Consider the following 288358-nt stretch of genomic DNA (forward strand, 5'->3'; position numbering starts at 1 on the left):
CTCAGTGCGCTCAGTTTATCAGCAAAGTGCGTATTTGGGAACACCGTAGTGACGACTTGGTTTAACATTACTTGGCAACAGGGAAAGTTGCACTGGTGCATTTGTGTCTCCCATAAAAGCAACTTCACTTGAAATCACTTTGTGATTGTGCACGGTAAAACGTCCGCTGAAGTGTCAGATTCTTATTTAATTCTTCTGCTTTCTGTATCTTCTGCATTGCATTCAGGTCTTTCAGCCTCACTGATGAGCACCTGCAATCCATCCTGAGAATCTCCACAACACAGAACTCCCTGATGTTTTGTCTCATAGTGCCGTCTTAGATTAAATTCTGTAATTACAGCCACATTAGCTCCACAAATGAGACACACGGGTTCAGTAAACATATACTCAGCCTCCCATCGGTTTTTAAAGGCTCTATTTTCAGAATCAACTTTTCTCTTCAGCATCGCGTGAGCTAGCTTCGCAATAACTTGCAGCATCATAAGCTAGACTTGATTAACGCGGTAAGTGTTCGGCAAGGCAGCTGAAGCGCTGCATTATGGGATCTGTAGTTTATTGTGTTACCAGCGCTTCATATACCGGGCCATTAATAACAATAATACAGTATATAAAATGATCTCGCGGGCGGATGTGGCCCGTGGCCCTTGAGTTTGACACATATGGACTAAATAGAACTTGAAAAGATATATTTTTTGAAATGTGATCGCGCAATTCAGATAGAGTTGACGCGCACTACAGCCTGCATCCTCCCCTCGCTCTTACTTTTTTACCGTTCATCTAATGAATACACTGAGTATGGCTTTACCAAAACAATCATTGATGGCGAATAAAGTATCCATTATTCGAGTATGTAGATCGGAATATATATATACATATATATATACCCGCGTATCGCAGCGGAGAAGTAGTGTGTTAAAAAAGCTAGAAAAGAAAAGGGAACATTTTAAAAATAACGTAACATGACTGTCAATATACAGTATTTGTTTTGTGAGTGTTACTGAGTGTTGCTGTCATCAAGGATTTGATTATCATTATTTCTTTCAATCAGGTTCGTATTTGTAGGATGTGTTGTGTTCAAGTTACATTCCGTGTTTGTCAATCGTTGTAAAGATGACAGGTTTCTTTCATCGATTCGTTTCTTACTGCATCAATAAACAGCTCGTCTTCTTCTTTATCTGAGACCTGACACACTGCATGCACGGGTTTTTTTTTTTTCACTGTCTTCCTTTAGCGGGACATTGACTTTTTCCACCGTGTGCTTTGTTTCCACAGTAGCTGGATTTATGAATATGCTTATCAGGCGCTTCATATTTTTGCTGCCTTTTCAATTGTGTAATTCGGTTTTGTTCAGCCTCTTTGGAACTGTTGCTTTTATCTGTGCACTGCGTCAGTTCACGTGAGCCGCTCGGTGTACATGCATCGAAGGTTCCCAGCTGTGCTGGTGCCATCTCGTGCTATGTCCATGGCTGTATTTAATGTTACCTTAGTCCTGGCACTTAAAACTTTCTCTCGCAGTTTAAGCTGAGTTTGTGTCAAACACCACCCTGACCATCTCATCTTCCTCTCCATAAGCACAGTCCTTCACCCGTGAATATTTAGTGGGAGTTTGCTATTGGATTGCCGCTGACGGACGGCCTTATATGGGCAGGCACTAAATTACAAACGCCAGCGCAGCCTGTCTATGAACTTAATTTAAAGTGTAGGTTTACATCGTGCTTTGTTTCAGTAGCAGAACTCATGAATATGGTTGTATATGTCACTTTCGCTTCGCTTCTTATTGTTTCGCTGCCTTCTCAATTATATAATGCATGTTTTCTTCAGCGCTTTTTGGAGGTCTTCCTGGTTTTCTATGTACTGCGTGATTACGTGGGAGGCGTGATGATGTCACACGAAACTCCGCCCCCACGGCGTTGAAGCTCATCTCCATTACAGTAAATGGAGAAAACAGCTTCCAGTTATGACCATTCAAGCGTAGAATTTCGATATAAAACCTGCCCAACTTTTGTAAGGAAGCTGTAAGGAATGAACCTGCCAAATTTCAGCCTTCCACCCACACGGGAAGTTGGAGAATTAGTGATGAGTCAGTGAGTGAGTGAGTCAGTGAGTGAGTGAGTGAGTGAGGGCTTTGCCTTTTATTAGTATATATATATATATAGACATGAGAAAAACACTCATATCAATGACAAAACAATTACATTAACAATCATGTTATATTATTTTTTAAATTTTTCCTTTTCTTTTTCATACCTACTTCTCCGCTGCAAAGCGCGGGTATTCTGCTGGTATATATATACTGTATATTGTCAGAGGTGGCTGGGGTGGCGACACCCGGAGTGCTTCCGGGGATACAGCCGGCACTTCCGCCACATGGTGGCGTGTTGGTAGGAGATTGCCGGGAAGCACCTGGAGCACATCCGGGTGTGAATAAAAGGGGCCGCCTCCCTTCATTCGGGGCGAGAGTCAGGAGCAGAGTGGACTCAGCTTGCTGGAGGAGGCAAGGAGGCGACCTGAAGAAGGAAGTAAGGCATTGTGTGGCCAGGACTTTGGGGACTTTGGGAGTTTTGTGGTGCACATGAACGTGTCTGCCTGTCTGTGTCCAGGCCAGCCTCCACAATATATATACAGTATATAAATTGTATGAATTCAACAATACTGCTTTAGTTATTTTTTTAATCAATCAATCAATCAACATTTATTTATATAGCACATATTCATACAAAAAAATGTAGCTCAAAGTGCTTTACAAAATGAATAGAAAAATAGAAGACACAATAAAAAATAAACATAAGTCAACATTAATTAACATAGAATAAGTAAGGTCCGATGGCCAGGGTGGACAGAAAAAACAAAAAAAACTCCAAAAGCTGGAGGAAAAAAAAATAAAATCTGTAGGGGTTCCAGACCATGAGACCGCCCAGTCCACTCTGGGCAATCTACCTAACATAAGTCAAACAGTCCTCTTTGTATTTAGGGTTTTCATGGAAGGACCTGATGATGAGGTCACATAGACTTCTGGCTTTCAGTCCATCAATGTTGGTGCATCATGATGCTTTGAGTAGGTGGTGGGGGTGCAGGCCGCCACCACAAAGAAACCGGAAAAAGAAACAGAAGAGAGAGTTGGGGTCAGTATGGATTTTAGGGCCACTATGAATAGTTATTGTGATGAATTGAACATACAGAGTATCAGTATTAAGTTAAAGTGAAGTTATGAGAAGGCCATGTTAAAGTAATGTGTTTTCAGCAGTGTTTTAAAATTTTCTACTGTATTTGCCTGGCGAATTCCTATTGGCAGCCTATTCCAGATTTTAGGTGCATAACAGCAGAAGGCCGTCTCACCACTTCTTTTAAGTTTAGCTTTTGGAATTATAAGGAGACACTCATTTGAAGATCTAAGGTTACGATTTGGAATATAATGTGTCAGGCATTCCGATATATAAGATGGAACGCGATTATTTAAGGCTTTATAAACAATAAGCAGTATTTTAAAGTCAATCCTGAATGACACAGGCAACAAGTGTAGTGACATCAAAACTGGAGAAATGTGTTCGGATTTTCTTTTCCCAGTTAGGATTCTAGCAGCTGCATTCTGCACTCGTTGCAAGTGATTTATGTCTTTTTTGGGTAGTCCTGAGAGGAGTGCGTTACAGTAATCTAGTCTACTGAAAACAAAAGCGTGAATTAATTTCTCAGCATCTTTCAATGATATAAGAGGTCTAACTTTTGCTATGTTTCTTAAGTGAAAAAATGCTGTCCTAGTGGTCTGATGAATATGCGATTTAAAATTCAGATTACAGTCAATGGTTACCCCTAAGTTTTTTACTTCCGTCTTAACTTTTAATCCTAGTGCATCAAGTTTATTTCTGATAACCGCATTGAATCCATTATTGCCAATTACTAAGATTCCAGTTTTCTCTTTATTTAGTTTGAGAAAATTACTATTCATCCATTCAGAAATACCAGTAAGACATTGTGTTAGTGTATCGAAAGAGTCGGAGTCATCAGGTGCTATTGATAAGTACAGCTGTGTGTCATCAGCATAGCTGTGGTGACTCACGTTGTAACCTGAGATAATCTGACCTAACGGAAGCATGTAGATTGAGAAAAGCAGCGGACCCAGGATAGAGCCTTGTGGAACACCATATCGGATATCATGTGTCTTTGATATGTGATTACCACAACTCACAAAGAATTTTCTACCTGCCAGGTAGGATTCAAACCAATTTAAGACACTGCCAGAGAGGCCCACCCATTGACTAAGGCGATTTCTAAGAATATTGTGATCAATGGTGTCAAATGCAGCACTCAGATCTAAGAGGATGAGAACAGATAAATGGCCTCTGTCTGCATTTACCCGCAAGTCATTTACTACTTTAACGAGTGCAGTTTCTGTGCTGTGATTTGTTCTGAAACTTGACTGAAATTTATCAAGAATAGCATGTTTATTGAGGTGGTCATTTAATTGCAATATGACTGCCTTCTCTAGAATTTTACTTAAGAAGGGTAGGTTGGATATGGGTCTAAAATTTTCAAAGGCAGAGAGGTCAAGATTATTTTTCTTGAGCAGGGGTTTAACTACAGCAGTCTTAAGACAGTCTGGAAAGACCCCCGTATCTAATGACGAATTAACTATGTCCAGAATATTGTCAATTAGCACGTCTGATATTTCTTTGAAAAACCTGGTTGGTATTGGGTCAAGGACGCAGGTGGAGGGTTTCAGTTGAAACTGAAAGAACAGGTTTGAAACAGCAATGGCAAGATCTAGGTGACTAAGGGATTCAACCCTAGCAGTGTGGTACCCTGTATAAGCACTTTTGTATATTGTTAATGGTATTCTGGATGTGTGATATTGTAGGTGACACGGCAAAGATGAGTGGAACAAAAGAGTGCCAAGAAATGATCACTGAAAAAAGGTTGCAATAACAAATATGTAGAGGAAAAATGTGTGAAGCTAGTAAAAGTTCACTATCATGTGTAATTAATATGCTAAAGTTGCTAAAGAAAACATTCTATGCAAGATGAAATAACACACAAATGCAGAGACAACAAAAAATACATAGATTATGCAGCACCCATCAATAGGTCATTATTAGTTATTGTAAATGAAAATTAAGTTGAACATAACTTGATCTTTATGCCTCTGGTTCTAGGTGAAGTGTATTATAACAATCAGCAAGACGTGACAGAGATAGACATGCTTTGCCCACATACAAACAGGCATATTGTTTTGTACAGCTGAAAATAAAAAAGAAAACTTATTACTGTAGAAACAGTTTAAAATCATTAATATATACCAATTTGGAAGACCTTGGTTTTAGCAGTTTTATATTGCACGAACATGTACAAATATACATGCATTATAATACATTTTTGAATGTTGCATATTCATGTCATGTAAATATTTGTATTGTACAATTGAAAATAATCAAAAGTCCTGTAAGTGTGTCAATGTAGAAACAGTTTTCAATCGTAGAACTAGTGAATCCCAACTAGGAATTAATATTTTTATGTAGTTCCATATTGGTAGAACCAGTACACAACTTAATGTGTAATAAATAGTGTAATTAAGCCATGTGAAAAATGTTTTTTTATGATTCATCTAAAAGGACCAGTAAATGTATCATTGTAGAGACAATTTATAATGGCAGATAATAGTGCTTTCAACCAAGGAAATGAGTGTTTTCAGTAGTTCAGCATTCCTGGAATAGTTACACAGTTAAACTTACTGTAAAGTATTACAGGACAGGTACATTCCCCAACTCAGCATATCTACTGAAACTTCTCCACTGTTAAAGGACCATGTATGTGATACATTCAGAAATGCTTTTACGTTAGGTTTGGTTATTGACATAGGTCTCTTTTGGGGTGTATGATATCCTCAGAAGAAAGTGGAAGTATTGATGGCAGCATGCTTTTAGTTTTACAAATAAAAGGGTAAGGAACCTACTCCTTGGTGTATCTTCTGCCAATACCTTGAGAAGACAACAATTTTCTCAACGATGATGGCTGAAAATGCTCCACTTGTTTCTCTCTCTCACTGCTTGAGCCTTTTGTATCTCAGCTGGTGGACCAAACATCTGCATGAGACAGATGAAAATCTTTCTTTGAAACATATCTGATTGCTTTGGGGTTAAATGTTCTTGCCAATAACCAAAAAGAGGGTTATTCTTCAGCATTGCCTGGCTTAGCAACATTCTACTTCTTTCAGTCCCTCAGCAAAGCTGACACATATAAATCCACTACTGAGCTCCTTGATGTACATTTTACCAAAAAGCAGAACGTCCTTCTGAAGTGGCTACAGTTTGGTCAGTTGGTACAACAAGCTGGTAAGTCTGCCACAATACATGGCTGATTTCAAGGGTTTAACCCAGTTTTCAAAGATCAGCTTCTCAATGTATACATAAAATTGTTGGAACACTGATGACATCTTTGGATAACTCAAGTGTTATTCAGACTGTGAATGAAGAACACAAAAAATGTAACTGTACCTCTGACAATGTCTTACATACATCAATACAGCAGATGAAGCCCCATACAGCTCAGTCACACCAGCATCGTGGCAATTACATCTCTACCAAACTCGTGTCTGATGCTTTGGACTGTTCTGCAATGAGTTCATAGATTTTAAAAGACACTGAAGACTAATAAAACCCCTGGACCTGATGAGATTTTATCAATTGTATTGAAAGAAATGAAATATGTCATCTATAAACCTTTATTAGGCATATTTCACCAGTCACTTCAGAAAGTACCTGAGGACTGGCGAGTTGCAAATGTGACTACACTCTTTAAGAAGGGGGACAAAATGGATCCCAGTAATTACAGACCAATTAGTCTAACTTCTGTGCCATGCAAAACTATGGAAACTATAATAAGAAATATATTAGAAAATTACCTAAATGAAAATAGTATTGAAAATAACAGCCAGCATACCTATGAGAGGAAAGTCCTGCCAAACAAATCTTTTAGATTTTTTTGAAGAAGCAACCGGAATAGTTGACAAAAACAATGCATAAACATAACCTGTTTTGACTTTCAAACAATATTTGGTACATTATCACACCAAAGATTAATTCTGAAACTAGATGCTCTAGGTATCAGGGGTAACCTACAAAACTGGATCTCTAGTTGGTTAACTGGTAGGAGGCAGAGTGAAGTTCAGAGTAGAATGCTCCAAGGTCATCAGTAGAGTCCCTCAAGGGTCTCTCCTTGGACCATTACTTTTTCTGATTTTTATTAATGACATTGATTCTGGTTTAGTTAGTAAACTTGTCAATTCACAGATAACCCTAAAATTGGATGGATGGCAGACACTGGGGAGGCAGCAAAAAGAATTCAAAATGACTTTGACAACCTTCAGAACTGGGTAAATACCTGGAAAATGTAGTTTAAAGTAGAAAAGTGCAAAGTGCTACACATGGTCAAAAGGGACATCGGTAATAAATACAAGATGGGAGGCACTATCATGCAGGAAGAAACCTCTGAAAAGGATTTAGGAATATATGTTGACACAACATTTTTATCAACTAAGCAATGCAGAGAAGCAAGTAAAGAATCATTTAAATTGTTAGGTTATATCATAAAAACAGTTAAATGTAAGCCAAGGAGCATTATGCTTAAGCTATATAATGCATTGTAAGACCATATCTGGAGTATTGTTTGCAGTTCTGGCCACAATGGTACAAGAAAGTCATATCAGCACTTAAAGCTGTGCAGAGAAGAGCAATCAAGTGTACCCTGGGACTTAAGGACAACTTACTATATGAGGAGAGAGGGGCACATGTTTCTTGGGGCCAGTGAAAACTGGAATATCTACCTGTTTGGCTGCCCATTTACCTTACAAATTGACCACCAAGCCCTTTTTAGATGTCCTCTGCATCACTTTCATGAATAGCTCCCTCTGTTGTCACACTCTGTACAGATTAATCACGAGGAGGATCTGATTCACCTGCGGCACTCTCTGCTGGAAGATGTACTGTCTCTTAAAAAGCTTGCTGAAGAATCTTCTATGTACACAGTTTTTACAAACCTACAACAGTATCTTGATAATGGCTGACCATTCTAGAGTCCCTCTTTGGTTTTCTAGACAAACTTTTTGCTCACTCTAGGTTACCACAGTTTATTACAACAGGTAATGGTCCACAGTTTACCTCAGCTGTGTTCACTGACGTTGACCAAAATTGAAGTATACGCCACAATTAAATTCAGGACCCACCTGACATTTTGTTTTTCTTTCATTAAGTCACAGTCACAAACCCTGATGCATTACAGAGTTGTTGAATATATAGTTTCCTCAACAAACTTATGCTTTGCCATGAGCTGAAGCTACCATTGTATAAGCTTTGTTCCTCTATAGCTTGCTGACTCACCAAGCCAGTTGAAGCAACTGTGCAAAAATGACAAGCAAAGGATCAGCAGGAAGATAATAAGAGGAAAACAGTGATTTCTAATGTCAAGCTGATACACTGTTTTAGGGTTCAAAAACATGTCCTACTGACAGTCTCCAATTCTCCCCATCAGCACTCTGTCAAATTAAGCACCTTCTGTGTCCTGCAATCTTTTAACAAGCTGATAGATGTTGATTCCGTGCCAGAAGGCTATGCTACCGGAGAATCCCAACAGGAGATGACTTCCTCATCAAAGAAAACTCTAGCCCACATGATACAGCTTGAATGCACCATGCCCTTTTACTTCTTTCCTATCCTCAACCCTCAACAAGCAGTGGGACCCCAGTATCTCATGCAGCAAGATTGTATTCATGACCAGCCCAGTTCCAGGACTTCCTGTCCTCTTGTCACAGTTAATTTCAATAAGTTGTGGAAGGAGAATAATGTTTTATGGAATATGTTCAGTGACCCTTTTGCCAATTTATTTCAGCTATAGTTTTTGATTATAATGAATTTTTGGGGAGTTTGAATTCCCCAGGAGAGATTGGCAGTATCAGTGACAGCACATCATTAGTTTTTACAAAGTTAATGAATAAAAGCATAATTAACATACTTCTGAGTTTGTCTTAGCCTTGTCCTTAAGAACACATCAGCCACCAAAACACAAAATACACACATGAGAACTGGGACAAGTTATGTCTCACCTGGCCATTTCTCCTCTCCACGCACAGCAGGGATGATTTTAAATTATACTCTATTACACACCTGCCAACCAGGGGCATAGCTAGCTTGCTGAAGGCCCCTGTGCAGCGTCCCGAGGTGGGCCCCTCCTGTCTAGCATAACTGTTAGTAATTTATTCTCAACTAGATTCTAGGGGCCTGCTGGGCAGTGGCGTCTGCATCCGCATCACTATCAGATCACACACTGGTGACAAACCATTTCTCTAAATGGAATTTGTAATAACATTTTAATTGCTTTATTACAGCTGCTGTAAGTTAGCAAAAAATAAAATAAACTGTGGGAATTGAATGTGGGAGGTGTGGGCGGTAGTAGTAGTACATAAAAATATGTAAAATGTGGACCTACTAACTTTTCCAAGACAACTTTGTGAAGGAAGATGATTAAAATGTAACACATGCTAGAACACAGAAAGAAGTTCTGTGCTATAAAATGAAGCAATTTCAATTTGTAGCAAATTAAAACGACAACGGTTGACAGGATACCACTACACAATTGACCTGTTTTTCACAAGTTCTGAGAAAATGGACATCATAAAGTGGTCACACTCATAATTCCTCTCAGTAGTGACACTGCACAGTAAACCATACTAGGGTACTCAATGAAACAGATTACAGATATGTTAAACTGTTAAGGCTTACAAAAATAGAACTGACTGACGATTCACAAATCATATTACTTATAATATCACTAGTACCATAAACGCTCATTTTCAATTGAGAGTACAACTAAGCCACTAAGTCTGTCTTGTGACCTGGTGCTTCTGAGGGAATTTATGATGAGTTTTTTGATGATCCCTGCTTGGTTGACTTCAGTGAAATATGAGTCAGAGAAGCACCGGCCTTTTTGACTTGGATGGTGTGGAAATGGTCCAGATGGCTGACATGAACCTCCTGAAATCATGAATTGCTTATCGTCAGGTGTCAATGGTTCCAAGAAATTTGTGTTGTCGGTAGGAAATTGCTTTGTTATATATATCGCTTGTTGGTCTTCAGTAGTTTCTCTGGTTTGAATGGTTTCAGCACCTGTTCTGAAGTTTTGTATCACTACTTTAAAGCTTTGTAGTTGCAACCATTTCACCATTTTCACTACACTGTCTGCATAACCTTCTTACGGCTTTCGCCAGCATCAGCATTCTCAGTTCCTACTGCTGGCCCTTGCTCTGTTTTCAGAAAGGTAAAAATTTTAGTAAGCTTAGCGTTTTTCAATTCCTATTGCAGATGTACCTTACATTTAGCAGCACCACTCTTATAATGTTTGCCAGATCTGCTCCTACTGGCTGACATGGCATTGTATGGTGAAGATATAAAAAATGTTAAATTGTTCAAATATTCAGTGCTTGCTGAGTAACAAAAACCATAACTTAACAACAGAATCACTGTGATTTACCATTTATGAGTTCAAACTTTGAAAACTGTTGACATGAAATCAAAGTCAAAAGCAACAATTATTTACGATAATAATGTATATTGACATTATTCAAAACCTCTTCCGTTCACATCTGCTATGGCGTGCCTAAGGTCATGAAATTTAGGAATGTGCACTTCTCTGTAAGGTGGACTAGGCCATGTTGTACCTCTGATTAGGATCCAAGCCTACGAACTACCGAAGTCTAAATTCGCGTAAATTGTAGGCCTGCCGAAAACATAATATCATCATGGATTGGATTAGATTGTACTTGCCTGGTGATGGTGCAAACAGGCCACTAAAACTGTGAATTATTAATTCAATGAACTGTGCAAGTGATTTAAGTTTTTAAAAAAAAAATTTAAATCTATACGGCCCTAATTGGGCCCCCCAAGCTCGTAGGCCCTTGTGCTTTGCACAATCTGTGCAATCCTTTGCTACACCATAGCTGTAAACTTTTAGCCATCTTGCCGCAATCCTGTGTGTAAACCAGTGCTACATAACTGCTCAAGAGCTAATTGGTATCAAAACAGTTTTTTAGGCTTTTACAGTTTTTAGGGTTTAGGTGCAGGTCTATTTTTGATATTTCTGATATATGGTTGATCATAACTTGAAGATCCTCTACATTGTCTGCAAGAATAGCTACATAATCTGTGAATGACAGGTCTGTTAGGAGCCTACTACTAGGAAATAGAGTGATACCACCTGTTGCTGGGTAAGCATCCAGCACAGTTCATATTATGTAATCGATAGCAAGGTTGAAGAGTATAGATGATAAAATGGGGCTGTGATGTACAGTGTAACCTCGGTTCACGACCATAATTCGTTCCAAAACCGATTTCGTCATGAACCGAAGTAATTTCTCCCATAGGATTGTATGTAAATACAATTAACCCGTTCCAGACCATATGAACTGTATGTAAATATATATTTTTTAAGATTTTTAAGCACAAATATAGTTAATTATACCACAAAATGCACAGTGTAATAGTAAACTAAATGTAAAAACACTGAATAACACTGAGAAAACCTTGCACAACAGAGAAAACTAACACTGCAAGAATTCGTGCTGTAGTGCTACGAACCGCTCGCTAAAAACACTTTTTTTAATGAGTTTTAAGCACAGGGAAAAAAATTAACATTTGAAAAATCCGTAATTTAATAAACCACCAAGACAAGTAACATTGCCACAATACACGCTATGAACAGAAGTAAACGCTGTAAACAGAAGTGAAGTGGAGGTTAAAATCCAATAGAAAAAAAGTCTTCATTAAATACATGGTTAAAACAATGCTTGGATCCGTCTCTTCAAAAAACAAGCCTTATGCATCCAGCCATCTCTCTCGCGCATCTGTGTGTGTGTGTATCTCTTGCGCACGTGTGTGTGTGTGTCTGTCTCGTGCGCGCGTCTGTGTGTGTGTGTGTGTGTGTGTGTGTGTGTGTGTCCGTCCCCCTCTCTCTCGCGCGCGTGTGTATGTGTGTGTCTCTCTCTCTCTCGCTGCACAGGGAATGCACAGGGAGAGATTGAACACGTACGGAAATCATCGGCGCGCACAAACCGAAAGGGAAACGGACTTGTTTGTATACCGAGTCTGTGGTCGTGAACAGATGCAAAAGTTTGGCGAACTTTTTTGGTCGTAAACCAATTTGTACGTGTTCCCAGACGTTCATGAACCGAGGTTCCACTGTACCCCTAATGGGACTTCAGAAGGAGTACTTAATTCACCATATGCTTTAATGTAGCACAAAGTCCTTTTATACATTGCTGAAACCACATTAATCATTTCTGGTGGAATGCCACCTTAATTAAGTAGACTCCATAAGGTAGGCATGTGCACACTTTCAAATGCACTTGCAAAACCCAGGAATGCATCAAACGTTGGCTGCCTATATTCATTTTGGTACTCTATAATTAGTCACAAGGAGAATATCTGTTCAAGACACCTTCTGCCTTATAGAAGCCTGGTTTTCTCTTTTATTTGAATCACATTGTTGCTGTATGTGATTGAGGATTACTGATTCTAAAATTTTGAAAGCAAGTGACAAAAACATCCCTTGATAGTTGGAGCATTCTAACTTGCAGCCATTTTTGTGAAGTGGTAGCAGCAAAGAGGTTTCCCAGTCTGGTGGGATTGCTTCAGTTTCCCAGACCATTTTAAGTAGTAGATGAAATGATCTTATAAATACTGGTCCACCAGCTTTAAACAATTCTGTTGGCATAGCATCATGACAAGGTGCCTTGTTGTTTCATAGCTTCTGGATGGCACATTCAAGTTTAGATACAGTGGGTGCATCAAATGATATTTTATAGTTTGTAGAACTGAAAGGGCACAGAATCAATGGATCAGTAGGTTCAGGATGATTTAACATATTATTAAAATATTCTTTCAATCTTGAGATTCGATTTTGTGGGACTGTTATTGTTTCTCCATGTGCATCTTTAAAGGACTGTTATCGTTTCCCTATGTGCATCTTTAACTGTTTTACCCTATTTTGGAGAAATTGCCACTGAACATTTTCATTAATTTCAACAATTTTCTAGTTTGGCCAGAAGCACTAGCAATTTCAAGTTGTTCAGCTAATTTATTCCAATATAACTCAATCATGACATACTGTATTGTACTTCGCATTTCTTTATGAAAAGTTCTGCTTTCTTGTATATTTCCACAATTGAGAGCATGTTTCCATATCTCAACCAGATGGATTAATTTTTCAGAGACCCATTCATGGTTTTCTTACATTGGAAATCAAGGGTTGTTTCAGCAGCTGTGATGATTGCCGACTTTAATATTGTCCAGTGGAAGTTGTCACACACGTTCACATTGGAGGCAGCTAAAGGGTTCAAATGAGTATAATTCTATGCCAGACCAGGGGATGGAGGAGTTTACTAACCCTTTCTCTCTTTCCTCTGCAGGCCAGTTACGGGAAATCCTGTCTGGTCTCAATGACATCACTTCCGGTTTCGTGCCCAGTGACATCACTTCTGGTTCCAGGCCCAAGAACATCTCTTCTGGACTCGAATCTGTAAACAACTTACATTTAATTGCCTGCTTTGAAGCCTGATTTCAAATATTTGTCTGTTTATTTGACTACTGGCATAGTCAGCAATATGAATAGCTCCAAGATGTACCAGGAGGAGGACGTGAAACACATCCTGGAAGATCCAATATCTACTTATATCCAGGTGGGAAAGTACCATACCTGAGTTTCTGAGTGGGAGGGGCATCCCACAATTCTGAAAGACCAGAGACAAGCTCTGTCCCCAGTGTACATAACTGAGCAAAATAGATACCATGGTTGGGGTTTGTGCGGCCAACAGGATTTGGTTGGTCCGGATGGGGGAGGCTCAAGGTGCTTATTATGCTCTCTCAAAGGACAGAGCCAGCCTGCCCACAAAGGTAGAGACCTTCGCTAAATGTGGGGGTGGCCCAGACCATCAGGTGAAGTTATGGCAATGGAGATTTGACCCAGAGAGGGCAACCCACTTACAAGCTTTTTCCATGTGGGCTAAGGTTGGGTGCTGGCTAAGGCCAGATGAGAACAAAACCCACCATATAGTAAAGCAAATCACCTGCTATTTTTTGTTAAAGGGCCTACCATAGTGTATCACCCAGCAGCTCTGGGGACAACCATTTAAAAATATTATCAACCTAATCACGATCATTTTAGAGCTTAGGGTGGCTTCACAATCTGGGAAGGCAAAACCTTCCCTTAGTCAAACCTGGATAGAACACATCCTGAACTACAGGCCCGACTGTCAAAGAGGCATGCAGACAGATGAGGGAGGAAGGGTATTGTGCACATACGAATCCACTGACCATTCCATGAGTGGTAATTATTAATGGACAGAAAAGTAGGCCTTGTTTGATTCTGGCAGCAACATATCCATTGTGTTGCTGTAACAGTGGCTAAAATTTAAGTCCAGCTTAACTTGCATCCACGACAAAACCCACTGCTACAGATCCACCTCATGTTTCATCAATTATGAAGGATCACTAAAAAGTTTAACTGTAGTGGTACTTCCAAACCCACCATTCTTGATGATTCTGGGGAGGGACTGTTATAAAACCAAAAGCGGTTCAACACCTTCCACTTCTAAACATATTTTGGGCCTAGTTATGGATGGAGAAAGTATGTCCCCAGCTTCCCCCATGCTGTATGCAGTAGTTCTGGTCAACAGCCAATGCACACATCATCCCATGCCTCAGGGCCATCACTTTGTCTTAGAAAATTACCTTTTATATCAGTTTGCGAAGCATGATGGGGAGGTGCGTAAACTGTTGTTAGTCCTGTGGACTTTCCAGCGGCAGGTCTGCAAATTAGCACACACCCACCTCCTAGGATGCCATTTGGGCACCGAAAAGACTCTTGAGTGTATCAAGCTCAGATTTTATTGGCAGGGAGTTAATGAGGAGGTTCATTGCTTTTACACATCCTGTCCGGTGTGGCAATTGCATCAAATTCCTAGGAGGAACCTAGGTTCCCTTTCCCCTCATTGATGTCCAATTTGAAAGAATTGGCGTTGACATAGTAGGACCCCTGGAACACTCAGCTAGAGGACGCAAACGTATCTTAGTCCTAGTAGATTATGGGAGGCAACACCATATTAACCTACTTGGCATTACTCCTGAGTGTGACTCAGACTCAGAATCCTATTCACTTACTGTATGGTTTAGCCCAAGTTAGACTTGGGGTGATGTCTAATGATCCTCTTAAGAGTGTAACGCAAGAATAATTCTCAGAACAATATTCTGTTGCCATCTAGTAGATAAAATTACATTATTCTACAAAAAATCATGAATACTTCAATGCCTTTTGACACTCTAAGGTAACTCAATAATATTCATAAGTGGGGCCAACCAAAATGCAACAATGTGTAAACAAGAAACTGTAAAGCCAGTGTTAGAACAAACTGAAACTTAACAATTAGTTGAATCAGGTGATGATGATGACAATGTGAATTAATCATTATTAGATGCTCACAGATAGAGAAACTGATGCAGATGGCACAAACCACCATAATATGCCTGGTGAATCTGGTTTCCTAAAAGAGAAACTGATGCAGATGGCACAAACCACCATAATATGCCTGGTGAATCTGGTTTCCTGATCATTCGGTGTGGTTCTAGTACTTACATGATAAAAAGGTAAATTGATTGTGATCAAGTAGAAAGTCAACAAAGACATTAGTCCCTTAAACACTGTTTACAATGCAGCAACTGTTGTTTGTGTCAGGGAAAGGTGGAGTCACTAAGCCATGCGTTGTGGTATCCTATTATAACACATTGAGCAATGCTGATCATGTGGATCAGGTCCTGACATTCTACTTTCTCACACTCAAGCAACAGAAAAAATATCATTGAAAAGTGTGCAAAGAAAAATGCTCTGCTGTCCTGACTGTAATATTGGGCTGTGCAGTGGTGACAGTTTCAAAACATGTCACATGTCGGACATGTACTAAATCTGCATCAATACAGTAATGGACACTAGCAATACGTTTCCTACTGTATTTTTGTTAATTTTTTGACATTTACATATTTACATTTTTTTCTTTTGGAGAAAAAGTCAGTGTTTTTAAATTGATTTTCTGTTTGTAAACAGGTGTCTTAGTGATAAACATAATGCTAAGGCCCTTAGTGTAGGATTGTCAGGTGTCCACAGACTTTTGACCATATAGTGTATGTGAGGTCAGATTGGGATTTTAAATAATACTGTATTTAGCTTACTGTCATCTGACAAAAGTATCTGGTAGAGTCTACAAAACTATGAAAACCATGATTGAATATTTTACTGTAATATCAATACTGTAAAAGAGCTTGATGACTTTCTGACCTCTGATGTAATGACAATGAGAATTTCTCCAGCTTAGCTGAATTTATATAGATTATCATCACATAAATTGATGTTTCCCTTGAAATTTATGAATTTTCAGACATGTATACTGGAAATCTTTTGGAAAATTTAAGCATATTTGATGAGGCAATAATTTCTTACATTTCATATAAAAATAAGGCAACTTATTTCTTCAGACACATTGATGAATATGCAAAAATAATCATTAATTAGTTCTTCAAAAAAAGATTGATTTTGCAAATAAATTTCAATTTATTGACCACAAAAAAACTGATCATACATTATTAAAATCATCGCTTTCTTATTATATTTATAATTGATGAAAGATCATTATAAAGTAGTCCATTAAATACATTAGAAAGAAGTTACTGTAAAAATGTGGTTCTAGAAATTTAACAATGTAGTGGGATCTAAAATTACTTAACATAATAAATAAGAAACAAATAGTACAGGATGATTTACTGATCAGAATATAATGAAATCAATGCTTTAGCTAAAGATTTTCTTAACGAAACACAAGTACCACAGCACCAGACCTCATACACAAACAAGGCAGATAGAGTGTAAATCTAAAATAGTAGTTAAAGTTATTATTAGATATGTTTAAGGAAGCAAGTGACAAAAAGATTTTACATAAAACATAATGATGCTTCCCACAGATGATTTTTTAACTACAATACTATGTTTCTGGTCAAAATTTTTGTTACCAGAATAAAATATGTGCATGATAAACAGTAATTCACAAGATCACAGTGGATTTGTTAAAGGCAGAGAATCACTACCAATACTCAAAAGTTCTCTGCGCAATGATCCAAGATCTGCTGTTTGTCTTTGAGGATTGTCACACAATCTGCAATCCGGACTGGAGCCACATTATGTTAAGAAGGACCATAAAGTCCTTTGATGGTGTTGTGGAAGTCATAGGTTTTGTTTTCATCTGCGTAGCATTGGATTTCAGTGGCTTATTTAACCCACCACTTGTTCTGGATTTCATGGAGTTCTGCATGAGGGAAACTGATAATGAATTTGCAATATGAGCTTGGAATGCTGTGTTCTTGGCCTTCAGTAGGGGGTGAATCATGTCCATGGCCTCTTTGAACCAGTATTGGACTCATCCTCTTGGAAAACCCAAGAACTTTCATGGAGGAGGACTGCAGGGCTGTGAGCAGCAAGGTCCACAGTTCATCAACATCAGGATTGGTAGTCTAAGTACAGCGCAGAGGATGGAATGCACAAGTCTAGGGTCTGTTCAGCATTCTACTGTACTCCTTGCGTTGCTCATATGATTAAGACATCCTGGAGTTCATACCGACAGACAATCATACAGTCCAAAAGGTGCCAGCTCTTTGATTAAGGATGCATCCACCTCATCTTGTGGTTGTTAGGGAACTGAAACATTGTGTTGGTAATGGAAAGTTAGTGTTCCATACAGAAGGATAAGAGACAGAGACAGACAGTGTTCATGCTTCCAGTTTCATGTTTCTTGATCCCATTATTCCAAACGTCACTGCTCCTTCCAACTCAGGCATTGAAGTTTCCAAGTAAGGTGATCTTGTTTGAAGCAAGAATATTCCAAAGGGAAATATAGAAGATGCCCTTTTCTTTTTCTGTTGAATTCAGCGTAGGAGCAAATGCGCTAATGACTGTCATACAGGAACCTTTCACTAGTGGAATGCGCAGGGTCATTAAGTGCGAACTGATGCCAATGGGGGACTCTGAGATTTTCGGGAGTATGGGAGTAACTCATTCTTGACAGCGAGGCTGTGGATCTACATCTTTAGCATGGATCAGCTTTTCCAGAACAATGTATATCTGGCTGTGATTTTAGTGATGGACCCTTCATCAGCAAAAAGAGTCTCACTGAGGGCACAGATGTCCACCTTCTAACATTGGAGCTTTGAGGCTATGAGGGCTGTTCTCCAAGGTAGTCAGTCAGTAGTGGTCAAATTCACGAATGTGCAAACATTCCAAAAACCTAGGATACAAGATTTTTTTCAGGACAATGGACTTGGACTTGGCTGGCTTGAAGTTCAGCCTTGCCCAGGAGGTGAGCTTCTCAAGGCCCTTAAAAATCCATCTACTACCTTGTACTGAAGTGGTTGTGACATCCATGCCAAGACTTATCCAGGAACATCTGCATTCTATGTCTATTGTTTTCAATATCATTTTCATGACAAGGCTGTAGAGTATCGCTTAGATTATGCAACCAGGGATGATGTCTACCTTCAGCTGTAGCCAGTCTGAAGTAATAGATCCAGAAGTGAATCCCAACCAGAAATTACTACAGTATAAATGGATGAGGTTTTTGATCTTCCTGAAAAGTTGCTGCCAGTTTCATGAAGCCTCAACCCAGGTGTGTTGGCAAGGTTCAACAATAACATGACCAGGTCTCCCATATCTTCCTGTGCCTTTCTATTGTGCTTTGTAATCATGCCTGTGTGTTCCAAGCAACCTTGCATGCCTGAGGACTGCCTTTCTGTAAAAAGGCACAGAATTGAAAAATACATCTATCTTGCCTTCAACACTCAGGATTAAGATGGATCTTAATTGCCTGATGCATTCCATATTCCCTCGGTCAATGTCCACTGCTTGACAATGCTTTCTTTGCCAAATGGTAATTTAATAAACCACCAAGAAAAGTAACATTGCAACAATGCACGCTACAAACCAACATACAATTGTCTGTGACTGAAAACCGGAGGAGCGCCGTCGCGCTTTCTCCTTCCAAAGCGAAGAACGGGATTGAATGGACCTAGTTCAGTACACACTGACCGCTTATGGGCCCGCCCCCAACTCCCTACCTGAGTCGCTTTTGTCTTTGTACAGTCCACACGCACCTGTGAGTCACGTTGACTGTTGTTGGTTTCCATGTTGATTTTTCATTGTTCTTTGCGGTTCCGGCTGCTTTTTTTTATATATAATCCACCAAGTCACCCGACCATGGGGGGCTTTACAAAGGGCAGGGATGTAATCAGTGCGAGCGCATGACCCGCATGTACTGGGAATTTCTCGTTCGTGGGGAACAATTGGAAGCCACGGTCTCCATCACGAATGGGGTTCACCGGCTTACCCACGCCGGGTAGACACACGTTGATCCATTCAGTGTAGCGCGTGCAGTACCGGACATACAAGTGCATCACAGACCTGTTAATGCTCAATCTCACGTGGCTGAAAGCCACTTGTCCCTCTAAGAATTTGGACGCCGACCACTGTTGGGTCGTGTAACTATTTAGCAGGCGGGAGTCTCGTTCGTTTTCGGAAATAACCAGCCAAATCGCTCCACCAACTAAGAAATGCCATGCACCACCACCCACAGAATTGAGAAAGAGCTATCAATCTGTCAATCCTGTCCGTGTCCGGGCCGGATGAGGTTTCCTGTGTTGAGTCAAATGAAGCGAAAGGCTCCACACCTGGTGGTGCCCTTCCGTCAATTCCTTTAAGTTTCAGCTTTGTAACCATACTCCCCCCTGAACCCAAAGACTTTGGTTACCCGGTTGGCTGCCCGACGGGTCATGGGAATGACGCGCCGGATCGCCTGTTGCGGGGCCTGCATTGGTGAAGCAGGTGAGACGGTAATGAAACAGAGGCACAGGGCTTATTGGTTTTTAAAGACTGCTTCCTTCATTTGGTTTTAACCAATGCACGGAACGAACCAACACACAATTGTCCGTGCGGCGCTCAGGGTGGAACGGGAAGAGAGGAGAAGGACATCCACTCCGCTCCCTCCGTCATGCTAGTCTGCTGGTTTCTCGTTCAGTATACACTGCCTGCTCATGTGCCCACCTCCAAGTCGTCACTCGAGTCTTTGTACAGTCCAGATGCACCTGTGACTCACGTAGAGTTTTCATTGCTCTGTGCGGTTTTGGCTGCCTTTGTATATATAATCCACCAAGACACCCGACCACGGTGGGTGGGGGGTGTGTACAAAGTGCAGGAGTATCTAAGAAGACGCATGTTTGTCGCAGATGCGAATTGCTGTATGTAGCGTGTAAAACAGTTTGCTATAGTGCACGCGGTCGTGTGTCGTAACCGAAAACTCGTTTTTTAAAGACTGCTCACTTCATTGTGTTTTAACCTCAGTTGTAAAGGAACGTTTTAAGGATCCCATGGGATACCCCTCGCAAACAGTTTTACACGCCGCATATGGCGATTCACCTCCGTGAGAAACATGCCTCTATTAACAGTCAACGTGGGTCGGAGCTGCATGTGACCTCTACGACAGACGAATATAAATGACGCCGGTTTTTCTGTGTCGTCGCGTCCGAGTTGGTGTGACCTGTCTGTTTTAAAATTGATCAACTCAGTTTGTTTTAACTTCTACATTAAGCATTCCACTTGTTTCTTTCTTTATGATTTCTCTATTTGTGTCTCTAAGGTTTCTTAAATTCTCTATTATCATCTTTTACTGAAGTAGTATTGATAAAATTGCTTCCTGTTTGTTTGACTTCAATAGCAATTTTTATTTTACTTTCTTTTTTCATGTTTTGAATGCTTTTTTTGATCTCTTGATTTAGTTTCCAGTATTCCTCTCTGCCAGAATTATTTGGCTTTTTGTCTGTCTTTTTTCTTTCAGCTTTACTTTTTTTATTTATCCATTTCAAATGATTTTTTAGTGTTTTTGTTTTATTGCTTTTTGGAATAAACTTATTTTGAGCCTACATCAAAAGATCTGTTAAATGACACCAACTATATAAAAGCTAAGTTTTTTGCTTTCCCATATAGTGTTTTGTAGATACTTCCCTATCCCCATAAAAGTCTGCTTTGCTCAAGTTATACGTCTTCACTTTGGTGTGCATTTGTGTCTTTTTAAAGATAATCTCAAATTTGACCATTTTGTTATCACTGTTGCTTTAATGTCTACTCTTGTTACTCTGTCTTTACTATTTGAAAAGGTGTGATCTAGACAGGCATCATCTCATGTTGGGCTTAAGATAAACTGGGTGAGAAAACAGTCAATTATCATCTACACCATTTCAGTTTCTGCTTTTGTATTCCTGATATGGGCTTATCAATCAAAGTTTGTAAAGTTAAAATCACCCATGATCACACTGTTCTCTTTGTTGCACATATGTCTTAATTAAATGATATATATATCAGAATTTGGCAGCCTGCTGTAGACATCTATAAACAGATCTCTGTCTTTCTTCCTTACTATCTTAACACACAGTGGTTCTGATGTGTTTCCTTCTTCTATCTTGAAGATGAGGGCCTGAATATTATTTTTCACTTAGAGTGCAACATCTCCTCCTTTCCTTCCTTGTCTAACTTTCCTGAAGCATGTGTAGTCACTAATATTATATTCCTCTCTGTCATTCTCATTTAGCCATGACTCTGTAATTTCTACAAAACCATAGTTCCAAATCAATACTGTTGCCTCCAGTTCAAGCAATGTATTACTAATGCTTGTTGCATTAAGGAGTGACTTCTTGATGTAAAAGGTCAAAAATGTATGTGCATAACATAAGACACCTCAATATTTTTTTATTTTTTTGCTTATATTTTCTAGTGTTTTGAATGTCAAATTTATAGTGCTTGGTGCGCTGCTGAACACTGTGTCAAGTAAAATACCCAAACAGTTCACTAGATGGCACTATCGCTAGGGAGGAACCCTAAAACACCACAGAGGCAAGCGCGGCAGATTAAATCCTGCAGCCAAGTGGAACGCAAGCTAAAGTTTGTGCCTCTTTGTTTGTAACTACAGGGTTTGGGAATACACTTCTCCCTGACACCCACCAGGCCAGGGAGGGTAACAATTTTGGGGGCTCGTCCGGGATCAGCTCCATTTCCTAAGGGGAGCTAATCACGAATAACTGAAACCTGACTTCAAGTTCCTGGGCTACCGTGTTACACCACAGATTCCAGTGGTGAGGAGATGTCTGCTGTATTAGGATTACGACGTGGGATCCAGAGGCAGCTCCATCAGCTGATCAACTCCGCCAAAACAGATGTGCTCCACAAACTTGCAGCATCGATCAAAAATGAGGTACAGGAAGACTTGCCAGGGGATGATGCAACAGAGGTGTAACTCTACGACTTCATTGTGGACTTTTTGAAAAGTGACAAGCTGGAAAGTGAAGAGGACCAAGGCATGAGCCGCCTGTTAGCTTCAATGACCTCATCACAGAACTGCAACAACCTGCAGAGGCTGTAGATGTGGAATGTACGTTAATGGCAGAGGCTGAATCATCAGCAACTCCTTCAATAGTGAATGCCATGGCCGACAGATCATCTGTTGTAGCTACCAGGTAACTGATGTGATTAAGTTGTCAGATGTTGCTGCCTTATTGCCTTGTAGAGAATTTAAAATACACAGTGGGCAGATTTCTGACTCTGATGTTAACTATAGCACCCCGTGCAGGCAGATGGATGAAGGGCTAGCTGAGGGGTTTACAGAAGCAGAGGTCTTACGAACTGTTTTAAAAATAATGAAACCTGGTACCTTTAAAGACATGTTGATGATCAAACATGGGTTAACTGTAGCTGAGCTCAAGCATTTTCTCAGAGCACACTTAAGAGACAAGAGTAGTGCCGAACTATTTCAGGAGCTCAGTAATGCAAAACAACAGGACAAGGAAAGCCCACAACAGTTCATGTACCATTTAATGGGATTGAAACAGCGTGTATTGTTTGCTTCCCAACAGAGCAGTTCAGGGTTTCAATATGATGAAAAGCTGGTTCAAAGAATATTCCTTAATTCATTATATCAGGGAATCAGTGAGAAATATGCTTACGTAAGGCGAGACTTGAAATCTGTCATTTCAAACATGAGTGTGACTGATAATTTCATCTTAGAGATAATAACTGGGGCAGTTCCTGAAGAAGTTGAGAGGCAGGCACGCCTAGGTCAGACACATAAGACAAAAACAGCCACCGTCAGTTCCGCACAGCAATGGGAGACACCACATGCAGGCCAGCCTTCCACTGAAGTGCAGGCCAGCATTCTTCAAACACAGGCTGAAGTACAAGCACAACGCACAGCCCTGCAGGAACTGACAGTGCATGTCTCAGCCTTAGCTAAAACCATCGAGAAGGCTCTCACCCCTGTTGCAAGTAGTCCAGAGTCCACACAGGCCAACTCCTTAAGTACTGTGCAACCACCCAAGTCAGGCACAAAGGGGAAATGCAAGCTATGTGTAAGTCAAGGGACTGCTAACTGCACCCATTGCTTCAGATGTGGCCAGGAAGGTCACAGAGCTGTCGGCTGTCTGTCAAAAAATAAGCCAGCAGGAAACATGAGAGGGTCGCTGGGGAGGGACTACCAGTGATCACGCCAGAGTCAGAGTCCCCTGGCACTGTACCCAGCAATGAAAAAAAGGCTCCAGCCAAAAGCCAGCCACCACTAAGACACAGAGTGAGAAGAGGAAAGCGTCTAGCCAAGCTGATAGGCAGAAGGTGCATGCTTACCTGCTATTTTAATGGTGTCAAAACAGATATGTTATTGGACAGTGGCGCTCAGGTAACTATATTGGCAAAATCCTACCAGATGCCACAATTAAGTCACTTGAAGATCTCTTGCCTGATGATCCACTCAGAATCACAGCTGCTAATGGGACTGATGTACCTTTTGAGGGGTGGATTGAAATACTGGTGGAAATCAAAAGTGCAAAACATGGTCAAGTAGCCATACAGGTACCCATGCTAGTGAGTCAGAGCTGTGTAAGTGGTCTATTGCTAGGGTTCAATGTAATTGAGGAAATCATCTTAGAGAGCCTTGAAAATCCTGGGAGTGTCAGTTTAAGTGACCTATTGGCAGAAGCATTAAAACTTCATTGAGACACTGCAGAAACCATAGTCTCTGTAATCAGTGAGAGTCCGGCCAAAGGAAATCCTCTAAACAATAACATCAGAGTAGGAAAGAGGGGTCTTACTGTTTCAAGTGGTCAAATATGTGAGGTTAGGTGTTTTACCAGATCCTTGCCAGAGGGACAATGTTATTTGAACCAACCTTAAAAGGTGACTTATCAGAAGGGTTAGAACTGTTCCCTGCCCTAGTGGATATACCAATAGGCGCCTCAAAAACTGTAAAAATCCCAGTCCACAACTCTACCAAACATGACATTTTTCTGCCTCCAAGAACATTATTGGGCTGCATAGAGACAATTATCGACAGCAGGCCAGTAAATTGGAGTTCACCTTCTCATCAACTAGTTAAGTCAAACAGTAATACCTACCTGTGCACCACGCATGCCAGCCAAGCCAGCACAACCGGTGAGAGTGTAAATAGCTGCACAGAGACACATACAAAAGAAAGATGGCATCCTTCTGTATCCACCATCCACCATCCATCTTTTTCCTTCCTGGCCACATCTGAAGCAATGGGTGCAGTTAGCAGTCCCTTGACTTACACATAGCTTGCATTTCCCCTTTGTGCCTGACTTGGGTGGTTGCACAGTACTTAAGGAGTTGGCCTGTGTGGACTCTGGACTACTTGCAACAGGGGTGAGAGCCTTCTCGATGGTTTTAGCTAAGGCTGAGACATGCACTGTCAGTTCCTGCAGGGCTGTGCGTTGTGCTTGTACTTCAGCCTGTGTTTGAAGAATGCTGGCCTGCACTTCAGTGGAAGGCTGGCCTGCATGTGGTGTCTCCCATTGCTGTGCGGAACTGACGGTGGCTGTTTTTGTCTTATGTGTCTGACCTAGGCGTGCCTGCCTCTCAACTTCTTCAGGAACTGCCCCAGTTATTATCTCTAAGATGAAATTATCAGTCACACTCATGTTTGAAATGACAGATTTCAAGTCTCGCCTTACGTAAGCATATTTCTCACTGATTCCCTGATATAATGAATTAAGGAATATTCTTTGAACCAGCTTTTCATCATATTGAAACCCTGAACTGCTCTGTTGGGAAGCAAACAATACACGCTGTTTCAATCCCATTAAATGGTACATGAACTGTTGTGGGCTTTCCTTGTCCTGTTGTTTTGCATTACTGAGCTCCTGAAATAGTTCGGCACTACTCTTGTCTCTTAAGTGTGCTCTGAGAAAATGCTTGAGCTCAGCTACAGTTAACCCATGTTTGATCATCAACATGTCTTTAAAGGTACCAGGTTTCATTATTTTTAAAACAACAAGTGTGCCTGACTTGGGTGGTTGCACAGTACTTAAGGAGTACTTAGTACTTAGAACATCTTGACCAGCAGCAGAAGGATATCGTGTGCCAGATGCTTTTTGAGGAGTCAGATGTGTTTTCACAAGGGGAGGGGGACATAGGTTGTATCCCCAACTTACAACTTATGATCAATGTAGTGGATAATAACCCTGTCCAAAAGTGCTATAACTCTGTCCCCAGGCCTCTGTATAGTGAGGTCAAAGAGTATGTACAGAACCTCCTGGACATAGGCTGGATCTGCCAGTCTGTGTCTCCATATTCCTCACCAGTTGTGTGTGTCTGCAAAAAGGACCAGACTCTACGACTGTGCGTGGATTTCCGAGGGCTGAATAGAAAGACCATCCCAGATCGTCATCCCCTACCATGAATCCAAGACCTTCTTGACAGTTTGGGGGGCAGTACATGGTTCTCCATACTGGACCAAGGAAGTGCGTACCATCAAGGATTTGTGAGCAAGGAATCCAGACACCTCACAGCCTTCAGCACACCATGGGGACTATATGAATGGATACGGATTCCTTTTGGTTTGACAAATGCACCCGCAGCATTTCAGAGGTGCATGGAGAGCGTGCTGGAAGGTATTAGAGACGAGTGCTGCGCTCCATATCTTGATGACGTACTGTGTTACTCAATATCCTTTGAGGATCATGTAAACCATCTCAGACTAGTCCTCGGTCGCATGAGGAAACACGGCATTAAACTAAGACCCATCAAGTGCGAGTTGTTTAAAAGAGAGGTTCGCTACCTCGGCCGACTGGTGTCTGGAGAGGGAGTGAAGATCGACCCCCAGGACCTGGAAGTGGTGTTGGCTCTGAAAGCCAAAGAGCCTCGTACAATTGGAGATGTCAAGTCCTTGCTGGGGTTTCTTGGATATTATCGCTCCTTCATCCAAGACTTCTCTCGGATGGCGCGGCCACTGTTTAAACTGCTGCAAACACCTGCTGACACGGGAAAAGGTAACACTCACCTCCAGCCATGCAAAAGAAAAGGCAGAATTAGGAAGGGAGATAAAGGCCAGTTGCCATCAAAGACATCCATTACATGGACAGCTGAGCACAGGGGTGTAGTAGCCCAGCTAGTGGACATGCTGATTAATCCCCCTATTCTAGCCTATCCAAACTTTGACCTTCCATTTGTACTGCACACAGATGCATCCAACGATGGTTTAGGAGCAGTGTTATACCAACATCAGGACAACAAATTACGTGTCATTGGGTATGGCTCAAGAACTTTGACACCTGCTGAGAAAAATTACCACCTTCATTCTGGTAAACTCAAGTTCTTGGCGCTCAAATGGGCTATCTGTGATAAGTTTCGGGACTATTTGTACTACGCTCCAACATTTACAGTATACACAGATAACAACCCATTGACTTATGTCCTGAGTACTGCACACCTAAATGCTGTTGGACACAGGTGGGTTGGCGAACTGGCCGACTTTCACTTTGATATCAAATACCGGCCAGGGAAGATGAACGCAGACGCTGATACACTGTCAAGGTGCCCTGTGAAACTTCAGGACAGAATCAAAGAACACACAGAAAGTGTACCACCAGAGGTTGTGTCCGCAGTATGGCAAGGGAGCAAAGCAGCTCAAGAGAATGATGTGCCTTGGGTGGCAGCTTTGCAGCTGGATGGTGAGAATGCAGTTGCTGCACCACTTGATAGCATTTCCAGTGTCACACCAGAAAACATCAGAGCCGCACAACAAGATGATCAAGCCATCAAAGAAGTTGTCCAATTGAAACTTCAAAACTGGATTTCTAATGAAAAAGAAAAGAGAAACATGAGGAAAGAGACAAAGCGACTGCTATATGAATGGAAAAAACTAGAGGTGGATGATGGGATCCTCTATCGACAGCCTGAACAACACAGGCAGCTTGTCCTTCCTGAGAAACTGAAACCCATGGTGCTCAAAACCCTGCACAATGACATGGGCCATGTTGGCTCAGAGAAAGTAGTTCATCTTGCACGAGAGAGGTTCTATTGGCCCTACCTGCAGCAGGTGATAGAGGACTATGTTAATAAAAGATGTGCCTGTATTAAACAGAAACGTCCCAATCTTCCACAGAGAGCTCCTTTGGGGCACATCTCCACCAGCAGTCAATTTGAGCTGATATGCATTGACTACCTCCACCTTGAGCAAAGTCAAGGTTATGAGTACATCCTTGTTCTTATCGACCACTTCACATGCTTTGCTCAAGCGTACCCAACAAGGAACAAATCAGGGAAGACAACTGCAGATAAGATCTTCCAGGATTTCATCCCTCGTTTTGGATATCCTCAGAAACTCCACCATGACCAGGGCAAGGAGTTTAAGAACAGTTTGTTCAGCAGGTTGGAGCAGCTGGCTGGTATTGGTCATACACGCACCAAGTCATACCATCCACAAGGTAACCCCATGGAGAGATTGAATCGCACACTCCTTCAGATGCTGCACACCCAGGAAAAGGGAAAAAAGAGCCAGTGGAAAGATTATCTACCTCATGTTGTGCATGCCTACAACTGCACACGGCATGAAGCCACCGGGTTTTCTCCATTTTTCCTCTTATACGGTCGACCTCCACGCTTACCTGCTGATCTACTGTTCCCATCCAAAAGACATTCTGAGACAACTGACCAACAGACTTATGCACAGAAATGGGCAAAGAGGATGTGTACTGCATATGAAATTGCAACAAACAACAGCAAGAAATCCTCAGCTAAAGGGAAAAGCCAATATGATCGAGCTGTCAGGGGTGCCGTTCTTCAGCCAGGTGACCGAGTGCTGGTGAAAAACATGACAGAGAGAGGTGGACTTGGCAAACTGCGGGCTTACTGGGAGCAAATAGTGTACCGTGTTATTGAGAGAGTTGATGACGGACCAGTTTACAAAGTACAGCCTGAGAAAGGTTCCAAAACACTGCTTGCTTCACAGGAATCTACTGCTGCCAGTTAATGATGTGCCACTGGAAGAAGCACACTCAGCACAGTGTCAGAAAAGGAAACACGACTTAAAAAGAGAGAAACAGTCTATTACCAACATGCAGGAACCAAACACAGACAGTTCTGATGAAGAGTACACTTACCACCACAACTTTTGTAGCCAGATTCCATGCTATAGGTTGGTGAGACCTCAACAGACAGAACATCACCAATCTGTGCAACCTCCTCTGACTGAGTCGAAACTAAAAGCCACAGCCCGTGAGTTTCACTCCTTGTTCAGTGATAAAACTGCACAACAAGCACAGGACCAGTTGGGAGAGGATTCTGTTGTGGAGGATGAACAACAAATGGATGAAGAAGAGAAAGAGAGAGCACAAGAGGGCCCAGAGGCAAAAGAGGACGAAAACCAAGTTGAGACAGAAACAGTCAGAAAATCTCAATGGACAGCAAGGCCGAGAGAGATGTTCACTTATAATACACTAGGACAGCCATCTTATCAGAAGTGGAATGCTGGGGTGAACTCTCTTCTATTAAACCACCGTCTCCCAAGTTTTCTTATAGGTGTTCCACTACCATACATCACACAAATATACCCCTATGACTATAACTGCTTAATCCAGGTATATTAACATGACTCTTTCACATTCCTTAGTGTACAGACAAATGTCTGGAGACATTCAAAAATTTAAAAAATAGGGTAGAGTGTAAAAGGTTAAAAATGTATGTGCATAAAATAAGACACCCCAATATTTTTTTATTTTTTTGCTTATATTTTCTAGTGTTTTGAATGTCAAATTCATAGTGCTTGGCGCGCTGCTGAACACTGTGTCAAGTAAAATACCCAAACAGTTCACTAGATGGCACTATCGCTAGGGAGGAACCCTAAAACACCATAGAGGCAAGCGCCGCAGATTATATCCTGCAGCCAAGCGGAACGCAAGCTAAAGTTTGTGCCTCTTTGTTTGTAGCTACAGGGTTGGGGAATACACTTCTCCCTGACACCCACCAGGCCAGGGAGGGTAACATTGACTTTTCAGTTTTTGAGTTTTCCTTAGGGCTCAGTCCCACCATAGAATGAAGTTGTAATATTTGCACACTTCCCTGAAGATTCTAGCTCCTAGAATATTTGTCCCTTTCTCCTGTAGGTGTAATCCATCTTGTTGGTAAAAAGAAAAGTTACAATGAAAGGTATTCTAGTGGCTGAGAAAAACAAAACCTTCCTGTTCACGCCACGCTTTCATTCCAGCATTATGGTTGAATATTGAGTTCTGCCCGTGTAGCCTTTGCTGGTGGTGGAAGGATTTTGGAGAAAATTACTGATCTTGATATGGCCTTTAGCTTGTCTCCAAGTTCACTAAATTTGTTCTGCAGAGAGTATGCACGTGTCTTTCTGATCATTTGTTCCAATATGAACTTTAACTAATGGGATCTACACGTATAATATTTTTAAGAGAGTGATAGGTCCAGCAATGATATATGTAGCTTAAGTAGCACAGGAGAATAAGTTAAATGTGGCAGAAATGAGAATGTTGAGATGGATGTATGTAGTTACAAAAAAGGACTGAATACGAAATGAGGCAATCAGAGTTACCCCATAAGATATTTAAGAAAGCACAGGAAAGTAGGCTGAAGTGTTACAGACATTGTAAGCTGGAGGGGTGAACGCACCTCAAGAGGACACAGACGCCCCTGGGAAAACCCCTGAAATGCAGTCTACCTTTACATTGCTCCTTACCCTTGTCACTTGTGCTATAACGCGTAATAAAGCCCTCGGGTGGTACTTCGCTTACTTAAAAGCCTTGTGCAGCGCCTGTCAGTTTTGGAATTGATTGTTTTGCTTTTATCTCTCTCTCTCTGACATTCTCTGCTCCAGGCGGAACTGTCATCTCTGACTTGTCATGGAGTACGTTTAAGCTCTTGAAAAAGAAACAAATGTTTGTTTGCAGTGTTTGAATAAAATTCCTGTTTTCTACAACCTCCTTTGTCTCTGTGCAAAATCTGTGACCCAAGCATGACAACATGTCATGAGGAGACAATGAATATTAGGGTAAAAGAGAGATGGGAATGGAAGTACAGAGGAAGACAAATACAAGGAGGGCCAAAGCAATGTTGGATGGATAAAGTAACAGAAGGTCTGAAAGAAAAGGGCTTGACTGAGGAGCAGGTGCAGAACCGAGCTTTATTGAGAAGGAGCCAAGCACATCGACCCCCACATACGTATAAGTGGGAAAAATGAAGAGGAAGAAAGAGGAAGAAGTGTCATAATAAAATAACTCTAGAATTAGTCTCTTATTGCTGTTAGATCATTTCACTTAATAGCTTTTAATAAAAAGTTTTATAATCAAACCTTTTCTTTGAGCATATATTTTTAAAGTTAATTTTTGTCATTAGCATAAATGGTAGATTACCTAGGTTCATAGGCACACCTAGACTTTATGTGGCCCACTGTGAGACTTATTGACAATTCAGCCCACCACGAAAAAGTTTGCCCAACCCTACTGTAGAGTTTATCCTGTTAATATAAAATATATCTCTTTAATCATGTGACCACCAAATAATTATAGTGTCTAATAACAATATAAAGAAGCAGGATCAAGGTTAGAGAATGCATTTAGAGCATTGTTTGAAGCAGGCAGCATCTGTAATGAGAGGAAAAAGACAAGAACTGATTCTTGCCAGTCCATCACAGGGCACTGTTGTTTTCACGATTACAGAAAAAGTAAATAATTTCTAGTTAACCTAATCTTCACATATTTTGGATGTGAAAAGAAATAACAGTATTCACAGAAAATACATTTAGATATAGAGAAAAGTTACAGACTTCATATGGACTCAAACAAAATTCCCTAAAATCATTAGGTAGGAAGGTTAACCACTACAACACCATTCTACACCAAGTCTCATGATATGGATTAAAGAAGACACAAAAACTATAACAAATTAACAGTTTTTTTTAATAATTGCAGTATTGCTGAAACAAAATGAAGCTTATATGCTGAGATAAATTAAAGGGGGCTATAAGCTACGAAACAAATCAGTATGTGGGTTTGAAGGAGCTGATAGCATCAGGTTTCTACTTTTATTAGCTCTAGTGGTGCATCCATATTTACTGAGACAATACCCTCCAACAGGAAAAAGACTATATCAGCAATCACTGGCACAGTTCTATTTGTTATATAACATATTATTCACAGTCTTATTCAAAGTTTCAGTTTTACATTGTGTATGCTACCCAATAGATAATGTTTACAGCTGCAAAGGCTGCTGGGAATACCGCCCTGGCATAGATGTCAACAGTGTCGGCATCAATTGGTTTGAAGACAGACTTTAAGCAGCCCTTTTTCTCAATCTTGCTTTCATGTTTCTTAGCCTTAGTATTGCCATTTTCCACTCCAGGGGGCTTTTGGGATTGTTGCTGGCGGCTGTAGATAAGTCCCTGATGCATACTGGCCACTGTTAGAGAAAACAGCACCATTGCCCGTTGTCCATTTTTCACAATAGACTGCAAACAAACAGACCAAAAATGTCCTTATTAATTTGTAGGGTTGACCAGTAGTTGAATAGTTCTTCTTATTTAATGTATATGACTGGTTTATAACTGTAATGAAAATATTGCTTCTCATAATTGTGAACCCCAAAATCTTTAATGTGTTATTCAGCAGGTTCCAAACTGCTCCTAAGAAAATAAAATGATTAAATATGTACCCAAAAAATGATTTAGGATTTGTCAAGAAATGTATCACAATTCTTAAACCTTAGATTTTTATGATCCCTTTGTTTTCTAGAACAAATGTACCAACCTAAAACAGAGCCCGCACTTCACAACACAGAATATGAAATTGAATCCTAGCAGATGCCTTGCTCTTCCTCTAGAGAAAAAGTAAATAAGTCTGTTAGTGAAGTGAGTTAAAGAAGATCACCTGCACTCCAGCTTTTTGGACTTTAACTGTGAGGACTATTTACTGTATATATACACTTTCTAACACTTTCTTCTGTGTAGTCAGTGAATAACAAAATTATTTTTGATAACATTCTACATTAGTCAAGGACCCTTCCTGGAAGGCATGTTTGTCAGCAGCTGCCACACTGGCACTTAAGGTGCCAATTCAAAATTAACAATTCAAGAAACACCAAACCCTTTAGGATTCAGGAAGAAACCATAGATTCTACAGAAAGTATAAATAAACAATTGGGGAATATTCAACTGTTACAGACAGCACAGAAAGTCCAGAATCAAAGCCACATCTCTGGAGCAGTGAGGAAAACTAATGGAATCACCATACTGCCCTGTTGTAAAATTTTGTCAACTATTTTCCTGAGGATGGCTGTGGTGGCATTTTGGCTGTTCTTAGACTATTTTTGCAGTTCTACCTGAGGAATACCCAGATGTACCCAGGCCAGTCAAGCATTATCATTCTTCTAGCATGATAGGGATCTATCTATTTTACACAAAGGGAATTTAACTGCATGTCCAGACGACCTCAACCGACTCTTTTCAATGTGAAGAAGCAGCAGGTTTCCTCTAAGATTCTTCTGTATTGCTGACTGAGCACTGGATACTTGTACTTACAATCTTATTCTTTTGAAAAAAGAGCTTAAGGGTCCATTGGTGAAGAATGTGATGCACAAAATGTATTGTCTAAGAACATAACTCCAGCATCACCACCAAAATCCTATACAATTCCCACAACTTGCTGCCTTCACAGTCATTCATTAGTCTGTCTCATGCTCTCTTCTGTCCTTTCTGTGAACAGGAGTCCCAGGAAACTGAACTGCATTATGTTGGACTCCTGCTCACCCCATACTCACAGGAAATAATTAAATCTTTCATGAAAGATGACCATGGGTTCAGATTTAGAATTGTTAATTCTCATTACTACCAGGTCACTCTTAGCAGGAAAGTCAATATTATCCATAAAAAGCACAGCTTCCCAAACTGGCTACTCTCCAAATCTCAGATTTGCTTTCATATAATCTGCATGAAAAGTATTAATAAGAGAGGAAACAAGATGCACCCTTCACAGAGTCTCTCAACCACCATAAATGACCATTAGTGTTTTCACTTTACATGCTTCCATTGGGAACTTTAATTTAAAAACATAATGTTAATTTTTATTTGTACACAGGTGACACCCAGTTATATGTTTCTTTTAGACCAAATGATGCTTCTCCAGTGTTGACCTTAATTAAATGTGTTTGTCAATTAAAGGAATGAATGGATGAGAACTATTTGTCTTTGAACACAGGAGAAATGTATTGGAGCGACTGATACTAATCTCAGCAATATTTTGTCATTTTTTAAAATCCATTGGAATCATCATTAGTTTTACTGAATCAGCCACAATCTATGCATTATCTTTAATACTAGCATGTTGTTTAAAGCACACATTACTAATCTATCCAAAACATGCTTTTTCCATTTTAATGCTGAAAAATTAAGGAGTTTTCTAAATATGCAGGATACTGAGAAATTAATTTATACATTTATTTCTAGTAGGACTGACTTCTGCAATGTTGTGTTTACTGGCTGCTCAAATTCTTCTTTATAAAGCTTTCAGTTAATTCAAAATGCTGCTACAGAAATTATTACAAAAAACAAAAAATATGAACACATAACTCCAGATTTTTAGTCCTTACACTGGCTCCCATTTAGGTTTAAGAATTCAAAATCCTTTTTTAAACATATAAAGCTTTAAATGGCCAAGGCTTTATTTACTTACTTGAACTTATTATTATTTACAAATGAGAACACACATTAAGATCTCAAGATACCAGCCTGCTTATGATTCTAAGCATTAACAAAGTAAAAGTGGGTGGTCAAGCCATTAATTTCAGGTCTCTGAAGCTGTGGAATAGTCTACCTACTACTGTATAAGAGGTGGCCTTTTATCCTCAGCTTTTAAATGCAGGCTGAAGACTTACTACTTCAGTTTAGCATAACCAGACTAGAGCTACTGATTAGCTGTATGTATTGCATCTCTGTTGCTAGTCGTTAGTGTTAAAATATAAGTAATATGATATTTATAAACTTTTATTAACCCTTGCCTGTTCTGTATTTCCTTTCTGTATCCTCATGTGGTACTTGGTGCCACTGCTCTTCTGCCAAGTTGTTGCCTGACAATGGAAAAGTCACCTCAGATAATAAAGGAGCACTCAAATCATCAGGAGAATTGCCCCTTAATCAGACTGTCTGCTCCAGCACTGACTTAGCTGTAGAATGGACATTTTTTGACCCCAATGCATACCCAACATGCCTGAAATTGGGTGTTTCTCTTTCTGAATTGCCCTTCCCAAGTGTCTTTCCACAAATTATGCAGTCGAGTTTCCCGCAATTGGGAAAATCGCAGGAGTCAGCACACCTGGAGTGCAATGGATGAGACTCGCTCTGGGAGAACCACCTTAGTGATCACGGTATCTCCCCTGCCAGGTATTTTTTTCCCCCCTCCTCGAACCACCACCTTATCATGGTGGAGGGGTTTGCGTGTCCCAATGATCTTAAGAGCTCTATAGGCCGGGGCTTTATGCCCCTGGTAGGGCCACCCAAGGCAAACTGGTCCCAAGTGAGGAATGAGACAAAGCGGTTCAACAGACCTTCTATGACAAATAAAAAATTTCCCGCACATTTTCCGTTTTCCCTCGCCCGGATATGGGTTACCGGGGCTCCCCTCTGGAGCCAGTCCTGGAGGTGGGGCTCGATGGCGAGCGCCTGGTGGCCGGGCCTGAACCCATGGGGCTCAGCCAGGCACAGACTGAAGAGGCAACGTGGGTCCCCCTTCTCATGGGCTCACCACCTATGGGAGGGGCGAAGGAGGTCGGATGCAGTGTGAGTTGGGTGATGGCTGAAGGCCGTTCCTCGGCTACAGAAGCTGGCTCTTGGGATGTGGAATGTCACCTCTCTGAAGGGGAAGGAGCCTGAGCTAGTGCGTGAGGTCGAGAGGTTCCGGCTAGATATAGTCAGGCTCACCTCAATGCACAGCTTCGACTCTGGAACCAATCTCCTTGAGAGGGGCTGGACTCTCTACCACTCTGGAGTTGCCACCAGTGAGAGGCGCCGAGCGGGTGTGGGCATACTTATTGCGCCCCAATTTGGAGCCTGTACTTTGTGGTTTACCCCGGTGGATGAGAGGGTAGCCTCCCTCCGCCTTCGGGTGTGGGGGGACGGGTCCTGACTGTTGTTTGTACGTATGCGCCGAACGTCAGTTTGGAGTACCCAAAGATGCTAAAGGGCATAACTTCTGGGAACTCTCTTGTACTGCTGAGAGACTTCAATGCTCATGTGGGCAATGACAGTGAGACCTGGAAGGGCGTGATTGGGAGGAATGGTCCCCCCGATCTGAACCCGAGCGGTGTTTTGTTATTGGACTTCTGTGCTCGTCACAGATTGTCCATAATGAACACCATGTTCAAGCATAGGGGTATTCATATGTGCACTTGGCACCAGGACACCCTAGGCCTCAGTTCGATGATCGACTTTGTGGTCATGTCGTCAGACTTGCGGCCACATGTCTTGGACACTCGGGTGAAGAGAGGGGCGGAGCTGTCAGCTGATCACCACCTGGTGGTGAGTTGGCTTCGATGGTGGGGAAGGATGCCGGTTAGTCCTAGTTGGCCCAAACGTGTTGTGAGGGTCTGCCGGGAACGTCTGCCAGAGTCCCCTGTCAGAGTAGCTTCAACTCCCACCTCTGGCAGAACTTCGATCTCCGGGGGAGGTGGAGGACATTGAGTCCGAATGGGCCATGTTCTGTGCCTCTATTGTTGAGGCGGCTGACCGGAGCTGTGGCCGTAAGGTGGTCGGTGCCTATCATGGCGGCAATCCCTGAACCCATTGGTGGACACCGATGGTGAGGGATGCCGTCAAGCTGAAGAAGGAGTCCTACCGGACCATTTTGTTCCTGTGGGACTCTGGAAGCAGCAAATAGGTACTGACAGGCCAAGCGGAATGCGGCTTCTGTGGTTGCTGAGGCAAAAACTTGGGCATGGGAGGAGTTTAGGGAGACCATGGAAAACGACTTTCAGACGGCTTTGAGGAGATTCTGGTCCACTGTCCGGCGTCTCAGAAGGGGGAAGCAGTGCACTGTCAACACCATATATGGTGGGGATGGTGCGCTGCTGACTTTGACTTGGGACGTTGTGGGTCGGTGGGGGGAGTACTTCGAAGACCTCCTCAATCCCACTAACATGCCTTCCAATGACGAAGCAGAGCCTGGGGACTTGGAGGTGGGCTCCCTCATCTCCGGGGCTGAGGTCAGCGAGGTGGTCAAAAAACTCCTTGGTGTCAGGGCCCAGGGTTGGATGAGATACGCCCGGAGTTCCTCAAGGCACTGAATGTTGTAGGACTGTCTTGGTTGACACATCTCTGCAACATCGCCTGGACATCGGGGACAGTGCCTCTGGATTGGCAGACTGGGGTGTTGGTCCCCCTCTTTAAAAAGAGGACCTGGAGGGTGTGTTCCAACTACAGAGGAAGCACACTCCTCAGCCTCCCGGAAAAAGTCTATTCAGGGGTTCTGGAGAGGAATGTCTGTTGGATAGTTGAACCTCGGATTCAGGAGGAACAGTGTGGTTTTCGCCCTGGCCGTGGAACTGTGGGCCAGCCCTACACCCTTAGCAGGCTCCTGGAGGGTGCATGGGAGTTTGCCCAACCAGTCTGCATGTGTTTTGTGGACTTGGAAAAGGCGTTCGACCATATCCCTCGGGGAATCCTGTGGGGAGTATGGGGTACCGGATAAGAGCTGTTCAGTCCCTGTACAACTGGTGTCAGAGCTTGGTCCGCATTGCCGGCAGTAAGTTGAGCCTGTTTCCAGTGAGAGTTGGACTCCGCCAGGTCTGCCCTTTGTCACCGATTCTGTTCATAACTTTTATGGACAGAATTTCTAGGCGCAGCCACGGTGTTGAGGGGGTCCGGTGTGGTGGACTCAGGATTGGGTCACTGCTTTTTGCAGATGACGTTGTCCTATTTGCTTCATCAGGCCGTGATCTTCAATTCTCTCTGAATCAGTTCGCAGCTGAGTGAGACGCGGCTGGGATGAGAATCAGCACCTCCAAATCCGAGACCATGGACCTCAGCCGGAAAAGGGTGGAGTGCCCTCTCTGGGTTGGGGGAGAGATCCAGCCCCAAATGGAGGAGTTCAAGTATCTTGGGTCTTGTTCTCGAGTTAGGGAAGAATGGAGCATGAGATCGACAGGCGGATCGGTGCGCCGTCCGCAGCTCTGCATCTGTCTGTCGTGGTGAAAAAGGAGCTGAGCCGTAAGGCAAAGCTCTCAATTTACCGGTCGATCTACGTTTCTACCCTCACCTATGGTCATGAGCTATGGGTAGTGACCGAAAGAACGAGATTGCGAATACAAGCGGCTGAAATGAGTTTCCTCCGCAGGGTGTCTGGGCTTTCCCTTAAAGATAGGGTGAGAAGCTCAGTCATCTGGGAGGGGCTCAGAGTAAAGCCACTGCTCCTACGCATCGAGAGGAGTCAGATGAGGTGGCTCGGGCATCTGATCAGGATGCCTCCTGGACGCCTCCCTGGTGAGGTGTTCCGGGTACATCCAACTGGGAAGAGGCCCCGGGGAAGACCCAGGACACGTTGGAGGGACTGTGTCTCCCGGCTGGCCTGGGAACGCCTTAAGATTCTCCCGGAAGAGCTAGAAGAAGTGGCCAGGGAGAGGGAAGTCTGGGCCTCTATGCTCAAGCTGATGCCCCTGCGACCTGACCTGGGATAAGCAGAAGAGGATGGATGGATGGAAGTTTTTTTCCTTTCTTTTTTGGGATTTTTTTTTCTTTTCATCTTATGGAGTCGAGGTTCAGGGCTGTCAAAAAACAGGACCTGTTTAAGCCAATTGAAGTATTCCTAGTGTGGCATGCAACAGTTGCTGTTGATATATCTGTGCTACATTTAAGAACTGCGCCAGACACAGGACTACATCCTCTTTATTATTCGTTGGACTAAAGTTCAACTGTTGGACAAAGTTTTCATTGCAGCACTTCAGCATATACCTTTACATATCTGAGATTTTGAGCAATGTAATTCATGTGTCATGGGAACACACCCTCTTCTACAGTTGGTTATTCGCCTCTGGCCCAGTATACTCTGGTAACAGGCATACCTATTAGCAATCCTGTGTTTGAACAACATTATCTATAACAGTTGATTGAGGAATGAATTCTTATTAGAATTTTGATTTACCTTCAGATCAGTCATGCCTTTCTTCAAAATTCTGCCAATCCAGCTGTCTCTGCCATTCAGCAGAACAAATCCTTTTCACTTTATTTCCCTAAATAACATCAGGTCTAGTTCTTTAGGTTCATAAAATCTGTACTGTCTGCCTCACTACTACAAAATCTATTTCATGTGTTTATGGTTCTCTGTGTGAAGAAAAACATTTTTGCAAAATTTACCCTTAACAGGTTTCCAGCTGTTTCACCCTGAATTCTTGTTGAACTCATTTTAAATATCTTTTATAATTTAAAACAATTTAATCTAGTCCCCTACATTTACTTATATTAACTGTCATCTGCCAAAAATCTGCCGAAGTCTGTATGCTACCCTCTGTGATTTGGATGATGCTAGATTACCTGCCATTCCACCTAGTCTGGTATCTTATGCAGACTTAACCAGCCAGTTATTTATATTCCTATCCCATTAAAATAACAGTAGCCCCAGCACTGACCCCTTTGAGACACCATTTGTAACATCACCTAATGCTAATAAGGTTCATTTCATCATAAACTCTTGTTTCCTAAGTTTTAGCTAATTTTGCACTTGTCAACACAACTACAACCTGAATTCCCACTTATTTTAGTATGATGGCCAGTTTAATCATGTTATATTTTGTGAACCTCTCTTATAATATATGCTTTTTGCTTCCCCATAGAATTCCAGTTTTTTATTTCTTTTGATGCTCAATATTTTATTTAATAATTTCTTCCATTAATTTACCTGTGATGCAAGGTATACTTACTGGCCTACAATTACTTGGATGTTTGCTATCTTCCAGGCCTTAGAAATTCCCTGTGTAGAGTCACTATTAAAAATATGCATCAATGGTTTATCTGCTCAGTTACTAACCACCTTAAGCAACTGAGGAAAAATGTGATGGTTCAGGTTATTATTTACGTTTCAGTATTTTTTTTTCCAAACAGTACTTCTCCCCCTGTAATTGGCAAATCTATAACTGCTTTTTAACTTCCATAATATCTTTTTTAATGGTTGCTCTCATATGTCATCTGTTTAGTTCTGGAAATGTTTTATCTTATACACCTTGTGTAGCTGTTTGTACCTTCTGTTTTATCTACATTTTTAACCACTATAGGGTTTTTTTTAATTTCCTACTGCTTCCAAGTTTCAAGATAAAATCATCCTGCATTATATGTTAATGTTTTTAAAAACTAAGATAAAACTTAACAGTCAGTCTTAGCTTTCACATAAGTACTCTGCTAAAACACTGCAGAATTTATTATATTAAGGTCACTGGACCCCAGTGGTTAAATCACATCTGCACACTGACTTCTGTAAGGTTAGCTCAGTTAATATTTAGGCAATTAAAGCCCCCATGACTATAATATCACCCTCTACACTTGCTTTTTTAATGTTATCAAAAAGATGCATTTTGAAACTATTATCTGTTCTCACTGGGTCATATAACACACTCCTAAAATAACTGCTCTATCTATCCCAGTCCTTTCTGGTTGAAGCCCAACCTCTTCACTGACATTTGGCTCATCATTCAACTAAAGATGTCATGCTTTTAAATTCTGCTTAACAAAGAGAGCAATCTTCTCCTTTTCTATTTTGTATGTCCTTCCTAAAATATGTGCAACCATCTATATTATGCTCATCCCTTTCTCTGTTAATTAGCCAGGTCTCTGCTATTGCTATAATACCACAATTATGTCCAGCTACATAACATTCCAATGCACTTGTTTTATTTTTGATACTAACATTATGGTAAGCAATTTTTCATGTACTGTATTTTACTTTGGAATGTTGATGGTCTAGAAACTGAGTTACTTTTGTCATGAAAATTTCAAAAATAACATAAATCTCCTCCAAAATGTTTCACTTGCCAGGCCAGGCCACACCTCCTTTGCCTGCCTAGAAAAAACCTCTCCCCAGAAGGCTTTATTTCAACTCACTTGCTTGCCTCAGGCCCTGCAGACTTTAAAGGAATCTAGCCTGAAAATTAATTTAAAATATCCCAAAAATATATTAAAAGCCCCACAAGAGGATGATGAACAAAAACATTGGCGTTTGCACAGTAGGACAGCAAAGAAAATTTATAAATGAAAACATTTATTTTTAAATATGTAAAAATACAAAAGAAAAGCTCAAAAGAGCAGAAAAGAAGCACAAAAGAGTTGTCACAACACTCACAAACACTCCAAATGACTTCAACAAAATGCTGCTGAGGCCTCTGCTTTGGCAAAATATACAGTAACCTTGGGGAGGTCTCAGCAGTTGTCATGTCAGAGTAGCCCTGTGTCTTGGGAACCATTTACAATGTACAAGAAACATTACTACATTTTCTACACAGATTTATGTACACAGCACATAATTAACCAACAAACAGAAGTGACAGTAATAATGTAAAAATATAACAATAATTCAAAAATGACAAAACAACCATATAACACAAAAACCACACATAAATGCATAACAACTATATGTATTTGTTAGTACAGTAATGTACCTCTCTTAATGTAAAGTTATAAACGCAGCTTGTTCCAAGATCCCTGCCACACCATTCCTTAGTTTAAGCAATCTTTGACTAAACTACTCACAAACCTCACCATTCTGTTCCTGAAGGAGTCCCAAGCCCCATAAACCTATGCCCATCTATCCTACAACAAGATTATAACTTCTAATCTCCTCTGTCCTTCCTGGAAAGGTGCGTGGCACAAACAGAACTTTGATGAAGGCTACCTTATCAGAACCACCTAACTTAGCACCTTACTATTTAAAATTGGCATTGCAGAACTAACAGCCTACCCATACCGATAACTTATGCACAAACAACAGTCAAAGATATAAAAGTCAACTGACTCATTCACTTACTCATCTAGAAAAACACTGTTTCCCATTTAGTTAAAAAGTTGAAATTTGGGTGGATGGTACCACTATTCAGTAGGTTTCCAATAAGAAACGACATTTCAATATAGCAAGATTTAGAGGTAACCCCTTAAAAGAAAACAAAATACACCAATATTTCTTAATATTATGTTAACTTACATAAACTATGCAGGGTTGACAGGGGTGGCATGCAAATGAAGGATGCAGCAGAAGCGATTGACAGCAGCAATAGTCAATAGAGTGGTAGATGGATGACTAAGGAACAGGCAGTTTACTGCACTCTAATGCAATAAGGTTTGCTGTGTACAGTGAGTTGTGAAATAGAAAAATGGAAAGTTATATAACCATCCATCCATCCATTATCGAACCCGCTATATCCTAACACAGGGTCACGGGTGTCTGTTGGAGCCAATCCCAGCCAACACAGGGCGCAAGGCAGGAACAAATCCTGGGCAGGGTGCCAGCCCACCGCAGGGCAAACACACACACACACACCCACACACCAAGCACACACTAGGGATTTAGGATTGCCAATGCACCTAACTGCATGTCTTTGAAAAGTTATGCAAGACTTAATGATTAACAAGTGTTATAAAGCTTGAGTGCTGGAGACAAATGCTCCTCCAGAAGTCACTGCAGGAATACTCTGGGAAACTCTGAAAACATTCTTAAGAGGACAGATTATTTCATATTGTTCTGACAAAAACAAGAAACAAGAAGGCACTGAGTTAATCAGTGAAATTACTGGAATAGATCTAGAATAGGCAGATCTCCAGATGAGGCACTTTATAGGAAAAGACAGGTTTGCAATAAGAATTTAATCTCTTGACTACTAAAGAAACATAACAGCTCATGTTTAAATCACAACATTATTATTTTGAACACAGAGAGAATACCAATAAGATTTTAGCTCAACAAATCCATAAGAAGTCAGCAATGCAGTAACAGCAATTACCAACACAGATGAAAATAAAATCATAGACTATAAAAATATAACCCACACATTTAGAGTGTACTATAACTTCTTATGTTCTGCTCAATCCGAGCAAGATAAGACACAATCAAATGAATTCTTTGACAGATACTACAGCTAGATACTCTTAGAGCCATGGAACTGGATAAACCTCTGACACTCTCAGAGTTACTAGATGCTATAAATTCATTTCAAAGTTGGAAAGCAGCCAGTCCTGATGGCTACCCAGTGGAATTGTATAACAATTTTCAAATAAATCAGCTTCACTATTATTAGCAACATTTACAAAAGCTAAAGACAACAAAATTCTACCTCAAACTTTGCACCAAGCATTCATTTTTGTCTTTCCTAAGTAAAACAAGGACTTACTACAATGTGCATCACATACACCAATCTCACTCCTGAATAATGACATTAAGATACTCTTCAAAGTTCTAGCTAGAAGGATTGAGAAAGTGCTTCCTTCTATAGTATCAAAAGACCAAACCAGATTTAACAAAGGCAGACACTTAGCTTCTAGTCTTCCATGTTTCTTTAATATAATATATTCACCCATTAAATTTAACACCCCAGAGATCTTACTATCTTTGGATACAGAAAAAGCAATTGACATGATTGAATGGGAATACCTATTCACCACATTGCACAAATTTGGGTTTGACCAAAGCATATGTGCATGGATCAAACTTCTGTATACCAGTCCAGAAGCTTCAGTTTGTCTTAACAACATTATTTCAGACTACTTCAAACTAAAACCCGGTACTCGACAAGGATGTCCCTATCACATTGCTCTTTGCAATTGCTATTGAGCCATTAGCAGTTCACTTTCACGATGTATCAGAGATAACTTCACATCTGCCCACTACTTTCAAGCCAGAAACCAAGGTTATTACAGTTAACGAAAACTAAAATAAATAACAAAACATTTTTGTAAAAAAAATGAAAAACTAAAACTCAACGAAACTATTAAAGCAGTTGTAATGACTAACTGAAATAAAATAATAATTAATTAAAAATATTTTTAGTTTTCATTTTTGAATAAATATTCTTGCCATTAATCTTTAACCCTTGTAAATTTTAACTCTAAAACAGAAGGTCATCCCTCACAAGCTGCCTGCATATATTTGTCCAGTGATTGGTGGCTGGTGATGGAGGGCAGGTGTTCACACATTATTTGTGGTGACAGAGCAAACTGAATATTGGCATGTATAGCATGTGGAATAGAAAGCGAGTGCAACAAAATTGACAGTTCTTCATGAGCTGCTTGTGGCAGCAAGATAGAGTCTGGGTCAAGTGTTAGTGAAGCACACCAAGGTGATGATTTTGTTTTGAATGTACTCAGTAGCTTTCAAACCTGCAGTTTACTGATTCTCTGGGGCTCAAGAGGGAATTATTAGATACATATAATCTCTTACAGAATTTCAGTCTGTTCATAAATGATGGCATATTAACTGTAGTTCTGACTGAGCCCAAGATACGGTATGTACACAGCAAATATTATTAATATGGCAGGATCTAATCAATAACATTTTAGAACAATCTTCTATATTGGAGAAAAGGATACTCTTCATCCCTTGCTGCTTCAACGATTTGCTTTGTTGGCTGGCTTTCCTCTCTTCCTTTCTTTTGGGTCAGGATGAATTTTGGTTTTGTTAAGTTTGATTTGATTGTATGGATTGTTATTTGCTTTTAATTAAAATTAATAAAAATAAAAAAAATACTGCAAATGCATTTGCCAATCTGTATGGTATGGCCTGGTATTTGTAATGACTAGTAGAAGTATTGAATGTTTTCCATTTATCCCATTTACAAATACATATCAAATTATAAGCACCACGGAGATCTAATTTCATAAAGTCAGATGAGCCAGTAACCTGATTAAGTAAGGATGAAATGAGAGGAAGTGGGTAATTTATTTTCTTTGTTATTTTGTTCAACTCAATGGAAGGATGCAATCCCCTGTCTTTCTTTTCAATGAGGAAGAAGCCCACTCCTATTGGAATTAGTTCAACACACCCATCTTTAAGGTTTTCAGTGATATATTCTTCCATTGATCTTTGTTCAGGGAGAGACAATGCATAAATTTTACCCTTAGTTAAGGGAGCACTAGGTAACAATTCTATTGCACAATTATATTATCAGTGATGGGGTAGTAGTGATGCTTTTTATTTTGAAAAGATACTGAGAATATTCATGTGGAAAGAGAGAGTATCATGACTGATGACTTCTGTAAAATGTGTAAGCAATTTGTATAGCTATTGTGATACATGGATTATGTTTTTGGACTCATGGTATAGGGGATTAAATAATTAAAATATTAATTTGTTTGAAGAGAAAAAGACCAACACAAAGCAAATTAGAAGGGGTGGTAAAATCCAATAAACCTGAGTCAATAGGTTTAGCATCCACTGCAAATATGTGAGGCTTGCATGTAAGAGGTGCATATTGAATATTTCATTGTTCCACTAATGAGGAACTAACCAAATTATCTGCTGCTTCATTGATCTTCCATTAACATTACAGTGGACTTGTAGTAAATTTTGAATTGGGTTTGACTATAAATTTCCACCCTACCATCCCGCATGTACAGAGGGACACCATGAGTAATCTGTGTTTTAAATGTCGTTGCCCTCCAATCATAGTTTTGCCAATTTTCAAAGTCCCTGGCTGTGGACTTTCAGATGCTTCTGTCTGATGTGGAGGATCCCCTTTTATAACTTCTTTCAAACAGTCTCTCTTTTAAATGTGTGCCCATTTTTTGGGCTACATCGATCAAATTATTTAAAGTGCCCGAGACTTGGTGACCTGGGATCTTGTCCTTTATTTCAGCATCCAAACTTTTACAAAGTGTGAGTATGAGTGCCTTCTAATCCCACCCTGACTTTGCTGCTAACATTCAAAATTCCATAATATATTCTTAATATTTTTTGTCTCATGACACTGCATAAATAACTGATTAGCTACAGTCTCAGATCTTCCTAAATTCTTTAACAAATAGATCTAATGAGAAGCAACATGGATTGTTATACATTGTGGATGCCTCTGTTTTTTGCTTTTTTCTTGTTTTCAAGGGGACAATGCACCCATTACTGCAGCAATAATATTCACTGTACCCTGTGACTGCTGCATGGATTTTTCTATACAATAAAACTGCTTTTTTCTACTTATAACCTTATCCTGTACTACCCTCACATTGTGGATGAGACTTCTAATCTTGTAATAGCTCATTATGATCCAATTAACAATTATGCCCACAGAGGAAAACTACAAGAAAAGACACAGAGAAAAAATGAAGCAAGGGTTAGTTCCAGGAGATCACAAAATAACCAGTTATCTAAGCTGAACACCGTAAGACGAGATCAAAGTCAAAAAGGATTGCCAAGTTCAAAATCAGTAAGTAAATCAAACACAAATTCAAGAAATAAAGAGTAAGGAAGTATTTTGGAATCCGAGTAGTCAGATAAGGAAGTGAACCTAGAATTAAACTTTTATACTGTTGTGTCATGACTGACAGGCTCATGACTCAGAAGCCACACCCTCTGCTGGGAAAATTCTGAGAAAATACTGCAGCTGAAGTAAAAGACAAAATGGCCATGGAAAATAGCCCAATTTGAAAATGAATTTTAAACCAAAGCATTGAATTGAAAAACAAACAATTCCATCAAATTCCTGAGTGTCAAAAACCCCTATACCAATATGTAGCTCAATACTATAGGCAAAAAATAACATGCAAATAATTTACAAAAGTCCAAAGATCCTGAGGTCATTGCAAGACTAGGCTGGTTTAATATAAAAAGTTAAATCAAACTGACCTTTATGCTCCTTTCAGGGATCCATGTATGTTTAGGCCAGCTTGCTATTGCTAAACCTAATAAACGCACATACTGTATCTTCATATAAAATAGCTCTAAAGATAAATGAGGAATACAAGCACCACCACCACAAGGTTAAGGTTGCTGTCATGGATTTGAGAGTCCCAAAACATGAAAGTCTCAAAGATTCTCAGACTGCCTGCTAGAAGGGGAATACCCAGCTAGGGGTGGGCAGAGGGGGTGGTCTGCTCTGGGCAGCACATTTTTGGGGGGTGGCATTATTGGCCAAAAGGCTCAGTACAATTTATGTGTAAGCAGCAGGGTTTGGAAAAATATCACTCATGAATGAAAAAAGTAAAATTCTCTGATTTTTATCCAAATATGCTTCAAAAATAATTCTCAGACAGTCCTTCTGTGATGGCATCAGACACAGCTGTTGAAATTTATGAGGCCATAACAAAAATAAACATAAACATTACACCAATAATAATTTCTAGGAAGATAAACAACTAACAATTGGTTCTGGTTTTTGCAGCGTAATTATATTAAACTAATAATTACAACATGGCTTATCAGTGTGTCTGTACTATATTATTGTCTAGTTGATGCTTATAAATAATTAGATGTGAAAAAGTATTGCCGTTTCTCTATATATTGTGAGCAAAAACCTCTCTTAAAAACGCTGATAGACTACTTTCACAATGCTCCCTTACTTGCTTGGCTTACTTGTGGCTGCTCTGTTATGTGATATGTTTCTCGCACGGCGCCTAGCATACTTAAAAGCCTGAAGAGCACCTTTCCTTTTTAGCTGATTTCTTTGTTTCATTCTCCTCCACTAGGCATCCTCTGCTCCTGTTGGGGGGTCCCGCTCCTGTTGTGCACCCCTATGATGTTTGTCTATTCTTTTAATTGAGAACTAACTGCATACTGAGCTTGTTTTACTTCTGAAAGAGACATGTTTGTTCAAAGTGTATGAATCAAGTTTCTGTCTCTACAATCTCCTGTGTTTCTGTGCAATTCTGTGACCCAGGCGTGACAATATGAATACATCTATGAAAAATGTACCTTAATTTTTCTCAATGCGCCATTTTAATCTTCTATTTAAATAGGCTGACATATTCAGATATGTTGGAGGGTGGCAAATTGAAGCACCGCCCCACCCCAAGCTACGCCACTGGAAATACCAAAAGCTCTGTTGAACAGTTAAGTTCTGAAGAGCATAAAAGGCACAAATAGAATGCTGGAAAAGGCAATGGCAAGACCAAAGGCAAACAAATCACAATTACAAATCTAAAATACAAAATCAAAAACAAAGCATTAGGTCAAGAACTTAGTAAAACACAATGCACAAGAAAAATCAGAAATCAAGGAAACTTACTACACCGCAAGTGCTTGCAATGAAGCACAAGGGACAGTGGGTTGTCTCCCGCTTTATAGGGCTAAGGGCAGTCAATTGATGTTGATAGGCAAGTTACAAAACACATGGCACAAAACAAAAGAGGCTTAGATATAAAGAAACTAAACAATCAACAATGTTAACATAAAACATGTACAAGGTTTACACAAAAGAGACTGCCTGAAATATTACAGTCACAGGAGATGATTAAATTGAATTAAATATTTTTTATTAATCTTTATAAATTTTATGTTAGCTGATCTATATCAGTTTTTATAATTTTAAGGCAGAGATACAATCTAGATGTTGCACTGTGCCCATTCTAATCTGTTAAGTGCAAAAAAAAAAACATAATTAAGTAATGATAAGAAATAACTTAATTAAATAGAGTAATATTCAAATTTTCAATTTCAATTCTGTCAAGTAATAATTAGATCTAATGTGTGGTTAGAACTATGATTTGGGCCATTAACAATCTGGCAAATCTCAGTTTAACCGATAAATAAAATATTAGCTAAAAGCATTAGTCTTAACATTATTGTGTGTATTAAAATCTTAAAAATACATGATCATACTTTATAGCTAAATCAGATTCAGTCACAGGCCAAATTCAGTCACAGATAACACAGATGGCTGGAATCTGTTATAACATATAAAATGAGTGCCTTAAAGGATGTAAATATGCCTAATGTGATTCATTGCACAGAATTATTCCAAGGCTATCTACTTGAGCAGTATGTTCTGATTATGTCCTGATTAATGAAGGAGCACATAATCATTTGGTGCTACTTCAGCTGAAGGAACAGTGTCATATTTACTAAGCCAGGTTTCTGTAAGAAGATACAAATCAAATTTTGTCTTCTTCTTCATTTTCCTCTTAATTTTTTTCCACTTCTATTCATGTTCTTGATCAACATTTTCCAAACTGCTTGACCCTACACGTCCTCCCCAGTCAAGCTCTTTTTCTTCATTTACTTTGTCCATCCACCTCTGCTTTGGCCTTCCTCCCTTTCTCTTCCACTGTATTTACATTCCTATCAGTCTTTTGCCCACATATTAATAACACATCTAACTTTTGTGCCTGTGTTGCCTTTACTAACTATGTCTTAATTCCATACAACTTTGTTGGTATTACCACTGTCTTAAAAACCTTACCTTTAACCTTTGCCTTCACACAATACTCCTGATATCTTCTTCCAATTGTTCCATCCACACCATACTCTATGGGTTATCTCTACATTTAGTTTTCCTTCTCGGGCTATCACTAGATATTTAAATTTATCATATCTTTTCTACAGTTCTCCCTGAAGGCTAACTTCTGAATACAGATCATAATTAAATCTGCATTCTTCCCACTTCCTCTCCACTTCCTCTTTCTGGTCCTACACAACACAATGTCATCAGCAAAAAGAATTCATCAGAAAGACTGGGCATTTATCCTATGAGTCAACACATCCATAATCAGATCAGAGAGATAAGTACATGAAGAAGATACCTGGTGCAGAACTGCTCTAACTGGGATCTTGTCTGTTACCCCAACACTGCTTTTAACCTTCACTCCCTCACTCTCTCATACACATCCTGGACAATCTTCACATACTTCTCTGGTACTTCTTTCTGTCTCAGCTCTTCAGGCCTCTTGACGTGGCACTCTATCATAAGCCTGATCAAATCAATAAACACCTTGTGCAAATCTTTCCCTTTTACTCAGTGCTACTTTATGAGTTGTCTCAATGGAAAGACTGAATCAGTAGTTCCTCTCCTTGTCAAAAAACTAGACTGCTCCTCCCCTATGGTGGTCTCTTCTCTCTACAACCCTTTTCCAGATATTCATTGTGTGTGACATTAGCTTTGCCAGTCCTATCCACTTATTTCTTCCAAGAAAACATCAAGTCGAGTTTTGAAAGTCCCTAACATCTTACTGTCTACCACACTACTTGGTAGCTTATTCCAAGTGCCTTCTTTGCCTCCTTGTTTGTCTGATCTCCTAGTTCTTCAAAACCACTTTATGCTGCCACACTTTCCCCATCCATGACCTTACAATTCTTTATCAGTTTCAAATGAAACTGTTTAAAGATTAGAAAGTATATTTGACACAAGCTGATTTACTTTATTTTCAAAAAATGTGTTTAATGTTTATATCGAGCACATCTGTCTCGCTTAAAATTGTTCAAAATGTTTCCAGGGCAAGATCCAACCTGCGAACGCTACAATCAAGTTCCAGTTTCACTGGGTCACATGTTTTGGGCCTGCACCAAATTAACATCATTCTGGACCAAAATTTTTAAATGACAGCCTTAGTGTCACAATCCCTCCTAACCCATTAACAGCCGTGTTTGGTGTTCTTCCAGAGGGGCTTAAAGTGGAGAAGGACAAACAAACTGTAATTGTCTTTACTACACTATTGGCATGCAGACTTATCTTGCTCAACAGGAAGAATCCTAATTCCCCCCTTTTAAGTCAGTGGGTAACAGATGTTAAATATTATTTGAAATTGGAAAAAATCTAATTCTCACTTAGAGGATCTGTGCAGACATTTTTCAAAACCTGGCAGGATCTAATCAATAACATTTTGGAATAAGCTTTTAAAGCATTGAGGAAGCAGACTCTCTCCCTATTCTTTTTTCGTTTTCTTCTCCATTCATCTATATTCACTTACTAGCAAAATACCCGCGTTTCGCAGCGGCAAAGTACTGCCTTAAATTTTTTATTAAGAAGAAAGTTAAACCTTTTTAAACTGAGGGAAAATATACCAATAATTATTTGTTAAGGATCTCTTTGTATACCACATTGTGAGTTCGGCGCTCCGGTTGTAATATGACCAAGCTCTGCGCTGAGCTTACTCTTGAGCATGCAACGTACAGTTGGCCATGTGAACAGTAATCTTGTTTCAAATCTCACAGCTTGGATTGCTGCTGTCATAATCTGTTTGAGTTTCATGGTTTGTTTCAATTATGACAGTATTTGTAGGACTTGTGTTGAAAAGACATTTGGCATCTGTCAAGCGTTGTAAGTATACAATCGGTTTCATCGATAACTTCACATCTAGCTTTTGAGAGTTTAAACATTCATAAACATCAAAGTGTCCACTACTGAAATCGCCACCTGTCAATCTAAGATGTTTAAGAGGCATTGGCGGTTGTCGAAAGGTGTAAAATATTTGGCCATTTCGGTACACTTGAAAGCAACAACCGAACAATTCAGCGGCAGCCATCAACTCACATGCAGATGCATAGGTGAAGGGCTTAAGCATTTCACTGTTATAGTGCTCCTGTGTAGTATAATTATCTCCTGTACCGTCATCAGTCCACACCTTGAACCTGTCCCAGTCATCCAGTCATTCAATACATAAGACACAATGTTCCTTCGGATATCAAGAGTGAGCTTGATATGGCCGTGCAATATGTAACAAAGAGAATGGAAAAGGCAGGTGCCATCTCTGGGCATGGAAACCACTCGGTAAGTGACAGTTCTTTGATCGATGGTGATCACCTCGATAGACATGTTAATGGGGGTACGGTTGGAATGATAAAGGAAATGGGTACCTAAACAATGTAAAGTAAGTCTAAAATACCTAAACAATAACTATAATCGTAATAAATGAACAATAAAACAGCGGAGAAGCCGTGGATTAAATAAAAAGGCTGTAGTTATCAGCATGGAGACGTGAATCCCGTGGCGAACCAAGGAAGGGAATGTAGAGACTGGAGCGACGGACGGCCTTATATAGGCAGGCAGCCAACAACGTGGGAGGCGTTGGGATGGGGGACCCAATGCCGCCTCACACGGTGACCGAGCTGCAAGCTATGTACGTAAGTAGGATTCAGTTAGCGTTGGGAACCCGCGTACCAAATTTCTTGAAGATGGGCCCATAAGTAACAAAGACCGTTGAAAAGTTCAATATGGTGGCCAACAGTGGCTTCATACCACCGAAATAAGTACCAAATTTCAGCCTTCTACCTACACGGGAAGTTGGAAAATTAGTGACGTTGGAAAATTCAATATAGCGGCTGACAGTGGCGTCATACCACCGAAATAAGTACATACATTGGTTTCGGTTAGCGCAGGGAAGCCGCCTACCAAATTTCGTGAAGATGGGGCCATGAATAAGAAAGTTTAACATGGCGGACGTTGTTGATTATTATGACCATTACACGTAGAATTTCGAAATGAAACCTGCTTAACTTTTGTAAGTAAGCTGTAAGGAATGAGCCTGCCAAATTTCAGCCTTCTACCTACACGGGAAGTTGGAGAATTAATGACATTGGAAACTTCAATATGGCGGGTAACAGTGGCATCATACCACTGAAATAAGCACGTACATCGGTTTTGGTTAGTGCAGGGAAGCCACCTACCAAATTTCATGAAGATGGGGCCATGAATAAGAAAGTTCAACATGGCGGACATTGTTGACCGTTATGACCGTTACGCATTAAAATTTCGAAATGAAACCTGCTTAACTTTTGTAAGTAAGCTGTAAGGATTAAGCCTGCCAAATTTTAGCCTTCTACCTACACGGGAAGTTGGAGAATTAGTAACGTTGGAAAGTTCAATATGGGAATAAGCTGGGGTCAGCCTTCTACCTACACGGGAAGTTGGAAAATTAGTGACATTGGAAAGTTCAATATGACAGTGGCATCATACCATCGAAATAAGTACGTACATCGGTTTCGGTTAGCGCAGGGAAGCTGCCTACCAAATTTCGTGAAGATGGGGCCATAAATAAGAAAGTTTAACATGGCGGACGTTGTCGACCGTTATCAACCGTTACGACCGTTAAGTATAAAATTTCAAAATGAAACCTGCTTAACTTTTGTAAGCAAGCTGTAAGGAATAAGCCTGCCAAATTTCAGCCTTCTACCTACACGGGAAGTTGGAGAATTAGTGATGAGTGAGTGAGTCAGTGAGTGAGTCAGTGAGGGCTTTGCCTTTTATTAGTATAGATTAATTTATCTATTTATTTATTTTTACTAGGTTTAAGTTTTATTCTGCTGCCCATGCTCTCTTTCTCAGGGGTGGGGGTTAAATTGTTTTCAATCTTATTCTTGTAAAATTTATCTATTTGTATCAAATGTTATGTGATTTCAATAAAATCAATAAAATGTAAAAAAAAAAAAAAGAAAAAGAAAATGTGTTTACTATTACCAAATCAGATGCCATGGTAAACTGTATTATCCTCTCCCCTTTCCCATTTTTCTCCCCTACTTCCCAGCCTCCATGAGCTGTCTATATCATCTCTTTACTCTTTCCAATTAATCTTGCCCATTTAGGTCATTACCAATGATCACCTTTTCTCCCTCTTGTACTGCTCTAAGCCCTTCATCCATTTGTTCCCAGAAAACGTCCTTCTCCTCTTCCTCACAGCCCACTTGAGGAGCATATGCACAAAGGACATTAACTACAGTCTCACCAAGGCCCAGCTTGACACTCAGCACTTTATCACTCCTCCTTTTTACACTGATAAGATTACAGTATCTTTTAGTTGTTTGGATACTGCTATACCAACACCATTTCTCCCTTGCTCGTTTAATCCAATGTACAAAAACTTAAAGTCTCCACCCAATTCTCTTGCCTTATTCCCCTTCCGTCTAGTTTCCTGCCCACAAAACACTCCCTCTTTCTTCCTTTCCATAAAATCTTCCATTTTTTTTTCACTTCTTGGTCATTGTCCCAACTTTCAATGACTCCCCTCTTATCCTTAACCTACCCTTTTCTTTCTCCTCCCTTGTCTTAAACTTCTTCTGGATTAACTTGTTTAGACGATCCCGCCATTGGCCCAATAGCCCTCACTCACAGAGATCAAATTCTGTACTTAATATAATACTGTTTACTAAATCAGCTTTATTTCCCATGGAGCAACTGTTTAGGAAACTGTACAGTATTTTAAACTGCACAGATGTGTTTGGATTGACATTATACCTTTTGTTTTTTTTTTAATTAGGATTTTTACTCTTGTTCTAAACATACACTTTCTCCAATGGTTATTGTTTGATTTATATTTTGCTACAGGACAACTTGGGCTTCATGAGGTATTAGTACATGCTGCAATTTGTTTGATGGAACAAGGGCAAATACAATACCTTCCTCATCTTTCTTTTTCTACTTTACAGATTAAATCTGTTCTCATGATGTGTGGAGTAAATTTTTCTGCCCCTGTTCCCAACCATCCAATTTTTGACTAAACACATTTCCACTTTGTGATTCCATTATTATACCTGTCCCACTCACTCAAAAATGGATTACTGATCTATTCCTCTCAATTCCATTGTGTTGGAACACAATTTTTCAAAGCATAAAAAAATCCTCTAGAAATTCTAATCATCAATGCATCCAATATAAAGTTATCCATAGTGTTTGTTATTAGCCAAAAAGCTTTTCCTAATGGGTTAATCTCCTGATCCACTCTGTCATCATTGTTCTCTTAATGTAACCAGCACTTTTCTCCACATGTTCTTGGTGGGATGGGGTGATGTGGGTGCTGGTGGTGAGGTTTCAAATTTATATACGAGAATTTTTTTTATCTTGTTATCCTCCTCCTAGGTTTCTTTAAATTAAATTAAAAATTGATAAAAAAAGATTTTTTTTGGATAAATTTAAATGATGCACCGTAAAAGGGATACTTGGCAGCAATACAGAATAGTAACAGGCGAGATAAACAACAGCTTGCACTTTATGATTACAAGCCTACAGCTTAGGTGGTGTTCTGATCTTTTAGACAGACAATTTTGCTGCCATAATTTGGGATACATAGAAGATACTCTCCAGTTAGGGTGAAAGAATATCTCTCTTGAACAACCTAGGCCTTTTCTAAAAATCATCCCAATTATTAACAAAGGCTATGCTTTCATTTACACACCAGGTTTCAAAAGGGCCAGGTGCAATTTTCTAGAATTTTTAATAGCTTAGGTACATAAGGATTAGTGTGGATTGGTGAAGTTTGCCAAAGCAGTTTTTGCAGCAAATTTGGTAGGTTCACCGGTGACTTTGGCCACCAAAATTTTCCCTGGAAACTTTCCATTCTCCAGCTCAGTTGAATCATTTTTTCCGCAGCATGTTGTTTTGTGAGCCCACCATAACATCATAGAGCTGTAGCAGGCAATGTTAGACAGCCCCCAGAGTTTATAACACTGATCCCTTACTCATTAATTGGTATACCTGCCCTTACTTATAAGACAAGATGCTGTCATCCTCAAAGCATGCCAAGCTGCTGCAAACAGACTCAGGTAAAATTATTGCTAAGTAAGTAAAAGTTTACTTAAGCAAAAGGTGTTTTACATGGAAAATGCTAAAGTAAAAGTAAAAAAGTAAATTTGGAGAAATTACTCAAGTAAAAGTACAATTTATTTAGATTGCAAATAATCAAATTGTAATCAGGCCTATAGATGTAATACTCCGATCTTCACCATGTCAAACAAGCGAACCAGTATAACTCTTGAAGATGGTGACATAAAATCTAGCTTAGCATCCTGTGTACAAATGGACTCAACCTATGAGATACAGCCATATAAAGGCATTTTTCGAATCAGGGATTGCTATAAGAAGTTTTGTCCAAGTTTCTGGTATTTATTGAAAAAAACGTGGGTGATAATTAGAAAGATGGTATGGTCATTAATTGTTGTTCCTCCTCACTCTCATTAGACCACATTTCATTGTTGACATTCTTATCTGTGAAAATTATGTTTCCAACCATTTTTTGATTTTTTTAAATGTATGTATTTATTTATTGTGTTAACACACAATTATGCATTTTTATTTTAACATATTTTCCAGTTGGTGCTTTATCTGGTCCCTACAGGGTCGGTAAAGCTGCAGATAGCAAATTGGCTGAGCATTCGATTCCAAAATGGTACAAAAACATCGAAGGACAAACCTCAATTGCTACTTGTCTGGCATCAAAGTTCTTTCTAAGTCATTTGTATGTGCTTTTGTTTAAAACACATAGTTAGATAGCTAAACCACAGAATCTAGTAATATTTGTATATCTTTAAATGTATGATTTATATAATCAGCATTAATTACTAATCTCAATTATGTTCACATTACTTTTTAAAATGGTTTAATTACTGACTCATTGTGACTTGCACAGCACTGTCATTTAATCATCTTGTCAATCAATTCACAGAAATTGCTGCAATAATTTATTTTCACTAAGAAGTATATGGACAACAGACACAACATGATTGAGTTTAGCAAACTGCTCCACTACTTCAACCAAATTAGACCTGAAAATAAAATTATAGTATTTCTTATTTATATTTTTGTTTGTTCATTTATTTTTTGTGTTAAGTCATACAGTTAATACAGAATCAAGTACTTGGTTTCTATGACACTATGCATTGCTAGGAGGCAGGTTGTAGTTGGGTGCACGCGCATGAAACAGCTAAATAATGGTCATGCCTTTTTATTCAAGACTAAGCTCGCAGGGCACTACTTCAGCAAGGCTTGAGGATGGTAGGACTTAATGATGGCATAACATAACAAACAAAAAAAAAATAACAAATGCTATAGTTTTCTGTAAATTCCAGACAGGGTTTCCTTCTAAGGTACAGACTAGTGGGGTACTTCTAAAGTTGACATAGCAATGCTGGAGCAAACATATCCTTAGTAGAAACCAAAGATCACTCTGCTGGACCACATTCACAGCAGCACACCAAGCACTTAGTGTGAGAACCAATCTGCAATGAGTTCATTTTGATTTTGTATTCCATACTCTAAATTATTAAAAGAAAAGGAGTAGGAGCAGTAGGTGTTGTGAAACAGGAGGTAGAACACAGATGAGACAAATGAAATGGCTTGACTCTACTTTGGCAGAGTTTCTTTTAAAATACTGGATAAATATTTTTAATTATTTCATGAGGACCTACAGAATGTATCTCAGAGCTAGCTTCTGAGACATGGGTTCAGTTGGAAATCTCAAAGGGTAAACTAAAATAGATAACTAGGAACAGTGCCAACTCTCTGCAAAAGTCTTAATTTAAATTTTCGTGTTCTTTAGCCATTCTAATATTTAGGTGATCAGAAACACTTGTAGTGGAATTATATTGAGATGAAAGTGACAAAGTTCAAACAAATTTAAAAAGGAGAAAAACAGTGGCACTAGATCTACTAAAGGATGCTTTTTTCTTTCAGTTTTGTCTGGATATTGCTTACATTACACCTACAATAGTGTTCTAATGTGGTTAACTCTCTCTGTTCATTGTCTACCCTCAGATTGTCAGCCTGAAATCAAATCATTTCCAAACATGAACAGAAATTGCACCAAAAATTGGATTTAAATTTTGATCTGCAATCTGAGGTAGGAAAACCTTTGATGTAATCTCTGAAGTCTTGATTAATTGTTGTCTAATAATAAATCCTTTGTTTTTTCAACAGCCAGGATGCTGTGAGAAGGATGAATCATGATTCTGAAAGAGATCTTTACGAACATTATTAGAAGTAAAATAATCCATCCCTCAAGTACTGAAGCAGTTTTCTGAAACTTGTACTAAATCTATTATTCTGAAAATGTACAGTACTACTGCCAAATATTGATCCATAAAAATGATAGGTTCAGTTGTCAATCCTTTTATGAAACCTCTAACTTTAAAATTAATTTCCCAGGTTGATATAAAATGATTACATTTAAATGATAAGATCCATCAAGCCTAACATTTAGTTTTTTGATTTGTCAAAATTAAGAAAAGAAGTTCAGTTCCATCTGGCCAATGTCTCTACCATTATAAGAGTATCTTATTAATACAGAGCAGCTCTAGGTCCTTACATCAGAATTTTGCTCAGCTAAATAAAATGTGAGAGAAAATGCTCAGGGATATACACTCACCTAAAGGATTATTAGGAACACCTGTTCAATTTCTCATTAATGCAATTATCTAATCAACCAATCACATGGCAGTTGCTTTAATGCATTTAGGGGTGTGGTCCTGGTCAAGACAATCTCCTGAACTCCAAACTGAATGTCAGAATGGGAAAGAAAGGTGATTTAAGCAATTTTGAGCGTGGCATGGTTGTTGGTGCCAGACGGGCCGGTCTGAGTATTTCACAATCTGCTCAGTTACTGGGATTTTCACGCACAACCTTTTCTAGGGTTTACAAAGAATGGTGTGAAAAGGGAAAAACATCCAGTATGCGGCAGTCCTGTGGGCGAAAATGCCTTGTTGATACTAGAGGTCAGAGGAGAATGGGCCGACTGATTCAAGCTGATAGAAGAGCAACTTTGACTGAAATAACCACTCATTACAACCAAGGTATGCAGCAAAACATTTGTGAAGCCACAACATGCACAACCTTGAGGCGGATGGGCTTCAACAGCAGAAGACCCCACCGGGTACCACTCATCTCCACTACAAATAGGAAAAAGAGGCTACAATTTGCACAAGCTCACCAAAATTGGACAGTTAAAGACTGGAAAAATGTTGCCTGGTCTGATGAGTCTCGATTTCTGTTGAGACATTCAAATGGTAGAGTCAGAATTTGGCGTAAACAGAATGAGAACATGGATCCATCATGCCTTGTTACCACTGTGCAGGCTGGTGGTGGTGGTGTAATGGTGTGGGGATGTTTTCTTGGCACACTTTAGGCCCCTTAGTACCAATTGGGCATCGTTTAAATGCCACGGGCTACCTGAGCATTGTTTCTGACCATGTCCATCCCTTCATGACCACCATGTACCCATCCTCTGATGGCTACTTCCAGCAGGATAATGCACCATGTCACAAAGCTCAAATCATTTCAAATTGGTTTCTTGAACATGACAATGAGTTCACTGTACTAAAATGGCCCCCACAGTCACCAGATCTCAAACCAATAGAGCATCTTTGGGATGTGGTGGAACGGGAGCTTCGTGCCCTGGATGTGCATCCCACAAATCTCCATCAACTGCACGATGCTATCCTATCAATATGGGCCAACATTTCTAAAGAATGCTTTCAGCACCTTGTTGAATCAATGCCACATAGAATTAAGGCAGTTCTGAAGGCGAAAGGGAGTCAAACACCGTATTAGTATGGTGTACCTAATAATCCTTTAGGTGAGTGTATTTTCCTATATCAGGCAAAATCTCTCATAATATACTTGTTGCTTTAACATTTAATTCACTTAACTAAACTTTACACTTTAAAATGTTTGGATGGTGTAAGACTGGTGTCATGGTGAATAAATTGAATGTGTCAAAGGCTACTTCAGATACCTGTGTCCAAACAAACATTTTCACTACCTTCTTAATTAAACTAGTAACAGGCAAGATTACTGCACCAACCTTTTTAATATATAACTTATAATAGTTGTCCTGCCCAATGAATTTTTGAACCTATTTAACACTAGAATTACCAAAGCCTATGAAAAAACTCATAAATCCGGCCAATCTTAAATCTCTTCGCACCTGTCCATCAGTATCTTTTGTCTTGTAAATGTGTCGATAAGCACAAGCAGCAAGCAGCCTGCTATACCATCCCTCCACCAATGCAGAAAGGGCAAGAAGTTTTCCCAGTTCAAGCCTTGATTATCTTGGGGCGAAGTGCTGAAGCTTTAGAGGGGAAATAATAGATCGTTATTTGGAACACATGCATTTCATGTGTGTTCCGTGTCTATAACAATCTTTGTAAACACATCGATAAAACAGAAATGTTTTTCGTGTTTTAGTAATAGATGACAAAATGTTGACATGAACTCTATGATGTGTGAAGGCTGAAGTCCAAATATCAAATAGAAAAAATATCATTTTTTGCGCGGTGCTCCATTGACATCATGGACCCGAAGGCGTGATCTTATTCAATACGAGCAGGAGCATGTGGGTTGCTGGTTGCTGTGTGCTACAACATGTTTGACCTGGCGGCATTCAACGCACATGTATTATGCAAGGCATGCACGGGGGGCACTGAGAAAAGAAGAATGGTCTTTGCTCACCCTGCAGAGGAACTTCATTGTCACTTCTTACAAGAAAAGGCGATGAAAAAAGAAAAAAGAGGATGAAACATCGACAAGCTCCTGTTCCAAGACCACCACTTCCCACAGGAAAGCAAACTCAATCAGTGTCAGGTGCCCTTTCAATGTAAGGAACCACAACATAGAGAGAACTGTTTACATTGCTACAGGTATACATGTCGTAAATGTAGGAAGGATGGTCCTTGGGTGTGTGGGAATTGTTAACATTTGAATTTGATGATTGACTGGGGACTCGGAGGTGGACTCCCCCATCGCTGGGGCTGAGGTCACCGAGGTTGTCAAAAAACTCCTTGGTGGCAGGGCGCTGGGAGTGGATGAGATACGCCTGGAGTTCCTCAAGGCTCTGGATGTTGTAGGACTGTCTTGGTTGACACGTCTCTGCAACATCGCATGGACTTCGGAGACAGTGCCTCTTTATTGGCAGAGCGGGGTGGTGGTTCCCCTCCTTAAAAAGGGGGACAGAAGGGTGTGTTCCAACTACAGAGGGATCACACTTCTCAGCCTCCCTGGAAAAGTCTATTCGGGGGTTCTGGAGAGAAGGGTCCATTGGATAGTTGAACCTTGGATTCAGGAGGAACAGTGTGGTTTTTGTCCTGGCCATGGAACAGTGGACCAGATCTACACCCTTAGCAGAATCCTGGAGGGTGCATGGGAGTTTTCCCAGTCAGTCTACATGTGTTTTGTGGACTTGGAAAAGGTGTTTGACCGTGTCCCTCGGGGAATCTTGTGGGGGGTGCTCCGGGAGTATGGGGTACTGGACCCCCTGATAAGAGCTGTTCGGTCCCTGTACAACCGGTGTCAGAGCTTGCCAGCAGTAAGTCGAGCCCATTTCCAGTGAGAGTTGGACTCCGACAGGGATGTCCTTTGTCACTGATTCTGTTCATAACTTTTATGGACAGAATTTCTAGGCGCAGCCAGGATGTAGAGGGGGTCAGGTGTGGTGAACTCAGGATTGGGTCACTGCTTTTTGCAGATGATGTTGTCCTGTTTGCTTCATCAGGCCGTGATCTTCAGCTCTCTCTGAATCAGTTCGCAGCTGAGTGTGAAGCGGCTGGGATGGGAATCAGCACCTCCAAATCCGAGACCATGGTCCTCAGCCGGAAAAGGGTGGAGTGCCCTCTCAGGGTTAGGGGAGAGATCCTGCCCCAAGTGGAGGAGTTCAAGTATCTCGGGGTCTTGTTCACGAGTGAGAGAAGAATGGAGCGTGAGATCGACAGGCGGATCGGTGCACTGTCTGCAGTGATGTGGGCTCTGCATCGGTCTGTCGTGGTGAAAAAGGAGCTGAGTCGTAAGACAAAGCTCTCAATTTACCAGTCGATCTATGTTCCTACCCTCACCTATGGTCATGAGCTATGGGTAGTGACCGAAAGAAGGAGATTGTGAATACAAGCAGCTGAAATGAGCTTCCTCCGCAGGGTGTCTGGGCTTTCCCTTAAAGATAGGGTGAGAAGCTCAGTCATCCAGGAGGGGCTCAGATTAGAGCCACTGCTCCTCTGCATCAAGAGGTGTCAGATGAAGTGGCTCGGGCATCTGATCAGGATGCCTCCTGGACGCCTCCCTGGTGAGGTGTTCTGTTCACATCCAACCGGGAGGAGGCCCTGGGGAAGATCCAGGACACTCTGGAGGGACTATGTCTCCCGGCTGGCCTGGGAACACCTTGGGATTCTTCTGGAAGAGCTAGAAGAAGTGGCCGGGGAGAGGAAAGTCTGGTGCATACTAATTCAGTGTGAGTAGGAAAACTCAATAAAACTGAATAAAAAAATTCAATTGACAATGAGATACAAAGAAGGCATGATACACCAGTGTTTGTGTGTCAGCTTTTATCCCTCCAGATCAGGAATTTGCAGATCAATTGTCTAAAAACATCAATACAGTCTACAGTACCACTACACTACCATCTACAGTTATTCCCAGTTTCAAATAAAAACTAACAGCGTCAGATCTCGGGTGGGGGGAGAGAGACTGAGAGAACAAAAGTGAAAAAACATGCTAATTTTTACAAGTACTATAAATTTACACCAGCTGTTACAGACGCAAATCAAATATATGTTTTTATTGTATTATATTAACAATAAGAGCAGCTCAATACTCAAAATGGAAAATTTGCGAGACACCCAGGATCAAACCCACAGTCTTTTGATTACAAGGCAGCAGTTCTTACCACTGCAGCATGGAAGCTGTCATATTGCACTTGAACCTTTTGTGAAAGTGTTTATTTGATACTGTATTTGGACTTCAGTTTTCACACATTATACAGTTGTCTACATTTTGTCATTTATTACCAAAATATGAAAAACGTTTCTGTTTTAACGATGTGTTTACATAGATTGTTGTAATTATAATAATTCATTATATTTATATAGTGCTTTTCTCAGTACTCAAAGCGCTATCCACACAGGGAGGAACCGGGAAGCAAACCAACAATCTTCCACTGTCTCCTTACTGCAAAGCAGCAGCACTACCACCACGCCACCTGTGAGTTGACACAGAGCACAAATGCAATGCATGTGTTCCAAATAATGATCTATTATTTTCCATCTAAAACACCAGCACTTCATTCCAAAATAATCAAGTCTTGAGCTAGGAGAACATCCTGCCCTTTCTGCGGCGGTGGGGGGGATGGTATAGCAGGCTGATTGCTGCGTGTGTTGGTTGGCACATTTACAAGACAAAAGACGCTGACGGAAAGGTGGGAAGGGATTTAAGGTGGGCTGGATTTAGGAAGTTTTTTTTGTAGGCTTTGGTAATTCTAGTGTTAACAAATTTAGGAGCTGGCCAATAAGAAAGATTTTATACCCTAAAAGTAAAACTGAAGTTTGATTAAAGTCACCCTTCTTTAATTTCACAAACAACTTATTCTCTCTCTCACTCTTTCTCTATCTGTCGATCTTTCTCTCTCTTTAATGATTCAGAATTGCACAAACCCGGGTAACAAAAGTATTAAATTCTAAAGAAAAAAATAAGCATACCTTCTGTTGTAGATGTTTTCATAAAGTAACATATCATATGAAATTTAACAAATGATAGAAGACTATTCAGTCCATCAACATCATTTGTTTCGCTAAAAGCTAATCTGTCCCAATATCTCATTCAGATACTTCTAAAAGGTTCTCAACATTTCTGCTTCAACTACATGTCTTGATAGTTTTGAGATTACCACAACTCTTTGCAAAAAATAAGTGCTTCCTGGCTTCAGTCTTAAATGCACTTCTCCTTAATGTACAGTGGTAAAGATGAAGGACTTTTGTTGGATCAACTTATCAATGTCTTTGAGGATTTTGAAAGCCTAAATTAGGCTCCCACACAGTTGCCTCAGCTCTTGACTAAACAGGTTTAATTAATCAGGTCTGTTAGAATATAGCACGTCTTTAAGACCTGGGATGCACCTGGTTGTCCTCTTCTGCACAGCTTCAAATGCTGGTATGTTTTTTTTAAAGTGTGATCAGAACTGCACACAATAAAGATGCACTCTCATTAGTTTAAGCATAATGTCCCTCGATTAATATTAAAACAATTTTTTTACAATATAACCTACCACTATATTTGCCTTTTCACTTGCTTCTGCACATTGCTTTAGAAAATGAAAATGTGCTGTCAGCACAAAACTATGACCTAAGCAGGCAATATTTACTGTTTTATTATTATATTTTGGTGTGTGCTTCATTAACCATTTTAAATATTTACATTTACAGTTTCCTTATCTCAAAGGTTCAATAGTGTGAAGGGGTGTCAATGTATCATAGAAGGTTAAACTGGGTTAGGGTCATGAACAACAGGACAGCAGGGAATTCAGGCTTGCAATATGCAGGACTTGAATAGCTGGATGGGACTGATTGAACTCTGCCTATCATTTAAAAATAGCCTATAGTTTAACTTAATAAAGTGGGAAATACAACTGCACTTTGAAGGAAAAAAAGAGTCCTTCATTTCCACTTTTATGCTACTATGGAATTAGTTGAGAATCAAAGATAAACTTTTTGCGCATCGTTTGAGGGTGCAATGATATGACCAATCAAGTTACAGCTCAGAGAGTGCAAAATTATTCAGTTTTTAACAAAGTGGTATACACAGACATAATAAATAAATAAAAGCTTTACATTTATCTTCAACTATAGGTCTCCATCCAATTAACTTGTATATCTGGTCACAGGGAGTAGGGACCTATCCCCGCTGCACAGACACAAGACAGGCCTCCACCTTGGACAGGGTGCCAATCTCACACATTTGTCCACATATTATTCCAAAATAATATTGATTACACTAATACTTCAAAATATTCACATTTGCCAGACAGTCGTGTGGTTCAGCTTGTAATGTTTTGTAAGACAGAAAATCTTTGCAATCAAAACATGGAACATGTTAATGAAAGTGCAAAATCTCAGAGAAATGCAATTTGTAGGGCTACTAAAACTGCATACTTAATTGTTGAAAACAAATCAGAAAGTACTAAATTTACATTATTCATTGTTTTTTTAAGCCAAAGTACTTTATTAGTTTATTAGTATAACAATTAAAATCTGACATATAACATACTGTAAATGTTTAACTGTATGTTCTATTACTCTACCTAATTGCCTGGGGTTAAAGTCATAAAAGGAAATGGTAGTGCCGAGGTGCAGTAAATGACAGTGTGGTAACAGTATGGGATTTGAGGCATTTTGTTATTGTCTACGTAATAAAGAGTGCAAAAGGGCACAATAGGGTCCTATTAGAACCCTAACTTGATGAAACAATCATGTACTTATTAAAATATTTGCTAGTCTTAACTTAGCTGTTGCTGTAGCGGATTTGCTTCTTCCGATGGTGTCCAATGTCACTCCTTTCAAGAAGCGTATTATGAGACTCAGATTATGGCACTCCCTGGGTGCCTTGTCTGTTGTCTCAGTGTATGCTCCGACCGCAATGAGTGATGTCTCGGCGTGGGAGACATTTAATTCGCAGCTTCGCTCTGTGGTTGATGGGTGCCCACGAGGTGACACTCCTCTGGTCATGGATGACTTCAATGCAACCAGTGGCACTGACAGGGCTGGCTATGAGGATTGTCTTAGTCCTCATGGGTCTGGTGACCATGGTGAAAGTGGCTCCATGTTCCTTGACTTTGCAAAGGTCAGGGGCTGCAAATCACTGGATCCTGGTTCCAGCGCCCTGAACCGCATCGTTGGACTTGGTACTCTAATACTGGTGGTGCGGTGAAGGAGATTGATCACATTCTTGTGGGCAGATGCTAGAGGCTCTTGCAAAACTGCAGGGTCTACAGAAGTGCCCAGTTTGTGAATTCTGACCACAGACTTGTTGTTGCTACTCTTAGGATCCAGCCTAGGTCTAGTAGGTTACCACCTACTAAGAAAATGAGCCTGGACTTGGTCAGACTCCTTGACCAGTCTGTTTCTAATTAGTTTGCATACAGTTTGTGTGAGGAACTTTCAGATTTGGGTACAACTGCCGATCCTAATGTGATGTGGGTGATCTTCCGTGACAAGACCCTAAAGGTTGCTGAGGGTTGTGCTGGTGTTACTGGTGTTCCCAGAAGGAGGTGTTTCATCTCGCAGGCACCCTGGGTATCATTGAGAGGAGTCGCAGCACATGGCTCAATGGCAAATCTGGTCTGTACCGGGAACTGAGAAGGACGGCTGCAAGGGCTCTGAGGGCAGATAAAGAGGCGTTTGTTAGAGGAATCTGTGAGCAAGTGACACACCATCTGTGGTCTAGCAACCCACGTCCTGCTTACAGAGGAATCAAAGCTTTACACACATCTGAATCTGTTCCACGGAGAGTTGCAGTCAGGGCATCTGATGGAACGGGTCCTTACAGATGATACTGCAGTTGTGAGCCGCTGGGCTTACTACTTTGAGCAGTTGTTCAAAGCTGATCCTCCAGCTAGGACGTTGGATATCTCTGGGTCCACAGTTCTTGAGGCTGATCCTTCAATTAGCTATGAACCACCCAGTCTCACTGAGATTGCACAGGTGGTGAACCAGCTAAGGCTGCGGGGATCTGTGGTATCCAATGTGAACTTCTCCAGGCTGGTGGTAAGGTTGTCCTCCTGGCATTGCAAGCAATATTTGCTTCCATTTGAGAGACTGGCATCATCCCAACTGACTGGAAAACAGGACTTATCGTCCCTATCTGGAAAAGGAAGGGTGATTGCCTGGATTGCAGCAACTACAGGGGGATAAGACTGCTCTCGGTGCCGGGTAAAGTCCTTGCTAGGGTCGTCCTTAGGATCCGTGATCACTTGCTCACCTACCAGCGACCAGAACAGTCTGGTTTTACACCTAAGAATTCTACCATCGACCGCATCCTGGCACTAAGGGTTCTCATGGAGCGCAAACACGAATATCGGCAGAGTTTCTTTGCAGCCTTTGTCGATTTTCGCAAAGCGTTTGACTCAGTTGATCGAGCTGCCCTGTGGGACATCCTGAGGGTTCACGGGATCCCCTCGAGGTTGCTGGATATCATGGTTGGCCTGTACAAAGGTACTGTGAGTGCTGTGCAGAGTGGAGTCAGGACCACTGCGTTTTTCCCAGTTGATTCTGGGGTTCGTCAGGGGTGTGTTCTTGCTCCTACTCTGTTCAATGTTTGTATGAACTGGGTGTTGGGCAAGGTCGTAGGGTCCATCAGCTGTGGGGTATCTGTTGGTGATGAAAGGTTCACAGATCTTGACTTTGCTGACGATGCTGTGGTCTTTGCGGAGTCAATGGAGGCTCTGATCAGGGCGTTCGAGAGACTGAGTGAGGAGTCTGAGTGTCTGGGCTTGCGAGTGTCCTAGATAAAAACCAAGATCCAGGCCTTTAATGACCTCTTGGGCACAGCCATCAGCAGTGTGTCTGTTTGCGGAGAGAGTGTCAACCTTGTCGAGAGGTTTACTTACCTTGGCAGTGACATTCATGTCTCTGGTGACTATTCCTATGAAGTTAGTAGATGGATTGGGAGAGCATGGGGGGTCATGAGGTTGCTGGAAAGAGGTGTGTGGCGCTCCCAATATCTATGCAAAAGGATGAAGGTCCAAGTCTTTAGAGTCCTGGTGCTTCCTGTCTTGGTATATGGTTGTGAGACATGGCCGCTATCCAGTGACCTGAGATGAAGACTAGACTCCTTTGGTACTGTGTCTCTCCGGAAAATCCTTGGGTATCGCTGGTTTGACTTTGTGTTAAATGAGTGGTTGCTCATGGAGTCCCAAATGAGACACATTATCTACATTGTGAGGGAGCGTCAGTTACGGAGGCTGATCCGGCTCATAAGATCCACATTGTTGGGGACCCGAGTAGCTGGACCAGGCCAAGGGGTCGCCCACGTAACAACTGGCTGCACCAGATAGATGGTAATTTCCAGATGATGGGACTGGACCGCGTGTCTGCCTGGGGGGTTGCAAACCGAGTTGTTTTGCCGCGTAGTCAACTTGACTTGACTTAACTTAATTCTTTGGATTGGCATTTGATTTTTAATATTGGCCTTTAGGGATAACATTGCTTTATTTGTATTAATACTGATAGTTTTTTGTTAATAAAATAACATTTTTATAGTGATTTTCAAAGAAAATGAAACATAACAAATATAATAAAAATGTTAAGCTAAAGCTAGGAGAAACAAAATCTGTTACAAAATATATACATTGCTCAGAAAAATTAAGGGAAAACTTAATCATCACAGTCTGACACCAAGTCAGTTCAGCTTCAGAAATATCAATCTGTCCAGTTAGGAAGTATAAGTAATTGTGAATCAACTTCACCTGCTTTGGTGCAAATGAAAGTGACAACAGTTGCACTGGTGAGGCAACAGAAAGAGAACCTCCAAAAAATGGGAAGGGTTTTGCATGTGTTGGCCACAGACAATTGCTCTCTCCTTATCCTTCCTGAATGATTGTTCTCTTGTTTTGTGTTTTGCTGAGTCACTTTATGAGTTGCCATGATGAAATTCACGCAAGATGGATCAACCTGTGATTTCAATTTTTAACTTTGATTTTGGTGTGATATCGAATCCAGACCTCAATGGGTTTGTGACTTTGGTTCCTGTTGACCATTGTTACATTATTTTGCTCTCAACAAATTACATAGTACTACTCAGTAAAGATTTTCCACTTGAGTATTTTGTTCATCGAGGTCCAATGTGTGATTGAAGTGTTCCCTTAATTTTTTTGAGCAGTGTATATTACTTACGTATAAGCTTTGTATTAATTCATCCAGATAGACTGTAAAATCTATATACTTTAAAACTAAACAAAAACAGAAAAATTTAACAAAAAAATCTCAAACAAACCTCAGTACTTGATTTGTTCGACTTGGTTTTGGCTCGTTGTTTTCGCATATAGTCAGCACTGAAGTGGGCAAAAGCATACTCAACTAAAGCAGCAAACACAAACACGTAACAGATCCAGAAATAGACATCTAGAGCCTTAATAGAAGAGGCTCGGGGAAGAGAAGATCTGGCACTGACCATCAGGGTTGTCATTGTCAGTACTGTAGTGATTCCTGAGAAGGGTAAAACAATGACAGAATTAAAGCAAAAGAGAACTAAGTTAAATTGGGCATAAACAATGTTCACAAATTTATATTAAGCTCTCATAGATTTACCCACTTTTTAACTGCTTGTGATGCCACCAAACAATATACTGTAAACACAAAAATCTCTAGTGAGTTATTCCTGTATTTGAAGGCTATCGGAAGAAATAACACAGAAATATTGCTTCTTTCACTTATAATATGTGTCTCTCATTGTAAATCTGTAGTAACATTCCACACATCTGCATGGGAAGCCTTAGTTTGGTCAATGTGATTTTCATGGACACATAACATGTTAAAAACTCACATAAATATTCTCTGCTGTCAACCATGTTTGGCAGCCATAAAGTTATACATTTTTTAATGGGCAAAAAAATTGTATAAGGCAAAATCAAGAACAAAAAAATGCATGCCCATATATTGCACAGTATTACAAAATCTTTATTTTTACAGGTAGATACACTAACTTAAACTGGTCTAAACTCAGATTCCCAGCTTATTTCGTTAAAGAAAAAACATTCACACAGAAATTAAACTTCTTTGCAGAGATGTAGAAGTAAGTTTGCTGTCAGCAAGCCGTCTTACCTTCAGCATTGTGTCTTTAGTCATGCATAGGAGATCTCCCATACTGTTCTAAATGGAATACTGCTGAGAATAGCTCTGTATTATGCAACTGAAGAAAACCTACTACTTTAAAGTGCAACAGTGTGTTAAACTGAATAAGGAAACCTGTGCTGTGCTCACACAGGGAAACTATAAGGCATCGGAAAGCATTAGTGTTTCAGTACAAAAAGTTATGCTGTTGAGGTAGCAGGACAGATTACCAGCAGCATATATAATTAATGTTATAACTGATGCCTAATATGATGCAGTGTTTCTAGGGAAACATAGTTCTAGGGAAAAATAGTTGGCTACACACATAAAAAATAAACTGACACTGGAAATAATTACATGTTGGTACTTTTCAGAAAGTACTTTGTCAAGTTGAATTGCGACCTCTTGTAATAAAATTAATAAAAAAAAAAAATAAAAAAAAAATGAATTGCGACCTCTAATGGCAGAATATTAGAAACACTTGTAGAACTTTTCTTACATATTTCCGGGTGAAAGATCAGGCTTCGCACGTCATTCGTTCCTTTGTTTACTTGCTACGCATTGTGAGAATAGTTTGTCCCTTTCTCCTATTACTTGAGCCATTAATGCTGTGCGTCCTTGCGGGAAAGTAAGTCTATTATTTGATATAAAGAGGTTCAAATGTTTGTTAAACTTACAAGTGCAGAGTATTTAAAATGTGTACTTACAGTGGTGTGAAAAACTATTTGCCCCTTCCTGATTTCTTATTCTTTTGCATGTTTGTCACACAAAATGTTTCTGATCATCAAACACATTTAACCATTAGTCAAATATAACACAAGTAAACACAAAATGCAGTTTTTAAATGATGGTTTTATTATTTAGGAGAAAAAAATCCAAACCTACATGGCCCTGTGTGAAAAGTAATTGCCCCTTGTTAAAAAATAACCTAACTGTGGTGTATCACACCTGAGTTCAATTTCCGTAGCCACCCCCAGGCCTGATTACTGCCACACCTGTTTCAATCAAGAAATCACTTAAATAGGAGCTGCCTGACACAGAGAAGTAGACCAAAAGCACCTCAAAAGCTAGACATCATGCCAAGATCCAAAGAAATTCAGGAACAAATGAGAACAGAAGTAATTGAGATCTATCAGTCTGGTATAGGTTATAAAGCCATTTCTAAAGCTTTGGGACTACAGCGAACCACAGTGAGAGCCATTATTCACAAATGGCAAAAACATGGAACAGTGGTGAACCTTCCCAGGAGTGGCCGGCCGACCAAAATTACCCCAAGAACGCAGAGACAACTCATCCGAGAGGTCACAAAAGACCCCAGGACAACGTCTAAAGAACTGCAGGCCTCACTTGCCTCAATTAAGGTCAGTGTTCATGACTCCACCATAAGAAAGAGACTGGGCAAAAACGGCCTGCATGGCAGATTTCTAAGACGCAAACCACTGTTAAGCAAAAGAACATTAGGGCTCGTCTCAATTTTGCTAAGAAACATCTCAATGATTGCCAAGACTTTTGGGAAAATACCTTGTGGACTGATGAGACAAAAGTTGAACTTTTTGGAAGGCAAATGTCCCGTTACATCTGGCGTAAAAGGAACACAGCATTTCAGAAAAAGAACATCATACCAACAGTAAAATATGGTGGTGGTAGTGTGATGGTCTGGGGTTGTTTTGCTGCTTCAGGACCTGGAAGGCTTGCTGTGATAGATGGAACCATGAATTCTACTGTCTACCAAAAAATCCTGAAGGAGAATGTCCGGCCATCTGTTTGTCAACTCAAGCTAAAGCGATCTTGGGTGCTGCAACAGGACAACGACCCAAAACACACCAGCAAAACCACCTCTGAATGGCTAAAGAAAAACAAAATGAAGACTTTGGAGTGGCCTAGTCAAAGTCCTGACCTGAATCCAATTGAGATGCTATGGCATGACCTTAAAAAGGCGGTTCATGCTAGAAAACCCTCAAATAAAGCTGAATTACAACAATTCTGCAAAGATGAGTGGGCCAAAATTCCTCCAGAGCGCTGTAAAAGACTCATTGCAAGTTATCGCAAACGCTTAATTGCAGTTATTGCTGCTAAAGGTGGCCCAACCAGTTATTAGGTTCAGGGGGCAATTACTTTTTCACACAGGGCCATGTAGGTTTGGATTTTTTTCTCCCTAAATAATAAAACCATCATTTAAAAACTGCATTTTGTGTTTACTTGTGTTATATTTAACTAATGGTTAAATGTGTTTGATGATCAGAAAAATTTTGTGTGGCAAACATGCAAAAGAATAAGAAATCAGGAAGGGGGCAAATTGTTTTTCACACCACTGTATATGTAACATTGTGACTTACTGTATGTATTTAATTTAATTTACAGACCTCTATCTCTATCTGTTCTCTATACAATTTTACAGGCTACAAAATTTGCAAAATAAAGTTTGTGTATGCAATGAAATGGCAGATAAGGCCACCAATAATGAAACCTTAATGTTTTTAATAATGTACTTCACATTTCCAAGGCAATTAAATGTACTGTGATTAAATCTTCATTAATGTAATCTTTACAACAAAATGTGTTATAAATGACCTTGCATTTTCAATATATGGGTTGTTTTCAATTTTCATTTAAACTGTATACTTTCATAGCCCAAAAAAACTTTTAAGAAAAGTTCTTTTTTGGGAACCTCTACATTATGATATAACATAAAAGTTATCAGCAGTCAGATGGATAGCAAGTAAGGTAAGGGAGGATAATGGAAAAAGCTGCACTGTATTATGCATCCCATATGTCAAGACAAACATTTCATGGCTGAGACATCCAAAAAAATGAAGGATGTCCCTGGACGTTTAGTAAAGTTGGGTTAGTATCTCAGCCTGCTAGGGGGCAACAGCTATATTCTGTGGCTACAGTCCATGCTTCTGCAGAGGAGCCTGAGAGAAGTACATTAAGTAATGGTCTTGTACAGAAGTAGTCATTTATGGTCCTGGAGTTACACAGTGACTGCAGGCTTTTGCTTTAACCAGTTTCTTAATAATACTACTACTACTACTAATAATAATAATAATAATAATAATGCATTCTATTTGTATAGTGCTTTTTCCATGCTCAAGATTTCTTAATTAGAACCAATTTATTTACTAATAAAGCAATATTTTAGTTAACTTGGATGCTACAATTAAGAGCCCTTAATTGCCTATTCTAGTCTTAAGCAGCTGTGTTAAGGTTTTAGTTGTTGCCTTTTTTCTTAACCAGATATCACTTAACAATGCGGTGCAAATGATAAGGGAACCACCAGCTTTCCAGCTAGCATTTTTCTGTTTAAACCAGCATACATGCATCATAAATTATCTGTGTTAATAAAATCTTTTGAAATAAATAAGAGGGAAGGAACATAAAAAATATTAATAAAGTTCTCAGAAAACAAAATAACATAATTTTTTTTTCTTGGATAAAAGAAAGAACTAACAAGCCATATAATTAAATACCAAGTTGCTTCAACAGTTAGGCCTAATTACGAAACTAGCTGAAACAAAAACCTTCACTAAGGACCATAACTGAGTACTCATTCTATTATTATATGGGGAGAAGAAGAATCTGTAGGTACAACATTTTTGTCATTTGAACCTGAAATATTAATTATTAAAGTTATCATTTATTTGAAGTTCCAAAATTCAAGAAACAGTATTACCTATATTCCCTAATTTTGTTGTCTGTTTTCTTTCTTTGATTTTCTTATTGATTTCATTTCATTATTGACCTCACATATCCATGGTATTCAGTATTAATGTCATATTAGGTTTACTTCTTATATCAATTAAGATGGCTAATGAAAATCTCATTATTAATGCATTAATGCAATATTTAATTAAGTGTCTCTTACCTAATGATACTCTAGCAGGCACTGCTGACTGGCTGATCCAGAATGACACCCAGGACATTGCAACAAGTAATATAGATGGGACGTACGACTGAATGATGTAAACGCCTCGGTTTCTCCGCAATTGAAAATGAAGTCTGAGCCTTGGAAATCTTCCAGCTGTGCAATAATGAACAAAAAAATGTGAATATAAATAACAATCTGGTTAAGTTTGCAGGTGATACCAAGGTAGGATTACCAGATAATCTAGAATCCATTATATCATTACAGAAGAACTTGGACAGCATATAGGTTGGGGCCTGCAGTGGGCTGGCGCCCTGCCTGGGGTTTGTTTCCTGTCTTGCGCCCTTTGTTAGCAGGGATTGGCACCAGCAGACCCCCATGATCCTGTAGTTAGGATATATCGGGTTGGATAATGGATGGATGGATAGGTTGGGGCAGATTTGTGGCAGATGAAATGCAATTTAATTACACCTAGGAAGTAAAAATGTGACCACCAGCAGACCCCCGTGATCCTGTAGTTAGGATATATCGGGTTGGATAATGGATGGATGGATAGGTTGGGGCAGATTTGTGGCAGATGAAATGCAATTTAATTACACCTAGGAAGTAAAAATGTGAGTTATGAACATACAGTGAAACGTTTGAAAATTTAACGTACACCTTATGAAAAGGATTTAGGAGTTGTAATGGTCTTGTCACTATCGACTTCCAGACAATGTTCAGAAGCCATTATGAAGGCTAACAGAATGTTAGATTATATAGCACAATATGTGGAGTACAAGTCCAAGGATGTTATGCTCAAGCTTTTCAATGGACAGATCAGGCCTCATCTGGAGTACTGTGTGCAGTTTTAGTCTCTAGGCTACAAAAGCGATATACGTAGCAGTACCTGAAAAAGTCCAGAGAAGAGTGACTACACTGTTTCCAGGGAATAAGTTAAGAGGATTAAAATGATTAAAATAACTGTGCTTAAGCAAAAGGAGATTAAAAGGTGACATGACTGAAGCATTTAAAATCATGAAATGAATGAGCACAGTGGATCGAGACTGTTACCTTAAAATGTGTTCAACAAGGACACCGGGACACAGTTGGAAACTTGTTAATGTTAAATTTCACACCAACATTAGGAAGGTTTTCTTATACTGAGAACCATAGGCTGTGGGACTTTATGGAACTTAAAACATGACCTGATGTTGTTTTGGAGGATCCAGTTCAAAACTCTTATCTTGACCTATAGTTCTTTGATTGGCTCCAATCCAAGGTCTCTCCATATGTCCTTTTAAGAAGTCTCCATTCTACCTCTGCCTGTGAACTAACCATTCCCTCTCTTGCCAGATGTGCCAGAATTGGACAATATTCCTCCATTCTTGCTTCAGTACTGTGGAATTATCTCCTTTCATCTATTCATACTGTCCCAAAAGCATTTTTTGGAAATGTACCTTTTCCTTAAATATTTTGGATCTCTTAGCTTCTCTCCTACAGGTTAGCTACTGTTGTACTTACAAAGAGTTTAGCATACAGATTTTTGTTCTAGTTTAGTTGATGGTATAATTATATAGTAGTTTTACTCCCTCGTGCATGCCTTATTATATTTATACTCTGTTGCTTTGATGCTTGCACCTTCATTCTTATATGTATTATAACTTGCTTTGTATGTAAAACATCCACTAAATAAATATATATATATAATCTGTTTTCCATTCTTTATTACTACTGTGTATACATTTGATAGGATAATAAGAATTATTAATAATAGATATTAGGTCATATGAAATATTGTTGATTGGTTATAGCTTAAAGTATTAAGTATTAAAGTATTAGTATTAATTTGCATATTCAATTTATCTTATGGCTATAACAAGGTAACACCAGGACTGTCCTGTTGAGTTTGTATTTTGATATCCTGCTCTCCTTGTTAACAAGATTATTTATCATAAGCAAACTCACTTGCCAAATAGAGTGCAACTCATTTCCTTGACAGAGCCAAAAATTCTCTGCTTTCAAATTCTGTTCCCATTTCTACACCTCCATTAATATCAAAGTAAATGTTACATTACCTTTTTTAAAGTTCATCATCTCTGTGTTAAATCTGTAGTCAGTTATGGTGAACTGAGAAAGCTCAAGCTTATCAAGACCATGAATGTGTTCCTGACTCTCTGACCAGTGGTACACAATATCTTCTGAGGAATAGCCATCTGGGAGTAAAGATATGATCAGAAAACTGTATTGGGATCAAGAAAAGGCAAACAGTTATAGAAACATGATTCTTTCAGAAAATGTTATACAATTAGTTTTATTACTGTTAGATACTCTATAATACTACAAATATAATAAACTTACAGCTTTCAAGCTCTAGCATGCACTCTTGTTCATCCATTGGATATTTTGTAAGATCCATATCACATGCTACAGTGGATGTAATTCTGAAATGAAATCAATAGATTTAACATTCAATAAATCATTGTTATCTACTATGTCAATCTTGCGTACTATGTAGAAAATAAAACTAACAGATGTATTAATCATAAAGTCAGTAAAATAAATTTCTCACTCAATCTGTAGAACTGGTATGTTCTCAGAAGCACTATGGAGAATTGTATTAGTTCTGTTATGAACATAAATTTGACCTAATGTTTTACAACAAAAACATTTGGAGTATGTCAAGGCTACAGCCTACTCACACTGTTTAAAAGACTGCCAAATATCAGATGCTTATGGGTGAGAATTGATACAAACCATTTTATTTTGTGACATTGAAAGCTTAAATAAAAATCTTTACCTAATGCTGTAAAGAATAACACCATCTGGCTGTAGACGGATCAGCTTGTTTTCCACAGTGACATCATGGAACCAGGCAGATTTTGCATTCACGATAAATGTATCAGGAAGCCAGAGTTTATCCACAAAGCGACTGTCCAGACCCAGGGTTTTGTTTGTATGGTTATAGGTGAGACGCTCATCCCGCCAACTCTGACGAAGAAATACTGTCATTGTATACTCCTGGCAAAGAATATTAAAGTAAAACAGTGCCTTGTTTGGTAATGTACCACTTGAAATAATATATTTTGCTGAACATGTTATGGTATCTGTAAATTTTCTCTTTGTGAGTTTGAGTACTGTGTGAACCATCAAACTGGCAAACCATCAAAGGCTGATTTCTGCCTTGTAGCTGATGTTGTCATAATACCCTTCAGGACTCAACAACATTCTACTGGAACACTTTCACCTTTTATTTGTAAACATGGGTGAGACAAAGTAATATTTTTCACGTTGTTGCCTTTTAGATCTCTAGTTCTGAAACCTATGCTACAGGCTTGGTTTGTGTGGCTTTTCTTCAGAGCATGTTCTTGCTCTGTTTGCAAGGGTTTTCCTACAAGTAAAATTGTTCTCATTAAAAAAAGGCCTAATGCAACCATGGCAGGTATGCTCCCAGTATGTTACAAAATTTAGAATATCTTTCAGTCAGTAAATGGTGGCAGCAAGCCACCACTGAATTGAGTGTATTCACTCCTCTGCTCGCAGAAAAATATGGGGCAAATCAACTGTGCATAAGCCTGTCAATTAAATTTCTAGTTGAAGGTTCTGCAGAAAACCTTAGTTATGGATTTGCTGCTCAATCTGAACAGAAAGCAATTAAATGTTAGATGTTCATTATTAATGTTATTATTATTAGTGAAAATAAAAGTAACTCAGCATATTAAGTATTCTCTGCATTGTGTCAAATTCATTACAACCACAAAAAGATCACAAGCTTAAACATTGTGGTCCACTAGGGTGGCACCGCCAGCCGAACCCGACACAGACACACGTGGGACACAAGTTCAATGCACACTAGGTTTATTTTTTCTTTTTCCCTTGTGGGAAATGCCTTTCCCATTCCCCACAAGTATGGAACAGTCCAAGCACAAACACAGCACAAACAACGAATCCCTTCCTTTACTCGTTTTCTTCTCCTCCTTCACTCCTCAGGTCAAGCTTCATCGCTCCTTCTCCCAGCTCTGGCTCCCCAAGTAGTGGCTGCTGGCTCCTTTTATAATGCACCCAGAAGTGCTTCAGATGCTTGACTACTCATTTCCAGCAGCACTTCCGGGTGTGGTGGAAGAACTGCCCATAAGGGCTCAGCAGCTCCTGCTGCAGCACCCCCTGGCGGCGCCTGCGGATCCCAACAAGGCTGCACCACACTCCAACTCCTGCGGAAGTCTGAGGCAATGCTGCAACCCAGGGGGGTTGCCATCTATCATTCCGGGGGAGGTAACACTCTTACCACACTTGCTTCCCCAGTCCTCCCAGCATGGAGGCATCCCAGCCAGACAACAGCCCCGGCCGCACGCTACAACATACAGCAAGCAGTGACACAAATAACCCAGAGATACCTGTTGCCTCTTCTATGATATTCTCTGCAGCATGTGTATCAGATCACTGAATAGGCTACATAAATTTAAAAACTACTGGAAGCCTTTGGTATAGTTTAGAATTTAAATCAGGATGAGATCAATTGGCCATCAAAGGGCACACACATACACTTTAGGCATTTATGCTATTGTACATAAGAGACTGGAGTGTACTTAAGAATTTTTGTGCAGCAGTCTTTTGGAAACATGAATATGAATAAAAAATAAACATACACATGCAAATTGACTTGAATTGAATTGACAAGAATCAAACAAAGTGCTGTGTATACAGAGTGTATGTGGTGGTGTGTTCCTAAATAGGATTACATGGTACTAAGGTCAGAGAGAGGCACTGCTGAGGAACTGTGTCAGCCTAAAAATTCAACCACTATAACAAACATTTCATATCATTTTGTACAGGATAACTCCTGGTTGGTAATTCTGCAGAAAAGTGTAATTGTGGATTTGCTGTTCAGTCTGTACAATGTCAGGTGTATGGCTATTATTATTATTATTAGTAATTATTATTATTAGTAGTAGTAGTAGAAGTAGTAGTAGTACTGCCAGTGAAAACAAAATGCAACATGTTAACTGTTTACTGCACTGCTCCAAATTTAATATGGCTAAATAAAGAACACAGAACCTTAAAACATTAGAACAATCTAGACAAGAACAGGTCTTTCAGCCCACCAAAGCTTGCCAATCCTATCTACTTATTTGTTTTAAAATAACATAATGTCTAGTTTTAAAAGTTTCTATATTCCCACTGCCTAACACACTACCTGGTAGCTTATTCCATGTGTCTATGGTTCTCTGTGTGAAGAAAAACTCCCTAACGTTTGTGCAATATTTACCCTAAACAAGTTTCCAGCTGCTTCCCAGTGTTTGTGATTAACTCATTTTAAAATAACAGTGGCTCAGGCTAAGTGGGTGGGTTGGGTTACTTTGTATGCCATGTGAGTTTATTGATTTATCCTGTCAATTTGTCTTTACATAATAAAAAGTTGATCACAAAAAAAAAATTACAGTCTTGATCCACTGTACTAATTCCCTTCATAATTTTAGACACTTTAGTCATGTGTCCTCATAATCTTTTTTTGCTTAAACTGAAAAGGCTCAGCTCTTTTATTTTTTCTTCATAATTCATCCCCTCTAGCCCTGGGTTCAGCCTAGTTGCTCTTCTCTCAACTTTTTCTAGCACTGCTATATCCTTTTTGTAACCTGTAGACTGGACACTTTAGGCTTTAAAACTGTAAGCAGTATTATAAAGCCTCAGCATAACTTCCTTGGATTTGTACTCCATACATTGTGTTGTATAACCTAATATTCTGTAACCCTTCTTAATGGCTTCTGAATACTGTCTGGCTGTTGATAGTGTTGAGTCCACTATGACTGCTAAATCCTTCTTATAAGGTTTACTCTTGATTTCAGACCTCCTTTGTGTATTCAAACTTAATATTTTTACTTTCTACACATAATACTTTTACTTACATTAAAATTCATCTTCCACAAATCTACTCAAGCCTGTATGCTGTCCAAGTCCCTCTGTAATGTTTCAACAGATTCTAGATTACCTGAGGCCTCATGCATAACACCGTGTGTAGAATTCGCACTATAACATGACGTAAGCACAAAACACCAAATGTGCTTATGCACAGAAAAATCCAGATGCAGGAATCTGTGCGTTCTCCAACTTCTACCTTCTTCCTCTACATAAATCCTGGTCAGCGTGAAAAGTAACGCGTGCACGCGCGTGCTATCCCGCCCTAAATCCTCCCAGAATTATGCCTCTTTGAATATGCAAATCAATATTAATAACCTTTAAGTGAAAACACAATGGCAAAAGCATCTGAGAAAATATAAGAATGTTGGCGAATACCAAGTGGAGCAAAGGAAAAACATACAAACAGTAGTATAATCAACAAAAGTAAATTAATCGAGTGACATAGCATGTCAGAGATATTCAAAAGCTAAAGTACAGACAAGAAAAAATAGGCACACAGTGGAAAAAAATAAATAAATTTCAACTTTAATCTTGAAATTTCCACTTTAATCACGTATATTTTGTTATTAAAGTAGATCATCATAAACTTCATCTTAAACTCATTTAATTTACTAGTTTCTCAAAACCCATCGTAACTAAAGTAGCAAGTTAAATGCTTTGTTTTGTATTTGAACTTCAATGTGCTCTATGTCTGTGAATCACTATGTGCTTCTGTTCTTTCTCTTTTTCCGACAGGACACAGAATCCATTACATTCATGATATTACAGCTCTCTGAATAATTAAAATACTGTGATGTATACGTGATATCATTTTCATGATGACTGGAATGAAAGCATGTTATTAAACATGAGAACACGATGGCACAATGATTGTTCATGTCTCACACAAGATGCTGCTGTTCCATGTGCGACCTTCGATGAAATAATTTATTGTAGCAATACTGTCTCTTTCAAACATACTAACCTCCAATTCCTGTCCTTACTTTTCTTTCCCCAAGTACCCATTCGCCACACAATCAATCAGCTCTGTAATAGACGGTAAGCCATCTGTAAGCTTACAATGATAATTCTTCAGAACTTTTAAGGAACATTGAAATATCTTCATAATACGTGTTTAATTATTCTATGCGTCTATCCTCCCAGTGTTGCGCCAGCCTCAGTAAATATACAGCGCAAGGCAGGGACAATACGTGAACTTGCTAGCGCTGCAGCACCGTGTCCTCACATGTTTAATTATTAACATTACAGATTATTTAAATTAAGTTAAAGTTTTATCTGTATAATATAATCAACATATTTTGCTGCATTTCATCTTAAAAATGATATCGTCATCATATGTAAATACGCGCTTTATAGAGTGGTGCAGGTTGTGCAATGTCATAACTGTAGTGCAAGTTTACAGTGAGGTGATTGTATTTATAAGCACAAACAGTTCTACAAGAAGCAATTGATTGAGTGCATTTATAGTTCTTGGGATGAAACTGTTTCTGAACCGCAAGGTCCATAAAGGAAAGGCTTTAAAACGTTTTGCCGAGGCCGAGGCAGCGTGTGCTTGATACCGTATACTGATAATTCTCATCCAATCAGCTGCTGCTGTGATTCCCCACTCAGATACAGTGATATAAATACACCGAGTGGTGCAGTGAGAGGAATATGGAAAAAGATGATCCGCTGTGGCAACTCCTAATGGAAGCAGCTGAAAGAATAAAAAGAAGAAGAAGAAGATAGTGCAGTGAGAGTAACAACGCTAAAGCAGTTATCGTATTTGGAATACTATGGCTATTCCTTGGAACATTATATTGTTACAGGTAATTTACAATCAGATGCATTATACTAATAAACAACATGCGATTAATTTCACTGTATTTATAAAGCCATGTCAGGAAAATAAAGGATAATCACACAGTAACAGTAGCACTGCTTTGACGCTGGGTGCCACCAGTCTGCAAAACAGAGCGGAGAACTTGCGTACGACAGGGTATGAGGTACCGTGGAAAAATGCGTGACTTAACGTCAAGTGTAGGTTTTATACATTGCGATTTGAACGTGGAAACGTTCTTATGTAACATTTCTGTGTGTAGCCACTGTTTGTACATGAGACCCCTGCTGTGTTGACTTGGTAAAGCTCTGTATTGGAACAGCTTGGCCACTAGTGCCACTCCACTCTAATGTTCTACTGGTAACCCAGTCTCCTGCATGGATTTTACTCTGCCAATTGCCTTTACTATTTATTACCAGCACCAACCCAAAGTCCGTAAAAACCCCAAATAGAAGTAATATTGCAAAAGATCAGAAAATGGAAATGGTTAGAAATAACTATTTTCCCTTTCCTGTCTTCCTACACTATCATTGTTTTGTCAATGCTTCTGTGTCCTTTTTATTGTATGGTAACTGCTGCTTGAAAATGTGGACTAAAACCTGTCCAAATTCCATTGTTATCTACTATGTTAATATTGCATACTACGTAGAAAATAAAACTAACAGATGTATTAGTCATAAAGTCAGTAAAATAAATTTCTCACTCAATCTGTAGAACCGGGATGTTCTCAGAAGCACTATGGAGAATTTTTTTAGTTTTGTTATGAACATACATTTGACCTAATGTGCCAAATCCAGCATCTCTCCTAAAACTGACCTTTGTTTTTTACTCACAACCAGCTCACTTTTCTCCATTTTATTGCAGGGAGTTTCATAGGCTGTCTTTTTAATGAACTGGTCAGTCAGGTTTCAAATTACTGAACCTAAGTGTGTGTGCTTTTTAATTAGTGACAGGCCTAGCAGTGCTGTTAGGACACTCACATATGGCAAGCCGAATTAACATTTAGAGATATCTCAAAATGGATTTTAAGATATCTGGAAATGCATTTTAGATATCTCAAATTGACTTACAGATATCTAAAAATGCATCTATTTTAAGATATCTAAAAAGCATTTTATGATATCTTAAATAGATTTCAAGATATCTTGAAATGATATGCTGTACATTTTGAAATATCTGAAATGCATTTTAAGATATCTTTAATGCAATTCGAGATATCTTGAAATACGTTCCTGTGCATTTTGAGATATCGCAAATACATTTCGAGATATCTTAAAATAACTTCCTGTGCATTTCAAGATATCTCAAATACATTTTAAGATATCTCAAAATCACTTCCTGTAACATTTCCTATTCTTTCAATGGGACTTCCTGTCTATTTCGAGATATCTCAAAATGAATTTGAGATATCTTGAAATACACAGGAAGTTATTTTAAGATATCTTGAAATGTATTTGAGATATCTTGAAATGTGCAGGAAGTCATTTTAAGATATCTGAAAATGCATTTCAGATATCTCAAAATGAATTTGGGATATCTTAAAATGAGAAGGAAGTTATTTTGAGATATCTCGAAATATAATTTAGATATCTTAAAAGCATTCAAGATATCTTGAAATTCATTTTTTCAGATATCTGAAATACATTTTTAGATATCTAAAATTAATTTCATGATATCTTAAAATGGGTCTCTGCTCCATTTCAGATATCTAACAATGTATTTCAAGATATCTCAAATTGTATTTCAAGATATCTAAAATGCATTTTAAGATATCTTTTAAAGGACACTCAATTATTTCAAGATATCTCAATAGCATTTTCAGATATCTACAATACAATTTAAGATATCTCAAATACATTTCCAGATATCTTAAAACAGCTTCCTGTCCATTTTCAGATATCTCAAATACATTTCAAGATATCTTAAAATGACTTCCTGCACATTTCAAGATATCTCAAATACATTTTAAGATATCTTATAATAAACAAGTAGTCCCATTGAAATAATAGGCAATTTTACAGGAAATGATTTTGAGATATCTTGAAATGCATTTAAGATATCTTAAAATGCATGAAAGGTCAATTTAAGATATCTGAAAATTCATTTGAGATATCTTGAAATGCAGACACAATTATTTTGAGATATCTGAAACTGTATTTGAGATATTTTGAAATACATTTGAGATATCTCAAAATGTATTGCAGATATCTTAAAATGTAAAGGAAATTATTTTAAGATATCTCAAAGCGAGTTTCAGATATCTTAAAAAGTAAATTACATTTTAAGATATCCAAAATTCATTTTGAGATATCTCTAAATGTTAATTTGGCTTGCCATACTCACACCCATATGCATTCCTGACTTGCTGCCTAAGCTTATAACATTTTCTGCTGCACCATACCCCATTCTTTGTTCTTTCGCTTGTCTTGTTTCATTTAAACCAACTCCTAAACTGGTACACTTTCTGTCCAACTCAGTCATTCTTGCACTAGCATTTTCAAACCTTTCACATACTAGCACTTGAATTTCTTTCATTTCTACTGTTCCTTGTTTTAATTCCACACTTACTTCACTCAGTATCCATATTCCATTATCAAATTCATGCCCTACAGTCAACAATTGCCATTCAAACTCACCAGGTTCTCTGCCATGTATCTAATTTCTTTATCCTAAATCAAATTTCAATGCAGCACTGGTTACCTTACCTAGCATGTTCTTTAAATACTAGACAGACCTCAGAATTATGTGGACATTGTGCTGCAGTGTTGAATAATGGAAGGAAACACTCTTGCTGTTTTTCCTTCCTTTTATCACTCTCATTTTGCTCACACTCATCTGTCTCAGGTACGTCACCCATGATGTTTTATGGTTCCAGTCAGATCGTGTTAATACTGCCCTAACTGTTACCACAGGAGGAGGTTTACTCTCCTTTTATACCCTGCTTTCACTTCTTTCCACTTTAGCAGTGGGTGTTCTACATGCTAGCATTTTGCATTTTTCACACCAACTGTTACATCTCTGAAAACCTAAACATTCACACAACATTCCACTTTCACTTTCAACCATTTTGCTATGCTCTTTCTCATACTGATCTTCCTTATTACTAATAATAGAAGATAATACACCTCTTATAACAGCAGCTGTCTTTTTTATACCTGATCTCAGATTTCCTGCTTTAAATCCTTCCAGCCCCCTTCCAGTTTATGGCATGCTCAGCTCAGCTTCTGCTTTCTCTACCTTCATTACAGGTTTCCATTTGCTAGCTTTAGCCTGCTTGCCTCTGCCACTCCATTGGAAGATGGCTGGCTTTAATATGAATTTAGTCTACAATGCTACTGTAATATAATTTGCCAAATTCGTTATGGGCTGGCCTACTTTTGCCCCTGTAAGCTAACACTAACACACACACACACACAGTTCCTATCCACACAAGCACTTACTATGAATGATGCCTACTCTGCCTGTCATTCATTAGTACTTCGTATAAGACTCATTAAGATATCATACATTTAGGTACCTGTGGATGATGCTTGCACCACCAATGTACTCCAATTAGGGACTCACTACCACCAGCACTAACAAACATGCAGGTGTCCTCAAGACACACTTGAAATCACAAAACCTTTTTTGGATATATTCCATCCAGCAACCAAAAATGTTTAACTCCCCCCACATTTGTACATTGGGTGTCCTAAAATTCACATTCATACACATACACATACATCAAAGCAGTATTTGCAAACAGGGTGTAAAACATGGTTACCCCAAAATCCTGCCGACTACGCCAATTGTTTTCTCTTGGTAGAGTTCTATATTACTCTGCTTTCCCCTTTTGTATTATTACTGTATAGCCTTAGTCAGAATGCCTCAAATCACTCAGACTTACCACTGTTTATAAGGAAGAAGTATATAACTTCTCCCCACCTTCCTTTCTACATTTATAATCTCAGGCGATTAGGTGTAGTAAAAGACAAGCAGGAGTTAAGTTTCAACTTGATGTATTACTGGTAATATTCATAAATAATAACAATAAGCAAAGTACAAGTGAATATTTGCAACCCTACAACATGATAAATGCTGATGTGTAGTGTCAGGCTGCTCACAGACTTGTTATTTAAAATGTCTCTAGTTAAGGCATCACTTTTGGTCAGCTTTCTTCAGAACAGGGTGCATGCCTCAATATGGCTGCTGAGCTGTGCTCTTCATTGTGTTGTCCTTTTCAGTTCATGGTGTGGGAGATGCTCTTTCATCAGATGGTATGAAAGAGGCAGGAGTAAAATAAGCAAATTTATAGATTATCTGTCCATACCCTACAGCCAATAAGGCCTCATGGCACTTAAATGCTTCTGATTTAAAACAAAACAGGCAACTTTAGACCAATAGAATTCTGGTCCAACACAATGGTTTCACACCTGCCCCTAAAACCATTTGGTAAAGTGAAGCTTGCCAGTTAGATAGTTGACCTCAATGTGGGGGTTGGTTGAGAGAGTCCTGCAGAGAATGACTTGCAAAACTGCTTTTAGGCACTTCCCCCAACCCTGTCGTAAAATTCACTGTCCCGACTTAACCCCAAGGGGGTTTTAAACATGAATGCTTCTCACTAATGAATCACTTATATTACATAGCTTTGTCTAAGTTACAAATAAAGACATACAAAATATTTACCAATTTGTATACAAAATTTCACACCACAACACCTGCCAATCCACCTAGCTTGGTATCATCCGCAAACATAACCAGCTTGTTACTTGTATTCGTATCCAAATCATTTACATACATTAAAAATAGCAGAGGCCCTAGCAATGACCCAGGTGGAACGCCATTCTTAAAGTCAGTCAGCTCCAAAAGGGTTCCTAACAAAATAATCCTGTGCTTCCTGTGTTTGAGACAATTTTACACCCATCTACAAAAAACACCCTGAACTCCAACTTCTTTTAGTTTGATGTCCATCCTCTTATGTGGTAGCTTAAAAAATGGTTTCTAAAAGTCAAGATAATGGCATGCATGTGCATTAGAGGACTCCACTAACACAGTCCTCTTTTTTTTTCTCTTATGGCACCAAGAACCCTCCCAGTGAGGGCAAGTAACTCCACCCCTTCTGGTCCATAAATCTGGGCCTCCCAGAAGGAAACGTTACTTTTGGTCAAAGCAAGCTGCAGGATGGAGCTCTTTAAAAATCAGACCACCTTGAAACACTTTTTTCAAACCCCATGAAGGAATGCACGGCAATTGTTTTGTTTATTACATTGTTTCACTTATTTTTTCTCGTCCTTTAATGAATAAAGATGACAACGTTGTTGGTGTCCCAAAAATTCTCTGTTTTCGAGTCTGTCATTACTGCACTTGACCACATTAAATAACATATGCTCCTGTTTGATAATATCTTTTTGTTGAATTCTCATTGAATTCCAGGATGTTGGTAAAATATAACCACCCTCTTCAGAATCCATATTCACTCCTCAGTTAAACTCTGTTCTTGCCATGTGTTGCTTACTGTTATCCTTAATCGTTCCTTCATTTAATTTATCCGTGATTCACATTAAGCTTACCAGTCTTATACACCTTATACAGCTGTTTTTTTTTAAACTTCTTTTTCAACTCTTTATTAATTTTTTTTAATTTCTTAATTCCAAAATTTATGGATGTACCTACCCTGCATTATATGTAAAACTGTTCCACTGCTCCTCGACCGTCTCCACAGTTAAAAGCTTATCTCCAGTCTATCCTCCTTAGACCTTACTGCATCTGCTCAAAATTTGCTCCACCAAAGTTAAACTTCACAGTTTTAGCCTTTGTATCCACATTCTTCCAAAACACTGAGAACTGTATTATAATTATGGTCACTTGACCTTAATGTTTCAGTCACCTCTACACCCTCCATTCTATCCTGATTATTACAAAATACTAAATCAGAAAGGCTCCCCCTCAGTGCTTTAACATACTGTGTTGTTGTGTTCTGCTATTTGCAAGGTTATCCCAGCTAATATCTGGGTAGGCTTAAATCTACTGCATAGTGACACAAAGGATGCCTGTTGCCTCTTTTATAATGTACACCATACTGCAGCTAAAATTGGCCAAGCTCTGTTTTTTGGTTCATATCTGATTTTTAATTGTTTTGTGTTTGAATTAATTTTGTCATTGAACCAAATCCGATATGACTTTGTACATACAGTATACAGTTAGGTCCATAAATATTTGGACAGAGACAACTTTTTTCTAGTTTTGGTTCTGTACATTACCACAATTAATTTTAAATGAAACAACTCAGATGCAGTTGAAGTGCAGACTTTCAGCTTTAATTCAGTGGGTTGAACAAAAAGATTGCATAAAAATGTGAGGCAACTAAAACATTTTTTAACACAATCCCTTTATTTCAGGGGCTCAAAAGTAATTGGACAAATTAAATAACTGGAAATAAAATGTTCATTCCTAATACTTGGTTAAAAACCCTTTGCTGGCAAGGACAGCCTGAAGTCTTGAACTCATGGACATCACCAGATGCTGGGTTTCCTCCATTTTAATGCTCTGCCAGGCTTTTACTGCAGCAGCTTTCAGTTGCTGTTTGTGGGCCTTTCTGTACGAAGTTTAGTCTTCAACAAGTGAAATGCATGCTCAATTGGGTTAAGATTAGGTGACTGACTTGGCCATTCAAGAATTTTCCACTTCTTTACTTTAATAAACTCCTGGGTTTCTCTGGCTGTATGTTTTGGGTCATTGTCCATCTGTATCATGAAACGCCGCCCAATCAATTTGATGGCATTTAGCTGGATTTGAGCAGACAGTATGTCTCTGAACACCTCAGAATTCATTTGGCTGCTTCTGTCCTGTGTCACATCATCAATAAACACTAGTGTCCCAGTGCCACTGGCAGCCATGCACGCCCAAGCCATCATACTGCCTCCATCATGTTTTACAGATGATGCGGTATGCTTTGGATAATGAGCTGTTCCACGCCTTCTCCGTACATTTTTCTTGCCATCATTCTGGTAGAGGTTGATATTGGTTTCATCTGTCCAAAGAATGTTTTTCTATAACTGTGCTGCCTTTTTTAGATGTTCTTTAGCAAAGTCCAATCTAGCCTTTCTATTCTTGAGGCTTATGAGTGGCTTGCACCATGTGGTGCACCATCTGTATTTACTTTCATGCAGTCTTCTCTTTATAGTAGATTTGGATATCGATATGCCTACCCCCTAGAGAGTGTTGTTCACTTGGTTGGCTGTTGTGAAGGGGCTTCTCTTCACCATGGAAATTATTCTGCGATTATCCACCACTGTTGTCTTCCGTGGATGTCCAGGTCTTTTTGCATTGCTGAGTTCACCAGTGCTTGCTTTCTTTCTCAGGATGTACCAAACTGTAGATTTTGCCACTCGTAATATTGTAGTAATTTCTCAGATGGGTTTTTTCTGTTTTCACAGCTTAAGGATGGCTTCTTTCACCTGCATTGAGAGCTCCTTTGACCGCATGTTGTCTGTTCACAGCAAAATCTTCCACATGCAAGAACCACACCTCAAATCATCTCCAGGGGCCTCATATATAAACGGTGCGTACGCACAGAAATGTTGCGTAAGAACTTTTCCACATTCAAATCGCGATGTATAAAACCTACACTTGTCGTAAAGCCACGCAGTTTTCCACGGTACCTCATGCCTTGTCGTACGCAAGTTCTCCGCTCGGTTTTGCAAACTGGCGGCACCCGCGTCAAAGCAATGGTACTGTTCTTGTGTGATTACTCATTATTTTCATGACGCGGCTTTATAAATACACAGAAACTAACCGCATATTGTTTATTAGTGTAATGCATCTGATTGTAATTAACTCGTAACAATATAATGGTCCAGGGAAAAGCCATAGTATTCCAAATACCATAACTGCTCTCACTTCTCCTTCTTCTTCTTCTTCTTCTTCTTTTTCTTTCAGCTCCTCCCGTTAGGAGTTGCCACAGCGGATCATCTTTTTCCATATTACTCTCACTGCACGACTCGGAGTATTTATATCACTGTATCTGAGTGTTAATCACAGCAGCAGCTGATCGGAAAGAGAATTATCGGTATACAGCTTCAAGGACACGCTGTCTCAGCCACTGCAAAATGTTTTAAAGCCTTTCCTGTACAGACCTCGCGGTTCAGAAACAGTTTAATCCCAAGAACTTTAAATGCACTCAATCAATTGCTCCTTGTAGAACTGTTAGGACTTATAAGTACAATCACCCCACTGTAAACTTGCACTACAGTTATAATATCTCACAACCTGGGCCACTTTATAAAGCGCGTATTTACATATGATGACGATATCATTTTTAAGGTGAAATGCAGCAAAATATGTTTGTTAAATTATACAGATAAAACTTTAACTTCATTTAAATAATCTATATTCTTCACTGGGAGTGTCGTGAAGGATAGAATAATTAAACATGTACTACGAAGATATTTCAATGTTCTTTAAACGTTTTGAAGAATCGGCGCTAAGCTTACAGATGGCTTAACGTCTATTACAGAGCTGATTGTATGGCGATCGGTTACTTGGGGAAAGAAAAGCACTGACTGCAGTGACGGCTACGCCAATATATATTGAATATAAAACAGAAAGAGAAAATAACAACACAGCTAAAAACGCAGCGACAAATTTCGACAAAAGATAAATGCTTTTCATGAGCACGAGGCTCATGAAACACATGCTTAATAATGTGCTTTAGCTCCTATCATCATGAAAATGACATCACGTATACATCTCAGTATTTTAGTTATTCAGAGAGCTGTAATATCACAAATGTAATGGACTCTGTGTCCAGTTGGAGGAAGAGAGCCAGTTTAAGAAGCAAGTAGTGATTCACACATATAGATCACATAAGAGTAGAAGATCAAATACAAAACAAAGCATTTAACGTGCGACTTTAATTACGATGTGATTTTAGAGACTGGTTAATTAAACGATTTTAAGATGAAGTTTATAATGTTCTACTAAATGACAAAATAAACTACGTGATTAAAGTGGAAATGTCGAGATTGAAGTTGACATTTCGTGCTTTTTCCCCACCGTGTGCCTTTTTTCTCTGTACCCTAATAAACTTTCATATGACACTCAGACGGTGGACTTACAACTCTTCTTTTCACGGCAACTTTGATATGTGACTTCTTTTTTATTTCCGGCACTGTGCGATTTTGTGAATGTGAGCTTTCAAGTTTCTCCAACACGCTATGTCACTTGATCAACTTCATTTTGTTGATTATACCACGGTTTATTTGAATAAATAGTATGTTTTTCTTTTGCCTCCACTTGGTATTCGCTGAAATTCTTATATTTTACCCGTGCTTTTCCCATTGTCTTTTCACAGAAGGCTGCGCTTAAGGGCGATTTATATTGATTTGCATATTCAAATAGGCGTAATTCTGGAAGGATTTGGGGTGTTACATAATGCGCTTGCACGAGCGTTAGTTTTCACACTGATCGGAATTTATGTAGTGGAAGAACGTGGAAGTTGGAGTACGCACAGATTCCTGCATCTGGATTTTTCTGTGCGTAAACACATTTCAGCTTTTGTGCTTACGCCATGTTATAGTGCGAGTTCTACGCACGGCGTTATACATGAGGCCCCAGGCCTTTTATCTGCTTAATTGATAATGACATAACGATGGACTTGCCCATACCTGCCCATGAAATAGACTTTGAGTCAATTGTCCACTTACTTTTGAGCCCCTAAAATAAAGGGATTGTGTTAAAAAATGCTTTAGTTGCCTCAAATTTGACTTTGATTTGTACTCTATACAAATATGCAATTTTACCTAACAATGAGTTAGCTTTATTAATGGCTTCTGAACACTGCCTGGTGGTTGATAGTGACAAATCATCTATGATTCTTATACTCTTCTCACAAGAAGTACTTTCAAGATTCAGACCTCCCATTGTGTATTCAGATGTAACATTTTTACTTCCTATGTGTAATACTTTACGTTTACTAACATTAAATTTCATTTGCTGCAAATCTATCCAAGCCTGTATGCTGTTCAAGTCCTTCTGTACTGATTCAACATGCTCTAGATCAGTGTTTCCCAACCTCGGTCCTGGGGGCACACTATGGCTACAGGTTTTTGTTCCAACCAGCTTCTGCTTTTAATTGGACTCCTGTGTGGTATTGCACAAAAGTAGAATTAAGAAAGCCAGGATAACAGAACAGTCGCGGCTTGACCTAGTTTAATCAGTGCATCCTGGCTTAATCCGTTGCACGTTTGCTGAGCCAGGATGAGAACGCGCGGATATGTTAAGCCAGGTGTATATAGTTTGGATAAATGCGCATTCATGGTATTCTTAAAAAGATCACGAAATCGATCACAGAATCACCGATGCAAAAATGGACAAAACCCGTGCGGCATACTTTTCGCCTAATGAGCAACAGCTTCTTATGGAAACGTATGAAGAAGTGAAACATATAATATGTAAAAAAGGCAATACAGCTGCTGTAATAAAGCAAAGAGAGAATGCCTGGCAAACAATAGCGGACTGATTGAATGCGTAAGTAGTCCAAATAACCAGTGCTCCACTGAAACCCTCATAATTACAATTCAAGGAGTTACTTGTCATTTTCAAAAATAATTGTATACTTTGCCTTAAATGTGTCCAGTGGACATGCATTTAACATGAAGAATAATTGCAAACACTTACCCACTATATGCATCTATTTGATATATTTAGTTTATTTTATGTCTCTAATGTGTTTAATCCTTTTACTCTTATCTATTTGTATGTAGGTTTTGTTTCTAATTAATTTGATGTAATCTATAATCAGATAATTTGCTCTATTTTTATCCATCTAATCTATTTTATCATTTGTATCTTTCTATTCCTCTTAAAGAACAAACATGTCTGGCCAAAAAAGGACTTGGCAGCAAGTCAAGATTAAATACAAGAATATTTTGCAGGCTGGTAAGTGACTTGTTTGCTGAGAACATAGGTGACATGTTTGCTGACATTTTATTATCTGTGCTGATTTTAGCCATAAAAAAGAAAAGTCATATTACTGGTACGGGGTGGCCCTCCAACCCAAGACTTCACCCCAGCAGAGGAGCTGGCCCTGGACTCAAATAAAGGGAAGCCAGTGATTGAAGGGATCCAGGGAGGGACAGCCACTGACTCTGGCCCAGCAAGGGATACTGGCCTCTTCATACAATGTACATTATTGCCATACTACTGCGCATGGAAAATATTAAAATCCATTTATATTTTGTTATGTGGACTGTGTGACTTTGCTTTACCTTGCAGTGGCTGGTAACACTCTTACACTTTTGGATCCCCCAGACTATGATTTGCCGGTGAGTATTCTTTATTAAATCATTGGCTTTGCGTGTTCTGTCAAAAATATCAATACCAGTAATGAATATGGCAGAGGGAAGCCACATCTACAGCAGTGGAGTGCACTTCTGCCGATGATGAGACCGTGTCGTTGGACTCTAGAAGGCTCGAGGTATCATGTCAATTTTGTGGAAATGGACACATTTTTAAGTTTATAATAGATAAGAAGTCAGGAAGTGGTACTAATAGAAAATATCATTTGTTAAAGGATCCTGACATTGGGCAGTCTGATAAGCAGCCTGGTAACATAGTGAGTATTGCCTAAAGTAAATTTACATTATGCAAAAATTGTGCTATGCTAACAAAAAGGTGTTCACAGAATTCACAAACTGTCAGACATCTCTACACAACACATCTTAAGAGACAGATCGAGCTTTCAGAAGTCAAGATTGATGTGAACAAAAGAAAGCTGCAGGACATGGACCTTGACATGCAAATTAAACGCAAGACACTGAGGAAACTAGAACTGGAAATCCAGAAACTACAAACAGAAGTAAGTGACTTCAGTTCATACTGTAACCATGACTGTAACCCAATGTATTAATCATCATAATTTGTTCTGTCCACAGCTCCAAGCTGACAAGTGATAACAGCAAAATAATAAAAGAAAAATATTCCAAAACCATTGTGGTCTTCTACAATTTTTTTATGACTGTCAGGTACACTTTATAGTGATCGATCCAGTGAAGTGGAACTAGAATTTGGGAAGATAACCACAGTGTGTGCTACTGATGCCAAATAAAATGCATGTACACATGAAAAGTTATATAGCCTACATTATCCTTTATTAAGGGATGGGCTAAATCAAAACTAAATTAACTGAAATAATTTGCAATGTATTGTTCTCTAACAAGTCTACCATTTCTGTTATCTGGGAATATGGCAGCATTGTCCCAATCAACATCCAAAGCAACTCTGGGAGCCCTTTCTTTCTTAGGCTGGCAATATTGTGCAGCACTGTGCAGGCAACAGTCACGCCGCATGCTCTGTCTGGGAAGACCCTCAGGTGGTGCAGGCACTGAAATCGGGATTTCAGGAGGCCGAAGGTCATTTCAATTCGAGCCCTGGTTTTGGCATGGGCATGGTTGTAAGCTTGCTGTGCTGGGGTTTGGGGGTCTGTAAGGGAGTCATCAGAAATGTCTCACAGGCATAACCTTTGTCCCCAGCAGCACACCAGAGAACTCACCTGTGAATACAAAACATAATTCTTACAAGTACTGTACTCTTGCTGTTCAAGGTGCTTAAAAAAAATGGGGTGGTTTACCTAGAGAGAGTCTCTGGTAAATTCTACTGGCCCGAAAGATTCTGGAGTCGTGGACTGAGCCAGGCCACTTTGCCTCTAAATTTGTGATAAGGCAGTCAGCATCACAGATCATCTGTAACAATATATAGCCTATTAAGGTAATTTAATGCACAGAATAATTATGTAGCTGACAGTAACCATTACTTATTCTTACCTGAACATTGACACTGTGGAAGGATTTCCTGTTCACATAATCTCCCTCATGTGCCCCTGAGGGGCGTTGGATACTGAATATGGGTGCAATCCACTGTACCAATTACATTAGGAAAAGCTATAACACAAAACAATGACTGTCATACTGTGACTGTGCTAATGTAACATTTTGTAGTAATCTGTTATTATTCATGTTACCTGCAATCTTGTAGAACTCCTCCTTGATGTGGATGAATCTTCTGTGGCCAGGAAGGTGATAAATATGTGCACAAGAGATTTCAATGCCAGACTTACTTTTCTTATTGTGCGGCAAATAGTGGCTTTATTGAGGTTTTCTGCATCACCGACAGAATACAGAAACATGCCACTTGCAAAGAATCGCAGTGCTATGCAGACCATCTGTGGGACAGTGAGAGCATGGCTCCGTGCGGTCCTGTGCTGTATGTTTGGACCCAGCAGCCTACACAAATATCTGATGCCATCACTTGAGAATCTGTACCTCTCAGTCAGATATTCGTCTGAAAAGGCCAATGGGTCTGCCCTATCTCGAAGACTCTTTCATGCCTGAATGCTCGTCTGAGTATTAAAACTTCCTCATCAACTACATCATTCAACAAAGGGCAAGCCATTGTGGATAGGAAACACACAAATCTTTAGTCTATATATACTACGTATTGACCTCGTACGGACTTAATTGAAACCACATTTGCAAATTGAGGAGCCATTTCTTATTATCTCATCAACTGCAATAAAATATAATATATTGATATTTTTTATCTTTCAACAATACATTTCTACTGTATACTTGCATATATAGATATACATAGTCTATATTCTATTTCTCATATTGTATAGTATAGTTCTTTTGCACTGTGTTGGCATTCATTGTGGACAGCAAAGTAATAATTGCTCAGGAAAATGTGCTTTCCTCACTGGGTGTTTTAAATCTCTTTAAATCTCGAATAATATATATATTCATCAAACCTCTGACAGTGAAATGAACAGCAGTTTTCAATAATAACTAAAATAACAGTACGCATAAATAGATGAATGACAGTATATCTAGTTTTTTAATGCAGGACCATGAAATGACTAAAACACATTAATATCTAGTAGGATTTAGGGAGGAACTAGCCGATAAATCACTAAGATTAATCTTAGCCTGGTTGTTAGCCTGCTCTGGAGCAGGCTAGCTGCAAAGTGTAAATCTCCATAGTAACTTAATGTAGATTAATTTAGCCTCCCTTCATGCAACCGAGTCAGCCCGGATAACCAGAAAATCCCAGCTTAATTCCTTATCTTGGTTTTGTGCAATACCCCCCCGGGCTAATTAAGTGATGTGTTATTTCCCAAATTCTGTGTTTTGGGAACCATATAGAAATTAGAAAACTATGTTTGGTAATATATATATATGTTAAAATGTACCAAGCAGCTATATGGGAATAATGGATTTTTTTCTTTTTAACAATATTGTTATCTTGATTTTCATTCTACATTTCCACGTGTTCTAATTGTTTCATTAATTGCAGCCTTTGATTATTCAGTGTTGCTTGCCAACGTGTCTGCTCTGCTCATTTTCAATTGACAACGAAGGGGAAAAACTTCACAGAGAAAGGGAAAAATATAATGAAATCAACAAAAGAGAGTCTATAGCAAAAGCAGAATTTTTTCTTAATGTCTTATATATGTAAAAATCATGCTGCTGTGCTTTTCTGAATGTAGAATTAAAGGTAAATAATACCAACTAATTAAATGAGATCAGTGTTATCAGGTGTTGTCACTGATTAGGAATCTGGTTGGAACAAAAACCTGCAGCCACAGTGTGCCCCAGGACCGAGGTGCAGAAACACTGCTCTAGATTATCTGCAAATTCACCTAGCTTGGTATCATCTGCAAACATAACCAGCTTGTTATTTATAATATTCATCTTATATACTTTTTTTTACATCCATTGCATGTCCATCCTACCCTGAAGGGGATCTCACTTTTAATTTAGTTTCCCAAGATTTCTTCAATTATTTTTTAACCCTACAAGAGTTTTTTTTTTTGGAATTAAGGTAGGGATGCTGTCAAAATCAGGACCTGTTAATGCCCATTGAGGCATTCATTGTGTGATTTTGAGTTAAACATGAAATAAACTGTTGTTGTTATAATGTATGTATCTATACTAATTAAAGGCAAAGCCCTCACTGACTGACTGACTCACTCACTCACTCACTCACTGACTCATCACTAATTCTCCAACTTCCCGTGTAGGTAGAAGGCTGAAATTTGGCAGGCTCATTCTTTACAGCTTCCTTACAAAAGTTTGGGCAGGTTTCATTTCGAAATTCTACGCGTAATAGTCATAACTGGAAGGTATATTTCTCCATATACTGTAATGGAGTTGAGCTCAAAAGCTGTGGGGGCGGAGTTTCGTGTGACATCATCACGCCTCCCACGTAATCACGTGAACTGACTGTCAACGCAGTATGTAGAAAACCAGGAAGCACTCCAAAAAGTGCTGAAGAAAACATGCATTATATAATTGAGAAGGCAGCGAAACAATAATAAGCGAGCGAGTTACATATACTGTACAACCATATTCATGAGTGCTGCTACTTCGGAAACAAAGCACGGTGTAAACCTAAACTTAAATTAAGTTCATAGACACGCTGTTGCTGGCATTTGTCATGCCCACGGGTAATGCGGAATACAAGTTTAATGAGAGGACGCAGGATATAAACGAGAGTTTTGATCACTTTGTAACTAAGTTAAAATTGCAGGTAAAGGGCTGTGCTTATGCAAATTCCGAGAGACTGTGTTTGTGGGGGATTGATAGTTAAGGCGGGTGGGGGAGTCACGTCATCATCTCCCCTCCCATTACCCTCAGTTCTCTCTGAGCTGAGCTCCACAGCTGATGCAGTCTTACAGAAGTGACTTTGTGACGCTGCTACCAAATACTCACAGAAAAATCCACAAGTTAATAAACACGCTGTCTGTAGACTTTCTCCACACTGAATCTTTCAGGCACTACTTACAAAAGGTTACATTGACAATCGTGTTACGTTATTTTTAAAATGTTTCCTTTTCTTAGCACAAGCACAGCTGAGAAGCTTCGATGCATGTGCTCCATACCACGTTAAAAAATAATGCATTTAATCACACTTTCAATTCCAAGCAAAGGGGAACTTCTCTAAATGAAGTGAAATGAAATGATTTCCTGGTACACCGATTACATTGATCATCGTTTCCCGATTCAATTTACCCTCGCATTCAATTGGTTTGAGAAGAAGTATGAAAAAATATGAGGTTAACAAAGAAAAACAGATCACCAATTGAATCTTTATGAATAATCGATTCGCCATCAATAACTGTTTTGGTAAAGCCATACTCAGTGTAATCCTCCTTCCATTTTATAAATTTTCCGCCACTAGCCATGATTAAATGAACGTAAAAAAGTAAGAGCGAAGCGAGGGTGACTTATTCAGGCAGGCAGGTGACGGCTCAATAGCTCGAATTTGGATATAAGTAGGTTCTATTTAGTCCCCAGAAATATCTTTGGTAGGAATGGAAGTTGAATTTAGTCTTTAAATTTCTATGGTAAAGAAATAGTTATGCAATGATGACTAAATCTAACTAGACTTTATATATTCAGGTTTTGACTTTATATATTCCAGCGATGACTTTATATATTCAACTTTTGACTTTATATATTCAGAAACAAGTTTAACTTTATATATGAATTTAATATATATGTGATTTTCCCCTTGGGATTAATAAAGTATCTATCTATCTATCTATCTATCTATCTATCTATCTATCTATCTATCTATACCGACGCTGACTATATATATTCAGGTTATGACTTCATATTTTCAGAAAATCAATGTATTTGTCTGTTTGACACCCCATAGTATATGTGTCTGTGTATATATGTACACATGTATGTATATGCCAGCAACACTCATGACAATAACAAAACAATTACATTGTCAATCATGTTACGTTATTATTAAAATGTTTCCTTTTCTTTTTACTTCTCCGCTGCCAAGCGCGGGTATTTTGATATATATATATACAGAATATATATATATATACAGTATACATATATATATATATATATATAGATATAGATATAGATATATATATATACATATATATATATATAGATATAGATATAGATAGATATGACAACAACACTCTTATCAATGACAAAACAATTAAATTAACACTCATGTTACGTTATTTTAAAAATTTTTCCTTTTGTTTTTCATAACTTCTTTTACACACTACTTCTCCTCTGCGAAGCACGGGTATTCTGCTATATATATATATATATATATATATATATATATATATATATATATATATATATATATGCCAGCAACACTCATGACAATAACAAAACAATTACATTGTCAATCATGTTACGTTATTATTAAAATGTTTCCTTTTCTTTTACTTCTCGCTGCCAAGCGGTATTTTGCTATATATATATATATATATATATATATATATATAGAGAGAGAGAGATATAGATGTATATATATATATATATATATATATATATATTGTGGTCCCCGGGCTTGTGCCTCCTCCACACCACGAGGGGGCGTCCGTCCTGGTTTTGTTGGGAGCCACGGGTCGAGGGCATGGAAGCCCTACCCTGTAGGGCCGTGGATCCCGCCAGGCGGCGCCCCGATGCCGGTTTATCCCATGCAGTCGCCGGCGGAGCTGGAGCCCGGCGGGGCGCTTGGAGGACGTGAGGAGGGCTTGTGCCTCCTCCACACCGCGGGCGCCGTCCTGGTTCTGTTGGGGACCACGGGTCAAGGGCATGGAAGCCCAGCCCTGTAGGGGCCCGTGGTCACCGCCAGGCGGCGCTCCGATGCCGGTTTATCCCGTACGGTCCGCGGCTGGGGCTGGAGCCCGGCGGGGCGCTTTGGAGGACAAGAAGAGGGCGAGTGCCTCCTCCAGACAGAGTGGGGGCGTCCGTCCTGGTTAGGCAGGGGCCTCGGGTACAGGGCATGGAAGCCCAGCCCTGTAGGGACCCGTGGCCACCGGCAGGCGGCGCCCAGGGCCTAATTATCCCGGGAGCCCGGCACTTCCGCCACACCAGGAAGTGCCGGGGGGAGGACTTTGTGTGGCGCCTGGAGAGCTGCCAGGAAGGCAGCCGACACTTCCGCCACGCTGGGGCGTGGCCAAGGAACGGATGCCGGAAACACCTGGGGCTCATCCGGGGTGTTATTTAAGGGGCCGCCTCCCTCCAGTCATTTGGTGGAAGTCGGGAGGAAGCGGACTGAGCAAGAGGAAGGACTGGAGGCGGCCAGGAAGGCACAAAAGACTGTGGGCCTGGACTTTGGGGAATTCGGTGCAGAAGGCACTGGGGTTGTGTGAGTGCATGTGACATTTATATATTGTGTAAATAGTGTAAATAAACAGGGTGTGGAGCAAAATATGTTGTCCGTCTGTCTGTGCCGGGGCCAGCGTTCACAATATAAATAAATAGATATGTATATATATAGATAGGACAACAACACTCATATCAATGACAAAACAATTACATTAACGATCATGTTACATTATTTTTTTAATTTTTCCTTTCCTTTTTCATAACTTCTTTAACACACTACTTCTCAGCCAGAGTACTGACTCTTGAGGGACACCACTCTTAACAGCAGCCATTTCTAAAAAGGCTGCTCACACAATCACCCTGTGCTTCCTGCATTTAACCCAATTTTAGACGCATCTCTACACTACACACTGAACTCACACTTCCTTTAGTTTGATACCTAACAAGTCAAGTCAAGTCAAGTTGGGGAGCATGCACTTGTACAGTATGTTGCTGCACCCATTACACAATGAAACAACTCAGGATCCCAGTTTGCAACCCCCCAGGCAGACACGCAGTCCAGTCCCACCCTCCAGAAATGACCATCTGCCACAGCCAGGTGTTATGTGGGCGACCCCTTGGCCTGGTCCAGCCACTCAGGTCCCCACCAATGAGGAGCTTACAAGCTGGATCATCATTGGGGAAACGCGCCACATGGCCGTATTGCTATAACTGACGCTCCCCCACAATGCAGGTAATGTGCCTCATTCGGGACTCTATGAGCAACTGCTCATTCGCCACAAAGTCAAACCAATGGTACCCAAGGATTTTCCAGAGAGACATAGTACTAAAGGAGTCCTGTCTTCATCTAAGGTTACTGGTTAGCGTCCATGTCTCGCAACCATATACCAAGATAGGGAGCACCAGGACTCTAAAGACTTGAACCTTTGTCCTTTTGCATAGATATCGGGGTCGTCACACACCCCTTTCCAGCGACCTCATGATCCCCCATGCTCTCCCAATCTGTCTAATGACTTCATAGAAAGAGTCACGAGAGACATGAATGTCACTGCCAAGGTAAGTAAACCTCTCAACAAGGTCAACACTCTCTCTGCAAACAACCACACTGCTGATGGCTGTGCCCAAGAGGTCATTAAAGGCCTGGATCTTGGTTTTTATCCAGGACACTCGCAAATCCTGACACTCAGACTCCTCGCTCAGTCTCTCAAATGCCCTGATCAGAGAACTCCATTGACTCCGCGAAGATCAGAGCATCGTCAGCAAAGTCAAGATCTGTGAACCTTTCTTCATCAACAGATGCCCCACAGTTGATGGACCCCACGACCTTGCCCAACACCCAGTTCATACAAGCATTGAACAGAGTAGGAGCAAGAACACACCCCTGACGAACCCCAGAATCAACTGGGAAAAACGCAGAGGTCCTGCCTCCACTCTGCACAGCACTCACAGTACCAGCATACAGGTCAGATATAATATGCAGCAACCTCGAGGGGATCAAGCGAATCCTCAGGATGTCCCACAGGGCAGCTTGATCAACTGAGTTGAGTGCTTTGCGAAAATCAACAAAGGCTGCAAAGAAACTCTGCCAATATTCGTGTTTGCGCTCCATGAGAACCCTCAGTACCAGGATGCGGTCAATGGTAGACTTCTTAGGTGTAAAACCAGATTGTTCTGGTCGCTGGTAGGTGAGCAAGTGATCACGGATCCTATTGAGGATGACCTTAGCAAGGACCTTACAGGGCACCGAGAGCAGTGTTATCCCCCTGTAGTTGCTGTAATCCAGGCGATCACCCTTCCCTTTCCAGATAGGGATGATAAGTCCCGTTTTCCAGTCAGATGGGATGATGCCAGTCTCTCAAATGGATGCATAGATTGCTTGCAATGCCAGGAGGACAACCTTACCACCAGCTTTGAGAAGTTCACCCCGGATACCACAGATTGCTGCAGCCTTTTCCCCTCCCAGCTGGTTCATCACCTGTGCAATCACAGTAAGATTGGGTGGTTCACAGCTAATTGGAAGATCAGCCTCAAGAACTGTGGACCCAGAGATATCCAAAGTCCTAGCTGGAGGATCCGTTTTGAACAACTGCTCAAAGTAGCCCAAACTCTCATAACAAATGCTTTCTGAAAGTCAAGATAAATAAAACATTTTGGACAATTTTAAACGAGAGAGATGTGCTTGATATATAATTTTGAGTATGCTTTGCACATATGGAGCTCGACTGGATTCTCTGCATTGCTACCTTCCACTCCTTTTCTGAGATATTGAGTGAGAGATCCTTTTCCTACTGTCCACTTGGATCTTTGAAAGGAAGGTACTATAAAATGGTTTTATATATTGCAGAAATGCTTTCTGAGTCCTCGAGACTGAGCAATATTTTTTCCAGAATAGAGGGAGGTGGGAGGTGTGGAAAATTGGCAGGTTCTGTTTAAAAAAGTTTGTAATTTGAAGGTAGTGAAAGAAATGTGTTGCTGGGAAGTTAGATTTGGAATGTAATTGTTCCTGCCGCAGGCCTGCATAGGGTTTGTTTCCTGCCTTGCGCCCTGTGTGGGCTGGGATTGGCTCTAGCAGACCCCCGTGACCCTGTAGTTAGGATATAGCAGGTTGGATAGTGGATGGATAGATGGATGTAATTGTTCATAGGATGCAAAGATGTTGTCTGTAAGTAATTTAATCCCAAATGTTTTCCAGACATTAAAAAATGCATATGTTTGAGAGGGTGGAAAAAAGTGGCTCTCGTGCAGAGGTGCCACATATAAAAGCTTCTCCATCTTAAAATAATTCCTACATTGGTTCCATATTCTGATTGACTGAAGTAGAATTGGGTTCTTAGTATATTGGCAATAATGTGCATGTATTGAGGTACAAAGCAAGGAATATAAAGAAGTACTACAGGATTTTATTTCTATTGCAGACCAAGCCTGTGCATGTTCATCTATTTGTGTCCATGTCCAGGTTTTTATAGTTTGTATGTTTGCTGCCCAGTAATAAAATTAAAAGTTAGGTAGAACCATGCCCCCTTCTTCCTTAGGTCTTTGTAGTGTCACTCGTTGGATACATGGATGTTTTGAATTCCAAATAAATGAGGTTATGGTTGAATCTAATTTCGTAAAAAAAGATTTATTGATGTAAAGTGAAATGTTTTGAAATGAAAAGAGAAGCTTAGGAAGGATTTTCATCTTAAAAATGTTAATTCTTCCAGCTAAAGTGAGATGAAGTATTGACCATCTATACAGGTCTTGCTTAATTTTTTCCATACAGACAGCAGAATTTTGTTGATAAAGAGCTTTATGTTTACTTGTGATATTTACCGCTAAGTATATAAACTGATCTGCAATGATAAAAGGGAAGGTGTCCAATCTAATATTGTGTGCTTGAGAATTCACTGGAAAGAGCATACTTTTATTCAAATTAATTCTAAGACCAGAAATCTTTTGAAATTCTGATAGTGCTGTTAGAACTGCAGGCGCAGTATTTTGTGGATCTGATACATACAGTACCATATCATCTGCATATAGAGAAATTTTCTGTTCAAGTTCATCTCTGGTAATCCTCTTTATCTCATAAGCATTTCAACAGTGAACTGTCAGTGGCTCGATGGTGATTGCGAAAAGCAGTGGTGACAAGGGGCATCCTTGTCTGGTACCATGTTCTAGTTTAAAGTAGTCTGAATTAATTTTGTTAATACAAACTGAATCTTCTGGATTGGTATACAGTAGTTTGATCCATGCACAAATGTTTGGGCCAAACCCAAATTTCTCCAATGTACTGAAAGGTAGTTCCATTCAGTCATATTAAATGCTTTGTCTGCATCCAACAATAATTATATCTGTGGGGTGTTTGACTTTACGGGAAAAGAAATTACATTAAACGTGCATTGGAGATTGGAAACTAAGTATCGGCCTTTAATAAATTCAGTTTGATGCTGTGATATTACCGAATGCAGCACTTTCTCCATTCTTCTAGCTAGGACTTTGGAGAGTATCTTAACATCATTATTCAGAAGTGAAATGGGTCTGTATGATGCGCATTGTAATAAGTCCTTATTTTGTTTAGGAAAGATGGTGATTAACGCTTGGTGAAAAGTTTATTTTATTGGCTCTAGCTTCTGTTAATGTTGTTAATAAAAGGAGATCTATCCGAGTGGAGAATTTCTTTTAAAATTCGGCAGGGTAGACATCAGAGTCTTCTGCTTTCCCACTCTGAAGTTAATTTATAGCATCAAGTAATTCTGATAGTGCCAAAGATTATCCAATTCCTCTGCACTGAGAGTATCTATTTGTGGTATCTGTAATGCATCCATAAATGCATTACATTGTGTCTTGTGTTCTTTAAACTCAGTAGAATATAAAGACTTGTAGTAGTCTTTAAATCTGTGCATTATATTTTTATGGTGAACGATTTTGTCTCCATTTGTGTTGGTGATTGCTGGGATTGCATTGCGAATTTCATGTTTGTGGATTTGTTGAGCTAAGATCTTATTAGCTTTCTCTCCATGTTCATAGTAACGATGTCTTGTTTTAAAAATGAGTTGTTCAGTTTCTTTAGTTGTTTAGAGGTTGAGTGCTGAATGCAGAGCCTGCCTCTTCCTATGAAAAGCCTCACTTGGACACCTGGCATGTTCTTGATCTAATCTAGTAATTTTGCTTGTTAGCTCTGATACCTTCTTGGTTTCCAATTTATTTCTTTTGGAAAGATATGAGATAATCTGTCCTCTTAAGAAGGCCTTCAAGGTTTCCCAGAGTATTCCTGCTGATACCTCTGAGGATGTATTTGTCTCTAGAAAAAACTGATTTGTTTAGATATAAATTCTGTATATTTCTTGTCTGCTAATAAAAGTGGTTTAAGAACCTTCTGTGGGATGAGTATGTGGGGCAGAAGGATTTTAGCTCCAAGATCAATTGGGCATGGTCGGAAATAACAATAGCATCGCACTTTGAAGATTTAATCGTAGACAAGAAATTGTTATCTATAAAGAAATAATCAATTCTTGAGTAGCAATGATGCACTGGTGAGTAGAAGAAATATGCTCTTGAATTTGGGTTTAGAAATCTCCAGGGGTTTGATAAATTGTGGTCAGTTACAAACTGTGTAATTGTTTTTGCAGTGTTAGATGTAATCACCCCTTGTGATAGAAGATCTATCAAGGTCTGGATTTAAAACACAATTAAAGTCTCCAGTCATTATAATTTTATGAGTGTTCACATTGGGAATGGATCCAAATACATTTTGAATGAAGTCCCTATCATCCACATTGGGTGCATAAACATTTATCAAAATCACTTTACAATTAAATAAATTACCCATGACAATCACATATTTCCCTTCAGAATCAAATACTACATCTGATACTACAAATGAAACTTTATGTATTAGAATTCCCACAACTCTAGTTTTCTTTGTAAAACTGGAATGGAACATTTGGCCAGTCCATTATTTTTGCAGCCGGAACTAATCCTTTCATAATAAGTGGGTCTCCTATAAAAATACTTTATCTTTATTTTGTGATTCAGATATTTAATATTCCAGCTCTCAAAGTTAACTGTCTGGTCATGGAGACATTGATTCTGAATTTTTGATGTCAGTTTGTAGTCTTAACTGAAAGTGAGACAGCTTTGACCTTAGAGATAGCTTGCTCTCTTTCTCCCCCCAATTTTGCCTACCCACGTGATGCTGGACCTCACTTCACAAAGTTCCAGTCCTCTAACATACAGCTGGTAATATCTTCTTTGCCATGCCATGGCAGGCTGCGACTCATGATCGTATTTCAAAAACATGTCGGGATCAGCTTTCATAACTTTTTCTGCTTCCACCGTAGTGGTAAAGATGTAATACTTGTCTTGAATATCCATTTTCTTTTTGGCAGGTTACAAGAGGCTGTATCTGATCTTGGCTTTCCATAAGCGCTGTTTAACGTTGTAAAAAGCGACATGTTTAGCAGCTATTGAGGGTGAGAAATCAGGGAAAATACGAATGTGGTTATTTTCAAATATAATCTCTTGTTTCTGTCTGAGAACTTACACTACATTTAATTTAGATGTGATTTTTTGAAACACACGACAAGAGTCCTATGTTTAGAGGTATCTGATCCCCATATGCAGTAAGCTGCTGCTATGTCAGTGTCTGCTTTAAAGTCCTCTCCAATTATTTTTGAGAATAGTTCAGCTACGAATTTCACTGGGTTTGGACTTTCACGATTTTCAGGTAGACCTTCGATTCTAATATTATTCCTTCTGCATCCATCTTCCAGAGCAGCAACAGTTTTTTGCATTTGGAATTTGCAGCCATTGCTTTTCCATTGGCGTTGGATGCTAGATGTTCAGCTGATTTAGTTCGAGTCATGAATGTCTACTTAACGTCTTCCAACTGATCGCCAAGTGCTCTCAGTTTTTCCTCAAACTTAGACGCATTTTCCTGAATGTGTTCCTCAGTTTTTTCTAGCATACCTTTAAAGCATACCTCAAAGCGATTATATACACATTTCTCCAAGTCTTTATTATCCTGCCACAGCTCCTGTAGCAGCTGCAGCTCCAGCTGCAGCTTCTCATTTGTCTTCTCGTTTGTCTTGAGCATATCATTTATTTGTTTCTTTATATCTTTCTTGAGCTCAGCAATCATTACCTTCAGTTCGGACAGATCGTTTCAGCCTTTGCGCTCCACAGGTTAAGCGGCAAGCCCTTTACAGCCGATGTTCCAGGCTTACTAGGAGTAGTTGATAACACGGACGGCAAGGCCATTTACAGTTTCAAGTGATCCTCTGGAATCGAGCTATTGTGACCTGCATCACTTGCACATTCGCTCCTACTTTCACTCTCAACTGGAGACGATGAAGTGGGCCAGGGTCCTGGGAGATATGTGCTTTCACCCGTCTGCACCAGGTCAGTCTCTGTAAGGCAATACCTTGAGGCTGAACTTGGACTTGATGGCTGTCTAGGCTTGGGTGTATCTTTGGATTTCTTTTCCATTTCTTTCTGAGCCCCTTTCTTACTGCTCATGTTTATATATGCTTGCATATACTGTAATAGAACTTCTTCGAGTTGGGTAAATGCAGGATACCTCGGAATAATAAAAATAAGAGAAAAATGAATGCCACCGCTAACGGAGTTCCGCTTCAGACGTCCATCTCCCACAACGGATGAGATCAACTGTTCACTTCCTTCTTGATTGTTTTTACTATTAAAATACTGGCAGACTCCTTTTGGGTCACTTTTTATGACATCTGCAATATTCCTCTCCAGTTGCCTTTAAGCTTCCCTAATATGCTTTTTAATGATTGCTCTGCTCTTATACAGTATGTCCTGTGGTTAGCATTAGAGTTATTTGTCTTACACAACTTATACAGCTATTTTTTCTTAGCAGTTTCTTTTTCATCTCCTTAAATATCCACTTTAAATTTTTTTAAAATGTTCTACTTCCAAATTTGGGATGTACCTGTTGTGCATTATATGTAAAATATTTTTAAACATGTTCCGCTGGCCCATGACTGTTTAAGATTTTATCCCAGTTTCAAACTTTTAGACTTTGCTGAATCTGTTCAAAATCTTAACAGTTTTAGTCTTTGCATCAGTGCTCTTCCAAAATATAGAGAATTGACTAATATTTTGGTCACTTGACCCTAGTGGTTAAACCTCCTTTACACCCTGAATTCAATCCTGATTATTACAGAATACTAAATTTATACAGGCTACCCCACCATTTCGATCTTTTATTGTACTGTGTATAAAAAACAGTCACTGATTATGTCTAAAAGCTCCAACTGTCTGCTATTTTCAAGGTTAGCCCAGTTAATATTTGGGTAATTAAAGACCCAAATGACTATAATACCACCCTCACAACTTGCCTTTTAATATTATTAGAAATATGTGCATTGAAATTATCATCTATCCCTAATGTTTTCCAACTGAATCCAGACATCCTGATTGAGGTTTAACTTATCATCCAGTTGAAGACAGTTGCATTTAAATACTGTTTTTCGGCTATACTTTCTAAAAAATCTTTGTTATGTAGCCAGGTTTCTGCATGTGGCAACCTAGAAACACAAGAGAGGAACCAGGACTGTTGAAGACAGAGGGAGAGAGAGAGAGGGAGAGAGAGAGATTTTGATGGTGTTTGATACAAAACAGTGGCTTGACAATTTCAGAATGCCACGAAGAAATTTAGAAAATATTTAGCAATTGGATTATATGGGGGGGCGGCACGGTGGCGCAGTGGTAGCGCTGCTGCCTCGCAGTTAGGAGACCCGGGTTCGCTTCCCGGGTCCTCCCTGCGTGGAGTTTGCATGTTCTCCCCGTGTCTGCATGGGTTTCTTCCGGGCGCTCCGGTTTCCTCCCACAATCCAAAGACATGCAGGTTAGGTGGATTGGCGATTCTAAATTGACCCTAGTGTGTGCTTGGTGTGTTTGTGTGTGTCCTGTGGTGGGTTGGCACCCTGCCCAGGATTGGTTCCTGCCTTGTGCCCTGTGTTGGCTGAGATTAGCTCCAGCAGACCCCCGTGACCCTGTATTTGGATTCAGCGGGTTAGAAAATGGATGGATGGATGGATGGATTATATAGGCTTATGACAATAACAACGAATATTTATTAGGTCTGACCCCTCACCTTGTTTCTGTTGGTATTATACTGCCATTCACCTTGATTTTCAATGCAGAGATTTGACAAAGGCTGCATCGACAATAAAATAAAATTGTGTAAAGTGGCTTAAATCAGATCCTTAATGTTCTGATTCTATGTTTTTTCGCTATTCACAGTTCTTAAAAATGACAAGGTATATTATATATAAATGAAAACATTAGAAATGAGCTGCAGTGTGAAGCTGCCTAAATGTATGAATTACTGAAGAAGCTTTATAGGTTAAAGATGATACCATTTAGAAATTAAACCACAGTGAAATCGATATTCCATTACACACATACTGTACATTTCATTTAGAGAGAGCATTTAGAATAACTGTACATTAGAAACAGAAGCATTTTTCAAAGTTTTTTCACAACAGTGTTTTAAAAGCATAGATCTGAATGAGCAAACACATGCACATACACAAATGAGTTTGCCTCTTTAACTTGGGCAACATAAATTTTAAAGTGAGAGTTGAATATAGTGTATAGAACATATCTAGCTGAGCTAATTCTAGTCTTAGTGAGACACTGGCACATGCAGTCAGGTTACACTTAGATAGATAGATAGATAGATAGATAGATAGATAGATAGATAGATAGATAGATAGATAGATAGATAGATAGATAGATAGATAGATAGATAGATAGATAGATAGATAGATAGATAGATGTATAAAACCTAAACTTGGTGTAAAGCCACACACATTTCCATGGTAGCTCATACCCTGGCGTACGCAAGTTCTGTGCTTGGTTTGGCAGACTTGGTTTTGACTCCAGCGTCAAAGCAGTGCTACTGTTCCTGTGTGGTAACCCTTTAATTTTTAGATCCACATCCCTGACGTGGCTTTATTAATACACTGAAATTAACCACATGTTGTTTATTAGTTTAATGCATCTGATTGTAAATAACCTGTGTGGAACTAGACCCGAACACAGACAGACGGACATCGTTTGTTCACCCAACACACTCATTTATTTACAGTATATTTACAATTAGTTCAGTGCACTTCCTAGTGCCTCCAGCACCAATCCCCCAAAGTCCAGGCCTCACAGTCACCGATGCCTTCCTTCTGGCTGCCTCCACTCCTCTCTTCAGCTCCGTCCTCTTCCCCCCAACTCTTGCTGATGAATGAAGGGAGGCGGCCCCTTAAATACCAGCCCGGATGGGCTCCAGCTGCTTTCCCGGCCATTCCCCGCGGACACACCCCCGTGTGGCGGAAGTGCCAGCTGCGCACGCGGAAGACCTCCTGGTATCCCCAGTCTTCTTCCCCCCCAGCACTTCCTGGTGTGTTGGAAATGCTGAGGTCCAGGGTTCTTCAGGCACCGGGGCGGCGCCTGCCGGTGGCCACGGGCCCCTCCAGGGTTGGGCTTCCAAGCCCTCTACCCGTGATCCCCAACACAACCAGGGCGGTCACCCCCTCGTGGTCTGGAGGAGGCACAAGCCCTCCTCTGGTCCTCCTGGGTGTCCCGGCTGGGCTCCATCCCCAGCCGCATGCCACACCTGTAACAATATAATGGTCCACAGAATGGCCAAACTATTCCAAATACCATAGCTGTTTTTGCATTGTTACTCTCACTGCACCTTCTTCTTTCAGCTGCTCCCATTAGGGGTTGCCACAGCAGATCATCTTTTTTCATATTACTCTCACTGTACCACTCGAAGCAGCTAATCGAAAAGAGAATTATCGGTATACAGCATCAAGCACACGCTGCCTCAGCCATGCTGCCTATTTGAACTGTTATCACATGGCAAACACTTCAAAACCTTTCCTGTACAGACCTCACGGTTCAGAAACAGTTTCTTCCCAAGAACTATAAACACAATCAATCAGTCCATCAAGTGCTCCTTGTAGAACTGTTTGTACTTATTAGTACAATCACCTCACTGTAAACTTGCACTACAGTTATAACATTGCACAACCTGAGCCACTTTATAAAGCGCGTATTTACATATGATGACAATATCATTTTTAAGATGAAATGCAGCAAAATATGTTTATTATATTATACAGATAAAATGTTAACTTCATTTAAATGATCTATATTGTTAATAAGGGTGGCACGGTGGCACAGTGGGTAGCGCTGCCGCCTCACAGTTAGGATACCTGGGCTCACTTCCCAGGTCCTCCCTGCGTGGAGTATGCATGTTCTCCCTGTGCCTGTGTGGGTTTCCTCCGGGTACTCTGGTGGCCTCCAGTCCAAAGACATGCAAGTTAGGTGCAATGGTGTTTCTAAATTGTCCCTAGTGTGTGTTTGGTGTGTGTGTGTTTGAATGCCCTGCAGTGGGCTGGCACCCTGCCTGGGGTTCGTTTCCTGCCCTGTGTTGGCTGGCATTGGTTCCAGCAGACCCCCGTGACCATGTAGTTAGGATATAGCGGGTTGTATAATGGATGGATGAATGGATGAATATTGTTAATAATTAAACATGTGAGGACACAGTGTCGCTGCATTAGCAAGGATCTGGTGTTCCGTTCACGGATTTTTCAGGCTTCGTGCTGCATGGTTGCTGGGACTGGCATGACACTGGGAGGATAGAATAATTAAACATGTACTACGAAGATATTTCAGTGTTCCTTAAAAGTTTTGAAGAATCGGCATTTTAAGTTTACAGATGGCTTAACGTCTATTACAGAGCTGAATGTGTGGCGATTGGGTATTTGGAGAAAGAAAAGTAAGGACAGGAATTGGGGGTTAGTACGTTTGAAAGAGACAGTATTGCTACAATAAATGATTTCATCGAAGGTCGCACACAATCACTGCGCCACCTTGTTCCCATGTTTAATAGCATGCTTTAACTCCTATCATCATGAAAATGATATCAGGTATAAATCTCAGTATTTTAATTATTCAGAGAGCTTTAATATTATGAATGTAATGGATTCTGTGTCCTGTCGAAGGAAGAGATTGCCCGGAAGCACGTAGTGATTCACACACACAGAGCACATCGAAGATCAAATACAAAACAAAGCATTTAACGTGCTACTTTAGTTGCGATGGGATTTGAGAAACTAGTAAATTAAATGATTTTAAGATTAAGTTTATGATGTTCTACTTTAATGACAAAGTAAACTACGTGATTAAAGTGAAAATTTCTAGATTAAAGTTGACATTTCGTGCTTTTTTCCCACTGTGTGCCTATTTTTGTTTTTCTCTGTACCCTAATTAGCTTTCATATGAATCTTAGACAGTGGGCTACGACTTGTCTTTTCACGGCGACTTTGATATCTGACAACTTTTTTATTTCAGGCACTGTGCAACTTTGTGAACTTGAGTTTTCGAGTTTCTCCGACACTGTATGTCACTCGATCAACTTCCTTTTGTTGTTTATACCACTGTTTAAACCAACAAAAAGCACGTTTTTCCTTGCCTCCACTTGGTATTCGCTGAACTTCTATTTCCCGCTGTGCTTTTGCCATTGTCTTTTCACAGAGCGCAGAGCTTAAGGGCTATTTATATTGATTTGCATATTCAAAGAGGCGTAATTCTGGGAGGAGTTGGGTCTGGACAGCAGGCGCGTGCACGTGTGTTACTGTTATGGTGTATAAAATCTGTACATTTTGGTTTCCATTATATTTTGTTCAAGACAAGACAACAGATGAAATTAACAAATTAAAGCAGGTTTTCTTCCCTTACACCTTACTTTTATAACACTTGTTCATAGCTTCGTGCTAATTTGGTTTTATAGCCCGGGAAAGGATGCTGAGGTGGTACCTCAGGCTATTGATCATTTTATGGATGGACATCTGGAACAACAAAGTTTAGTTTATAGCCTGGGAGTGCTACCTCAAAGTACATCAAAGGTTTTGTTGTGTGGGAAAACAGACAGTGAATTAATTCATCAATCATTTGGACAGCCAGCCAATCAGGTGCATGTGTTGTGAAACCAAGGCTTGACATTTCATAATAAATATGCCTTGGTTTAGAAAGAAGAGAAGAGAAGAAAAGGGAGAAGAAAGAGAAGCAAAAAAAGAAGAAGAAAGAAGAAGAGGAACGGACGAAGACGGCCCTGGTCGTCAGAAAGGCATCATGAACATCGATTGCTAAATCAAACGCCTCCCTGGGACATTCATCCTTGTCATCTGTAACTTTTTCGTAAGCTTTTTCTAAAGACTATATATATTCAGACTTTCCTATCACTACCTATTTTCTAGTATTCTTTGTTCTTGTGGTATTATTATTATTATTGTAATAAATACCATGCTGCTTTTAACTTTCAATGCTTTGTCTTAATGTCTAGAGTGATTGAAGTAATAAGTTAGATTTCTTTGAGCACCTGGTGACAGCCGGATTTTTGCCATTATTTCCGTGCTGCGAGGTTTATATGGCTGAGAGTGAAGAGCGCTATACTCAACAGAAGGGACAGATACGATAAAGAAGGTATTCTTGGCTGATGAATGGCCTATAGTCAAGAGTGCTGAGTCTTTGTATGTTTAAATGTATTCTTGTAGACCAAAAGTAATATTTAGGTCTGAGATATCACTAAAACATCGTATTGTTGTTCGTGCCGAAAATAAGTAAGTCTCTTGAAGTGCTGAATGACAGGCTGTTATTCCTATAGCACTTGTGTGGTTTAAAGTGCTAAGGGTTAATCAGCGTGTGTGTGTCATTCATGGAGCACTGTTGTGGTTAGGGTCTGTGTGTGTGTTTATCTGTGTGTGTGTGTGTTCATCTTAAAGTGCAACAGTAGACCAACCCGATAACGAACTTGACGAGAACCCTTACCCTTGAGGAAACAGGTAAAAGGGCAAGTGGAGGGAAATACCACGATAATACATTTTGGCGCTGCGGCAGAGTTAACGGAGTAATCATGTGTTGCATTTTTGTGTGTTTGGTTTCATTTTTCAAAGACAGGGATGGATCGTCCACAGGCGGCAAATATGCTGTAATCGCATGCTGGCATACAGCCGGCACATGTCAGCGTGCATCAACAGCATTTGTAAAGTTTTTTAGGTATACGGTAGAATCAGCTGTTACAGCTGTGTTTTCTCCGCTAAAAACGGAGGCAGCAGCCACAACTTTAACTGCAACGGGTGTAGAGAGTGAAGAATCGCAGGCCGTTGCGCTAGTCAAAGACGCAGAGAAGCCGTCTCTGCATAAAGTGGAGGCAAAGGCGGCTAAAATAGAAAACATACACTTGTCTGCTGGTCAGACAGGTTATGTATTGTTAATTATTATAAAGCAGTTAGTTGTGGAGGCAAGACAGATGAGAAATAGATGGCCAAAAAGTCGCAAGCAGCTAGCAGTACACTTAGAAATGTATAAAGAGAATGCCACACAGATTAAGCAACGATCACTCAGTGTTAAAGTGTGTGCTTTGATTTCGGGGTCTTTTGACCCTGAGAAACAGGAGATAAATGCAGGATAAATTAGTTTGTCACAGATCGTTGCACTCTCATATTTGCTTGCTGATAAGAAAGCCGCTTTTGTTGAAAGGCAATGACACGCAGCTGTTACGCTGCACACCGGAGACAGTTTATAGCAGAGCAGATTGCTGATGACAGGAGGCAGTCATTCAAGTATGCTGGTTGTTGTGCAGGCTGAACAGGCAGAGGTGTTTTATGATAGCGAGGCGAGCGGCCTGCAGCAACAGAGATCAGCGGGGGAGGAGCAGTTGTCAGGTCTCAGCGAGGGGTGGAAAGAAAACCCCCTGAGGCCAGCGTTTTAAAGGTGGTCCCCTGCAAATGAGATAAGCGGAATGAGAGTGTAGATCTCACAAACTGACCCTTGTTTTAAGGAAAAAGCACGTTTTTAACTTTGATTTACATTTAACACTGAAGTAGCATTGATCCTTATAACTTTAAAGGTGAACAGCTGTTACAGGCTATAGGGCAGTGAAACATCCAGCAACAGCAGTAGAAATGAAGCTGGTTATTGGGAGCATACCTTTCAAAGCCCATGTTGATTAGTGCTGCTTAGAAAACAAAATTTGGTGTTACAAGCAGCACGTTCATATTGGGGAATAAGAAAATGGAAGGCAGTGGCTTACCATCCAGTTTCTGGCACTCAGCATGTAGGGAAAATGTAGCTAGTGAGCTGAGCTGAAAGCTGTTGCTTTGATGTTAAGAAGGACATACTGAAAGGCCTGTTGTGATTCACACTAACAGCTGGGTAGTTTTTAGGGTCTTTGTTACATAAGCACCAAAGCAGGAAGAAAGACAGGTGTCACATATTTGTTAAGTCTGTCTAGTAGGTAAAGTGCTCTAGGAGTTATTGTGGAGCAGGGACAGAAGGCAGACATTTTAATAAAATATGTGAGCACCCTCTCTTTCTTTCAATTAGAAATGAATATTATTTCATTCACTCTGGTTGTGGACAAAGTATGGCAAGTTGCAGCACTATTAATTATTACACCTGATAACAAGGTCTGGATTAATAGTCTAGGAAGAACATCATCCAGAAAATGAGAAACAGTGGCTGCTAGAAAAAAGGACAAAAGACTTGATTTGACTGAAAGCCAGAAAAACTGTTTTGCATCCATTTCTACAGACTTTTTTAGAACCAGAATGAACTGTTTATGTTTGGACTGAATTTGTGTGCGACAAAGTTTTTATACTAGGACCTGAAGCAAGCATCAGAATTCTGCTGAAAGAGGCCAAAGGACTGCATCATCATCACCACCATTGTCGAGCACTGGACTGAGGAAAAGACACCTGGACACTGAGAGACAAAAAGCTAAGTGTTCTCTTCCATAAGCACATACCATGGGATGTACTGCATGCAGAGGGAAGCTGGTTTCTAAGGGCAAGACAGGATAGTTTAGGACACATTTGTAGGGATTTCATAGGACCCAAAGGGAGAACAATGATCAAGACAATCAAGAAGACTATGAGGGAATCACTTTGTCCAAAAGGCCTAGACAGATAGGTTATGCCTTATTTTGCATTTGTTTTAATTTTTTGTAGCCTGTATATTGATGTGTATAGCCCACTAGGCTAAACTAGGTGATTTAAAGTGATGTCCATTCTGGGGTGGGTTAAATGTCAATATAGTGTCTTGTGTTTTAATGGTCACTTTGAAACAGGCTATTTTCCTCCACCTCTTTGAGGCCCATTAGTTGGGTATCATAGATATTCTGTGCTTTGTGGGTGATGGAAAGGTGTAAAGGGGCATGAGTGTAAGACCAGTGGTGGAAAAGCAGTAAAGAAGCTTGCAATGTGCTAAGTGAGTACAAAGAGGGGGATAAATGGAGTGCTGGATGCCCTAAGACTATAATCTTAGTCACTTAGAGGCAAGAAGCTGCACTGCAGGGAGCTGCACAACAGTATCTGTGACTGTGGAAGTGATGCTCCAGCAAGAAAGAAGGCAGCTAACATTCCTCTGGTGGTCCTCCAAAGAGTTGTGCTCAGGGTGCACTATAACATTTGCTACATTTGAAGGGGTGGCAATGGCATTTGAGTTCTGTGATTCCACCAGGCTGGTCCCACTCTAACTACAGCTGAGCTAACCGCAAACCACCTCACACCTGGTGTGCCTTTTATGGCTACCATAGTTAGGAACTGGGGGAAGTGCATGTCTCAGAGGGAACCATAAAACCAGGAATATAACATAAGGAACTGGACATTAAAGCTAAATTAATTAGATACATTTCAGCTTTGAATTCTAAACTAGAATGTTAGATTTGCAGTTTTGTTAATGTAATTATTTAGTGAGTAAATTGGTCCAATGATGTGTGCTACAAAAAACAACAAAGTGAACAAAATTTAGAACAAAATAGAACAACTAAATTTAGAGAAGTTTTTGGGCCTTTTGACAGACTGGTATCCTACATTGTATAAGATATTAAAGTTCAGAACCGTAAAGTTTATCATAGAAAATTCATATGACACTATGGAAATGTAATATAATGTACAATGCAGGAGGTCATAGTTAATTTTTAGTTTTGAATGGGAAAGTGATCACATTAGAGAAGGACACTAAGAGTTGAAGGAGGCATTTCATATGAACACCAAGTAGTGGAATAAGCCAAAAATATTTTTAGTGCTCAAGGAGGGAACAGGAGAGGGTGTCCACCTGTTGGGTGCATCTTCCAGTGGTGATCTGTTGGATGGAAAGACACTTGATGCCCCATACAGGATGTCCCAATTTATTCTGGCCAGAATTGGTGGCAGTCGGATCTCTCTACTGATTGAATAAATTGAGCAGGGAAATTACTTTGGTTTATTTGATAGTTGAGATGAAGGCCTCATCTGAGGAAATGTGTTCCTTCCTAAGACCAAGTATTTAGTTATCAGATGCAAAAACATTATAAAAAACATTTCTGTTGTTTGTATAGAATTGTAGCTTAGATAGATGGACTTGTGTTTAGGGGTCCAGGGGTGGAGTAAATAGTTAAAATTGTTTAGGTGAAACACAGTAATGTGGCAGACACTAATTTGGAATTGGCAAACCACTTGAACTTGGAATAGGTGTTTAAGATTTAGGCAATCCAGCTTCCATCTTGCATACAGCATCTTTGGCATTTGAAGAAATAAAGACAAGAGCTGCAGAAGTAACAGAACACAGGAATTACTAGAGTCAACTAGCCAAAGATTCAGAATCAGCTTATGGAATCATTATGAAATGACAATGGCAAATTTTGGGGTATATCTGATGGGATCCTAGTGTAAGAACTGCATCTGCTGATGAAAGTTTTCTTTTTCTGCTAATTGTAGGAGCTGTGAAGTACTTCAAATGTCCTTGGTGAGCCAAATCTGCTTGAGGGACTGAGTACTTGGGCAGTAGGAGGCGACTGGAAGGGCATGGGAACACACTACCAACCCGGATGGCCAAGGGTTTGAAGGACTCACAGTTCATCTTTAGTTTGTCTGACCAAAATAGGGTGGAGTGTTATGGTGTATAAAATCTGTACATTTTGGTTTCCATTATATTTTGTTCAAGACAAGACAACAGATGAAATTAACAAATTAAAGCAGGTTTTCTTCCCTTACACCTTACTTTTATAACACTTGTTCATAGCTTCGTGCTAATTTGGTTTTATAGCCCGGGAAAGGATGCTGAGGTGGTACCTCAGGCTATTGATCACTTTATGGATGGACATCTGGAACAACAAAGTTTAGTTTATAGCCTGGGAGTGCTACCTCAAAGTACATCAAAGGTTTTGTTGTGTGGGAAAACAGACAGTGAATTAATTCATCAATCATTTGGACAGCCAGCCAATCAGGTGCATGTGTTGTGAAACCAAGGCTTGACATTTCATAATAAATATGCCTTGGTTTAGAAAGAAGAGAAGAGAAGAAAAGGAAGAAGAAAGAGAAGCAAAAAGAAGAAGAAAGAAGAAGAGGAACGGACGAAGACGGCCCTGGTCGTCAGAAAGGCATCATGAACATCGATTGCTAAATCAAACGCCTCCCTGGGACATTCATCCTTGTCATCTGTAACTTTTTCGTAAGCTTTTTCTAAAGACTATATATATTCAGACTTTCCTATCACTACCTATTTTCTAGTATTCTTTGTTCTTGTGGTATTATTATTATTCTTGTAATAAATACCATGCTGCTTTTAACTTTCAATGCTTTGTCTTAATGTCTAGAGTGATTGAAGTAATAAGTTAGATTTCTTTGAGCACCTGGTGACAGCCGGATTTTTGCCATTATTTCCGTGCTGCGAGGTTTATATGGCTGAGAGTGAAGAGCGCTATACTCAACAGAAGGGACAGATACGATAAAGAAGGTATTCTTGGCTGATGAATGGCCTATAGTCAAGAGTGCTGAGTCTTTGTATGTTTAAATGTATTCTTGTAGACCAAAAGTAATATTTAGGTCTGAGATATCACTAAAACATCGTATTGTTGTTCGTGCCGAAAATAAGTAAGTCTCTTGAAGTGCTGAATGACAGGCTGTTATTCCTATAGCACTTGTGTGGTTTAAAGTGCTAAGGGTTAATCAGCGTGTGTGTGTCATTCATGGAGCACTGTTGTGGTTAGGGTCTGTGTGTGTGTTTATCTGTGTGTGTGTGTGTTCATCTTAAAGTGCAACAGTAGACCAACCCGATAACGAACTTGACGAGAACCCTTACCCTTGAGGAAACAGGTAAAAGGGCAAGTGGAGGGAAAATACCACGATAATACAGTTACTTTTCACGCTGACCGGGATTTATGGAGCGGAAGAATGTGGAAGTTAGCGAACGCACAGATTTATGCATCTGGATTTTTTTGTGCGTAAGCACATTTCCACTTTTGTGTTTATGTCATGTTATAGTGTGAATACTACGCACAGCATTATGCATGAGGCCCCTGAACTAAAGTGCTAACAGAAGGGATTATATTATTTTGAGAAAGAAAACAAGAAACTGCATTGCTACAATGCAATTTCTGGAAGAATTCTGAACAAATAACATAAAAAAAAATGTTCTCTTCAATCAAAGAAAACATTTTTTTTTCTTAAAGGACCAGTTTTCAGTTAATATCTTTACATCTGAGAAACACTATATAGAATCATGTTTACTGCTTCCACATATTTATGTGCACATTAATGTAACACTATGTTTACTTAGTATGTTTTAACACACAAGTAAGTTTAAGGCAACTGTTTGTCCTTTCCCTTTGAATTGGCTGCTGCACAGTGCACATTCACTTTTCTGCAACTTCTCAAATGTTTTTACTCCCCCAGTGCCACATGAACTTCCACGGGGTATGATCAGCTTTTCAGTTGATTGCACAAGTGAAAAGCAATATTCACACAGATAGTGAAAGGCAATATTCATGCAGGAAGACATCAAGCCCATGTTGATAAATCACTTACATCTGGGCCTCTCAGTGCGTATCTAAGCCAGTATGCCAGTCATTTTCTGAACCGCCTTGTTATCAACAGAGTTGCTGGGATGCTGGAGCCAATTTCAGCTAGCATATGGCACAAGGCAAGAACAAACCCTGGACAAGGTACTAGTCCATCACAGGGTGAGCACACATACACCCCAATCTCACAATTTAGTATTGTAAATCCACTTAACTTGAATGTGTTTGGACTGTGGAAGTAAAACAGAGTGACCAGAGGAAACCTATGAAGACACGGGGAGAACATGCAAACTCCATGCAGGGAGGACTCGGGACATCAACTCTGGTCTTTTCCTGCAAGAGAGCAGCGCTACCACTGTGCCACCTCAGCCAGTATGTGTGAAGCGTGATTTGAATGTGTTTATTTTTTCCTCTTCTGGTGCAGTATTTCAAGTTATATTACATATGTTCACTTCTTAGCCAGGTCAATGTTGCAGGGTCTGCATATTATCTCTGTTTTACCCTAATATTCTGTAGCACCCAAACTGACTCAGAATGAGTAAGAATAGGTATGTCCAGATTTGTTTTACAATTTTCTTCTCATTAATCCTCATAGAAATTAATGGGACAGTTTAATATTAAAGAAAAACACAATGAAAATGCTTGTTGAATATATTGTTGGATGAATTAGAGAGCAAATATTGTAGAAACTGAAAAGCATATTGGTTAATGCTGTTGCCTTGTAGCTCAAAAGTCCTGGGTTCAAATCCAAATTCAGTCAACTGTATAAAGGCAGCACATTCTCCTTGCATTTGCACAAATTTTCCCAATATCCAGTGATTTATTCTGCTTTCAATAAAAAAAAAAACATTCAGGATAGGATGGCAATCTGCTAAAATGGTGAAAAGAAAGTTTCTGACATACTCCCACCTCCCTGCAAATTAGAACACAATTTTTGAATATGAGGAATGCTGAGTGCACACAAAGTGGACAGCATTTGTAAAAGTTAGGTTTATTTTATGTTAGTGTACATTAGTATAAGTATTTTAGTTCTTTCGCCATAGGTCTTGGTTTTTTTCATGTTTGATAGGAACTGGTAAGAGCACTGTAGAGATTTTGAACCCCGTGAAAGGGTATCATATTAGGCTTATACTCAAACCAAAACCAACTTTGTACCCTTTCTAACCCCAATTACTTTACCAATAAGTCTGGCATAGACCTTGTTGAGTCCCACACTAACTAGGTCTGTCAAATTAGGCAAAAATAAGGCTTGAATGTTTAAATTAAAAATAAGTAAATATTTGAATTAATTCATAATTAGGTTAATGGTATAGGTGCTACTTGCTTGTGTGCACTTTTTACGTGTTATTAGTAAGCTATCAACAGCAACATCAAGAAAAAAATCCAGCAAAAACTCTGACAACTATTATACTTAAATATAAGAGCCATCAAAATCTTATGTAGGTGCACTATATAAGGGAGAAGGAGAAGAATTTGCAGAGTTGTCTTGTCTTAAGCCTTTGAACTGACAGCTAACTGAACAAGATCCTGTTTGGAAAGTGAACTATATAATCAACCATTAAAAAGAGTTAAAATATTTGAGAACCACACATGCTGACACTGCATTATAGTGTATTATTAATAACATTTTAACTATTTACACTCCTGGTATGTCTGCAAAGCGTGAAGCACTTATGACATTGCATGTTGCATGGATACGGCAGCCTTCAAATAAAAGGAGTGCTTGAAAACGCCTTTCTCTGTGTGTACTGAGTAATATGATCAAAAAGAAATATGCCCAAATGTGTATTACAGTCTGTAATACACAAATATAAAACCCAGATTAAATTGCCCAGGATTGCTTAAACAGGCTTAATGCATACACTCCTTATTTTATCTTTTTTATAATTGGATTATTGCTCCTTGAAGCCAAAAAACTATCTCTTATATAAACTGAGGTACTGTGACCCAATTGAACAAGATGATTCCTGTGTTCATGCTTCAAAAACGAACTGAATATACTAAATGTCGTATTGTAATGATCAGTAAATATTTGGTCATCATTATAACTTTAATTTAGCAGATGTTTTTAAAGCAATTGAAATTCTGTAAAATGAGTTTGAGTGTTTGTTAGAAAAGTATACATTAATAAACAATACAGATCAAAATTCTGAAGAAAATTTCTTGAACTACAGGATTTGGTTAGCTTAAAAAATTCAGCTGGTGCAAAGTAGACAGCAGAGCCCAACTTTACAAGTTTTAGCAGAGGATGCTGGTTGAGAATACGAATCGCGAATACAAGCAGCCGAAATGAGTTTTCTCCGTAGGGTGTCTGGACTTTCCCTTAAAGATAGAGTAAGAAGGTCAGTCATCCGGGAGGAGCTCAGAGTAGAGCTGCTACTCCTCCGCATCGAGAGGATTCAGATGAGGTGGTTCGGGCATCTGTTCAGGATACCTCCTGGACGTCTCCCTGGAGACACGTCTAACCGGGAGGAGGCCCCGAGGAAAACCCAGGACATGCTGGAGGGACTATGTCTCTCGGCTGGCCTGGGAACGCCTCAGGATTCCCCTGGAAAAGCTAAAAGAAGTGGCCGGGGAGAGGGAAGTCTGGATATCTCTGCTCAAGCTGCTGACCCTGTGACCCGATCTCAGATAAGTAGAAGAGGATGGATGGATGGACAGATGGATGGATGGATGGATGCTGGTTGAGGGCTCCAGATGGAGCTAGCAGTCAATGAAGAACAACCAGAATTAAACTAAACAGGGTATTTTGTCTCATTTACAGATGCAGCAAAATCATAATAAAAGGAATCATAAATATTTTTATTTTTGCCTCATTATTTTTGACATTATTTATGTGTTGTGGACCATGGCCCGGACACAGACAGGCAGACACCAATAGTTCACCCAACACACGTTTATTATCCATTATTATTTACAGTAAGTGCACACACAACCCCAGTACTTCTCCAAAGTCCAGGCCTTCCTTCACACTGCCTTCCTCTGGTCCGCTTTCACCCCACTTGCTGTGAAATGGCGAGTCGTAGCCCACCATCTGAGTGTCATACCGAAGCATGTTATGGTACAGAGAAAATTAAAAAAAAAATAGGGAAACAGTGAAAAAAATGTTGAAATGTCCACTTTAATCTTGTAGTTTATTTTGTCATTAAAGTAAAACATTGTAAACTTAATCTTAAAAACAATGTTCAATTTTCTAGAATTTCTCAGATCTCATCATAACCTAAGTACCATGTTAAATGCTTTGTATTGTATGTATTCTTCTGTGTGCTCTGTTCGTGAATCATCACGTGCTTCTTAAACCGGCTTTCTCTTACGCCAACAGGACACATAATACATTACGTTCATGACATTACATTAGTATTTTAATACTAAGATGTATGCTTGATATCATTTTCTTGATGAAATTAATTAAAGCATGTATTAAACATGGGAACAGGGTGGCGCAGTGGTAGCGATGAGCTGGCGCCCTTGTCCAGAGATTGTTTCTGCCTCCCGCAAGATGCTTGTTGGAACATGTGCAACCCTCGATGAAATAATTTAATGCAGCAGTACTGCCTCCTTCAAATGTACCAACCCCCAAGTGCTCTCCTTTCTTTTCTTTCTTCACATAACCAACAGCCACATGATAAGCCCTGTAATAAATGTCAAGCCATCTGTAAGCTTAGAACACAGATTCTTCAAAACGTTTAAGGAACATTGAAATATCTTCATAGTACATGTTTAATTATTCCATCCATCTATCCTCCCAGGGTTGTGTCAGTCCCAGGAAGTATACATTGCGAGGCAGAAACAATCCCTACCAATCATCGCTACCGCTGCATCACCATGCCCACATGTTTAATTATTAACAGTATACATTATTTAAATGAAGTTAAAAATGTATCTATATAATGTAATATATATACTTTAATGCATTTCATCTTTAAAATGATATCAAGAGCTCCAAGAAGACTGCTCTTGGAAATCTAAATCAGCTTAGAAGCCAGTCATCATCATCTGTAAATACTCGCTCTCTTCTATTGAATTGAATTGAATTCCTGCATTGTTATTGTATGGTACAATGCGATTCAATATGTAAATCCTCCATAAACTTATTTGAAATGAAAAATATACATTTTGAAAGAATAATTACAATATACATGTACATGTTGTGCAGATAGTGCAAATGGTTCATAAAGTAGCTCAGGTTCTGCAATATTACAGCTGTAGTGCAAGTTTACAGTGAGGTAATTGTAATTCTAAGTACAAGCAGTTCTACCAGGAGCATTTGATGGACTGATTGAGTGTGTATGTAGTTCTTGGGATGAAGCTGTTTCTGAACCTTAAGGTTCGTGCAGGAAAGGATCTGAAGCATTTGCAAAATGAGATAAGTTCAAATAGACTGTGTACATGTTCCCCAGGGTAGATGCTGTATCCCAATAACCCTCTGCAATTTCTACTCAACCCACCGTTGAACTTTCTGATCAGCTGCTGTAGAGCTGTGATTCCACACTCAGATACAGTGGGTTAAAATACTCTGAGTGGTGCACAGAGAGTAACAACACTAAAGCAGCAATGGTATTTGGAGTTTGGCCATTCTGTCAACAACAGGTTGATTACAATCAGACACCTTAAATTTATAAACGGTATATGGTTAATTTCAGTGTATTTGATAAAGCCACATCAGGGATGTGAATCTTAAAAACAAAGGGAAACCACACTGGAACAGTAGCAATGCTTTGACGCTCGGTGCAACCAGTTTGCAAAACCGAGTGGACACTTCATTATTGATCTATGTCTTGTGACTTATTTAATAGATTCTTTGACTCCAGATTATAACATTGGCTTCTTAAACCTGGCCTCTTTCTGTCTTCTGATTCCAATTCTTAAACTAAAATTCTATCTGCTAAGGTTTAGTACAAATACTCAGATGAAGGAGTGACTTCAGAAATAAAAAGTATTAAAAGTAGAACAAGAACAACAAAAGAGCAATTTTCTAGTCTGGTTTTGTTCCTGTCTGACTTCATGTCTGACCAAATAATAGATTTAGCTGTGTAAATTTGGGCAGTTGAGGATGAGTATGAGGCTATTAATAATGGCATCCTAGGACTGTGCAAGCAACAGCAGCCTTTAACAGAAACTCCATACTTTTCACTGTTTTTCTTTTGTTTTCTAAACTTGGTTTACTACTTACTAGTTTTAAGATTAGATTTGATCTAGCTTCTGGCTCTTCTATGAATGTAGCCACTAGAAATCAGAAAAAAGGATTTTAAATTGATTTTAAAATTTACCAACGAAATGTAATGCATATAAAACCCAGGCACCGGCTCATCTTGTACTTCAAATGGACTCCAGACTTGGATGGAGTCCCGAAAATGACCTAAATCTGTAATACTTGGAAAAATGAGAGACACTAATGAATTAAAAGAGGGGTGTTTTAAATACTCCCGTGATCAGCTACTATTGTGAGTGCTTAAGCTGCTCAGTTTCACTATACCACAAGACTTGTTTGTCCAAAGACCTAGAGGGCAACGTGCTGGCATGAGAGTAAAAAAAAGGCAAAAAGGTTTTAGAACTGATCTAACATCAATTGTAATTAGCAATGTTTGGTCATTGTCATGGAGCATACAAGCATTAGTGGTACTGTGTGATATACAAAAAGCTGGCTTAAACCTAATATACCTTACATATCATCTTATTGAGTAGAAAAAAGACAGGAGGAGAACTGGTTGTCTATGTGAATGAGGAATGGTGTAAAAGGGAGAATATTACAGTTAAAACTACAGTTTGTAATTGAGATATTAAATTTCTGGTTGTTGAAATTCAAACATTTCATTTGCCCAAGGAAATAGATATATCACACTTATTATTTTTATATTCCTCCTTCTGCAAATGGGGACTCAGCAACGGAAATGATTCACTCTGTCACCAACACTTTGACAATTGACTTATTCTGACCCTGCAGTTATAATATGTGGTGACTTCAACCATGTGACTTTGGAAGGAACTAGGACAAAATTCTATCAGTGTGTTTCTTGTTCCACTCAAGAAAAAAACAATCTGGACCTGATCTATTAAGCTGTTAAAGATGCCTTTAAGTGTAATTTTAGTGGCACCTTTAAGCAGATCTGACCACATCCTGAATCATTTTATTCCCAGTTGCAAACCTATTATTAGATGGCAACCTGTTATCACCAGGATAGTGAGGAAGTGGAGCCTGGAGAATAAAATTACTCTGAATGACTGCTTCCAAATGACAGACTTGGAAATAATGTGTACGTTGCAAGGGGATGATGTTGAGGGACTCAGTCACTGCATCACAGAGTATATCAACATTTGTATTAACACCACTGTATCCTAAAAGATAGTGCTTTGCTTTCCAAACAGCAGCCTGTGGAATACTGAAATAAAAGGTCTCCAGAATGAGAAAAAGAGAGTATTCAAATCTGGTGACAAAGAAGCTATGAAGGACACACATGGAGTGCTGAAGGAAAAAGCTGAGTAAATGAAAGGAAGCTTACAAAGCTAAAATGGAAAACAAGCTACTCAGATGTGGACAAAGCCAGCACCTTGAAACAACTTTTTAATAGATTTTCCCTCCCACTGCCACCTTTTGTCAGTGACCAGTCTTCCCACACCCTCCCTACTACATCAATACCTCCTACCAGTTCAACGAGAATGGCCAGTGACCTCTGCCTAACATTATGGGCTGTCCATAACTGAAAACCAACTAAGGAGACAACTGCAGAAGCTACACACAGAAAATGCTGCAGGACCACCTGGATTCAATCCTTAAATTCTTCAGGCCTGTGATGACCAACTTTGTGGTATCAAGGGTAATCTGTCTTACCTGACTATGCAATTTTAGTTCAAATGTGTTCTATAACGCCTTGCTGCCACGTGATAATTCTGTTCTGAATTTACCTTCAGGTACACATTGTATTAACACTAGAATAGCTACCCATTGTCTAACTAAAAAAACTCAGACAAAGTAGTATAAATGTGAATAATTTAATTTACATTTCATTTATAGATACCTGAATCCAGCCCAGCAAGCAGATCCTCTAACTTGCAGTGAAAACCTGGGTGTTGGCGGCAGTATTGGCACTCCAGTCACTGTAAAAAGAACTTTACACTGTTCGACTCCATTCATACTAGTGTGGTGCTGAGGTGTCATCTTTTGCACTATTGCAATAAAGTCCTAATCTAGGATCCATGTGGGGGGTGCGGCAAGGTGCTGTATCAGCGCATGTCCCCAACTTACAAAAACTATAGATGTGGATCGTATTATAATAATAACAACAGACTATAGATTAAAGAAAAAATTTGCACTAAGTTGCATTAACAACAATAACCTTATTACTATTTCAAGCTGCCTCAACACTCTTTGGAGTCTTTAAATATGGCTCTGCTAAATATTAGAGCATTAACCAGCAAAACCTTTTACATTAATGATCTGATCATGATAGGAATATAGACTTGATCTCACTCGGTGCAACATGGCTTAATTCAAATGGTGCTGCAGTATTAACAGAAGGAGCACCCCCAAATTACAGCTTTGCTCATTTGGTTTGCCAAGGAAAAAAAGAGGCAGTTTGGTGTATATTTACTCAAACCAATTAAACGGTAAAAATGCCAGTTTTGGTACCTTCATGTCTTTCAAGTATACAGTAGTTGTTATTCAAGGAATCTCTCACCAGCTTGAAACACAGGCTGCGACATGACCAGGTACTGGCACAATTCGCTGTAGGATTGAAGAGTGACAGATAGAGAAAGGACAGAAAGTTAAAGGCCACAGGACTGTGTTTTATCAGCTTCATTAAAGCTGGGTGAGACAGTGGGGAAAAAGGCAAGGAGCACAGAGGTCCTAACCACAGTAGTTTCTAGGGAAATCACCAGCACAAACCTACGACTTGACATTATGCTTTGATCCAATGCCATTGAATTGACGGTGTCCTTTGAGGAGAGTAATAAGAAAGCACATGAGTATAAATTATGGTAATATTCAGCCCTCATCCTTGAGTGCAAGCAGAGTGGCAGGAATACCTGTAACTTCCCAGTGGAAGTCAGATGTAGAGACTTACAGGGTAACTCACTTTGGAGTAAATTGGGTTTCCTCAGGTATAATAGTCCAGCTCACAGGATGCTGGTAGATGACATTAGCAAGCAGGCAGAGACAGCATACAGGTGTTTTGACTTAACAGGAATGAGCAATGACAGAATTTAGCTGGTGGAAGAGAGGTCGACAAAGCTGAGTGGTAACTGGACCGAAGTTGTGAAGGGGGTAGATCCAGAATGCTGGTTTTACTGTCTAGTCCCATTCAAGGTGGAACACCAGTGAAGGGTAGTAACAATTTGAAAACCTGTTGAAGTGCAGACAATCTGGACTTCAAGGCTCAGTCACAGGGAGAGAAGGGAAGAGTGGCAGAAGGACGGGAGGGAGCAATTAATGCCAACCATCTCATATTATATACAGAATAATTCTTGTCAGGTGAAGTGATTGTGATGATTTCATTGTGTTTTACACATATGTACAAATTTAAAAGGAGTATTATCACCAATTATAAAGTGTAATTGTATACATCTAACAGCTAATGGATTATAATGACTATTAGGATGTTTTGAATAAACAGAAATCATCTGCCTCCTTATAGGGAATACAACTGCTCTATTGATTTATTGTCCGGCACTCTTCTTCCTAAACTCACAAGATATGCCTTACCCAGATCACAGGAAAATTTAAATAATGTATTCATTGTTCCAGCTGATAGTTAAATACAGGTGGGATTCTCTTTGTCAAGAAGAAAGATGTGAATCTTCGTCCTTGCACTTATTAGAAGGTGCTGAATAAAATAACTGTAAGAAAAAGCTTTTCAATTCTCCTTATATCTTATCTACTTAATCTGATTACAGGGTCTACCATATTTACAAAATTAGACTGAGTTTGATTTACAAAGTTCACATAATTTGAAATGCATAAGAGTAGGTCATGAATGGAAAATAGTGTTTAATACCATAAATAGATATTATGAATGATGTGTAAGTGTAACACTAAATGCTTTAGCAAATGCTGCAGCTGTTTTTCTGCCCTTTCTAAATCAAATTTGTCTTCAGTAATTTTGTCCTAGTTTATACTGATGGTAATCTTATTTTCTCTTAAGATCTCCAAACACAAATACAATATCTCTGTGATGTTTTACAATGATTGAGAGATAATCACTTATTTGTTAAGGTAGAGAAGTATGAATCTATACTTTTAGGTTATGAAATTACATGTATTATGCTTAAGTAGCCATGATTGGAAACTGGAAACCACGGGAGAGGGAGTTTTTATGGTTTAATATTGAGTCTTGTCAGTCTGTTTGGTGATGTATTTTAACTTTAGTAGAATTAGTGCATAATGTATCATATCTCCATTAAAATGTTCTTATTAAAATGAATTTATGTGTAACAACCACGTTTGTTTAAATTTCCTTCCCTTACATCATCAGTTCTAAGTGTGCTGGATTATCTGGAGAAAAGTAAATAACTGTGGGTTGGTCTAGGAGAATTTGAAGAAAGTGGAAACCTCTGTGAAGTGATTTGTGGACTAAAAACCTACAGTGGCCCCAGAGTTTAGGGACAGGCAAAAGTTGGTACTCACTGCACAAAACATCTACCTGAGAGTACCAAACTGGAAAACTGCTCCTAAGTATATTCAACCTTATGCAGTTCAGAATAAGGTGGGTCCAGAATCATATTATTTAGCTCTTTTGCCTCACTTTAAGTCCGTCTTACATGTCATGTATTTGAAAATCATGAGTGAAATATGCTCCTCTTTCAGTTGATCTACCAATGATCACATTTATTTTTTGTTTGAATGTTTTTTTTTTTACTTATGTAAGCAATTTTTTATGCTATCTTGTACTTCTTATGGGCACCACCATTTTAAGATTTAAGATTGTGAATCACCTTAAAGGCTCTGATTTGTGTATGTGTGTTTTGACTACAGTTTGTGTTATATGAACAAACTCTGCTTAAGTGAACTTTCGGTTTCTGATCTTCTCACACTATATTCTAAGGCTAAGATTACTGCTATATGTACTAGGCCTTGCTTTTCATATTCTTTGACTCGCGTTATGACTTTGGCTTGTTTATGCAACCTATTTCTGTCTCCCAGTTGCAGTTCCTAAAATCAATTGCCGCCCTGTGCAGTTCAGTACAACACTATGTGAATCACTGGCTATTTTGTATATCAGTTGTTAATTGTAGTGAGTGTTGATTTGTGTGTTTCTTTGATATGATATGCAGGTGACTTGTCCAGAGACCTTTTCCACATTGAAAAAAATGCTGCCAGTGGAGTGAAAAATGAGTCTTATACAAATAAGAGCACTTATTATCCCTGAACCTAACATATCCTAAGTTATATATCTGTCTATTTAAGGGACTCTGATTTTGTGTTATAGATTGTTTATGAACTGGACAAAATTGAATAAAACAGCCAGTGCTCAAAAATACCGACTTTAAACTATGAGAAAACAACAAATTTAATACTCAATTTTGTACTTAAACATTTAATTTACTCAGAAGTTTTAAAAGCAAAAATTAACATTATTTTTAACTTAGTCAAAACCAAGAAGGCATATTACTATTTAGAACACATAAAATTGCTTCAGTTGTTAGTACACAAGAGTCTAGACTACAGTTATACTTTTAGCCATTTCAATTTGACTTTCCATTGACAGCTATTTCAAAATGGAGCATCGTTTGTAATAAAAAAGACAAGACAGCCATGAACTATCTTATACTTTTTGAATATTCATAAGGAAATCAACTGACAACTTACCATATTTACTTCAGAGATGTGATCTATACTTGCAACTTCAATAGCCATTGCTACGTTAACAGGCGGACCTATGTGAAATAAACATCAAAATATTTAGTTAGCTTTAAGCAAATACAACTTCTTAAACATGATTAAAGGAAAGAAGGTGATGGATTTAATGTCCCTTTCAAATCACTACTTCATCTCTGTCTAATTATTAACAGTATTCATTATTTAAACGAAATTATATATAAAATGTAACATACACACTTTAATGCATTTCATCATGTAAGTGATATGAAGTATAAATCTAAAGATTCTAAATGTGCAGAGAGTTGGAATATCATACATTTAATTTGTTCTGTGTGGTGATCTATTGCTGCTTGCAGCTGCTGTCAGGTCCAAGAAGCTCGTAGCAATTCAAAATTGGGATGACGTTTACGATGGTCTGCTTTAATGATAAAGTAAACTATGAGGTTAAAGTGGACATTTCGAGATTAAAGCTGAAATTTCCACTTTAATCACAAAATATACGTTTTCACCATGTCCTTTATTTTTTTCTCAGTGGGCTCAAATACAGCGCTATACATTATGTTGCTGTTGTAAAGTTGCAAAAAAAAAAAAAAGACGGCACAAAAGATGGTATGTGAGTCATATAGTGTCATTACGATCGGGGATATACGATGTTTGAATATAAAAGCACCACGAATGCATCTGTATGTCGGCATTTTGCTTCACCACTTTGAACCATTCATCAAACAGCAAAGCGCGTACATTGATCCCCGAAGGATCTCCATAGAGGCTTGCTGTCACATGTAGATAGTAAACAGAGACTCTGACGTCACGTTCCAACTTTTAGCACACTGCACCCCCTGACTTTTTGCTGGTACTGCAACTTGCGCATGCGACGCATTAATTTCTAAGGACCTGCTCGGAGTACACGTGAAATGAACGCTGGGAACGCATGGCAGCCATGATGCGGGCGCGTATGCGTTCTTAGTGTGAAGTATAAATCGGCCCTAACACAGAATAAATGTCGATTAACCTGTTGCTTCAACTAATCAGATTTTGAATTGGTGTCCGTAGGGCCCTCTAGCAGGTGTTCGGCAACGTCACCGTAGTCAGACCCATTGATTGAATAGAAGCCGATATGAGGAACTCTACAAGGCCACTGAACGCACTGCAGGCGCTCCTTAGCGCAAGATTCTCGCGTGCACTACGGCCAACTCCATGGCAGGACTCTGGACAATATTATTTGCCAGCCACAGACCAGATTTCAAGATCACAAAAAGCTGATGTTTGTCATGCTCCTCGACCCCCAGAAGTTTCGGGAATATAAGTAAAATTTCCCGCATGCAGCCTTCTCCAGTTTAACACAATAGCCACGGTGCGGTTTTTTATCTGTCTCGGCTAAAAACAGAACTGACTGTAATGTATGCCATAGATGATTTTGCAGGAAAATCTTCCACTGATCTCCTTGACTTCCTTCATCAGAAAAATCTGAATGAGAGCATGGGGCAGCTGTTCACATTGTTATATATTTGTCGGTGACCATTCCTGTGTACACTGCTTCTGTCGAGCGGACATTTTCAGCCCTAAAGTAAATTAATTAAGTGAATTTCCCCTTGGGATTAATAAAGTATCTATCTATCTATCTATCTATCTATCTATCTATCTATCTATCTATCTATCTATCTATCTATCTATCTATCTATCTAAAACTTATGCCAGAAATACGACAGGGCAGGTTCGACTTTCAGCATTAGCTTCGATGGCGATAGAAAGATACTTTTTGATGGAACTGAAGCGCACGGATAATCCGTATGATGGAGTAATTGAACTGTTTTTGAGGAAAGAGAGGAGGATGGATTTTGTTTTCAAATAATCCGAATTTTTGGTGAGTAAAATGTTGCGATTTTCCTAAATAATATTACAAGATAATGAGTTATTATTGATGTTTTTTATGTGTGTCGCGGCTGTAGCTGCAGTAGAAAGGACCTTGTTCACCCCTGTTTTGTCTATTCAATAAAGGCATTTATTGTGGCTACAGGAGTTATCTATCTGCGATACAGCGGCTCTTTATACTGTATTTCTGCATATTAAGATGGTTTTTATAACCATAAATTAATTTTTGAGGGGCGGGTTGATTCAGACGGAGCACCACTGATTACAGTCAGCTCCCCTTACGTCATACCATGGTACGTTTAGCACAAGTTAATACCGGAAATGCATGTTAAACATCTTACATTCATGAGTAGCGATTTACGTAGTGAACACTTCGATGAATGAAACCTGTTATCTTTACAACGGTTGACAAACACGGAATGTAACTTCATAACAACACGTCCTCCAAATATGAACCTGATTGAAAGAAATAATGATAATCAAATCCTTGATGACAGCAACACTCATAACAGTGACAAAACAATTACATTGACAATCAGGTTATGTTATTTTTAAAATGTTTCCTTTTCTTTTTCATAACTTCTTTAACGCACTACTTCTCCGCTGCGAAGTGCGGGTATTTTGCTAGTATTGGATAAAGAGCAAGCTAAAGAATAAAACAAGACTCCCTGTTAGGGCTAGGTGTGCTCCAATATAAATTTCAAGTCAGGGCTTAATTCCCAAGTCAACTTGTTATGCTCTCCGGTAAATTCCTGTATCTTATATATTATCAAGTTTATTAATTCTCAGCATTATGTGCAGAACTTACGGGAGGTGAAGGTTATACTGCGCTCCCAGGTCACTTATTGCACCGCATTCTGTAACCCACCTGTTCTCCATTCCATCTACAGTAGACCAGTTCTCTGTTGCCAACCTCGCATTTTCTCTTCTTCTCCTTTGTCTTTTGACTTCTGATTTTGATTAATACAGTGGAACCATGGTTCACGACCATAATTCGTTCCAAAACTCATAGTCATAAACCGAAGCAATTTCCACCATAGGATTGTATATAAATACAATTTATTCGTTCCAGACCGTACTAACTGTATGTAAATATATATTTTTTTAGTTTTTAAGCACAAATATAGTTAATTATACCATAGAATGCACAGTGTAATAGCAAACTAAATTTAAAAACATTGAATAACACTGAGAAAACCTTGAACAACAGAGAAACCAACACTGCAATAGTTTGTGCTATAGTGCTAGGAACCGCTCGCTAAAAACACTTTTTTTAATGAGTTTTAAGCACAGGGAAAAAAATGAACATTTGAAAAATCCGTAATTTAATAAACCACCAAGAAAAGTAACATTGCCACAATGCACACAGTGAACCGGTCGCTGTAAACAGAACTGAAAACAAAAACAAGCCTTTTCTACCTTATGTGTCCAGCCCTCCCTTTCTCACTCACTCTCTCTCTCTTTTGTGTCTGCGTATGTCTCTTTCGCGAGCATGGAGTGCCTGTGTGTGTGCCTCTGTCTCGCACACCTGTGTGTGTGTGCCTCTGTCTCGTGTGTGTGTGTGCCTCTGTCTCGCGCGCCTCTGTGTATGTGTGTGTCTCTCTTACGCACTTCTGTGTGTGTGTGTGTGTGTCTCGCGCGCACCGGTGTGTCTCGCGCTCTCTCTCTCTTGCTCACTCGCTCGCTGCACAGGAAATGCACAGGGAGAGACTGAACATGTACAAACCGAAAGGGAAACTGACTTGTTTGTATACTGAGTGTGTGGTCCTGAACCGAGGCAAAAGTTTGGCAAACGTTTTGGCCGTAAACTGATTTATACTTGTTCCAAGACGTTCGTGAACCGAGGTTCCACTGTACTTCACTTTTCTTTCTTTACATGTGTTGAGTTCCTTTCATTGGTGATATTGTAGTGTTCTTATTTACAATACAATACAATACAATTTATTTTTGTATAGCCCAAAATCACACAAGAAGTGCCACAATGGGCTTTAACAGACCCTGCCTTTTGACAGCCCCCCAGCCTTGACTCTCTAAGAAGACAAGGAAAAACTCCCAACAAAAAAACTCTTATAGGAAAAAAATGGAAGAAACCTTGGGAAAGGCAGTTCAAAGAGAGTTCCCTTTCCAGGTAGGTTGGGCGTGCAGTGGGTGTCAAAAAAAGGGGGTAAATACAAAACAATTCACAGAACAAAACACTAGTAATCCTCAATACAATATAAAAGTGCAATAGAAATATTACAAGTGCAGAGCAGAATTCAACAGTACATGATATCACATAATACAATTTGGATTTGGTCAGAGTCCTGGAGACCTTGGCCATCAAGCTGCCTCCTTCTATCGGCCATTCCACAGCTGATTGGCCAGCCAATCCAATGAAAGGACCCCTCTACCCAATGATTCCTGCAATGACTTTACCTTAGGCAGGCAAAACAATCTGGCAGTAGGACAGTGGCACCACTTGCCACATTTGAGTACCGAGAAGAGAAACAGAATTGATAACATATTACTTATGTTTTAGTGCTAGTAACTAACAACAGCGTTGTAGTCTGTACAGTTAATCAGCAGCTGTAGTCAGGATATGCTAAACTAAAGTAGCGAGTCTTCAGCCAGGATTTGAAAGCTGAGACCGAAGGGGCATCTCTTATACTAGCAGATAGACCCTTCCACAAATTATGGGCCATGTAACTAATTGCTCAACCATCCACTGCTATTTCATTAATCCTTGGAATCATAAGCAGACCGGCATCTTGAGATCTTAATGCATGCTCTGGTTTGTAAGTCATGATAAGTTCAGACAAGCAAGCCAAACCTTGGCCCTCTAAGGCTTTATATGTTATTTATATGTTAAAAGGAGGATTTTAAAATCTGTCCTGAACTTAACCAGGAGCCAGTATAAAGATTTAAGAACTGGAGTTATGTGTTCATATTAATTTGTAATAATTCTTGCAGCAGCATTTTGGATTAAGTGGAATCTGAATAAAGAACAATTTAAACATCCAGTGAACATTTTGTCAATCCTTGTAGAAATAAATGCATGAATTTATATCTAAGAACCTTACTTATTTAGGAATTTAGAAAATGCCTCAATTTCCCTACATTATTAAGATGGAAGAAACATGATTTTGACAACTTTGTAATGCGTGCTTTAAATGACATTCTAGTATCAAAGATATGTCATAGATTGCGGGCTGATTCAGTAAAATTAGTGGTGATTCCAACTGAGTTAAATGATGCAAAATATTGTTGTAATCAGCATCATTATCTCCAATAATTAACATTTCTGTTTTATCAGTATTTAAAGAGAAGTAGTTCGCATCCATCCACTCCTTCAATTCACTTAAACAATTAATTAAAAACAATATCAAAGAAACTTTATTTGGTCTAAAAGATAGGTATAACTGGGTGTCATCTGTGTACGAGTGAAAATTAACATTATGTTTTATAATGATAGATCCCAGTGGAAGCATGTAAAGTGAAACCAGTAAAGGTCCCAGTACTGAGCCTTGTAGGACACCATATCTCAGTTCTGTGTATAATGATGGAGTACTGTCAGCACATTTCTGTACATATTGGAATCAATTAGATAAATTAGAACTGACCCAGGCAAGGACACTGCCTGTAAGCCCAACATCATTTTCATCCTGTGCAGTAAAATAGAATGGTAAATGGTATGGTGTCAAACATTGTGCTTAAGTCTAACTACATAATTACAGTGGGGCTTCCTTCATCAGAGTATATCAGAATATTGTTTACAACACGCGTTAGTGCCATTTCTGTACTATGACCAGCTCAGAAACCAGACTGAAATTTCTCAAGTAAATTGTGATGTGTAAGGTGTGAAGCTGATTGTTGACTACTTTTTCATGTATTTTACAAAGAAAGGGTAAATTTCAAATGGGTCTATAATTATTAAGTATACAGTATATGGTCTAGTCTGACTTTTTAAGTAATGGTTTGATGACTGACACTTTTAGTGCATCAGGTACTGTGCCGTGCAATAATGAACTATTAGGAGATGCAGTCTAATTGGTGGACCTGGCCCAGGTGTTCTTAAGAGAGATAGTTTGCGCCATGGGTGGAGATTCCAGACCAGACAGGTAGAAATAGGGGGGTCACGGCCGCAAGGCGTAAGGTAAAGGGTGCACACTGTCCGGGGCATCAACCCCAGAATTAGAAGAGTCAAACTGTTATCATGTCCTTGCTGAGCTGGATTGAGCTCCAACAGACCACCTCAAAACCAGTTTCCGAAAAGAGAAAGGTAGTGATAGTTGGGGACTCAATCATTAGGGGGATTGAAGTGCAGGTGTGCTGCAGAGAGAGAGAGATTCTCGCACGATGTGCTGCCTTCCAGGTACACAGGTGGGGGACCTCTCTGGGAGGGTGGATAGGCTCTTGGCCAGAGCGGGAGTGGATCCAGTTGTCATTGTCCATGTTGGAACAAATGACATACATAAGGGTAGTCTGTCAGTTCTGTGATCCAAATTCAAAGAGTTAGGTGCCAAGCTGAGGAACAGAACTGACATGGTAGTCTTCTCTGAAGTTCTGCCTGTGCCAGTCCAGGTAAGACTGTGGAGATTAGAAGGCTTAACGCGTGGCTCAGATCTTGATGCAGGGTAGAAGAGTATAGGTTTATGGGGCATTGGGACTCCTTTTGGAACAGATGGGACCTGTTCCACCAGGATGGGTTACATCTGAACTGGAGGGGTACCAATGTATTGGGGAGGCATATGAGTTGGCTAGTCGAGGATTGTTTAAACTAGGGAATGGGGCAGGGAGTTTAGGACAGGCCAGGTTTAGATCTATGCATGGAGGTATAAACAACAGTCTAAAATAAAAATGTGTAGTAATGTAAATTCTATGCAAACATTTAAATGTAGAAGGAGTAACACATTAAAAATAGCCTGCCTTAATGCTAGAAGGATTGAAAATAAGGTAAGTGAGTTAGAGTTGTATGTAGCAGAGCATAATTATGATATTATAGCAATAACAGAAACCTGGCTAAATAACAAAGATAGGGATGAGTGTAACATAGAGGGATATACATTTTTTAGGAAGGATAGACAGAACAGAAAAGGAGGTGGGGTTGGTGTTTATGCCAAACAGAATTTAAATGTAAGTCCTCTTCAGTTGGATGATGAGCCCCATCTTAGTGAGGACATGTGGCTTCACCTGGAAAATATTAAGGAAAAAGGTCTTATTTTAGGAGTGTGTTATAGACTACCCAATTCAAACAGGAATATCAACACACATCTTTTTAGTAATATCAAAAAGGCAAGTTTACAGGGAAATATTATACTCATGGGGGACTTTAATTATCCAAATATTAACTGGGATAACCTTGCAGATGGAGGAGCACAAGAGCAGGAGTTTTTAGAAGTAATCAGTGACACTTTTTTAACACAGCATGCTAAAGCACCAACACTGGGTAAAGCCTGTCTAGATTTAGTATTCTGTAATAATTAAGATAGAATTAAGGGTGTAGAGGTGATTGAACCACTAGGGTCAACTGACCATAATATAATACAATTCTCAGTATTTTGTAAGAGTGCAGATGCAAAGACTAAAATTCCATCCATCCATGCATTTTCCAACCCGCTGAATCCGAACACAGGGTCACGGGGGTCTGCTGGAGCCAATCCCAGTCAACACAGGCCACAAGGCAGGGACCAATCCCAGGCAGGGTGCCAACCCACCGCAGGACACACACAAATACACCCACACACCAAGGCCAATTTAGAATCACCAATCCACCATGTGTTTGGACTGTGGGAGGAAACTGTAGCTCCTGGAGGAAACCCACGCAGACACGGGGAGAACATGGAAACTCCATGCAGGGAGGACCCGGGAAGCGAACCCGGGTCTCCTAACTGCGAGGCAGCAGCGCCACCACACCGCCCCAAGACTAAAATTGTTAAGTTGAACTTTGGTAGGGCAGATTTTGACCAGATGTGACAAAGTCTAAGTAGGATAGACTGGGATAAGCTTTTAAGTGTGTAGACAGTCGAGGAGCAGTGGAACAGGTTTAGAATGTTTTTACATGTAATGCAGGACAGATACATACCTAAATTTGGAATTAATAGGAAATTTAAAAAAAAACTCCTCAGTGGATTAATAAAGATTTTAAAAAGTAGTTGCAAAGAAAGAAACTGCTTTATAAGGCATATAAGTGAATCGTAGAGCGTATGTGAACATGAGAGCAACCATTAAGAAGGATATCAAGGAGGCTAAAAGACAGTTGGAGAAGAATATAACAGATAAGGCGAAAGAAGACCCTAAGATATTCTTTCAGTATTTTAGTAGTAAAAGAACAAACAGTCAAGGAGAATGTCAAGTGCATCAGAAATAGTAGAGGGAATTAAAAGATACAGACAATGAAATAGCGGGTGCCCTAATCTTACATTTTTCTGAGGTGTTTACAAGTGAGCAAGTGGATAAACTCCCAGAGGTAAACGGGACTACTATGGAGGTACTAAGGGATTTGGAAATTGTAGAGGGAGAAGTATTGCTCAGATTAAATAGGCTGAAATCAAATAAATCACCAGGACTAGATAATATTTGCCCTCAAGTTCTTAAGGAGGCTAATGAGTACATATATAAACCCTTGACACATATTTTTAGGAAGTCACTGCACACTGGAGAGATTTTGAAGGACAGAAAAATGGCAAATATGCATTCCATTATATAAAAAGGGTGACAGGGCAGATCCAAGCAACTATAAGCCAGTAAGCTTAACATGCATCACAGTAAAATTAATAAAAGGAATTATTAAGGATAAGATTGAGCAACACCTGGCAAGTACAGGAATTATTCTGAACAGTCACTATGGGTTCTGAAGAGGGAGATCATATTTTACTAACATGCTGGGCTTCTATGAGGAGGCAACAAAAGGATATGATCAAAGTGGAGCATATGATATTATTTATCCTGACTTTCAAAAAGCATTTGATAAGGTGCCACATGAGAGGTTGGGCATCAAATTAAAAGAAGTGGGAGTTCAGGGTGATATTTTTAGAAGGGTTCATAATTGGCCAATGTTAAGAGTGGTGTTCCACAGGGGTCAGTGCTAGGGCTGCTGCTATTTTTAATATATATAAATGATCTAGATAGGAATATAAGTAGCAGGCTGGTTAAGTTTACAGATGATACCAAGATAGGTGGATTAGCTGATAATTTGGTATATGTTATATCATTACAGAAGGACTTGGATAGCATACAGGCTTGGGCAGATTTGTGACTAGGCAGATTCCAGGGCTAAAGGGGTTGAATTATGAGGAAAGATTTAAAGAGCTGAACCTATACAATTTTAGCAAAAGAAGATTAAGAGGTGACATAATTGAAGTGTTTAAAAGTATGAAGGGAATTAGTACAGTGGATCAAGACTGTTATTTTAAGACAAGTTCATCAAGAACACGGGGACATAGTTGGAAAGTTAAGGGTAGATTTTGCACAAAGATTAGGAAGTTTTTCTTTACACAAAGAATGATAGACACTTGAAATACGCTACCAAGCATTGTGGTAGACAGTAAGACTTTCAAAACTCGACTTGATGCTTTTTTGGAAGAAATAAGTGGGTAGGACTGGCGAGTTTTGTTGAGTTGAATGGCCTGTTCTTGTCTAGAGTGTTCTAATGTTCTAATAATGTTAAGATTATGCACTGCAAGAACATCCATTGCACTATTTGCCGGTTTTGTTGGCACTGGGTCTAGGGAACACATAGTAGGTTTCATTTTAGAAATGAAAGTCAAGACTTCCTCCTCAGTTACAGGATTATTTTTTTTTATTTTATTTTATTTTTTTTAAATCAAAAAACATTTCTGTACATGCAAGTCAAGTTTAACAAAACTGGTTTGAAACAGATCAACCTCAACTCATGAGAAAGAGAGCTAGGTCAGCAGAGTAGCACTTTAATAATAGTAAAAATATGTTAATAAATAAATAAAAATGGAATAGAAAAAGAGGGACGAGAATCCACTTCCTCAATTTAAATTCTTATTCTAAAATGTTATTTATCAGATCCTGCCAGTTTTCGAAACTTTTGTTCAGACCCTCTAAGTGAGAATTTGATTTTTTCCAATTTTAAATAATATATAACATCAGTTATCCACTAACTTAAAAGAGGTGAGTTCTTCCAGTTAAGCAACATAAGTCTGCGTGCCAATAGCGTAGTAAAGGCAATTACAATTTGTTTGTCCTTCTCCACTTTAAGCCCATCTGGAAGAATACCAAACACAGATGTTTTTCGTGGATTAGGAGGGATTGTGACGCCCAGGCTGTCCGAGAGGCATTTAAAATTTCTTGTCCAAAATAATTTTTTTTTTTGTTTCCGGCGCCGCATCCGAGTGGCAGCCTTTCCAGCAGCTCCGTATATGACTTTATCTTTTTACCTTTTTTTCTCTATTTTTCTCTATTTCACTTATCACTTCTACCACTTTCTTTTATGTGGAATTGCTCCCTGGACACTTTTTACTATTTTACTATTTGACATGGATTTTTACACTCCGAGAATTGCCTATTCAAGTACTCAGCTTAAAGCCCTAAGAAGAAATGCTTATGCCGGTGTGGTTCCATATTTACCTAATGAGGTAAGAAGACGTTATCGAGGCAGCCGAGCCGGCGCAAAGATAAAAGATAAGATTAAATCGAGACAACTTGAGAGAAAATGGCATTATAAACCGTTGGTGCCTTCTGTGATCCTGGGAAATGTAAACTCACTACCAAATAAGATCGACGAACTGGCTGTGCTGGTGAAAAATGTCAGAACCTACAGAGAATGCAGCTTGCTATGTTTTAGTGAAACGTGGCTAACGTCTACCATCCCAGATGCTAACGTGGAGCTACCTGGGTTTAGCACAGTTAGAGCGGACAGAGACGCAAGTACCTGCGGAAAGAAGAAAGGAGGAGGACTCGCTCTCTATGTCAATACAAAGTGGTGCAACCCAGGACATGTAAACGTTAAAATCTCCAGTGTTGGCCGTAAGTCTGAGCCCCTATTACTTGCCCAGAGAGTTTGGACACGTGATTGCTGTTATTGTTTACATCCCCCCTCAAGCGAACGCGGAGATGGCGAGTGACATCATCCATTCCGCAGTTGCTAAGTTACAAACGCAGCACCCTGAGGCACTTGTGCTAATCGCTGGAGACTTTAACCATGTAACGCTGGACAAAACATTATCTGCCTTCTCCCAGTATGTGGATTGTAACACTTGGGGAAACAGGACTATCGACCTACTGTATGCAAACGTTAAAGACGCATACAGCGCCACCCCGCTGCCTGCGCTTGGGAAAGCAGATCATAACCTGGTGAGGGCGCTACCTACAACTACACGCTCATTCAGGAAGTGGTCCCCTGAGGCAGAGCAGGCTCTGAGAGACTGCTTTGGAACTACAGACTGGGATATATTGCTGGGGTCACATAGTGAGAACATTGAAGAGGCTGTTGAATGCACAACTGATTACATCAACTTCTGTATGGACATTGTAGTTCCAGTAAGAACAGTATGCTGCTATGCTAAAAACAAGCCATGGATTACAAGTGACATCAAGGGCCTTTTGAACCAGAAGAAAAGGGCTTTTAAAGGTGGTGATCAGCATGAGCTCAAGTGCGTGCAGAAGGAACTCCGAGTCCAGCTCAGGGCGAAAGAGCAGTACAGGAGAAAGCTGGAGCAGAAGTTGCAGAACAACAGCATGAAGGAAGTGTGGGATGGGATGAAGATTATCACTGGCTGCAGCTCGAAGCGGGGTGCCGCCATCGAGACAGACGTGGAGAGAGCAAACCAAATGAACAACTTCTTTAATAGGTTTGATCACAGTAACCCACTCTCACCTCGGAACTGCATCCTCCAACCATCCTTCTGCTGATACCAGCATAGGTGAGACATCCCCACCCACAATTACAGCAGCCCAGGTGAGCAGAGAGCTGAAAAGACTTTGTGCCAGCAAAGCAGCGGGTCCAGATGGTGTATCGCCACGACTGCTGAAGGCCTGTGCGTTGGAACTGGGGAGTCCTCTACAGCGCATCTTCAACCTGAGCCTGGAACAGGGGAGAGTCCCAAGGCTTTGGAAAACATCTTGTATCACCCTGTCCCAAAGGTATCACGTCCTAGTGAGCTGAATGACTTCCGGCCTGTTGCTCTGACGTCACATCTGATGAAGACCATGGAGCGGCTGCTGCTTCACCACCTGAGGCCACAGGTCCGCCACGCCCTCGACCCTCTGCAGTTCGCATACCAGGAGAAGGTGGGAGTGGAGGATGCCATCATCTATATGCTACACGATCCCTCTCCCACCTGGACAGAGGCAGTGGTGCTGTAAGAATTATGTTTTGGACTTCTCTAGCGCCTTCAACACCATCCAACCTCTGCTCCTTAGAGACAAGCTGACTGAGATGGGAGTAGACTCACACCTGGTGGCATGGATTGTGGACTATCTTACAGACAGACCTCAATATGTGCGTCTTGGGAACTGCAGGTCTGACATTGTGTTCAGCAATACAGGGCGCCGCAGGGACTGTACTTTCTCCGGTCCTGTTCAATCTATATACATCAGACTTCCAATATGACTGAGTCCTGCCACGTGCAAACGTTCGCTGATGACACTGCTATTGTGGGCTGCATCAGGTGTGGGCAGGAGGAGGAGTACAGAAAGTTAATCAAAGACTTTGTTAAATGGTGCGACTCAAACCACTTACACCTTAACACCAGCAAGACCAAGGAGCTGGTGGTGGATTTTAGGAGGCCCAGGCCCCTCATGGACCCTGTGATCATCAGAGGTGACTGTGTGCAGAGGGTGCAGACCTTTAAATATCTGGGAGTGCAGCTGGATGACAAATTGGACTGGACTGCCAATACTGATGCTCTATGTAAGAAAGGTCAGAGCAGACTATACTTTCTGAGAAGGTTGGCATCCTTCAACATCTGCAGTAAGATGCTGCAGATGTTCTACCAGACGGTTGTGGTGAGTGCCCTCTTCTACGCAGTGGTGTGCTGGGGTGGCAGCATAAAGATGAAAGACGCCTCACGCCTGGACAAACTTGTTAAGAAGGCAGGCTCTATTGTAGGATTAAAGTTGGACAGTTTAACATCTGTGGCAGAGCGATGGGCACTAAGCAAACTCCTGTCAATCATGAATAATCCACTGCATCCACTTAACAGTGTCATCTCCAGGCAGAGGAGTAGCTTCAGTGACAGACTTTTGTCACTGTCCTGCTCCACTGACAGACTGAGGAGATCGTTCCTCCCCACACTATGCGACTCTTCAATTCCACCCGGGGGAGTAAATGCTAACATTAATTTTATTTTAATTTTTTCATTTTTTTCATTTTATAACTATTTAGTTTAATATTGTTTCTTTATATCAGTATACTGCTGCTGGATTATGTGAATTTCTCCTTGGGATTAATAAAGTATCTATCTATCTATCTATCTATCTATCTATCTATCTATCTATCTATCTATCTATCTATCTATCTATCTATCTATCTATCTAATGTTAATTTGGAGCACACCCAAAACATATGGCCCAGTGAGGCTGGAACTTAATTGCAACGTTCTCAGGTTGGAACATTTGTTAATACAAACTGAAGCTTCTGGACAGGTATACAGTAGTTTGATCCATGCACAGATGTTCAAGCCAAACCCAAATTTCTCCGATATGGTAAAAAGGTAGTTCCATTCAACCATATCAAATGCTTTTTCTGCATCTAATAATAATATCATTTCTGGGGTGTTTGACTTTGTCGGTGAATATATCACATTAAACAGGCGTCAAAGATTGGAAGCCATGTGTCTTGGCTTGACTTTCTCAATCCTTCTAGTTAAGCTTTTGGAAAGTATCTTTAAATTGTTATTCAAAAGTGAGATTGGTCTGTATGATGTGCATTGTAATAAGTCCTTATTTTGCCTAGGAAAGACAGTGATTAGAGCTTTATGAAAAGTTTGAGGTAGAATTTTATTGTCTCTAGCTTCTGTAAATGTTGCTAGTAAAATGGGAGCTAGCTAAATTGAGAATTTTTTATAAAATTCGACAGAGTAGTCGTCAGGGCCTGCTGCTTTCCCATTCCGAAGTGATTTTATAGCATCTAATAATTCTGATAGTGCCAGTGGTTTATCCAAGTCCTCTGCACTAAGAGAATCTAGTTGTGGTATCTGTAATGCATCCAGAAATGCATTAGGTTGTGTCTTGTCTTCTTTAAGGTCAGTAGAATATAAGGACTTATAGTAGTCTCTAAATGTGTGCATTATTTTTTATGACCAATGATTTTGTCTCTGTGTTGGTAATTGCTGGGATTGCATTGCACACTTCCTGCTTATGGATTTGTTAATCTAAAATCTTATTGGCTTTCTCTCCATGCTCATAGTAAAAAGTATAAAATATAATCTTAAACAGTCTTGAGAGAGTAAACCCTGGGAATGATGTTAAACATTAGCCCTGGATAAGTATAGCAAGCCCAAATGCAATAAACCAAGGTATGACGTTAAAAATAAAAGTACACATCCATACATATACATATATACTTATACACATGCAATTGTATTTAAAATATAAACAAAAAGTGACCGAGAAGTAAATAGGATGTATAATAATGGTACCAGTATCATTACAGGCGGATCAAACAACCAGTAAGATCCTCTTTGTCATGTCTGAACAGAATGTGACCAATGATCATACTTCAAAAAAGTGTAAGGATCAGGTTTTTTTAGCTTTTTTTTGCTTCCACCGTAGAAGTAAAAACATATAGCTTGCCTTGAATGTCCAGTTTCATGTTGGTAGGATACAAGAGGCTGTATCTGATATCAGCTTTCCATAAGCACTGTTTAATGTTGTAAAATGTGGCACATTTAGCTGCTGTTGAGAGTGAGAAATCAGGGAAAATATGAATGTGGTCATTTTCAAATGCAATCTCTTGTTTCTTTCTGAGAAGTAACATTATACAAAGTTTAAATTGTAATTTTTCAAAACGTACAGTGAGAGTGCTAGGTTAGGAGGGATTTGATCCCCCTATGCAGGATGCTGCTGCTATCTTGTTGCCTGATTTGAAGTCCTCTCCAAAAATGTTAGAGAATAGTTCAGCTACAAATTTCACATGTGTTTGGAGGTTCACAACTCTCAGGGAGACCTTTGATTCTAATATTATTCCTTCTGCATCGATCTTCCAGTGTAGCAAGTCTGTTTCCGGCTGCTTTGCATTCAGGATTTGCAGCTGTTGCTTTTCTGTCAGCGGTAGATGCCAGTTGTTCAGCTGTTTCAGTACGAGTCACGAGTGTTTACTTAACGTCTTTCAACTGAATGCCAAGTGCTGTAAGTTTACTCTCAAACGTAGATGCATTTTCCTGTATTTGTAGTTTTTTCTAGCATAGCTTTAAAGGCAGCCTCAAAGCGATTATTTACATGTTTTTCTTGTTCTTTAATATCCTGAAGCAACTTTTCATTTGTCTTGTGTATGTCCTTTATTTCTTTCCTTATAGCATTTATTTCTTTCTTTATATCTTTCTTTAAATCATTCTTGAGCTTTTTTATGTCTTAAACAGTGGCCATTGCAGCGATCATTAACTTCAACTCAGACAGCTTGTTTCGTTCTTCCCCATACCCCATAGATGAAGTCTATGCTTTCTGCTCATAAGGAAAGGCTGACAATGTGGAAGGTAAGGCATTTTCAGTTTCAATTAATCTTCTAGAATCAACAAGCTATCCTGGCCTGATTCTATTGTACAATCACTCCCAGTTTCGCTCTCATCTGGAGACGATGCAGTTAGCGTCCAGTCCCAGGAAATCTGTACTTTTGCCTATCTGTTCCAGGTCAGTTTCTGAAAGGCCGTACCTTGAACTTGAACTTGGGCTTGATGCCTGTCTAGGCTTGAATGGAGCTTTAGCTGTCTTTTCTGTATTTTTCTGAACCCTATTTCTGCCAGTCATGTTAATATATGTTTGGATAATGTAATGATGTAATTGAGCCTCCTCAGGTTAAGTAAATACAGGATACCCTGGGATGATAAAAAAGAGAAAAAATAACACCACTGCTAATGGAGTTCCTCTTCAGACGTCCATCTCCTGTATGAAACCACCTTAAAGGATTAAGTGCTGAATGCAATGTGAGTATAGTATGTGGTTTGCACTGTGATGCTGAGATCTGGGATCCTATATTTTTAATTTTATCATTAAAGATGTTCATAAAGTCTATGCTGCTATTTTTTGGTATTTTGCACTGTAGATCTGAATTCCCATTTGTTAATTTAGCCACTGTTCTAAACAGTACCCAAGGATTTTTATTATTGCTATCTAATATTTTCTAAACGAGCTTTAAAGAGAGCTTTTTTATTTATTTATTTATTTAACACTCTTTGTCCATGCAATTTGAAAGACACACAGCTTTGTTGTTCTCTATCCGCGCTCGAGTTTTCATTAAACCAACGAGAGTTTCTATGTGCTTTGATCACTTTTGTTTAAAGGGAAGCCACTGTGTCCGGAGCTTCTCTCAAAGTCATATTATAATGTGATGTTAGCTGATCTAATTTTTTTTCTACGTTTACATTCAATGTCAACTGATCTAAATGGTTTTCCACAATTACACTTGACTTACTCAAAGTATTTATAAATTTTGAAGCAGAATTACAGTCTAGATGTCGCACTGTCTTTGTTTTGTTTGTATTGGTAAGGGCAGAACCAAATCAAACGTAAATAAGTAGTGATTGAAAATAACTTAATTTAATGAAGTAATATTTAAATTTTGAATTTCAACTTTGTAAGTTATAATTAAATATAATGTGTGGTTATGATTATGAGTTGGACCTTTAATAATGTGACAAAATCCTACTGAATGTAACAAATAAGTAAAACATTTGCTAAAAGTGTCAGTTTCCATATCAGTGTTTACATTAAAATTCCCCATCAATACTACATGATCATAATTTATAGCTAAATCAGATAAAAGGTTGCAAAATTCAATCATGAACAATGAATATGGCCCAGGTGGTCTGTAGACTAGCACTACAATTGTGTTGGAATCTGTTCTAATATTTAAAACTAGCCAACCCACGGCGTACCATATGCCGCATAATCAGGCCGCTTTTTTAATGATTTTTAAGCAGAGGGAGAAAATTAACATTTGAAAAATCGGTAATGTAATAAATCAGCAAGAAAAGCAACATTGTAATAATGCATGGAACGAACCAACACACAATCGTCCGTGACTGAAAACTGGCGCACCGTCCTCGCACCTTCTCCTGCCAGACGGAGGGATGGGGGTGCACGGCACGGAGTGTGGGACAGGAGGAAAGGAGAATGATGTCCATTCAGCTCCGTCCATCATGCTAGTCTGCTGATTTCTTGTTCAGTATGCACTGCCCGCTCATGTGTCCACCGCCAACTCGTCACTTGAGTCGTCGTCTTTACATAGTCCAGATGCACCTGTGAGTGACGTAGACTTTTCATTGCTCTGTGCGGTTTTGTATGAGGGGCCAAACAGGCCATAAATCATATATTTCTGTATGTAATCTATTGGTTTACGTGTGAACACTATTGGTTTATGAATATTTGCTATCGGTTTGCGTGCATACTTAATTGGTTTGCCTGCGTACAATACTGGTTTCATTCATATGAACTATATTGGTTTGTGTCCGTATATTATCCGTTTGTACGTGTATGTCACTGGTTTGCATATGAACTATATTGATTTGCGTGTGTATATCACTGGTTCCAGTACGTTTGTTATTGGTTTGTTAGTGAACTGCATTGGTTTACGCTTGCATGTTATCGGTTTGCGTATGAATTACATTGGCTTGCGTTCTGTGTTGGTCTAACAATGGATTTGCGTATGCACTATATTGGTTTCATGCATGTCTTATACTGGTTTCATGTGGGTAACCTGTCGATTTTGCGCTTGAACTCTATTGGTTGTATGTGTGCACTATGTCGGTTTCGCGTATGAAACATATTGGTTATGCGTGCGCACCCTATCGCAACTCTGTGTATGAACTATATCGGTTCTGCGTGTGAACTATATTGGTTGTTCACGTGATCTTCAGAGGAAATGGGCGGGGCAAGAAACAGGAACTCAAGGGCCGGTAGAGTCATGGAGTGTAAAGAGAAGTGTCTAGGAGACGCATCTGCGTTTAAGCGGCACTGCATATTTTTTCCGCACCATACGTTTGCGAAAGGACTTGGTGGTAATTATTACTATTTAACAGAATCTACCGTTGAGTCTGTAATGAACACAAGGCTGAAGTTAGGTACGTATTCGGCCGTCTTCTTATTCGGTCCCATCTACATGCTTGCTTGCAACCCGGAGCTGTACTTGTTCACACAATATTTGCAAAATTGTTACTTATTCTAAAGGCAAAATATTCAACATTTACGATTGACGTCTTTATGCAACATAACATTTAGTTACTACTAGTTACATTTATTATGCCCGGTGACCCCGCACCGCACAGACAGGTGAAGTGACTTGCTCAGGGTCACACCGTGTCAGTCTCAGAACTTGAGCCCACGAACAAAGGGTTGAAAGTGCAAAGCCATAACCGCAATGCTTGCACATCTATAACGTGTATATTAATTGACTAAAGTGTCCATTCTATGAAAAGCTAAACATTTAACATTTAAGACCTGCATTGGTCAGTTACATCATATTGGGCCACCTTACCTTTCACAGTTTTGTGAAGACAGATGCGTTTTTTAAGATGCAGCGGAGTTTTGCTCCGCCCAGTGGGAGTATCAGGGTGAAACTGACAATGTATTCCCACTTCAAGATCAGATAAATGAGATTCATTCAATGGGCACTGTAAAGTGTTAAATGGCGTTGGGCCACCTTAATTTTCATAGTTTTGTGACATTGTCATATATATAACTTGTCCAGGACAGATTCCTTTGTTAAATTAGAGTTTAACAATTTTGACCCGTGCAGGACCAAAATGTGGAATATTTATTTTTTCAAATAATTGATCAGTCTGTAATGATGCCGATTAATGTACACGCTGTAGAATATTTTGCATCACTGTTATAATAGAATAAGAAGCTGCTTTGCAAAAGCTGTGTGAATAAGTAGCTCACTGCAAGCTTATACTGGGAGTAGCTGGGAGTGAATAAAATGCCAGCCGAATGCGAACCTAACTTCAGCCCTGTGATCATTTCAGAATTAAGGGAAAATACTGGTAAAAAGAATTACCACCAAGCCCTTTCACAAACATACAGTGACGTGCAAAAGTATTCAATCCCTTTAAAAGTCATCCTAATTTTCTGCATGACAAAAGATTTGTCCACATATTTATCCATTTGTTTTTTTTAATGTGAACTCTTGTGTTGTAACAAAACATGATCAAACTCCAAATAACTTAACTAAAGAAAAACTCCAAAGTGATTGTTTTCCAAAGTATTCAAGCCCAACATCCATCCATCCATTTTCTAACCTGCTGAATCCGAATACAGGGTCACGGGGGTCTGCTGGAGCCAATCCCAGCCAACACAGGGCACAAGGCATATTCATACCTTGTCAAGAACCTTTTTGCTGCAGTAACAGCCTTTATTCTTTTGGGGTACATAAATATACCCCAGTTCTGCACATTGCTCAGGCGTGAATTCTTCCCTATTCTTCTTGGCATGATTTCTAGGTACCCTCTATGTTGGTGGGATGGTATCTCTGAACAGCAGTTTTCAAACAGTGCCCCAGATTCTCAACAGGGTTAAGATCAGGGCTTTGACTTGGTCATTCCGAAACATTCACCTATCTGTTTTTAGCCATCCCAGTGTCACTTTGGTCTAATGCTTAGGGTCATTGTCATCTTGAAAGCTTTAAATTCATAGTAGACTGAAATGAGTTCACTTCCAATATTGTGCGGTATTTGTGCCCATCTATTGTCCCTTCAACTCAGATTCTCAGTCCCAGCACATGAAAAAAATCCCCGAAGCAAGATGCTGCCACCACCATATTCCACTGTAGGTCTGGTGTTTCTTGTGGCATGGGCAGTGTTTGTTTTATGCCACACATTCTGTACCTCTTTGAAGTCTGAGAAAAAAAGTTCTATTTTAGTTTCATTTGACCATAAACCCTTCTCCCCACATTTAACTGGAAACACGCCATATGTGTTTTATGTGGACCATCATAAGGAATGGGTTCCTTCTTGCCACCTTCCTGTAGAGGCCTGTTTAATGGAGAGCTCTTGAAATTGTGGACCCCTACACCTTCCCTCCAGTTTCAGCCAAAAAGCATTGCAAACATCTGAGAGTGACGTTTGGATTTCTAGTCTCCTCTCTCTCCAGTTGATGTCTAACTCTGATGTTCAGTCTTCAGGGACGGCCTGTTCTAGTAAGAGTCAGGGTGCTGTGATGAACCTTCCACTTTCTGATGATGGATCCAGCAGTGTGCAATGGGACATCAGACTCTTGATATTTTTATAATTATTTCCTGCTACCTTGTGCATTTCAATAACTTTGTTTCTCACATCAGCAGAATGCTCCTCTCTCTTGATTTTTTCAGTGACTGTCCAGCAAAGACTACGGCCCCTACTGAAGGGGGCTTTTAATATCCAGAGAGAAAGGAGCACCTCATTATGTTTAATATGACTGTCAAATGTCTGCCACCTTTGTAATTAATTTGTCATTGGTGTAAACCTGGAGCTTCCAAAGCACAGAGGTTTGAACACTTATGTAAACACTAACTTTGGAGATTTTCTTCTTCAATTAAATGTCTACATAAAATAGTTTATTTTGACTTTGGAAATGTTTTGTTACAGCATAAGAAAAAATATGGAATGAATAAATATGTGTACAAATATTTTGTCTTGCATAAAATTATGACAACTTTCATGGGGATTGAATACTTTTGCACGTCACAGTATGTTTGTGAAAGGGTTTGGTGGTAATTATTTTTAAGTTAGGTGCACATTCAGCTGCCTTTTATTCACTTCTAGCTACATCCAGTATAAGTTTACAGTCAGCTACTTATTCACAAACCTTCTTCTATATTAACAGCAAGGCAAAATATTCTACAGTGTGTACATTAATCCGCAAAACTGATCCATTATTTGAAAAAATAAATATTTGAGATTTTCAACCAAAACTTGAACAGGTTGAAAATGTTAAACTCAACTTTAACAATGGAATCTGTCCTGGACAAGTTTATATTATCCTAATTAATATACATGTTGTAGATGTGCAAGCATTGTGGCGCAGTGTTTAAGACTGCACTTTTAAACTGAGGTCGTGGGTTCAAGTCCTGATAATGACACTATGTGACCATAAACAAGTCACTTCACCTGTCTGTGCAGCACTGGGTGAATCTAACCAGTAGTATCTAAATGTTGTATGTTGGATAAAGGCGTTAGTAAATGTAGAATATTTTGCCTTCAGAATGAATAACTGGTTTCAAAAGTTGTGTGAAAACGTACTGTGGCTGGGTGCGAGCAAACATGATCCTGGAAGCAAATAAGAAGACGGCCCAATACGTACCTAACTTCAGCCTTGTGTTCATTACAAACTCAAGGGTAGATTCTGTTAAATAGTAATAATTACCACCAAGTCCTTTTGCAGACGTATTGTTCGGAAAAAAATATACAGTGCCGTTTAAACGCAGATGCGTCTCCTAGACACTTCTCTTTACACTCCATGACTCTACCGGCCCCTGAGGTCCTGTTTCTTGCACCGCCCATTTCCTCTGAAGATCACGTGAACAACCAATATAGTTCACACGCAGAACCGACATAGTTCATATACAGAGTTGCGATAGTGTGCGCACGCATAACCAATATGTTTCATACGCGAAACCGACATAGTGCACACATACAACCAATAGAGTTCAAGCGCAAAATCGACAGGTTACCCACATGAAACCAATATAAGACATGCATGAAACCAATATAGTGCATACGCAAATCCATTGTTAGACCGTCACAGAACGCAAGCCAATGTAATTCATACGCAAACCGATAACATGCAAGCGTAAACCAATGCATTTCACTCACAAACCAATTACAAATCGTACTGGAACCAGTGATATACACATGCAAATCAATATAGTTCATATGCAAACCAGTGCTATGCATATACAAACGGATATAGTTCACACACAAACTGATAATATACGGACACGAACCAATATAGTTCATATGAATGAAACCAGTATTGTACGCACGCAAACCAATTAAGTATGCATGCAAACCGATAGTAAATATTCATAAACCAATAGTGTTCACACGTAAACCAATAGATTACACACAGAAATATATGATTTATGGCCTGTTTGGCCCCTCATAGTTTTGGCAGCTATTCTATATACAGTATAATCCACCAAGACACCCGACCATGGTAGTAGCGAGGTGGGAGGGGGGTGTGTACAAAGGGTTGGGACGCAACCAGTGGGAGCGTATGAGTCGCACTTAGTGGGAATTCCACGGTTTACAGCCCGAATTGGGTTCAACGGCAAACCGACGCCGGGGAGACACACGCTCAATGTCGTGCATAACTATTTATTGAATGCTAAACACTTCTGGAAAGACACGGTTGTCTAAAACAGGTTGCTGTGAGAATACAACAGTTAGTGAATGAAAAGATGGAACTCTGGAGAGAGCAAAATACAACACACTAGTGAACCCGCGGCAAACAAACGCCGCATAATTATTTATTGATGGTTTAACACTTATGGAAAGACACAGTTGTCTAAAAAGGGAGGGTTTAAGGATACAGCAGAAAGAGAATGAAAAGATGGAAGTGTAGACTTTTCATTGCTCTGTGCGGCTTTGGCTGCCTTTATATATATAATCCAACCAAGACACCCGATCACGGTAGTAGCGAGGGGGTGTGAAGTGCAGGAGCATCTAAGAAGACGCATGTTTGTCGCGGATGCGAATTGCTGCATGTAGCGTGTAAAACAGTTTGCTATGGTGCATGCAGGCGGGCGTGCGTCATAACTGAAAACTCAGTTTTTAAAGACAGCCTACTTCAGTGTGTTTTAACCTCAGTTGTAAAGGATTGTTTTAAGGATCCCATGGGATACCCCTCGCAAACCGTTTCACACGCTGCATATGGCGATTCACCTCCGCGAGAAACATGCCTCTATGAACAGTCAACGTAGCTCGGAGTTGCATGACATTAACCTGACCTGCATTGCATGTGGCCTCTACGACAGACGAATATAAATGACGCCATTTTTTCTGTGTCGTCCTCGAACTGCTGACAGGTCAGCCAATAAAGATCTCAATGCCTGGAGGGCGTATAAAACTGGAAACTATTGATGGGGATCTCTCATTTCTTTCAGGCCTCCAAAGAACAAAGGCATGCACTCCCAAGTAAAAGAGTCCTGGGGAGTGGCTCACTCCAGTAAGGCTACAGCCGAAAGAATCCACCTTGGCAATTGTGTTCTGAAACGAGATACGTGGTTAAAGCACTGGCACCAACCCTTCTGGTGAGGTCTGCACCAAGTCCTCCTGGTTACTGCTCATGCTGTAAAGGTTAAAGGCATCAATTCCTGGATTCACCTGTCCCACTATAAGAAGATCTGTTTGGGAAGACTAACATGAAGATAAAGGCAATAATCATTGTGTGCAAGATATGCACCATCTTATGGACTTGTATGCTTTGACCATAGTCCGAACCTGACCTGGTGCATGTTGCAAAGGGAGAACTGGCCCTGGTGATTAAACATCTCACCTGGACTGAGAATACTTGGTGATAAATATATCTGTACTGCTTTTAAGAACAAATTGCTTTCTCCCCATCCTTTGTAATGTGATCTGAAATCAGATGTCCAACACTATGATAAATAATATGGTTCTTTATATCCCCCCACTAATCTAATTGACCCTTCTCTGAATGATCTTAATAGGTGTGAAGCTTTCTTTTTCATATTACTGATACTGATGACATGTAAGAAAGTGAACCGTTTTGGTTCAAAAGTGAGGGTGTAAGATTTGAATTTGAACTCTGGTCCAGTGTGCACCTAGCATGTGTCTGAGTCTCATATTGTAGGCAAAATAACTAGCCTGCTGTCGGCTGTGTAGGATTTGGAAGTTGTTCCCCAATCTGTAGAGTCTCTTTTACAGCAGGTGGTAGAAAGGCTGGAGAAGACAGCTGGACCGCCCCCGGGGATGATACAGGAGTGCCTCAGGAAGCTCGGCACGGGATTCTGCAGCTGTGCAGAAGCAGCGGTACAGGTGAGTGGTTCCTGTACCATAAATAAAAACAGAAACCTGAGAAAATTCAATCAAGAAGTGATCCCTGGTGGAATTCACGTGTCCAACAATGGATCGAAGTGTGATGACCGATCACGCAGTGATCTCATCTGTGAAAAGCACAGGGCACCAGTGGTGGACCTGCCAATTCTGGTATTCTATGGCAAATGCCAATCGAGCTCCACAGTGTCAGGCAGTGAGCATAGGGCCCACTAGAGGATGTTGGGCCTTCAGGCCACCCTCACGAAGTCTGTTTCTGATTGTTTGGTCAGAGACATTCACATCACTGGCCTGCTGGAGGTCATTTTGTAGGGCTCTGGCAGTGCTCATCTTGTTCCTCCTTGCCCAAAGGAGCAGATACCGGTCCTGCTGATGGGTTAGGGACCTTCTATGGCCTTGTCCAGCTCTCCTAGAGTAACTGCCTTTCTCCTGAAATCTCCTCCATGCCCTTGAAACTGTACTGGGAGACACAGGAAATCTTCTGGCAATGACACGTATTGATGTGAAATCCTGGAGAAGTTGGACTACCTGTGCAACCTCTGTAATGTCCAGATATCGCCTCATGCTACAAGTAATAACACTGATCGTAGCCAAATGTAAAACTGGTGAAAAAACAGATGAGCTGGGAAAAATGTCAGTGCCCCCCACCTGTTAAACCATTCCTGTTTTGGGGGGCATCTCATTGTTGTCCCTCTAGTGTTTTTGTTGTTAATTTTATTAACACCAAAGCAGACGAAACTGATTAACAACCCCCTCTGCTACTTAACTTAGCAGATCAATAGCCCAGTTTCACTGACTTGATGTTATACTCTGATTAAAAAGTGTTTGTCTAGTTTTTTTTAAGCAGCATATTTTCTACAAATCAAACCGAATGTAGAAAAAAAAAAGCATTTAAAACAAGGAATTAATTATAGAGAAACATGGATCTAGGGAAGGATATAAGACCATGTCCAAGGTATACACTTCACAGCTCAGTGCAGTTTGTCATATGAAACTAGAAAAACAAAAAACTAGAGCCACTCTGCCTGGGTCAGGCCACCACTCCAAACGTGGTTGTCAAACAAGAATTGCACTTGTTACAAAGGCTACTGTGACGCTAATTGTCATCTGACTGAGTTTCAAAAGTCAGTAACTGCAATTGCAGAGAATATTCACGGCTCAACAATTTCCAAGGCCATGCATTAAAAGGGCCTTTATGGAACAGTGGCAAAGAAGTAGCTTTGGATGAAAAAACATGCCCTTGCCCATCAGCCAAATAATATATCTTCTGTAAATTGTTGTGTGTATTCCACTCAGAAAACACCAGATCTGAATCAGTATAAACTACATACTAGGGATCTCTCCATGAAAGTTGCAAATGTAGAAGAAAATACAGACACCCCCCACTGAAATGCCCTGATTTAAGCAATAAAATACAGGCAGGAGAAAGCGTCATTTTTCTTTATGTAAATCTCGCAAAAGGCAACAGGTGCATCATATCTTATTAGAAATATGTTACAAAGAAAAAAGTGCCCTCCTTGCTATATTTATATAACTCATTGATTAAGTAAGTGTTAAAAAAAGGAATTCATTATATAATCAGAAAACATTTAACATGATTGTTTCACCTAGTTGCTAAAGGGACGCGGCAAATGTTGATACCTTAAATGACTGCAATTTGATTGATAGTCCTGTTAGCTTAGGAAGTACATGACTTTTTAAATGCATTATTTTTATTGTTATTTTAGGAGACATGCGACTTCCCCTACAGGTTGTCACACACGTGTGTTTAGGAGACAACTAAAAGGCTTGAATACATGTAATTCCATGCCAGATCAGGCGGTGGCGAGTGCACTAATTTTCCCACTCGATCTTTTGCAGACCATTCTAGGGAAATCCCACCTGGGTCTGGGGCAGCCAATGATGTCACTTCCGGTTCTGGTATTGATGACATCACTTCCTCTACTGGCCTTTAAAGCCGCCATCTTGTCTCCAGAAAATCAGTTCTAGTTTGGACTCAGTTGAATGAATATATCTTTGTTATTGAATCAGTTTTGCAGCCGGGAACAATTATAAGGATGGCTTCCCCAAACCTTCTCAATGTCTTGTCGTCGTTTTTGTGACAAGGTTTATCCGGTTTTGAACAATAAGACAAAGACCTAACTATTTATGATCCAGCTGGATACAAAAACAGCAAACTTAGTACTAAGCAAAAATATAGAAAAATGATTATGCCATAAAATATAACATTTTCTCTTAAGGGGTTATATAAAATATCAAGAAATGGATTTATCATAGTGAATAATAAAATAACAGCATCAGTTTTTAAGGATAAGCTCAGAAGGATGTGAGACTCAGGCACATGCTAGGTGCACATTAGACCAGGATTCAAATTCAACTCTTACACAAACATACAAGAAAGAAAAAAAAAATTCAGACCTAAGACCTGGTAGGTGACCATCCAGATAATCAGATTATGATTCAGACCCACGAGGCGGTCGGCCTCTTCCCCTCTCGGCGTCCGCGATGTTTCGCCTTCGCGGCCTCCAGTTCCCGGATAGTAGTGGCCTGTGCTTGCTGCAGGGACTGGATCTGGGAGCTGGCAGTTTGACCCCGAGAAGCTGGCCCGAGCACAAGCCTTCGACTTCTGGGGTAAAATGGGCCGGTGGCTGCGGCCCGAGGGCCCCCAAGCCCAGAAGGTCGTGGAGCAGGTGGCCTGTGAGGGCCTGGTCAATGCACTGCCCGGCTCCCTCGCCCAGCAGGTTCGGCGCAACCCCTATACGGACATGCCAGGACTCCTGGAAGTCCTGGAGCGCCAGCTCGCAGTTGTCTGAGCCGGGGGGGCAGAAAGGCAAGCTCGCGGGAACCAGCCGGGACGGGCGGCCACCCCCGAGCCCTCTCGACGCGCTGCAGAAGCACCTCCCAGACCCCGAGAAAAGCCGGCCTCTCCGCGCTGTTACAAGTGCGGGGAGACCGGCCACCTGCTACCAACCTGTCCACTAAACACCCCTATGGAGCCCGATGGACTGCACCTGGACCTCGGCAGAAAGGTACTGTACTCCGCCACACCCCTTGGCGAGTCCGAACACGGGAGTGGTGTTGGTAAACGGGCACTCAGTGGTGGCTCTCTTTGACTCCGGCAGCAACATAACTATTGTCGCTCGCCGTTATGTCTTACCGCGACAGTGGCTAAGCAAACATGTACGAGTCACTTGTGTACACGGAGAGACCAGGGCTTACCGTTCCGCAGCATGCTATCTTTCCTGGAGGGGGGAATTGTCCAAACTGTTGGTTGCGGTGTTGCCCGAACCCCCCTTTCCAGTGATCCTGGGACAGGACTGGTCACAAAGAAAAAGCGGTAAGGCACGCACCGCTCCTGGGGCCTCACTGGGTCTGGTTATGGAGGGACAAGGCACCCTTCCCGCGGTCTCCACGCCATGCACTGAGGCAAGCCACAATGGCGCAGGCACAATGGGGGAGGTTTCTCAGGCGACGGACTCTGAACCGGGACCTCCCACCGGCGAAGGGACGAGCCAAGGAACACATCCCCCCAACCTCTCATTAGATCCCCTGAGCAGCTTGGACCACCAATTTTGCTCCACGCCCGCCTCGTTTAAGAGAGAACAATGGAATGACGATTCCCTGCGGTTTGCCAGGAATGCGATTGTTCTGCCAGGCAGCTCACAAGCTGATGGTTCCATGCCACACGGGCCCTTCTTTGTCTTGGAGAATAATCTGTTGTATCGGGTGGCAACTCACGAGGGCAAGATGCGGAAGCTGCTGCTAGTTCCGTGTACCTTCCGGTGGGAGGTATGCGAGCTAGCTCACGAACACCTCTTAGGCGCCCACCTCGGGGCCGAGAAAACATTGGAGAGAATCAAGCTCCGCTTTTACTGGCCCGGGATCAACGAGGAGGTCCGGCGCTTCTGTCAATCCTGTCCGGACTGCCAGATTCGCCAGATTCCTAGGAGGGACCGTGCTCCTCTCGTCCCGATACCCCTGATAGATGTACCCTTTGACCGGATAGGGGACCCCTGGAACCCTCCAACCGTGGCCATAAGTATATATTGGTCATGGTTGATTATGCAACCCGGTACCCAGAGGCGGTTCCCCTGCGCTACCACCAAAAACATTGCGCGGGAACTAGTCAACCTCTTTTCAAGAGTGGGTATCCCTAAAGAAGTCCTCACGGACCAGGGTACTCCCTTCACTTCAGATACGTTCAGGGAGGTTGCCAAATTACTGAGAATAAAGCACCTGAAGACGTCTATCTACCACCCCCAAACAGACGGTCTGGTAGAACGTTTTAATCAGACGCTTAAACAGATGCTTCGCAAGGTAGTCAGCGCTGACGGCAGGAATTGGGACCAACTCCTGCTGCTCGTGCTCTTTGCCTACCGGGAGGTGCCCCAGGCCTCTACGGGCTTCTCCCCTTTTGAATTATTATATGGGCGACAGCCTCGGGGACTTTTGGACATTCTAAAAGAAGGCTGGGAGGCTGAGGCCCTTCCCTCCTCTAACATATTGGAGTATGTAGCGCAACTGCGCGACAGGCTCACCAAAGTCAGGCCACTCCTCAAAGACCACGTGACTCGTGTGCAAGCAGCGCAGGCCCGGTGTTACAACCGCAACTCTGTCCTCTGGGAGTTCCGCCCGGGGGATCGAGTGATGGTACTCGTTCCAACCTCCCACTCCAAGCTACTAGCACACTGGCTGGGGCCATACGAGGTTAAGGAAAGAAAGGGGCTCGTCGACTATTTAGTCAAGCAACCTAATCGTCGACCGAGCGAGAGGATCTATCACGTTAATTTGTTAAAGCCATGGAAGGACAGGGAGGAGACTCCCGAAACACATAGATCCCTCTCCCTATTCGCTAGCACGGCTGCCCTTAACCTCGGCGACGAGCTAACACCCGGACACCCGGAGATTACCCAAGCCATCTACGCTATCCCCGAAGTGGTTAGCGAGTCGCCAGGCCGGACCTCGCTGATTGCCCACGATATAGTCACGGAACCCGGAGTAGTCGTCCGGGAGAGGCCCTACAGACTCCCGGAGGCAAAACGCGCCGAAGTGGAACTGGAGGTACAGCGGATGCTGGACTCGGACATTATCGAGGAAAGTCACAGTCCCTGGTCCAGCCCGATTGTCCTCGTTCCTAAGCCGGACGGGTCCTGGAGATTCTGTAATGACTTTAGACGTCTAAACCAGGTCTCCAAGTTCGATGCCTACCCGATGCCCCGCATTGACGACCTGCTCGAGCGGCTGGGTGCGGCTCGATATCTGACTACTCTTGATATGACAAAAGGGTATTGGCAAATTCCCTTAACAGCATCTGCAAAAGAAAAAACTGCCTTTAGCACCCCTAGCGGACATTGGCAATACAAGGTCCTCCCATTTGGGCAGCACGGGGCCCCTGCGACCTTTCAACGTCTGGTGGATAGAGTGCTGAAGCCCCACCAGTCCTATAGTGCCGCCTACCTGGATGACGTCGTCATCTATTCCGGCACCTGGGAGGAGCATCTATTGTAGCTCTCTGCTGTCCTTGCGACACTGGCTAAAGCCGGTCTCCGCATTAACCCCCGTAAGTGTTTTTTTGGCTTGAAGGAGGCCAAGTATTTAGGCTACCTTGTGGGGCAAGGACAGGTGAGACCCCAATGTTCCAAAGTCAAAGACATCCTGGAATGGCCCCGTCCGAATACCAAGAGACAGGTGCAGGCTTTCTTGGGGCTAGCGGGGTACTACCGCTGGTTCGTGCCCCGTTTCTCCGAAAGAGCAGCACCCTTGACTAGCTTGACGAAGAAGGGCGCTCCCCTGCATGTGGTATGGAATGACAAAGCAGAACACGCATTCAGTGACCTGAAACAGGCCCTTACGTCGGCACCTGTATTACGGACCCCTGATTTTGGGCTACCCTTTATCCTCCAGACCGACGCTTCGGACACAGGCCTGGGCGCCGTGTTGAGCCAAAGCGTTGATGGTGTCGAGCACCCCGTGATGTACCTAAGCCGGAAACTGCTGGACCGAGAGACCAGGTACGCGGCGGTGGAGAGGGAAGCCCTGGCTATTAAGTGGGCCGTGACTTATCTCCGGTATTACCTGTTGGGTCGCGAATTCACTCTGGTGACTGATCACGCTGCGCTTCAGTGGATGTTCCTCCACAAAGAGTCGAATCCGCGGGTCACCAGGTGGTTCCTGGACTTGTAGCCCTATAAGTTCACGGTTACTTATCGCCGCGGCGGCCTTCAGGTCAACGCCGATGCCCTCTCTCGCGTCCACGACCTCTCGGTTAGGTCCGCCCGACCGGACGGTCTTGGGCTGAGGGGGGGTTGTGTCACGCATGCGCGAGTAGGAGGCCGCGGACGGACCCGAGATCGCTTCGAAGGACGTTTGCCGGTAGGGAATGGTGGGGTATAACCTGACCGCACCACGTCCACTTCCGCCCTTCCTCCGCCATCTTCTCTGACGTCAGGAATCCCATCATCCCTCACGCCTCCTTCCCAGCATTCCTCCACTTCCGGCTCCTCCTATATAAAAATGGCCGCCCGACGCATGTGAAGGCGCTATGCCGTATGAACAGTTGTTTATTGTTTGTAAACTTGACTTTGTTTTTGATTTATCCACAGTATACAGGGCCGGAAACCCCAACCCTTTACGCTGTGTTCTGTCCTTATTTTACAATATATATATATATATATATATATATATATATATATATATATATATATATATATATATATATACTAATAAAAGGCAAAGCTCTCAATGACTGACTCACTCACTCACTCACTCACTGACTCATCACTAATTCTCCAAGTTCCTGTGTAGGTAGAAGGCTGAAATTTGGCAGGCTCAATCCTTACAGCATACTTACAAAAGTTGGGCAGGTTTCATTTCGAAATTCTACACGTAATGGTCATAACTGGAAGCTATTTTTCTCCATTTACTGTAATAGAGTTGAGCTCGAAAGCCGTGGGGGGCAGAGTTTCGTGTGACATCATCACACCTCCCACGTAATCACGTGAACTGACTGTCAACGCAGTGCGTAGAAAACCAGGAAGAGCTCCAAAAAGTGCTGAAGAAAACATGCATTATACAATTGAGAAGGCAGCGAAACAATAAGAAGCAAGTGAATGACATATACAACCATATTCATGAGTGCTGCTACTTCGGAAACAAAGCACGGTGTAAACCTAAAGTTTAAATTAAGTTCATAGACAGGCTGCCACTGGCATTTGTCATGCCCACGGGTAATGCGGGATACAAGTTTAATGAGAGGACGCAGGATATAAACGAGAGTTTTGATCACTTTGTAACTAAGTTAAAATTGCACATGAAGGGCTGTGCTTATGCAAATTCCGAGAGACTGTGTTTGTGGGGGATTGACAGTTAAGGCGGGTGGGGGAGTCACGTCATCATCGCCCCTCCCATTCACCTCATTTCTGTCTGAGCTGAGCTCCGCAGCTAACACACGCAGTGTTATGGAAGCGACTTTGTGACGCTGCCACCAAATACTCACAGAAAAATCCACAAGTTAATACACACGCTGTCTCTACAGCAAGAGTTCCCAAACTTTTTTTGGCTGCAGACCCCTTTACCAAAAACTTTTAAAACCGTCGATCCCCTAGTCACATGCAACGGTTTTTCATGTCCGCACTTGCTTTGATACGTTCGATAAGACAATGCACAGACATGTTTGAGCTGCATGTATTTTCATGCATTCTTATGTGTGACACGTTTTACCTGTTCATTCGCAAGTTTGGTACGTAATGTGTTTTTATCAAAAAAGTGTTTTATTTTTAATTATTTTACTTCTTAATTAGGTACCTATTGGAATCATAGATATTTTGAAGTAACAAACTAATAGCAGTAGTAAGTGGGTGTATTTTTGCTGTCGTTGACCCCCAAATTTTTTTTTATGAAACTATCGACCCCTAGAAAGTTCATATCGACCCCATGGGGTCGATATCGACCACTTTGGGAACTTCTGCTCTACAGTTTCTCCACACTGAATCCTCCAGGCACTACTTACAAAAGGTTACATTGACAATCGTGTTACGTTACTTTTAAAATGTTTCCTTTTCTCAGCCCAAGCACAGCTGAGAAGCTTCGATGCATGTGCTCCATAACGCGTTAAAAAATCACACATTTAATCACACTTTGCATTCCAAGCAAACGGGAACTTCTCTCAATGCATGATTTCCTGGTACACTGATTACATTGATCAGCGCTTCCCGATTCATTTTAACCTCGCACCCCCTTGGTTTGAGAAGAAGTATGAAAAAATATGAGGTTAACACAGAAAAACAGATCACCAATTGAAGCTTTATGAATAATCGATTCGCCATCAATAATTGTTTTGATAAAGCCATACTCAGTGTAATCCTCTTTCCATTTTATAATTTTTCTGCCACTAGCCATGATAAAATGAACGGTAAAAAAGTAAGAGTGAAGCGAGGGTGACTTATTCAGGCAGGAAGGCGACAGCTCAATAGCTCGAATTTGGATATAAGTAGGTTCTATTTAGTCACCAGAAATATCTTTGTTAGGAATGGAAGTTGAATTTAGTCTTTAAATTTCTATGGTAAAGAAAATGTTATGCAATGATGACTACATTTAACTATATAAAGTCAAAACTTGATTATATAAAGTCACTGTTGGAATAAATAAAGTCAAAACTTGATTATATAAAGTCAACGTCTGTATATATAAAGTCAAAACGTCAATATATAAAGTCAGCGCTGGAAATATAGAATATTATATGGAAATATGGATATTATATATAATATAATATAATATAATATAATATAATATAATATAATATAATATAATATAATATGGAAATATAGATATTATAGATAGATATATATATATATATAGATATGAGAACAACACTCATATCAATGACAAAACAATTACATTAACAATCATGTTACGTTATTTTTAAAATTTTTCCTAATTTTTCTACTGCCACAATATATATATATATATATATATATATATATATATATATATATATATATATATATATATACACATATACTACATACATATATGTAGGTTTGGATTTTTTTCTCCTAAATAATAAAACCATCATTTAAAACTGCATTTTGTGTTTACTTGTGTTATATTTGACTAATGGTTAAATGTGTTTGATGATCAGAAACATTTTGTGTGACAAACATGCAAAAGAATAAGAAATCAGGAAGGGGGCAAATAGTTTTTCACACCACTGTATATATATATATAGATAGATAGATATGAGAACAACACTCATATCAATGATAAAACAATTACATTAACAATCATGTTACGTTATTTTTAAAATTTTTCCTTTTCTTTTCCTAACTTCTTTAACACACTACTTCTCCATGCTGCTAGCGGTATTCTGCTGGTATATATATATATATATATATATATATATATATATATATATATATATACTGTATAATGTGTTTGTCATGTTATGCCATGTCATTTTTTAGCCCCCTTATCCCTGACCAGGGTCATGGAGGTGGTCTGGGGCACAACTAGCACAGGGCACAACATATGAACAAACCTTGGACAGTCCGTACCAGGGTGAATACATACTAAACACACAGTAAGGCCAGTTTTGTGTTGTTAGTTTCTCTGAACTGATTGTCTTTGGACAGTTTGAGGAAACACATACTGTATATTTATATTGTTGTAGTTTTCTGTGCGGCTTGAGTAAAAATTGGTCCATGACAAAAATATCTGTCTGGAAGCTGTTAATAAATAAATGCACAGTATCCAAAAGTATTTAGCAGTACATATACATTGAATTAAATGAAATAGATGTTTCTTGACTGGTCATTACTCTAGCTAAGAGTACAGATTGCCTTTTAGCGTGCATCCATACACTAAGCCTATAAGCTTTCAACTAACCCATGATCCTACTACGCATGACAACCATGACAACACCATGTGTAAAAGTCACCCTGAACATTAGAGTAATTAAAACAACAACCGTAAACTTTTCTTGTCATTATACTATTCCCCCCGCCCCCCTCGCTGTGCTGAGTCTCTTCAGCTCAATATGGGCTTAGATATGCCCAGAATAAGTCATTACTAAGAACTAACACTACACAAACTTTTTTTGTTTTAAATAACACAACAAAGATAGTAATTTTTATATTACTGCGGGAAGCGGACAGGTTTCATAATAGCTGTCCCTACTCTGGTACATGGCAACTTTAAAGCATCACCTTCAGACTGAAGCTGGCTGCAGTAATCTGGCAATTCACATCTTTCTTTTTGATGGCTACAATAGGCATCTGTCTGCCTTTTATTGGGTCATAGTATGCTGGAAGTCTATTCACTATAGAGAAGCTGCATGTGGTCTGAATCCTTCTTTTGGTTGGATGTATCAGGTTGTAAGGGTTCTCACACCTCCGGATTGTTTTTAGCACAGAATTGTGTAGCCTCCTCATCCACACTGTAACACTCAATAGTGTATGGAGTAGGCGATCATGATGCAGAATCTTTGAATTGCACTAATGCCGGACTTGACACAGAACTGGGCCATAGGGTTTAGTAATAACCTGAGGTCCACACCATGGCAACTGAGGCTTTGGACTTCCTTGGTACTGCACCTCAAAGACATACTGAATCGCTAACTTTATAAGGACACTCCTTAGCCTGCAAGTCATATATCTTTTTCTGCTTATTCTGTGCCACCTTTAGGTGCTTCCGGGCCATTGTGCCTGATGCATGCCTTCTTCAAGATTTTTCTCATATTCAGACCTCTGTGCATTGTGACACCCCATGTAGTGGCAAACTTCGCACCAGACCACACTGTGGGCGCCTTGTAGTACAGGACCAACCGGGATCAGATTTGTGAGAAGTCAGACATGGAGACACAGACACAAAAATGTGGTATTTCCAAAACAAGAGTGGGTTTATTTACAGGTGCAACAAAAACAATCAAAAATAGTGAGCAATATATACAGTGAAATTTCCATTCCCCAAAAATGAAAAATACAGACAAAAATGTATACTGGCTTAGGGTGAGACCTTCACTAGAGGCAATGTACTGGCTTTGAAAGTATGAAGGCATTTCCAAAGCACTTGGTGGCTGCATTCTCCATACTTTTGAAAGATGTTCAGCTGCCTGCTGATTAATTGCTGAGTTGGTTAGTTTTGTAAATAGGAGTGGTTCAGTCTCTATGAGGACTCCAAGACTCTGTGGAATTTCGGCCTCTCGTAACAAAGGACTGCATATGTGAACAGGTACTGTATATGGTATATGCTAATCTTGATGGTTCCAGTACTACTGTAACACCATACCTTGGATTTTCAGCATTCCCCCATACATAAAGTTCAGTACATGACGGGATTGTTGATGTGTGTTCTAGATGATTTATTTGTTTATTTATTATATTACATATTTATTGACTATATTTTATGTATCTAGATTGCATAATACCATACTGCACATATATTGCTTACTGTCTTATCTTGTTTGTGTTTTACTTTAAATTTAAAATTTTAAGTTTTAATTTTAATTCTGTTTTTAATTTCAGTTTTAATTTTTTTATTTGTACTTCATTTTGTTACACTGTGGACCTTGAGCTTCACAATTTTGTCTATCTGTATACTTGTATATGGTTGCGATGACAATAAAGCCATTGGATGTTTACTTATGACTTCTTAAACCATATGCTGGTTGCAAAGCCACTTCAGGAAAATATCAGCAGCTAACTTGCAGGTCTAAGTTTAGTCAAGGATATGCTAATGTCACCAGAGGATGCACTTCCTCTGCAAACTCTGCCACAGACTCCTTTGCTGGTGAAACCCACTGAGTCATCTGCAAATGGTGGTTGGAGGGGTCAAATCACTGGGTCACGTTCTCTACCAGAAGGGCATAGTCCTCTTGGATGTGTTCAATGAGTGAACACACATAATGCATAGCTGACCCTCAGAGGCTTTCATATAACCAATTTACTCATTCAGCACCAGTCCATAAATGTCTAAATGCTGCATTCTCAAAAGGAATTAAAAATATCCCCCAAACCTCCTTCCCATCAAATGTGGCTTGCTCTGCATTTGTGCAGCATAATGTCATAGGGCTCTGTACATAATGGAGGTAGTAGCTGTTTGGGCCATCCTGTCGAGCAGTGTTGTCATAATTTTTATGGGGCAGATGGCTGGGCCTGCCATGCTCCAGAACAGGTAAATGATCTGTAATGTCAAACACACCCCTGGTTGTGACAGATGGTGGTTTAACTCTTCTATCCAAGATAAACGGGCATAGAATGGGGTCTGAAATAGGGTCCACAGCAGGACAGAAGATGTGAGTTCACTGGCGAATTACTCGTAATTCTGAAGCAAACTGTTGCTCTGCTGTCATGGGTACAGGTCTGTGCGTGCTTTCACACATGGACAGTGTTGGAGGTGGCGAGGTCTGATCAAATTGCTTGGCAGAAGGCAAACTGCGGCTTATTCTTTCAAATGTTCTTGCAGACACTTCTGGGCCTTCAGGGACTACTGTGGGACTATGCCTAGCATCTTGTAAAGTTCTCACTGCAGCCTTGATTTTCTGTAATGTTAGTGACAATGTTTGTTGAAACTGCCGGGCTTGATGCTCAAGTAAGGTTTTCAGCCAAGCAGGTGGCTGGTCAGTCTTGTCCATTATCTTTTATTTGATTATTTATTAATCTATATTGTTTATCTGGACAACTGATTTAGTAGTTCAAATGTGCTCTGATCTTTCACCACAATACAGTCTCTGTAATTTATCAGTGTAAAAAGTTTATTTCTTTTTATTTTCTTTTTTTTTTTTTAGTCAGCTGTGCCTGAAAATACACTGCAGTTTTTTGAGTGCACTGTAACATGTCTGTAACAGAATCGTGCTCCCTTTGTCATATGACCTTGGAATGCAGAGGCAGACTTCCTATCTCCTATTTATTTATTTAAGTTCTTATATTAACGTTCTTGCCAATGTGAATGTTCTGTTTATCAATTTCACTACCATGGTGAGCACTTACTTCTGCTGCTTTATTTGTCTTTTACACCTTTGAGTCCATCCTGATGTTGAGACCACTTGTTATACTTTTCCATTAGGCGTGGGTAAAAAACTGGTCCACAAAAAAGATATCCATAAGGAAACCTTTAATAATTAACTGCACAGTATCCAGAAGTATTTAGCAGTACGTTTACAATGAATTTAATGAAATAGATGCTGCTTAAAAGGTCATTGCTCTAGCTAAGAATATGGAGTGCTTGTAGCATGCATTAATGATTGGTGTTGACACTTTCGAAGTGCTGGTGTCGAAGCACCGCTTCAAGGCTTGTTTCAAATGTGCCCATCACATGATTTTGAGGCATGCTAATGCCATGGCGTCACTGACACCACCGCAGTCAAAAGCCCTATTGGTCAGCCAGTAGAGAAGGTCTTAGAGCTAGTTGAGCCAGTCTGCTGATGAACTTTGGTTCAAAAAATTAAAATCAGTGGCCTTTCTCCATCTGTGTGGTGTTCTGACATGAGTTTGAATCTTGCGCTTGCTGTGGGAGGGACTCATGCATGGAGCACCATAAAAGTAAAACTAAAGACTTTTTAAAAACAGTTATGTAGTATTTATCTATTTTTATAAATATAAATACTTTTAAGAGACATTATGAAAGATTCACGTGGGATACCATGCTTCTTGGAGGATGAGAGATGTTTCAGGTTGAGTTTACAAAGCCATCGTAGTCATCACAACAGTATATGTGCAAGACACTCCTCAGCAAACATTTTTAGAATTCAGTGATTTTCAGAACTGTAGCTGATTTATACTGACTATGGGTGTGACGAGGATGGACAGGATTAGAAATGAGTACATTAGAGGGTTGGCTCAGGTTGGACAGTTGGGAGACAAAGTCAGAGAGGCGAGATTGCTCTGGTTTGGACATGTGCAGAGGAGAGATGATGAGTATATTGGGAAAAGAATGTTAAAGATAGAGCTGCCTGGAAAGAGGAAAAGATGAAGGCCTAAAAGAAGGTCTATGGATGTGGTAAGAGGGGACATGCAGGTGGTGGGTGTAACAGAACAAGATGCAGAGGACAGTAAGATACGGAATAAGAAGAACCTGATTTGTATTGATGAAATCCAAAATGCACTGTGAGTAAAATATGTGCTGAATAATTAATTACAGCTCTCTTCAAAACAGATCCAGTGTCATCAACAACATCTTCTGCAATTTATGTGAGTCTCAGGACTTCTGTGTTAATGAGACAGAAACTTTTTAATGACACTTTGCAAATTCATGCAGAGGTGGACAAAAGATCACTCAACTAATGGCAAGAAAGAGCAGCTGGATAAGCACATCTGGATCGAAATTTTCAAAAATGCACCTGACTTTGTCAGCAACATCCGTTCCTTGTGAATGCATCTTGTCAAAGGCTGGCGAGGTATCAGTAAATAAGAAGTTGTTCGAATTGCAGCACAGCAGAATAAATCACTTATGCAAATGGATTTATTAAAAGACTGAACTTTTGTCGTTTCTGTATTCTTAAACCATCTTCCAGTTAAGAAATCCCACTGACACATTCAATGTTTCCCCACTCCTTTCCTGTCATGTTACCCAAAGCAAGCACCTGCTGTCACTTGTTATTGATAATCCACACTGAATTTAATTCAAGGCTATACTGTACTTCCTGTCATGCAAATAAAATAAGACACATAATATTCTCTACATTCATGTTTTGTATTAATAATAATAATATAGCAATAATGAGAAACAACACAAGATGGGAATATTTTTGAGTACAGCCTGGTCATCAGGATGAGGAGGTGTCTTGTCTCACACTTGAGCTTGTCTGCCGCCCCTCCATCCATCACTCTAACTGGTACCCATACAAGGAACACATGCAATTGAGGATACTGACAATGTACTACTTTAGAATTTGAATAAATCAAATGTATATTGAAACATTCCATTGTCAAACATAAAAATACAAAGCATAACATTTAAGGCAAACAATGAGTTTTGTTAAATATAAAAAACGCTCCATAACAACTATATGTGTTGCTACTTTTTTGTTTATTTTCACCTAACATTACATATTGTCACGCACGCGCGAGTAGGAGACCACGGACGGACCTTAACACGCTTGGGAAGACATTCGCCGGCAGGGAGTGGCGGGGTACTAACCTTTCTCCTTTTCTTTCTTGCAGAAAAAAAGACGCTCCGCCACCATAAGCCTCATTCTTCCCGCAGCACGTTACTTCCGCCCTTCCTCCTCCATTATTCCTGACGTCACCGATCCCATCTTCCCCCACGGCTCCTTCCCAGCATTCCTCCACTTCCGGCTCCTCCTCCATAAAATGTCTGCCGACCCCATCTTTGGTGTCGTGCATATGTGAACTTTTGTTTATGTATTTTGACCCATTGATTATTTTTTTTCTGTGGATAATTTTACAGTATACGGGGCCGGAAACCCCAAACCTTTATGCTGTGTGTTGATTCGTCTTTTACAATATATACACAGGCAACGAATATGTTAACATGATTCAAATAATTCAGATTAAAATAAAACAAAACACTGTCACAAAACACTGTCAAAATATGTTAATAAACAAAGTGAGAAGCAATGGCCTTTAGGAAATATAAAAAAGCTCACAAGCTGCCATTTAGGATGGAATACTTTGTTAACGGCATGCACTTTCTACTCTAGACAATCTCATGAACAAATAAAATACAGCAACATTCTCCAATTCAGACTTAAAACCTCCTTGTATTTTGACCCATTGATTATTTTTTTGCTGTGGATAATTTTACAGTATACGGGGCCGGAAACCCCAAACCTTTATGCTGTGTGTTGATTCGTCTTTTACAGTGGCGTGGTCGGCAGGATACTAGGTCCGAAAAAATGACGGAAGGACAGGACCTCAACACAGTGCTGCAGGGGATGAATGCTCAGATCCTGTCCCTGCAGCAAGCGCAAGCCACTACCGCCCGGGAGTTGGAGGAAACGAAGGCCAGGTTGGCAAAAGCCCAGAGGGTAAGGCCCGATCCGCCTTGACCGACGCCACCGCCTCTGGTACCCATGACTGACGCGGACGACGTCGAGTCGTACTTGGGTACGGAACAAGTGGCAGCAGTCCGAGTGGGCGTCCATTCTGGCGCCCTACTTGAAGGGACCCGCACAGCGGGCTTATTATGATCTCCCTGAGGAGGAGGCCGTGAACTACGCCATCCTTATAAGGACATGCCAGGACTCCAGGAAGTCCTCGAGCGTCACCTCGTGGTCCTCCGAGCCGGGGGGGTCAGAAAAGCAAACTCGTGGGAACCGACAGGGATGGGCGGCCACCCCCGAGCCCCTTCGACGCGCTGCGGAAGCGCTGCAGAAACCCAAAGAAAAGTCAGCCTCCCCGAGCTGTTACAAGTGCGGTGAGACCAGCCACCTGCTGCCTAACTGTCCTTTGAATTCAGCCACGGAGCTGATGGACTGCACCTGGGCTACAGCAGAAAGGTACTGTACCCCGTCGCATCCGTTGGTGAGTCCGAACACGGGAGTGGTGTTACTGAATGGGCACTCAGTGGTGGCTTTGTTTCACTCCGGCAGCAACATAACCATTGGCTAAAGCAACGTCTGCAAGTCACTTGCGTGCATGGCGATACCAAGTCTTACCGTTCCGCACAGTGTTACATCGCCTGGAAGGGGAAATTGACTAAGTTGGTGGTCGCTGTGTTGCCCGAACCCCCCTTTCCGGTGATTTTGGGACAAGACTGGTCACACAAAAAATGTGGTAAGACACACACCGCTCCCGGGGCCTTGTGGAGTCTGGCTATGAAGGAGCGAGGTGCCCTTTCCACGGTCTCCACGCCGTGCTCTGGGGCAGGCCCTAATGGTGCAGGCACATCGGGGGACACTTCCTCGGTGACGGACCCTGACCCAGAAGTATCCGCCGGGGAAGGAACGAGCCAGGGTACTCTCCCGGTGGCCAGCTCACAAGACCCTCTGAGTAACTTGGATCACCAGTTTCGGTCCACGCCTGCCTCATTTAAGAGGGAGCAGTGGAATGGCAATTCCCTGCAGTTTGCCCGGAATGCGGTTGCTCTTCCAGGCAGCTCACAAGCTGACGGATCCATACCATGCAAGCCCTTTTTTGTGCTTGAGAACGATCTGTTGTATCGGGTGGCGACCCACAAGGGCAAGGTGCGGAAGTTGTTGCTAGTTCCGCGTACCTTCCGGTGGGAGGTGTGTGAACTAGCTCAGGCTTACCTTCTAGGCACCCATCTCGTGGCCGAAAAAACTTTAGAGAGGATAAAACTCTGTTTTTACTGGCCCGGGATCAACGAGGAGGTCCGGCGTTTCTGCCAATCCTGTCCGGAGTGTCAGATTCGCCAGATTCCTAGGAGGGACCGCGCTCCTCTCGTCCCTATACCCCTGATCGATATTCCCTTTGACAGAATAGGGGTGGGCTTAGTCGGACCCCTGGAAGCCTCAAACCGTGGCCATAAGTACATATTGGTCATGGTGAATTACGCCACCCGATACCCAGAGGCGGTTCCCCTGCACTCCGCTAACACCAAAAATATTGCATGGGAATTAGTCAATCTATTTTCTAGAGTGGGTATTCCCAAAGAAGTCCTTACGGACCAGGGTACACCCTTCACCTCGGATATGTTCAGGGAAGTTGCCAAATTACTCAGGATAAAGCACCTGAAGACGTCTGTCTATCACCCGCAAACAGACGGGTTGGTAGAGCGTTTTAATCAGACACTTAAACAGATGCTCCACAAAGTAGTCAGCGCGGATGGTAGGAAGTGGGACCAGCTCCTACCGCTCGTGCTTTTGCCTACCGGGAAGTGCCCCAGGCCTCTACGGGCTTCTCCCCTTTTGAGTTGTTGTATGGGCGACAATCCCGAGGAATTTTGGACATACTAAAAAAGGGCTGGGAGGCTGAGGCCCTTCCCTCCTCCAATATATTGGAGTATGTGGCGCAACTGCGCGATAGGCTCGCTAAAATCAGGCCGCTCCTAAAAGACCACGTGACTCGTGCGCAGGCCCGGTGTTACAATCGTAACTCCGTCCTCCGGGAGCTCCATCCGGGAGATCGAGTGATGGTGCACGTTCCTACCTCCCACTCAAAATTACTAGCTCACTGGCAAGGGCCATACGAGGTTAAGGAAAGAAATGGGCTCGTCGACTATTTGGTTAAACAGCCCAATCGTCTGTCGAGTGAGAGGATCTACCACGTAAATTTATTAAAACCTTGGAAGGACAGGGAGGAGTCTCCCAACCCACGTTGATCCCTCTCCCTATTCACATGCACGTCTGCTTTTAACCTCGGTGACGAGCTGACACCCCTACAGCAGCAGGAGATAACCCACGCAATCTGGGCCGTCCCAAAGTAGTCACGGACCCCGGAGTAATCGTCCGGGAGAGACCCTATAGACTCCCGGAGGCAAAACGCGCTGAAGTGGAACTGGAGGTACAACGGATGTTGGATATGGACATTATTAAGGAGAGCCATAGTCCCTGGTCCAGTCCTATCGTCCTCATTTCCAAGCCGGACGGCTCCTGGAGGTTCTGTAATGACTTTAGACGTCTAAATCAGGTCTCCAAATTCGATGCCTACCTGATGCCCCACATAGATGACCTGCTTGAGCGGCTGGGTACGGCTCGATAGTTGGTTACTCTTGATATGACGAAAGGGTATTGGCAAATTCCCTTAACGGCATCTGCAAAAGAGAAAATGGCCTTTAGCACTCCTAGCGTACATTGGCAATACAAGGTTCTCCCATTTGGGCTGCACGGGGCCCCGGCGACCTTTCAACGTCTGGTGGATAGAGTTTTGAAGCCCCACCAGTCCTATAGTGCCGCCTACCTGGATGACGTAGTCATCTATTCCGGCACCTGGAAGGAGCATCTATTGCAGGTCTCTGCTGTCCTCGCGACACTAGCTAAAGCTGGCCTCCGCATAAACCCTCGTAAGTGTTTTTTTGGCTTGAAGGAGGCCAAGTATTTAGGCGGTGTGACCACAATGTTCAAAAATCAAGGACATCTTGGAATGGCCCCGTCTGAATACCAAAAGACAGGTGCAGGCTTTCTTGGGGTTGGCGGGATACTACTGCCAGTTCGTACCCCGTTTCTCCGAAAGGGCAACACCCTTGACCAATTTAACAAAGAAGGGCACTCCCTTATATGTGGTATGGAACGACAAGGCGGAACACGCATTCAGTGACCTAAAAAAGGCCCTAACGTCGGCACCTGTATTAAGGAAACCTGATTTTGGTCTTCCTTTTATTCTCCAGACAGACGCTTCGGACACAGGCCTGGGCGCCGTGTTGAGCTAAAGCGTCGATGGTGTCAAACACCCCGTGATGTACTTAAGCTGGAAACTACTGGACCAAGAGACCAGGTATGCGGCAGTGGAGATGGAGGCCTTGGCCATTAAGTGGGCAGTGACCCATCTCTGTTACTATCTGTTGGGTCGCAAATTCACTCTGGTGACTGATCACGCTGCGCTTCAGTGGATGTCCCTACACAAAGAGTTGAATCCGCGGGTCACCAGGTGGTTTCTGGATTTGCAACCATATAAGTTCACCGTCACTTGTCATCGCGGCAACCTTCAGGCCAATGCCGATACCCTCTCTCGTATTCACGACCTCTCGGTTAGGTCCGCCCAACCTGGCGGTTTTGGGCTTAGGGGGGGGTCGTGTCACACACGCGCGAGTAGGAGACCGCGGACGGACCTTAACACGCTTGGGAAGACATTCGCCGGCAGGGAGTGGCGGGGTACTAACCTTTCTCCTTTTCTTTCTTGCAGAAAAAAAGACGCTCCGCCACCATAAGCCTCATTCTTCCCGCAGCACGTTACTTCCGCCCTTCCTCCTCCATTATTCCTGACGTCACCGATCCCATCTTCCCCCACGGCTCCTTCCCAGCATTCCTCCACTTCCGGCTCCTCCTCCATAAAATGTCTGCCGACCCCATCTTTGGTGTCGTGCATATGTGAACTTTTGTTTATGTATTTTGACCCATTGATTATTTTTTTTCTGTGGATAATTTTACAGTATACGGGGCCGGAAACCCCAAACCTTTATGCTGTGTGTTGATTCGTCTTTTACAATATATACACAGGCAACGAATATGTTAACATGATTCAAATAATTCAGATTAAAATAAAACAAAACACTGTCACAAAACACTGTCAAAATATGTTAATAAACAAAGTGAGAAGCAATGGCCTTTAGGAAATATAAAAAAGCTCACAAGCTGCCATTTAGGATGGAATACTTTGTTAACGGCATGCACTTTCTACTCTAGACAATCTCATGAACAAATAAAATACAGCAACATTCTCCAATTCAGACTTAAAACCTCCTTGATATTTGATCTTATGATTAATTGTTAATATTATATAAATTAAATCATTTTAAGAAGACAAGACAAGACAACTCTGGTATAGTCAGTTCAATAAACACTTCCTTTAATATGTTTGTGTATACAGCATATAAGACAAAATCTCAATGAAATGGGACTAATGAGTATTGACGAATAATACTTGACACTGTGGAATTATAATGCATAATAATGGGAACAAGTAAAAATTATGACTTTCCAATACAGACACTGTAAATGTTGGCAATTTAGTGTATAATTTAAGGGGCATGTATGTGTACTTCCATTTCAATTTAAGAACTAATTAAGTTATCTTTTATTCTAAACAGTAACTCAAACAGTTTTTAAATGAAGAGCTTGTCTATAATAATGAAGGTTCAAACTGTCATGTTGGATGTTTGGAAGGTGCTGATTGGCTGAAACCATTTATAGCAATTTGTCCTAAATGAGAAGTGCCATACTGCGGTGGGCTGGCGCTCTGCCTGGGGTTTGTTTCCTGCCTTGCTCCCTGTGTTGCCTGGGATTGGCTCCAGCAGACCCCCGTGACCCTGTAGTCAGGATATAGTATGATGGATAATGGATGGATGAATAATGGAAGTGCCATATAGCAATCAGAAACGAAAACACACATTTAAACATGCTGGATGGTATTTTATGTTATGTTTTTGTACAATATAAATTCAGTACAACACCAGTGTCTCCAAACAATCAAATATGTAGTTTAATACATTTTACAGTTAAACTCCCTATATATATATATATATATATATATATATATCTTTGACACTATGTATCAGACAAATTAAATCACAGCAAGCCACAATAACAATAATGAATTGTCGGCAAATACCTGAATTGTTGTTTCAGTCTGTTACTGAACTATATCAAATGAAGTGTGTAATGTTAATAGAAACTGCAATAAATCACTAGAGAATTAAGTGTCAAATGTTTGGTATTATCACAACAATGTACAGCGCAATGGCTTTTAATTTGTTAAGGCATCACAAAGTATACTTTGAGCTGCACACATCAGCTCAGTATTTCAAACCTCACTCCATGCTTTAATTCTTGTGTGCATGTCTGTGCATTGCTTTGAACTGCACTTCATTCCCAGTGCACATGTCAGCTCACCAAATTTCAAAAACGCGATAGAATTGTCAGCCAAAATGAATGTTTGTTGATGATCAATACATTAGAAATGATTATTCCCAATAATAATTAGTGTCAAGAAACAAAACAATGAATTATACATCTTAAAAATGTCGACTGGAAGAGTGCATAATTTTGTAAAGAACAGCTTTACTAATACGGGTAACGACACCCCTCTCACCATAATACTTTGCTCTCATAAATATCCCTTCTTTGCCTCTTATCATTAATTTATAAAGATATATCAAAAGTAAATGTGCATCCTGTTTTATTTGTATAACAAAATTAAATTTCAATTGTAGTTATGGCTAATAATTGCAGGATATGGTTTAAAATATTAAATATTAATCAGATCTATATACTAGAGTGGAGAGTCGCTCGCGTACTGAAGAGTCTGTAGCTGAAGGTGTAAGCTGCCTTCGCTGTACAGTGATCCCTCGCTATATAGTGATTCGACTTTCATGGCTTCACTCTATCGCGGATTTTAAATGTAAGCATACCTAAATATATATCACAGATTTTTCGCTGGTTCACGGATTTCTGCGGACAGTGGGTCTTTTAATTTATGGTACATGCTTCCTCAGTTTATTTGCCCAGTTGATTTCATACAAGGGATGCTATTGGCAGATGGCTTAGAAGCTACCCAATCAGAGCATGTATTACGTATTAAATAAAACTCCTCAATGATATACAATATGCTTCCCACGCGGTGCTTGATTGTTTGCTTTTCTCTGTTTCTCTCACTCTCTCTGACATTCTTTGTGCCTGACAGAGGGAGTGTGAGCAGAGGGGCTGTTTGCACAGAGGCTGTTTGCCTAGAGGATACGGACGCACCTCTAAAAATGCAGCTTTATCACGGTGCCTCGGCATACTTAAAAGCCCAAAAGCACGTATTGATTTTTTGATTGTTTGCTTATTCTCTCATGCGCTCTCTCTCTCTCTCTTTTCTCTGACATTCTCTGCTCCTGATACGCATTCTTTGAAGAGGAAGATATGTTTGCATTCTTTTAATTGTGCGAAAGAACTGTCATCTCTGTCTTGTCATGGAGCACAGTTTAAACTTTTGACTAAAGGGTGTTATTTCATGTCTAGAGGGCTCTAATAATGTTTACAGTGCGGGAAAGTTTATAAGGGCTTAAAATATATAAAAATAACCATACAAACATATGGTTTCTACTTCACGGATTTTCATCTATCGCGGGGGGTTCTGGAACGCAACCCCCACGATCGAGGAGGGATTACTGTACTTTGTATATAAGAGCCAGAATGAATGTTATTTACCTATTTACCTTGATTTATTTACTTATTTTCCTACAGCATAAAGTCACAAGTAGACTGCAGAGCTTCCCGTGTACATACAGTATACAAAGTACTGCAACGGCAAAAGTGCGACATGCATTCTTTCTCCGATATAGAACTCTGAGTTCACCTCTGTTATAGGATGTCTTTATGTGAAAACAGCAATGTCAGATTGGGGGAAGCGTGAACACGACTGAGAGAATAAAACTGAATAAAAGAAAACATAGCTTACCTTTTACAAGTACCATACATTTACACCTGCTGTTACAGACTCAAATCAAATTCATGTTTTTATTCTAAAATTGAAAGAATGAGAGCAGCTCACTTCTCAAAACGGAGTCGTCCAGGGTCGAACCTATGAAGTTTTCTCATGATTTTTTCTCATATTTGTATCCAAATATTTTCCTCCCGTTAGTGACTTATCAACAACGGTTTGTGCAGCCTGGGCATGTCCAGGCATGGAATCAGGCCAGGTTGGAAGCTGTTCTGTGGAAGTTGACATCCTGGGCAGGTCTAAACGAGCTTAACGCTGTCTCAGCATGTTATAAAGGCGGTTTGCATAAACCAATCCTGCTCATTTGGTTAATATAGATAGTCAGTGTATGTAAGTATCAGTATAGTAAAGTATAGTATTTGTAGCAATATAACAGTAAGTAAGCTTGATGCTATAGATGTTTTGGTGTCGGTCGATTTGTCTCGTCAATGTCGTAACAGCCACAATACATTCTGCTATCTGTGGCAAATAATGTATACACTTACACCTCAGAGACGCTGGATGACTGCTCTTGTGAAGAAAAGTTTATCATCTGTATTTCGGCTGCAAAATTATTGATCAAGACAAGGAATGGGCGCCTCACATTTGCTTTGCGACATGTGCTGTCAGTCTGAGAGCCTGGCTCAGAGGCACTCGAAAAATAATGCAGTTTGCTGTTCCGATGATATGGCGAGAACAGAAAGACCATGTGATGGACTGTTATTTCAGTTTAACTAATGTGTCTGGTTTCTCTGCCAAAAACAAGAAGACAATTGAATATCCTAATCTGCCTTCAGCAATGAGACCTGTGCCACATGACGACAGTCTTCCAATTCCAAAACCACCAGAGGATTGGAACTTAGACGAACCAGATGAAGAAACTGCAATGCAGGGTACTGACAGTTACATTGACCTAGATTTTGAACCGTGCTCAGGCGATCCACATCTGATAACACAGTCCGAATTGAACGACTTGGTTAGAGATTTGGGTCTGTCAAAAGCAAAAGCCGAGCTGCTGGGTTTGAGACTGCGGGAATGGTGTTTGCTGTCACAAGGTATGAAAATTTCTGTGTTTCGAGGCCGACATCATGATATAACCAAATTTTTTGCACAAGTCGACAGTCTGTTTCTGTTGTGACATTAAAGGATTGTTCTCGGCCTTGGGTTCTGATCACAACCCGGAAAAGTGGCATCTCTTCATTGATTCGTCAATGTTAAGCCTGAAAGCTGTTCTGCTACACAATGGTAATATTTATTCTTCAGTACCCATGAAAGAAATGTATGAAAATATGGAACTGTTGTTGAAGCATGTCCAGTATAGCAGGTTCAACTGAAATATCTGTGGAGATCTTAAAGTCATTGCTCTGTTACTAGGACTGCAGCTCGGCTTTACAAAGTACTCTTGTTTCATCTGTGAAAGGGACATCCATGCCAAAGAGTCGCACTATTCTCGACAGAACTGGCGACTCCGTAAAAAGTTAGTTCAAGGACAGAAAAATGTGGCACATGAATCACTTGTTGACAGATATTTTTGCCTCCTCTTCACATAAAACTGGGACTCATGAAGAATTTCGTGAAAGCACTGAACAAGGAAGGTGAAGGTTTTCGTTACTTAAGACAGATGTTCCCAAGAACAACTGACGCCAAGATCAAAGAGGGCATTTTTGTTGGCCCCCAGGTCAGACATGTTATGAGTGACAAGTAGTTTGAAGATCTGCTAGTTGGGCCGGAAACAAATGTCTGGAAAGCCTTCAAAGACGTTGTTGACAATTTTCTGGGCAATTACAAAGCCCCAAACTACATTCAGCTGGTAGACAAACTTCTCAGAGCATACAAGACTATGAAGTGCAACAACCTCCAATCCCCGCAAATCTTGGTGCTGTCAGTGACAAACACGGTGTATGGTTTCACTAGGACATTGCTAGGATGGAAAAAACGATACCAGTACAACTGGAATCCGTCAATGCTTGCTGACTACTGTTGGGTACTGCAATGTGATGCACCAGACATTGAATACAAAAGAAAATCAGGAGCAAAACACTTTTAATTCTGTTGAATTTAATAGCTTATGCAAAACATAAACGTGACTAAATACGTTATTGTCAGTAAACATATAAATGTCTTATTTCTCAGAGTTCCTATGTGATGCAGTAAAACCAAAACTATATTTGTGCATACCCAGTAGGTACCTGTCACAATCAGCAAGACTTCTCAAAAAAATTTCTGTGCAGTGAATTACCAATCAACAGTTGTTACCATTGTGCCACCAAAGCGGTCATATCCAAAGTGTGTCAGTGTCACACCCTAACACGGGTTCTTTTTCTGTGGTTATATTCTTGAATAGAAGCGCACTTGTTTTGCTATATTTGTACCTTTTGTGAAAGTGTTTATTTGATATTTGGACTTCAGGCATCACACATTATACACTTTATGTCTACATTTTGTCACTTATTACTAAAACATGACAAACATTTCTGTTTAAACGAGGTGTTTACATATTGTTGTAGACACAGAACACACATGAAATGCATGTGTTCCAAATAACAATATAGTATTTATAAAAGATGTAATTTTGCTTGACTTCTCACTTTATACAACTCTAAGCAACTGACACACAGGTAAACAGACTTAGCTGAGAAAACTGTGCTGCGGTAGAGGGATGTGATAACAGGCTGCTTGTTGCTTATAAACACATTTATAAGACAAACGACGCTGACGGAGAGATGGGAAGGGATTTAAGGTGGGACGGATTTATGAGTTTTTTCGTAGGCTTTGGTAATTCTAGTGTTAAGAAAATATTTTATTATACTGTGCTGTTACAAAGACAACTTTGTACAGATTGCCTATGCGGACCTTGCAGAATGTGTTCACAAGGGAGTGAGCTGGTTTTTTGAAAGCTGGTCCAGATGTGTTTACACGTCTGCTCTTTCTTGCAGAAGCACTCAAGTGGATCTTTAATTCCAAATTCTGTAGAAATTGCTAAATTCTCTTTTCATCACAAAGGCATCTACAGTGATGTCCATGGCACTGTTTCTGTTTGAATGACAGTTGTAAATAGTTGTCCAGCACATTCTTTTATTCACATTAGACTTTACATGTACAGTAGATTTCAACTACAGAGTGTGGATCACTTAATACTAACAGCACTCACCTTGGAATGTCCTATGTGTGTCATAGTGTGCTTGGTAACTGCATCTGTGCAGTGTCTCTAACCCTCTCTGACGTGCTCCAGATTGACAGGTTTGAATTTGGGTCCAACAGAGCGAATTCAGCCTGATCTGTCACAGTGAGGTTGTTATCATCCTTTTCAGTGGCAGGATTCTTAGACTTCAAGTAGCTATGAATAGAAGATGGATTGTAAACACATGAGCAGCATTCTACAAATTACTCCTCATATTTTGATGGTGATTCTAAGTGGTAATGATTCCAGAACAGATCTCTTATGTGATCCTTCCACAGTATCTTTTAAAATTATTTTGTCAATTTAGGTTATAAATATATTGCTTCTGATTGTTTTTTTTTTTAATTTAAGTAACTCTTTCATCCAACTTGAACCCAGGTTTGCACTGCGCACAGAATATGAAAAGCAACTTCCTTAATCAGTTGAACCACAGGCAATGAGTGCATGTGACAAATTTGACTGTTAGGGCATCTTTTCTTTATAGCAAACTAGTCAATTTTCAGGACAACAAAGTACTGTACTTTATTAATAAATTAAATATCTCATTATTTGATGGAATTATAACATCTGTAAATTTAAGAATTTCATCTGAATTCTCAAATGTGCTCACCTATATCATGGCAAAGTAGAGGGTATGTATATTGACTGGCCAGTCATCCCGGCCAATACCCCCAGGCCGCCAGATGGAGCCCTCCCTGCAGCATGGAGGTGCCTCAAATGCCAGCAGGGAATCATGCACATTGCAGTTTTCCTTCACAGCCCTGCTGGATGCCCTGGGGGCCTCCAAAGGATGCTGCAGGGAGGCCCAGGGACTATTATTTGCCCTATAACCCAGACGTACGTCTTAGTCACAGCAACAGGGGATATGACGTACTTCCGGGATGAAGAAGAAGAGTTTTGATCTGACCCAGAAGTGATAATAATCACATGGACTGAGAGAATCAGAAACACATCCGGGTCAGGGACTATAAAAGGACTATGGGAAATCCCAGACAGACGAGCTGAGTTGGGAGGAAGGGTGGCAACGCGTCTGGGAGAGGAGGATTTGATTATTGATTATTGTATTGTGTATATTTATGATTATTGTGGAGTGGAGGGTGCTTGGTGCACATTATTATTATAAAATAAATAATAATTGGACTTTTATCTGGTGTCTGACGTTTGTCTGAGGGTTCAAGGGGACGACAGCGCCCCTATCTGTCACAAGGGTTAAACCTTTATTTTCTGTTTATTCAGATTTGAAAAGGTCAGAACAAAGAAATCATTTGAGAACAAATGACAAGTTCCTTTTCAATTTATTTTTTTTTTAACCTATAACATTAAGGCTATGGAACCCCAAACAACAGTTAATTAAATGTGATCTCAAGAAAAGACGAGGGCTAATAAAAATTCTAATAACAGGAGCTATAATAATGATACCATATAAAAGGGGGATATTTATGAAAAGAGCCGGAGCTCCATGATTGAGGCATGTTACTTTGTTGTATTTAAACTCTTTTTTGTCTCATAGTGCATTCCGTCTGTCAGAATTGTGGCCTGCAGGGTGCACTCCAGCTTCCCAAACCCAATACAAGCAGACGCTGACATAATTCCAGCACAACACACAGCTTTTATTTAGCTATGGGAAAATTTTCCTAAACATTTCCCAATACCAAAGCACTGTACAAAATTACAATAATAAACAAATGAAGCACACAGCTCTGTGTATTTACCTCTTTATCTTCCTTCTCTCTCTCTCTCTTTCTCACTGCCTCCACTCCTCCTTCAGCAAATGTCATCTTCTCTCTCCCCACTCTGGCTCCTGGAGTGAAGGTAGTGGGCTTCTTTGATGCAATACCTGGGAGTACTTCTGGTAGACCTTCTGGGTGAGGTGGAAGCTCAAAAAAGTAGGGCTCCGCAATCCTGGCAGCACCCTCCTAGCTGAACTCAATGTCCCATGGTGCCCTATGGGAATCCAAGGCAACACTGCAAACCAAGAGGGCTGCCAGTTCTGGGGAGATAGTGCCCTGTGCATGCTCTCTCCCATGGTCCTTCCACTCCAAAGATGCTCTGGCCGGGTAAGGGCACCATCTGCCCACCACAATATACAAATATGAATATATATCAATGATAGATAGATATATACACATGCATATATAAAGTATATGTACAGTATATATTGTCACATGCACGCCTAGGGATAACCTTTTCTGACTCTATACCATTAGATGTCCCTGGAAGTCAGAACTCAACCTGGACAGAGTTTCTGCATGACTCCCTATACTTTATGAATTTTGAAAGGCCAATTTGTTAGGCTGTTGCGGCCATCTTTTTCATTGTGCCGCCACAGACATTTTCTATTTGTTTTTGTTTATTAATCGGGATCAACCAGTTGGTGCCTCAATACTCAAAAGTGACTCTCCTGACCTGTCAACCAGATCACAATATATATAAGGAATCTTTATAATTTATTTAAACAAAAGGAGAACAAAAATGTCAAACAAAGGAAAATCAGTCAAACATTAGGCAAAAAGGATATACCTAAAAAGGCAATCCAAAGCTACACAGTAAGAAAAACTACACGACACTTAATAACAGAAAAATGACAAAAACAAGGAAAATATACTTAAGCCAGGGAATAAATTCTGGCTGAATCATAGTAACCAAATTGTGCCACTTGTGCTGCTTATAAAACCACTGAGATCCATGAATTTTACCCCTTTTCTGAAATCTCTCTGTCCTTTTTTCATTAGTATTAGTAGAACCTAAAAGTAACTTACAAGAAGACTTTAGTGCTAGGATCTCTTGGTTTCACTCCTCTTTAACATCTTTGGTTTGGTTAGATTTGTTTTCCTTCCAGGTTTCCAACCTCTTACATTTCCATTATGACATCTTTGGTCTATCCTGTCTTTTGGCCAATTCCTTAGATTAGAGAAAGCCAGAGTGCAATTTCAATAAGCTTGTAACATTTAGACCCCTTTGCCTATTTCTTTTACTGCGTATTTCTTTTGTGTCTCTGATTTTGTTAACTAAATTCCATCTTTTCATTCAGTTTCTACATTCTTGCCTGTTTCCTGGTCTTACTGCAATCATAATAAAAACAGTATAGTGGTTCAAGGGCTGTAGCATTGTAATTGAGCATCTTAGTTCTTATTATGATTCTTGTTGCTGTGTGATGAATTACAATTAAGGATCTAGTCAAGCAATTACTTAACAATAAACGATTGCTATAACCGATTCTGCTGCAGGCAAATGAATAAACTAGTTTTTCCAGCATATAAAGAAATAATAATTTTATAATATTGTAAACTGAAAAATCTTAGAAAATGTGATGACTGTAGGTTTAATTTGGAACAATGATAACATCTAAATATGGAGTGGTTTCAGCTAAACTAAATTTGAAGTCCTTCAGATTCAGAGTTGTCAGTTATGACTTACAGTATTATTATTTGCGGAATCATAACACATTATTAGTTTTGACAAATACAAGGGCAGATATAAGAATAGTGGGCCTATAGGTCTGCAGCTCCAAGTAATAGCTGAGTCTCTTGTTTTCCACGATCATTGGTGTTCACTAAAATCCATGGACACTTTAACCCTTCCATTTAAGGTTGTCACTTGCTAATATGGCATTAATTTATTATGGGAGGCAATCATGAACTCTAAACATTGCACTGGAAATATATTGCATGTTGATTTGCAAATGCAAGAATTTCACTGTGCTCTGTAAACGTGACAAGAACCATTTTATAAACCTATACTCACTTTTAATTACACCAGTGTATGCTGCACATAACAGTTTGTCATCAAGCATATGAAAAACATGAACAGAAGGGGAAACAGAAGGTATCCTTGGTTGATTGGTGCCAACCACATTGAAATGGACTACACTTCACTGACATCAATTATGGTTTCTTTGCAAATATACACAGCAAATGGCACACACCAATAATACTTTTAAAGAGAATAAACTGCATCCACAAAATACTTTTAGAGAGGACTGGACAATTGGTATAAATTAAAAAAAAATGTAAAGAGCTGCATGGCTGATGAGAGCTAGTCATGGGCACCCACACAATAAGAATCCCTTGTTAGACCTTCATCTTGGAGATGACTGACAAAAGATACTGAAGTTTCCGAAAGGTTAAATGGAGAATGTTAATTAATATTTTTATATTTTTAATTATTCTTTATAAAAGTGAATTTAGTGAGATAATACTACCTACATCTTTATCATAATTAGAAAGTACAATTTCTGTAGTAGATACTAGCTGAAATACCCAGTGTAACCTGAGAGGAAAATAAAGTGTTTTTTTTAATTGTTTGAGAAAAATATAACAAAAAAACACAACTTTAAAAATAAATTAACAAACAATGAAAACTCACTAATGTTGTTGTCTTGCGGTCTTGTATGTATGTTATCATCCAGTTGATGCTCAGAACCGGCCAACTCTATTTAATTTCAAAAGCAACAGGGGCACAGTGGTGCTCAAACATAAAGAAAGCTGGCAGTCACCTCCAGTTCGCCCTCTGGTGGTCGTTCCAAGTGTCAACTGGATGATAACATTCATACAAGAACACAAAATCACCCCCCACCCTACCCAGAAGTGTGTGGGTTAGGATTGATTTCACCCTACAGTATTTTTTGTCGACCAATGAGAAACGTGTACCAAGTTTCATGAAAATCACACTAGCCATTCGGAGGTTATGCTGAAACATGTATACATACACACACACACATACATTGACTTTTATATATTTTGATTAGGGAAGTTTATTAAAGTTGTTAATGTTTCTTTTAACATATTCTCCAACTTCCTATATACTGTAGTTAATTTTGGAAGGAAGTTTATAATTAAAGTTGTTAAAAAGATGTAAATTCTTTATCAAAATAAAAAATTTTAAAGGTCCCATAAATGAAGTGCTGCATAATTTAGGCATGGAGGGAAATACACGATTGTCATGTAGAAGAGCACAGTAACATTTGACCCTAAATTGTCTTTGTCAAGTAATTTGATGACACAGATGCAATTGTTGGGATGCCAAGCCAGTCACAACTATGTTTAATTGCAGAAATAACATAATAAAAAAGGCTTTTTTCAGCGCTTCTCACACTTGTGACCATGAAAAACACCCTCCTCTGTACCTTATACATTAGACGCCTCACACCTCGGAATTTCTCCTGATTTCATTAAATGGAGGTTTGTGTTATTCTGACTTACCAAGGACATGTACACTATCTAGGGGTCATTAGTGCCTTGCACCAATGCTACTACAAAAGGACTCATTAGCCTGCAATCCTACATTCAAGTGGATATAATAAATGAATGGGTTGTTGAGTTAAGTAATATTTTAAAACATTTTGTTTAATACCGGATTCCAAAAAAGTTGGGACACTAAACAAATCGTGAATAAAAACTGAATGCAATGATGTGGAGGTGCCAACTTCTAATATTTTATTCAGAATAGAACATAAATCACGGAACAAAAGTTTAAACTGAGAAAATGTATCATTTTAAGGGAAAAATATGTTGATTCAGAATTTCACGGTGTCAACAAATCCCAAAAAAGTTGGGACAAGGCCATTTTCACCACTGTGTTATTATTGCTACTTGTCCCAACTTTTTGGGGATTTGTTGACACCGTGAAATTTTGAATCAACATATTTTTCCTTTAAAATGATACATTTACTCGGATTAAACGCTTGATCTGTCATCTACGTTCTATTACAAATAAAATATTGACATTTGCCATCTCCACATCATTGCATTCAGTTTTTATTCACAATTTGTTTAGTGTCCCAACTTTTTTGGAATCCGGTTTGTACATTCACATTTAAAATGTTAAGATTTTTAAGCAAAATCGACTGTCTATCCAGTATTATTGTTATTATTATACACTTTTCAATAACAAAATATGCTAAGCCCTTGCTTCTCTGCTTCTGTGCCCAGATCATTTTGGCGGTAATGCTGTGAAAGAACACTGCCAAAAATCATGCAACTAGAAAACTTTGCAAAACAAACATGCTCAAAATGTGCTACATGCACTTACAAAATGCTCTCAAAACATAACTTGCACTTATAAAATATGCTCAAAACGTAGTTCTCTGTTACACAATGTGTGGCACATGCACACAGACAAGTTATTTGGTTACATATTTTTCCATTTTTAATGAAAAACATGTGGATATATTTTCAAATGCAGTTATAAAAATAAAGTTTAGAGGGATATTGACTTTAGAAATGTTAATTCTGTCAGCTTTTGTTACATAAAGACATTACCATTTGCCAATTTCTTGTTTAACTTTCTCCATCAGCTGTATAATTTTGGATGGGGCTTTAAAATTTTTACTTATGACTCCATGTTGTGGAGCTTCCCCAATATACTCGTATTTAGTCCATAAAGAGGTAATGAGCATGAGTCGGTAATTTAAACAACCATGTCATCTAAATAAACAGATACCGTCTACTGCATTCCTTCTTTACAATTCTCAGTTTCTCTGTTTGTTTACATTTAGAGTCAAAATGATCTGAATTTATATTAAATGAACTGAAACTTCTGCATTGAGGTACAACAGTTTAATTCACATTTACTCTTGGACTGGATTGGCAATGTTTCCCATTGTAAACAAACAAGTAGAATTTTTGGATTTTGAGATTTACAGTAATAAGAGAGATGAAAAAAGTGAAAAGAGTGAAAGGAAAATAAAATGTTTAAAATTAATCTGTTTTTCTTGTGAATGTCTTATATTTTCACAAATATTACAGTTTAATGACTCATGATTTGCTGATAGTATATCATCATTGACTGTGTTTCGTCACCAAAAACATTGCCTTTCTTGATGAATAACACTTAAAAAGTGGCAATTTATCATTATTTCTGCTGTATAAGTCTAAGTCTACATGAAAATAAAACTACACTTTTTCTTGACTTTTATTTCGCTTACACACACACATTTGTATTTCATTTACACACACACACATTTGTATCTATCCCATTAACCACTATAACATAGTAAGTGTTATAGTGCACTTGATTGGTATTTTCTGAGACCAGATATTATTGGATCATCATCAATATATATTTATTAGAACATAATATTTTGATAAGAACAGACCATTCAGTCCAACAAAGCTCACCAATTCTATCAATATAATTTCTCCAAAATTATATCAAATGGGGTTTTTAAAGTCTCTAAAATCATGGTTTTTACTACAGTACTTAGTATATTGTTCCACGTGTCTATGATTTTTTAGGTGAAGAAACATTTTCTAATGTTTATATAAAAGTTATCCTTGGCAAGTTTACAATTGGGTCACCATGTTCTTGTGGAACTCATTTTAAAGTAACAGTCTGGATGAAATGTACTAATACTGTACCTTCCTAATTTTTAACATTTGTAATCATGCCACCTCTTAATCTTAATCATACTTCATAAACTAAAATTCTGTTAGCCTCCATAATTCCTTCTGTACACTGTCTGAATGTCGACAGAGACAAGTCCACTATAACTACTAGATCCTTCATTTAGTCACTCAATGTAATTCTAAAGAAAACATTCAAGCAGTCAGCTGCTGTGAATATTGTTTGGGAAAAAGTGTACTTTTCAATCCTTTTTATTAATCATGACTATAAAAAATGCTAAGGCTTCATTTACACCTGGCATTTAATGTATTTTTGATGATCTGACCATGACTGCATAGCATTTGACCAAATTAAAAACATGTGTAAAACCATTGGTAATCATTGCAGTCACACTATTGTGACGCAGGAACGCGTCCCCATAGTAACTTGCTGCCTACCCCTGTATAACTTTACCTTGAGTGTCTAGCAGCACAGCACACAGAGAAAAAAGTAATATATATATATATATATATATATATATATATATACAGTATATACTGTGGAACCTTGGTTCACGAATGTCTTGGCAAGCAAATCGGTTTACTTTTGCATCTGTTCATGACCACACACTCGGTATACAAACAAGCCAGTTTCTCTTTTGGTTTGTGCGTGCCGATGATTTCTGCACGTGTTCAGTCTCTGTGCATTCCCTGTGCAGCGAGCAAGCGAGAGAGAGAGACACAGACACACACACACACAGACAAGCGAGCGAGACACACACACAGACAGGTGCACGCGAGAGACACACACACAGACAGGCAAGCACAAAAGAGACAGACATACACACACACGCGAACAAGAGACACAAACACACGCACATGCGCGCGAGCGAGAGAGAGAGACAGCTGGATGCATAAGGCTGAAAAGGCAGTTAAAGAATGCACCAGGCTTGTTTTTAAAGAGACAAATCCAAGCATTGTTTTAAACCTCGTTGGATTTAATGAAGACTTTTTTCTAATGGATTTTAACCTCCACTTCACTTCTGTTTACAGCGATCGGCTCGTAGTGTGCATTGTTGCAATGTTACTTTTCTTGTGGTTTATTAAATTACTGATGTTTCAAATGTTCATTTTTTTCCCTGTGCTTAAAACTCATTAAAAAAAGTGTTTTTAGCGAGCAATTCGTAACGCTACAGCGTGAACTCTTGAAGTGTTAGTTTTCTCTGTTGTTCAAGGTTTTCTCAGTGTTATTCAATGTTTTTACATTTAATTTACTATTACACGGTGCATTCTATGGTATGATTAACTATATTTGTGCTTAAAAATCTTTAAAAAAAATCTATTTACATGCAGTTTGTACAGTCTGGAACGGAGTAATTGTATTTACATACAATCCTGTGGGGCAAATTACTTTGGTTCATGACTGTGGGGGCCATTTTAGTACATTTTAGTAGATGGACATGGTCAGAAACAATGCTCAGGTAGCCCGTGGCATTTAAACGATGCCCAATTGGTACTAAGGGGCCTAAATTGTGCCAAGAAAACATCCCCCACACCATTACACCACCACCACCAGCCTGCACAGTGGTAACAAGGCATGATGGATCCATGTTCTCATTCTGTTAATTTTGGTGAGCTCATGCAAATTGTAGCTTCTTTTTCCTATTTGTAGTGGAGATGAGTGGTACCCGGTGGGGTCTTCTGCTGTTGTAGCCCATCCGCCTCAAGTTTGTGCGTGTTGTGGCTTCACAAATGCTTTGCTGCATACCTCGGTTGTAACGAGTGGTTATTTCAGTCAAAGTTGCTCTTCTATTAGCCTGAATCAGTCGGCCCATTCTCCTCTGACCTCTAGTATCAACAAGGCATTTTCGCCCACAGGACTGCAGCATTCTGGATGTTTTTCCCTTTTCACACCATTCTTTGTAAACCCTAGAAATGGTTGTGCGTGAAAATCCCAGTAACTGAGCAGATTGTGAAATACTCAGACCGGCCCGTCTGGCACCAACAACCATGCCACGCTCAAAATTGCTTAAATCACCTTTCTTTCCCATTCTGACATTCAGTTTGGAGTTCAGGAGATTGTCTTGACCAGGACCACACCCCTAAATGCATTGAAGCAACTGCCATGTGATTGGTTGATTAGATAATTGCATTAATGAGAAATTAAACAGGTGTTCCTAATAATCCTTTAGGTGAGTGTGTATATATATATATATATATATACACATATATATATATACGATATATATATATATATATATATATATATATATATATATATATACAGTGGAACCTCGGTTTACGAGTAACTTGGTTTACGAGTGTTTTGCAAGACGAGCAAAAATTTTTAATAAATTTTGACTTGATAAATGAGCGATGTCTTGCAATACGAGTAGTATGGATACACTTTGTCTGCTGAGCATCATGTGATCACAACTGAACTGATGGTTCTTCTCTCTCTCCCCTTATCTCGCTCGCCCTGCGTGTCTCTCTCTCTCTCTCCTTATCTCGCTCACTCACTCGCCCAGCGCGTCTGCGTCTCTCTCTCCTTATCTAGCTCGCTCGCTTGCCCAGCGCGTCTCTCTCTCTCCTTATCTCGCTCGCTCGCCCAGCGCGTCTCTCTCTCTCTCTCTCTCCTTATCTCGCTCACCCAGCACGTCTCTCTCTCCTTATCTCGCTCGCTCGTCTCTCTCTCTCTCTCTCTCTCTCTGGCAATCGTCTCCTATTCTCCGTCTGAGTCTATGTGCCTCACTCATATAGTCAACATCCGTACGAGCGTATACTGTTTACTACAGCATTGTGACTGTGTGTGTGTGCGCTGTGAAGTGCGAGTCCCCATCTTGCTCCCCAAAACACGAAGCGGAGTGTCAGTACTTTAACACCAGCTTTATTCAGCTTGAAACAGCAAAAGCGCTGTTATTTATTGTAGCAGGATCTTTATAATGTTCCTTGTATGACCCATTGACGACAGGCGCTTATAGCATGTCTGTGATCTTTTTGGATGTGCTTCGGCGAACTGCTACAGAGCTGGTAGACTGCGATTGCTTTGGGACGGTCTTCCGCGTGTCGTCCCGTTTGGTGGAATCCCACATGAGTTTAGAAACTCACACCAGCCATGATTCTTTTTAAAGGTAAAGTGCAGGTTAATTTGTATTATGTATTTTACTTTATATTTTGTATTAATCATTTTTATATGAATAGTTTTGGGTTGTGGAACGAATCATCTGAGTTTCCATTATTTCTTATGGGGAAATTCGCTTTGATATACGAGTGCTTTGGATTGCGAGCACATTTCCGGAACGACTTATGCTCGCAAACCGAGGTTCCACTGTATATACTGTATATATATACTGAGAAAAAAGGGTTTTAAATAAGAGGACTTACCGTCATTCGGTAGCGGGTGAAGGGAGGTGGTTATTGTGGTTCCTTATTCACCGGCTATCTCCTTACAACTAAAGACGCAAGCGCCAGTCCGGATGCCATTTTAAATGCGGCGCTTTGATCAGGCGCTTGCGCCGTGCTTAGGAATCTGGGAAGTGACGGCCGTGGGGATGAAAGTTTTTCGTTTTTAAAAAGTCATTGAGTTTTGTTGGTTTAACATCCTTTTTTTGTTTGTTATATCAGAGATCACAGATGTAAAAAAGTGCTATTGGTTTGTTGTTATTGTTTCTTGTGTGCCGGGTTAGGTTAGTGAAGTTATGAAGTCTTTGGGTTCCCCCTGAAACAGAAGATGGTTAGTGTCATCCTATAACAGCGGGCTCTGGGAAAGAAATGAGAGTGCTTTATAAGGGGTTTGACGTGAGCCGCTAGGGGGGGAAATGTTTACCTGATTGAGGATTGCAGAGTTGTGTATGGGCTGCTTGAGGTGAGAATGACAGTCTCCTATTAGTCTGTTCATGCTCCTGATTTTTGGAAGTTGGAGGAGCTTAAATATTTAAGATTACTTCAGAGCTTTATTTTTGTAGTTAATGGTCAGGCAGGTTTTTTCCATAGAAACTGAAAGTTGCCTCAAAGATAAGGCCATATTTTGATTTTTTTTTTGTTGGTTTTTTTTTAATTTTTTTTTTTTTTTGACAACGTTTGTGGTGCAGAAGTTTATGGGTTATTCTATTTTTTCTATTTTTTTTTTTTTTATGTGTGAGTGTGGACAGTTTACATTTACTGCCACAGAACATTACTTGCCAATGGATTGAAACAAACTACTGTTTTACTCTTTTCTTCATGCCGTCATTCTTTGGTTTTGACTCAGATGGTATCAACTTTCGGTCTTGGTCGGTCATAAACTACAAGAAGGTTACCTACTCCTGTAGGTGGCCTGTGACAACTAGTCAAACCACACAGAAATAGTGACCACATTTAAAACAAGTATAAATGTAAATGCATTTTCTGTCCATGTGGAAAATTAAATGAAATAAGCAACTGTTTGACATACAGCAGTAGATGGATATACTGCATGAGGGTGGCCATGACTGACAGCTGTGCAGCTTTGAAAAGCGAAAGCAGTGACACTCTGTCATGCGTTCGAATTTTTCATGAGTTTGTCACATATTGGGCATCATACTAAACCATTTAAGTTCTCTAAGACAGATTGGTGCGTCACATTCCTTAGATTTTTTCTTGCTGGGTCATAACATCTAGTCTAGTTTCAGACGAATTAAGTGAATTGGACTAGTTAGCTTTGTTGGGCTGAATGTCTAGTTCTCATCTAGATTGTTCTAATGTTCTAAAAAAACACTTGGCAGAACTATCCAGACAGTGTTCAGAAGCCAGCAACAAGGCTAACAGAATGTTAAGCTATTTAGCACAATGTGTGGAATACAAGTCCAAGGAGGTTAAGCTCAAGCTATAAAACGAACCAGCAAGGCCTCATCTAGAGGACTATGTACAGTTTTGGTCTCCAGGCTAGAAAAAGGAAATAGCAGCACTAGAAAAGGCCCAGAGAAGAGTGACTAGACTGATTCCTGGGCTACAGATGATGACGTCTGAGGAAAGATTAAAAGTGCTGAGCCATTTCAGTTTAAGCAAAAGAAGATTAAGAGGAAACATGATTGAAGTATTTAAAATTATGAAGGGAATTAGTACAGTGGATCAAGAGTGATATTTTAAAACAAATTCATCAAGAGCACAGGAGCACAGTTGGAAACATGTTAAGGGTAAATTTCACACAAACATTAGGATGTTTTTGTTTGCTCAGAGAACCATAGTTTCTTGGAGTAAGCTACTGTACCAAGTAGCATGGTAGACAGTTGGACTTTGTGAACTTTCAAAACTAGACTTGATGTTTTTTTAGAATTACGTGGATATGGCTGGTGAGCTTTATTGAGCTGAATGGCTTGTTATCATCTAGATTTTTCTAAAGTAGCAGGTTTACATTTAACCTGCAGTGTGCTGAGTAGCACTGATGAATGCAATTAACCACCAAGCCCCCACACTGTAGAAAACATGAATGCATGTGTGGGGAGTTCTCTACTTCCAGTCATTCAGAACACAACACAGACACTTGAGGCATATTTTTATTGGAGGTGTAAATGTAATTTTTCAGAAGATCAATGAATAAGTAAAGGTTTGAAAACCCTCTTTTTAAAGGCACATTTAGTGAATAGGCTGCCATGTAATGCCGCCACACTTTTTTAAAATTAGGAGGTCATAAAAACTTAGTTCTACTTAACGTTTTATCTAAATTATTACATTTGTTTATGTATCATATTTGGTATCAGTAACAAGAAACAGCACTTTTGACACTTACCTCCAATTCCTGGTCTGAAATTGCGTGCATAACCCATCATTAAATCATCTAGGTTGGGAAGCCATGATATTTCAATATCAGTCCCTATATACTCCCCAATATTATTCATTGCCCTGAAACAAATTAGGCACACAAAAGACAAAAAATATATTTTTATTATTTGTTGAATCTGCAGGTAAATAGTGTAAGACAAAGAAGTCATATATTAAAATTCTAGTAATGCCATATAAAAAGATTAACTAAAAAATAACATCTAACTACAAAAATGTAATTTGAAATCTCCAGTGTTTTCAAGCAGCACTGAAAGGATAGAATCGTAGCGCTTGTGAAAGAAAATTTAACTGCTTGCAAGCTACTAAGGATTAAAAGCTGTTTTATTATAATGGCAGGTTATTCATACGGGCGTCTGTCTGATGAAGCAAAGTAAGCTGAACTTGGGTAACTTCCGTTTTTAGGAATGCATCCAAGAGGACAGTGGGAAAAGGATCTCTCACTCAACATATGAAAAAAGGAGTGGAAGGTAGCAATGCAGAGAATTCACTCGAGCTCCAAATATGCAAATCATACAATTATTCAACTCAAAATTATATATCGAGCACATCTGTCTTGTTAAAAATTGTCCAAAATGTTTCCAACCTGCGAATGCTGCAATCAGTTTCCAGCCTCACTGGGTCACATGTGATGGGCCTGCACCAAATTATCATAATTCTGGACCAAAATCTTTAAATGCCTTTCAGATAGCCTAGGGTCAAAATCCCTCCTAACCCATTAACAGCTGTCTTTGGTGTACTTCCAGATGGGCTTAAAGTGGAGAAGAACAAACAAACTGTGATTGCCTTCACTACACTATTGGCACATAGAATTATCTTGCTAAACTGGAAGAATCCTAACTCTTCTCTTTTAAGTCAGTGGGTAACTAATGTTGTATATTATTTGAAATTGGAAAAAATCTAATTCTCAGATTGGTAAGTCCAATGTGAATCATAGGGCACTTGAGAACATAAGGGCAATCATTAAGGACATTAGGGAGGCTAAAAGGCAGGAATAATGACCCAAAGATATTTTATTTCAGTATTTTAGTAGTAAAAGATAAGTCAAGGATGAGGTGAAGTGCATCAGAAATTGAAAGGGGAGTTTAAAAATACAGACAGTGATCTAGCGGGTGCCCTGAACTCGAACTTTGCAGAGATTTTCACATGTGAGGAAGCAGATATCCTCCCAGTGGAAAAAGGAACTACTAAGGAGGTACTGAGTGATTAAGAAATTATAGAGGGAGAAGTACTGTTTATATTAAATAGGCTGAAATCAAACCAATCTCCTTATAATATTTACTCTTGAGTTCTTAATGATGCTAGCAATTACACATATAAACCCTTGACTCCTATTTTTAGAAAGTCACTGCATACTGTGGAAGTTCTGTCAGATTAAAAAAAGGCCATTAATATCCTGTTATATAAAAAGGGTGTCTAGGCAGATCCAAGCAACTACTGGCCAGTAAGCTTAATATTCATCACAGAAAATTAATGGAAGGAATTATCAAGGATAAGATTGAGCAAAACACAGAGCAAGAACAGATTTACTGAACAGTCAGAATGGGTTCAGAAGACAGGTCATGTTTTACCAACATATTGGAATTCTATGAGGAAGCAATAAAATGATATGATCAGAGTGGAGCATATGATATTATTTATCTTGACTTTAAGAAAGCATTTTATAAGGTGACACATGATTGGTTGGGCATCAAACTAAAAGAAGTGGGAATGTTGTTTGTGGATGGGTGCAAAATTGTCTTAGACACGGGGTTGTGGTGTGAAGAACCTTATTAGAATTGGCAAAGGGTGATGTTTAACAGGGGTCAGTGTTAGGGTCTCTGCTATTGTTAACATATATTATTAATTTGGATAAGGATACAAATAACAATCTGGTTAAGCTTGCAGATGATACTAAAATAGGTGGATTGGTAGATAATCTGGAATCCGTTAAATTATTACAGTGGGACTTGGACAGCATACAGGCTTGGGCAGATTTGTGGCAGATGAATTTTAATGTCAGAAAATGTAAAGTATTACATGTAGGAAGTAAAAATGTTAGGTTTGAATGCATAATGGTATTTTTGAAAATTGAAAGCACACCTTATGAGAAGGATTTAGGAGTCATTGTGGACTCTACCTTATAAACTTCCAGACAGTGTTCAGAAGCCATTAAAAAGGCTAACAGAATGTTAGGTTATATAGCAGAGTACAAGTCCAAGGAGGTTATTCTCAAGCTCAAGTCTCATCTGAAGTTCTGTGTACAGTGTAGATCTTAAGGCTACAAAAAACGATATAGCAGTGCTACAAAAAGTCCAGAGAACAGTGACTAGGCTCAGCTCAGGCCTATAGGAGATTAAGAAAGATTAATAGTGTTGAGCCTTTCCAGTTTAAGCAAAAGAAAATTAAGAGGAGACATGACTGAAGTGTTTAAAATTATGAAGGGAATTAATAGGAGTGGATTGAAACTGTTACTTTAAAATGAGTTCATTAAAACACGGGGACATGGTTGGAAACTTGTTAAAGATAAATTTCTTACAAACATTAGGAAGTTTTTCTTTACACAGAGACCCATAAACTCTTGGAATAAGCTATAAGGTAGTGTGGTAGACAGTAGGGCTTTAGGGACTTTTAAAGGTAGACTTGATGTTTTTTTAGAATAATTAAGTGGATAGCAATGGAAAGCTTTGTTGGGTTGAATGGCCTCTTCTAATCTAGATTGTTCTAATCTTCTTCTTTGTTCAGCTGCTCTTGTTAGGGGTTGCCACAGCGGATCATCTTTTTCCATATCTTCATGTCCTCTGCATCTTGCTCTGTTACACCCATCACCTGCATGTCCTCTCTCACCACATCCATAAACCTTCACTTAGGCCTTCCTGTTTTCCTCTTGCCTGGCAGCTCCATACTTAGCATCCTTTTCCCAATATACCCAGCATCTGTTCTCTGCACATGTCCAAGCCAATGCAATCTTGCCTCTCTGACTTTGTCTCCAAACCTTCCAACTTGAGCTGACCCTCTAATGTACTTGTTCCTAATCCTATCCATCCTCGTCACACCCAGTGCAAATCTTAGCAACTTTAACACTGCCACCTCCAGCTCTGCCTCCTGTTTTCTGGTCAGTGCCACCGTCTCCAACCCATATAACATAGTTGGTCTCACTACCGTGTTATAGATCTTCCCTTTCACTCTTGCTGGTACCCCTCTGTCACAAATCACTCCTGACACTCTTCTCAACCCACTCCACCCTGCCGGTACTCTCTTCTTCAACTCTCTTCCACACTCCCTGTTACTATGTACTGTTGATATCAAGTATTTAAAGTCATCCACCTTCGCCAGCTCTGCTCCATGCATCCTTACCCTTATCTGACCTCCATTTAATTAATACACATGTATTCTGTCTTGTTCCTACTGACCTTCATGCCTCTTCTCTCCAGAGCATATTTCCACCTCTCCAGGATCTCCTCAACCTGCTCCCTACTCTCGCTACAGATCACAATGTCTTCCACAAACATCATGGTCAATGTGGACTCCTGTCTAATCTTGTCTGTCAACCTGTCCATCACCACTGCAAATAACAAAGGGGTCAGAGCTAGTTCCTGATGTAATCTCCCTCTATCTTGAATGCATCCTTCACTTCTACTGCAAACCTCAACACTGTCACATTTCCTTCGTACATATCCTGTACAACTCTTACATACTTCTCTGCCACTCCCAACTTCCTCATACAGTACCACAACTCCTCTCGAGGCACCCTGTCATATGCTTTCTCTACATCCAAAATGCAACTCCTTCTGGCCTTCTCTATACTTCTCCATCAACACCTATAGAGCAAACATCACATCTGTAATGTTCTTTCCCGGCATGAAACCATACTGCTGCTCAATAATCATCACCTCCCTTCCAAAGCTAGCTTGTACTACTCTTTCCCATACCTTCTTGCTGTGACTCATCAACTGTATTCCTCTGAAGTTACTACAGTTCTGCACATTTCCCTTATTCTTAAAAATCAGTACCAGTACACTTTTTCTCCAATCCTCAGGCATCCTCTCACCTTCTAATATTGCTTTAAACAATCTGGTTAAAACCTCCACTGCCATCTCTCATAAACACCACCATGCTTCCGCAGGTATGTCATCTGGACCAACAGCCTTTCCATTCTTTGTCCTCTTTATAGGTGTTCTTACTTCCTCCTTGCAAATCCGTTGCACTTACTGGTTCACTATCTGCCCGTCATCCAACCTTCTCTCTCATTCTCTTCATTCATCACCCTCTCAAAATATTCTTTCCATATGCTTACCACAATCTCCTCTCTTGTGAGTATGGTTACATCTTTAACCCCTCTATCGCCTTAATCTGCTGCACATTTTTCCCACCTTGGTCCCTTTGTCCAGCCATTTGGTACAGGTCCTTTTCTTCTTAATGTTCTTGTGCTCCGTTATTTGCAAGGTTATCTCTGCTAATATTTAGTAGTTAAAGTCTGTGATGACTATAATATCCCTCTTGCCTTTTTAATATAACGAAAAAAGATGTGCATTGAAATAATTGTCTTCATTGGGCAGTCTATAGCACACTCCTAAAATAAGGCCTCTTTCCATAATGCTTTCCAGACATAGCCATATATCCTCACTAAGATGGGGCTCATCGTCCAACTGAAGAGGACTTATGTTTAAATTCTGTTTGACATAAAGAACAACTCACCTCCTTTTCTGTTCTGTCTATTCTTCCTACAAAATATGTATCCCTCTATGTTATGCTCACAACCATCTTTTTTATTTAGCCAAGTTTCTGTTATTCCACTACATACAACTCCAACTCAGTTATTTTATTTTTTTACTGCTAGCATTAAGGCAAGTTATTTTTAATGTGTTACTCATTTTACTTTCGCATTTAAACATTGGGTTAGAATTTGACTGTTTTTTAGGTGGCCCATAGGGGCTTCTCACATCTGCCCACCACCTCAGAATTTTCAGAGACACCATCTGGCTCTGCAAGGACCTGAAAATAGTTTGATACTTCCATTTGAGGGGTTGATGCCTCCAAACAGTGTGCACCTTTTACCTTGCCCTTTGTGATCGTGACCCACCTATCTCTACCTGTCTAGTATGGAATCTCCTCCCGCACCACATTAGGTGTGCACACCATCTCTCTAAAGGACACCTGGGCCAAGTTCACCAATTCTCTACTACAAATTAAGCCTGTCAACTCCTCCTCCAGTTCAGAGACCCTGAGCTTCAGATGCTGGATTAGCTGGCATCTCTTGCAGATATAGCCCTCACACTGGCTCCTTCAAGCCATCTTCTAAAAAGTCCAACATCCAACAGGACTTGCATTGCACTGGCCTCATTATTAAAATTTGACTTTGAGTTATTAAAACTGCTTAATTTTTTTTGTATTCAAATTAAATGATTTAACTTAAATGTCACAAATTAAGCCAAAAAATTGATAAAAGAACTAATACTGTTATTTTACAATTTTTGATCCCTTAAGCTCTTGTAATATTCTCCCCCTCAACTGCCTGCTGTTTGTTCTTCTCTGAGGTTAACTTTACTTTTTATTGTCTGCTCCTAACCTCTCTCTCTCTCTCTCTTCTATTGCTGTACTCCTCTTATTCTTTACTTAAAAGCTCTCCACTCACACTGTTTGTATCCCTTCGTAATAAAGAACCCTTATGCCATCATCCTCTTAACTGCACTGTTTTCCCAACCATTAAGAACTGTTCAACCTAGAAGAATTTGCTAACTGAATACCTGCTGCTAGTTAATTTCTTACTGTCTTGTCTGCTCCTATAGCCGCTTGTGCTTGATTGGCATCTTAACACTAGCCAACTGCCTGTTTGCTCCAGAACCTTTCTCTTCACTGCTATGAAGTCAGCCACTGCTTTTTTTAATGAAGATTTCTGTGCCCTGTAGAATTCAGTGTTCCTTCTGATTTGGAGCAGGCACAATAAATAAGGTGTGACAGTCATGGATCTTCTCGTGTTTGACCATCTTTGTGTGCTGTTTCTCTTTCGATGTAAAGCATGCTCCATGCAAAATGCTATCCTGTCTCTCAGTAAACATGCACAAGCAGCCACCTGCCCCCTGTTTCCTCATGCACAACGATGTTAATGATGCTAACAAGTAACATATTTCAATTCAATTTTAACAAAATTTACTGTTCACTGTCAGTGACAGGGCACTCCAGTAAAACAATAATGTGTAATACACCTGCAACCTTAGAACACAGACTTAATGATATTAGATATATATATATATATATATATATATATATATATATATATATATATATATATATATATATATATATATATATATATATAGATATATAGATAGATAGATAGATAGATAGATAGATAGATAGATAGATAGATAGATAGATAGATAGATAGATCTTTATTGTCATTGTCACTTTTACAAATGAACAACGAAATTGAAGGTTCTGTCAACTCAGTGTGAGGCATAAGAGTTAAAAAACAAGAAAAGAAATAGTAATAAAAGTGCACTACAAATATATACAAATTACACTTGTCATATATACAAATTGCACTGGTTAAATGTAAAAATTGCACTGGTTGACTTAACGTCTATATTGCACATTTAGTGAAGGATTTGGAGTAGTTTTATTTTAGTTCAGGGCCATAATTTCTTTTGGATAAAATCTGTTTTTAAGGTGGTTTGTCCTCATTTTAATTGTTTTGTATCTCTGTATCTCTTATTATTGTGGGTGAGGAAATAGTGGGCAGGCAGCTGCATTCCTGCATGTTTACTGACAGACAGGATGGCATTTTGCACAGAGCATGCATTAAATTAAAAGTGAAACAGTGTGCAAAGATTCACAAACATGACATGGTCCTTTAGAATCACACCTTAATGTGCCTGCGCTAAATCAGAAGGGACACTGAATTCCACAGTCACAGAATTCTTCATAACACCCACTAATGAATCACTGTTTTTGTTACTTATAACTGTTCATTTACAGTGATGCTGGTGTCAGCTAATTCTGCCAATTGCCTCATCTCACTGATGCTACTTTGAATACAAATAACAAGAACAAGCTCAAAAAACAAAGAACTTTTCCCAGCTCATCCATAAACACCCAGCAACTTTTGTTAAAGTGCGGGTAAAAAAAAAAAAAAAAAGCAAAGAAACCCTTTTAAAGGGAAAACAAACCTTCAAAAATTCCCACAAAACTCTTAGTGACAACCATAACACATTTTTAGGAGAAAAATACAGTTTTAATTAACACTCACACATCACAGAAAACAACAACTCTCAGCAACTTCTCTCTCATTTACAAGGATGACATCAGCACTCCAAAAAATGTGGGGATGAGGAAAAAAGGGAACAGAGTTTAATGCTTTTCATATTTACTTTCCAAAACTTTACAGACATGGAGAAATATCTATCACATACAAAAAACAAACTAAGACTTTGTGTTTTTACATCATTGATCACGTGAATCAAAATGATAAGGTGATGGTTTCAGAAATGCATATACTATATCTGAGTAAAGAGCTGATTTACAAATCATTAAAAATGCTGCATACAACTAAAGCACTGTTTGTGAAAAATAGAACACAGTATATTTTAACGTAAATCAATGCATTTTTGACAACATTTCAAAGCAAATTGAACAATTTGGGCAAAACTCAACTGCAACTTAACAAAGACATCCGCCTTTTGTCAAAACGGAAAATTTGGGTGACTCAATGGCATTTATCCCTTTACAGTGCTCATCAAACATCAGAGGTAATCACATTCATTAGATACGAAAGTATGCCAGCTTTGCCAATCCATTTGACCTATATACCTGTGGTTGTCCAAGCAAAATTCAACTGATTAAATAAAGGCATCATTCTTTTCTCAAAACTCTGGAAATGTGGGCAGTTCAAAGGCATTTAACCCTTCACAGTGCCCATTAAACTTAACAGTAAATCCCATTCATTAAATATTGAACTTTGCCAGTTCACTTGACCCATACACCCTCACTGGACAAAGAAAAACTCAACTGCAGACTAACAAGTGCATCTGTATGTTCTTGAAATTCTGAAAACTGGAGCTTTTTAACCCTCTACTGCGCCCTTCAAAGATCACAGTAAATCTTATTCATTAGATATTACACTGTGCCAACTTTGCCAGCCCATTTCACCAAGGTATTCGCGTTGGGCCAGATAAAACCGAACTGCAGCTGCACAAAGGCATCCATCTTTTCTTGAAATTGTAAAAAAAACTGGGATGAGCAACTACATTTAACGCATTATAGTACCATTTAAAAATCACAGTAAATCTCATTAATTACCCACGTTGGGTCGAGAAAAACTCAACGTTTTACCAAAGGCATCTGTCTTTCTGTTAATGTTGTCTGCTTTGTACAAAAAGTACTATGTGAATAAATAGCTGGCTGTAAGCAAATAAGTAGCCATGCGAGTAAGAAACCAGCCGAATAAGGAGCTGCGAATGAGTAGCCCACTTCAGCCTTGTGCCCCGTCCGGAGTCGGTCGCTGCTATCAGCCTAATACAGCCAGAGTAAGCATTGGCTCCCTCACAACCCGAATTGAAATAAAGATAGCTGAGAAATAAATGATACAATGTTATAGTCGGCGAAGCGATTGTTTTTTTTTTTATCTCGATGAGTTTCTGCTGCATTATAGCAAGCAGCCAGACTCACCTAATAAGCCTGTAGTGTGAAACGAGCATCAGGACTACACACAGGACGGAAAATGCAGGAATCGTCATGCTACTCCCTGACTTCTTGTATATGGTCTCCAAAATTTAACTTAGAGGTGTCCGAAGTAAATCGTTCGTTACGAAGATGATACATCGAAAGCTGCTTAAGACTAAATAATCGTTTTCCAATGTCCTTCAATTGAATATACGTCGCATCTCACACCCCCTCTCAGGCAAGCTCTCGCGCCCTCCCATTCCCCTTCCCCAAGGCGCCTGTACAAACAAAGGACAAACTCTGGAAAAGGACTATTAGAAATATTCCCGTGACTCTCATTCGTTCGCTTAAGCGTGTCCTCGCTCTTTATTTCCGCCGTTTAGTAATTTCTCCTGAAAGCATTCATCATCAGTTCAAGAAGTCAATGAAACAGATGCCAGCTAAATATCCAAATAAACAAGATTTTTTTTAACTATGTAAGGTCCTTAGATATTCTGTCATGTATTTAGGACAACTGACTTAAAAATACAGAGGCTTTGGTTAAACATGGACACTTTTAGATTGCCGCATAATCACATCTGTGCTTTGTTTTCTCTGGGTACTGATGTGGACTGGCATCCTTCTGAGAATTAATGAAAAAATGATAAAGACTCTAAATTGATGTGTTCTACTTTTTACCTGTTAAAATGAGGATATTTTAGGCGAGTTTGTTATACATGTGTTCATATGAGTAAATTATAGCTGCTGAACAAAGCTTGTTCCAGTCAGGAAGTTACATGTACAAACAAGTAAAGGCAAAGTGGAATAGGATTTGTTTCCTCCCTAGAGATGGGTGAACTTTATGAATACCTTTTTTATTTTGCTTTTTAATAATGCTGTTTTAATAATAAAGACTAAATTTTCCACAAGACATTTAACAATGCAGTCTATTCACTGCAAGTGTGTTGCTTCTTAGTAAGTGAAAAGAAGCAGAAATTGAACACAGCTTATGCTGTTCTTTGAAAGAAAAAAAACACTAAACAAACATTTTAATAGATAGATAGATAGATAGATAGATAGATAGATAGATAGATAGATAGATAGATAGATAGATAGATAGATAGATAGTTAGATAGATAGAGCTTTATTAACAACTAAAACATAATTAGTCATATTAAATATATCTAATTCGTATTAATGTATATAAATTTAATTAGTTTATAGTATGCAAATTCAACCTTCAGTCTCATTTTATGGAGGACCTTAAACATTGTTGTAGAAATTTAACATCTTATTAAAGAAAGAAACAGGACAAATCAGTAATCAGGCAGCAGACAAGCTGTTAGTTGTATTTTTAATGACTCCTTGGCAAAATGCCTTAGAGGGAGGATTCTTCAAAAGCAGTCTGTTACAGCATGATCAGAATGACCATGACCATGAAACAAAGAATAGAGGTTCATTTTATAAACTACTGAATTTACATACAGTGTCAATCAATGCATACATTCTACTCTGGTTGGTTCATTGGTTTACACCCAAATGACTTATATAAAATAGAAGTCTGTTATATTATATTCTGGTTCTTCATATACCTTTGAGTTGAGCCACCACCCTTGAAATTTCTGTAATTATAACAGCTGTCCATTCTGTTTTTAACAGGACATCTGCTGGTTTCTTAATCATCTCTTTGTCATCTTTCAGTATATTTTGTTGTTCACTTGACCTTTATCTGGTCTCCCAATATGCCTGCAAAGGTTTCTGACATTTATTAACTCTTTATGCTATTTCTTTAAGCTGAATGCTATGCTACCCTAAATTTATTCTTCCACAACATAAGTAAAGCATCAGCTGTTTTCACATCTTTTAAAATTGGCATCTTGGCTTGGCCTGACAAAACAATTTTAAAGTAAACATTCCCTTTTATATTTTCTTGATACAGAAATTACAAAAATGTAAATGAGTTTGTTGAATACAATTCCCAATTCCATAATCAATAAAGGAAGGAAATACAACAGTGGTGGCAATCTGGTACAATACAGAAATAAATGATAAATTGTGTATTTCTAAAGGCAAAATTGACACTGATCAGTTGCTCTAATGCCAATAATGTTTAAGAATAAAATTGGTAGCTATTGCTACATGTAGAATCCTCCACAGCAGGTCCCCAATTCATTTTTCAGTGCAAGGTTTATATAATGTTCGTCCATGATGGAGAAGTTTTCCTCCAGAGGGTATCTGTACTTGTAATATTTCTATTGCACTATTATATTGTATTGATGATTACTTGTGTTATGTTCTATATATTGTATTGAATTTGCCTCTTCTTTTTGACACTCATTGCATGCCCAACCTACCTGGTAAGGGGTCTCTCTTTGAACTGCCTTTCCCAAGGTTTCTTCAATTTTTTTCCCTACTAGGGTTTTTTTGGGAGTTTTTCCTTGTCTTCTTAGAAAGTCAAGGCTTGGGGAGCAGTCAAAAGGCATGGACTGTTAAAGCCCATTGCGGCACTTCTTGTGTGATTTTGGGCTATACAAAAATAATTTGCATTGTATTGTACTAGCTGAGTGCAGTTCAGAGGATATTGTGATTTTAGCTGGTGATTTTAATTGCCCTTAAAATGCTATGATGAACAGGAATAGTGCTGAACCTTATCTAGTGTCAGTCAAGGTATTGCAATCTGTTCTTCATAGGCAAGAACTTATAGATGTATGGAGGGAATTGAACCCATTGGGGAGACAGTACACATGACTTAAGATGTCCAGTGGAATGTTGTCTATAGGCTAGACAAAATGTATACATTAAAGCACAATCTGAACTTAATTTTGGGCTCTTGTCTATTGCTCAAATTGTTTTCAGACCATAATTTAGTTCTAACTCATTTTTCTATGGGGTTTGAGAGTAACTTTAAATCTTTGTTTGACTTTAACACTAAATTTCTTAAAGATTCTCTGTTTCTTCAATACTTTTGGCACTTTCAGGACAAATGGAGACTCAGCAAAAATTATTTTTCCTCACAGAAACATTGTTGGGACATCTCCAAGGTTGAAATTAAACTGTTTTGCCAAATATACTCTGAACATTCTTCTATAAATGTCACCATGACTATTAAAGAACTGGATGTGGATATTGTACTAATTCACACCAAACTGGAAACAGGTTTTGATACCACTTTACTTGAAGTCGTACATGAAGAAAATAATTCTCTAAAATTCCAGCTGGATGAACAGGTGAGTTCAGGGGAGTTTCCAAAATATATCTCAAATAGATGTTCCTACACAGTTTTTCTTTTCACTGGAAAAAATGTTGCTCTGGCAAAAATCATTCACTCTCTGAAGAATGCTGATAAAACTGAAATGACTGAGACCAAGGATAGCCTTGATTTTGCATTAAAATTTTACAGTGGACTTGTCTTCAACCATTGATTTTTTTAATGAGTTGCCACACTTGACTCGATCAACCAAAGAACTACTTTATCTACTAATAACAGTTGAAGAGCTCACAAGTTCTCTTGGGAATTTAAATCAGAACAAAGCCCCAGGGATCGATGGACTTCCTGTCAAATTTTGCAAGTACTTTTGAGATATAACAGGTATGGACTTCTTGGCTGTGTTCTTGGAGAGCATTAGACCTAATGAACTTTCTTTAAGTTGGCAGAGAGCTGTTTTGACTCTTTTACCATAAAGGGGATCTGTGCAACATTAAGAACTGGTGACCAGTAGTCAGTGTACTCTGCTCAAGATATAAAATCTTTTCTAAACCTTTGGCTCTTCATCTAAGGACTGTAATGAACTGCTTGGTGTCCTTTGAGCAATCATATTGTATCCCTGAAAAGTCCATTTTTGATAACATTTTCTTGGTGTGGGATTTGGTAACTGCCTCCAAGATTTTTGGGTTTAAAGGTGGTCTGATTTCATTATATCAAAAGAAGGCCTTTGACTGTGTAGACCTCCAATATTTATTTGAAGTTCTAGAGATGTTTGGATTTGGAGAATTTTTTCTAGGATACATTAAATTAATGTGTACTAAAATGTTCAGTGTTTTAAAAATTATTGGAGAATTGGGAGACCCATTTTCTGTTACAAGTCACATTTGTAAGGGGTGTGCACTATCTAGTATGCTGTACTTACTGTCCAAAGAGCCTTTGCTCCACAGACTTCGGCAATTGCTTCATGGCCTGTCATTGCCTGTATGTCCTGCTTCATCCGTTAAGGCTGCATATGCTGACGATGTCATGGTTATTATCACTGAACATGGGGATGTTGTTCTGTTGCAAAACTGTTTACAGATTTTTCAAAGGGTGTCATATGCCAGAGTCAACTGGTCCAAATGCAATGCATTTCTGATGAGCAACTGGGATTGTCGCTCCCCCAAGCCTGCCAAGCGGTTTAACATGGAACTCTGAGGTGTTTAAACATCTGGAAATTTACACGGGGAAGTTTGGAGATGATGAGTTTAACTGATCAAATTCAAGGGAGACTAAATAAATGGAAATGGGTGTTCACAAAATGCTCTTTTCATGGTAGAGTGCTAATTGTGAATAATTTAATCACTTCAATGCTTAGGCATAAGTTTAGGTGTGCAGATCCTCCACCTTGACTTTTAAAAGACATTCAGAGGATATTGCTGGACATTTTCTGGGACAAAATTCATTGGGATAAACAGTGTGGTACATCTGCCTGTGGATGATGGCGGTCAAGGGCTTGGTGGATATTGGTTGTAGAATTGAAGCTTTTATTCTGACTCATTTACAGTGTCTCTTTCATGCCCCTCAGCCTTTAATGTGGAGGATTTTGCCTTTCATTTTTTTTTCATAGGGTTGGTGTTTTATCTTGGTAGAGTAATATATATTGCTCTACTTTCCCCTATTGTATTATTAATATGTAGCCTTAGAATGCCTAATCTCACAGACTTACCACTGTATATAACTTATCCCCACCTTCCCTTCTATATCTATAACCTCAGGCAATTAGATGTAGTAAAAAGACAAGCAGGAGTTAAGTTACACATAAAATAATGTATTAAAGTACATTTGAATATTGGCAACCATACAACCTGATAAAATGGTGATGTGTAATTCAGGTGGCACACAGACTTGCAGTTACTTAAAATGTCTCTAGTTAAGGCATCGTTGATGCTCAGCTTTCAGCCGCATGTCTGTTCAATATGGCTGCTGAGCTGTGCTCTTCATTGTGTTGTCTTCATCATCACAGGTTAGCAAGAGAGATGCTTCTTCATCATATGTTGGTTAGAGAGAGAGAATGTGGTTGAGCAAGTACATTTATAGATGTTCTCTCCAATTCCTAGAACCAATAGGACAACATGGTACTTAAAGGCCTCTGAGACAAGCCAATTCCAAACAGCCATATCGCAGACCAATGAGAGAAATAGTACATTTTAACATCTCAACCCCCAACAAGACCATATGTTAGGCTAACCTGGCTTTGTATGGGGAATGAGACAAAGACTTTAGCAGAGAAATACCCATCAAACTGGTTTAAGACACATCCCACCAAATCCTGTCATAAAATTACAAAAATACAGTCGTAAAATTTGGGGTAGGGGTTGGGGGGGGGGGCAAACACGAATACCACTCACCACTTGGTTTGCCTAAATTATAAATAAAGACATACAAAACATTTATCAAGTTATAGGCAAAATCCCACATCACAACAGTTGGTAATCTTAATGTTGACATGCAACTCCTTTTCAATGATATCAACTAATTGGCTTTATCTGTGTTACTTTTTACCACAATGTGTTATCAATTTGGCACATTAAAACAAACAGAATAGGAATTAATCTGAACTCAGTATTCTGGTTACTTGAAGAACCGGTAGTATGGAAGCTAATCTTGAAGTTTGACTTGGTCAGTTTAAATTCCTTGCTTATCAACAAAGGTTTTATTAAGGTAGTTAGCTTTATTGATTGGGTTAGTAACCAGTGAAAGTCCGATGCAACTGTATCACATGAGCTTCGAATTAGGACTGTCCACTTTGGGGGATCAATTTTTAATAACTTAAAAGTCTCTTTAATGGAATTCGGTACAGGTCCCCTGAATGAGGATTTTTTTCTCTGGAGATCTAATAAAAGGAGTTAGAATCTGCTGAATGTGATACTATAATTAAACCAACTGTAAAAGATGTTATCAGTCCTAAAAGCTCAATTTTAAACATGAGTTACATTAATGGACTTTTGTTCCAATTCCTGAAATCCTCCAAAAGAGATGGCTTTACCTTAGGCAGGCAAAACAATTTGTCAGTAGGACAGTGGCACCAAGTACCACATTTGAGTACCAAGAAGAGAACAGAATAGGTGAGGTTAATGACCAACAACAGAGATTCAGTCTGTACAGTTAATCAGCAGCTCTAGTCTGGATATGCTAAACTGAAGTAGTGAGTCTTTAGCAGGGATTTGAAAGCTGAGACAAAACGGGAATCTCCTATAGTAGTAGGCAGACCATGTCACAGTTTAGGGGTCCTGTAACTAAAAGCTCAACCTCCTCTCTTCTTCTTCTTTCAGCAGCACCCATTAGGGGCTGCCACAGTGGATCATTTTCTTCTATATCTTTCTGTCCTCTGCATCTTGCCTTGTCACACCCATCACCTGCATGTCCTCTCTCACCATATCCATAAACCTTCTCTTAGGCCTTCCTCTTTTCCTTTTTCCTGGCAGCTCTATCCTTAGCATCCTTCTCCCAATATACTCACCATCTCTTCTCTGCTCATGTTCAAACCAACGCAATCTCGCCTCTCTGACTTTGTCTCCCAACCTGAGCTGACCCTCTCATGTACTCATTTCTAATCCTATCCATCCTCATCACACCCAGTGCAAATCTTAGCATCATTAACTCTGCTACCTCCAGCTCTGTCTCCTGCTTTCTGGTCAGTGCCACCGTCTACAACCCATATAACATAGCTGGTCTAACTACCATCCTGTAGACCTTCCCTTTCACTCTTGCTGATACCCATCTGTCACAAATTACTCCTGTCACTCTTCTCAACCAATTCCACCCTGCCTGCACTCTCTTTTTCACCTCTTCCACAATCCCTGTTACTCTGTACTGTTGATCCCCAAGCATTTAAACTCATCCATCTTTGCCAACTCTACTCCCTGCATCCTCACCATTCCACTGACCTCCCTCTCATTTACACACATGTATTCTGTCTTGTTCCTACTGACCTCCATTCCTCTCTAGAGCATATTTTCACCGCTCCAGGGTCTCCTCAACCTGCTCCCTACTATTGTTACAGATCACAATGTCATCAGCAAACATCATAGTCCACGGAGACTCCTGTCTAATCTCGTCTGTCAACCTGTCCATCACCATTGCAAATAAGAAAGGGCTCAGAGCCTATCCCTGATGTAATCCCACCTCCACCTTGAATGCATCTATCACTCCTACCACAGACCTTACCACTGTCACACTTCCCTTGTACATATCCTGTACAACTCTTACGTACATCTCTGCCACTCCCGACTTCTTCATACAATACCACAGCTCCTCTCTAGGCACCCTGTCATATGCTTTTTCCAGGTCCACAAAGACACAATGCAACTCCTTCTGGCCTTCTGTATACTTCTCCAACAGCATCCTTAGAGCAAACAATGCATCTGTGGTGCTTTTTTTGGAATGAAACCATACTGCTGCTCACTAATCATCACCTCACTTCTTTTTTTTTTTGAAGTTTTATTAATTTTATTGCAATCATTCCATACAAATCAATCAATTTTTACAACAATTAAAATTAAGTTAAGAACAAGTCGACCCCCTCCCCTGAGAAAGAGAGCAAGGCAAATGGTGTAAAATTTAAGGCTTGTAAACATATCTAAATTAATAAGCTTGATAAGCCAATAGAGATGAATACAGAAGACAAAGAAATACAGAAAAAATTGCTTCCTCTGTGCTTTAAGAGCTTATTTTAAAATATTACTGATTAGATCCTGCCTTGTTTTGAAAAAAGTCTGTACAGATCCTCTAACTGAGTATTTGATTTTTACCAATTTCAAATAGTATAAAACATTGGTTTCACACTGACTTAAAAGAGGAGAGTTTGGGTTCTTCCAGTTTAGCAGAATAAGTCTGCGTGCCAAAAGTGTAGTGAATGCAATCACAATTTGTTTGTCTTTCTCCACTTTAAGCCCCTCTGGAAGAACCCCAAACACAGCTGTTAGTGGGTTAGGAGGGATTGTGAGACCAAGGCTGTCTGAAAGGTAATTAAAATTTTTTTGTCCAAAATAATGTTAATTTGGTGCAGGCCCAGAACATGTGACCCAGTGAGGCTGGGACTTGATTGCAGCGTTCGCAGGTTGGATCATGCCCTGGAAACATTTTGGAGAGTTTTAGACGAGACAGATGTGCTCGATATATAATTTTGAGTTGTATAATTGTATGCTTTGCATATGGAGCTCGAGTGAATTCTCTGCATTGCTACTTTCCACTCCTTTTCTGATATATTAATTAAGAGATCTTTTCCCCAGTGTCCTCTTGGATCTTTGAAAGGGAGGGATTGTAAAATGATTTTATATATTGCAGAGATGGTGTCTGAGTCCTTGAGATTGAGCAATATTTTTCCAGCATGGATGAGGGTGCAAGATGAGGAAAATCTGGAAGGTTCTGTTTAACAAAGTTCCTGATTTGAAGATAGTGAAAGAAATGTGTAGCTGGAATGTTAAATTTGGAATGTAATTGTTCATAGGATGCAAAGACGTTGTCTATATAAAGATCTCTAAGCAAGTTAATCCCAAATTTTTCCAGATATTAAAACTGCATATGTTTGTGAAGGTTGAAAGAGGTGGTTCTCTTACAGAGGTGCCACAGATAAAAGCTTCTCCTTCTTAAAATGCTTTCTACATTGGTTCCATATTCTAAGTGAATGAAGCACAATTGGGTTATTAGTATATTGCCGATAACTTGTTTATTGGGCACAGAGCAGGAATATAAAGAAGTACTGCAGGATTTTACTTCTATTGCGACCAAGCCTGTGTATGTTCTTCTATTTGTGTCCAGGTTTTATCGCTGTATATTTGCTGCCCAGTAATAAAACTGGAAGTTAGGTAGAGCCATGCCACCTTCTGCCTTTTGTCTTTGTAGGGTCGCTCTTTGATGTGGATGTTTTGAGTTCCAAATAAATGAGGTTATTGTTGAATCTAATTGCTTAAAAATGATTTATTAATGTATATTGGAATGTTTTGAAATAAAAAAAGGAGCTTAGGAAGAATATTCATCTTAACAGTGTTAATTCTTCCAGCTAGAGTGAGATGAAGGGTTGACCATCTATGCAAGTCTTGTTTAATTTTTTCCATGCAGACAGCGAAATTTTGTTGATAAAGAGCTTTATGTTTACTTGTGATGTTTACCCCTAGGTATTTAAACTGTTCTGCAATGATAAAAGGTAGGGTGTCTAATCTAATATTATATGCTTGAGAATTCACTGGAAAGAGTACACTTTTATTCAGATTAATTCTGAGACCAGAGATCTTTTGAAATTCTTTGAGTGCTGTTAAGACTGCAGGCACAGAATGTTGTGGGTCTGATATATACAGTACCATATCATCTGCATATAGTGAAATTTTCTGTTCCAGTCCTTCTCTGATAATCCCCTTTATCTGATCAGTATTTCGACAATGTATTGCCAGTGGTTCAATGGCAATTGCAAACAGTAGCGTGACAAGGGCATCCTTGTCTAGTACCACGTTCTAGTTTAAAGTAGTCTGAACAAATGTTGTTGATACAAACTGAAGCTTCTGGATTGGTATACAGTAATTTGATCCATGCACAAATGTTCCAAACCCAAATTCTCCAATGTAGTAAAAAGGTATTTCCATTCAATCATGTCAAATGCTTTTTCTGCATCCAATGATAATAATATTTCTGGGGTGTTTGATTTAGTTGGGGAGTATATATGCGTTGAAAATTTGAAGATAAGTGTCGGCCCCTGATAAATCCAGTTTGATCTTGTAAGATTACCGAGGGGAGCACTTTCTCCATCCTTCTAGCTATGAGTAATTTAACGTCATTATTCAGTAGTGAAATTGGTCTGTATGATGGACATTGTCCTTATTTTGTTTTGGAAAACGTGATTAGTGCTTGGCGAAAGGTTTGAGGAAGAGTTTGGTTGTCTCTGGCTTCTGTAAATGTTGCTAATAGGAGGGGAGCTAGCTGAGCGGAGAATTTCTTATAAAATTCTGCAGGGTAGCCATCAGGGCCTGCTGCTTTCCCACCTTGAAGTGACTTTATAGCATCTAGTAATTCTGATAACGCCAGAGGTTTATCAAGTTCCTCCACACTAAAAGTGTCTATTTGTGGTATCTGTAATGTATCCAGAAATGCATTAGATTGTGTATTGTCTTCTTTAAGCTCAGTAGTATATAGGATTTATAGTAGTCTCTGAAAGTGTGCATTATATTTTTGTGTCGATGATTTTATCTCCGTTCGTGTTGGTGATTACTGAGATTGCATTGCACTTCTTGCTTGTGAATTTGTTGAGCTAAAAGCTTATTAGCTTTCTCTCCATGTTCATAGTAATGATGTCTGGATTTATAAATTAGTTGTTCAGTTTCTTTAGTTGTCAAGAGGTTTAGTTCTGAATGCAGAGCCTGCCTTTTCCTATGTAGAGCCTCGCTTGGTAGTCTGGCATGTTCTTCATCTATTTTAGTAATTTCGCTTTTTATCTCTGCTACTTTCTTGGTTTCTAATTTATTTCTATGGGAAAGATATGAGATAATCTGTCCTCTTAAGAAGGCCTTAAGAGTTTCCCAGAGTATTCCTGCAGAAATCTCTGAGGATGTATTTGTCTCTAGGAAGAAACTGATTTGTTTGGTTATAAATTCTGTACAATTCTCGTCTGCTAATAGAAGCGGTTGAGACGCCATCTGCGAGGTGAGTGTGTGGGGCTTAGTAACTTTAGCTCCAAAATCAGAGGTGCATGGTCAGAAATAACAATAGCATCGTATTTGCAAGAAGTTATTATGTATAAAGAAATAATCAATCCTTGAGTAGCAATAATGTACTGGTAAGTAGAAAGAATATACAGTATTCTTGAGTTTGGGTTTAAAAACCTCCAGGGGTCTGATAAGTTGTGATCAGTTATAAACTTTGTAATTATCTTTGCAGTGTTAGATGTCGTTCCCCCTGTGGTAGAAGTCCTATCTAAGAGTGGATTTAAAACACAATTAAAGTCCCCAGCCATTATAATTTTATGAGTGTTCAGATTGGGAATGGATGCAAATAAATTTTGTATAAATTCCTTATCATCAACATTAGGTGCATAAGCATTTATCAAAATCATTTTACAGTTAGATAAGTCTCCCATGACCATCATATATCTCCCTTCAGGATCCAACACTGCATTTGATGCTACAAATGAGACTGTTCTATGTATGAGAATTCCCATACCTCTAGTTTTCTTTGTAAAACTAGAATGGAACATTTGGAACTGATCCTTGCTTAGTAAGTGGGTCTCCTGTAAAAATACTATTTTAGTGTTTAGACCTGTTAGGTGAGAGAGTACTTTCTTTCTCTTTAATTCGTGATTCAGGCCTTTAACATTCCAGCTCACGAAGTTAACTGTCCCATCATGGAGACATTGATTCTGAGTTTTTGATGTCATTTTATAGTCTTAACTGGAAGTGAGACAGCTTTGGCCTTAATTTCCTATTTCCCCAAGAGTTATTGCCATGCAGCCTATTATTACGTTGGTAGTTATAATTATAAAGATAGATTAGGTATAGATCTAGCCTGCTCTCTTTTGCATCTGTGGTGCTCTTTCTTGGTATGAATCCATACTGCTGCTCACTAATCATCACCTCACTTCTTAATCTAGCTTCCACTACTCTTTCCCATAACTTCATGCTGTGGCTCATCAGTTTTATCCCCCTGTAGTTATTACAGTCCTGCTCATCCCTTATTCTTAAATATCAGCACCAGTACACTTCTTCTCCACTCCTCAGGCATCCTCTCACTTTCCAAGATTCCATTAAACAATCTGGTTAAAAACTACACTGCCATTTCTCCTAAATACCTCCATGCTTCCACAGCTATGTCATCTAGATCAATGACCCTTCCATTTTCCATCCTCTTCATAGCTGTCCTTATTTCCTTCTTGCTAATCCGTTGCACTCCCTGACTCACTATCTCCATATCATCCAACCTCTTCTCTCTCTCGTTTTCTTCATTCATCAGCCTCTCAAAGTACTCTTTCCATCTGCTTATCACACTCTCCTCGCTTTATCACCCTAACCTGCTGCACATCTTTCCCAGCTCGGTCCCTCTGTCTAGCCAATCAGTACAGGTTCTTTTCTCCCTCCTTAGTGTCCAACCTTTCATACATATCATTATTCTTCAGCCTTTGCCACCTCTCTCTTCACTTTGCACCTTATCTCCTTGTACATTTGTCTACTTTCTGCATCTCTCTGACTATCCCACTTCTTTGCCATCCTCTTCCTCTGTATACTCTCCTTTACTTCCCCATTCCACCACCAAGTTTCCTTTTCCTCCTTCCTCGGTCCAGATGTTACGCCAAGCACTCTTCTTGCTGTCACCCTTACTACTTATGCTGTATTTTGCAAACTATCTGGTAGCTCTTCACTACCACCCAGTGCCTGTCTCACCTTCTCCCTAAGCTCAACCTTGCAGTCTTCCTTTTTCAAATTCCACCATTTGATCCTTAGCTCTGCCCTCACTCTCTTCCTCTTCTTGATCTCCATCATTCTACAGACCATCATCCTATACTGCCTGACTACACTTTCCCCTGCCTCCACTTTGTAGTCTTTAATCTCCTTCAAATTGACTCTTCTGCATAGGATGTAATCTACCTGTGTGCACCTTCCTCCACTCTTGTATGTAACTCTATGTTCCTCCCTCTTCTTAAAATACATATTCACCACAGCCATGTCCATCCTTTTGGAAAAATCCACTGTCATCTGAACTTCTTCATTCCTCACCTTGACACCATAACTACCCATTATCTCCTTGTCTCCTCTGTTCCCTTCACCAACATGTCCATTGAAATCCACTCCAATCAACACTTTCTGTCCGTTGGGTACACTGTTCATCACTTCATCCAACTCACTCCAAAAATCTTCATTCTCTTCCATCGCACACACAACTTGCGGGGCATATGCACTAACAACATTCATCATCACACCTTCAATTTCCAGCTTCATAATCATTACTCTGTCTGACACTCTTTTTACCTCCAAAATCCTCTTGACATACTGTTCCTTCAGAATAACCCCTACCCCATTTCTCCTCCCATTCACACCATGATTTGAATCCACCTCTGATCTGCCTGGCCTTAGTCCCCTTCCATTTAGTCTCCTGTACACACATTATATCAACCTTCCTTCTCTCCATCATATCTGCTAACTCTCTTCCTTTACCAGTCATACTGCCAACATTCAAATTGTCTACTATCAGTTTCACTCTCTTTACTTTTATCCTCTCATCCTGCCTCCGGACACGTCTCCCCCCTCTTCTTCTTTGGCCAGCAGTAGCCCAGTTTCTGCCAACACCCTGCTGGCTAACAGTATTGGTGGCGGTCGTTGTTAACCCGGGGCTCAACTGATCCAGTATGGAAATTTGCATTGGTGTACGCATATTAATTTGGCAAAGTTTTACACCGGATGCCCTTCTTGATGTAACCCTCCCCATTTATCCGGGCTTGGGACCGGCATGAAGAAACACACTGATTTGTGCATCCCCTGTGGCTGGGTTAACTAAAAGCTCGACCTCCCACTGTTATTTTATTAATCCTTGGAATCATAAGCAGACTGACATTTTGAGATCTTAATGTGGGCTCTGGTTTGTAAGTCATGATAAGTTCAGATAACTAAGCCGGACCTTGGCCATTTAAGGCTTTATATTTTAAAAGGAAGATTTTGAAATCTGCCCTAAACTTAACCGAGAGCTAGTGTAAGGATTTAAGAACTGGAATTATGTGGTCATATTTTCTTGTTCTTGTAATAATTCTTGCAGCAGCATTTTGGATTAACAGGAAGCTGTATAAAGAACAATTTGAACATCCAGTGAACACCAAGCTGCAGTAGTCAATCCTACTAGAAATAAATGCATGAATTAATTTCTCAGAATCCTGTTTATTTAGTACATCATTTAACAAAAGAAAAAAAGAAACTCTCTCTTTGCACTCATTTGGAGAATAGACATTTATGGAAATTATCTTTCTACCCTGTATTTGCACAACTGCCTTCATGAGTTGGCCTTTAACTTGCTCAAAACAGATGATGCAATCTGGATAAAAGCTTTACTGAAGAGCACTACCACCCCTGTGCTGGGACTAGAGCCATGGCTTAAAAACATTATCCCACTCTAGTCCCTCTGTCAGTTCAACTGATTCAATGGGTCTGTATAAGGTACTTGAAGAAAAATAACATCATTATTTTCTGCTTTAAATATTCAAGAGTACAGATTTTTTAAAGGAGTCTCTGCACCTGTTAACATTCAAAGAACCCAAAAAGAAAACAGGCATTAGAAAGAAAATGGAGAAGTAATGACAAGACAAACTTGAACTGAAAGATGAACTGGTGAGAAGCCATTGTGTACTACAAGCAAGAGACATTTTAACTTTACTGATAACATTCTTTAAAATATTAAATTCTTTTCATTCTTAAAGAAACAGCATTCTTTCTGTGCCATACTCCTTTTTTACAAGTGTACTAGTTAAATTGTCACTTGACATATAAGTCACTGTCCTCACCACCCTGGCCCTCATTACAATATGAGCTAATTGCCACATCTCTGCTTCTTAAGAAGCAATTTTTTAGGGATACATCAGCCCTCTCTGTCAAGTTTGCTTGTTAACTTTTTTTGGCCCCTATGCCCCCATCTGTGTTTTCCATCCTGTTTCTGGGTAGTGCCACCCATTCTTCATCAGTATTCATTTACTCAACTACTTCTGCTTTTTCTTCTCTAACCATACTTCCTGAAACATTGCTAGGTTCAGTCTCTGCCACTACTTTGATATTTAAAAGAGGGCAATCAGCTTCATTTTGAACTGTGGACTCAGCAAGGGTCTCAGCCAGCTCATCAACCTTAGAAAGTACACAGAAAGCATTATCATTTAAACTTTGGATTCTATCCACCTCAGATGGTGTTGTTTCATTGACAAGCCGTGTAATCTCAGCCTTAGCTGGGCCTTCTTCTTCGGCCTGATTTGTACTCAGACTAGAGCACTTTAACTCAGTCTCAGTCAATCCATCCACTTCAGGAATTTTTATATCAGCTTTCTCTTTTGTAGTCCTTTAAACTGTGAAGCTACAACTGGGTATCTGATTTTCAGTACGCTCTGGAGTAGAGCTAAGAGTACCTATAGATATCTTACAATTAACCATCCGCTGATTAGCGGCATCAAATTCTATGTCCTCAGATTCATCCTCTACATTTGATTACCTCATTATATTTATTTTCACTCCCATAGGGTAACTATCATCCATTCTTTTGCAACCAACTGCTTTGTGTCTTGAACAGCCACATTTAAAGCATTTCATTGATTCAGAGGTATATAAAAACAATATAATCACATCCATCTACTTTGAACTTTAAAGCTACACCTAACTCATTTTAACTTCTTTTGAGCAGCATAAAAATCTGTCAACTACAGTAAATTAAAATTCATGCTTCAAGTTCATTCTTCAAAAAAAGGAGGAACATTAGAGATTATAATCCTCTTTTCAGGAGTCAAAAGTGGCAAAACAGAGATGAGGGTGCCATTAATAACTAGGCCTTCCTGAAACAGTTCATGAACTAAGGCCTCCTCATTTAGAAATAACACCACTGCCTTATTCATCGGTGAAGTAGAAATAATGTTTTTAGATCCAATTACTTTCCCTATTGCAGTAACACAGCCCTACTGAAACTACAGGATCAAAAATCAACTTGATGCCATTTCTTCTACTAAGTTTTCAGACCTGTGTGGCAAAAGGCCTGGCTGCATCCCTCAGGACACAGACATCCTAGCCCTTTCTTTACAAAAACACTGTATAAACTTAAAATACTAACTATGTTTTCATAAAACAGCTAAATATTAACAGAAATTACTAGAAATAAACAAAAAAGAAATAAAATACAAAAAGGTAAAAGCTACACTTACTCTGCTGCTAGCACAAAGGCAACATCCACTCCAGACCAAAGCAATCAACAAACAGTGCAACAGTAAGACAGATAGATAGATAGATAGACAGATACACCTTTATTAACAACTAAAACATAATTACAGTCATATTAACAGACAACATTCAATAACATGAATAAAGCAAAGTTTTTCTACTCATAATTTAGCACTAGACATTAATTTTCTGTGGAGCATAAAACATCATTTACACCTCAGATTTCTCTAAATATATCTAACTGATTAAATAGTTTATTGTATGCAAAGTCCCCTGAAGGAGTACCTTATATATTAATAACGTTTCAGTGGTTTTCACATCTTTATCCCTATTTCCTCTTGTTTTAAAAATTGCCATGTTGGCTCGGCCTGACAAAAAGTTGCAAAGTAAACATTCTCTTTTGCGTGTTCTTGACGTAGACATTCCAAAAATGTAAGTTAGTTGAATGCAATTTCTGATTCCATAAACAGTATAGCAAGGAAATGCAACAGTGGTGTTAATCTGGTACAATACAGAATTAAGTGATAAATTGTTTTTTTCTGAAGGCAAAATGGGCACTGATCCAATGTGGTAGCGCTAATAGTTTTCAAGAATGAATTGGTGGCTATTGCTACATGTAGAATCCTCTACTGCAAGTGCAAGTTCAAATTTTTGTAAACTTCAGTACTGTATACTATTTAGAACAGGTAGTTTCAAGGAAAGGAGTTCACATTCACCTTGCACAAAAGAGCAAAGTACAAAACAGCTGATGATCTGAAGTACTTTAACCCAAAAGAATCTTTATGGTAATAACTTTACTGGAACCACCAACAACAATCCTTTAACTTATGTACTAGCTCAGCCAAGTTGAATGCAGTAAGCTGGATGGCTACTCCTTCAACATTCAATTCTGATATCAAATATCAAATTCGAAAATAGAATCACTATGCAGATGTATTCTCAAGGCGCCACCACCACCTACTCAAAGCATCATGATGCACCAACATTGATGGACTGAAAGCCAGAAGTCTACGTGACCATCATCATCAGGTCCTTCGATGAAAACCCTAAATACAAAGAGGACTGTTTGACTTATGTTAGGTAGATTGCCCAGAGGGGACTGGGCGGTCTCTTGGTCTGGAACCCCTACAGATTTTATTTTTTTCTCCAGCCTTTGGAGTTTTTTTTTGTTTTTTCTGTCCACCCTGGCCATTGGACCTTACTCTTATTCTATGTTAATTAATGTTGACTTATGTTTATCTTTTATTGTGTCTTCTATTTTTCTATTCATTTTGTAAAGCACTTTGAGCTACATTTTTTTGTATGAATATGTGCTATATAAATAAATGTTGATAAATAAATGTTGATTGATTGATTGATTGATTGATTGATCACAGGGTTAAGTGATTTATCACCCAGTGTCACAAGAAGAAAGTCAGTCAGTCATTTTCCAATCCACTACATCCTAACACAGGGTCACTGGGGTCTGCTGGAGCTAATCCAATCCAGCACAGGGCACAAGGTGGGAACAAATCGGGGCAGGGTGCCAGCCCACCACAGGGCACATACACACACCGAGCACCCTCTAGGGACAATTTAGGATCACCAATGCGCCTAACCTGCATGTCTTTGGACAGTGGGAGGAAACTGGAGCACCTGGAGGAAACCCACGCAGACAAAGGAAGAACATGCAAACTCCACGCAGGGAGGACCTGGGAATCGAACCCAGGTCTCCTTACTGCGAGGCAGCAGCACTACCACTGTGCCTCCCCACAAGAAGAAAGTAACCAACCCAATACATCATTTTATTGATTTACAATCTTTTTCAAAGCATACAGTTCTTTCTAAGGATGTAGGTGTGACTGTCTGTAACAGTCATCCTCTTAGTGACATCAATGTTGATTTACCTTCAGTCACGTTGGTTGAATCACTTACACTCCACCCTCAAAGCTGTAGCTGATGATCTTGAGTATGACTGTGGAAGTTTAACAATACCTATCTTGCTCATATCCTGATGAGCATATCAAGAAAAGAAAACTGATCTTCTTATTAGACAGATCATTTCCATGATGATTAAAAATGAGCATGCTCCACACACGTCCAGCACTGAGTCTCCTGATCTTAAGTTGATGGTGGAAAAAGTGGAATTGGTCAGAACCGAAAAATGGTATATTATATAGGAACCACCAGTGAGACTCCCAAACTGTCTTTCAATTGGTATTGCTTGATAGATAACAATCAGTCATTCTTAAGAATGTTCATTATGACATGGAACATTTGGGAATTGAACACACTCTTGATCTAGTGTGAACTAGGTTTTACTTGGTGAAGAATGTCTCATTATGTGGAGAAATGTCAATGTGTTAGAAGTAAATCTCAGCCTAAAAAGTTGTTTATCAATATATCAATATTCTAACCACAAGACCAATAAAGTTAGTTTGCATGGATTTCCTACCTTTGGAAATTGATAACCATAAAACTAAAGACATACTCATGATCACTGATCATTTGTCTAAGCATGCAGTAGCCATACATACTAAAAACCTAAAAAATTCCTTGTGCATTGTGATTTTCTGGATCACAAACAAATCATTAACTTCTCACCACATGAACTGATACTCGGACAACCTCAATTGACTTTTGATACTGCCTTTGGTCTGATGACACAAGGTAATCATGTCTATCGTGCACTCACAGTGTGTTAAAAAGTTGAAATCTAACCTACAGGAGCATTTTCAGGTTGCTGTGAAGAATGTTTAGGAATTTTTGATCTCTTGAAAAATTGAGACTGTGGTATATGGTGAAAAAATGTTTTGTTTTTTTTGCAAAATAATGTACTAATTGCCTTGAAGGTTTAACATCCAAAAACTGTTTTCATATATATTGATTTCACAATGTTATTTTAAAAGTATAAGAAGACATCCGACAGAATGTAACTTTTGGAAGACTGCAGGGGTAAATGCCTTTACTCAGTTCTCAGGCACTTTGTAAAATAAAATTTTTGTATAAGTTGCTGTTTCTGCTTTTCCATTTGAGAACATAAATACCAGTCTTTTACTGGGGTTAAGCAATTGATACTTTAGTCCCTTTGTCCCTGTTCTGCATTCAGCCTGTTGCTTGTGTGATATTGATTGCTTTGTAAATTTAGTAAATTCCTGGTTAAGTAGGCCAACAGTTCCTAAAGTAAACAGCAAGAGGGGACCACTGCTGTACCTTGCTTATACTCACTCAAAAAGAAAAGAACATGTATCTTTATGGCAATACAGTATATTTTCAGTATATACATGATTTATTGCAACTGTACAAAAATGTAAGTTCAAATTATTTATCTCTTTCACCTTTTTCAAAAATTGCACTTCTGTACTTGCTTGATGCAGCACACCATGAATCTAAACTTTCTTTATATGTGATGAAAAATACTGAACTTTTGACTTTTGATAGTTAAAATTCGAAGTCTTATGAGCTTGAGCACTAGATTTAAGAAAGTGTTTTAAGCCACATTTAAATGCTGTTTGAGTGAAAGCTTAATTAACGACCATTGTCTGCTGAATTTCTTATGTTCTAATAACAATAATCAACTAGACTTCCTAAAATAAACCATTTTATTACCACTTTCACTCACAGTACATTACTGCCCATGACATTCTAATTGTACTGTATATTCAGTTCACAGACTTTAAATTGGGCTTTTCTTGTGTATACCAGAACACAACATCACAATTATAAAAAGAGAAACCATCTATATTAAATTAAGTTTTATGTTCATAATTCATGTTGGTCTAAAAATAAAGATTATATGTGATGTTAAGACACAGTTGAATTTCCAACTAACCTTCAAGTAGATAAGGAGTGGATTTTCCTTTCCCAGTTTAATATATATTTTTACTATAGTAGAAAAGTGTATAAATCTAAGGTCTAATGGTTTGATTATTTCTAGAGGTATAACAACAATAACAACAACATTTATTTATATAGCACATTTTCATACAAATAATGTAGCTCAAAGTGCTTTACGTGATGAAGAAAGAGAAAAAAGACAAAATAAATAAATAAGTCAAATAAGACAAAACTCATTAATATAGAGTAAAAGTAAGGTCTGATTACCAAGGAGGACAGAAAAAAACAAAAAAAAAAACTCCAGCCAGCTGGAGAAAAAATAAAATCTGCAGGGGTTCCAGACCATGAGACCGCCCAGCCCCCTCTGGGCATTCTACCTAACATAAATGATCAGTCCTCATTGTATTTAGGGTTCTCATGGAAGGACTTGATGATGATGGTCATGTGGAATTCTGGCCTTTAATCCATCAATGTAGGAACATCATGGTGCTTTGATTAGGTGGTGGTGGCTCAGGTCGCCACCACAGAAAACTGGGAAAAGAACAGAAGAGAGAGTAAAGGTTAGTACGGATTTTGGAGCCACCATGAATAGTAATGATAATTAATTGAATTTACAGAGCATCAGAATTAAACTGAAATTAAGTTACGAGAAAGCCATGTTAAAGTAATATGTTTTTAGCAGTTTTTTTAAAATGCTCCACTGTATTAGCCTGGCGAATTCCTATTGGCAGGCTATTCCAGATTTTAGGTGCATAACAGCGGAATGCTGCCTCACCGCTTCTTTTAAGTTTAGCTCTTGGAATTCTAAGCAGACACTCATTTGAAGATCTAAGGTTACGATTTGGATTATAAGGTGTCCAACCAATCCTTCCTCTTGCACCAGCACTCCTCCCAGGCAACCTTGTCCTCTTCCTCCCGATTCTGGCCCCTTTGCCAGGGAGGCAGTCCCTTTTTATAGCTCTCCCGGAAGTGCTCCGGGTGTTGGTTCAGCTGGGGTTGACTGCACCTCCGGGCAGGGCTGTAGAGGTGTCCAGGCAGCACCCCCTGGCGGCCACCCCAAATCCCCACAGGGTTGGGGAGAACTCCAACTCCCATGAAACCCTTAGGGAAGCTGAGGCAGCATCATGAACCAGGGAGGTTGCCACCAAGCATCCTGGTGGAGGTACTGAGGAGCCCCTGGCTGCTCCGCCCAGAACATAAGTAGAAGGGACGTCCCGGCCGGGCATGGGATCCAGGCGTCCGCCACAAGGTCTATACATGGATAATACTAGAAACTGAGAAACTTCATGAATAATAATGGCAAGTTACTCAAAGGACTTGAATTTACCAAAACTGACATCTTTACACTTTAACCGGCTTGAGAAAATGTTTGCTAAACCGCCGCATCTCTTTCCTTGGTGATCTGCACGAGTAAATCTGTAATTAAGAGGCGCAGATTTGATTAAAACAGCTGTACCATCTGAGCTAAGCCATGTTTCACTTAGTGTAATAAAATCAATTTTACTATCACTAATAAGATAGTTGATGAAAAACGTGTTGTTGGTTAAAGCTCTAACATTTAATAAAGGCATATTTAATATTTCGGAGGAGCAGCGCTGAATTTTATGTGCGTTATGGGTACTTGAAATAGAAATTAAGTTATTTTATCAGTGCCGCTCTGTACATGCTTTTTATTTAATCTGTAATCTGTTTTTATAGATTTAATACATTGTTCATCTAAAGGTGTAGTTGTAATTAAATTATTTGTGTTAATGCCGCCCTGCCTAGATTTTTTACATCCATTGAGATTAGTTATCATAGTAGTAATGCAGTGCACTTTTGCTGAAGACTTTGTTAAAGAATTATCCTGTCCTAGCAAGAGAGAAAACAATGTACATTTAATATTTCTAGATGTGGAAATTGATTGAGCTGGAAGAAGATCTGTAGATAATAATGCAGCTCTATGGAAATTTTATTTTTGATAAATCTCAACAGCCAGTTTTCAGTGTGTCAAAATAAAGACAATTTTTATTGTGCAGGATAACACTGGCACTGATACAGTGAAATCTACATTGTTTTGTTGTACACAGTAAAAATCTGTACTTAAGTTCAAGACATATAATGTATAAGGTAATAAAAATGGAATGCAACCTTTTATTCCTGGGTATTTCAATAAATAAACATTAAACCACTTTTTTGTGTTTAATCTTAATATTTCAGAGAAACATACCCATTGGAAAAGTGGGCTCAATTTACTCTATATTGAAGTAGCATACAATGAAGCATGTGACCCACTGACATCACTGGACCTTTGGTTTCTTCTTTTGAGATGCTTTACCAAAGCCTTTGCTGCTGTCATGTTAAGTGGCAATTTGTTTTGGGAGTTTGTAACTTCAGTCTTCTTTCTGGGAGGTGAAATTCATGCTTGATTACAATTAAATCAGAAGACTGATTTGGAAAGTCAAAGACTTTCTACTTTTCTTGCCTTGGTAACTTCTTTAGTTGTAATGGCAGTGTATTTTGGATGGCTGTTATTTTGCATGAAAAAAGTCTTCTTCTTCTTCTTCTTCTTTTGGCTACTCCGGTTACGGGTTGCCACAGCGGATCATCTTCTTCCATATCTTTCTGTCCACTGCATTTTGTTCTGTTACACCCATCACCTGCATGTACTCTCTCATCACATCCATAAACCTTCACTTAGGCCTTCCTCTTTTCCTCTTCCCTGGTAGCTCTATCTTTAGCATCCTTCTCCCAATATACCCAGCATCTCTCCTCTGCACATTTCCAAACCAACGCAATCTCACCTCTCTGACTTTGTCTCCCAACCATCCAACTTGAGCTAACCCTCTAATGTACTCATTTCTAATCCTATCCATCCTCGTCACACCCAGTGTAATTCTTACCATCTTTAACTCTGCCATCTCCAGCTCTGTCTCCTGCTTTCTGGTCAGTGCCACCGTCTCCAACCCATATAACATAGCTGGTCTCACTACCGTCCTGTAGACCTTTCCTTTCACTCTTGCTGATACCCGTCTGTCACAAATTACTCCTGACACTCTTCTCCACCCATTCCACCCTGCCAGCACTCTCTTCATCACTTCTCTTCCACAATCCCTGTTACTCTGTACTGTTGATCCCAAGTATTTAAACTCATCCAACTTCGCCGACTCTACTTCCTTCATCCTCACCATTCCACTGACCTCCCTCTCATTTACACTGACTACTGACCTTCATTCCTCTCCTCTCTAGAGCATATCTCCACCTCTCCAGGGTTTCCTCAACCTGCTCCCTGCTATCGCTACAGATCACAATGTCATCAGCAAACATCATAGTCCCCGGGATCTCCTGTCTAATTTCGCCTGTCAACCTGTCCATCATCATTGCAAATAAGAAAGGGCTCAGAGCTGATCCCTAATGTAATCCCACCTCCATGTTGAATGCATCTGTCACTCCTACTGCAGACCTCACCACTGTCACACTTCCCTCGTACATGTCCTGCATACGTCTCTGCCACTCCCGACTTCCTCATACAATACCACAGCTTTTTTTTCACTGTAAAATAAGATGTTTTCTTCATTTCCGAAGTAATTTTGTTACAACAATTTCATCATAACATCAGTTTAGAGGAGTTATTTATTAGCCATACTTAGTGGTTAATTTGTGTCATAGCACACTCTGGACATCCACACATGCCATGGGATGCAAAATCAGTAGTTCTCATCCATCAACTCCTTTAACTCTCTCAAACATCTAATTAAGGACAACATCGGAGAAATGTCATTTGGTCTAAAAGAAGCTATAACTGTGAAAATGAATGTTATGTCTTCTAATGATAGATCCCAGTGGAAGCACGTAAAGTAAAAACAGTAACATCCAAATACTGAGCCCTGTGGAATACCATATGTCACTTCTGTGTATAATGATGGTGTACTGTCAGCACATTTCTGTACGTGCTGGAATCGATTTGATAAATAAGAATTAAACTAGACAGGACATTGCGTGTAAGCCCAAAATCAGTTTCCATTTCATATTATCATTTGATGTTAACTGATCTAAACTGTTTTCCCTTATTATATGTGACTTACACAAAATATCTACAAATTTTAAATTAGAGTTACAAGCTTGATATCGCATTGTCTTTGTTTAAATCTGTGAATATATTGGCAAGAGCAAAACCAAATCAAATATAATTTATAAGTGATCAGAAATAACTTTACTTAATGTTTGAGTTTCAGCCAATTCTTTTAAGGGGTAAACTTAGAGATATGCAGGTGGATGAGCCTATGGTGTCCTAGATAATGGACTACTTGTTAGGCAGACCACAGTTTGTGAGAGTCAAGGACTGTGTTTCTGATACAGATGTGAGTAACACTGGAACACCAGAAAGGACAGTTCTGTCTCATTTTCTCTTCAATCTCTACACCTATGACTACAAATATAACACCAGGCCAAGTCATTTGTAGACATTCCCTGATGATTCTACACTTATGGGGTGTATTGATTAAGGGGAAAGAGAAAGAGAATTGTCTGCATCTTAACATTAAAAAAAAATTCAAGAAACTGGTTATTGACTTTTGCCACACCAAGGAGCATCTGTGTCTGTTCACTATTCAGGGAGTGGATGTGGAGGTGGTCCACTCCTACTAGTCCCTGGGGCTTTACATTAATGACAGTTTGGACTGGTCTAGGAACACAGATTAACTACAATATATAAGAAAGGGCAGAGCAGTAGTTTTCCTTAGTAGAGTGTGTTCTTTTAATGTGGGAAGTGACATCCTTCACCTCTTCCATTACTTTGTGATAGCTAGTACAATTTTCTATACTGTAGTGTGCTGTACTGGTAACATCACTTTAAGAGAGGCTTACCAAATCAACAAGACTAATTAAAAGGACAAGCTCAGTTATAGAATGTGCTCTTGACCCCCCAGAGGTAGTACCAAAGGAGAGAATTAAAACAAAACTTAGTGCCATTATGAACAATGCTACACATCTTCTCTCTGACACACTAACACTGAGTGCTTTCAGCTAAAGAATCATTCAGCAGAAGTGTGTCAAGAAATGCTACTAGGGCTCCTTTATACAAACAGCAATATGTCTGCATAAAGGCTCCCAGTGACTGTGAAAGCCAAGTCAGAACTTTCTTTCATTTTTATTGTTTTGGTTTATAGTCATTCTGGTATGTATTCAGACCAAAACATGTGTATATTTATTTATTTATTTGTTTGTTTGCTCACTTAATTACTTATCTGCTTATTTATATATACTGTATATAAATCTATATATTGTGAACGCTGGCCCGGACACAGACAGACAGACATCTTTGTTTTCACCCAACACACCGTTTATTTACACTAATATTTACAAAAGTCTACCGTGCAGTCACACCCCAGTGCCTCCAGCACCGATCCCCCAAAGTCCAGGACACACAGTCCTTTTCTGGCCGCCTCCTGTCCTCTCGCCAGCTTTGTCTTCCTTCCTCCCGACTCTCGCGCCGACTGCTGGGAGGCGGCCCCTTTTATGGGAACCCGGATGGGCTCCAGCTGCTTCCCGGCACTCCTCCGCAGACACGCCCTTGTGTGGCGGAAGTGCCGGCTGCGCACCCAGAAGCTGTCCAGGTGTCCTCTGTCGTCTTCCCCCCAGCACTTCCTGGTGTGGCGGAAGTGCTGGGCTCCAGGGCTGTTCAGGCAGCGAGGCGCCACCTGGCGGTGGCCACGGGCCCCTACAGGGCTGGGCTTCCATGCCCCCTACCCGAGGCCACCAACGTAACCAGGGCGGACACCCCCTCGTGGTCTGGTGAAGGTACAAGCCCTCTTCTGGTCCTCCTGGGCGTCCCAGCCAGGCTCCTGCGTCGGCCGGATGTGGCAGATGATGGTCTGGAAGTGGGGCGCCGCCTGGCGGGCCCCTACAGGGCTAGGCTTCCATGCCCCCTACCCGAGGCCACCAGCGTAACCAGGACAGATGCCCCCTCGTGGTCTGGAGGAGTTACAAGCCCTCTTCTGGTCCTCCTGGGCTTCCCTGCCGGGGGTGCCACAGTGCCCCACCGCTAGCGAAGACACATGGGTCCGAGCGACCACACAATATATATATATATATATATATAGAGAGAGAGAGAGATTTATATATATATAATCTATCTATCTAATATCATGAAGTCTGTGTTCTAAGGCTGCAGGTGTATTAAACATTATTGTTTTACTGGAGTGCCCTGTCACTGACAGTGAACAGTAAATTTTGTTAAAATTGAATTGAAATATGTTACTTGTTAGCATCATTAACATCGTTGTGCATGAGGAAACAGGGGGCAGGTGGCTGCTTGTGCACGTTTACTGAGAGACAGGACAGCATTTTGCATGGAGCATGAATTACATCAAAAGAGAAACAGCACACAAAGATGGTCAAACACGAGAAGATCCATGACTGTCACACCTTATTTATTGTGCCTGCTCCAAATCAGGAGGAACACTGAATTCTACAGGGCACAGAAATCTTCATAAAAAAAGCAGTGGCTGACTTCAAAGCGGTAAAGAGAAAGGTTCCACAGCAAATAATAAAGCACAAGCGGCTATAGGAGCAGACAAGACAGTAAGAAATTAACTAGCAGCAGATATTCAGTTAGCAAATTGTTCTAGATTGAACAGTTCTTAGTGGTTGGGAAAGCAATGCAGTTAAGAGGAGAATGGCATAAGGGTTCTTTATTACGAAGGGATACAAACGGTGTGAGTGGAGAGCTTTTAAGCAAAGAATAAGAGGAGTGCAGAAATAGAAGACAGAGAGAGAGAGGTTAGGAGCAGACAATAAAAAGTAAAGTTAAACTCAGAAGAACAAACAGCAGGCAGTTGAGGGGGAGAATATTACAAGAGCTTAAGGGATCAAAAATTGTAAATCTATCTATCTAATTAGATCTAATGTGTGATTATGATCATAAATTGGACCACTGGCAATCTGACAAAATTCTACTAAATGTAACAAATTAGTAAAGCATTTGCTAAACATGTCAATTTCCACATCAATGTGCACATTAAATTCTGCCGTCAATACTACAGGATCATAATTAAAAGCCAAATCAGATAAAAGGCTGCCAAATTCCAACATGAACAATGAGTATGGCTGTGGTGGTCTGCAGACTAGCACTGCAATTGACCTGGAATCTGTTTTGATAATGAGTTGCTCAAAATATGTGAATTTACCTAAATTTTTTAAGCTGTTTGCATTTTGTCAAAATTTATTATTCCAATTATTGAGGCCATCTCCTCAACCAGTAGCTCTAGATTTATGAAACAATATGTATCCATCTGGTGATGCCCTCAGCTAGAGGTATAGTGTAAGATTTACTAAGTTAGGTTTCAGTGAGAAGACACAAATCAGATTTTATATTTAATATAATATTATTTCCCAAAACACCTCAAGTAATTTATGGTTTGCACCAAGACTCCATTATGCTTCATAACAGGGATTTTGAGTAACAGCTAATTGATAGTAACAGATGGGATAATCAACAGTCTGTGATTTTAAAGACTGCAGTCTGAATAGGGCTCTAATCAGTCAACCAGGAAGTTTTGCCATATTTTGGATAAAACAAAAGATATCCTCCAGTTAGAATGAAGACCATCTCTCTTGAAAAATCCTTTCCCAAAAATCACCCTGGTGTTCACAAAACCTGTGCTTTTATTTGTACACTGGGCCTCAAGAGTGAACACTGCATACGCACTGTAATGGACAGCCGGCATTTCAGTCTGGATGGGATGTCCCTCAGTAGACAAAAGGAGAAAGAGTAGCCTTTTCTGGACACTGCCTCCCCCGGGACACTAGAAGGCAGCTTCCCTGGACAGCAACGGTTCCCCGGATTCCCTCAGGGCATCATGGGACATAGAGTTTATTTCCTTAGCTCTGTTGGATGCCATGGGTGCTACCAAGGGGAGCTCACAAAGAACCTGGGGATTTACATTATTACTACAACCCGGAAGTACTTCAAAGTCACGAGGACAGAAGCCTGCAGTACTTATGGGATACTTGGTGAAGGAGGATATGGCGTTTGACCCGGAGAAGGAATGCTTCTAGGACATGGACTATTAAAGGACTCTGGGAAAACCAGCAAGCCGAGCCGGTGATGGGAGGGAGTGTAAGGGAGCTGCTGGGAGTGGAGAATTGTGTTTATTATTGTGATTATTGATTATTGGAAGAATTGGGGAGTGTGCTGTGTTTTGTGCACTTTATTGAAGAATATTATTAAAGAAATTATTCTTGGTGTTTTAAACATGTGTCTTCGATGTCTGTTTGGTGGGTTTCATGGGGCAACAGAGCCTCAAGCGTCCACAGCACTAAAAAAATGTTACGTACACCTATTTCCACGCTCATTTTGAGATGTATAAAAACTAAACCTGCCGTAAAACAATGCACATTCTCACACCAGCATTACCCTGTGCATACGCAGGTTTCAACTTGGTTTTGCATACTGGCGGCACCCATTCTTTTTAGATTCACATCTCTGATGCTGCTTTGTCAAATACTGTGAAGCCAGACCCGGACAGACAGGCAGGAGACACATTTTGCTACACTGCACCTGTTTCTTTACAATTGGGGAGGGTTTCACCCTGCTCCCCACAGCACAGTGCACCAATCACCACACAACACACAATTCAGTCCCTTCCTTGCCACCAGTCCATCTGCCTCTATTCCCCCTCAGGCTTTGTCCTCTTCCTCCTGACTGGCCCTCAAATGGTGGGGACTGTTCCCTTTTTATAAGGCACCCGGAAGGACTCCAGGTGCCCAATGAGCTTCTTCTGGCCACACTTTCGGGTGTGATGGAAGTGCAAAATAAGGCCCTGGAAAGATCCAAGTGTCTTCTGGCCTTCCAAAAGAGTTGACCCCTCCATTCTCATGACCCGTGGCCATGCTGGAAACCAAGGAAGCTGCCCTCTGTCGGCCCGAGGGAAAAACTGCTCTGAAAATACTCTCCCCTCGGTCCTTCCACACTTTGGGTGTCCCAGCCGGGTAAGGGTTCCGGCCACACACCACATCACATATTGTTTATAAATTTAAGGCATCTGATTGTAATCAACTTGTAACAATATTATGGTCCACAGAATGGCTAAACTATTCCAAATACCATAGCTGCTTTAGCATTGTTATTCTCAGTGCACCCCTCTGTGCACCAATCACAACTGTACAGCAGTAGCTGATCGGAAAGTTCTACCGGGGGGCTGCGTCAAGAGCGCAGAGAATGATCAGGATACAGCTTCTAGCTTGGAGAACATGTATAGCACATGCTGCCTAAGCCATGTACACAGTCTTTTTGAACTTCGCTCATTCAGCAAATGCTTCAGAGCCTTTCCTGCACGAACCTTGAGGTTCAGAGACAGTTTCATCCCGAGTGCTTTAAACACATTCAATCAGTCCATCAAGTGCTCCTGGTAGAACTGTTTGTACTTATAATTACCTCACTGTAAATTTGCACTACAGTTATACTATTGCACAACCTGAACCACTTTATGAACCATTTGCAATATCTGCAATATATATACATGTATATTGTACTTATGTTTTCATATTGTATATTTTTCACTGTTTTTTATCGTATTATTATTATTATTATTTTTGAGGCAGATTATTTTTAAGTTGATTTAGATTTCCAAGAGCTATCTTCTTGGAGCTCTTTATATTATTTTTAAGATGAAATGCATTAAAGTTTGTATATTACATTATACAGCTAAATTTTTAATTTCATTTAAATAATGTATACTGTTAATAATTAAACATGTGGGCACAGTGGCGCAGTGATAGCATTGATCTGGCGCCCTGTTCCAGGGATTGGTACTGCCTCACGCTGTATGCTTGCTGGGACTGGCGCGACCCTGGATGGATAGATTGATGAAATAATTAAACATGTACTACAATGATACTTAAATGTTCCTTACAATTGCCCTCTTAAACTTACAGGTAGTTTGACATTTATTACAGAGCATATTATGTGGTGATTGGTTATGTGGAGAAGGAAAAGGAATGACAGGAATTGGAGGTTGGTACACTGAACAGGGAAGATGATATTTATATTGATTTGCATATTAAAATATGCAAATATCTGGGTGGAGTTGTGGTGGGATGGCAGGTGCGTGCATGTGTATTACTTTTCGCGCTCACCAGGTTTTATAGATTGGAAGTGCGTGGAAGTTAGCTTATGCATGGTTTTGTGCATCTGAATTTTTTTCTGTGTACGCACATTTACACTTTTGTCCATATGCCATGTTTTAGTATGAGTTCTACACACGGCATTATGCATGAGGCCCCAGGTCTCAAACCAGCAGTGAAGGGAACACAATCTACTATACTGTAAATCACATCTATTCTATATAATATTGGTATCGGTCCAGGCACAATTAAATTCTAACATTTTCTTGCAGATGCATGCAGATATGAAGTTCCCCTTAATTGCCTCAGATTGCTATAAAGTACATATATAAGCACATCAAGTACATACTGTATAGAGACATATATAAATCCTTGACACAAATTTCTAGGAAGTTATTGCACACTGGAGAAATTTCAAAGAATTGGAAAATGACAAATATTATCCTGTTATATAAAAAGCAGATCCAATCCACTATAGGCAAGTAAGCTTAATGTGCATCACAGGAAAATTAATGAAAGGAATAATTAAGGATATGATTGAGAAGCACATGGCAAGTATAGGAGTTTTTCTGAATAGTCAGCATGGGTTCAGAAGAGGGAAGTCATGTTTTACATATATGCTGGAATTCTGTAAGGAAGCAACAAAACCATATATTCAAAGTGGATAATATGATATTACTAGGGGGCTTTGCTCGCCCACCCCCGGGTTTGGTTTACCGGATATACAATTTAAAGAGATTGTTACATATGCATCAGATCATCTGCTGTCTTTCTGCTGCTGGCGAGCTGCCTGTTCTGCTTGTCTCACTGCCTAATCATTTCAAAGCCTGTACAGCAGCTGTCCTTTTGCCACTTCGTGCCTCTGCCGCTCGCGTTGTGAAGGTGGTCGGATCATCTGCTGGCTTTCTGCTGCTGGCGAGCTGCTTGTTATGCTTGTCAGTAGTAAAGGTGCGTCACTATTATACATCATAAAATTTTGACAGGTGTATGTCCTGCCCCCCTGGAATTTCCGGTACCCACCTGCTGCCAACTTGGTTAATCGGTGGGGCGTTTCCCCCCGCTTTCTGGGGGTCTCTTCCCTGTTGTCGTGGGCACAATGTTTGACCGGCATCGGACCTTTTGTCAGTCGTGCGTAAGGAAAATGGTTCGGCCGATCTTGGCCTTGGTCCTAAAAATGGGGTGATCGGTTTTGTAAGCCGAGACCGAGCTTTGGGGACCTGTAAGGTGTCAAAAAAGGTAAGTCAGCAATGGGGTGGAGCAGACATCCTGCTCCTATCTGCGTACAGAGCCGGGGAGTGTGTACAGAGAGTACAGAGAGCATGAGTGACAGACTCAGCGAGAGGATGTACAAGAAAGTTTAAGAGAGAATCTATTACACACCCAAGGATCCTGGCAGTGCATCCCAAAACACACCATGGGCATCCTGTTACCTTGCCCACCTTGTAAAACCATGCCCTTTATAAAGCAAAGCATATAGTAGATGATACCAAGGTGTTTTAAAACAATAGCTTTCAGAGTGGATGTATAAGAAAGTTTTAGGGAGAATCTATTACACGTGCAAGGAAAGCTGGCTGTACAGCCCAAACACACCCTGGGCATCCCGTTACCCCACCCACCGTGTAAAACCATGCCTTTTATAAAGTAAAATCATAATGTAGTAGATACCAAAGTGTCTTAAAACAACAACTTTTATTGAATTATTCAAAAAAGATGCCAAAAGTGTCTTAAAAACAATAAGTTTTATTGAAGCAAAATTCCAAACACAGCAAAATAAGACATGGTCTTCACTTTCAGTTACAAATTGTTTGCCATACATTAAAATTGTTTAAAGTATGAATAAAAGTATGAGAAACAGCAGTAAAATATTCACACAAGATTAATTGTATACATATTAGCAATTCACTTGAAGAAGAAATTTATACATGTATGAGTACATAAATGAAAATGTAAACCAGGTCCAAACCCATCAGTGAGTCGGTAATACACCTTAAATAAAATGTTTAAGCCAGCACATACTTTTTATATTTGTATTTCACTAAATTATGCAAGCCTATTTTCTCTGTTTGGAACAGAGCCGACCACATAAAGCTGAATCAGTTGTGCGTAAGCATCAATGGGTAACTTTCCCTTTTGAAATTCAGCTATAATATCATCCACATCATTCTTGATAGCTTTACAAAAACAAAGGAGGAGATTATACATTTTTAACAAAGCACACACACAGGACACAAGCCTATCTCTTATAGCCGGAGCATAAATAAACTATGTTAATATGCAATAAATGGTTTAGAGAACCAAATATTATAAATGTGTCCATCTGGTATCCATTTGTTCTCTTGACATTGAGCACATTTTTCACCTAAATGTTCAACAGAGCTAAACACATAAGCCCAGACGACTGAGTGACCAATTATGGTCATAATGAATCTTTTTCTAGCAGATATAATATAAGGAGAAATCCTTTTATAGGTTGTATTACGTGTCACGCTGGGCAGGGACTTGGTTTTCCTTGTTCTAGCTGCCAAGTCTTGGTTCATCTGACAACAAAAACAAAACAAAATACAACAGTTAGTTGACAGAAAGTATAATACAAACAGGTCTTGTTTAGCATGGATAATGCATTTTGTTTAGGTTTCTGTATATCGATTTTGGCTTTAAAAAATAACTGTAATGGTGATTAGAGACAAGTTCAAAAGCTGCTGTCAGAATCTTGGGTTTTGTTGCACGGTGCATCTTTTGTATAAGCTGAACAGTGTTTACTACAGCTACAAACCGCTTCAGACAGTGGAGAATATGAATTTTTATCGGTTTCACAATTCTTAATCCGCACAAGGGTTTAACCATAGAAAACACAGTTTGTATTAATCTTTTAATACTGATCTGTTAAAAGATGCTGGAAACACAAAGGTGCATTTCCTCAGAATCAGATTCTAGTAAAAGACACGTGTGCCCATCCTGAGATTCGTTACCCAAACGGCATGCTAAACAAGACCCTGTTAATACATCTCTTACACAGGTACTGACCACGTAAGCTACAACAGACTTTATACAATGCTTCATTAAAATCAATCCGGCTCTGTGACTGTGATGGCTGACAAGTGTTTGGGAAATTACACACAGGTCTTGAGACTTCAGATTTGAGGTTGAACAATCTTTTACAACGTGTTTGAAGACCTCACCGGCCATCTTAAAGTCAGACTAATATGGGGAAAAAAGAAAAGTTATATTCCCAGATGAAAAATACATATTCTTAACGCCGTATCAGTACAACATAAAAGAATTCTGGACAATATTTCAGAAGCCAACTGGATAGCTTTCTCAACAGAATCGTCATTACTGTTGGAGCAGACGTAAGCCACGCGTCTTAAAAGACACAAAAATGTATCATGTGTCATTACAGGAACAGTATTCCCTATTGAGTTATAGATACATCTAGTCACGTGTGAAACAGCCGTTATGGTTTTTAAATCGGCCCTTTTGATTGAAAAAAGGAAACACTCCACTAATCCAGACATTCTTTCAGCAAGCCTTTCAATGTCACGAATTAAATCTTTAACATCTGGTTTTAAATCATCTTTCTTTTTATCGATAAGACCTTTCAAAGTTGCTGAAAATACTTTTTTCGCATAATACTTGGGCTCCCCGCATGCAATCTGTCAAGTTAAAATAAAATAAAATGAGAACCTATTTTGTACCACCATGCAAATAGACTTAACAGAAATTTCTTAAAGTCCAGACTCACCATGTCGAAGGTCGTGCCATCTAGGTCAGGTGTGTCTGTCTTTTTCTCGTCAAAGGTCGTGCTGCATCCAGCAGGTGCTTCAGTCTTTTTCATGGACTAGCGAGTTTCTCTTTTTGGCACCTCCTTTAAAGAAAAAAGTAAAATAGGTGTGAAAATTAAGAAAAAGCAATACATCTCTGAAAGCCAAGAACACATTCTACAGACAGGTATTCTTATAAAATGATGACACCGGCCTCTGTTTTATTGGTTGGTTTTGTTGTTGCAGAATCCATGTCTTGCTTCTTTCTAGTAAAAGAAAACAGATAATGGTGTGTCTCCGCGATGGACCAGCAAGCTCCGATGCCGCGACGGACGAGCGAGAACACTTGACTGGCCCGGCGACACACAGACACTTGGTATGCTGCCGCGCGGCAAGCTTAGATGCCACAACGGACCAGCGAGAACGCTCCACTGGCCAAGCGACCCAGGTGCTATGGTTAGCATAGCCAGTTAAAACCTTGCAAAAGTGGCAGACACAGCCAGCCTACTTCAGCTCGGTCAAAAGAATTGTTAGCTGTAAAACAAGTGTAAAACCAGTGTCTCCTTTCTGACTTTAATAGCAGTGGACACTGCCAGCCTGCTAGGTCTTGGTCATAAGAAGATGACCACCAGCGCTTACCACAACATACCCAATTCTTGTTGTTGAGGAGGCCCGAGGCTTTGGGCCCAATTACCCGTCTTTAAATATGCTTTTGGGCGAAGCTTTTACAACGTTAGGGCCAATCAAAACGTTTAAAGATAAGATTTTTTTAGATAACCCGCCAACATATTTTTAACCAATCAACAAACACAGGCCTCATGTTGAGCTATCCAAAGGAATTACACCATTCTGGCATGTGCTGACTGCATCGAGCGCTTCCCATGTTCATAACAGCCAATCAGGTTACAGATAAGGCGGCAGGGATGTGAAGAGTCTATGGGTAAAAACAACATGGCGCTACTGTCAAAAATGTATGAACCGCTATGTCCATGAAAAAATGTATTATGATATGAATTAAACAGTAACAGACAAAAATATCGTAACACATACAATGGTGGCCATGGCTATTGGGGTGGTCATTTTTCTAAGCCATGAGATCTGGGTTAGCGCCGATCAAAAGAACAAAAGTAAGGTATGTACTTTAAAATTCAGTATATTATTATGATTATGCATTACAGTGTTTTATTCTATCATAGACCTATAAAGTAAATGGTAAAATGGAATTCTCTTCTTGTTAATTCTTAATATGTGCCATTTCGTTTACGATAGGCCTAGAGGCTGGTAAGTAGAGCAGATGGTCTTTTAAATAAATAAATAAAAATCCTGTAATGCGTTAATATATATTGTGAGAGATTGGGGCTTTGCTGTCCTCTTGAACCCTTCGATCCAACTCCAGACACCAGGTAAAAGTCCAATAATCCTTTAAAGCACCCTCCTCTCCACAATACTCAAACTCTTAACAATAATCAATAATATACTCCACGACTCCCAGACGTGTTGCCACCCAACCAGCTCAGCTCGCCATCCGGGAGCTGTCACAGTCCTTTTAAAGTCCCTGACCCGGAAGTGTTCCAATCTCCAGTTCATGTGATCCTTATCACTTCCGGGTCAGATAAAAAGTCCTTTTCTTCAACCCGGAAGTACGTCACTTCTACTGTCACTCTGCCTATGACGCACTTCCGGGTTATAGGGCACATATGACTCTCTATGCCTCCCTGCAGCGTCCTCTGTTGGCCCCTGGGGTATCCAGCAGGTTTGTAAGGGAAAACTACATAGTCCATGATTCCCAGCTGGCATCTGGGGCACCTCCATGCTGCAGGGAGAGCTCCATCTGGCGGCCTGGAGGTATTGGCCATGACGACAAGCCGGCCATAGACCACTATATATATATATATATATATATATATATATATATATATATACTAGCAGAATACCAGCTTCACAGCAGAGAAGTAGTGTGTTAAAGAAGGTATGAAAAAGAAAAGGAAAAATTTTAAAAATAACGTAACATGATTGTTAATGTAATTGTTTTGTCATTGATATGAGTGTTGTTCTCATATCTATATATATATATATATCTATATATATATATATCTATATCTATATATATATATCTTAGAACGCAGACATCAGGACATCACTGCGCGTGCATGTTTACTAACAGATATGACAGCATTTTGCACGGAGCATGCGTTAAAACAAATTGATTAAGATCAGCGATTTTCAACGGTTCACATGTTTGCCGTAAGATTTTTTAAAGCAAAATAATTAAAAACTTCTTTGAAGAAATTTGACACAACATAAGTCTCGGCCTTGATTCTATACCATTTTATGAGAATTTTATATCATTTTTTTAATAATATACATACACTATGTGTGGACTATAAAGCAATAAATGTATAATTTCGTGCATTTTAACCAGTTGACATCTCTCAACTTATTAAAAAGTTGTATATAATTTATATGAACCTTTACTTCAATAATATACACATTATGTTTGCATTGTATGTGCACCTTGCTGTGTAATTATTTCAGTGAACTCGTGGTATTATCCCTATTCATACCCCACTATGCAGCGGCTGAATTTGATCATGCATTCACACGTATAATAATAATAATATTACTACTACTATTATTATTATTGTTATTAATTCCTTACGTTTTTATAGCGCCTTTCTTACTACTCAAAGCAATTTGTACAAAATAAATAAATAAATAAATAAAATAACAGAATGGAAGACCCCCGGACACAAACCAGTGATCATTTAACTGCGAGTCAGCAATCTTACTCTTACCACCACCTCTTTCTGTTAGATACACACATTATAATTTTGAGCACTACTTTTTTTTTTATTTTATACTGTCATAAATAAATTATATCAAAAAGGTTTTTTAAAAAGCCAATTTGAAGCAAAGAGGGTAAGCAATAACTATTTTCTTTTGTAAGTCAATCAAAAATGCTTAAGCCTAAAAAAAGATCGCCCTGTCAAAATAAGAGACTCTTTCACCTTGTTGGCGTGAATCATCTTTAAATTAAATGCTGCCAATAAGGAATAATAGAAATCACCGCTGCTTTCTAACTTTGACAAACTAAAGTTTTATTGGGTGAAAAAAATGATCTTCCGTGACAGATACACTTAATCAGTAGTGTGTGCGACACACGATTTGTGAGTTTGAGTGTTTGTGTTGTGTACGCGTGTGTGTGTGGTTTTCTCAGTTTTACAATAAAAACAGACATCAGTTATTTGTGAAGCAGGAATATTCTGATCATTCTGGTGCCTGATCACTGATAAACATTCAGAAGAAACAGCGCTATTCCAGTGTTTTCCTCCATAATATCCTTTCAGCAAACAGGACTAAGTTCCTTGCTGAAACAGATCGCCCTTTAATGAAATGCTGCCAATACGGAATAACAGAAATCACCTGGCGGCTTTCGGTCAATGATAAACCAGCGTCTGTTGAGGTGAAAAATGGGAGGTACTGCGGTTGCTATCAATACTTCCTGGTAACTAAGCTTTTGAGAAGAATCTGTTTTATGGGGTGAAAAAATAATCATCCTTGACAGATACGCTTAATCAGTAGTACGTGCGACCCATGATTTGTGAGTGTAAGTGTGTGTGTGAGGGTGTACGTGCTTGTGTGTGGTTTTGTTAAACATCAGTTATTTGTGATGCAGGAATATTCTGGTCATTTTGATCCCTGATCAACATTTAAAGAAACAGAGCAACTCCAGTGTTTTCCTTCATAACATCCTTTCAGCAAACAGGACTAAGTTCCTTGCTGAAGCAGATCGCCCTCTAATGAAATGCTGCCAATACGGAATAACAGATATCATCGGGCGGCTTTCCACCAATGAAATCCAGCGTCTCATGAGGTGAAAAAATGGGAGGTACTGTGGTTGCGATTAATGCTTTCTGGTAACTCTGCTTTTGAGAAGAATCTGTCATGGGTGGGACAAGAGGGAGCGAGTGAGGCGGGTACAATGAGCCAGGGCCGAACGGAGCGAGGTGAAGATGCGGGTATCTGCGCGAGTGTTTTAAATAATGAAAGGAAAAAAAAGTGCTTTGAAATCGAGGATCCCCAACAAATATGGCTTATGAAACAAAACGCGACAGACAGGCGTATGCTACTTGTATAAAATGTGCACAATAATTACAACAGTGTTGAAGCAATGATGAAGCAAAAGGGAGATGCTAAACATGGGTGGCCGCGTTGTGCCTGCCCATAAATCCCAACCAATGTATATATCTGAACCGTTATATCTGAACCAATATATATATCAGAACGGATGTATCTGAACCGATGTATATATCTAAACCAATCTATTTTAACTAATATATATATTTAAACCAATGTATATCAACCAATATATATATATATCTCAACCAATGTATATATTTGAACTGATGTATTCAAACCAATGTATATATCTGACCGGATGTATTCAAACCGATGTATATATCTCAACCAATATATCCCAACCGAAGTATATATTTGAACCGAAATATATATCTGAATGGATGTATTAAAACCAATGTATATATTCAAACCAATGTATCCGAACCAATATGTATATCTGAACCAATGTATATATTTATGAACCAATCCTTTTTTCCTGAACGGCCCTTCATAATATACACACATATATATATATAGCAAAATACCCGCGCTTGGCAGCGGAAAAGTAGTGTGTTAAAGAAGGAAAGAGAAACAAAAGGAAACATTTTAAAAATAATATAACATGATTGTCAAAGTAATTGTTTTGTGTATTTGGCGGCAGCGTGACAAAGTTGTTTTCGTCTAGCTGCATCAGAAAATGTACCACGACGTCTGACACGCCTCCTTTTTACTGTTTTCTCACAGCTTGGATTGCTGCTGTCATAATGGGTTTGAGTCTACATATATATATATATATATATATTTATATATATACATACATATATACTTACATATATACATATATTCACATATATATACACATACATATCTTCATATCTATATACATATATACATATCTATACACAGTACATATCAACATATACACACATATATATATATATACATACCTATCTACATCATATATACACACACATACATACATACACAAACACAAATTATATATGTGTGTGTGTGTGTATGTATGTATGTATGTATGTATGTATGTGTGTGTGTGTGTGTGTGTATATATATATAATGTAGATAGGTGTTTGTGTGTGTATGTATATATATATATATATACACATACATAAAAACATACACACAGGTATATATATGTGTATATATATGTATGTGTCTATATGTGTGTGTATAGCTTTGGTCACTGAGTGCAAGGGAAAAATAATAAAATATAGTCTATAAGTTATCAAACAGTAAAACATTAATGTTTTAAGAAGTACAGGTACATTGAGAACTACTGGAGTGGTTGCGGGTAAACTACATTTTAAAGACTGTAACAGAACAGGTAAGTAGGGGACTGGGCGGTCTCTTGGTCTGGAACCCCTACAGATTTTATTTTTTTCTCCAGCCTTTGGAGTTTTTTTGTTTTTCTGTCCACCCTGGCCATCGGACCTTACTCTTATTCTATGTTAATTAATGTTGACTTATGTTTATCTTTTATTGTGTCTTCTATTTCTCTATTCATTTTGTAAAGCACTTTGAGCTACATTTTTTGTATGAATATGTGCTATATAAATAAATGTTGATTGATTGATTGAAGTAGTACTAACAGCAGCTAAAATGTATATGGATCATCTCTCGGTAGTAGATCCCTTTTGAAAGGTGCTACACGACAGCTGTGGTATAGAAATTACATTTTCTATGTGAACGTCCAAATTTCTGCCTCTGGTAATGTGCCTTACCGGCATTACCAGCAATTAAAGAAAATTAGTTTTGTGTCCTCTGCAGTGTTAAGAGAGAAAGGCTTTGGTTTGGGATAAAAGGAAAAAAGGTGTAAAGAAAGGAAAGTTGCCTTTTTCTTTTATATAGTACTAGCAAAATACCCGCGCTTCGCAGCGGAGAAGTAGTGTGTTAAAGAAGCAATGAAAAGAAAAGAAACATTTTGAAAATAACGTAACATGATTGTCAATGTAATTGTTTTGTCACTGTTGTGAGTGATGAGTGTTGTTGTTATATATATATATATATATATATATATATATATTACACACACACACACATAAACATATATACACACATATATACACACAAATACATATATATACATATACATACATATCTACATATATACACACACAGCTATTTCATATCAGTGCAATACGCTGCTTGTTAAAACGGATGACTCCCGCTCTTATGTGCAAGTCTGCGTGGATATTATGAACTATCGTATTTGTTCAAGTTCTATTTAAATTTTAAATAGAAGGAATTTTTATTTAGTCGACAGAAATATCTTTGGTAGGAATGGTAAAAACAGACAGGAATATTATTCGTGAATAAATCAACTCAAACCTTAAACAACTTATAATATTTTGCTCTCCATAAAAATATATCCTGTCTAAATTATACAAGTTAGAAATAAAGTAAACGTTAAAAGAACAAACATTCAAATTTCTTTACTCTTATGTAATTTTATATAAAAAATAAACTTAGATTTTAAATATCCCAAAAGATTTTGCTCTCCATAAAAATATATCCTGTCAAAATTATACAAATTCAAATATGAACATGCTGCATAACAAAACCTGGAAATATAAATAAAATGTGTTCCTTTCAGCAATAACAAATCAAATCATTCAGTTGTCTTTGCTCATATGTCATTTTAGAGCTGGACGCCTGGCATCTTTTTTGGCACAGGTTCGTTTCTGTTTGGTGTGAGGTTCTGTGTTGTGGAGATTCTCAGGATGGATTGCAGGTGCTCATCAGTGAGGCGACTCCTGTGTGCTGTTTTGTTAGTCTTTATCACTGAGAAGAGCTTCTCACACAGATATGTGCTACCAAACATGCACAAGGTTCGAGCCGCATGTAGACGGACTTTTTGTTCTTCAAAGTCACCAAAGCGCCGTGCAAACTCAGTGCGTCGCTCAGTTTATCAGCAAAGTGCGTTTGGGAACACCGTAGTGACGACTTGGTTTAACATTACTTGGCAACAGGAAAGTGGGGCAAGGTGCACTGGTGCATTTGTGTCTCCCATAAAAGCAGCTTCACTTGAAATCACTTTGTGATTGTGCACGGGTTAAAACGTCCGCTGAAGTGTCAGATTCTTATTTAATTATTCTGCTTTCTGTATCTTCTGCATTGCATTCAGGTTACCCTGATGTTTTGTCTCATAGTGCCGTCTTAGATTAAATTCTGTAATTACAGCCACATTAGCTCCACAAATGAGACACACGGGTTCAGTAAACATATACTCAGCCTCCCATCGGTTTTAAAGGCTCTATTTTCAGAATCAACTTTTCTCTTCAGCATCGTGTGAGCTAGCCGCAATAACTTGCAGCATCATAAGCTAGACTTGATTACGCGGTAAGTGTTGGCAAGGCAGCTGAAGCGCTGCATTATGGGATCTGTAGTTTATTGTGTTACCAGCGCTTCATATACCGGGCTTTAATAACAATAATACAGTATATAAAATGATCTTGGGCGGATATAATTACACGCCGGGCGGATGTGGCCCGCTGCCCTTGAGTTTGACACATATGGACTAAATAGAACTTGAAAAGATATATTTTTCAAATGTGATCGCGCAATTCAGATAGAGTTGACGCACTACAGCCTGCATGCCTCAATAAGTCATCCTCCCTCGCTCTTACTTTTTTACCGTTCATCTAATGAATACACTGAGTATGGCTTTACCAAAACAATCATTGATGGCGAATAAAGTATCCATTATTCGAGTATGTAGATCGGGATATATATATACATATATATATATACCTGCGTATCGCAGCGGAGAAGTAGTGTGTTAAAAAGCTAGAAAAGAAAAGGGAACATTTTAAAAATAACGTAACATGACTGTCAATATACAGTATTTGTTTTGTGAGTGTTACTGAGTGTTGCTGTCATCAAGGATTTGATTATCATTATTTCTTTCAATCAGGTTCTTATTTGTAGGATGTGTTGTGTTCAAGTTACATTCCGTGTTTGTCAATCGTTGTAAAGATGACAGGTTTCATTCATCGATTCGTTTCTTACTGCATCAATAAACAGCTCGTCTTCTTCTTTATCTGAGACCTGACACACTGCATGCACGGGTTTTTTACACTGTCTTCCTTTAGCGGGACATTGACTTTTTCCAACGTGTGCTTTGTTTCGCAGTAGTTGGATTTATGAATATGCTTGTATGTATCAGGCGCTTCATATTTTTGCTGCCTTTTCAATTGTGTAATTCGGTTTTGTTCAGCGCTCTTTGGAACTGTTGCTTTTATCTGTGCACTGCGTCAGTTCCGTGAGCCACTCGGTGTACATGCATCGAAGGTTCCCAGCTGTGCTGGTGCCATCTCGTGCTATGTCCATGGCTGTATTTAATGTTACCTTAGTCCTGGCACTTAAAACTTTCTCTCGCAGTTTGCTGAGTTTGTGTCAAACACCACCCTGACCATCTCATCTTCCTCTCCATAAGCACAGTCCTTCACCCGTGAATATTTACCCGTGGCAGTTTGCTATTGGATTGCCGCTGACGGACGGCCTTATATGGGCAGGCACTAAATTACAAGCGCCAGCGTAGCCTGTCTATGAACTTAATTTAAAGTGTAGGCTTACATCGTGCTTTGTTTCAGAAGTAGCAGAACTCATGAATATGGTTGTATATGTCACTCTCTCGCTTCTTATTGTTTCACTGCCTTCTCAATTATATAATGCATGTTTTCTTCAGCGCTTTTTTGAGGTCTTCCTGGTTTTCTATGTACTGCGTGATTACATGGGAGGCGTGATGATGTCACACGAAACTCCGCCCCCACGGCGTTCAAGCTCATCTCCATTACAGTAAATGGAGAAAAACTGCTTCCAGTTATGACCATTACGCGTAGAATTTCGATATAAAACCTGCCCAACTTTTGTAAGGAAGCTGTAAGGAATGAACCTGCCAAATTTCAGCCTTCCACCCACACGGGAAGTTGGAGAATTAGTGATGAGTCAGTGAGTGAGTGAGTGAGTGAGTGAGTGAGTGAGTGAGTGAGGGCTTTGCCTTTTATTTGTATAGATAGAGAGATGTGTTCGCTGACGATATGAGCGCCTTTTGGGGACAGTCGCGGTGGGTCTTGTGTAGACTGGTGAGACGTCCCTACCATTAATCGGCTGTGATGGCACTGTCAGTGCTCCACTCGTGTGCATGTCTTCATAATCCGAGATGACGATCTCATAATTGTATACGTGCAAAAGAAAGTGGGAATCGCCTTAATATTAGTTTGCCGCGGTGTAGAAAAGGGGTCCCATGTTTGCACTTGTCTGGGCTATAGCTCATGGGGAGGATGAAAAAAATTAAAAGTGCTCACTTTGACTTAAGGCAGAAGCACAGTCAGCGTCTCAAATCCCGGCACAGCTATGCGTGCGCGCCAGCTGCTCGACTTTTGCTGGGCAGGAGACCCCAGTTTTTGCAGACACGTTCACGATATCAAAAGTCTCAGCGCTCTTTGGAGGTCATTCATATATATATATATCTATACTAATAAAAGGCAAAGCCCTCACTGACTGACTGACTGACTCACAGACTGACTGACTAACTCATCACTAATTCTCCAAGTTCCTGTGTGGGTAGAAGGCTGAAATTTGGCAGGCTCATTCCTTACAGCTTACTTACAAAAGTTGGGCAGGTTTCATTTCGAAATTCTACGCATAGTGGTCATAACTGGAAGGTATTTTTCTTCATTTACTGTAATGGAGTTGAGCTCGAAAGCCGTGGTGGGCGGAGTTTCGTGTGACATCATCACGCCTCCCACGTAATCACGTGAACTGACTGTCAACGCAGTGCGTAGAAAACCAGGAAGACCTCCAAAAAGCTTTGAAGAAAACATGCATTATACAATTGAGAAGGCAGCGAAACAATAAGAAGCGAGTGAGTGACATATACTACCATATTCATGAGTGCTGCTACTTCAGAAAGAAAGCACGGTGTATACCTAAACTTTAAATTAAGTTCATACACAGGCTGTCGCTGGCGTTTCTCATGCCCACGGGTAATGCGGGATACAAGTTTAATGAGACGACGCAGGATAAAAACCGAGAGTTTTGATCACTTCGTAACTAAGTTAAAATTGCAGGTGAAGGGGTGTGCTTATGCAAATTTCGAGAGACTGTGTTTGTGGGGATTGACAGTTATAGGGTGGGGAGTCACGTCATCATCTCCCCTCCCATTTACCTAATTTCGCTCTGAGCTGAGCTCCGCGGCTAACGCCGTCTTTTGAAGCAACTTCGTCACACTGCCACCAAATACTCACAGAAAAATCCACAAGTTAATACACACGCTGTCTCTAGAGTTTCTCCACACTGAATCCTCCAGGCACTACTTACAAAAGGTTACATTGACAATCGTGTTACATTATTTTTAAAATCTTTCCTTTTCTTAGCACAAGCACAGCTGAGAAGCTTTGATGCATGTGCTCCATAACGGGTTACAAAATAATGCATTTAATCAAACTTTGCATTACAAGCAAAGGGGAACTTTTGTCAATGAATGATTTCCTGGTACACCGATTACTTTGATCAGCGCATCCCTATTCATTTTACCCTCGCACCAGGTTGGTTTGAGAAGTATGAAAAAATATGAGGTTAACACAGAAAAAAAGATCAGTAAGAGCGAAGCGAGGGTGACTTATTTAGGCAGGCATATTTATGACAGCAACACTCATGACAATGTCAATCATGTTACGTTATTATTAAAATTTTTCCTTTTCTTTTTCATTACTTCTTTAACACACTACTTCTCCGCTCTGGCGGTATTTTGCTATATATATATATATATATATATATTGTGGTCCCCGGCCGGGACGCCCAGGGGAGGAGGAGAGGAGGGCTTGTACCTCCTCCAGACCGCGAGGGGGCGTCCGCCCTGGTTATATTGGGGACCACGGGTGCAGGGCTTGGAAGCCCAGCTCTGTAGGGACCCATGGTCACCGCCAGGCGGCGACCCAATGCCGGTTTACCCTGTGTGGTCTTTGGCCGGGGATGGAGCCCGGCCGGGACGCCTTGGAAGACCGGAGGAGGGCGTGTACCTCCTCCAGACTGAGTGGGGGCATCCGTCCTGGTTAGGCAGGGGGCCTCGGGTACAGGGCTTGGAAGCCCAGCCCTGTAAGGACCCATGGCCACCGCCAGGCGGCGCCCCGGTGCCTAATTATCCCGGGAGCCCGGCACTTCCGCCACACCAGGAAGTGCCGGGGGGAAGACTTTGTGTGGCGCCCGGAGAGCCGCCAGGAAAGCAGCTGATACTTCCGCCACACTGGGGCGTGGCTAAGGAGAAGAGGCCGGAAACACCTGGGGCTCATCCGGGGGCATTATTTAAGGGGCCGCCTCCCTCCAGTCATTGGTGGAAGTCGGGAGGCAGAAGACGGAGCTGGATAGAGGACAGGAGGCGGCCAGAGGAAAGGCACAGTGACTGTGGGCCCTGGACTTTTGGGGGATTCGGTGCTGAAGGCACTGGGGTTTCGTGAGTGCACGTAACTTAATAACTTGTATATAGTGTATATAATAAACAGTGTGTGGAAGCAAAATATGTCGTCCGTCTGTCTGTGCTAGGGCCAGCGTTCACAATATACACACATATATACACACATATATACACACAAATACATATATATATATACATACACACACACATATATAAACATATATATACATATACATACATATCTACATATATACACACACAGCTATTTCGTATCAGTGCAATACGCTGCTTGTTAAAACGGATAACTCCCGCTCTTACGTGCAAGTCTGCGTGGATATTATGAACTATCGTATTTGTTCAAGTTCTATTTAAATTTTAAATAGAAGGAATTTTTATTTAGTCGACAGAAATATCTTTGGTAGGAATGGTAAAAACAGACAGGAATATTATTCGTGAATAAATCAACTCAAACCTTAAACAACTTATAATATTTTGCTCTCCATAAAAATATATCCTGTCTAAATTATACAAGTTAGAAATAAAGTAAACGTTAAAAGAACAAACATTCACATTTCTTTACTCTTATGTAATTTTATATAATATATCCTGTCAAAATTATACAAATTCAAATATGAACATGCTGCATAACAAAACCTAGAAATATAAATAAAATGTGTTCCTTTCAGCAATAACAAATCAAATCATTCAGTTGTCTTTGCTCATATGTCATTTTAGAGCTGGACGCCTGGCATCTTTTTGGCAACAAGTTCGTTTATGTTTGGTGTGAGGTTCTGTGTTGTGGAGATTCTCAGGATGGATTGCAGGTGCTCATCAGTGAGGTGACTCCTGTGTGCTGTTTTGTTAGTCTTTATCACTGAGAAGAGCTTCTCACACAGATATGTGGTACCAAACATGCACAAGGTTCGAGCCGCATGTAGACGGACTTTTTTTGTTCTTCAAAGTCACCAAAGCGCCGTGCAAACTCAGTGCGCTGAGTTTATCAGCAAAGTGCGTATTTGGGAACACCGTAGTGACGACTTGGTTCAACATTACTTGGCAACAGGGAAAGTGGGGCAAATTGCACTGGTGCATTTGTGTCTCCCATAAAAGCAGCTTCACTTGAAATCACTTTGTGATTGTGCACGGGTAAAAACGTCCGCTGAAGTGTCAGATTCTTATTTAATTCTTCTGCTTTCTGTATCTTCTGCATTGCATTCAGGTTACCCTGATGTTTTGTCTCATAGTGCCGTCTTAGATTAAATTCTGTAATTACAGCCACATTAGCTCCACAAATGAGACACACGGGTTCAGTAAACATATACTCAGCCTCCCATCGGTTTTAAAGGCTCTATTTTCAGAATCAACTTTTCTCTTCAGCATCGTGTGAGCTAGCTTCGCAATAACTTGCAGCATCATAAGCTAGACTTGATTAACGCGGTAAGTGTTCGGCAAGGCAGCTGAAGCGCTGCATGATGGGATCTGTAGTTTATTGTGTTACCAGCGCTTCATATACCCGGGCCATTAATAACAATAATACAGTATATAAAATGATCTTGCGGGCCGGATATAATTACACGCCGGGCCGGATGTGGCCCGCGGCCCTTGAGTTTGACAAATATGGACTAAATAGAACTTGAAAATATATATTTTTTTAAATGTGATCGCGCAATTCAGATAGAGTTGACGCGCACTACAGCCTGCATGCCTCAATAAGTCATCCTCCCCTCGCTCATACTTTTTACCGTTCATCTAATGAATACACTGAGTATGGCTTTACCAAAACAATCATTGATGGCGAATAAAGTATCCATTATTCGAGTATGTAGATCAGGATATATATATACATATATATATATATATCCGCGTATCGCAGCGGAGACGTAGTGTGTTAAAAAGCTAGAAAAAGAAAAGGGAACATTTTAAAAATAATGTAACATGACTGTCAATATACAGTATTTGTTTTGTGAGTGTTACTGAGTGTTGCTGTCATCAAGGATTTGATTATCATTATTTCTTTCAATCAGGTTCTTATTTGTAGGATGTGTTGTGTTCAAGTTACATTCCGTGTTTGTCAATCGTTGTAAAGATGACAGGTTTCATTCATCGATTCGTTTCTTACTGCATCAATAAACAGCTCGTCTTCTTCTTTATCTGAGCCCTGACACACTGCATGCACGGGTTTTTTTTACACTGTCTTCCTTTAGCGGGACATTAACTTTTTCCAACGTGTGCTTTGTTTCCGCAGTAGCTGGATTTATGAATATGCTTGTATGTATCAGACGCTTCATATTTTTTGCTGCCTTTTCAATTGTGTAATTCGGTTTTTGTTCAGCGCTCTTTGGAACTGTTGCTTTTTATCTGTGCACTGCGTCAGTTCACGTGAGCCGCTCGGTGTACATACAGTTTCCCAGCTGTGCTGGTGCCATCTCGTGCTATGTCCATGGCTGTATTTAATGTTACCTTAGTCCTGGCACTTAAAACTTTCTCTCGCAGTTTCGCTGAGTTTGTACCAAACACCACCCTGACCATCTCATCTTCCTCTGCATAAGCACAGTCCTTAACCCGTGAATATTTAGTGGGAGTGTTTCTATTGGATTGCCGCTGACGGACGGCCTTATATGGGCAGGCACTAAATTACAGCGGCAGCCTGTCTATGAACTTAATTTAAAGTGTAGGTTTACATCGTGCTTTGTTTCCGAAGTAGCAGAACTCATAAATATGGTTGTATATGTCACTCGCTCGCTTCTTATTGTTTCGCTGCCTTGTAAATTATATAATGCATGTTTTCTTCAGCGCTTTTTGGAGGTCTTCCTGGTTTTCTATGTACTGCGTGATTACGTGAAGGCGTGATGATGTCACACGAAACTCCGCCCCTACGGCGTTCAAGCTCATCTCCATTACAGTAAATGGAGAAAAACAGCTTCCAGTTATGACCATTACGCATAGAATTTCGATATAAGACCTGCCCAACTTTTGTAAGGAAGCTGTAAGGAATGAACCTGCCAAATTTCAGCCTTCCACCCACACGGGAAGTTGGAGAATTAGTGATGAGTCAGTGAGTGAGTGAGTGAGTGAGTGAGGGCTTTGCCTTTTATTAGTATATATATATATATATATATATATATATATATATATATATATATATATATATATATATATATATATATATATATATATATATATATATATATATATGAATGCCCTCCAAAGAGCGCTGAGACTTTTGATATCGTGAACGTGTCTGCAAAAACTGGGGTCTCCTGCCCAGCAAAAGTCGAGCAGCCGGCGAGTGTGCATAGCTGTGCCGGGATTTGAGACGCTGACTGCGCTTCTGCCTTAAGTCAAAGTGAGCACTTTTAATTTTTTTCATCCTCCCCCTGAGCTATAGCCCAGACAAGTGCAAGCACGGGACCCCTTTTCTTCACCGCGGCAAACTAATATTAAGGTGATTCCCACTTTCTGTTGCACGTATACGATTATGAGGTGGTCAGCTCGGATTATGAAGACACGCAAACGAGTGGAGGATTGACAGTGCCATCACAGCCGATTAATGGCAGGGACGTCTCACCAGTCTACACAAGACCCACGCGACTGTCCCCAAAGCGATCATAGCGTCAGCGAACACATCTCTCTATACTATATAAAGAAAAGGCAACTTTCCTTTCTTTACACCTTTTTTCCTTTTATCCCAAACCAAAGCCTTTCTCTCTTAACACTGCAGAGGACACAAAACTAATTTTCGTTAATTTATGGTAATGCCGGTAAGGTGCATTACCAGAGGCAGAAATTTGAATGTTCACATAGAAAATGTAATTTCAATACCACAGCCGTCGTGTAGCGCCTTTCAAAAGGGATCTACTACCGAGAGATGATCCATATACATTTTAGCTGCTGTTAATACTACTTACCTGTTCTGTTACAGTCTTTAAAATGTAGTTTACCCGCAACCACTCCAGTAGTGCTCAATGTACCTGTACTTCTTAAAACGTAAGACGTTCGCCGGCAGGGAGTGGCGGGGTACTAACCTTTCTCCTTTAATGTCTTCCAGGAAAAGAGACGCTCCGCCATCATAAACCTTCCCGCAGTACGTCTACTTCTGCCCTTCCTCCGCCATCTTTCCTGACGTCAGCACTCCCATCCTCCCTCACGGTTCCTTCCCAGCATTCCTCCACTTGCGGCTCCTCCCCTATAAAATGGCCGCCGACACCTCAGAATGGCGTCGCGCATATAAACTGCTTTGTTTATATTTGACCCGATTTTTGATTTATTGAATTGTGGATTGTCTGCAATATACGGGGCCGGAAAACCCCAAACCTTTATGCTGTCTGTTGTTACATCTTTTACAGTATATATATATATATATATATATATATATGTATGTGTATATATATATGTATATATATATATATATATACCAGCAACACTCATGACAAAGACAAAACAATTACATTGTCAATCATGTTACGTTATTATTAAAATGTTTCCTTTTCTTTTTACTTCTCCGCTGCCATGCGCGGGTATTTTGATATATATATATATATATATATATATATTGTAAACAAGCGCTATATAGCGCCCGACCCGGCACAGACTACGCAGAGGCACGTGTTCACACTCAAAGGGCTTTATTTTTGTTTCTTCAGCCGTGGGCACACGTCTTCCCCGTGTCCCACAGGCCCAACAGAGTTCAAGCACCAAAACTCGCACAAACCAACCGCTTCCTGGCACCACCACTCCTCCCAGGCAACCTCGTCCTCTTCCTCCCGATTCTGGCCTCGAGTGGAGGTGGCTGGCCCGTTTTATACCCCACCCGGAAGAGTTCCAGGTGGCTGACCACCTGGTCCTAATTGCCCTCCGGGTGGGGCTGAGAATTCAAGCAGCTGGGCTGCGGAGTCCATACAGCTCCCCCTGGCGGCCACCCGAGCCCCCAACCAGGCTGTGGAGGACTCCATCTCCCATGGAGCCCTCGGTGGTTGGGGAATCACTGTCCGCCATGTAGGCTGCCACCAAGCGCCCCGGGGGAGGTACTGAGCTGTCCGTAGTGGCTCCCCCGGAATATACACAGCAGGGGCGTCCCAGCCGGGCATGGGACCCGGCTGTCCGTCACAATATATATTATATATATATAGGTAGATATGACAACAACACTCATATCAATGACAAAACAATTACATTAACAATCATCTTACGTTATTTTTAAAATGTTTCCTTTTCTTTTTCATAACTTCTTTAACACACTACTTCTCCGCTGTGAAGCGCGGGTATTCTGCTAGTATATATATATATATATATATGCCAGCAACACTCATGACAATGACAAAACAATTTAAAAGATTTTGATCCAGAATGATGTTAATTTGGTGCATGCCCAGAACATATGGCCGAATGAGGCTAAAGCTTGATTGCAATGTTCGCAGGTTGGATCTTGCCCTAGAAATATTTTGGACAATTTTAAACAAGACAGATGTGCTCAACAAAAGATTTTAAGTTGAATAATTGTATGCTTTGCGCAAATGGAGCTAGAGTAGATTCTGTAGATGGCTGCCTTCCACTCCTTTTCTGAAATGTTGAGTAAGAGATCCTTTTCTCATAGTATTCTGAAAGGAAGGGACTTTAAAATGTTTTTATATATTACAAAAATTCTGTCTGAATTCTCAAGATAGTTCAATATTTCCTCCGGAATAGAAGTAGGTGGGAGGTGAGCAAAATTAGGCAGATTTTGTTTAGCAAAATTTCTAATTTGGAGGTAGTGAAAGAATTGTTTGTTAGAAAGGTAAATTTGGAGTGTAATTGTTTGTAAGATGCAAAGATGTTATTATAAGAGCCATTTGGGTGTGGCGGGGTGCAGTAAATCTTTCTTTTTTATCTTTGCAGACCAGACATGGGAAATTCTGCCTGATTGCAACAACATCACTTCCAGTTCCGTCCTGATAACACCAATTCTGGTTCCTGCCCCAAGAACATCACTTCCGGTACCCCCACCCCCCATATGATGTCACTTCCACCAACCTGTTTTTAAAGCCTGTTTTTAAAAGCCTCCATTTGTACTCAGTTTTGTTGGTGGACTCAACCTGTACACTTCTGTGTTACCTAATCTTCATATTTGCAGCCTTATTCAAGTATACAAGTGGGTGCTATAAACCTGCTTTTGGTGTCAAGTTCATTTCATTTCACATTAGTTAATTAAGTTATATTAAATGTTTACCTATATATTAGTGCATAGTATATGGGAGGGTCTTATAACTCCTACAAGCTGAATTAAATTGGTATATTCTAACTATTTCTTCTCACTCTGACCATAGTTAGTTATCTGCCTTGCCAAAGGTAAGGCACAGAAGGCACACTGTTTCAAACGGTGCCTTAACATTAGAACATACTGAATGTGAAGTAAAGCATAGTGAAACAATTCATCCTTAAGTATAGAAACAATTGAAGTTTAACAAGAAGAAACATTTTTCCTTTTTTTGTCTTTTTGTTCTACGTGTGTAACAACTCATATCTATTCTTGTGTGGATTGTTTGCTTGACTTTTCATTAAACCATTCAAAATGAACTTTTGGACTGAGAAGTTTCTTTTGGCACGTGTTTGACCCATGCTTAATCTTGGCTTATCTTCCAGTGGCTACAATAGCAGCTACAATTATCTATGTACAATTCTCTAAGTGATTTAACCCTGTATGTTTCCCAAACATTAAAAATTGCATTCGTTTGAGAAGGTGGAAAAGGATGGTTATTGTGCCACAGATAAAAGCTTCTCTGTCTTGAAGTACTTCCTACATTGGCTCCATATTCTGAGTGAATGAAGCACAATTGGGTTATTAGTATATTGACGATAACTCATATTCACATGTTGAGCCAAAGCATTGATGATGTTGAACATCCCATCATATTTCTGAGCCAGAAACTGCTGGATCGAGAAACCAGGTATGCTGTAGTGGAAACGGAGGCTCTTGCAATCAAATGGGTGATTGCACAGCTGAGATAGTACCTCTTAGGCCGTGAATTTACTCTTGTTATGGCTCATGCACCCCTACAGTGGACGGCCCTACACAAAGAGTCGAATCCGCAAGTCACCAGGTGGTTTCTTGATTTACAGCCATATAAGTTTTCACTCATTTATCTTAAAGGCTCTCTACATACCAATGCCAATGCAATGTCCTGAGTTCAAGACCACTCGGTCAGGTATGCCCAACCTGATGGGTTGGGTCTGGGCTTTGAATTGTCACATATGTGTGAATGAAAGGCAACAAAAGGGCTTGAATAACGATTCTCTCGATACACTGCAGACCATTCACAGGAAATTCCACAGGTTTCTGGCACCCACGATGACGTTACTTCTGGTTCAGGCACAGACAATGACGTCACTTCTGTTTCCGTGGCCCTCAATGACGCCACTAACGATTCTGGTGCCCTCGATGACATCACTTCCAGTTCCGGCGGCCGTGAAGATGTCACTTCCGGTCATAGTGATGTCAATTCTGGTCCTGACCTATAAAGCACTTATCTTTATGCATTTGAATCAGTTGTGTTTTGGACTTGAACCTGAATGCTACTCAACTAGATAAACCCATTTTGCAGCCAGGGCATATTATATGTGTGGCTGCCCCAAACCTTTTGATGTCTTCTGTCTATTCTTATGACAATATATAAATATATATATATATATATATATATATATATATATATATATATATACACTGTATATATAGTGGGGTACAGCCCAGACACAGACAGGAAGACATGATGTTTCACCACACACACGTTTATTTACACTTATTATTTACACAACTGGGCACAAACCCAGTGCCGCAGCACCAATTACCCCTCAAGTCCAGGCCTTCTCACAATGCCTCTTCTGGTCTCTGGTCCATCTCCACTCCTCTCCTCTAAGACACTTGTCCACTTCCACCCGACTCCAGCCATCGAATGGAGGGAGGCGGCCCCTTTTATAATCACCCAGACGTGCTCCAGGTGTTTCCTGGCAATCTTCCACCAACATGCCCCAGTGTGGCGGAAGTGCCGGCTGCATCCCCGGAAGCACTCTGGGGGTCCCTGCTTTTCTTCCCCCCAGCACTTCCAGGTGTAGCGGAAGTGCTGAGGTCCAGGGTCTCCAAGGCACTGGGGCGCCCCCTGGCGGTGACCACTGTCCCCATAGCAACCAGGGTGGTCGCCCCCCCACGTGGTCTGATGTGGACGTACACCCTTTTCCGGTCCTCCAAGGCATCCCCGCTAGGTCTTTGCCCCAGGCATCCGTCACAATATATATATATTGTAAGTAAGTGGAAGATAGGCGGCACTTTTGCCCACCTTTTCCCCATCAGATAGATGCTCCGAACACAGCTTTAAAACCACCAAGAAGTATTTACCTTATTTTCTTAACTAGTGCCTCCCAAGCACCATAGCCACAATAAATACGCAATAATTCTCATCCTCTCCTCCTAGCAGCTCTGTCACACTCCCTCCCCACTCCGGCTCTCTTACTGGGTCTCCACCAGTCCTTTATATAGTCCTTGACCCGGAAGTGCTTCTCCTCTTCTGTTCACGTGACTTGTCAGCACTTCCGGGTCAGATGGAGAATTACATTTTTCTTCAGCCCAGAAGTACTTCTGTTCTTCCATCCCCGTGACTTGGGAGTACTTCCAGGCTATATAAGAAACAAAAATCCCTGCATCTTCCTGCAGCGTAACATGGCGGCACCCACGGTACCCAGCAGGGCTGTGAAGCCGAACTCCATCTCCCATGGTGCCCTGCTGGAATCCGGGGCACCTCTAAGCTGCAGGGAAGTCCCCATCTAGCGTCCTGGGTGTGTCGGCCGTGTTGAGCTGCCGGCTGACCATCACAATATAAAATTAAAATTAAAATAAAAGGAAAACCTACTATGATTAAAAAACCTCAAAAAGCAAAATAAGCGCATACAAAATTAAACATGTGTCTTCCTCAGATGATTGCCTTAGGTTGACAGCCTAGGATGTTATCTCTTCCAGTTTTCAGGCATTCTGGGAGAAAGAGGTGCGTCCAGATAGATGCACCATGAAAGTAACATCAAAGGTGGAAAGGTGATAATCTGCCTTTTTGCAGAAGGAAGAGAAGAGAGATCATTATTATACAGCACCACCTCTTGACTCAGTAGTGAATTACCGTCATCCTATCCTTTAAGCTGTTTCCCATGTGCACACATTTTACAATATGTAGACTTTTGGTTTTGTAAAAGCTGCAATATCTAACAAACATATTCCAATGGAGCATACATACCTGCTACTAGTGAAACTTGTGAGGCTTTTGCTATATTTTTTAAATACAAAACAAATTATATTAGAAATAATATTGTCACGCTTGGGTCACAGATTTTGCACAGAGACACAGGAGGTTGTAGAAAACAGGAATTTTATTCAAACACTGCAAACAAACATTTGTTTCTTTTTCAAGTCAGAGATGACAGTTCCACTAGGAGCAGAGAATGTCAGAGAGAGAGATAAAAACAAAACAATCAATTCCAAAACTGACAAGTGCTGCACAAAGCTTTTAAGTTAGCGGAGTACCGCGCTAGAGGATTATCACGCATTATAGCGCAAGTGAGAAGGATAAGGAGCAATGTAAAGGTAGACTGTGTTTCAGGGGTATTCCCAGGGGTGTCTGTGTCCTCTTGGGGTGCGATCACCCTTCCAGCTTACAATATAATAAATCCTCCCAAAGTTAATCCAACTGAATCCCAGAATGCCCTTTTAAGTGAGTTCAATTCTTTCATTCGTATAGATCGACCTGAACTACACAGAGGAATTTCTCAGCTGAAACCCTCCACCGGCACTCTTGACCTGTACCAACAAGCTTTCTTAAAGAAGTCTCTTATGTCCTTATTGATATTGTATTTGACTGTCTAAAGACTGCAACTGTTAAACCCCTACTCAAGAAAAGTAATCTCAACTCCTGTGTCTTTGACAATTTTAGAACAATTTCTAACCTGCCTTTCTTAAGTAAAGTTTTAGAAAAGGCAGTGATTAATCAGCTTAATGATTACTCAAATAAGCATTATATTCTTGACAAGTTTCAGTCTGGTTTAGAACAAATCACAGTACAGAAACTGCACTGGTTAAAGTAATAAATGATTTATGGGTTAATGCAGACAGAGACCATAAATCTGTTCCTGTTCTCTTACACCGTGCAGTACTTATTAAATAGCTTTAGACAGTGGGGGGGCCACTCTGGTAGCATCTGAAATTGGTTTCAGTCTTAACAGGTAGAACATTCTTTGTTAGTTGTGATGATTTTACTTAGTAAATACATGATACTGTATATGGTGTACCACAAGGATCTATTCTGAGTCCGCTGCTCTTTTCAATCTATATGCTTCCATTAGGTCAGATTATCTCAAAGCACAAGGTACGCTACCACAGATATGCAGATGACACATGGCTATATTTATCTATAGCATCTGATGACCCTGATGCTCTTGGCGCTCAGATCCAATGTCTTAGGATTGTTTCTGAAATGGATGAGCACCAACATTCTCAAACTAAACAAGGAAAAAATAGAAAGTGTGCGGCAAACATGGATGAAGCAAGAGCACTAAAAATAAACTTGATCCCGTAGGCTTAAAAATCAAGGAGGAGGTAAAAAAATTAGTGGTAATCATTGACTCTGACCTAAACTTTAAGTCACAAATTAACAAGATTATGAGGACTGCATTTTTTCACTTAAGTAATATAGCAAAAGGGAAGATCTCTAAACGCTAAGAAATGAATTCACACTTTTGTTTTTAGTCCACTAGATTATTGTAATGCTCTGCTAACAGGATTACCTAAGAAAGACATCAGTCGGTTGCAATTAGTACAGAATGCAGCAGGCAGAATATTAACTACAAAAAGAAAATCTGAGCACATCTCAGCAGTTTTAGTATTGGAACATTGGCTACCTCTGTGGTTCAGAATTGTCTTCAAAATACTACTAATGGTTTTTAAACCATTAAATAATCTTGCTAAATTCTATATTTTGGAATTCCCGTCCCCATATGCTCCAGGTCATAACCTTAGATCTTCGATTGGAGGTCTGCTTATAATTCCCAGAGACAGGCTCAAAATAACTGGTAAAGTTCCCTTTTGTTGTAATGCACCTAAAATCTGGAATACTTTACCAATAGAAATACACCAGGCTAGTACTGTGGATAATTAAAAAAAAAAAAAACTGCTAAAAACCCATTATCTTAATGTGGCTTTTTCATAGCTACATTGCAGTTGTATTCCTAATAGACTATTTGGGTATAGAATTATTGTATTTTTCGGGAATCCACAATCTGTAGTAATCCCCACTATTCTCTGCTGTCTTTTCCATTTCTTCTGTGATCTTGATCTGTGCCACCACCACCACCTGATCAAAGCACCATGCTGAAGACCAACTTCATCAGATCCTATCATGTGAAGCATGAAAGCTAAGAGGTTGATTTAGGAACATTTAAGTTAGGCAGAATGCCCAGGTGGGGCTGGATGGTCTTTTAGCCTATGAACCCCTGCAAATTTTGTTTTAGGATGGAAATTATTTTTTTTGTTTTTTTCTGTTCCCCCAGCCATCTGACCTTACCTTCTTTTGTTACTTATTGTTTAATATCATTGCCTAATCTTATTTGTTTTTTTTTTTTTTCTTGTGACTTTCTTTTTGTCATCTTGAAAAGCACTTTGAACTATCTTGTTCTATGAAAATGTGCTATGTAAATAAATGTTGTTTTTGTTGCTGGAAGCAGACATTAGTGCGCATGGAATGAATAAGCTCAAAAATGGTCTGTAATAAGAAAACATTTTCAACTAAGAAGGTAGAAAACTGTGCCCCACTGCATTACAATCTGTCATTTTATACTCTGCATAATACATGCATCATAAGCTGAGCAAAAATAATAAAGAAAGAGCTGTCTCATTAAGTGTAAATTCTCACTTGCTAAGGTTCCCCACGCTTAATTGCTTATTTTAATCTTAAACAGCTGCATTAACTGTTTTAATGGATCCTTTTTAGCAATAAGATGTAAATGACAAAGCAGTCAGCAGTTCACCATCTAGCTTGTTTCAATTTACATCTCTGTGTGTTCATCATGCACTGTTTGATTTATTAAAACACTTAATAGAAAATGTGACAGGATTCAAATCATGTTGATGATATCATTGGAAAGAAAAAATCTACTTTATAAGAACCTTACATTGCAGATTAACAAGCCATAAAATTAAATAAGGTCTGAGATTGGAAAGGATTGATTTATAATTAAGCAATTGGGTTGAAATTAAAACTTGTAGCTACTGTGGCTCTTCAGGACCAACATTGCTCACCCCTGGTCTAGACTATTGGAACTGTTGTAAAGTTTATAAAATTGAAATTAATTATCATTTGGTTCAAACCTTGTTTTTTTGTATTACTTAAATATGTGTATACATTTTAAAGGAGGAGCACTCTACAAATGTAGTGAATTAAATTCCTCCAGACATGTGTGTTTGTATGTATTCCATATATGTCAATTTGCATGCATGTTTCTATACAATGTCTTAGGAATAATTAAAAAGGGCTAGTCATTATAAAGTTAAACCAGCAAAAAGTAAATGCCGGCAACTGCAATTTAGATACTCATAGAAGCTGAGCCTTTACGTGAGCAGGTTTCTTTAACAGAATTTTCATAATATCCATGATGCAACTTGAGTATCAATCTTGTATGACACAGCTGAAATGAAGGGAATTTGTATTAATATAACTGCCTCTGGCAAATGAAAAGATGCTTTTAAAAACAAAATCTTAAAAGGGGACAGTATTTGACCTGCTTAAGGACACTCAGGTAAATTGGAGTTCATTTCTAGGAAACTTTCTTTTACTTACCTATAAAAACTAATGACTCCTGTCCTATTTACATCTTTAGTTAATTGTTTTAACAAATTTAAGCACTGGATGGGTGAAAACTACCTTGTGATAAGTCAGAGGAGCCAAATTGTTTTTATTAGTATTGGTTCATCAAACAAGTGCAATGTTTTAAACCATAAATGCGGAGGGCTTTCTTTTGTTACGTCTATTAAAAATTAAAATGTTATTTTCTACTACACATTTATTTTTAATGTTCAAATGATTTTTTTCTAGCATAATTGCAAAGTTAAAATAACATTTTATGTGTCTACAAAATATATTTCTTATTATTAGAATTTATGGAAAAAGATATTTTCTTATTGGATCAGCTTCACTAACAATGATTCCCAAGGCATATCCTAATATTTACCAGCTACAATAGCTATATGTATATATACTGTATATATATATATATATATTGTAAAAGATGCAACAACAAGCAGCATAAAGGTTTGGGGTTTTCCGGCCACGTATATTGCAGACAATCCACAATTAACCAAAAAAAAACACTAGTCAAAATATAAACACAACAGGTTCATATGCGCGATGCCGAAGATGGCGTCGGCGGCCATTTTATGTAGGAGGAGCCGGAAGTGGAGGAATGCTGGGAAGGAACCGTGAGGGAAGGAGGGATTGATGACGTCAGGAACAATGGCGGAGGAAGGGCGGAAGTAACGTGCTGAGGGCAAATGAGGCTTATGGTGGCGGAACGTCTTTTTTCGTGGAAGAAAGCAAAGGAGAAAGGTTAGTACCACGCCACTCCCTGCCGGCGAATGTCTTCCGAAGCGTGTTAAGGTCCATCCGCGGTCTCCTATTCGCGCGTGCTGACACGACCCCCTCAGCCGAAGACCGTCAGGTCGGGCGGACCTAACCGAGAGGTCGTGGATGCGAGAGAGGGCATCGGCATTGGCCTGAAGGTTGCCGCGACGATAAGTGACCGTGAACTTATAGGGTTGTAAGTCCAGAAACCACCTGGTGACCCGCGAATTCCACTCTTTGTGCAGGGACATCCACTGAAGCGCAGCGTGATCAATCACTAGAGTGAATTCGCGACCCAACAGGTAGTACCGGAGATGGGTTACAGCCCACTTAATGGCCAAGGCTTCCCTCTCCACTGCCGCATACCTCGTCTCTCGGTACATCACGGGGTGTTCGACACTATCGATGCTCTGGCTCAACACGGCGCCCAGGCCTGCGTCCAAAGCGTCGGTCTGGAGGATAAAAGGGAGCCCAAAATCAGGGGTCCTTAATACAGGTGCCGACATTAGGGCCTTTTTTAGGTCACTGAATGTGTGTTCCGCCTTGTCGTTCCATACCACGTGTAGGGGAGCGCCCTTCTTTGTTAAATTAGTCAAGGGTGCTGCCCTTTCAGAGAAGCGGGATACGAACCAGCAGTAGTACCCCGCCAACCCCAAGAAAGCCTGCACCTGTCTCTTGGTATTCGGATGGGGCCATTCCAGGAAGGTTTTGATTTTGGAACATTGGGGTCTCACCTGTCCTCGTCCCACAAGGTCGCCTAAATACTTGGCCTCCTTTAAGCCAAAAAAACACTTACGGGGGTTAATGCGGAGGCCGGCTTTAGCTAGTGTCGCGAGGACAGCAGAGACCTGCAATAGATGCTCCTCCCAGGTGCCGGAATAGATGACGACGTCATCCAGGTAGGCGACACTATAGGACTGGTGGGGCTTCAGCACTTCCTGTTCTGTTCTGATGACATCACTTCCCTTGAGTCACCTTATAAACTCATCATCATCCCTACCAAGACAGTCCTACTTTGGACTTCAACCTATGCACAACCACTCTAACTTAAGCCCTTTTGCAGCCAGGGAAAAGTATATGAGCGGCTGCCCCAAACCTTCGTTGTGTGTCCAATGTTTTATTTCACTATATTTTGTAGTGGGGTACAAAATCTATACATCTTGTTCTGTATTTTCATTATATTTTGCTCAAAACAACAACAGATGAACTACATTCAGGACAAATCAAAGCATATCCTCTGTTTCATCAAAATGTCCAAATCACAAAATACCTACCCCTAACAAAGACATTTTTTAACTGAGTAATGTTGTCCACCCTACTTAATTGAGCTATTCAAGAATCTCCTCTCATTCCTTCTTCATTATCTGTATGCAGATGGTGAGTGCTAATGTCACTCGCCTACAAAGACATGAGCAAGAGCTGCACAACTCATTGATTGTGGATTCTCTCCTGGAAAAACTGAACTGTAGAACAGTGCATTACCCTATAAAATATATTTGGCATCATGAACCAAGATTAGGGTGGGTCTATGCCTTTTTCCATCAGGAAAGTCACAGTCAATGGGCTATGCTATGCATGTTCCTTAGCACGAGAAATCAAGCCATGACAAATAGGTAAAAATGAAATGCATTTTATTAATGTTCATAATCAAAGAGACAAGTCCAACGAAAAGCATATCGGGTCAAAACAAAAGAAGGCAGACATAAAAATAAGGCAAAGATAACCCAAAAAGCATAAATCAAAACCCAGTTAAAAACAGACAAAGATCAAAAACCACTATGTTCATAAAATGAGCCATTTGACACAAGGCTTTTGAAGAGACAGGATGCATAATCTTAGAGCAAGACACCTTTGTCAAACTTCCTGTTGTATTTATATTGCATGCAACAACAAAAATGCAAATCTGGAAAATACCCCCGAGGTTAGTTTTATTTATTACGAAGGTGTTATTTTTTCATAAAAGTAATATAAATGACATGAAAATGGGTAAAAAAAAAAGGTTTAATAGGAAGTAAAACACTATACACAAATGAAGAGAAACCACAATACCATGTAAATAAATGGGCCAATGTACTGGGCAATTTAATGTACCACATTATGTGCAATCACATTACTTTGTTTCGCTTTTCTTCACTGCACTCTGTTCTGTTCTCCATTAACAGTGCCTGCTCTTTTATAAACTGGATGAAGCAATAAAGGAACTTTTAAAGGAATCATCTCTTTTTCTAATTCAATGCCCTTCTTCCATTTAATTTTATAGAGTTGAATCATTTTCTGCTTGCCAAAGAATGTGGAAACTTTTGCTATTTGGCAGCAAAACACTATGCTTAAGATAAACCTAATTCCAAAGAAGCCAGCAAGCTACACTGGATATGATGTTGTGGTGTGAAATTTTGTATATAAGTTGAAAAATTAAAGTATGTCTTTATTTGTAACTTAGACAAAGCAATGTAATATTAGTGCTATTTCCCTGATAAGAACAGCAATAGTTGCATGCCTCCCCCTTAGGACTGAGTCTTTGAAATTTTGTCAGGGATCAGGGGAAGTGCCTAAAACCAGTTTGGCAAGCAATTCTTTGCAGGACTCTCAATCAACCCCCCATGAAATCCAAATTACCTAACTGGCAAGCATTAGCTTAACAAGCAGTATTAGGGACAGGTGTGAAACCATTGTATCACACCAGAATTCTATTGGTCTAAAGTTGCCTGTTTGGTTTTAAATTAGAAGCCATTAAGTACCACAACACCCTATAGGCTGTAGGGTTTGGTTTGCTTTGCCTTTCTCTCTTCTCTTATACCATCACCATAAAGAAGCATCTCTCAGTCACACCGTGAACTAAAAAGGACAACACAATGAAGAGCACAGCTCAGGAGCCATATTGAGACAAGCATGTGGCCTGTTCTGAAGAAAGCTGACCAAAAATGATGCCTTAACTAGAGACATTTTAAGTAATAAACAAGTCTGTACACCGCCTGAAACTACACATCAGCATCTATCAGGTTGTATGATTGCCAATATTGATTTTTATGTTGCTTATTGTTATTATTTTTGAATATTATCAATAATACATTATTTAAAGTGTAACTTAACTCCTGCTTGTCTTTTACTACACCTAATTGCTTGAGGTTATAAATGTAGAAGGAAAGGTGGGGAGAAGTTATATAGTACAATACCTTATAAACAATGGTAAGTCTAAGGGATTTGAGGCATGCTGACAAAGGCTATACAATAAATAATACAAAAGGGGAAAGTAGAGTAATATAGACAAAACAATATGCCAAGTATGATAAGGGCTCTATCACCAAGTTGGCTACCATTATAAGTTGACCTCACTGCTAACTATGATGAGAGCCTATTTGGGGCAGAATTTAAAGCTACTGGTGAATACTATGATAAAAATTAATAAATCTGTCCATCAGTGACAGCAAAACAAAGAAATTAATTAGTGACTTTAGGAGACTGGGAGGCAGGGGACATGCATGTGTCTAGTGAGGCTGCTACCAAAGGAAGGAGTACCTCTAATTTTTGAGGGCCCTACTTAATGAATGAACCGTAAACACCATCAGTTTTTGACAAATCTAAGAAAACGTTTATCTTATGTTTACATGAACAGCATGATGACTATACAATACAATTTATCTGTGTATAACCCAAAATCAAGGAATGTTGCCATGGGCTTTAATAGGCCCTGTCTTTTGACAGCTCCCCAGCCTTGACTCTCTAAGAAGACAAGAAAAACTTCCCAAAAAAAACCTGTAGGGAAAAAAAATGACTGTCCATACCAATCTGAAAACTCTGGAACACTGAGGACCTGTAGCAGGTATTTTTAAAAAGGCAATGGCAATTGGACCATTTTAACCACCTGCTACCATTCGCCTTGCGCTATCAAGTTAATAACTGCAGAGAGCTGCTTATAGATGTTTTACTATATGTTGCATTTTTATATCTGACATTTAACTATTTTTGCTTTCATATGGTTGTATATTTTTATTTCTTTTGTTTTATTTTATCATTTATATCTGCCCTGTCATTGTACCATGTTCTATATTGTATTGTCACTGCATATTTCTGCACCAGTGGGACCAGAAGCAAATGTAATTTTGTACTAGAGTGATGAATAGCAAATAAACAGCATTTTTAAAATATCCTCCTAGATTTTGCATTTTTCTTTATAAAATTCAAGTTTTATGTAACAAACATAGTAGACAATGTTGGTAAAGGTCAGAGTTGGTTTAAACGCTATTTGCTTCTTGAGATGATGTTAGTTTAAATTGTAATTGACATTGCATGTCAAAACAGTTTCTTTACTTATATAACTTTGTATGTACATGTAGCACTTTATGGTTAATAAATGTTTATTACCGTGTGCTTAACTCCTTTAAAAAAATGACTTTATGCAAGAAGACAGCCTTCACTGGTGAATACTGAACATAGTTGACTTTGCCCTAAGATACATGCAGAAATCAAAGGCTGGGCTAGACAATGCTGTCATTTGCTTTAGAGCTGTGGACCTGCAAAACTATTAAAATGACACAAAAGATTTTGACTTGTGTACAACTGACTTGACATAGATAATAGCATTTCTTCTGAATTTAATTGTAATTTTATGTATCCTAGAATCAGAGTTTTACTAATTTGTAAAATAAGGAATCAGAAGTGAATAGTTGACCTGTAAAATAGCTTCTCTACTCTAGTACTGTAAGTAATCATTAAATTAAATATTGCTTTACTCTATTAAAATACTTTTATATCCAATTTCTGTGTATTTATTGTTTGCGTAAAAATGCTTTAAAAGACCATAACGTATTTAGTTTTGTAAGCCTCACAAGCCTGTACTTGGTTAAAGTATATGGGAGCAGAACATTTGTTTGAACTCTACTTTTTACTTCTTAAGGAACACTACTGTCATATTGTTATAATGAATGTTCATCAGCACATTAAAGTATGATAGAATGCCCAGACATTTATTCCCTCCAGAATCCACCTCACCAGCAAGAGATTTTGTTTTCCTATTCTCCCTGGCCACTTGGCCATAGCATTTGGTTATTTATCTGGACATTTACTTTCTCACTTTTATAGTCTTAAAATCTTTTTGGAAAGAATTGTTCTTTCTGCAGCTCTCTTAATTTAGCTATAAATATTTTAAAATATTTTGCTATGTATGGGCTATGCTATGCATGCTCCTTAGCACGAGAAGTATGACAATGTGACTAAAGTCACTTTGCCAAAGACATATCTTGAGTTAATTTGTTTCTAATTAGATTTAGAACCAAATGTAACATCTTTTTAGATGTTCAAAATTATATATCTCTGTAACCTTATTTTACACAATTTACAAATGCATGTAATCCAGGATATACAGTATACTATTATAAGATGCAGAACTAACATCAACAAAATAGGTGAAACAGATACAGTAAATGTACTGTTAAATAAACACCCCACTTTTGCCACCTGCACTACCAACACCTAGTTTATTTATATAAACATTCATGTTTATTATACAAGTCATTACAAATTATTCTATATTTTTTTCACTCTATCTAAAACACAATTGTGTATATTTTTTCCTTTCACACTCTTGCCCAGATAGTTTTAAATGCATCTATTTCTGTCACTTTCTCTGGTCAACAGTTTTGTCTTTTTGAATTGCACTGACTACACTCTTCTCTACCCAGTTTTAAATAAAAGCTACTCTGAGCATCTTGTTAACTAAGTAGAATTTGTTACACTTCACCAGGGGCCTCATGTATAAACGGTGCGTACACCCCAAAATGTTGTGTAAGCCCGTTTCCACGATCACATCGCAATGTATAAAACCTAAACTTGGCATAAAGCCATGCATATTTTCATGCCACCTAAATGCTTGACATTCAAGTTCTCCACTTGGTTTTGCAAACTGGCAGCACCCATCGTCAAAGCAGTGCTTTTGTTCAAGCGTGGTTTCCCTTTCTTTTTTAGATCCGTATCCCTGACGCAGTTTTATCAAATACACTGAAATTAACCACATATTGTTTTAGTTTATAGCATCTGATTGTAATTAACCTTTAACAATATAATGCTCCACAGAATGGCCAAACTATTCCAAACACCATAGCTGCTTTAGCGCTGTTCCTCTCAATGCACCACTCAGACTATTTATCCCTCTGTATCTGAGTGTAGAATCACAGCTCTACAGCAGCTGATCAGAAAGAGTTATCAGAATACAGCATCAAGCACATGTTGCCTCAGCCATGCTGCCTATTTGAACTTCTCTCATACGACAAACGCTTCAGAACCTTTCCTGTAGGAATATCGCGGTTCAGAAACAGTTTCATCCCAAGAACTATAAATGTACTCAATCAGTCCATCAAGTGCTCCTAGTAGAACTGTTTGTACGTATTAGTACAATCACCTCACTGTAAACTTGACACAGTTATATTACACAACCCGAGCCACTTTATAAAGCGTGTATTTACATATGATGACGATATCATTTTTAAGATGAAATGCAGCAAAATATGTATTACATTATAAAGATAAAATGTTAACATTTAAATCTATATTGTTAATGATTAAACATGTGAGGACACGGTGTCGCAGCATTAACTAGTTCAGGGATTGTGCCTGCCTCACGCTGTATTCTTGCTGGGGCTGATGTGACACTGGAAGGATAGATGGATAGAATAATTAAACATGTACTCAATATCATACCCTTGGTTTGCTGTTATTGCTATTACTGCATTAAGACTTGTTATGCTTGTTTTGGACACATCTTTAACACCATCACCTGGGTTTATTATCTGGGGATATCATCTTAATGCACTAAAATTGATGAAGATTATATGTATATGTGTGTGTGTATATGTATGTATATATGTATGTATATATATATATATATATATATATATATATATGTATATATATATATATTAAGTGCAAAATTCTTTTCTTTTTTTTTTCTTTTTCCTCTTTTAAAGACTATATTGGTAACAGATATCTCTATCTTTTAACCTTAAAGCGCACTGCATGGGGGCTTGATGTGCTTTGGACGTGCTCTGTCTCTGGGTATGTCAGAGGACTGGGACTGCATGAAGTGGGTTTTAGCCTCACTTGGGGAGGCAAAAAGGGAGGGTGGGGGGTTAAGGGGGGAAGAGAAAGAGAGCAGGCTTGATCTATATCTAATCTATCATCTCAATCTTTATAATTATAACTATCAACGTAATAATAAGCTGCATGGCAACAACTCTTGGGGGAATAGGAAATTAAGACCTAAACTATTTCACTTCCAGTTAAGACTATAATATGACACCAAAAACTCAGAATCAGTGTCTCCATGATGGGACAGTTAACTTCGTAAGCTGGAATGTTAAAGGCCTGAATCACGAATTAAAGAGAAAGAAAGTACTTTCTCACCTAACAGGTCTAAATGCTAAAATAGTATTTTTACAGGAAACCCACTTACTAAGTAAGGATCAGTTCCGGCTGCAAAAGACTGGACTGGCCAAATGTTCCATTCTAGTTTTACAAAGAAAACTAGAGGGGTGGGAATTCTCATACATAGAACAGTACCATTTGTAGCATCAGATGTAGTATTGGATCCTGAAGGGAGATATGTGATGGTCATGGGAGACTTATCTAACTGTAAAATGATTTTGATAAATGTTTATGCACCTAATGTTGATGATAAGGAATTTATACAAAATTTATTTGCATCCATTCCCAATCTGAACACTCATAAACTTATAATGGCTGGGGACTTTAATTGTGTTCTAAATCCACTTTTAGATAAGACTTCCTCCACAGGGGGAACGGCAACTAACACCGCAAAGATAATTACAAAGTTTATAACTGATCACAACTTATCAGATCCCTGGAGGTTTTTAAACCCAAATTCAAGAACATATTCTTTCTACTCACCAGTACATCATTGCTACTCAAGGATTGATTACTTCTTTATAGATAATAACTTCTTGCCTAAGATTAAATCTTGTAAATACGATGCTATTGTTATTTCAGACCATGCTCCGATGATCTTGGAGCTGAAATTACTAAGCCCCATACACTCACCCCGCAGATGGCGTCTCAATCCGCTTCTATTAGCTGACGAGAATTGTACTGAATTTATATCCAAACAAATTGAATTCTTTCTAGAGACAAATACATCCCCTGAGATCTCTGCAGGAATACTCTGGGAAACTCTTAAGGCCTTCTTAAGAGGACAGATTATCTCATATCTTTCCCACAGAAATAAATCCGAAGCGAAGAAAGTAGCAGAGATAAAAGCGAAATTACTAAAATAGATGAAGAACATGCCAGACTACCAAGCGAGACTCTACATAAGAGGAGGCAGGCTCTACATTCAGAATTAAACCTCTTGACAACTAAAGAAACCGAACAACTAATTTACAAATCCAGACATCATTATTATGAACATGGAGAAAGCTAATAAGCTTTTAGCGCAACAAATTCACAAGCAAGATGTACATACGCAATCTCGTAATTACTAACACGAACGGAGATAAAATCATCGAACACAAAAATATAATGTACACTTTTAGAGACTACTATAAATCCCTATATACTACTGAGTTTAAAGAAGACAATATACAATCTAATGCATTTCTGGATAAATTACAGATACCACAAATTGACGCTATTAGTGTGGAGGAGCTCGATAAACCTCTGTCATTATCAGAATTACTGGATGCTATAAAGTCACTCCAAGGTGGAAAAGCAGCAGGCCCTGATGGCTACCCTGCAGAGTTTTACAAGAAATTCTCCGCTCAGCTAGCTCCCCTCCTATTAGCAACATTTACAGAAGCCAGAGATAACCAATCTCTTCCACAAACCTTTCGCCAAGCACTAATCACTGTCTTCCCAAAACAAAATAAGGACTTATTACAATGTGCATCATACAGACCAATTTCACTTCTGAATAACGACGTTAAAATACTCTCTAAAATCATAGCTAGAAGGATGGAGAAAGTGCTCCCTCAGTAATATCACAAGACCAAACTGGATTTATTAGGGGCCGACACTTATCTTCAAATCTTCGACGCCTGTTTAATGTAATATACTCACCAACTAAATCAAACACCCCAGAAATATTATTATCATTGGATGCAGAAAAAGCATTCGACATGATTGAATGGAAATACCTTTTACTATTTTGGAGAAGTTTGGGTTTGGCCCGAACATTTGTGCATGGATTAAATTACTGTATACTAACCCAGAAGCTTCAGTTTGCATCAATAACATTTGCTCAGACTACTTTAAACTAGAGCGTGGCACAAGACAAGGATGCCCTTTGTCACCACTGCTGTTTGCAATTGCCATTGAACCACTGGCAATACATTGTCGAAATACTGATCAGATAAAGGGGATTAGCAGAGAAGGACTGGAACAGAAAATCTCATTATATGCAGATGACATGGTACTGTATATATCGGACCCAGAAAATTCTGTGCCTGCAGTCTTAGCAGCACTCACAGAATTTCAAAAGCTCTCTGGTCTCAGAATTAATCTGAATAAAAGTGTACTCTTTCCGGTGAATTCGCAAGCATATAATATTAGATTAGACACCCTTCCTTTTATCATTGCAGAACAGTTTAAATACCTCGGGGTAAACATCACAAGTAAACATAAAGCTCTTTATCAACAAAATTTCGTCGTCTGCATGGAAAAAATTAAACAAGACTTGCATAGATGGTCAACCCTTCATCTCACACTAGCTGGAAGAATTAACACTGTTAAGATGAATATTCTTCCTAAGCTCCTTTTTATTTCAAAACATACCAATATACATTAATAAATCGTTCTTTAAGCAATTAGATTCAACAATAACCTCATTTATTTGGAATTCTAAACATCCACGCATCAAAAGAGCGACCCTACAAAGACAAAAGGCGGCATGGCTCTACCTAACTTCCAGTTTTATTACTGGGCGGCAAATATACAGTCGATAAGAACCTGGACACAAATAGAAGAACATACACAGGCATGGACCGCAATAGAAGTAAAATCCTGCAGTACTTCTTTGTATTCCTTGCTTTGTGCTCCAATAAACACACGCTATCGGCAATACACTAATAACCCAATTGTGCTCCACTCACTTAGAATCTGGAACCAATGTAGAAAGCATTTTAAGACGGAGAAGCTTCTTTCTGTGGCACCCTGCAAAAGAACCACCTCTTTCAACCCTCACAAACATATGCAGTTTTAATATCTGGAAAAAATTTGGAATTAACTTGCTTAGAGATCTTTATATAGACAACGTCTTTGCATCCTATGAACAATTACATTCCAAATTTAACATTCCAGCTACAAATTTCTTTCACTATCTTCAAATCAGGAACTTTGTTAAACAGAACCTTCCAGATTTTCCTCATCTTGCACCCTCATCCACGCTGGAAAAATTATTGCTCAATTTCAAGGAGTTAGACTCCATCTCTACAATATATAAAATCCTTTTACAATCCCTTCCTTTCAAAGATCCAAGAGGACACTGGGAAAATGACCTCTCAATTAATATATCAGAAAAGGAGTGGAAAGTAGCAATGCAGAGAATTCACTCAAGCTCCATATGCGCAAAGCATACAATTATACAACTCAAAATTATATATCGAGCACATCTGTCTCGACTAAAACTCTCCAAATGTTTCCAGGGCATGATCCAACCTGTGAGCGCTGCAAAAGCCCCAGCCTCACTAGGTCACATGTTCTGGGCCTGCTCCAAATTAACATTATTCTGGACAAAAATTTTTAATTACCTCTCAGACAGTCTTGGACTCACAATCCCTCCTAACCCATTAACAGCTGTGTTTGGGGTTCTTCCAGAGGGTCTTAAAGTGGAGAAAGACAAACAAATTGTGATTGCATTCACTACACTTTTGGCACGCAGACTTATTGTGATAAACTGGAAGAACCCAAACTCTCCTCTTTTAAGTCAGTGGGAAACTGATGTGTTATATTATTTAAAATTGGAAAAAATCAAATACTCAGTTAGAGGATCTGTGCAGACTTTTTTCAAAACATGGCAGGATCTAATCAGTAATATTTTGAAATGATTTTATAAAGCACAGAGAATTTGTTGATTTAGGTATTTTTAAAAGCCTTAAATTTTACACCGTTTGGCTTGCTCTCTCTCTCAAGGGTGGGGATCGATCTGTTCTTAGCATAATTCTTTTTTTGTAAAACTTGATTGCTATGTATTGATTGTAATAAAATTAATAAAAAAAAAAAAAAAAAAAAAAACATGTACTATGAAGATATTTCAATGTTCCTTAAATGTTTTGAAGAATCCTAGTTCTAAGCTTACAGATGGCTTTACATCTATTACAGGTCTGATTATGTGGCGATTAGTTACTTGGAGAAAGAAAAGGAAGGGCAGGAATAGGAGGTTAGTAATTTTGAAAGAGACAGTACTGCTGCAATAAATTACTTCATCAAAGGTTGCGCATGGTGCAACAACCATCTTGCCGGAGGCAGGAACAATGTTTGGACAGGGCGCCAGCTCATCACTATCACTGTGCCACCGTGTTCCCATGTTTAATAACATGCTTTAACTCCTATCATCATGAAAATGATATCAAGTACACATTTTAGTATTTAAATTATTCAGAGAGCTGTAATATTATAAATGTAATGGATTCTGTGTCCTGTAAGAGGAAGAGAAAGCCTGTTTAAGAAGCACATACTGATTCACACACAGAGTAGATGAACACATACAAAACAAAGCATTTAATGTACTACTTTATTTACAATGGTATTTAAGAATCTAATAAATTAAAAGATTTTAAGATGAAGTTTATGATGTCAAAGAGAGTGCAGGCAGGGTGAAATGGGTGGAGAAGAGTGCCAGGAGTAATTTGTGACAGATGGGTATCAGCAAGAGTGAAAGGGAAGGTCTACAGGACGGTATTGAGACCAGCTATGTTATATGAGTTGGAGACTGTGGCACTGAACAGAAAGCAGGAGATTTGCACTGGGTGTAATGAGGATGGATAGGATTATAAATGAGTACATTAGAGGATCAGCTCAAGTTGGACAGTTGAGAGACAAAGTCAGAGAGGCGAGATTGTGCTGGTTTTGACATATGCAGAGGAGAGATGCTCGGTATAAGGGGGAAAGGATGTTAAAAATTGAGCTGCCAGGCCAGAGGAAAAGAGGAAGGCCTAAGAGAAGATTTATGGATGTTGTGAGAAAGGACATGCAGGTGATGGGTGTAACAGAACAAGATGCAGATGACAGGAAGATATGGAAAAAGATGATCAGTTGTGGCAACCCCTAATGGGAGCAGATGAACGAAGAAGAAGATTGATGTGGAAACTGACACTTCTAGCAAATGTTTTACTTATTTGTTAAATTCAGTAGGATTTTGTCAGATTGTCAATGGTCCAACTCATAATCATAACCACATATTAGATTTAATTATAACTTACAAAGTTAAAATTAAAAATTTAAATATTACTCCATTAAATTAAGTTATTTCTGATCACTACTTAATTGTCTTTGATTTGTTTCTGCCCTTACCAATACATCCACAGATTAAAACAAAGACAGTGTGACATCTAGATTGTAATTCTGCTTCAGAATTTACAGATACTTTAAGTAAGTCGAGTATAATTGTGGAAAACCATTTAAATCAGTTAACATCAAATGTAAACGTGGAAAACAATTTAGGTCAGCTAACAGCAGATTATAATGTGACCTTGAGAGATGCTCTGGACACAGTGCCTCCCCTTAAAACAAAAGTGATCAAAACACATAGAAAATCTCCCCGGTTTAATGAAAACACTCGAGTTCTTAAATTAGAGTGCCAAAAACTGGAGTGTAGATGGAGAACAACAAAGCTGTATGTCTTTCAAATTGCATGGACAGAGAGTGATAAAAATATAAAAAGCTCTCTTTAAAGCTCGCTCAGAATACTATGCTGCAATAATAGATAGCAATAATAAAAATCCTCAGGTACTGTTTAGAACAGTGGCTAAATTAACAAATGGGAATTCAGATGTACAGTGCAAAATACCAACAGATATTAGCAGTACAGACTTTATGAACTTCTCTAATGAGAAAATGAAAACTATAAGATCCCAAATCTCAGCATCACAGTGCAAACCACATACTAGCACCACTTACAATCAGCTTCAGTCACACCTTACGCATCACAATTTATTTGAGAAATTCCAGTTTGGTTTCCACACTGGTCATAGTACAGAAAAGTGTGCTGTAAAAAACATTCTGATATCCTCTGATGAGGGAAACTCCACTGTAATTATGTTGTTAGACTTAAGCACAGCATTTGACACTATGGACGATTCTATTTTACTGCACAGGCTAGAAAATGATGTTGGGCTTACTGGCACTGTGCTCACTTGGTTTAGTTCTTAATTATGAAATAGATTCTAATACGTACAGAAATGTGCTGACAGTACCCCATCATTATACACAGAAGTGAGATATGGTGTTCCACAGGGCTCGGTACTAGGACCTTTCCTCTATTCATTTTATATGTTTCCACTGGGATCTATCATTAGAAAACATAATGTTCATTTTCACTCATATGCAGATGACACCTAGTTATAAGGGCAGCACGGTGACACAGTGGTAGCGCTGCTGCCTCGTTGTAATGTGACCTGGGTTCACTTCCCAGTTCCTACCTGCGTGGAGTTTGCATGTTCTCCCTGTGTCTGCGTGGGTTTCCTCCAGGTGCTATAGTTTCCTCCCACAGCCCAAAGACATGCAGGTTAGGTGCGTTGGTGATCCTAAAGTGTCCCTAGTGTGTGCTTGGTGTGTGGGTGTGTGTGTGCTTGTGCCCTGCAGTGGACTGGCACCCTGTCCAGGGTTTGTTCCTGCCTTGTGTTGGTTGGGATTGGCTCCACTAGACCCCTTCCCCCCGAGACCCTGTGTTAGGATATAGCAGGTTGGACCATGACTGACTGACCTAGTTATACCTTTCTTTTAGATCAAATGAAGCTTCTCCAATGTTGTCTTTAATTAGTTGTGTTAGTGAATTAAATGAGTGGATGGGTCAGAACTAAACACTGATAAAACAGATATGTTAATTATTGGAGGTAATGATGCTGATTGCAACAGTATTTTGTCAACATTTGATTTGGATGGAATCACCATTAATTTGACTGAATCAGCCCGCAATTTAGGAGATCTCTTTGACTCTAGCATGTCATTTAAATCACCCATTACAAAGTTGTCCAAATCATTTTTCTTCCACCTTTCTAAATAAACGGGCTTCTGAGAAATGAATTCATGCATTTATTTCTAGTAGAATTGACTACTGCAATAATGTGTTCACTGGATGTTCAAATTGTTCTTTATACAGCCTCCAGGTAATCCAGTCTTTTAACATACAGTATAAAGCCTTAAAGGGCCAAGGTCCGGCTTACTTATCGGAACTTATCATGACTTACAAACCAGAGCGCACATTAAGATCTCAAGATCTTGGTCTGCTTATGATTCCAATGATTAATAAAATAACAGTGGGAGTTCGAGCTTTTAGTTACAGGGCCCCTAAATTATGGAATGGTCTGCCTGCTACTATAAGAGATGCCCCTTTGGCCTCAGCTTTCAGATCCCGGCTGATGACTCACTACTTCAGTTTAGCATATCCTGACTACTGACTAGAGCTGCTGATTAACTGTACAGACTGTATCTCTGTTTTTGGTCATTAGCACTAAAACATAAGTAATATGATAGTTCTAATTTGTTACTAACCCTCACCTATTCTGTTTCTCTTCTCAGTACTCAAATTTGGCACTTGGTGCCACTGTCCACCTGCCAAGTTGTTTTGCCTGCCTAAGATAAAGTTATCTCTGATGGAGGATTTCAGGAATTGTCAGGTAGAGGGGTATTTTCATCTGATTGGCTGTCTTAGCACTGTCTCAGCTGTGGAATGGCCAACAGGGGGAAGCAGCTTGGTGGCTAAGGTCTACAGGACTCTAAGCAAATCCAAATCATATTGGATAATAATATCCATCCATCCATTATCCAACCCGCTATATCCTAAATACAGGGTCATGGGGGGTCTGCTGGAGCCAATCCCAGCCAACACAGGGTGCAAGGCAGAAAACAAACCCCGGGCAGGACGTATGTATACACTGCAGTGTATGATATCATCTACTGTTAAATTCTGCTCTACTTATATTTTTGTATTTTATTATCAGATTGTATTGAGGATTACTTGTGTTTTGTTCAGTGAATTGTATTTTATTTACTCCATTCTTTTTGAAACCCACTACATGCCCAACCTACCTGGAAAGGGGTCTCTCTTTGAACTGCTTTTCCCAAAAGTTTCTTCCATTTTTCTCTACTATGGTTTTTTGGGAGTTTTTCCTTGTCTTCTTAGAGAGTCAAGGCTGGGGGGCTGTCAAAAGGCAGGGCCTATTAAAGCCCATTGCAGCACTTCTTGTGTGAGTTTGGGCTATACAAAAATAAATTGTATTGTACTGTAAGGTATTATGGGGCCCCTTCACAGTGGTAACAGGGTATGGGTGATCACTGTTAATTTCTTCAATGGTGTTTTTCCATGACAGATCAAGCATTAAGATCTCAAAATTTTGGTCTGCTTATGATTCCAAGGATTAATAAAATAACAGTGATAGGTCTAGCTTTTAGTTACAGGACCCTGAAACTGTGGAATGGTCTGCCTACTATTATAAGTGGTGCCCTTCAGTCTCATCTTTTAAATCCAGGCTGAAGACTAAGTACTTCAGTTTAACACAACCTGTGAGAGCCACTGAAAAGCCCTGCATACTGCATCTCTGGGGCAGTTTCATTAGAACTAAAATATAAGCAATATGATATTTATAAATTAACCGTTGCCTGTTCTGTTTCTCTTCTCTGTATTCTTATGTGGCACTTGGTGCTTCTGCTCTACTGCTAATTTCTTTGCCTGCCTATGGAAAAGTCATCACTGATAAAATGACCACTAGAATAATTGGGTAGAAGGGTCCTTTCATCAGATTTTCCAGGTCAGTACTCACTCATCTGTGAAATAGCCAGTAGGGAGGAAGCAGGGTCTCCAGGGCCCTGAACAAATCTGTATCCTCATATGTGATAGTTATGTATTTAGGGAATGATATAACTATTCTTGCATTTTGCTTGGTAGCTTCTACTATTGTATTGTATTCCTGAGGAGGCAATGATAAATTGGTCATCTAGCTTTGTTAAGAGGAATAGTTGTGTCTTGTTTTGTGCCCATTGATTGACAGCCATTGCATGCCCAACCTACCTTTTAAGGAGTTTTTATCTGAATTGCCTTTCCCAAGATTTTTTCCATTTTTTATTTCCTACAAGGGTTTTTTTTTTTTTTTTGTCTTCTAAGGGAGTCCAGGCTCTGGGGCTGTCAAAAAACAAGGCCTGTTAAAATCCACTGTAGCAAGTCTTGTGTGATTTATAAGAAGTAAAATATTGTTCTCATGAAAATAAATATATTATTTTTCTGAAGTTCAGTCGATTCTGGCCTATTACATGCACTGCTAATTTTTCCATACATTAGATTAGATTAGCTAAACTTAGTTCCATGGGAATATTCAAATGTAAACAGCAGCCAAAAGATAAAAAACAAAAAAGCCCACTCACAGGATGGATAATACGTCCAATCAAGCAACTTATAAATAAATAAATAAGCTTATTGAGTACATCACCTGGAATCACTGAATTAACTGATAGCAATGGGAAAAAGAGTTCCCCAGAGGCACTTCTTAGCACACCATGATGAAATGAGTCTGTGGCTAAAAGTGCTCCAAGCGAGCACTTCCTGGAGGGGAAGGAGAGGATTTTTCATGATGGAATCCAATTTTGTCATCATGCTCTTTTCCACAACAGTTTCCAGAGTGTCCAGTGTTCACCCTGTGCTGGAGTAGGCTTTCTTTATAAGTTTGTTCAGGCATTTTGTTTCTTTTGTGTTCAGGTTACTTCCCCAGGAGACTGCAGCATAGAACACCACAATGACCACTATGGACTTATAGAACATTTCCAGCAGCTTGCTGCACATGTCACAAGACTTGAGTCTCCTTAGTAAGTGCAGTCTGCTCTAGCACTTCTTGTACATTGCCACTGTATTGTCAGACCAGTCCAGTTTGTTGTTTACAAGTACCTAGGAGTCCACGTAGCTTTGAACCATTTCAATGTCCTCCCTCTGGAATGGTGACAGGTCTCAGGTGCTCCTCGGCAAGCCTAAAGTCCATCAGCAGCCCTTTTGTCTTGCTGATGTTGAGTTGCAAGTTGTTATCCCTGCACTATAAGAGAAAGTCCAAACTCCAAAACCTTCCTGTATTCTAACTCATCTCCATTATTAATGCAGCCTATGATGGACGAGTCATTTGAAAATTTCAGAAAATGGCAAGTACTGGTATTGTGCTGGAAGTCTGTTTTGTTGTGGATAAATAGGAAAGGAGACAGGACAGTTTTCTGAGGTACTCCATGATTACACACCACCATTTCTGATACACAGTCCCACAGCCTCACAAACTACTGTCTGATGGTAAGGTAATCCATGATCCAGGAGACTTTGGGAGCAACAAGAGTCAAAGCCTTGAGCCTTTTCTTCAGTTAATGAGGCAGAATGTAGTGACATATGTCATTACCTTTCAGTTGCAGTGGTTAAAACCTAGATAAGCACAAGTAAAATTAGTAAGCTTGTAAGAAGTGTTGAAAGTATACAGGATATTAAAATGAACATGAAATTGGGCACTTTAGAGCTTTAGAGTGGAAGGGGGTCTGTTATAGAAAAAAGGTAATGTTTTAACTCTGATATTAACCAGAAATACTCATAATATTGGAGGTTATTTTCCTAGCTATACATATGACAAGCCTACTGTCTACAGTATGTCCCTTACATCTACTCTCATACTATGAGAAAGCCTGTCTTCTTACTTCTAATGTACTGTACATTAGGAACAGTATCAGAAATAGAGAAGTTAAATTACAAACAAAAACTGGAATAAACTGAGAAAAAACCTTTACAGAATTTGCAAAAAAGATAAAGTCATCATCTAAGCAATATATAATGTCAATGTAAGCACCATCTTCCTCTCGTGTTCACTGAAGTGTTGCACAAGATTAGAACAGTCCATTGGGTCTTCTATATCTGAAAACTCTGGCAGCTGACAACATGAAGCCAAATTAAGAAGGCACACAGCGGCATTTCATCACAATTGCATAAATAAACCACTCAATTTTTTTCAGAAAAAATAGAAAAATAATGTGAATGGGAAAGTTGCATTGTAAAAGCAGTATCAATGAATACCAAAGCACAAATAGTCTCATACAAAGTTGCCTACAGAGTTGCACAAAGTAAGAAACCACACATGACAGAAGATGAGCTAATTAATTTTGTTAAATGAGATAAGAGCCACATATAAAGGCTTTCCCATTTTCAGAAGTTACAATCTCAAGATGCAAAAGTGACATTTCAAATTACACGAAATAACAAATCATTGATAAACTAAAAGGCAGCAGATCCTCACTCTGAATCAACAAAGTGCAGTCTTTACTGCTATCAGTAGCATTTTCAACTTGTAAAGCGAAATGTGTGCCTTTTAGTTTTTCAATGATTTGTTATTTCGTGTAATTTGAAACGTCACATTTGCATCTTGAGATTGTAACTTCTGAAAGTGGTATGTGCAATGTACAACCCCAATTCCAATGAAGTTGGGATATTGTGTAAAACATAAATAAAAACAGAACACAATGATTTTCAAATCCTTTTCAACCTATATTCAATTGAATACACTACAAAAACAAGATATCAAATGTTCAAACTGAAACTTTATTGTTGTTTTGCAAATCTTCACTCATTTTGAATTTGATACCTGCAACACTTTCCAAAAAAGCTGGGACGGGGCATGTTTACCACTGTGTTATATCACCTTTCCTTTTAACATCACTCAATAAGCGTTTGGGAACTGAGGACACTAATTGTTGAAGCTGCGTAGGTGGAATTCTTTCCCATTCTTGCTTGATGTACTGTACAACTTCAGTTGCTCAACAGTCTCCATTGTCGTAATTTGTGCTTCATATTGCGCCACACATTTTCAATTGGAGACAGGTCTGGACTGAAGGCAGACCAGTCTAGTACCCGCACTCTTTTACTACAAAGCCACGCTGTTGTAACACACGAAGGAAGTGGCTTCGCATTGTCCTGCTGAAATAAGCAGGGACGTCCCTGAAAAAGATGTCGCTGGGATGGCAGCATATGTTGATCCAAAAACTGTATGTACTTTTCAGCATTAATGGTGCCTTCACAGATGTGCAAGTTACCCATGCCATGGGCACTAACACACCCCCATACCATCACAGATGCTGGCTTTTGAACTTGAGCTGATAACAATCCGGATGATCTTATCCCCCTTTGGCCCGGAGGACACGATGTCCATGATTTCCAAAAACAATTTGAAATGTGGACTCGTTAGACCACAGCACACTTTTCCACTTTGCGTCAGTCCATCTCAGATGAGCTTGGGCCCAGAGAAGCCAGCGGCATTTCTGTGGTTGTTGATATATGGCTTTCGCTTTGCATGGTAGAGTTTTAACTTTCACTTGTAGATGTAGCGACGAACTGTGTTAACTGACAATGGTTTCTTGAAGTATTCCTGAGCCCACGTGGTAATATCCTTTACAGAATGATGTCAGTTTTTAATGCAGTGCCGCTTGAGGGATCGAAGGTCACGGGCATCCAGTGTTGGTATTCGGCCTTGCCGCTTATGTGCAGAGATTTCTCCAGATTCTCTGAATCTTTTGATGATATTATGGACAGTAGATGATGAAATCCCTAGATTCCTTGCCATTTTAGGTTGAGAAACATTGTTCTTAAACTGTTGGACTATTTGTCCACGCAGTTGTTCACAAAGTGGTGAACCTCACCCCATCCGTGCTTGTGAACGACTGAGCCTTTGGGCTCCTTTGCTCCTTTTATACCCAATCATGACAAACACCTGTTTCCAATTAACCTGTTCACCTGTGGAATGTTCAAAACAGGTGTTTTTTGAACATTCCTCAACTTTCCAGTCTTTTGCTGCCCGTCCCAGCTTTTGGAACGTGTTGCAGGCATCAAATTCAAAATGAGTGAAGATTTGCAAAACAACAATAAAGTTTATAGGTTTGAACATTAGATATCTTGTATTCGTAGTGTATTCAATTGAATATAGGTTGAAAAGAATTTGCAAATCATTGCATTTTGTTTTATTTACGTTTTACACAAAGTACAAACTTCATTGGAATTGGGGTTGTAGAGTGACAACCCAGTGTCATAGATGGCCAGGAACCCTGCCCTGCCAAGATGCCTAGCAGAAGGGGAAACCGGGACAGCGGCACTTCTTTTCCCTGGGTACCCAGCTGGTCCTTGATCCCTGGGGGACAGCACTTCCAGGACACCAGGAAGTGCTGAGGACCAGGGATGGTTTATGCCCGGAGTGCTTCCGGGTGCAAAGGCAGCACTTCCACCACAATGGGGAGTGCTGCTGGAAGTCTTTCATCAGACACCTGGAGCACATCTGGGACAGGATAAAAGGGGCCACCTCACTCCAATCAAGGAGCTGGTGTCGGGTGGAAGAAGGATGGTGCTTGCGAGACAGGTGTGGAGGCGACCGAAGGAACCACAAAATACATGTAAATAGTAGTGGTTCTGTAAATAAACGTGTGTGTGGTGGACACTGCGTTGTCGTGTCTGTCTGTGGCCAGGCTATCTTTTACACCAGCCACAAGGGATGCAAAAACCGGTGTGTTTCTTCGTGTCATTCCCAAGCCCGGATAAATGGGGAGGGTTACGTTAGGAAGGGCATCCGGTGTAAAATTTTGCCAAATCAATATGCGGACAACAATACAAATTTCCATACCGGATCGGTTGAGCCCTGGTTTAACAACGACTGCCACCAGTACTGTTAGTCAAAAGGGTGTGGGCAGAAATTGGGCTACTGTTGGCCGAAGGAGAAGAAGGGGAGAGACGTGTCCAGAGGCAGGAGGAGAGGAGGAAGGTAAAGAGAGTGGAACTGAGGGTAGGAACTTTCCATGTTGGCAGTATGACTGGTAAGGGGAGAGAGTTAGCCGATATGATGGAGAGAAGGAAGGTTGATATATTGTACGTGCAAGAGAAAAAATGGAAGGGGAGTAAGGCCATATGGATAGGAGATGGATTCAAATTGTTCTATCATGGTGTGGATAGGAGGAGAAATGGAGTAGGGGTTATTCTGAAGGAACAGTATGCCAAGGGTGTTCTGGAGGTGAAAAAAGTCAGACAGAGTAATGATTATGGAGGTGGAAATTGAAGGTGTGATGATGAATGTTGTTAGTGCATATCTCCTGCAAGTTGGGTGTGCAATGGATGAGAAAGAAGATTTTTGGAGTGAGTTGGATGAAGTGATGAACAGTGTACCCAAGGGACAGAAAGTGGTGATTGGAGCTGATTTCAATGGACATGTTGGTGAAGGGAACATAGGAGAAGAGGAGGTGATGGGCAGGTATTGTGTCAAGGAGAGGAATGAAGAAGGTCAGAGGATAGTGGATTTTGCCAAAAGGATGGACATGGCTGTGGTGAATACGTATTTTAAAAACAGGGAGGAACATAGGGTGACGTACAAGAGTGGAGGAAGATTCACACAGGTAGATTACATCCTATGCAGAAGAGTCAATTATAAGAAGATTGAAGATTGCAATGTAGTGTCAGGGGAAACTATAGATAAGCAGCATAGAATGGTGGTCTGTAGAATGACGTTGGAGATCAAGAAGAGGAAGAGAGTGAGAGCAGAGCCAAGGATCAAATCGTGGAAGTTGAAAAAGGAAGACTGTGGGGTTGAGTTTAGGGAGAAGGTGAGACAGGCACTGGGTGGTAGTGAAGAATTACCAGACAGTTGGGGAAACTACAGCAGATGTAGTAAGAGTGACAGCAAGAAGGGTGCTTGGCATGACATTTGGACAGAGGAAGGAGGGAAAGGAAACATGGTGGTGGAATGGGGAAGTACAGGAGAGTATACAGAGGAAAGGGATGGCCAAGGAGAAGTGGGATAGTCAGAGAGATGTAGACAAGAGTACAAGGAGATAAGGTGCAAGGTGAAGAGAGAGGTGGCGAAGGCTAAAGAAAAAGCCTATGATGAGTTGTATGAGAGGTTGGACACTAAGGAGGGAGAAAAGGACCTGTACCAATTGGCTAGACAGAGGGACCAAGCTGGGAAAGATGTGCAAGAGGTTAGGGTAATAAAGGATAAAGATGGAAACGTACTCACAAACGAGGAGAGTGTGTTGAGCAGATGGAAAGAGTACTTTCAGAGGCTTATGAAAGAAGAGAACAAGAGAGAGAAGAGGTGGATGATGTGGAGATAATGAACCAGGAAGTGCAACGGATTAGCAAGGAGGATGCAAGGACAGCTATGAAGAGGATGAAGAATGGAAAAGCTGTTAGTTCAGATGACATACCTATGGAAGCATGGAGGTGTTTAGGAGAGATGGCAGTGGAGTTTTTAACCAGATTGTTTAATGGAATCTTTGAAATTGAGAGGATGCCTGAGGAGTGGGGAAGAAGTGTACTGGTGCCGATATTTAAGAATAAAGGGATGTGCAGGACTGTAGTAACTACAGGGGGATAAAATTGATGAGCCACAGCATTAAGTTATGGGAAAGAGTAGTGGAAACTAGGTTAAGAAGTGAGGTGATGATTAGTGAGCATGCCAAGAAAGAGCACTGCAGATGCGATGTTTGCTCTGAGGGTGTTGATGGAGAAGTATAGAGAAGGCCAGAAGGGGTTGCATTGTGTCTTTGTGGACCTGTAGAAAGCATAAGACAGGGTGCCTCGAGAGGAGTTGTGATATTGTATGAGGAAGTCGGGAGTGGCAGAGAAGTATGTAAGAGTTATACAGGATATGTACAAGTGTGACTGTGGTGAGGTCTGCGGTAGGAGTGAGGAGTGGAGGTGGGATTACATCAGGGATTGGCTCTGATCCCTTTCTTATTTGCACTGGTGATGGACAGGTTGACAGACGAGATTAGACAGGAGTCCCCGAGGACTATGATGTTTTCTGATGACATTGTGATCTGTAGCAATAGTAGGGAGCAGGTTGAGGAGACCCTGGAGAGGTGAAAATATGCTCTAGATAGGAATGGAGGTCAGTAGGAACAACACAGAATACATGTGTGTAAATGAGAGGGAGGTCAGTGGAATGGTGAGGATGGAAGGAGTAGAGTTGGCGAAGGTGGATGAGTTTAAATACTTGGGATCAACAGTACAGAGTAATGGGGATTGCGGAAGAGAGGTGAAAAAGAGAGTGCAGGCAGGGTTGAATGGGTGGAGAAGAGTGTCAGGAGTGATTTGTGCTGGACGGATATCAGCAAGAGTGAAAGGGATGGTCTACAGGACGGTAGTGAGACCAGCTATGTTATATGGGTTGTAGACAGTGGCACTCTCCAGAAAGCAGAGACAGAGATAGCGGTAGCAAAGTTAAAGATGCTAAGATTTGCATTGGGTGTGAGGAGAATGGACAGGATTAGAAATGAGTACATTAGAGGGTCAGCTCAAGTTGAACGGTTGGGAGACAAAGTCAGAGAGGCGAGATTGCGTTGGTTTGGACATGTGCAGAGGAGAGATGCTGAGTATATTGGGAGAAGGAGGCTAAGGATAGAGCTGCCAGGCAAGAGAGAAAGAGGAAGGCCTAAGAGAAGGTTTATGGATGTGGTGAGAGAGGACATGCAGGTGATGGGTATAACAGAACATGATGCAGAGGACAGAAAGATATTAAGAAAGTGATCCACTGTGGCAACCCCTAACAGGAGCAGCAGTAAGAATAAGTGCAATGTAGAGTCACACATAAGATACTTGACTGTTATGTGACAGAACACAGCCTGAAATGTGAGTTCTGTCTGGGCATTTCCACAGATGTCATACAAACCATGTCAGTGAGAAGAAGTTGATTGCAGGCATTAATCAACAGGGTCTCATCAAATGCACAGTGAACAGACTACTTTATACATAGAAAATGCTGGCATCAAGGAAGATTAGTGCTGAGCTGAACAAGGTGTTGGACAATATCGACAATATCATTAGCATGTTCAGTTTCATCAAAACAAGACCCCTTAAAAGTGCAACTCTTCTCTGCTCTTTGTGATGAGATGGGAGCTGAGCATTTAGCTGTGTTGTTTGACAGTGAAGTAACTTGGCATTACTGTGGTAAGTGTTTTGACCTCAGAGAGGATTTTTTTTTTTCTTGGGGAAGAAAGATATGCATGATGTTACAAGCAAATATAATGATCACTAAGACAAGATCAGTGCATTCATTAAAAGCTGGAAATTTGGAGCAGGAAGCTAGATCATGAAAATAACGATTCTTCGTAAAATTTGAAAGCAATTGCTGGAACTGGTGATTTCAGAGACATCACACTGTTTTAGGTCAAGTCAAGTCAACTGGCTTTATTGTCATCCTATCTATACACAGTATTTCAGCATACAAAGTGTGGCCACCAGGGTGCATCTCAGAGCCCCAAACACCAGACACAACTCAACCAAACACAACTTTTGGTAATAATAAAAAGTTATTTAATATACAATAACTTCCTTAAAGGGTGTGAAGTTAGCACTATCTAGCGCCTGACCCGGCACAGACTCACTCCAGAGGCACGTGTAAAATGGCACAAGACTTTTCTTTTCTTCCTTGTGTACCCCACAGGCAATACACAGTCCCACAAGCACTTAAAGATAAGCACCAAACACACAAAAGCACTCTCTTCTCAAACCACCTCTCCTCCCTGATAACCTTGTCCTCTTCCTCCCGATTCTGGCCCTTGAGTAGTGGCTGCAGGCTCTTTTTGTAGCCCTCCTGGAAGTTCTCCAGGTGGTAATTGGCCTAATTAGGCTGCACTTCCGGGGGTGGCTGCATTCCAGCCCACAGAGGCTCATTAAGCCTTGCAGCTCCTCCGGGTGGTGGCCACGGAGCCCAACAGGTCTGAGTCCTGAAGTCCCACACCTGTGGCCCCAGTGTAACCCAGGAAGGCTGCCACCACGCATTCCAGGGAACATACAGTGCATCCCATGGCTGCTCCCCCGGATGAGGTGTTGAAGGAGCTTCCCAGTTGGGCATGGGACCCGGCCGCCCATCACAAGGATTAAATCTGTCCAGCACAATAATAACACACAATTAGCCACTTTACCTCTCCTTCCATCACTTTTCCACGAGTGTCGTCCACCTCCTCCTGACTTTGACTCCGCAATGCAAATGAGGTGGCTTCTTTTATGCCGGACTCTGGAATACTTCTAGGGTCAAAGCATTGCACATCAAAAGCACTTCTGGACCAGGTAGAAGTTCCCCAAAGTAGGGACAGTGTATTCCTGCAGCACCCCTGGTGATACCCAAGTACACCAATAAAGTTGCCTTTCAGGAGTGCAGTTACAAATATGCTCTTTGGCAACTGAGAGTTGCAGAGGGATGCTGCCACGCTGTGTACATGGCCTCAAGAAGCAGCCTCCTTTTATTCATTTATTATTCATCCTTTCCCAACAGGGAAGGGTACCAGTAACCAGACCGGCAGGGGTGCTTATCCATCCACTCCAACACTTCCAAGTGGCACAAAATAACTTTCCCCCGGACCACTGTGTATCATATATATATATAAACACAGGGTAAATTCAATACAAATAAATAAGCATACTTATAAGGACCCTTTTGTCCTGTGGGACTCTGGAGGCAGCTAATAGGTACCGACAGGCCAAGCGGAATGCGGTTTCGGTGGTTGCTGAGGCAAAAACTTGTGCATGGAAGGAGTTTTCTGAAACAAGGGTTTTTATCAAAGTCTAATTCAGTAACTGGGAGTCTGTCCTATCCTTCTTGAAAATTTGATCCAAAAGTTGTTGTTGAAAGAATCAGAGCCATGGATCTAGTAACTAAAGAATTTAAATAGTAAAATGCGCAGTCTTATACACAGTCAAGTCAAAAGTCTTTGCTTATCCATCATCTCAGATGACCAAGAACTCAAGTGGCCTGACCTTTGTAATGTGCGCAATGTTCCTTAGGTAATGTAGCAAGAAGTAATTCAACTCCAATGTAATAGTGAATGTACAACAAAAGTTTACCAAAGTTTCTTTGTTTGATTTCTGCAGACCATACATTACCGAAAATTTTCTTTTCAAGACTTTGGAAGCCTGCAAGAGAAATGCATCATTATTTGGTTGAGCATAGTTTCCTCTGTTAAAGCACATTTTGCATTCATGAACACGCCTCATTCATGTCCTCAGATCACACAACGGGGTGTTTTAGAGTTTAACTCCGCAGTACCTCGTTTAATAGTTGCACAATAAGAGATTGTAGAAATTTACCATTCTTAAGAATGCCTGAACTTGAAGGGCATATTGCTGGAAATCAGTGACAGCAGAAACTTTGGAAGGCAAAGGTATTGCACACTGCTTGGTAATGCAATGTCCCAGGAAGTTTATAGTTAACACTCCTAACAGGCACTTAGCTGGATTGATAATAAGTCACTGAAGGCTGAACAAGGCTCAAAGATGAACAAGATGTTCATCCCTAGAAGAGCTACAAATTAGTATGTCATCCAGTTGGACAAAAAGCAAATCCATATCAATGAGAACAGAATTCATCAACCTTGAAAATGATTGTGTGGTATTTTTAAGGTCAAATGGTTTGGGCAGGTATTCAAACAACCCAAAGGGGGTCATGACTGCCATTTTGGTAATGTCCTCAAGATGCAGAGGCACTTGCTGGTAGCTGGGCACAAGGTCTACCTTTGAAAAAAATTACTTCTCTGGACAGCCAAGAAATCCTACATGTGCAAGACTGAGCTGCAGTTAGGGACTTTTTGTGGTTTAATCATCGGTAGTTACCACAAGACTAAAAACCTCTGCCTGCTTTTTTTACCATGTGGACAGTGCAAGATTCTTAGGCTTTCCATGTCAGTGAACTCAGCCTTTGCAATAGCTACTTTTTCAAGGGTGAGCCAGCAAACTTGGGTCTCCACTACTGGCAGACTGGTAAGAGAGCTGTAGTGTTCAACCCCATGCTTAGTCTCTGCTTTGGAAAAAGTGGGTTTGCACAGCTGGAGGAATGTGTTCAGTGTTTTGGTTAACTCACAAGTGGCAGCTATCATGTTGTACAATGTGGAAGAAGGGACATTGTTAACCATGAGTTAACCATGAATTAAAAAGCGTCAAAATTCTTTGCCTCTATATGGCATTGATTCTTGAGAATCTCCCAACAACCCATTAGCACACAAGAAATCTGCATTGACCAGTGGCCTAGCCACCCTTGCCAAAACAAAATCCCAACCAAAGCATCTTCTTGTTTGTCCGAGCAAGATGGTACTGCTGAGTTCGGCTGACATCCTGGTCCCTTCATTAAGATTGTATGTTTACTTAACTTTTTGATTACTTTTTGTCAGATTGCTTACAAGAATAATCACTGCTTTGATTATTCATGACAGTGGAACACTTTAATACATTGGGATCCAGTTTACTTGCCTATTTCGAGGGGGCCTACCTATTGATCCACCATGCCCAGATGAAATTCTTTGTGACATCCTACATGATGAGGGGAACAATAACAAAGACACTGCAGGAGTCAAACTGTGGCAATGGGGAAAGAAACACAGTGTGGAACAGACTGAGGAATAAACCACATCATCCTCCTCTGCTCAATATCCTGCTCACAAATGTCCAGTCACTCGAAAATAAGATGGATGATCTCCAAGCCAGGATTTATTCCACTGAGGCATCAAGGACTGTAATGTTCTTTTTTGATTAAAATGTGGTTTTCACCTGTTATACTACGCAGAGCAGTAACCCCATCGGAGTATTTCTCCGTCATTCAGATGGGCAGATTGGCAGAATCCGGTTAGTAATAGGTGAAGGTGTCTGTTTTATGATAAACAATAAATGATACTGTCCCAGGAACATCTTAACACTTTCGCTCTCCTGCTCTGGTGCTCTGGAACATCTGACACTAATCTCTGACCCTCATTACTTACCGTGTGAATTTTCTGCTGTTATTATCACTTCTGTCTGTATTAACCCTCACACTAACAGAGATAAGGCTTTGTCTAAACTCCACGATGTGCTTAATGCACATCTTATTAAACACCTGAACACGGCATTTATTGTGGCAGGTACATTAACAAAGTTAACCTCAGATGGGTCATGCAAAATTTTCATTAGCATATCACAAGTCTAACCAGAGGAAGAAACACACTGGACAATTGTTACACTCAGTATACAAATTGCTTTCACAACTGGCAGGTCAGACCATGAGTATAAACAACACATCATGAGAGAGGTTCCGGTGATGAGAGATCAAACGCTGGCCCGCCCAAATAGAGGCCATGCTACAGGAGAGAACTTGATGATGTGGACAGGGATGCACCCCTGTCAAGCTCTAATAACGTCAACAAGTTTGTAGATGTAGCAGTCAGCTTTGTTACTAAGCTTGCAGAGTCCATCGTTACAAAAAAAAATAATCCAGTGTTTCCTAAATTCAGAAGCTGTGGTAGCCTTGTACTCTCTAAGGTGGGTTGTGAAGAAGGCAAAGAGTTGATACAAGGCGAAAATTGAATCTGTCTGTGGGATTGCAGACAAATGTGGGAGGAAACCCTCTGTGTGTGTTGACATTTTTCTGATGACCTAAATGATTTCTATGCATAGTTTGACACTATTGGAGCTAGCATTTTGTTGACAGTTAGTGAGGATAATAGAGCTAGCATTAACACCACTCAGAACAGTGGAGTTATGATTTCTGTTTCAGTGCACAATGTTCTTAATGCTCTGAGGTGTGTGAACTGAGCGTATGAAAGGCGCTACAAAAATAAAACATTATTATTATTATTATTATTAACTGCAGGAAAGCACCAGTTTCAGATGGAAT

At 39.7% G+C, this 288358-nt stretch overlaps 1 protein-coding gene and 1 pseudogene across 3 annotated transcripts; both read right to left on the reverse strand.

The window, feature by feature from the left end:
- Positions 1 to 31349: 31349 nt before the first annotated feature.
- On the reverse strand, positions 31350 to 200810 carry gabrd (gamma-aminobutyric acid type A receptor subunit delta). Of its 3 annotated transcripts, XM_039756035.1 has the most exons (10): positions 200569 to 200810; positions 191873 to 191985; positions 128553 to 128620; positions 75335 to 75555; positions 74896 to 74978; positions 74613 to 74750; positions 72556 to 72711; positions 67855 to 68066; positions 32217 to 32285; positions 31835 to 31918 (listed from the first exon to the last, which is right to left on the reverse strand). In XM_039756035.1, the coding sequence occupies exons 1-9, from the start codon at positions 200634 to 200636 to the stop codon at positions 32217 to 32219; spliced, it is 1128 nt and encodes a 375-aa protein (XP_039611969.1). In that variant the 5' UTR covers positions 200637 to 200810; the 3' UTR covers positions 31835 to 31918. The 3 variants fall into 3 exon arrangements, with proteins under 3 accessions (XP_039611968.1, XP_039611966.1, XP_039611969.1); XM_039756034.1 differs by lacking the exon at positions 32217 to 32285 and having other exon boundaries at positions 31350 to 31918; positions 75335 to 75525; positions 200569 to 200808; XM_039756032.1 differs by lacking the exon at positions 32217 to 32285 and having other exon boundaries at positions 31350 to 31918; positions 200569 to 200807.
- LOC120531992 lies at positions 34713 to 34851 on the reverse strand (annotated as a pseudogene).
- Positions 200811 to 288358: the final 87548 nt, after the last annotated feature.

This window comes from Polypterus senegalus, chromosome 6 (genome assembly GCF_016835505.1).
Source record: "Polypterus senegalus isolate Bchr_013 chromosome 6, ASM1683550v1, whole genome shotgun sequence".
Classification (NCBI taxonomy): Eukaryota; Metazoa; Chordata; class Cladistia; order Polypteriformes; family Polypteridae; genus Polypterus; species Polypterus senegalus.

Excerpts from the sequence above, each read along its gene's own strand:
- gabrd (XM_039756032.1), bottom strand. The coding sequence starts at position 200,636 with ATGACGATTCCTGCATTTTCCGTCCTGTGTGTAGTCCTGATGCTCGTT. Across the intron at positions 128,621-191,872 it reads TTTCAGACCAGGAATTGGAG|GTCCGCCTGTTAACGTAGCA; the intron begins GTAAGTGTCAAA and ends TATTTCACATAG. Across the intron at positions 74,751-74,895 it reads CATGCTAGAGCTTGAAAGCT|ATGGCTATTCCTCAGAAGAT; the intron begins GTAAGTTTATTA and ends CTTTACTCCCAG.